Source organism: Podarcis raffonei, chromosome 14 (assembly GCF_027172205.1).
Source record: "Podarcis raffonei isolate rPodRaf1 chromosome 14, rPodRaf1.pri, whole genome shotgun sequence".
NCBI lineage: Eukaryota > Metazoa > Chordata > Lepidosauria > Squamata > Lacertidae > Podarcis > Podarcis raffonei.
Genome location: NC_070615.1, coordinates 10,635,384 through 10,840,538, shown reverse-complemented (window position 1 = coordinate 10,840,538; position 205,155 = coordinate 10,635,384). Strand labels below are relative to the sequence as shown.

General features: G+C 42.2%; 3 protein-coding genes across 6 annotated transcripts; all 3 read right to left on the bottom strand.

Moving 5' to 3' along the window:
• Window positions 1–2,561: 2,561 nt before the first annotated feature.
• On the bottom strand, window positions 2,562–123,858 carry MYO5A (myosin VA). 3 transcript variants are annotated; one of them, XM_053365977.1, is made up of 40 exons: window positions 123,481–123,858; window positions 95,280–95,390; window positions 94,283–94,454; window positions 85,635–85,779; window positions 72,540–72,696; window positions 68,808–68,951; window positions 67,242–67,323; window positions 66,414–66,521; window positions 63,543–63,649; window positions 61,630–61,895; window positions 61,298–61,379; window positions 59,514–59,654; window positions 58,251–58,376; window positions 57,490–57,573; window positions 53,274–53,432; window positions 52,553–52,650; window positions 52,004–52,090; window positions 51,803–51,911; window positions 49,891–50,102; window positions 47,575–47,731; window positions 42,501–42,740; window positions 40,738–40,986; window positions 38,377–38,470; window positions 37,089–37,237; window positions 36,219–36,332; window positions 30,985–31,128; window positions 29,521–29,574; window positions 29,015–29,242; window positions 25,547–25,647; window positions 24,450–24,530; window positions 21,694–21,892; window positions 18,217–18,310; window positions 13,845–13,991; window positions 13,301–13,455; window positions 13,008–13,097; window positions 12,206–12,356; window positions 10,768–11,050; window positions 8,661–8,835; window positions 7,799–7,879; window positions 2,562–7,092 (listed from the first exon to the last, which is right to left on the bottom strand). In XM_053365977.1, the coding sequence occupies exons 1-40, from the start codon at window positions 123,505–123,507 to the stop codon at window positions 6,940–6,942; spliced, it is 5,556 nt and encodes a 1,851-aa protein (XP_053221952.1). In that variant the 5' UTR covers window positions 123,508–123,858; the 3' UTR covers window positions 2,562–6,939. The 3 variants fall into 3 exon arrangements, with proteins under 3 accessions (XP_053221952.1, XP_053221950.1, XP_053221953.1); XM_053365975.1 differs by lacking the exon at window positions 123,481–123,858 and adding an exon at window positions 112,156–112,254; XM_053365978.1 differs by lacking the exons at window positions 24,450–24,530; window positions 123,481–123,858 and adding an exon at window positions 112,156–112,254.
• A 9,451-nt stretch (window positions 123,859–133,309) lies between these two features.
• ARPP19 (cAMP regulated phosphoprotein 19) lies at window positions 133,310–142,445 on the bottom strand. Its single transcript, XM_053366045.1, has 3 exons — window positions 142,115–142,445; window positions 139,390–139,512; window positions 133,310–136,480 (listed from the first exon to the last, which is right to left on the bottom strand). Exons 1-3 carry the CDS (start codon window positions 142,157–142,159, stop codon window positions 136,310–136,312), a joined length of 339 nt encoding a protein of 112 aa, XP_053222020.1. The 5' UTR covers window positions 142,160–142,445; the 3' UTR covers window positions 133,310–136,309.
• Window positions 142,446–146,145: 3,700 nt separating this feature from the next.
• On the bottom strand, window positions 146,146–198,667 carry ATOSA (atos homolog A). Of its 2 annotated transcripts, none has more exons than XM_053366044.1 (12): window positions 197,434–198,667; window positions 165,323–165,507; window positions 164,325–164,527; window positions 163,611–163,736; window positions 161,531–163,373; window positions 160,279–160,389; window positions 158,437–158,516; window positions 156,591–156,699; window positions 154,044–154,202; window positions 149,368–149,436; window positions 148,551–148,750; window positions 146,146–147,142 (listed from the first exon to the last, which is right to left on the bottom strand). In XM_053366044.1, the coding sequence occupies exons 1-12, from the start codon at window positions 197,447–197,449 to the stop codon at window positions 146,989–146,991; spliced, it is 3,255 nt and encodes a 1,084-aa protein (XP_053222019.1). In that variant the 5' UTR covers window positions 197,450–198,667; the 3' UTR covers window positions 146,146–146,988. The 2 variants fall into 2 exon arrangements, with proteins under 2 accessions (XP_053222019.1, XP_053222017.1); XM_053366042.1 differs by lacking the exon at window positions 197,434–198,667 and adding an exon at window positions 188,147–188,314.
• Between the last annotated feature and the right edge of the window lie 6,488 nt (window positions 198,668–205,155).

The window sequence follows — 205,155 nt, the reverse complement described above, 5'->3', positions numbered from 1 at the left end:
CTGGTTTGCTCATTTCTATATCAATTACTTTGATAAAATACATATTTTGTTATGTGCAAATGGCTTGAGATACCTATTAGGTCCATAAAGTACCATATAGCATATATTCAACACAGAAAAACAGCGGCAGTTTGTTGTTGACAAAGGGCAGCTGGACATATAAAGGGCCCCATTACCTTCAGTAGCTTAGGGCCTCATCAAACTTAAACCCAGCCATTATTATTATTATTATTATTAAGGGGAGCCACCAGGTTTCTAGGAAGGTTGCAGAGGCGGTGGCTGAAGGGGTTAAAAAGAGACAAAAATAGCAGGTAGCAGTGATGGGGTGACACCTGTTAGCCACAGTAAACACCCCCCTCTGACTCCTGTGTTAATAATAATAATAATAATAATTTATACCCCACCCATCTGGCTGGGTTTCCCCACCTCTGCAAGACACTTGTTAGGAACAATGTGTTGTTGTTGCTTGATGGCACAGGTCATTTTTAAGGCCATGCACATAGGAGCCAACTCCTAGGGAAAGAGGTCTCTTTGGCGGCAGTTTGGCCCCAATAAAATCTTTGAGGGAGCTGCTGCCCCAGCACCACGGCCCAAGTTGCTGGGCACTGCCATTCAAATGGTGTGCATGTCTTTGCGAGGGATTATGTGGGGATGGGGCTTAACTGCCCTCCCCCAATATTTTGTTCAAGTTGGCAGCCCTGGCCTTGCATCAGATCCTGCACTTAGGCTGGAATAATCAGATGCATAATTCTAGGATGGTCCCCATCCGATGGAGGGACGCCTGGCTGGACAGCAGTGCATGTAAAAAAAATGATCTAGGTATCTTAGTTGACCACAAGCTTAACAAGAGTCAACAGTGTGACAAAAAAAGCGCTAATACTGTACAGTCATACCTCGGGTTACAGCCACTTCAGGTTGCATTTTTTCGGGTTATGGACCGCCAAAACTTGGAAGTATCGGAACGGGTTACTTCCAGGTTTTGGCGGTCGCCCATGTGCAGAAGCGCTAAATCGCAACCCGCGCATGCGCAGACACAGGTTGCGAACTCTGCGGGTTGTGAGCATGCATCCCGCACAGATCACGTTCGCAACCCGAGTGTCCACTGTATTGTATTTTTATATGTGCTGGAAGCCACCCAGAGTGGCTGGGGCAATGCAGCCAGATGGGTGGGGTGGTATTATTATTATTATTATTATTAATCAACAGAAGTATAGTATACAGATCAAGGTAAGTAAATAGTACCACTCTATTCTGCCGTGGTCAGACCCTGCCCTCGAGTACTGTGTGCATTTCTGGGCACCACAGCTTAAGCAAGATATTGACAAGCAGAGGAGGTCGACCAAGATGATAAAAGGTTTGGAAGTATCTGAAGGGCTGTCACATGGATGATGGAGCAAGGGTATTTCAACTAAACATTAGGAAGAACTTTCTGATGGCGAGAGCTGTTTGACAGTGGATTGCAATATACAGTGGTACCTCGGGTTACAGATGCTTCAGGTTACATACGCTTCAGGTTGCAGACTCCGCTAACCCAGAAATAGTACCTCGGGTTAAGAACTTTGTTTCAGGATGAGAACAGAAATTGTGCAGCAGCAGCAGCACGGCGGCAGCAGGAGGCCCCATTAGCTAAAGTGGTGCTTCAGGTTAAGAATAGTTTCAGGTTAAGAACGGACCTCCGGAACGAATTAAGTACTTACCTGAGGTACCACTGTACCTTGGAAGGTGGTGGATTCCTTCATTGGAGGTTTCTAAACAGACGTTGGATGATCTAACTGCCAGGGATTATTTAAGTTGTCATTCTTGTATTGCAGCGGGTTCAACTAGATGACATTTGGGGTTCCCTACCAACTCTACAATTCTATGATTTAGTGAAGATTCTGGTTTTTTGGTTGCAGATATTTAAGCATTGTTTAAAGTTAACCTGCAGCCCTCCATTTGGATCTTTGAAGTTTTGGAATGTGCGTTTATTGAAGCTGCTACCATGGTGCAGCAATAAATGTTGTTAATTGTTTAGGGAAATTGTACCCATTCTTTGTTTCCCTGCTAGATTGCCTATAAGGGATGCGGGTGGCGCTGTGGGTTAAACCACGGAGCCTAGGACTTGCCGATCAGAAGGTTGGTGGTTCGAATCCCCAGGACGGAGTGAGCTCCCGTTGCTCGGTCCCTGCTCCTGCCGACCTAGCAGTTCGAAAGCACGTCAAAGTGCAAGTAGATAAATAGGTACCACTTCGGCGGGAAGGTAAACGAGGTTTCCGTGTGCTGCTCTGGTTCGCCAGAAGCGGCTTAGTCATGCTGGCCACATGACCCGGAAGCTGTACGCCGGCTCTCTCGGCCAATAAAGCGAGATGAGCACCGCAACCCCGGAGTCGGTCACGACTGGACCTAATGGTCAGGGGTCCCTTTACCTTTACCTAGATTGCCTATAAACAGAGCTGCAGTCCTCCTCAAGTTACCGTACTTGTAAGTCCCATTGAACTCAGCATGACTGACATCTGTAGGTTGAAAATTCAACTGCACTTGATAACTCCAGGAATAATGTATTTACACGAGAGACACCAAAGAAGACTTAACAGTTGTATTTTTATTTGGACATTTCAGTGATAGCTAAGGTACAGCATTTATGAAGCATACGTTTACTAAATACGTCAGACACTATGACAGTTCAGAGCTTATTTCATTCTGATACCGTTTTGGTTTCCATCTAAGCACAGTAGCAATATCTAGTGAAAACCTATTGTCTGTCAAAACCTTTGTTTCAAAAAGAATTACAATTTTAAAAATAGTAATTTCCAAAGGATTTTTATGTGATATTTTGAAATGTGTCTGGTTTTGAAATCTTAAATGAAAAGAGACCTTCAGCTTCTAAATGCTGGTGGTTTCGAGATATGGAACCAAAAGGCAAAATGCCAGTATCCCAAGCAAATTTGGATAAAAGCTTTACTGGAATAAAAGGGACTTCTGTCCATGTACTGACCCGGAACCAGAGATGATCTGTTATTTTAAAAAAAATCTGCTGTATGCAAAAGCAAAAAAGCATCGCCAGAAACTGTCCCATAGATTCAGAGTGTCTTCTTTTTGGAGGAGAAGCTGGGTATCCGCAGTGAACTGCTATTGTGACTGCTTCCATGTGCACATGAAAACAGATCCAATCCACCAATCATAGGATTCTTTATTTAATGAGCACATGGGATTCCATGGAAAAAGGGAAAAGTACAAGCAGAGCAGCTATCCCATGCATGCAACAGGAGCAGGATCTTTAGACTGAGGCAAGTATTTCTATAGCATATTATTCTTTATTTATGAAGGTTAGGGGAGTGATTCTCTGCACACCACATGCAAATATGTTCCACTGATTTGGGGCTCTAAAATTACCCACAAGATTGCATACTTGATCAGTTAACATTTAACAAAACCGAATCTTTAAATATTTTTTAAGTTCATCTCTAATTGAAGCTTGCAAAGTGTTTTGCTAAAATCTGGGCACAAGGTTATGTTGCAGAATCAGTGGACTCATCACTGGAAGAAGAAAATATCTGAAACCTAATGAGGTAATATTTGTGCAATACTTCAGGTCTGTACATTTCAAAAGGGTTCTCGTAAGTTCACCCCGCCCCCCAGCATTGGAGAGACTATTCCTTATCAAATTGACAAAATTAGAAATAAAGACATTTCCACATTAAAAAGCAATAACCATGCTATAAAGGGAGGGGAAATAAGCATAACCGGAATTGTGTTAGGCGTAAGGACTCTAAACCAGAAGAACTAAACTGAACATTTTATATTTGTGTATCAGTACTAAAAATGTTAACCTAAGAAAAGTGCATGTAAAATACTGCTATGTAAAGTATTAGATGAATTAGAAAATACCAATTAAACTTAGAAATATCTTCCTTTAAAACATGTGAAGCAGCATACTATTTTGATGTGACCAAAAATAGTATTAGACTACTGAATATAAGGATAATGCCTATAAACATCTATCACTCTTGTAAATTAACAAGGTACAGTAAGGCTTTTTTTACAGGTAAACAAAAGGGAGGATTCATACATTTAAGCATAGTTGCTGAAGTAGTTAAGCTGAGATAATTTTATCTTACTAGAAGAATTTTAAAGGGCAGAATTTCAGTTAATTCACAGGAGGAAGATGGTGGAAATTCTGTTTTTGTTGAGGTTCTGATTTTTAAAAGTGCTGCTGTCGCTTTACATCAGTGTCATTACAATTATCACATGATATACTAAGAATCCAGTGAAAATGTGAGAAGATAGTGTACTCTATCATAATTTAAAAAAAACACTGTGATCATCTCAGACTCTAGGGTACCCCTCTAGGGTAGCAAATTGTGTGTCTTCCCATTTTTGCTCAGGGCTCCTTGGTGATAAGGCACCCTTCCTGGCCGCAGACACAGAGGATATCTGTTTTTGACAGCATTTTATGGTCGTTTTAGAAGAAGCACGGCTTGTTAGGAATCATTTTTGTAAACTTTATGCCAGATGTAAAGTAAACATATTCAAGTAAATAACTGTTCGTTTGCCATAAAGAAAATACATATTAGACAATGCTTGAGCTGAAGTAGCTGAATGTTTCTTAAAACAACCATCATACTCTGCCAACAACAAAAATCCAAAAAGAGAGATAACCCAAATCAGTTTTTAAGAACAGTACTGAAGAATAAACAGCAGCTCACTTTATTTACTTTATCAGTGACCAGATGGCAGGTGCACATCGCTGGTCTTCTCAAGTGAGAGCAATGTCGCTCTAAGGATGTACAGAGAAATTTAAACAATATGCCTTTACAGCATAAAGATATGCTTTAAAATAAATATACATTACAATTGCTATAATACAATATTGCACATGGCAATCTCAAAATATGTCATTTCTTCCTATGTATATCTGATCAGCACTGACCGTATTAAAAAAAAAATCGACATCAGAAAACACTGAGCAAGAATAAACAGACATTTTGAACTGTCAGTTCCACATTGATGCAAGTGTTCAGAACATGACAGATTCCTGCAAAAATGTTATCAAGCAGTATCCTTCTTCTTAATGTGTCCAGTGAAATATTCCCATAGATACAGAAGCAAAGTATTACTGTTACTCGTATTATTTTTCAAAGTGCACCCAAATCAGAGTTTGTTTTACATTTTGAAAAATGAATGTGAGGGACCTAAGGTATTCAGGAGATTTGGAGTAAAGTAATTCCTCTCTCACCTAAGCATTTGAGAGTCATCTTAAATATCTAAAATATCTTAAACAACAACTCCAAAATGGATAATATTAAAGCATACATACTGTCATTAAGCTGGCAACTAAAAAAAAAAAAACCCAAGGTGTGAAGCTAACATACACCAGAATGATAAATAAATACTAAAAATATAATATGTTTGGGTTTTGTTCATTGAACTCAGGGTCTTCAATACTTTTACGTAAACATTTGAAATACAATTACTATGCCTCTTCCAGTTTGTTGTTTGTGCTTAGTTACAATTTCCTATTACCAACGATATTCCTTACTTCTTACATAAATCTTGTTAAAAGACTGGACTATTAAAGTTGTTGGGGTTTTTTTAATCCTTATTTCTCTTGCCTAAAGATTATTACTGTACATTTATAAGAACACAGCACACAGCAGCACTTGGATATGTTTTGAAACAGTACTAACTAATGAACAGCTATGTTGTACCATACTGTAAGCCAGAAGACTTTTTTGATACTTCGCATCATTTATGTCACACTGACATAAATAAGGAATAATTTTGACAGATTATCTCCTGGAGTGCAATCTACTACAAATGTCTACTGTGCATGCCCCATTGAAGAGACCACAACTTCTGTTCACTACAAGGGGTTTGCACAGACCCAATGCCTGGTATATTCTGTTTTCTACTGCCCTTTCCAGTCTCTAACATGTTTTAACATATAGCAGATAATCCCTAAATGCTTATATACTTCACTAAAAATCACACCTTTAAAATGGACTCTTCTGTCCTCTCTGGTCCCTGTCTACGAGCAAATCTATGACTTCATTACATTTAAGTAAGTTAATAAGGAGTTAAAATGGCCTCTCAGCTATATCTTCTCTATCAGCTTTCACAGCTAGGGAGTGGACCAGGGAGAAGTTCTCTCTCAGGTCCGCTCCCCAGCCACGCCCCCAGCTTGCTAAAAACTGAGCACCTCTAGCGAGTGTCTGGCTGCTGGTACTCTCCCACCACGCCAAAGGCTGAGGAAGGGAGACCAACCCTGCCATGGTTGCACCGGAGCCACAACCATAGCTCCCAGAGAGTCCTGATGGGAATGGACCTTCTCTAACTCAATGAGAATCAGAAAAGAGACAGATTGAGGGTACACACTGACACCATCACATTGGAAGTGGCTATATGCATCTTTTTACACCAGGTGTGTGTGTGTGTGTAGCAGGGAGCTGCAATTGGTGGCCGCTTCAAACTTAAGTGGTGCACATTCTGTTCCTCAGCCTTGCTAAATTGGGGAAAACTGCTCTTCAGGTGGTCCCAAGTACAATAAAAGTTTTGCCTTGCCCACCAGCGACAGAACTCTTGATCTCAGAGGAAAGGGAATAGAAAAGCTTTGTTCCTCAGAATGTCTCTAGTGCCAAACTCAAATATAAAATACAGTTTGTGACTAACGGGGGGGGGGGGGGAGGGAATGATCCGTACTGAAAAATTTCTAATTCTGAAAACTTTTTCTAGACCTCAGCATGAGAGTAGTGAATTTATACAAATGTTTATGTCTCCGTTAGCCTTCAGCTTGAGACAGTTACGCAGCATTCCAGCTTTCTGCAATGCTTTTCAGGGCATCTACAATATTTCCCCCAGCTTTCTTCCATTCCCCACCCCAGCCATGGCTTTTCAGTGTCTTCGCTGTTTTAAGATTACAGGTAAGCACACTCATGATCAAAAGCGAACTGTACACTTGCTTCAGACACGACAGATGAATCCTAGGCCCAAACTTGCTGGGATCTGGATGGTTTCTAATGCAAGAGATGATGGGTTAAACGGGAAAGTAACAGGGAAAATATGCTTAGCATCCATTAGCAGCTGAGGAGAGTCTTTCTTGTCTCGCATACGGAGCTGCAAAAATAAGAATGCATCACGTTAGTATTTAAATTTATTTCCTGTATTGTTGTTGATGATGATTTGATACCCGCCCCCTTCACCCTAAAATCCCAGGGTGGGACACAACAGTTTAAAATTCAACGTTAAAAACGGTTTAAAGCAAAATGCAATCACTAGATTAGGGTGGGTTCTAAACACATCTATCTAGAGTAACAAAGGCCAAGGTAAAGACGCGTGTGCTCAGCATATCACAAAAAAATGTATGGTGAAGGTGCTTGACACAGTTCTATGGGGAGGAAGTTCCAAAACCTAGGGGCAGCCACAGGAAATTCTGGGGGTGGTGGGACTACCAAGAGGGACCCCTCCACTGATTTTAGCAGCCAGGAAACAGTGTTTCAGATATTTTGGGTCTAAGTTGTTTAGGGCTTTATGTGCTAACATGAGTACATAACATAATGCATATGTTCTTTTACAAAAATGCTTCAGAATTCCCCCCTATGAACCACTTTCCCCAAATTTCTATCACCACCTCATTGCCAGCTGGAGGCTGGAAGAAAGATGATCCCTTGTTTGGGATGCTTATGCCTCATTGGCAGAAACTACCTGGGTGCTCCTTTTCCTCCTCTTTGGCCTGGTTTGTACCACCACTGCACTACCTGTGATATTTTCTTTTCTTTCGTTAACACAAGCAAAAAGGAGAAAAGTAAAAAAAAAGGTTTACCTGTATCGTCCGGATAAAGGACACAGACACTCTTTCTTCAAACTCATTAACTGGAGTATACAAGTTCAAAACTTTCACAATCTGTAAGAAAAACAGATTTTTGGTTTGTTCCCCTTCCCCTCTTGGTAACTTACAGGTGCTTGCTTTTCATTTAACCCTTGCAATGTTTTAAATCAGCAATCTTCAACTTTTCCAGACCGGGGCCTGCTTTTAACCCAAACAGGCATTTGGCCCCCTGTTTCTTAATTATTTAACCATATATTTGTATGGTGGGAGGGCTGGTGTTGCAGCCACCTCAAATCAGGCTGCAAAGGAGTAGTGGGTCCTGGCCTATCATCCGAAGACCAGCATTTTAAATTATACCTCTCCAAACCTCTCAGATACACACCAATTAAATTGCTTTGCTGGCTTAAGTCTTACACCTTTATAATTCTTCAAGAAAATCACCTTGGGTTGCAGTAAGTAGCAATGCTGGAATGCATGTATTTGAGAATATATTAGAATACCACACCCAAGCACTACAACAAAAACAGAACCGAAATTCTATACTTGAACTATAATAAAACCCTGGAACTTTGCCTCTAGCATAATGCCTTATTCTCCTGTAAACAAAACCAAAATACAAGGCGAAACTTATTTTATTTTTTGTAATGACTGCTCGTACAGAAAACTGCATTTGGCATGTAGGTTTTGCAGTGCTTGCTCCCGTTTCAGAATTCCGTTTTCATATTTCACAACTTCTGAAGTTAGCATTTTATCAATGACAGTATTTCAACAATAATTGCCAATATGGTGAATGGACACACAGTCCAAGCACCACAATGACATAACTCAGATTATAATGTAAGAAAGGCTGGCTTACCTGTGCAGTAGTTAAGGCATTGCACATGGAACAAATGGCCTCGGCATCCTCATCCGTTTTCTTTTTCACCTGCAACAACTGCGCTGCTTGGATGAGAGGCTCCAGAGTTTCTTTAGCCCCACTATTCATCAGATTTTTGTCACGAAGCCATTCTTCAAGCTGACTTACATTGTACCTGTTAGGTTTAACACATGCACACATTAAAAACCACAGTGTTTAAGGTTTTCAGTCAGCCTGAACAAATGGTGGGTGGAAACTTTTTATAAATGCATTAATGCTTTATTATTTCCCTTCACACAATATTCTGTAAATTATTTAACAAATGTCTTTTTCTGACTGCAGCTCCTGCTGCTCCTCCCTAACACAGTTCAAGAAATTATGCACAATGCCTTTAGAAAGCAAAATACTTACTAAGTAGGAATGTAAATCCAAAAGCTCCAGCACTTTACCTAGTTCTTTACTTGCTTTTTAAAAATATATAGGACAGAATTGTGTTTTTACCATTCATCAACAAGAAATTCATCAATAAAAACTAAGCCCCCCCTTAAGGAGTCCCAGTGCCCAAAATTGACAAATAAATATCTGTCCTATGAAAATTAAATTTAGCAGCTGTGCCATACCAAACACGGACAGGGCTGCACATCAAGCTCATAAAAGAGTGATGCATATAGCTTCTTAACCCACAAAACACGACTGAGCTAGTCCCTGAATCCTTGCTTGCAGAAAAGTAATTTCCCCATTATGCCCCCCAAGAATTCCATTTACTCAGGACAGAACTTCACATTATAAGGCACTTCCACTTTCCTTTGTAATGTGGGGTTCTCTTCGATAGCAGACTGTATACATGCAGACAATCCTCCCTTCATTGTGCACTGCGGCCCCCTCCACCACCACTCCTAAAAACTTTCTTGCTTATCATCCAGCCATTTTCAAAACCAAAAATAAGCCTAGTAGGGAAATGGTTAAGAAACTCTTTTTCTGCCAATTGATCTGACCTACATTACCCCTAAAGGGATGCGGGTGGCGCTGTGGGTTAAACCACAGAGCCTAGGACTTGCCGATCAGAAGGTCGGCGGTTTGAATCCCCGCGACGGGGTGAGCTCCAATTGCTCGGTCCCAGCTCCTGCCAACCTAGCAGTTCGAAAGCACATCAAAGTGCAAGTAGATAAATAGGTACCGCTCCGGCGGGAAGGTAAACGGCGTTTCCGCGCGCCGGTCTGGTTCGCCAGAAGCGGCTTAGTCATGCTGGCCACATGACCCGGAATCTGTACGCCGGCTCCCTTGGCCAATAAAGCAAGATGAGCGCCGCAACCCCAGAGTCGGCCACGACGACCTAATGGTCAGGGGTCCCTTTACCTTTACCTTAAAGGTACCCCTGCCCGTCAGGGCCAGTCGTGACCGACTCTAGGGTTGCGCGCTCATCTCGCTCAAGAGGCCGGGAGCCGGCACTGTCCGAAGACACTTCCGGGTCACGTGGCCAGCATGACGAAGCTGCATCTGGCGAGCCAGCACCAGCGCCGCACACAGAAATGCCGTTTACCTTCCCACTAGAAAGCGGTCCCTATTTATCTACTTGCACTTAGGGGTGCTTTCGAACTGCTAGATGGGCAGGAGCTGGGACCGAACGACGGGAGCTCACCCTGCCGCGGGGATTCGAAACGCCGACCTTTCGATCAGCAAGTCCTAGGCTCTGTGGTTTAACCCACAACGCCATCCGCGTCCCTCAACCTTTACCTTACATTACCCCTAATGTACGCATACGTTTAGAAAACATGCTCACTGCTTGCCTCCTCCCAGTATGCCATCATTTGTGACCCAGACCATAAGGTCAGTTCTGGCAATCCTTAACCCTCAAGAAGAGAGGGGTTGAGAGGAAGGAACACATGAAACAAGTGTATAACTCAAGTAATATGACACTGTGCACAGTGGGTGTAAAACCACCAGTTTGGCAAGTATATGAACTTGTCAAGAATAATTCTCTTTAACGCAGTGAATTCCCAAGTCTAAAAATAACCTTAAAATCAACCACCTGGTTCAGGAAGAATTCACTATTATGCCCAGCAAGTATAGCCAAAAGAGCTGAAAACATTTCAGAAGATATCCTCACCTTATCTGCATCCCTTTGCTCCAGGAGCACATATCTTTCCGCAGGAGGAGGTTATTGAGGGTCACTGCTCCAATGATGTAGAACATCTGCTTGACTACCTGTTTGATCAGCTCTGGATCCATTCCATGCTGACACATGATTGAGTGGAAGGTGTTCAGCTGTCGGATGATAGAGTCCAGCGTGTACGTCCCTTCGTCAGCAATGCTGGAGGTTCTCTTTCGGAGACCAGTTGGTTTGACCCCCGACACCCCTTGGATAGTTTCATGCTCCAACATTCCTGAAACTGGTTGACAAGATGATGATGATATTTATATATATATCCTTTCTCCCAGAATTGAGACTCAACGTGGCTCACAACAGTAAAACAAATACAAATAAAACACCTATCGCTAAAAAACGTGTAAAAGGTTGTGGTTAAAAGTAATTGAACAATCTATAGAATTAAAACAATGTGGCCCATGAGAACATTCCCCCAAATCACGCCCACTCACCCATCAGTGATAGGTGGGAAGACAGGGTTAAAACACAAGCAGGGAACAGGCCTGTGCAGCCAAGACAGCAGGAATTAACTCCCAATCATCAGAGTGGTGGTTAAATCCTGTTCAGTTCAAGCGGCCCAGCATTTCTGTTGAATCCCCCAGTTTTTGGAGGCTCAAACAAGAGCAGGGTAGTTTGGGGTAACTGTGTGAAAGCCTTTGCAAAAGTGCTTTCAAGCAGTGCTTTGCCACATTTTAAAGTTCCCAACAAGCAAGACTTCGAAGTACAGCATCACCTGACACCATCGTGATGCCAGGTGATTGACAGGAAGTGGCTTGGACCATGACAATGGAATGGTGTACCAACCAATCAGGTGAAAAGGCCATGTCATTTGTATGTCCTGCCATGTGCGTTGGGCCAATGATGTGCTCCAGCAGCTGTTATGAACTGTCATGGCAGCCATGAAATCCTGTGCTGGACCCATCAAGGCAACAGCAGCATGCATATTAAAATATCCCCAAACCAATGTCCACATTTTTCCCAACATCATCACTGAGATTGCCCCCAAGAAGCCCACAGGCAAGATTTGAGAGCAATAGTATTCTCTCACTGTTGTTCTCCAGCAACTGGTATTCAAAGGCATATGGCCTCTGATCCTGAGGTAGTATATAGTATAGCCATTGGGACTCACAACCTTATCTTCTATAAATTTGTCCAATCCCCCAACTGTCGAATTCCCCATTCTGATTTTCACTTGTCCAGGTAAATCAGACTTCTTTTAGTAAGCTTTGACTGCTGTTTATAATGAAAAAAGTATATATAATGTCATCTCTCTTGGAAATAAAAGCTCTTCTTTTAACAGTTGAAATCAGAGTCATAGGCGTAAACGGCAGAGATGTCTAGTTAATTAGAAAAGGAAACCACAGGTTTCTATTTTTTCTCTCTCTTCATTTTGCCTTACCAATCATTGGCTGCAGAATATTCTCCAACACTCTGACAAGCTGCTGGTAGATCTGAATGGCCAAGTCACTCAGCACTTGTCTGTATTCGGCAAGGTCAAAGTTAGTGAGGCAATGTTCATTCTGACGAGGTGTGTTGTGCTTCATAAAACCCTGGATTTGCAGAAGAGAATGGTGCACATTTGTTGCAGTTTGTATTTATGCGTTTCCATTACGTTATCCAAAACACTCTGGATGGACAGCATGTTTCAAAAACAGTCAACGAGTTCACTTCCCTCTTGCCTACCAACCTTGCCATCAAATGCCTTCCAAAGGAGCAGAGGCTCAGTACTTTTTTCAGAGCAGGGGGCAATGATGTAATTTGCTGGAGTGGTATTTGCCAGTGCTGTAAGCCTGGGGGTGTTGGGTGTAGGACATTGTTATGTAAGCTGGAATGAGACTGATCCAAGATTACCCAGTGAACCTCATGGTGATCAGGGATGTGAACCCAAGTCTCCCCAGCCCAAGTCCAATATGCTAAGCCTTTACCAGTTCAGGCATTTTTTGACTTTCCTTGGGGGTGTGACTATGGACTCTTTGGGGTGTGGCTCTGGGGACTGTCGTGATTAGCTTCTGCACATCAAAATTTACCACTACACCACTGCCAAGAATAGATACAACTCTTGCTCTTGTCAATACTCTCTGTCCGTGGCTTACAAATAGAAGCCATGCTTTCATCTTGAACAGGCAGATCTAATGCCTTCAACCCATTTTGTACATGCAAAGTCAAAAGTAAAAGTGAAAAACATAAATGGCAAGACTTGCCTCTTCACCACTGTACTGCTTCAAGCAGTGCAAAAATCGGCATGTGTTCGACAGCCAGAAGGAAACTGTTTCAAAGTCATCACCTCTTTTCTGAAAACAAATGAAGAAATAAATACGGCGTGCATGAAAAGACAATTAGAAGAAAACATGGTCACAGTTAATGGCTTTAATTGCTGTGTTTATAAAGTATGGAAACAAAACTGCCATTTTTTTCCCTTGTCCCCATATCATTTGCTGTGCAACACTAAGTGTTAATTCTCCACCCTGACATTGTCATTAAATAATAAACGTACCTTCAAGATTTTTTTGATGCCATTAATAGTCGAAGTTAGCAAGGACCTCACTTTTTGGTCATCATTAAGATAGTCAGCATGGCGGACACACATGAACAAAATGTATGCTGGCAATCCTGGGATCAGGTTGACTGCCACACCTCGTGGCTTCAGATCTGAATAAGAAAACAAAAGTATGCACACGTAAATTCAGCAACAGCTTCGCTGTGTTTTATATGGCCTGGTAAAACTGCAGCTCTCCAATTTACCAGAATTGTTCTGGGACCAGTTAGTACTAATACTTTTTATTTGATTTCAAAGTTATGTTTCCTCTTCCAGTTTTCTGTGAAAAATTATCTGTGCCCAGAACAGAACAGAATAATGTGAAGTTACAAAAGGAAACAAAGAGATATGTAATGCAACTGATATGAAGAGCTGAACTTTCTCGGTGAATGGGGATTGTTTCCTTTTCTCCAACATTAGATAAACTGGACCAGTTTCAAGAAACACTCCACATTCATAGGCAAAAAGACTGGTTCATTTTATAAACAGAAAGGCTTCTTACCTAAAATCAGGTTCTTGACAAGCTTTGGCTCATCTTCCTTTTTATACTCTAACATCCCCTGGAAGTCCTTTTCTTTCCTTGGAATATTGACAGGATGGATTGGCTCATCAATTATTTGTCCAGGTGAAATGTTATCCATCTGGCCCACTACATCAAGAAATGGATATTTATTTATTTATAAAAATTGCTATTTGTCACAGAACCTTCCAGTTTTAGACAATAAGATTAATACTGAATTCTGGAGTATTATCTGTCCATTCATTTCACAGCATGTTGGCTGTCTAGCTCATCTACAGGGTGTATTCCCAAAGGAGTAAGTGAGTATTTTTCAAATTAAGTTATTAGACTTATGATTCTTTCTATAGTTATGGGACATTAGATCTTTCAGGCTGCATTGCACATCAAAAATGACAGGATTCACAGCTGTAGTCAAGCAAATAAATTCCCCCCTCTAAGGGTTCTTTCCCTATGAGAATAGGAGCTTTTTCACAATGTGTGAAGACATGCAACCCAGGATCAAAAAATGTTTGTGCTGAAGATCTTTGGATTCCCTCTACTTTTCCAAAGTTCTATTTAGGCGCACTGTAACCAGTCTGGAAGGTTTGTCTGTATAAAATAAGAAGTGAACCATCTACTGCAATCAGTGAAAACTAGCGAAACATATACAAATTGCAATTTGTATAGACTCCCTACTAGAAAAGAAGGTAATGCACAGGACTTTGCTCTATGTTCAGGGGTCACTTTGGACATTCAGGTAAGTTCACCTACTGCTGGTATCACAACCTTCCTCCTCTTGGCAAACTATTGTTGGTTATCCTATAAGCACTTTCATGTCTTCTTTCTCTTCCCTTTCTGGTCTCTGCTTCCTTTAAAGCACATAAAGGCAAGGAAGCGCCACAGCTCCCTTCTAACAAGCTACAGGTACCCCCACCCCTCACAAAAGAAAAATACTAAATACAGACTGAAAGCAACAACTCTTGGACAATCTCCTCTTCTTGTGTCATGCGCATACAACCAGGAAGGGGACAACCAGAGTGTTTACATTCTACATAAAATGTGTGTTTATGCCTTAAAAAGTTGGAACAGTAAAAAGGGTGAGATCTTACTAGGGATAAAGGAGCAAAAGGAGGTTTTTATATACTCTAAAGCTACAATACTATGCACACTTACTTGGGAGTAAAAACTACTAAAATCAATGGGACACTTCTGAGTAAGCATGAATAGGATTGGGCTGTACGTCTGTTAGACTCCGTTTAAGGAAATACTGAAAAGCGGAAGTTACTTTTCCAAAATGTATGCTAAAAAGAATGCCCTCAGCAAACTGCCCCCAAGCAAAATCTGGCATGTTGAACAACTAGAAACTTTCCTCCATCTTTCATTCTTGTGCCAATCCATAGCATAATAACAAAGCCATTAGAAAACTGCCAAAGGCGGTCCACATCACCCCAGTACATCACAGTGCTGTGCGGTTCTAAATTTTTTCAACATCTTGCCTTCATACCTGGATCCAGTTCAACATGCAGTGCTAAGCCGACCATGGCTTAGCAATACTAAGCAAACATGTGGGTTCATAAACAAACCTTGATTGGGAATGAGACAAACTACGAGCCCAGGTTCAGGTATTAACACTTAAGGCAAACCATGGATTAGCCCTGGGTGGCACAGCACTAGCAGAACCAAGGAAGGAGCACAGCAGCTGTGATCTTCACTCCAGGAAGCTGTACATTTCCTCGTTCACACTAAGCCATGGCTTGGCTTATTGTTACATGAGAACGGGGCTGTACACTGTGCAATTCAGGAAGTGAACGTCTAAAACACACTGATCAGTGCCTATTCTTCAGATAGATAGCTTATGGTCATAGACCAATACACCAATACACACAGGATAGTTAAAACAGTAAGAACAAAACATAATAAGAAAACAAGATTAAGAGTGGAGCCAACAGAAAATGTACTTTACCATCTGCTTCCTAATATGCATTGAGGCAGAAAAAGATTAGCTACCTTTTCAGGACCATAAGAAGTCATCACTTAAACAAGATATCAGAATCTGAGTGAGTCTCCCATGCTTCAAGACTATATTTAATATGGCAAAGGGAAGGAAACAATTAGAATTTAGCCACTCCCTACTAATGCTTAACCAAGTGAAAGGTCTCAAAGTAATCTGTAGACGAGCAGCTTTTTTTCTTCTTAAGGTGTTCTTCCTGCAGACAATGCTTAGTAAACACAGAAGTCTGTGATTTCTCGATGTTACCTCCTTGAAAGGCAAAGTACAATTGAGAGAGGGAGGAGGGAAGGGCTATGAAGCAAGCAGGGAGCTGTTTTACATTGCACGGTAAATATTCTACCTGGCAGACAATGACTTATTGGTCAAAGTCTTCCGCCAAAATGACTAAGCTGGGAAGTCATGATTTCCTCTTGCACAGGCATTTATAAGGCAATGATTACCAAGGCTAAAGGTACGGCCATGCCCATTAGCATTTTAATTCCATGATGCATTGATAGCATTATTGATGCATTTATTTCATCTATAAAAGTGTATGAGTAAACTGAAAACTGCACACAAACCTACAAGGGAAAGTAGCAAATGAGCAAGAATTCAGTATGTTCCTTGAAGAGAAGGCCTTGTTCACTTCGAATCAGTTTGATATCAATCTACTGTGCTACTGTTTCAATGTACCCTCACTTCTAAATACAGTAAGTTACAAGATGCTTATCCCACAAGTTTTTGCTTTTGCTTTTCTCTCTCTCACTCACACACATGTATTTTCAAATTGCCTTCCAAATGACTCCTCCATTGAGAAATACTTTTACCTTCTGCTTGACACTGTCTTTTTTACCATTGTGGATGATGATGTTCAAATGGGAAACTAATAACTGAACCATATATCCAAAGGTTTAGTTATTTAAAATGGCATCCTGGGGAAGCTTCTAACCATAGCTAATATTCCTTTGCTAGACTTCTTAGCTGGTGAACAGCTGTGCTGGTGGAGGAACTTAGAGTTGTTGTAGTGAAGGTAGAAAGGGCCCCTTGGACAGATTGCTGTTCTACTAATTTCCACATGTAAAAGCTTCTAAGGACAGTGTTCCTCTTCTGCAGAAGGGCTTCTGCCAGTGCCAGTACCACAGGAGCAAGAGGCAAGAGCAGAGCAATACTAATCCCACTGAGGGAGCAGCAGAACAGAGCAGTGGGTCCATGGCCACATCTGAAGATGTTCCAGCTGGTATCAGCCAGGACAGAAGGTGTTCCTCCCAACTTGTGATGTCAACTCTAGGGCTAGCACAGCTGAGAGACCCAAGATCAAAGCCAATGGGGGATTCCCAGGATCTGGATTAAGTGGGTCCAAAGCCAATGGCACGAACAACTCCCTGTTTTGGCTCCTTCCACTTCCTACCATCAGTGGGAGAACCACTGGAAGGTGGTGCAGAGGAGACCATGCACCAGCCTAACAACCCTTCCCCACCATTAAGATCTGAGTGGTGCTAGGATTGTACTCTAACCTCCCAGTTCTCCTGGTGCAAGTGCTAGCTCTCCTGATTGCAGTTCTAAAGGTGAAATCCATGCATCAACTCAGGGATTCTAACTCCATTGCCCCTGTGGCCTCTTAATTTGCTACCCTTGGAAATTCCCTCCTGTTACATAGTAGGAAGGCGCCATCTCTGTTGTCTTTTTGGCACCTCCCTCTTTCAACAAACCTTCTAAGTGGATATATTTATCCTGGTCTGCATCCATATCGCGGCTGCTTTTAACTGTGGGGTTGTTTTTAAAACCTTCTATTTTCATATGTTTAATTGTTATCTCACTTGTTTTAAGGTTGTAGCTGTTTCATTTCTTATATAATTGTGTATTTTATTGCTGTAACCCACTCTGGGACTTTGTACTAAAAGGTGAGAAAGAATCCAAACAAACAAACAAACAAACATACAGTCTTTTCTGAGATGGCCATCATAGGAAGGGAGGGGGTGGAATCAATAAGCAAAAAAATTTACTATAGATTCTGAGGCACCACATTCTCATATTTCAAAAGAAATGAGAGCCTTCTTATTAGCCAGCTGTTCTTGTTTGAAGCACTTGCTCTTGGCAAAAGTCAAACACTGCCCTTTATTAAACAGAGAACGAAATGAATTTCAACTCACAACCCATTTGCACTCAGATCCCAAGATAATCCATACCCTTTCCTTAGCATATTCACATTAATTACTATTTCGGGATACTATCATGTGCATATACACCCAAGTTCAACATTTTTCTAGTTATTGTATCTACTTGTCAACAGCTGAAGACTTATTGCCTCTTTCATATAGTAAAACAGGTCAACATTTGCGCCGCCAGACAAGAGAGAAAAAGTTTGACAACACACAGATACCGTACCTTCGAGTTCATCAATCTTTTTCGCATAGACTTTAAGCTGCTTTTTCAGTTTGCGAACAATCTTGTCCTGTTTTTCAAGCTGCTCCATTAAATCCTAAGTAATAAAAGTTGAGAGGGAAGGATTAGGTACTTAAAAGTGCTGTCTATAACAATAGACAGAGCAGAACCAGTACTGTTAGTGCTACAAGAGGAGCTGAGCACAGCTGAAAGGCGATGCTGCCATCTGGCTGAAGTTTGCAAGCCTGCACGCTGCCTAGAACATAAGCAAGACAATTATATAAAGTATGTTGAAACATGTGCAGCATGACAGACACAGAATTCTTCTGCAGGCACATTTTACGGGTATCAACATACAGTGGGACCTCGGTTTAAGAACAGCCTTGTTTACGAACTATTCAGTATACAAACTCCGCAAAACTGGAAGTAGTGTTCCAGTTAACGAACTTTACCTTGGTCTATGAACGGAAGCTGAACGGTGGAAGGGCACCGGCAGCAGGAGGCCTCATTAGGGAAAGTGTGCCTCCATTAAAGAATGGCTTTGGTTTAAGAATGGACTTTCGGAACGGATTAAATTCGTAAACCGAGGTACCACTGTATCTACATCCAACTTTCTAGGTTCTTTGTGGGAAGCCACGACAAGTGGTATTAATGTGATTTGAACATATGCCATGCATGTGACCTGGGACTCCCATCTCCCAGCCACTATGGCCAAAGGTCAGGGATGATGTAAGTTGGCCTCCACAGAAGGCCATAGGTTTTCCAACTCTGTTCTATTGGCATGTCTCTTTCAGGCTTATGGAGATTCCACAAAGGGGCGGGGAGGACAACCCCCCAACAACATTTGAACCAATTTTTGCAAAGTTGGGAGACTGAAGTATATTGTTCTTCAAACTACATTTTAACACCACCCTCTACTAATAATTTAGAATTACAAATATTATTGCCTAGCCTCCCCAACAATTCCCCCAATGTTTTTGGTACCACTAGATATTCGTTTTAATATTGAGGGATGCCATCTAAATCAGGCATAGGCAAACTCGGCCCCCCAGATGTTTTGAGACTACAATTCCCATCATCCCTGACCACTGGTCCTGTTAGCTAGGGATGATGGGAATTGTAGTCCCAAAAACATCTGGAGGGCTGAGTTTGCCTACGCCTGATCTAAATGCTTATCTAAGAGCAAATCTGGAATTTCTTTTTCAGAAAGCAAAGTACACAGCTAAGAGAGTCTGCTTCAGTCATGCTGCTGTGTTCATATTAGTAACAAAGACGCTGACACAAATGACACAACAGAAAGCTCTTGGGAGAGGAACGAAATTGATGAAGTTTTCTGAAAAGGATTTCCTTCAACAGTGGACAAGGCAGCCAGCTCTTCAGTTAGTGCTCCAGAGTAGCAAACAAAGAAAGAGAGTTGGCACAATGTACACAGTACATACAATCATCCGTTTGTAAAGTGAAATCCGGTACGACTGATACTTCATGGGATCATCTGCATATAACTCCTCACAATACTGAAAAAACAGGTATAAAGTATAGGTTCTTCCCATTCTTTAAAGGCGCTAGCATGTCAACAAACTTCAGAAGAAAAGGCAAGTTCAGCTACATTGATTTTGAGACAGACTTAGGCTATTAAAACAGCGTCAATCTCCCTACAGACCAGGATGCAAAAGTCACAGCCTTTAAGATGCACACAACAGTGGGGAGGGAAGTTTTATGGTCCATTTATTACTATAAAAACCCCTGAAAAATATGGCTTTAAAAATATATACCTCACAAGCAGGCGGAAAATAAAAATGCCTCAACAACATTCAGTGATTACTACCCTCAGAATTTAAACCCAGCTGGGTCATGGTGGTCAATTCTTGTGTTATACCATAGAAAAAGATGAAAGGGAAAATGGGGACTCTTCTGAAAAAAGTGAAGGCTGGAAGGACTAATCCCCCTTCTAGGTGGTTTACACATTTGGGGCAACATCAGAAACTGCGCTGGAGCTACAAGCTGTTTAGTTTCCACTTTTCAACTATCTGATTGCCTTGGATTGTCCTCAGACTGTCTTAGTCGTTCCTTTTAAAATCAATAAAATCAATAAAAGTGTGGTTTTTTTAAAAGTTTCTTTCAGCAGGTACATTGAAGAATGTAGCTCTTGCAGCATGGCATTGGCATGTACAACTGCAATTAAGTTGTCTAAGAAGTTAGGCTATATGATAAACAATGCTACAGACAATGGCAGAGTTCGAAGAATGAAAATGAATACTGGTTATTATGGGGTTAATCTTCATGAAGCACCAGCAGGAAAACTTGATGTTGTGGAAATGCAAGAATGCCAGTACTTTAAAGCTATATATGGGAAGTTTGCTGAGGAAGAGAATTGTCTCCAGAGGAGAACACAACACACCTACCATAGCTTGGCATTGGGTCTGTATGGAGGAGGGACAAGCACCAGGCCAGCTGGAGTTCTTGATTGGATAGACTAATCTCCTGCTAAAATACTGGCCAAAGTTTGGCTTTCCAATCCCTGAAAACACACCTCCTCCCCAAGTTCCTAAAATAAATGAAGTAGCAGCAACGGAAGGTGCAAGCCTACAAGACGGAACTTGAAAAAGGCTTGATGTTTTTCGTGGCTGAATCACTAAAATTATTTGGCTATTCTGCAGAAGTACTGCAATAGCTTCAGGACTAACCAGTAGCATCTGGATGACAGGGAACCTATTCAGAGGTCATGAATACAGTGATCAAAGGGACCTTCCTTTTATAACTTTGTAAGCGCTGTGGGTTAAACCAGAGCCTAGGACTTGCCGATCAGAAGGTCGGCGGTTCGAATCCCCGCAACGGGGTGAGCTCCCGTTGCTCGGTCCCTGCTCCTGCCAACCTAGCAGTTCGAAAGCACGTCAAAGTGCAAGTAGATAAATAGGTACCACACCGGCGGAAAGGTAAATGGCATTTCCGTGTGCTACTCTGGTTCGCCAGAAGCAGCTTAGTCATGCTGGCCACATGTACGCCGGCTCCCTCAACCAATAAAGCGAGATGAGCGCCGCAACCCCAGAGTCGGCCACGACTGGACCTAATGGTCAGGGGTCCCTTTACCTTTAAGGATGTGTTGCACTCAGGAAAATTGGGAATCTGGAATGTTGCCCCCCTCCAACCCGCTCAATAGTCTAAAAATGCCCCTAGGCAGGGCTGGGGAACCTGTGGACCTCTATTAGACATGCTGTCTGAGACTGATGAGAACTGGAATCCCTCATCTTCTCCCTGCCTTAAGACTTCCAAAACCAGAGAGAATCTCATCAAGTTTTATTCACCATCCTTGGACGAACATAAGTAAGTTGCCAAAGCAAGAAAAGCCACTTCCTCCCTTCTTCTGAAGAATCAAGACAGTGAATCTTGCTTTGGAGGCAGTCGCTGTCTTCAAAACCTATTGCACACATGCTTGCAATGACAGCACTTCTCAACACACACAGAGTTTAAGATTTGACTTACTAGGTTTTCATTAGTCAAGCGGGTGATCTCATGTTGTAGGCTAGCTTCTATACGGGCTTCTGGGGGCAGCTGCAAGTTCTGCGCTAACAACTGCTGCTGGCGATTGTTCTCCTCCTTCAAACTCTGAATCTCTCCACGGAGGGCTTCCAGTTCATTGTCATGGCTCCTCTTCTGAGACTGTAGTTGAGATTCCAGTAGCCTACAAAGCCACAGAAAAACAAAGGGCATTTGGGGGAGGCAGAGAGAAAAGGGGGAGATGAGGAGGAAGAAGGAAAACACTTTTTTAGAATCTGTGTTGAAGATGGTCACCAAAGGTCTAAATACTGTCATCAAAGCTCAAGTGTACATATAGCTGCTCATTTATATGGAGAAAGAAAGAAAACCAGAGGGTACTCTTTAAAGCCATTTAAGTGATTTGGACCAAAATCACATTTGCCCGACAATGAGATGTATAGCAAAATTAACATTGACTTGGGTTTATAATGCCATGGCTTCACATTTGTTTAAAGGATTTCTATTATACATAATTACAAAGCCTGTACCATTTCAGGCAAGAGATTTTTGGGCACCATTTGCAAGGGCAATAATATTTAGTTTAACATTATATTTTACCACCTCTGGGAGAGGGATGGAGAGGCATTTGGATTTTCTGCCTCGGGCACATAGTATCTCGGGCTGTCTCTGGTTCCTATGACTCAAGGTTTTGTTAATCATTCCATAAACGCCCTTGCAACCTCAAAAGGACATGCCAATCATGATGTATTTAAGTGAAGGCACATAACAAGGCCATAAAGGAGGAAGTCTTATTTATGCTGCTCAGAAAGAAGCTGAAGTATCCCACCCAAAAAACTAAAAGAATGTAGTAAAGGTATTGCTAGAGGGATACGGATGGAAGCAATGAAGTATCATGCTGTCTGTGCTGCTGATTCACTGTGTGGGCTTGGGAATGCGAACAAATAATTCATTTGCTGCTTGTGAATTATAGGAGGGAAGGAACAGAGGAAATGAATGTGGGGCGCTGGAGTACTGAGATTAATGCTACAATTGCATCTTCTACAAATGAGCACATACCTCAAGCTGAGCGGCTCCATCAGACACACTTTCAGGGTTTAAATAGACCTAAGCAGACCAGCTAACAGCTACATTGACCAAGCACATAAAAGGTAAATATGAATAATTTACCTTTCATTTCTCTGCCCCTTGCTCTAGAACCTTTCGCTTCTAGAACACGGACAAAAGAAAGAAAAGCTACAGAGCCACCTCTTCCCTCGCTTACTCTGCAGCATGGTAACTACTCGCACGTTAGCGTCTAGCAGACTTACAAACACAGTAGTTAATGTTTAGTGTTTTGTTAGCACAAGAAAAGAAAAGACACTGGTTAAAATAGCATTTGTAATAAAACAAAAAAATCTATGTTGGTTAACTTGTTTGGTAAAAGTGTACAATGAACTACTCTTGTCATTTGAATGCTAAAGTAACTAAATTCAGAGCAAACTGAGAAGTGGGTGCTCAAGGAAGGTTTTTTAAAAAGCAAGATGCCTTTCAAATGAGTGGGTGCACCTGACAGTCATGCACACTTGATGCCATTACAGCTTTTAAAAATGGCTGTTTTCTTTATTTGGTATCTGCTAGGTAAAGGTAAAGGTACCCCTGCCCGTACGGGCCAGTCTTGACAGACTCTGGGGTTGTGCGCCCATCTCACTTAAGAGGCCAGGGCCCAGTGCTGTCCGGAGACACTTCCGGGTCACGTGGCCAGCGTGACAAAGCTGCATCTGGCGAGCCAGCGCAGCACACGGAATGCCGTTTACCTTCCCGCCAGTAAGCGGTCCCTATTTATCTACTTGCACCTGGGGGTGCTTTCGAACTGCTAGGTTGGCAGGCGCTGGGACCGAGCAACGGGAGCGCACCCCGCCGCGGGGATTCGAACCGCCGACCTTTCAATCGGCAAGCCCTAGGCGCTGAGGCTTTTACCCACAGCGCCACCCGCGTCCCTTGGTATCTGCTAGTGTCTCCCTTATTCACCATGAATAGAACAGGCAAATAACATACAAAGAATGCCTTTAATTTTTATGTGTTTCGCTCTGCCTATTTCAGACCATGATAACTATTTTGTGCTGAACTATTAAGTCTTTTGTTGGCAGGGTGGTTTGACAGTGTATGTAATAATATGGCTTGTAGACATTTTTAACAGGCTCCAGGATTTGGGGGGCTCTCTGAGAGCTGGGTTCTCGTCCTTTAGCCACCATGTTTCCACATAAGAAAACAAAAATCAGCAGGAAGCAGATGGATGGCCAACAATGGCTCCTCCTCCTCCTCCTCTTTCCCTTGCCCTCACAGGGAGAGGGTGGACGAGCTGAGCTCCCTGGCTAAGAAGGAGAATCAGCTACCATCACTACAAGCCCTCTCTTCCTATATGCAGAAGTCCTAAGTCTTATTATTTATAGCTCAGACACATCTGCATCTTTATTTTTATGATTCAGAACTTCCACCGCAGCAAATCTGGGGTATAACTGGCCAATAGTGGACCTCTACCAGATTGTGGGGCCCAGCTAACGCCCCACCATGCCACTTGCCAATGCGGAGACTGATTTGAAGTGCCAGCCTTGGGGAGTTCCATTCTTCCCTTGTTTTAATAAACTCATTTGGATTCAGTCTTGTTAAATGACTATAAGAAACAGCATTGCAAAAGCAGGTCCACAGCATGTTAGTAACACGAGAGAGAACGCAAGAAGATCCATCCTGAGAAGTCTTGTAACCTGTTGGCTTGTTTTAGCCCTTCATATACCAGCCACAGCTCTCCGTCCTCATTCAGCATATGATAGTCCTGAAGAGATGATCTTCCAAGCAAATTGTTTTGTTTTGTTTTTAAATGCAAAAACACAAAAAGGGATACATGATGGTGATGGTGTAGCATGCTAATTAAAAGGACAACGCAAGCTGAGTAAGTGTTATTATTAAACAGAGGAAACCTTCATCTCAAAAACTGCAATTCTAAACTTTTCAGCAGTGCAACCTGATGCATGTTTGCTTGGAAGCAAGCCCCACTAAGTTCCGTGGGGCTTTTGCCTACATTAAATGTGCATAAGATCGTAGTCTAACAGTGCAATTCTATACATGTGTTCACAGAAGTCAGTCCCAGTGGGTTCATTTTTTAAATGTTTTATTATTCTTTCTTTAATCATTTCATCTTCAAGCTCCTAATAAATTCCAAATAATGAAATCACATAAAAGTAAACGTATGACAAAAATATGCCTAAATATAAATATATAGATAACAAATATTTTCCAGCTATTCCAAGCTCTTTTCTTATATATTTCACAACTGGCCTGCAATTATTTAATCTTTCTTTATACTCCCCGTATGTTCATAACTTTACTGTCAGCTTCAAAGTCAACTGCTTCCATAGATTCCTACTAAACTCTTTCTTGTTAGGCTTATTAGTAACCTTTTGAACTTTCACAATCACAATTCTGGCTAACATTAGCATATATGGAACTTGTGGTTGAATGCTCCTCTGATTATCCACATAATTCAAGAGGCGCACACAATAGCACCCCAGTGAGTTCTGCAGACCTTGCACCCGTGTATAGAACTGCAGCCTAAGTTAATGGAAGTATATGTGACAACTTGCCTGAGAAAATTAAGTTAGCAGGATATATTCAGATAAGATAGCATTGTTCCAAATTCCTTAAACCAGAAAAAACAACTTCTACTCTGCTAATGCAAATTAGAACCACTGCACAAGTAGCACCGAGCAATTAATTATTATTATTATTGATATTCTGTTTTGTTTACAGCCAATGGAAGAAGCAAACTGTACAAAATAGATGCACAATGTAAATGCACACATACCTGTTTGTCTCCTTCAGACCAATATACGCCTGGGCTATCTCTCCTTTGTCCTTCATCTTCTGTACATCCTCTAAAAGGATTGTGGAGTCTGTCATGGTGTTCTGGAAAGAATTAACAGAAAGCAGTTGCACAAAATAGATTACCTGAAGAGTCTTTAAAAAAAAAGAATTATTTAAGATTTTCTTGGTTTACAAAAGTACATGCCTTGTCTCTTTTTTCAGGTTGTACAGTCTTTCTTACAGATCAGTTACATTAGTTGCAAGACGGTATAAGTACAGTATAAGGTTGGGGACTTATGGACTGCAAGAAGATCAAACCTATCCATTCTTAAGGAAATCAGCCCTGAGTGCTCACTGGAAGGACAGATCCTGAAGCTGAGGCTCCAATACTTTGGCCACCTCATGAGAAGAGAAGACTCCCTGGAAAAGACCCTGATGTTGGGAAAGATGGAGGGCACAAGGAGAAGGGGATGACAGAGGACGAGATGGTTGGGCAGTGTTCTCGAAGCTACCAGCATGAGTGTGACCAAACTGCGGGAGGCAGTGGAAGACAGGAGTGCCTGGCGTGCTCTGGTTCAGGGGGTCACAAAGAGTCGGACACAACTAAACGACTAAACAACAACACAAGGTTGGGGAAGAAGGGGTGGTGTGGTGAGGCTTCTATTCTTTTGTATAGTGCGGATGTGGGGTTTTGTGTCAGCGTCAACTGAGTAGGTTCTCTCTCTTTCCTTGGTAGTCTTTCTATTTAAAGAGTTTTTTGTGGGAAGACTGTGTGTGGCCTGTACACATACTGGTGTTCTTCATGTCATGCATAGTTAAAACTGGTGGAATTTGCTGCCACAGGATGTAGCGATGGCTGCTAAATTGGACATATTCAGAAGGCAATTAGGCAAGGTCATGTGGCTATCAATGGCTGCTAAATATGATAGCTGTGTACCACTTCCAGTACTGGAGGTGTCATGCCTCTGAATCACAGTTGCAAAGAGAATGCCATTGGCGCTTCTGTCCTGCTTTTAGGCTTCCTAGAGACATCAGGTTGACCACTGTGGGAACAGAATGCTGAATAATATGGGCCTTTTGCCTGATGCAGCAAGACTCTTCTTATGCTCTAACGGTTTAGTGATTATTATTTATTTTTCTCACACCATAGAAATTCCTTGGGCAGTTTATATAGTGCGTATTGGAGTAGTACTGGCAGGTGCCAACTTCAAATTCTCATGCAGTTTTGAAGGTCATCAAATGATCCTGGGACACTCATTCTGTTTCTCCCGGCCTAACCTACCTCAAAAGTTTATTGCAGGTGTAAAATGGGTATAGGGCAGACAGGCTACCTTGAGCTCCTGGAAGGAGGTGTACGAATAAAAAAATTTAAGGACTCAATAAAAGCAACACTGCTGTTGCCCAGCCAAAATGCAAGAAACCAGGCTGATTGTGAGACCCATGAAGAAGCCTGCACCTTCTTATGGAGATCCATTTCTCAGAGATCCTTGGTCATATAAGAAGTCAAAAAATTCACTTTTATAATATGAAGAATGCACATTAAAACAATATGTGTCATTTACACACAGGTCAACTCTGCGATTGCTTAAGCACATCAACCAGTTACATGCTGTGTTCAGTGAATATTCTAGCATTTAAAATAAACTGACCATTTCTTGGATGGTTGTTGCTTTTTTAATGTATTGTAATTTTGGATTTTAATGTCAATCAATCAATCTTTATTACGGTCCAAAGACCCAACAAATCGTTACAAACCAATGCACAATTCAGACAGCCTACCTCCAGGTTAAAGCAGCATTTTGTTCAGACTTAAAGATAGGGATCATTGGTTCTTGCAACCACCAATAAAAGCTTCGCCACTGCTAATGTTCTAGCATTTGTCCGGTCTTCCAATAGGAACCTGACATAGTGAGCCTCTGATTTTCCCGGGAAAGGTACCAGCGGTACCTTTGTTCTGATGTTTTCTGGTACCCTGCCCTGAATCATTATTTTTTAAATGAAGCATGGTACATAAATGTTTTTAACAAACAAACAAGAAGAAAATCAGGTTACCTTGTCATCCTGGTAAACCATTTGCAAGCAGGGAAAGGAACAAACAAACAAACCTAGTTACTTAGATTTGTTCTCATTAAAATCACCAGTTTCCCTTTTTATTTTCAAGTCTCTTGTATGAACTCGTGCGTATACCACCAGAAGACTTGCCAGTTGGTTCCAGTATCACTTTGAAACACTGCTCTGTTCATAGAGAGTTCCACTGGCAGGTCCAAATTGCAATGAATAGATTTGCAAATTGGATCTCCCTCCTCCTGGGGAGGATGTCTCTGTCTCTGTCTGTCTGTCTGTCTGTCTGTCTGTCTCTCTCTCTCTCTCTCTCTCACACACACACACACACACAGAGAGAGAGAGAGAGAGAGAGAGAGAGAATGAATCAGTAGTGTGTGAGAGGGTAACTACACATACATCCACACCTGCATGAACCTGATTTAAACAACTCTTCCTCCTCAAAAAAGAGATTATGCAAATCAAACCTACAGACATACAATCATTCACGCACAGCACCATCACAACACATTACAGTGGTACCTCGGGTTACAGACGCTGCAGGTTACGTGTTTTTGGGTTGCGCACTGCGCCGAACCCAAAAGTACTGGAATGGGTTACTTCCGGGTTTCAGAGCTCACACATGTGCAGAACTGCTAAATCGCACTTTGTGCATGTGCAGAAGCGCCGAATCGCAACCCGCGTGTGTGCAGACGCGACGCTGCGGGTTGTGAACGTGCCTCCCGCACGGATCACGTTCGCAACCTGAGGTTCCACTTTACATCATACATGGGAGGTACACATCTTCTCTTCAACTATGTGCTGTATATCCAATTCCTGCTGTGCAAGTGGTATCTGCTAGATGGTATTAATGGAGGCTCCCAGACACTTCTCTAGGATATGTTCAACTTTCCAAAGAAATCAAGCTTCTTGCCTATACTGCTAGCTAGTTATGCTGCCATTATTGGTGACAATCATATTTTAACTGCATCTATCGTTACAAAACCAGGGAAAGGGAGCTGAGGCCTTCCATGTGTTGCTGCATTGCAGCCCACATCATCCCTGACCATTGGTCATGCTGGCTAAGTTGCAGTAGGGAGTTGCAGTAGAACGACATCTGGTGGGCGCTACAGCTTCCCCACCCCCATTATTCCATGTTATTTACATCATGTTATTTCAACAGCACTGAGGGTATTCCAACAGTGCAGGAGACTATTGTGTGATTTCCTTTCAAAGCTGGTGCACCTCACATGCAGCCAGTGGTGTTGCAGGAGATGGTGGGGTCAGATTTCCCCCTCTCCATGGCAGCATCCAGATGCACACTCAAGTCAATAATGGATTCTGCTGGGGAGAGAAAAAGCTGCATTGCTTAAGCAAACTGCTCTCTCATCAAAATTCATGTTGTCCAATTTTTCTTTCCACTACTTACCTTAGGCTGAATTGCCTCCTTCTGACTCATGAGCTGAGACCTCAGAATGAGGACTTCCTCCTTACGTACTTCCAGCTCCTCGCTGACAGAGGTCATCTGATCCAAGAGGACCCTATACGCTGGAGAACCGGGGGCTGTGACGTTAGGAGCACTCTTTTCCATCAGGGCCTTCCTCAACTCATTCAACTCATTCTTGAGTTTCTTATTCTCGGATTCAAGCTCTTGGCGCTGAAGCAAAGGGGGAGGAACACAAACACAGTTGCTCTCTCATTCACCAGCAATGCAAATTAGAAAGGTTTGGAGTTGGGTTTGGGGGGAAAGTCTTCACTGATCATGAGCTAGCCGCTCTTACGGTGTTCTGGTAATGATTACTGTACTATATGGCGTATGTGAAACTTTGTGAACACACAAAATCCTCTGTAAATACTATTGTAATATGCTCTTTTAATTATGGCTATTTTAGGGTAATGTATAGGATTGGGTCACTTTAAAAAATCCAGAATTACCTTAAGTGATTCGTACTCTAACTCCGCACCTCTCATCTGAGGCCTTTCTTCCTCCTGGGGAAACAAAAGACAGAGATAAAGTTTTATCCTTTAGCCAGAACTAGCTACATCTGCAAAACAGAAAATTAGCAGGAAGAACAGAATGATTAATTTTACAAACTTTTTGGGGAGTGTGTGTGATACAATGTTATTGGTGTATCTGATATTTATATTGCTTTTATAGTTCATAAATATTCACACTGAGGCAATTAAAACCACACATAATAGGAATCAGGATCTGGTCTGTAGTGGAAGTCCTCCAGCTTTGAAAAAACTCTCTCTAACAGTGCAATCCTATGCATTATATGGTCAGAACCAAGTCCTGCTAAGTTCAATAGCGCTCTACAATGGCACTGTAAAGACAAGCCACAGTCCAATTTGCATATCCCCAAACACTACACTGTGGCTGCCACTTCATGTAGTCAAGCAAGTCCAGAAACCAACCTCAACCAGAAGACAGATGCTAAGAGTACAAGGAATGGCCTAAAGTAACCTCCCATGCTTAAAAATGCCCCCCAAATGGACAGTTTAGCTGATTAATGTAATGTAAAATTAAAGTAAGAGGAAGATTCAGGAACAAATCAATTTTTAAGGTTCACAGGAGTTACTCATGGAAGCAAAATGTCCTTAAAAATAAGGATAGCCTCTGAGCCTCCAACACCAATTAATCAATCAACACAATGCAGAATTAAGGAGCACACAACTGCTGCCTTTTGACACAATAAAGAAGAAGAAGAAGAAGAGTTTGGATTTGATATCCCACTTTATCACTACTCTAAGGAGTCTCAAAGCGGCTAACAATCTGCTTTTCCCTCCCCCCCCCCCACAACAAACTCTCTGTGAGGTGAGTGGGGCTGAGAGACTTCAGAGAAGTATGACTGGCCCAGGGTCACCCAGCAACTGCATGTGGAGGAGCGGAGACGCGAACCCGGTTCACCAGATTACGAGTGTACCGCTCTTAACCACTACACCACACTGGCTCTCAAAGACACCACATGGGAAAGCCAGTGAAGTACTCAGGCGTTACAGCCTGCATCTTGCCTCAGGTATGTCCCTCTTGCATTCTGACAAGCATAGCTCTTCAGCCTTTTTACCAGGACACCATTGCTGGAATAAGACCCCAAATTTCACCAGTATTTAGGGATAGCTTTGGCCACCTCATGAGAAGAGAAGACTCCCTGGAAAAGACCCTGATGTTGGGAAAGATGGAGGGCACAAGAAGAAGGGGACAACGGAGGACGAGATGGTTGGACAGTGTTCTCGAAGCTACCAGCATGAGTTTGACCAAACTGCAGGAGGCAGTGGAAGACAGGAGTGCCTGGCGTGCTCTGGTCCATGGGTTCACGAAGAGTCGGACATGACTAAACGACTAAACAACAACAACAACAAATATTATAAACAAAGCCAAACCATTTTGGTCTTTACCTTGACCTTGGTTCGGAGAGCTTGTTCCTCTTTCTTGTCCAGCTCATCCTGCAAGGATTGCTTTTCCTGCTCCAGCTCTGTAACCCGTTTTTGTAATTTAAGGAATAGAGACATGTCCAGAGGTGCTTTCTTCTCGCTTGGCTCCTGATTCAAGGGAAATCGTGGGCAAGTCAGAATGTTTCCAACTTACAAAAAGGGAGTTGTTTTTTTTGTGGGGGGGGGAACAGTCTGCACATTAGCTATCATCCTGAGGAGAAAGCTGGAAAGCTGATGGTTCCTTCATAACAAAAGCATAAGGTGTGGGGCATGGTTCTTTCACCTGGCATGAAGAGTTTCTCCAACAGCATCAGCTGTTGCCATGGACAAGGAATTGGTAGGGAAATGGTCCATGCAAAATGGAAGAACTACACCACATGAAGGCAACGCCATGGGGATGCTTTTCCAAGCTGGTTCCAACTGAGCATGTTAACATGCAGACTGTCTCTTAGAAGCAGGGGTGGGAGGGAAGCAATGACTAGAGGTATATAAAGGTTACTTGATTAGGAGAGCTATTTACTGGCATCCACAATTTTCCCAATGTTATTTTTGAAATCACAACTTTAAAAAGTCATTTTGATAAATAAATCTAATATAAAAAAGCATCTATCCTAAAGCCTTAAAGGCAGAAAACTAGTAACTAACTAGAAGGTTTAAGGTCTATGACCAATCATACCTTTCCTTCTTAATTGTTTGAAAGGGGAGGGGAGGAGGGAAAAAAGAGTAGGTTTGCAGTTAGTTTCAAAGAAAATAATAAGCACAGTAAGTTTCTGTAACCAAAGAGCAGTGAGATAAACACCATTGCTTAAAAACTTGGATCTACTATTAGATAACCTAGCACGGTGAATATGTGAAAGCAACTGAAATTATTTCTGTATACCCAGAAATGCATGACTTGGTTGGATATTCAAAGACTGCATGTGCTCATCTCTGCATTTGTGTGTAGCCTATCAAAAACACAAAGGAGTGGTCATATAACCAATTGCTTTCATACCCTAGTGATATCAGTTAAGTAGAAAACACAGCAGCCCATCACATACTACTCAACACATGGCAGACCACCTAGGATATGAAATATACTTTATGTTGAAGGAGAAACTATGGCACAGAGGACTGGTCTCCACACAAATTTAAACTGTCCTCAATGTCTTTTTTTCAGTATGATACAGTATGTCTTGTCAAGTTTGAAGAAAATGGAGAAAAGCTTAAGGTTCACTTTCCCTACAGGAACTGTGCAACTCCCTCCCTTTGGCCACCCCCGTGCAAATTTAAAAAGTGGGGTTTAAATATGCCCTATTCCTCCTCCTAGTGCCCTGTTCCTCAGCTAGCCTTTTTCCAGCTAGCATCCAAAGAACAATGGTTGGGGAGCACAGAAGGGTTCACTCCTACCTTGGGAAGCTACAAAGTTCAGGGGGAAAGAAAATAAACAAGAAAAACAGAACAGATCAGCATCCCTCTTGGTCTTTAGGCATCAGCTATAGCTTAAGGTAAAGGTACCCCTGACCATTAGGTCCAGTCGCGGACGACTCTGGGGTTGCGGCGCTCATCCTGCTTTATTGGCCAAGGGAGCCAGCATACAGCTTCTGGGTTATGTGGCCAGCATGACTAAGCTGCTTCTGGCAAACCAGAGCAGCACACGCCGTTTACCTTCCCGCCGGAGCGGTACCTATTTATCTACTTGCACTTTGATGTGCTTACAAACTGCTATGTTGGCAGGAGCAGGGACCAAGCAACGGGAGCTCACCCCGTCGCGGGGATTCGAACCGCCGACCTTCTGATCAGCAAGCCCTAGGCTCTGTGGTTTAACTCACAGCGCCACCCGCGTCCCTCCAGCTATAGCTTATTATCTAGCAAAATACTTCCACATGGCTGTCAATGGTAGAGCACATGCTGTGCATGGCAAAAGTGCCAGGTTCAATTCTTGACATTTTTGCGCAAAGAGATCAAGTAGCAGGTATTTGGAAAAGCCTGTTCCTGGGAGGCTAGAGCATCACTGTCACTGTCACTTTTCCTCAGCCTGCAGTCCTCCAATTACTTTGGACTACAACTCTCATCAAGGGATGCTGTGGGCTAAACCACAGAGCCTAGGACTTGCTGATCAGAAGGTTGGCAGTTCGAATCCCTGCGACGGGGTGAGCTCCCGTTGCTCGGTCCCAGCTCCTGCCAACCTAGCAGTTCGAAAGCACATCAAAGTGCAAGTAGATAAATAGGTATTGCTCTGGCGGGAAGGTAAATGGTGTTTCCGTGCGCTGCTCTGGTTCGCCAGAAGCGGCTTAGTCATGCTGACGACATGACCCAGAAGCTGTATGCTGGCTCCCTTGGCCAATAAAGCAGGACGAGCGCCGCAACCCCAGAGTCATCCGTGACTGGACCTAATGGTCAGGGGTCTCTTTACCTTACAACTCTCATCAGCCACAGTTTGCATGGCTAATGGCCAAGGATTACATGAGCTGTAGTCCCAAACATCAGGAGAGCACCAAGTTGAGGAAGTCAACAATACCAGGCATCTTTCTATGTACTCACTAGAGCCCTAGCTATATAGTTCAACAGGATGAGATGGGGATGGCTGAGAAGTTATTTGTTGTTACTCTGGGAGCTGGGCATGTTTAGCCTGGAGAAAAGGAGGTTAAGGGGTGATATGATAGCCATGTTCAAATATATAAAAGGATGTCACATAGAGGAGGAAGAAAGGTTGTTTTCTGCTGCTCCAGAGAAGCGGACACGGAGCAATGGATCCAAACTGCAGGAAAGAAGATTCCACCTAAACATTAGGAAGAACTTCCTGACAGTAAGAGCTGTTCGACAGTGGAATTTGCTGCCAAGGAGTGTGGTGGAGTCTCCTTCTTTGGAGGTCTTTAAGCAGAGGCTTGACAACCATATGTCAGGAGTGCTCTGATGGTGTTTCCTGCTTGGCAGGGGGTTGGACTCGATGGCCCTTGTGGTCTCTTCCAACTCTATGATTCTATGATTCTATGAAGCTGTGCACAGAGCACTCATAAGAGAGGACTGAAAAACTCAGCTGCCCTCTTTCCTCGTGGGTGTTCTCAGAGTCACCACCGCTAACCCAAACAGAAGAAGAGCATGGAAGTAGGGAGGGCTGCTTGCATTTCAAAGACACAACAGGTTCTTCGCAGCACCTTTGTATCAGTTTCCCCCAGGTGTATGAGAATAGGTTGAAACAATAGCACCAATCACAAAGCTGCCTATTGGATGGAAGGGAGTTCTGTTGAGTTGTGAGAGTGCTTGTTGTCTGGACCATACCTAGTACCTAAGCTGACAAAGTAGGCAAGACGCGTCCTGGACCAATTAATGGCCTTAAAAACTTTGCCCACTTTCAAGTGATTGTGTTCTCAAGCGCCATGATTAGAGGGAAAGGAAAGAAAATCTTCCTGTGTGTCTTGTCAGGTGGTTATCTAGCCAGGTAGTGCTTCTTTAGGAAAAGAGGGCACAATAGGGGCTTATGCCAAGCAGAAAGCGAAATCTTATCCCAAGAAATGGCTGGAGGAGCATCTCCTTCAAGAACCAACACAGCAAGTTTGTGCTTCTACGAAGCAAGTATTTGGTTCCCTTTTCTCGTTTTAAAACCCATATGCAGCAAATAATAAATAAGACAAAACAGCTTATGAATTCCACCACCATAAAACATATAATGCATCCATAAGCATCCAATATTTTTCATTTAGTGCTATATAACCATTATCAAGCAGCTGCAACAACATTTGAATTATTCATAACTGATACTCATTTCCTAAGGCAGTAACATAGCTGAGTAATCATTCTGGAAATATCCCAAACCTTCCAGTACTTAAAATGCAGAGCAAGCTGCCATTAAAAATGTGCCCTTCAAAAACAGTTCTGTCTCTCCCTCCCTATCACCAAGATGACAATTCATCTAAATTGGAAAACTACCTTACAAGTTACAATATTTGATCCCAGTAAATTTCAAAGGCTCCCCCATATTGTGATGTCAAGACACCTATCTGAACATAATGCCCGAACAACATGCTAGTTCAATGCTTTGCAAAGCTTTAAACCCCTAATTGGTTCAAGTTGCAATGCTCTGTTGCCTGCTTTGTTGGCTTATTCATTTCTTGAATTCTCAGACTGGTAAATTTGGGGTACCAGGTGGAGTCCAGACCCACCAGAATTTTCAGAAATCCTATGTCCATAAAACACAAGTTTCCTGATACCAGTATAAAAGAATCCTGACGTAGCAGTTCCTTACAGAAGTAATTTTCATAAAATGTTCCTAGGAACACTGGAGTTCCGCAAATATTTGAAGTTATTAAGTATTATATTGTTGAACTTGCATGTGGTTGAAAGCTGCTGACTACCTGCAGCTGCAAGTTTTCCTTCCTACCCCATCTTCTAATTCTGACTAGCAAAAGGCTACTCATGCCAAGCAGATATGGGTAACTGTATATTAGGGGTTAGTGGGACGCGGGTGGCGCTGTGGGTAAAAGCCTCAGCGCCTAGGGCTTGCCGATCAAAAGGTCGGCGGTTCGAATCCCCGCGGCGGGGTGCGCTCCCGCTGCTTGGTCCCAGCGCCTGCCAACCTAGCAGTTCGAAAGCACCCCCGGGTGCAAGTAGATAAATAGGGACCGCTTACTGGCGGGAAGGTAAACGGCGTTTCCGTGTGCTGTGCTGGCTTGCCAGATGCAGCTTTGTCACGCTGGCCACGTGATCCGGAAGTGTCTCCAGACAGCGCTGGCTCCCAGCCTCTTAAGTGAGATGGGCGCACAACCCTAGAGTCTGTCAAGACTGGCCCGTACGGGCAGGGGTACCTTTACCTTTATATTAGGGGTTGCCAATATGGCACCCTTCAGTTGCTGTTGGACCACAACTTCCATCACCCCTGACTACTGGTCATGCTTGCTAGGGCTGATGGGAGTTGTAGTTCCACAGCATCTACAGGACTATCCCTGCTATATATATGCATGTTACAATTAGATTGCAAGGATGTTATTGTTAAACCCTGGCTATCAGTTGTATGTCAAACATAGCACATGTGCACACAGTTTATCATTGAACAAGATATGCAATTTCAAAGAAATTCACAGAAATAGCATACCCCTCCTATGAGAACAGCATAGTGAAAAACTGATATTGCAGTAGTGATTTACAATTTGAAGGGGGGGGGAATCCATGGTGATCTCAAAGCTATGTGACTCTGATTCTTTTGTATTCTTTGATCTTACCTCTGTTCTCATTGGAAATTCTTCTGCCTCAGTGATCTCAGAGCTATAGGTGTATTCTGATTCATTGCTACTATGCGTGGAATCTGTTCTCTTGTGTCCAGGCTTGGAGATGCTCTGGGGGGGGGGGGAGAAAAGTGGGCAGGAAAATAAGATAGCTGTAGTGTTTGTCTTTTGCACTTCCAAACCCCAGGGATCTCTTGCATGAGTGCTTTTAGAAGTCAGAGACTGATTTGCCTCAGTCATGTGAAGACAAATGAAAGAGAGGGACTAAGAAAGTAGCAGGGTGGTATAATAATAATAATAATAATAATAATAATAATAATAATAATAATGTGTTATTTATACCCCGCCCATCTGGCTGTGTTTCACCAGCCACTCTGGGCGGCATCTAACTGAATATTAAAAACAGCTTCCCTAAACAGGGAACAGTTGTCTTTTAATAGTAAAATAGTTGCTTATTGGCTTGACATCTGCTGGGAGGGCGTTCCACAAGGCAAGCACCACTACCGAGAAGGCCCTCTGCCTGGTTCCCTGTAACCTCACTTCTCACAGGAAGGGAATCGCCAGAAGGCCCTCAGCTCTGGACCTCAGTGTCCAGGCTGGACGGTGGGGGTGGAGACGCTCCTTCAGGCATATACGACCAAGGCCATTTAGGGCTTTAAGGGTCGTTTAGGGCTGGTAAAGGATTAAGCAATGCCCCTGCATCTCCTACCTTTCTACTCCAAATTGCGTCCGTCCGTCCCCCCTCCCCTACTTTTCAGTTGTGCAGACGCAATTTGTGTTTCCAGACCCATGTCTGCTAGGGAAGATCTTGTTCAGCCTAGAAACTTTTTCAAATGAAATCTTTTCCAGGTCCTTTAAGCCACTCACCACCATAACCTTCATCTCATCCTTGAGGTCATCATATCGCTCCTCTAACCGGCTGAACTCCTGAAGCAGATTCTGATATCTCTGCCTTTCATTGTTCAAATCCAGGTCTAGCTGCTTTGTCTCCTCGGTGAACCTTTTCTCCATGTCCTCTGTAAAGCAAAGTATGAAATGCAAATTTACATATACAGTCGTACTTTGGATCTCAAACACCTTGACTCCCAAAGAAATCGGCTCCCGAACGATCGAAACCCAGAAGTGAGTGTTCTGGTTTTCGAACGATTTTAGGAAGCCGAACATCTGCTGCGGCTTCCGATTGGCTGCAGGAGTGTCCTGCAGCCAATCGGAAGCTGTGACTTGGTTTTCAAACAGATCTGAGATTCGAACGGACTCCCGTAACGCATTCTGTTCGAGAACCAAGATACGACTGTATTACATTTGTACAGCAAGAAACAATGCATTTTAGTATCTAGAGACTATGATTGCTTCCAGAAGGCCTGTTATTGAGAATTCATCCTGATTTGTTTGCAGGGAAATTAAACAATGTTAGCCATTTAAAGAGCATTCATTCCAATTTGTTTGCAAGGAGGTTACATGATACTGGATCAAACCAGTATTCAGTATTCAGAAATCCTACTGAACACTGGGGTTTTCTCCCAGGTAAGTGGGTGTAGGATTGCAGCCTCAGTAAGGAATTATGGCCAGCTCCAAGATTTGAAACAGTATGGCTACAAAGCTCCTGTCCTTGAACCACATTAGCAGCTAATGCATCCATCTGTGGATTGGTCAATTCCTCGGTAAGATTTAAGCAACTTCTTTAGCATTCAATATCTGAGGCTCAGAGACCGTTTAACTGCTCTCTTAAAAAAAAGAAATTCTAATCTCAATATTCAATGCTATGCAAATGTGGCAGAAAGGCTGGTTCAGGACTCACTTATGCACATTTTATCCTCCATGTGATATTGCCTCTAGCCCTGAACCAGTGCAATATCCTACTCTCAAATAATGGATGGGGGAAAGAGAGAGACAGCCTTTCTGCATGGTGATAATTTGATGCTTACATAGCCCATTTCACTCTTTGCTTTCTCCCGGGAGTGATGATACTGAGTTCCTTGGGGTCAGTGATTCAAAGTGGAGGCCCATCATGTTACAGAGTTTTGCTTAATTGATAAAAAAGCAGAGGAGAGAAAAGGGAGAGAAGAAGGGAGTGTGTGTGTGTGTGTGTGTGTGTGCGCGCGCGCGCGCGCATGCAAAAACCATAAACCAAACCAAACTTCTGAACCAAGGTTACCTGTTATCTCTTTGGCCTGGTCCTGGATCCGACGGTTCAGCTCATCCTTTTCTGTTTTAAGCAGTGTGTTTTGCTCTTTTAATTCCAGTACCAACTAAAAAAGAAAAAAAATAGTATTGGGAAAGGTTCGCAGCTGAAACAGAAAAAAATCCATCTTAACAAGTACACTGTTTGAGTAACAAATTAAACGATTTTTCCTGGGCAATTCTAGACAAAGCTAATCAGTCAATCTGCATGGATGATACATCTACTGCTATCACAGCCTTGTCTATATACAGCATTTTCATCAAATCTGATTTGAAATCATGCTCTGCATAACACTGAAACAGTGTTGGCTGTGCCCATTGGAACTGATGGGGTGGAAGGCTGAGAGGCCAAACATAGGTGGAGCCTGAGCCAATGACAGGCAAAATCAAATAATTCCAAGTTTTGTTCCTATCCTCACTGAGTTCTACAAGGGCAAAACTGAGACTAAGGAGGAAGCTGATAAGCAGTGGATTGGGAGTAAAGAAGAAGGCTGGCAGGTGGGGCCTGACTGAAGGCAGACTGAAGTTGGTGGAGCAGGGTGCCATTCGCCCTAATCAACCAACCTCCACTCCCGAGAAAAATCAATAACCATGCAAAACTGAACTGAGCATATTCTCTCTCTGCTTACCAGAGTCTCTGCTTCCCTTCTCTTCCTAAGTATAGGCTGAAATGCTTTTTCAGCCTGGACCTCTCTTCGTGTGCTCTGTAAAGGAGCATTTACACTGAAAGGATAAATTAATATCTTATTTATAAGTGGGGGAAATGCTAGCCAGCTTTTTTATGCCTCCATGTCGATCGAGGAAGGTAAAGTCAATTAAAATTACAATCTCACAATAAAGTTACAGCATCAGTTAAATTACAACAGGGTCAGGCATAATACATTTGTCTAGCTGGCAAGGGAAATGGAAAGGTCTAGTTGGTAAAAAACAGCCAAAGAGGAGACCACCTGAATCTTGGAAGGGGAGGGGGAAATCCACAACCAGGGCACCACCACAGAGAAGGCAATCTCACTAGCCTCTGCCAACCATGCTTCCAGCTGAAGTGAGACACAGAAAAGGGCCTCTCCATCAGATCTTAGGCAGCAGGGAGGCAGGCCGGTATAAGAGGTGTCTGTCCTTTAGGTATGCTGGACCTAAGCCATTCAAGTAATCACCAACTATTTGAATTGTGTCCAGAAACAAACTGACAAGCAGCACAGGCAATGCAGAACATGTGCAAAACAGTCCCATGCCAAGGGCCTATTAACATTCCATGCCAACTGAAGGTTCCACAGACGCTTCCTATGCATCCCCAGTTACAGCATATTGCAATAATCCAATCTAGGTGCAACTAAGGTGATCTCCTCAGTAAAGGGCACATCTGGCCCACAAAACACACATTTCTTACCTTTTCTAAGAGGGTGTCTATCACCAATGATTTCTATAAGATGAATCTTAAACATAACTGGCAGTTATCTAAACACTCAAAGCCCCCTTGCAGCATAGAGATGGAGTTTGGTTCCATTTTGCTCTTTTTTCCAGAAACAAAACGGCCAGCTCATCACCGCAGATTAAGAGTTTTGTTTCTCATCTGCTTTCTCTTTTGAAGAAGAGTTTGGATTTGATATCCCCCTTTATCACTACCCGAAGGAGTCTCACAGCGGCTAACATTCTCCTTTCCCTTCCTCCCCCACAACAAACACTCTGTGAGGTGAGTGGGGCTGAGAGACTTCAGAGAAGTGTGACTGGCCCAAGGTCACCCAGCAGATGCATGTGGAGGAGCGGGGACGCGAACCCTGTTCCCCAGATTACGAGTTTATCGCTCTTAACCACTACACCACACTGGCTCTTTGGGTTTTAGGCTGAGTTTCCCCTCACCTTCTCCAATGCAATAGGGCCACCCAGTCTCCAGCTTATAATGCAGCAGCTTTCTGATCCATCTCTGGCTCTCCACCATGATGTGTCCAGAAGGAGACTTCTCAGATCCTGCCTTCAGCTCCCATCCTGGGCTTTCATCCGATTCTGACTCTCCCTTCACGTCTGCTCTCTCTATGTCTGAGTCTCTGCTCCTGTCCTCTCTGTCCCTGACTTCTGTGTCCTCTGCACCTCCTCTCTCTTTCTCTCTGGTTGCTCCTGCACCTTACGAGGCAATGAGGAGGACATGGGGACACTAGGCATCTAGCCACTTCCAGTCTGACTCCATTTACATCTCAGGGAGTCCAAGTCCAACTTATCGTGCAGCATCAATAAAGGATGCAGCCCTAGGTATCTCACATATGTTTGGGCTTATGATTATGCACAAATGCGCCTTCAGGATGTTCCTAAAGTTCTGTGCTGCAAAGCAAGACATACTCACCTGGTCTGTTTCTTGTTTGTATATTTCTGCTTGTTCCTCAATCGTCTTCTTCTCAGTCTGTGTTTGGTGCAGTTCCTTTCTGAGCTTGCTAATCTCCTCTTGAAGGCTAAGGACACGGTTGGTGGCATTCTTGGCCTCTTCTTCGCTCATTTTAAGTCGTTCTACATCATTCTTTAGCTTCTCTGTCTCAGACGTGTATGCTGCTTCCAGAGTACTTAGTTTCTCAATTAGGGATTTGGAGTCTTTGGACTGCATAAAGCAAAAAATGATAATCAATGTTTGCAATGCATTTCAGTTTAATATTAAGCTTTCATGCTAGGAAAAGATGTGTTATTTATCATTTCTCAGCTATCCACAGAATGTGCACAACTTCACACAATGAAAATGTCTGTTGTAAGTAAAAGGTAAAGGGACCCCTGACCATTAGGTCCAGTCGTGACCGACTCTGGAGTTGCACACTCATCTCGCTCTATAGGCTGAGGGAGCCAGCGTTTGTCCACATGCTGGTCATGTGGCCAGCATGACTAAGCCGCTTCTGGCGAACCAGAGCAGCACACGGAAACGCTGTTTACCTTCCCGCTGGAGCGGTCCCTATTTATCTACTGGCACTTTGACGTGCTTTCGAACTGCTGGGTTGGCAGGAGCAGGGACCGAGCAACGGGAGAAGAAGAGTTTTGGATTTGATATCCCACCTTTCACTCCCTTTAAGGAGTCTCAAAGCGGCTAACATTCTCCTTTCCCTTCCTCCCCCACAACAAACACTCTGTGAGGTGAGTGGGGCTGAGAGACTTCAAAGAAGTGTGACTTTCCCAAGGTCACCCAGCAGCTGCATGTGGAGGAGAGGAGACGGGAACCCGGTTCCCCAGATTACGAGACTACCGCTCTTAACCACTACACCACACTGGGAGCTCACCCCGTCGTGGGGATTCTAACCACCGACCTTTTGATCGGCAAATCCTAGGCTCTGTGGTTTAACCCATAGTGCCACCCACATCCCTTCCTGTTTTAAGTAGGACAGACAAATCAGTTATTGTCTGTTTCCCTCAGTTTTTCATTTTTCACACTTAAATTCTAATTTTCACATCAGTTTACAAATTATTATTTTTTCAAAAGCCCTTGTGCAATTTCATCAGCATTTTACAACAAGGTTCTAATGTACAAATTATTATATGCAATTGTGCCAGATATATTCATTTTTGCAAGCAATTTCCCCTAATGTAATGCAATTTTGTGCAAACTTTTCCTAGAATATGTTTTTTTGTACATATTAACTGGTTGGAGAACTGCATTGCAAAATAATGCGAATTTTGAAGGATGACCACATTTCAATCTGCATGATGTTTCAGGTAGTGCAAATTTTATAGTGGGTATGTTTTTGCACCTTACATGTTGTTTTTATAGCGCAAGCTAGTTAGATATCACTTGCGAAATCTGCATCTGATTGCACTCTTACTTGCTAAAGCTGGGATGAACAACCTGTGGCCCTTCAGGTGATGTTGAACTGAAACTCCCATCAGCCCCAGTCAGCATGGCCAATGGCCAATAATGATGGGAGGTGGAGTCCAACGACATCTGGAGGGCTCCAAGTTGCCCATTCTTCTGCTAGAATGAAGGAGTTCAACTCAGTTGTCAGTTTATGGGGATACTCTGCCTTTCTACAAGAGCATCCAAAAGCAGCTTATATAGTACTCCAAATAGCCCTTATTTCAAAACGCAGATGACGTAAGCTTCTAGCCATCCAACCCACAGACATGTCACTTTACCTGCTCATCAATTCTACGTTGCAGCTGCATGATCTTGTTCTCCATGCCAACGTTGAGTTTCTTGTAGTGTTCCACAGAGCGTGCCTCTATCTTCAGCTTCTTCAGCTCTCTCTTAGCCATCATGCGCCGGAAGCAGCACTGGAGATAGACAATTGCCTCCAAAGATCTGTGGTACCGCAGGCGAGCCAGCCAACCACGCACATGTTTCTGTATAATGGTGGCCTTGTGCCCACGAAGCATCTGCATATTAAAAACACACACACAATGAGGGGCCTTGTACTGTCATCAGGGATAATTAACTGATACCATGAACTGTGGCTAGTAAACTTAAACTTAAAAATAAAGATAATTAAAGCCAAGAAATAAAATAAGTAATATACTACTGCTTGTTTGGTACATGGAAAGCTGACTATGTTCCAGCAGTCTACAGTGCAGATTCCTTAAGTGATGTTACAAATATGTGCCCACACACACACACACACACACACAATGTATGCCACACCATGGGTCATCAAAAGGATCTGGATTTTTCAAACTCTGGATAATATTAACTGCTCCATAGACTAGGGTTAAGTAAATCGTGTGAAACTGTTCCACAATATTCCCTTCTCCCAGTGCACTCTCACACAAATTTCATTTGGAGGTGGAGCATTTCAATACTCTTCCTTTGGGCAATGCCAGGCACTTCCCACAGCAGAGCCCCATTAATCGCTTTTGGCGATTATTTCAGTTTAAGAGTTCTTGAACCACAATCTAATGTTCTTTTGTTGATGCACAATGAACAGTTTGCAAATTCTTGATTAACTCCTTACGTTGTTTCGAACCACACTAGTAAATTACACCATGTGTCATAGAGGGGGAAACCTATACATGTCATAAAGAACTCAGACTAAACTGGTTTATACCAAAACATTGATAGGTTCAACTGGCGAATTTGTCAATTTGGATTTCTGTATTTCTTCGATAAAACAGTCTTCCCCAATTTGGAGCTCTCCAGATGTTTTGGACTACAATTCACACAACAGAAGTTGAAATCCAAAACATCTGGAGGGTATCAAGTTGAGGAAGGATGCCAAAAAACAGTGAAATAATTATCCATAATGATATGAAATTTACAAAGATGTAGAAAGACAGATGTTCTTAAAAACAGTATATTGATTAAAAATACAGAAAATGGTTAAACTCTCGAGTCATTTTAATATCATTTCATGTAACTAACAAATACTATGACACATGACACACTATCAGTGACATTTCAGCTACATCCACTGCTTTTAAATTGTCCTAGAAATACCTTGATTCAGGAGATATAGCAGATCCACATCTGGTAGTACAAGTGAACCAAGTACATCCAAAGATGGTCAAAATATTATAAATTTTACTAAGGACACCAGGTGGTTTACAATATAGTACATGTAAACCTGGAGCCAATGGAGCTTCCTGTGAAACTCACAGACATCACAACAGCATCTCTTCCAGGAACCTCCCGAAAATATGTGAAGCAGATGATTCAACTCCTTCAGACACCTTATTACAGTCATGTGACCACTAAACATACCAGTTTTATAATGGCTACTGACACCTGTTGCAATTGCTTCCCCAGACAAAGTAGTTTTGTTAATGGAACTATCTTTAACTACAGGAACACAACTGACGTGTCACAGGACACCATGTGCCAACACATCTGGATCAGGTCCGATATATTAACAGAACCACATATACAAAGTTACAGTTGCACACTGTTCCAGAAGGCTGAAGCCATTTGAAGAACAGAAAACAACTGAAATTGCTTCTCCGTAACAATTCTCATACTTGGGGTGTCCTTCTAATCCTTAGGTGGTGTCCATTTCAAAAGATTAAGAAAAAAGAGGAAGGCTTTGGCTCAGAAATCAATCAATCAATCAATCAATCAATCAATCAATCAATCAGGGTGTAACAGATTTTTAAATAATATGAATGAAGTAAAGGTAAAGGGACCCCTGACCATTAGGTTCAGTCGTGACCGACTCTGGGGTTGCGGCGCTCATCTCGCTTTATTGGCCGAGGTAGCCGGCGTACAGCTTTCAGGTCATGCGGCCAGCATGACTAAGCCGCTTCTGGTGAACCAGAGCAGCGCACGGAAACGCCATTTACCTTCCCACCAGAGCGGTACCTATTTATCTACTTGCACTTTGACGTGCTTTCGAACTGCTAGGTTGGCAGGAGCTGGGACGGAGCAACGGGAGCTCACCCCGTCGTGGGGATTCGAACTGCCAACCTTCTGATCAGCAAGTCCTAGGCTCTGTGGTTTAACCCACAGCACCACCCGCGTCCCCAAAATGAGGCATAGAGAACAGGATATTGGGCTCTGATTAGAGCAGGGGTGGCAAACCTATGGCCTATGTGCCAAACCTGCCCTGCCCGGTCTCCCACTAGCTCGCAATACTGCGTTCATGAAACCACACCTACCAGCCCCAAATGCAACGTCACATGTGGGATCAGGTGTGGGGCACATAGAGATGCACCTAAAGCAGGAAGAGTTCAAGCATGCTTTGTGCAGTATCCCCACCCCTGCCGGCCAAGATTGACAGGTGGGTGGATAAAGAAGTCAAATGGTGTCAAAAGCTGGCCCATCAAGGAGGAGGAGACAAAGGGCCGGATTCTGCTAATGCAGCATGCTAGCAGAAGCCAGCGCAAGGGCTCCTGCAATTCAACAGGATTTTCTCCCCTCTCCTCCCCCAGAAAGATCTGAATTCAAAGGCCTGCTCAGCCTAAAAACTCATCAAATGCCCTTAGCCCAGACCTCTCAATTGACTATGAAAAAACCCCAACGGACCTTGCCTTGAACTCCTTAAAGGAAGAGGCAGATATAAACAATAAAACAATGGAAACCCACCACAACCATCAAGTTGGGACACCAAACACTCATTGCTTGTTTGGCTAGTATTTCTCAAATGATGTTTAAAGGTATCATTTAGGATAATTAGGAATGTAATAGATTCTTCAGAGGATGAAGAAACTATAATTGCTACAAGGCTCATTCCAATTACAACACTCACCTCCTAACTGAAAATATTCTTTTTGTCACACAGCAGAATCAGGCCTTACAAAAGGCACTTCTCCTCATCATCTGAAGACTGCCTGCCTGCCAGTCTTCAGCCACATTCTTAGAAAGTCTGCACTATTTTGCCCCCCTAGAATATATCTCAAGTCATCTTTCATCACCTTTAGTGCAGCTGATTAGGGATTCACTTTATTTAGAACATTTGTACTCCAAAAAGGCTCCCAGAGTGGCTTACATACAACCAATGAAAACAACCTGCCCACAGGTTTACAAAATACACGACACAAATGGAAATGTGGACATGGAGGGGAAAGGAAAAAAGCAACGTTATGCACCAATTCTTGAAGTTTAAGCAATAGTTCTTATAATGATCAGATGGAATTCACGTCCCAGTTTTGTTGCTGGAAAGTAACCAGGTAAATAGCTACTAAGTTCCCTGAAATAGGCATTTACTCACAATAATTTCTATGCTGCTACTTGTGCATTTGGAGAGTAAATGCAAAAACACCACAGATGAGAAATGTTACAAAGACCTTTGGTACAGGCAGAGCCTAAGACTCATCTCTTCCTTATCACTTTGATGACCCATTTGAACACTACTGATGTCTCTTGGGACTAACTGCAACTTCAGATCATACCACACTGAACTGTAATAGCTATCGTCATGCACTGATGTTTCTGTTGCAGTACAATTACTGTGCAATTTTCATTGATTACCTCCAACAGTTAGTTCTGACTAGCTCTGTGGTAACTACAATAACCACAAAGGAAATGCAACAGGCTAACAAAAACAGATGTTCCAAAACAAAACCAGTAATGAACCACCACATTAAAACTTATAAATGACACATAATGGATGAAGCATCCTTAATTCCATAGCCAGAAAGCAGCTGAGCTGGTGATGTGGTTTAATTTTTGCGCTAGAAGGAATGTATTTTTTAAACTTATTAAAATACAATGCTTCTCAAAATAATTACTGCTGTTTTGAAAAGTAGCATAAGATCCCTTTAGTGCTTTATTAGCTTCTGTGTTTTTAATTTTCTTGTGTAATTTTTCCCATATGAATTGCAATTCTTTTACTGGAAGTCACTTTGAAACTTCTTTTATATAAAGAAAGCATGTTCAAGGAAGTTTCGAAAAGTGTCCAGTTATTGAAATCAAGATCCCATATTTGTTTAATGATAGCTAAAGTATGAAGAACCAGCATACTGTAAATCAAAACTTTAACTTAAAGCAAATTACTTTACATTTGACAAGTTTAAAGGTATGACTACAGTTACTGGTATATAATATTATTCCTACTTTCAAGTGTCATGTGAGATCAGAGCTACAAATGGAATTACTGTATGCTCTGGTTTTTCCACTCATTGCAAAAGTCCAGCTTGTGCACCAAGAATAGGTCTTTCCATGCCAAGGAATCAAGAAGTTCTAGCAGATAAGGGAGCTCCAGCCATTTATCACAACTACCTGTAAGCAATCACACAAGCAGGTATCTTTGCCCCAAACCCTTCCCATAATTTTAGCATGTGGATACAGACATACAGGGTTGACATGCGGGCAACAACTGTTTTGTGTGGGGGTTACGTTCCTGCTCCCAATGCACATTAGTGGAACGCACATAAGCCCACTCCGTCCCTGCTCCTTTTTCTGGCCACTTCTAGGTTGCGGCGATGCACACACGCACGGTCACACACATATTGAACACATGCAAAACAGTTGTTGCCTGTACAATACCAAATCCACAGTTTTCCACCTAAGTATTTCACAGTTGAAGCACATTATCAGGACGAGTGGCTTCCTGTATTTTTAGAAATTACACCTTGGCAGTGAAATTGGTGCGTGTCTTGAGAAATGAACCTCTAAAAATAACATTGTGAAATTTCATGTTCTATAGCATCCTAGAAGAAACACGGCCACATACTGTATTCCAGGAAGATGAAGAAGAAGAAGAAGAAGAAGAAGAAGAAGAAGAAGAAGAAGAAGAAGAAGAAGAAGAAGAAGAACCAGGAGTCAAGTAACAGACTCTCTTACCTGCTGATATTTCTTCCTAGCAATATAACCTCGCAAATATGACTGGAGAACCATAGTGCCGGCTAGCGTGCGACGGTATCGCTTGCGGACAACATACATGCGCTGGAATTTCTGAATAATGATGGCAGCTTTGGTTCGTCTAAGGAAAGTGGCAAGGCTGACCAAGAAAAAATGAGGGGATAGAAGACAGTATTTACAAACTCCAAAGTAGTCTCTTAACATTAACACTTTATTACAAAGGTCCCAATGACGGCAAAATTTTGGATAACCCAATAGCATCAGATACTTCTCCCCAGGCTTACATTACAGTGCTAAACCACCAAGTTCAATGAACTTTATTCACTAATTACTGAGTTTAGGACTGCAGCCAATGCACCAAATTATTGTCATTGGAACATCTAACCTGTAAAAGCAAGGCTCAGAGAGCACCAGTCACATACAGTGGTGCCTCGCAAGATGAAAATAATCCGTTCCGCGAGTCTCGTCTAGCGGTTTTTTCGTCTTGCGAAGCAACCCTATTAGCGGCTTAGCGGATTAGCGCTATTAGCGGTTTAGCGGCTATTAAAGGCTTAGCGGCTTAGAAAAAGGGGGGGAGCGAAAAAAATCGCAAGACTCGCAAGACGTTTCCGTCTTGCGAAGCAAGCCCATAGGGAAAATCGTCTTGCGAAGCGCATCGAAAAATGGAAAACCCTTTCGTCTAGCGGGTTTTCCGTCTTGCGAGGCATTCGTCTTGCGGGGCACCACTGTATTAACTGCTGGCCTATGTCCTTTTTGAAAATTTGCAGTGATATGCATTTCCCATGTTACATTACCCCAACACTCGTATGCCCAAACTTGCAAAAACAATGGTGCATTTAAAAGATTTAAGATGAGCATACATGTTCCTTAGCAAAAGGTTTAAATAATTTTTCTTTAAATAACTGGATTGTTCGCATCGCATTCACATCAGGCATCCAGTCACTCTGAATTACTGGGAATAACTTTGCAGGGAAAAGTCAACATCGGCATAATTTTACATATTTCTAACCTGCCTTCAGTTCAACTACTCTACAAAGGCAGATGCTGTTGACCAACAAAAGCAGTTGTGGAATCTTAAGAACTTCAGCACCAACATTTACTAAAACAACAGCAGGAGCTATGTTCCAACAACAGGATCCTTGCTGGATCAGACCAATAGTCTAGCCAAACTAATGCCTTTGGGAAACCCAAAAGCAGAGTTTCAAGGCAGCAGCCCCTCCCATTGATGCTCCCCAGCAACTGGTATTCAGTGGCATACTGCCTCTATACTGGAGGCTGCACATAGGCAAGTGAGACCTGCATAATGCATATAGCTATCATCATTCATGAGCTTGGTTCTTCAAGTGTAGATTGTCCTTAGCCAAAACAGCACATCAGAAGGCTTGAGGGAACCCCAAGGTTTGTAATCTGTTGGGGGCAGGAGTTGGAGCAAGCCCAATAAAGACTGAGCATACTCAGCGCGCGTGAAATGTTGACTGACAAAGGAGGGAAATGGAATAACTGGAATCCTCAACAGTAGCACTTAACATTTTCTTTCAGGCCCCACTTGACATGCTGGTGGTCATGGATACGCATCCTCCACAATCTGTTCTTTACAATCTACATCATCATGCTCAGTTAACCTGTGACCCACCAAGCCAAATGTAGCTCACTAGACACTATTCTAGTACAGTTGGATACATAATATACCCCCCTTGCAATCACAGGCAGAAAGCATAACAGGAAGTTTATCAAGTTGGGTCCTATAACATAATGATCAGTACAGTGGTACCTCAACGCCTTGGTACTCAAACAACTTGGAACGCAAACACTGCAAACCTGGAAGTGTTCCAGTTTACTAACTTTTTTTGGAAGCCGAACGTGCTGTTTTGAGTGCCATGCTTCCGTTTTGAGTGTTATGCTGAGGTCTGTCTGTTGTTGCTATTTATTTTGTGGTTTTGTTTTTGCGGCTCTTTTTGTTTTGTTTTTGTGACTGTTTGGAACCCAGTTCAGCTACTGGTTGATTGATTGTGTGACTGCAGTACATTGTTTATTGCTTTCATTCTATGGATCAATGGTCTCGTTAGATAGTAAAATTCATGTTGAATCATGTTAAAGGGGTTGTTTTTAAAAGTGTGAAATGGATTAATCCATTTTGCATTACTTTCTATGGGAAAGCGCGCCTTAGTTTTGGAATGCTTTGGTTTTGGAACGGACTTCTGGAACAGATTAAGTTTGAGAACCAAGTACAGGAAAAACGGAAGGTTCAGTTGAGTTTTTGTTTAAAGCAACCCAGGCTTTTCTCAGGGGTCAGCTTACCATCTTGCCTGGTACCCTCGGACATATCTCTGAATGGTGATGGCTGCCTTCCTCATGCGCAGGTACTTCTTTCGCAACAACCATCCTCTGATGGTCTTTTGGATGCGGATGCATGCAGCTCTCAGTTTATCGGCTCTTATTTTTTCCAAGTAAGCTACCTGACCAGCCCGGAAAAATATTTTTGTCTTCCCAAACTGGTACTTATCCTTATCCTGTTTTCAGAAGAAATGTACAATCAGCGCCAGACCGAAAGTGACAAAGGATTAATAATAACAACAAGACTCAATGACAGCAGAATTGGTAAAGAGGGAACAGGCATTCTCTAAATCAGGGGTGGCTAATCTTTTGAGACAAAGGGACACGTTGACCCCTGGGAGTGACGGGAGCGGGTGGCGCTGTGGTCTAAACTACAGAGCCTCTTGGGCTTGCCAATCAGGTCAGTAGTTCGAATCCACACTATGGGGTGAGCTCCTGTTGCTCTGTCCCAGCTCCTGCCAACCTAGCAAATCAAAACCACACCAATGCAAGTAGATAAATAGGTATCCCTGCGGTGGGAAGGTAAATGGTGTTTCCATGCACTCTGGTTTCCGTCACAGTGTCCCGTTGTGCCAGAAGCAGTTTAGTCCTGCTGGCCACATGACCTGGAAAGTTGTCTGTGGACAAACGCCAGCTCCCTCGGCCTGAGTGCCAATGATGAGTGCCGCAACTCCATAGCCGCCTTTGACTGGACTTAACCGTCCATGGGTCCTTTACCTTTTTCCCTTACATATCAAAGTGGGAGTGGCTAAAGTTTAAAGTGGGTGTGGCGAGAACTACAATCCTCAAGGTTGCCTCCCAAAAGACTTTCCCATCAGCTAGCCTACACTGATTTACATTGTTTTAATTGTTAATTATGAAATTCAGTAAATTGTTTTCTTTCTTTTCTTTTCTTTTTTAAAAAAGGCAAATGGGAAGAGGACTTGGAGGGCCGCAAAAACCTTTTGGAATCATGAGATCCAGGCAGGAGACCCATGGGAATGCTTAAAAAAAACCATTATTATTATTATTATTATTATTATTATTATTATTATTATTATTATTAAAATGACAATGGGGGAGCCTTGGGAGCCAGAAAAATCCTTTTTGGGGGGGCAGCCTCCCCTGCTATACACCGTGAAAGGACATGCTGAAAATCAGGTTAAATGAAAGGAGCAAAAGCATATAAAATCCTGTTGTTTTTAGCTTGTAGCCAGCCATGTAAAAGTAAAGTAATTAAAACATTGTGAGATTTGAAGGGGGAATAATACATGGACTGTGGCTTTATTCTGAGCCACAAAGGTTACTTTAATATGTCAGGAAAATCCTGGATTGTGTTATTTACAGTGCTTGAAGGTATTCACCAAAAGAACAATGTTCTCAACTGCCATCCCAGGGTCATCTGACAGCTCCCTTGCCCTATGGGAAGGTGAGAGCAAAGGCAGAACAGCCAGGAGGGCTGTCCATAATCTCGCTCCTGGTAGCTGCTCCTTCCCTGAACCGCCACCAGAGGGCTACTCAAGAATAATCTCATGTACAAATTTGAGAAGAGGGAAGAATGAAAATTTCTGAAATAATAGGTATACTGGTACCATTAAGCCTGAAAAGTGGACTATAAGAATCTTAAAGAAAGAAAGCTGCCATGAGTGTTGATGTAAATGGAAAACCAATATGGATACTGTGTAGGGGAAAGCTCAAACAAGGAGTGGAAGCCATCTTTGCTCAACCAAAGGGAAAAAGTCATCTTTGCAAAGCCATATGGGGCTTATTTTGTTGCCCTACGCCACTCAGCCACTAGCATGATTATTCTGTTAAATGAAACAGATCCAACCAACACCCTAATAATTTTGCAAGCTCAGCAAGCTTTACAGACAACAAGCACAATAAAGTCTACTACCAGAATAAGTTTCTCCAGGACATTTTTACATGTCTGCTTCCTGTCACTGAGGACATCTTTCTGCTTCATCAGCACACGATAGCGACTGAAAAATTCTTGATAGGTCCACCTGGTTTCAAGAAGCAGCAGAGTTAGGCAAACAAAAAGTTACCTGTGTATATATTGTATTCAAGCAAAACATCACAACACCAGCAGCCTCACCTGGAAGGGAAGCCAGCTGCACTGATTCGAATTGTTTCCAGCACACCACAAGCTCTGAGCTGCTGCACAGTCCGCTTTTCATCAAACCTAGAGATGAAAACATTGCTAATTTGAGGCAGAAACTTCGATAACAGTCTACAGGTGTTTCCTACAACTGTACAGTTACCTTAATGCTTGTGTGTTCTCTTTAATGTGTTGTAATGTTTACTTGCCAAAAAGTACTCCCACAAGTCACATATGAAAAATCAAAATATGAAAGAGGATTCCTAGTTCTATCTTGGCCAATCTGCAAGTAGCTTCCAGATTTTCTTCTTCAATGTGTCCAAAAAGCACTCATGGAATATGTACCCTTCCCATGTTTCATCATAACATGGGAAACAGCTTTAATGTTTGAGAAGATAACATTTACCTGAATCTAATGAAATGAGCAAGCACATGAAGACTTCCTATTTCATCCAAAACAAGTAGCAAAGAAAATATATAGGTTTTCTCTCTGTAATTTTGAGCAGCAAGTACTGCATTTTAGATGCTATGCGCAAAACAACTTACATAAATGGGAACTTGAAATCATTTGGCTTAATGCACCGAACATAGTGAGGAGTTGTGGCATTAAGGGTCTCCATCAGAAGATGCAGAGAATTTCTGAACTACAGGAAAGAAATGAAAAGGGAGAAATTGAAAAGAAAAAAAAAGACACAGAAACATTCTGATTTTTGAGCAAATTCTGCAAGTTGAACCTTCTCAGCCCAACAATATCTAAGAATATCAGGCAAAGACAAGTCATGCCACTAATTTCTTTTTTGTATTTATTGTTTAAAGAAGTTTATATACTTTACAAGGAATAAGACAATTATTGATAAAAACAGAAATGTAGTAATTAAAAACAATTAAAATAAGCAGTAAACTAAAACGAGATTTAAAAACATCAATATTTACTATTTTATTTAACAAAATGTATGAATAATGTAATACTATCCATTTACACACACAAAAAAAGATGATCTGCATCTTTCATATTGATTGGATAGATTTGCTCAGAGTTTACTTCAATATTCCAGGAAGTCATACACCCTGGTTCTTAATGTTTTTTGTTTTTAATGAGAATTTAGTGTGTGCTTGTATTGGCTAATAACCCACAAAGCTCTCTCTTTTATTTTTAGAAGGTCAATAGCATTCCTCCACAAACGTTTACAGTGACTCTTCCCTCTTCCTGCCCTGTTATCAGATGGAGTATCCCTGAATGAATAGCATAGCAACAAAATTCACCCACCTGATGGCCCACTGTTTTCTTATGTTCCTTGCTTGTTTGGGCTGTTTTAGACTTTGATGGTTTTACAGCCGCACGAGACAACGGCGTACGGCCTGAAGGTGTTGCTGTTGTGGGGCTGATGGGCTTCTCATCCCGAAAGAGCTCAGGCAGCATCTTAAACTGGTTCAGAAACAGGGGAGAAAAAGCACACCTCTAGATTAGAAAGAGAAGGGCTTTCCCAAGGGAAATGCAATAAAAAGGGAGAACCAAAAGCAAATAGGAAGGGGTGGCTTATCATGGCACTTCCGAAGCGTTGCCACTTTCCAGCTGCCAATTTGAAAACTGATGTAAGGAATGAAAAGTTTAAGTAAGCATGCTAATGGAAACAGTTTATTTATTTGATTCCATTTGTTAATTGCTTCCTCTAAAACTTCTCAAATCTCAAAATGAATGCTTCTGATTTATTGCTATCCAGTTGCATTTACTTGATTTCAACTGCCTGGTAATGATGCAACATATCGAAATTCTCAACTATGATTTAGAGGTCAGGAATATTATGTTTGCACCAGGATACAGAGTCACTGGGAGGGCATGAAATAGCAAGTGAGGCACCACACAGCCCACAAAAAAAAAACAGAGGCATCACCACTGATGCAATATGCTGAAATCGCTATAGCCAGGATTGGTGCTACAGTGATGCTTAACTGCACAGTCCTAAAGCTGTCAAATTTGATATTCCAATTTCCCCCACTTCTGGGCAGTAGGGCATATATCCCTTTCATTGCAGTCTATGGGAAATAATGGAGCCATCACTGTAGCATGGGATAGCATTCTATAACTGAAGGGGATTGAGGAGGAACCGAATAGCAAAAGACTGCAGAACAGGCCAACGAAAACATGTCAGTTTAGAGGAAACAAACCAATGCTCACACCCCAGGTCAAGCAATATTGCAGCCGAGTTGCTAGCAGTCAAAATATTAGAACATATCTTTCCATTTAAAGCCAGATGACAATAAGAAAGGAAAGCAAGCAAGCATTGGAGCTCAGTTTTCTTTTTTTAAAAAAAAAAACACCTACTGTTAGTTAATATAACTGCATTCAGGGAAGCTTGCTTGCCCTGTGCTTGCCAATAGGACTATTTTCACTTGCACAACTGTCAGTTTCACATCGCTATAGTGCCATAGCTGTCAACTTACAGATTTGAAAATAAGGGACCAGCAGCCTCGAAAATAAGGGATCAGCAGCCAAAATAAGGGATTTTCCAGGCACAGGTATGTTCGGCTTCTGAGCCCCTCCGAGCCAAAGGCAGAAAGCCCAGCCAGCAGCCAAATGAAGCCTCAAGTGGTGGTTCCCACAGCGCAGCAACCCAGCAAAGGGGATGCAGCAAGGAAAACCACCGTCACCTCTCCGCTGGGAAGCGCTGAGAAAGGCGAGTCCCCAGGCAACGCAGCCGATTTGATTGGCACAAGGTATGCAAGCTCCACCCCCCAGTCGTTCTTAGACTCCTTATTGGGTGAGCAACGCAGCCAAGCAACACAGTTGGAGCCTCCCTCCTCCCTGGCCGGCAGGGAGGGAGGGAGAGGAGCTGCTTCCTTTGAAACCCGGGAAATTTAAGGGACATCATCAATTAGGGACAGCAGCGGGACACGGCGCTGGGATAAGGGAGTTTCCCGCCAAATATGGGATGGTTGACAGCTATGTATAGTCCAGATGTAGGCAGAGGCGTAGCTAGCTGCTCTGGCACCCGGAGTGGCGCACATGCTGTTCCCCTAGGGGCGGGGCCATGGGGCGGGGCAAGCGTCCCAGGGGGCGAGATGCCCATGGAAGCGGAGTGAGCCATCCATGGGGCGTGGAGCGAGCCATCCATGGTGGGCTGCTTCCCGGGCGGGGGTGGGGGGGAGAGAAGCCACACCACTTTGCCAGCAGCCTTCCTCCCTTCCCTCTTCCTTTTGACAGCTCGGGGGAGGCTCCCCACCCCCACCCCAGGACGCAGCCCAGGAGTGGGGGGCAATGGTGCGCTGCACGCCCGTGACTCCCAAACCTCCCCTGAGCTGTCAAAACGAAGGAAGGAAGGCCGCTGTGCTGGTCCCGTGGGCTAACCGAGAGGCGAGGTCCAAGTCCAGTCCAAGGTCAAAGGTGCAATAGGGAGGCAGTCCATAGAAGTTGAAGCTGGGTGCCAGGCAGGGAGTCGGGTGAGGTCAGGAGCTCCAGCAGGAAAGCAGGACAGGGTTCAGGCAGGAACTGTCAACCAACAATGTTGCTCCCGCAACTTGGGACTGGGGCTGACTGGCTTTTATCTGCCCCGAGGCATAGGGCGGCCCCGATCCTCAAGTGACTTACCTCTCCTGGCCTGGAGGCGAGCACTCCTCCTGCGGGAACTTAGTTCCCTCCGCCTCTCTGCCCTGAGCCTCTGCAGCACAGGAGAGGCTGGGGGGTTACCGGACCCAGAGGCAACCTCAGCTTCCTCTGGCGGGGCTGAGAGTGGAGCACCTGCAGGCAATGGGTCCTCCATCACCTCAGGCGCCAGAACGGACTCAGCTGATGCCTGCACCTGAGGATCCAGCACAGGTGAGGACCCTTCAGGCTCAAGCCCCAGCCCCGGCTCAGCTGGTTCTGGAGGCGGGGAATCCTGTGCAGGCTGGGATTCCTCAGGTTCAGCATCTGACTCCAAATCCCAGGCCATCACAGCCGCCAGCAAGGCAGCACAGCTCTGCCCCTTCCCCCAACAGCTCAGTGTAGTCTTGGGAGTCGTGGGCGGGTGGCGCGCTGAATGTCACCTCCCTCAGTGATGACACCCGGGGCGAGCCGCCCCCACCGCCCCCCTTCCTCCACCCCGGGTGTAGAAAATCTTTGGCCCTCCAGACGTGGTTGAACTGCTGTTCCCATCAATACCAGAAAGTGAAGTGAACAACCGGAGCTGATGGGAGATGTGGCTCAGCAACCTCTGGAGGGCCAAATTTTTCCCACACCTGCTGTTGTGCTTGTGGAAACCAAGGCAGCAAAAGTGTAGACAGTTCAAGTGCAGCCCAACTGAAGTCAAAGGGCCTTGCACACACTTAACATGCAGGATGGCAGCCCAAGACTGCATCCAGACTAGCACTTTTGTAGCATTTAACTGCATTTCCTTTAATCTCTTGCTCTTGGGTGGAGATGCATTTGGCTTCTGCTATAAGAAATAAGCAGTTCTAGGTGAATGGGTTCAAGTTCACCAGAACTTCTGCTTAAAGAAAAATATTCTGATAATGGCAGATGGAGTAGGACAATGGCAAAGAAGGAGGCAGAATGTTTTGATTGTCCAGATCCGTCCAAGGAAAGGTAAATATTTTCATATGGGGGAAATCCAGAAATGCAGTACTAAATAGGAATAAAGAGGATGGCACCCAGCCTGTATCACCTTGTTTAAAATAAATAAATGCAGAACTACATATATACTGCTAGTCTAGACACACCTTAGGTGTTCAAATTTTTTAGCAATGCATTAGGTTTTAGGATTACCTTCTGGGGAAGATGTATGGTGAAAAACAAGCAGAGAGATTATAAATAAAAAACGAATACATACAGCCAAACATGAATAATCGCCTACTCATTGTGACATTTCTGTAAACACAATCTTAAAAAAGGTTTAAATATTAGGGAGCAGCTTAAATGGTTGCTCCCTAATATGTGTGCATAGGATTACAGCCTGCATTACCAAAGTCAAATTGCTTTTGTATACATATTTTAAAATGCAAATGTTAAACATACTTGATACAACTAACTTTAGAAACAGCATACCTTCGTCAATTATCACCATCATCAATCATCTATGAAGTGCCTAACATTTTCTAAGTGTCGTACACAGATTGAAAAATAAGACAGTCCCTGCCCACATGCTTACGAGTTAAAAGCACAATGGAAAAAGGGAAGGGACACAAATGGAAAAAGGGAAGGGAAGAGAAGAGAAAACAAGCAAATGCAGCAGTTCTTAAAGTTACATTGTTTTAACAACTAGAAAATACGTTGTTCAATCTGGAGGGCAATTAGACTTGATTACACAAAGTTCATGTAATAAATTTAAAAACAGGCTTTTGGGTTGAGGATATAAAGACACGAGGCACAAATCAGCAGACAAACTCTAGTTTTGGGGGAGAGGGGATTCAATGTTACTCCGAGTCAAATCAATGGATAAAATGAGTATCTAATTTAAGTGGTCTAAAATCATCTTTAGTACTGGGGAGGGGGGAATCTCAATACTAACCTTACTTGATTTTAGAACTTTGATCTGCTCTTCATAGACAGTATCTTTGTTTTTTTCCAAAAACCCTTCACACTGGTACTCCACCTGGAAGTACAAAAATCTCATTTTACAAGACAAAAAAATGAAAATTCAGAAGGATTAATATATCTAAGCAAAAATACATCCTGCAACCTCAAAATCTAGAAAAAAATACGTATTAAAAATCACTGTTCTTGCTACTGTGATATTTTACACCTTTAATGAACTTAAAGGCACAGAATGGTGATTCTGAGATTTGACTATATCACTTTCCTATGTCTTAACATACGCAAAGGCAAACCTCACCAATATATTTCCAATGCACTTTGTGAACAGACCATGCTATGTGAAAACAGGCTACAGCTGAATACATCTATCCAGAAACAATTTTGCATGTAATTAACCTGGCAGCCACACTGTGAACAAATTAAAGATCACCATCTGAAGTGTCTTAATTTGTTACTCAGTCACTAAAAGATTGGCTGGCTCAATCTCAAATTTAAAATCCTTCAATGAACTGCTACTAAAAAAAGCCCACAGGACATTTTTAAATACAGCTAGAAATAGTTCACAGGCAGCATCCTGTTAAGCCCATGTAAGAACCACCGGTTTTTCAGTTATCTCAGTGTCTGGGGCTGTGGATCATACGGAATTTTTTCCACTGATTACTCCAGAATGGATAAGTGCAAGAACATCACAAGCAAATAGGTTTACCCAATCAGGCAGAACACAGAAACCCTTACCTTATCTGCAAAGTGTTGGATGATAAATGCTTTGTTTGACATACGGGGTTTTTCAAAGAGAACAGACTTGTTCAAGTGAGTATTGTATAATTTCTGGGCCCAACTATTATCTGAACCTTTAGGCATCTAGCGAACGGAGAGATAAAACGAACGGATTTATTATGAAAAAGTGAAACAAGGAAAGCTAGTCTACAACTGAAATGGAAAATGTTGTTTTGGCATTTAAAATTCACCTGAATTTGAGCCACTCAAAGAAACGGGATGCAGTTAATGGCTCACAATATTGTTGGCCACAAATGTATGGGCCATCAGTTTCTAAGAATACCCCTTTAAGTACCTCATTTGTATACCACTTTACATATTCATAGGAGTTACCTGCTCCCAGACTTGTTTTGTGGATAGGCTCCAATAAAAATAACAAAATAGAAAATAATTAAGCCCCTCAAGAAGTGGCTGAGGCTGGACTAATTCACACACTACATTTCTTATCCAAATGAGCAAGGGGACAAAACTAATCAAATTTAGATGCTCAACATGATGTGAAAACTGGACACTGTCCCTGCTCCACAGGGGCTATGCTTGTGCGCCTGAAAGAGCTTTCATCCAATTTTCAACATTTACTCAGAAATAAGCCCCACTGAGCTTCATGGGGCTTCCTCCTAAGAGAGGGCATTTATAGTCTTGTAATCTAAGACTCCTTTACACATTGACATGCTTTGAGTCTAGATTAAAATAATGGTTTCAAACAAATAATGGCTTAACAGGAACACATAGGAACATTGACGTGGCAGAGATCCTCTCTCTTCCTCCACCTCAAAACAGCATTCACAGGGTAATATCTAATGTTAGTCCTACTCAGAGCAGATCCACTGAAATAAAATGAACACAACTTAATGGATGCAGCTAACTCAGATTAATTCCTTTCAGTGGGTCTGCAATGAGTAGGACTTAAGTTGCATATAACCCATGCTTTGCACGCTACACTAAACCAAGGTGTGTGGTACACTGGCTTGACATCATGGTTGGGAGAGAAACAAAGCAAAAGTGATGTTTCTGGCATGATGCTAAGCCAAGATTTATGGTTTGTTGCTCCCAGTTGAAGGAAAGGAAGAGCGAAACAGGAGTACTCAAACTGCATGAATGTTTTGTTTAAAGTCTATCACACGTTTTGGCAGAGTGTTATGCACTAACACAGTCAACAGAGGAAGCTGGAAACCAACAGAACTTGATGCAACATAAAGGTGGGATCTGTTGAACTCCTACCTTACACTCTTCATCTAGCAAATCCAAAATACCCAGTTTGGCCTCTATGAGGTTAATGCAGGGCTGATTATCATAGAAATCAATCAAGGTCCACGGAATTTGTTCCCTCATATATTCTTCTTGCTCCAGTTTAAAGACATGCTATAAGAGGAAGGGGAAGCAGTAAATAGAGAAAGTTCATTGTTTTCTTCCCAATACATTTAACTAAATTGCTCACAAATTAAAATTGAACCCACCATTTACTAAGCACAGATCAAAGTGGACAAATGAATCTGTATAACATGTTCAAAATTAATATGTCTTTTAGTATGGAGAAAGCAGCAAGAAAATTATAAAATAAGGTAGACAGAATAAGAAGCTTAGAAATAGACAATGCCCCAAGCTTTTATCCTTCTCAGCAATCACCATCCCTCACCACATAATTTGTAAAGCACCTAAAGTTTCCCAAATACTAAGTATAAAATCTAAATAAAACTAAATAACAAACGATAGTGAGGGAACTGTCCTGGCTCTCACTGGATGAAGGGATTGGTTGAAGGGACTGGATGAAGGGATTGGATTATGTTTTCTGCCAAAAACGTTAATGCTCAAATCAGTACATGACACAAGCAAGGCAAGGGTTGAAGGCACAGCAGCTTGCCAGACATGAGGAACGGCTAAGGGAGCTGGGCATGTTTAGCCCGGAGAAGAGGAGGTTAAGGGGTGATATGATAGCCATGTTCAAATATATAAAAGGATGTCACATAGAGGAGGGAGAAAGGTTGTTTTCTGCTGCTCCAGAGAAGCGGACACGGAGCAATGGATCCAAACTACAAGAAAGAAGATTCCACCTAAACATTAGGAAGAACTTCCTGACAGTAAGAGCTGTTCGACAGTGGAATTTGCTGCCAAGGAGTGTGGTGGAGTCTCCTTCTTTGGAGGTCTTTCAGCAGAGGCTTGACAACCATATGTCAGGAGTGCTCTGATGGTGTTTCCTGCTTGGCAGGGGGTTGGACTCGATAGCCCTTGTGGTCTCTTCCAACTCTATGATCCTATGATTCTATGACATGGCTGTGCAAGGTAAGATCCCGCAAATGACGCTCCCCACCCCTGGATTCCTGTTATAAAGGAGTGGTGTGGGCATGACTTCAGCATAGCAAGTTGGATGTTGTTCAACTTGGTTGTGTATTCACTGGTGTTTTATCGTTTATGACTACTTTTGTTACATTGCAATTATTATTATTTTTCATCTTGAAAGGTGCTTTGAGCATGGTTTGAACTATGTAAAGGCGGCATAAAATAAAATGATGGATGGATGTGTAAGCAATGGGCAGGAACAGTTTGCTGTCTTACAGATTGGAGCCCCACCAGCGTATTTGATGAAGTGCAAGGACTGGTCTGCCTCCTTCTCACCCTGACCCATTGGTGGGGGAAATGCTGTATTACCCCCCAGTGAACCTACTAATCAGGAGACTCCTGTCTACTGCTTAACAGGCTGCTGACATCCAACTTGAAAGTAATCTGGTTAACCTTATTGGTGTGTCTGTCCAGCTATCCCAAGGAATATTTTGATTAAAATTACTATCTCACTCAAGAAGGACCAAGGTAGGAGAAACAAAACAAAAAGAAGTAGAACTCTAATTAGGGAAAGATAAAATGAAGACTCCATCAGCTGTCACTAGGACCTATCCCAGGAAACTGATGAGCACATGCTCTTAAGAGAAGTTCAGTGCCACACAGAGGATCTGGCTATCAAAAAGGACCATTAGTGGGTCAAAGCACAGAAAAACTTGCTTCTCACTTACCATATTGAACTGTTGCTGCAGTTTCTCATTGGCATAGTTTATACAGAACTGTTCAAAGCTGTTTATCTCAAAGGTTTCAAACCTGGGGGAAAAGCAAAGACAACCACCAGCATAAATTAAAGGAGTAAATGTTTGCAAGATAAAAATCATGTCAACATAGTACAAGAGTGGGTTGACGTACACAAACTGCCATACTTCTAAAATACTGATGTTAGCAGCTTGGGAAATAATACCTATACCCAACTTACATTGTTATATTTTATATTTTTCTTTGGGTTGTTTGTTTTTTTACTTTTCATTTTGTTACATCAAGCTACTCAGAGGAAACTCACCCGTAGATGTCCAATACGCCAATAAAAGAATGTTGTTTCATGGTGGAATGAAGAGCTTCGTTCACATGATCGACAATCCAGTTAAACAGACTAGCATATACATGTTTTGCAAGAGCATCCCTGGCATTTATGGCCTGCAGTTTGGAAATTGGTTTGATGTAGGTCTCTGTGGCAGTAGCAAGCTTCCTGTGGCAGAGCCAGTGAGCCATCTGTTCATATTCTACTCCCATGAGATCACAGAAGATGGTGAGGGGTTCGTGCTTGGCCTACAAGGACAATAATCTCCTTAGATTTGAAAGTATTATTGACCACTGACAATGCATTCATTAATGCTCCCCAAGCAAGAAGAAAACCTTCTACCATTTTCTAGATTTGCAGTGAGAAGGCATTAAGAAATATCTCGTATTAACTTCAATCCCTGCTTTTAGAGAATGCATAGAAAGGTTGGCTTAAGAGGTTGACAGCATTGGCTTCAGTTTTTGATGGGTCCTTGGACAAGACATCTTCCCTGGGGCCCCCCTCCCTCGTAGGGTGTGTCATTTCAGGTGGTGAAACTTATTTTTTGAACATTGCTTCGTTGAGGGGTCTTAAAAATGTGTTTTTGGGTGTGAGGAATTCAAATCTGCGATTATTTTTATTATTGGACAACATTTAGCTTGGCAAGTCTATGTCTGATGAAGAAGCACACAAACTGCTTTCACAAAACCAAATAATTTTAATTTTTCCTTCTGAAAAATGTCAGGGAATGCTAAATAAACAAACAATAGTAATAATAATACAGTTGTACCTTGGATCCCGAACGCCTTAGTACTTGGATGTTTTGGCTCTCGAATGCTGCAAACCTGGAAGTAAGTGTTCCAGTTTGCGAACGTTCTTTGGAACCCGAACATCCAATGGGGCCTCCGCGGCTTCCGATTGGCCCAATCAGAATCAGTGCTTTGGTTTCCGAATCTTTTGGAAGTCGAACGGACTTCTGGAACGGATTCCATTCGAATTCCAAGGTACGACTGTATATACAGTCATACCTCGGGTTGAATATGCTTCATGTTGAGCGCGTTTGAGTTGTGCACCTCGACAACCCGGAAGTAATGGAGCGCGTTACTTCCGGGTTTCGCCACTCGCGCATGCGCAGACGCTCAAAATGACATCACACGCATGTGCAGAAGCAGCGAAAAGCGGCCTGCACATGCACAGACGTACCATCGCTAGTTACGTTTCCTTCTGGATGCGAACAGGGCTCCAGAACGGATCCCGTTCGCATCCCGAGGTACCACTGTAATATAAGTACATTTCACCTAATATTTTGAATTCCCAAGTCATGTTACAACTTTTGAGCACCTCTCATTTTTTTGAATCTGAAAGTTGAAAAATTCAACGCACCCTACTTCCTCAGCAAAGATGACCTTCTCACAGTATAAAGTCCAGGGGGCTCATGTCAGGTGCCCAATCATGTGGTGCACTTGAAGCCAGCCCTACAAATTGATATCATTACAATTGTCCTGGGACCTGCCCACCCTCCTTAACCCTAATCCCACATGTCTATGGACTACCAGAGAGCAAAACAATGTTACTTTTGTACTTGGCTGAGGCCAGCCTTGCACAAAGAAAAGTAAATTTCTGCACAACTTCCTAATGTATGGCAAAATGTTTTCCTTCACAGGCACTGCTGGTAGACAAACAACGATTTCATGCAATGCTCTTGCAAACAAGACATATTGACATAGCTCCTTAAAATATGTGAACTGTGACATTTTATCATGAGCCAGTGTGAAGGAAGATGTAGAAGAAGGTAAAGGCAGTGGGGAAACAGAAATTGGTTGCATTTTTCCAGGTTCAGCACGCTGATCCAAAAACAGGCCAAGAAGATTAGAAATATTACAATGTTTACTGCTTTGAACTTATTTGGAACTTACTGGTATTGTACAGCTGTCAGCATCTCGAGATGTGAATGCCACATTGCCCAGGTGAAGAATAGCAGCAAGGATCTGAAATATTCCCATCTGACAGGAATCAACAATACCTATCATATTGGGTGGGAGTGGGGGAGAGAAAAGAAATCAGTATTCCTTTTGCCGAGATTAAAATGCAAATGTCCAATGAAGCCATGTCCAATTAAGCATCTGAACAAGGATGACAAGGACAACAAAAAAGCACTAGCCATAGTGTGGAGAAAATGACATTCAAACCCAATCCTCAGTGAATATCTGCTGGCATCTCATCAGTAAAAAAAGCCTCCTTAAGGAGATTTGTATAGTGAGATATTATCTCCTTTTGCATCAGCTACTATCTTGAAATGCACATTTAGTGCCAAGATGGGAAACCTGTGGTCCTTCAGATCTCACTGGACCACAGCTCTCATCTGCCTGGGCCACTGACCATGCCATCTGGGCTGGTGGGGTCAAACAACAGATGCTGGGCCACAGGTGACCCAACACTGTTGCAAGCTGTTGTGCAAACTGAAGGTGTTGCAATAACATCTCAGTTGTTAATTACTCAGAGAATTGCCTTAATTTCTTGCTATACCCATATTATATATCAGAACACCCAGACAGGGTTCAATATATATGAGAATATTACTTTTCTATGTTTACCTTAATTTTTTTAAGGAAATTTTACCACATAAAAAAACCAGCTGCATAAATCTACTACAGTGGAACCTAGGTTTTCAAACACCTCAGAAATTGAATGTTTTGGTTTCCAAATTATTTTTGAAAGTCGAATGTGCCACACGGCTTCCGCATTGCGTTTTCTGTTAAGTACAGTCATACCTCGGGATAAATACGCTTCAGGATGTGTATTTTCAGGTTGCGCTCCACGGCGACCCAGAAGTAACAGAGCACGTTACTTCCGGGTTTCGCCGTTCGCGCATGTGCAGACTGTCAAAATGACGTCACGCGCATGCACAGAAGCGACAAAATGCGACCGGCGCACACGCGCAGTCGCTTCTTACGTTCTGTTCAGGATGCGAACGGGGCTCCGGAACGGATCCCATTCGCATCCCGAGGTACCACTGTAAATGCTTCCGAAAATGCATGCTTTGGTTTTCAAACATTTTGGAAGTCAAATGGTCTTCTGGAATGGATTACGTTAGAAAACTGAGGTTCCACTGTACATGTGTATTCCCCAGTTAACATGTAGAACCCAGAACACTGTCTTACATTTATTAAATGCCTAAATTAAAGACCAGGCCCTGTATGATAAAAAAGAAAATGCAACTAAAAGAAGGGTCCCCTGAAGATCTTAAGAGCAAGCCAGCATGACAACAGAGAGAAGAAACATCAAAACTCAACACAAAAAGTACAAAACTTTTTTACTCATAACCAGAAATACAATAAGTAAGTCTGAATGCTAATTAAAATACGAGAGGTTTGGAATGGAAGATATGTCTATCAGGTACTAAATTACATACATAAAATTGGCCAAATTGCTCACAACACTGTGTCTGTCACCTGTCTCTCATTGGCCGGCTTGCTGTGATGTCATTTATGTCACAAATATTTTCACTGTTCATGGTAAACCTGTCAGGAATGTGGACACACAGAATGAAAGAATAGGAAGGGCTGTATGCGCTTCTTAGGAAGGAAGCGGACGAGGTTGCTTTGGGAAATACAGTGGAACCTCGGGTTACATACGCTTCAGGTTACATACGCTTCAGGTTACAGACTCCACCAACCCAGAAATAGTGCTTCAGGTTAAGAACTTTGCTTCAGGATGAGAACAGAAATCGTGCTCTGGTGGCGCGGCAGCAGCAGGAGGCCCCATTAGCTAAAGTGGCGCTTTAGGTTAAGAACAGTTTCAGGTTAAGAATGGACCTCCGGAATGAATTAAGTACTTAACCCAAGGTACCACTGTATGGGATTACAGCCCAAGAAACAGAGGACAGGTAGGCCAAGAAATAGGGAGAGGCTGAATTTTACAAATGGATTTGAACTAACGAAATCATTGGCTACAGGTCTCTAGTCTAAACACACATACTAGAATGAATTCAAGAAAGGATCATTAGAACAAGGATGGGGAACCTGTTGCTCGACTCCCATCATCCTTGACCATTGTCCATGCTGGATGGGGTTTATTGGCGTTGTAGTCCAACAACTTCTGTAGGGCCCAAGGTTCTCCATCCCTAGGTTAGCCCAATGCCTGAAAAAGATTTGTCTCCATTTCTTCTGTTTATTATTAAATACTGTTTTGCACTCCACTTCTATTCCCACTTATCTGAGTGAAAGCCCCAGTGAATTCTGTGGTGCATAAACATACAGGATTGTGCTGGTTATGCTGGAAGCTGCCCTGAACCTTTGTATGAAGAGCTGGGATAATAAGCTTCCCAATAAATATGTTGTAAACCACTCTGTGATCGTTGGATGAAGGGTGGTGTACAAATTAGATAGATGATAGATAGATAGATAGATGATAGATAGATAGATAGATAGATAGATAGATGATAGATAGATAGATAGATAGACAGATAGATAGACAGATAGTTAGACAGACAGTTAGACAGATAGGCAGACGGATAGAGCCTGCCACAAGCTGGTTCAGAAATTCATGCTTCATAAAGGGGTATTTTATTTACCCAATAAAAAGGCAGAAATGCTCAAACTTACTTAAAATACATCCCCTGTGGCTTCTCAATGCACATCCACTGAAGCATCCAACTGCTTGCATGCCACTGGCATGGTGAAACACAGCAGTTTGTAAGTGTTAATGCTGTGGGTAATAATGTACTACTAGGCACAATAGCCCCCGTTTCAAAGTCCTGAAGAAATTCATGTGCTTCCAGGACTTACCCAACAAAGTGCAAGCCCGCCTGGTGTTCATCATCTCCTTAGCATCATCAATTCCATCAATGACTGGACTGCCTCCTTGCTTTGTATAGTGGAAATAGCTTGCATTTCCTAATATAAAAAAGCGAGCAAAAGTATCTTTACATACAAAGAAGAAATGCATTCCACAAAGATGTTTTAACTTTTAAAAGACTAAAAAAAAAAAAACCCCAGCAAAATGAATAATGCTATGTTCAAGTAAAACCGATAAGTCAAACTTTTGTTTACCTATTACAGGGATTTATACCCCCCTTTTGTAGGCTGAAGGCAAGATACAAGAGATGTCTGCTATTGCAAGAATGTCCATTTGCTAGGATTTTGGTCTTATTTTAAATGTGCTTGTTGTTTTGTGCTTTTAACTATTTTTAATTATTTTATATGTAAATCACCTTGAGATTTACCTTAAGTGGTTTAGAAGGCAATTAATAAATCAATGGTAATAACAATGGTAGCAACATCAGCAACAACTCAAGTTTTAAAAGGAAATTTAAAGCAATGTTTCAAATGAAGATTTTCTGTTACAGAATAGGGGTTTATTTGTTTTTACCTCCCTGTGTTTTAATTTAGCCATAATAAGCAATATAATACTAACTACAACACATGTAGCATGTAACACACCCAGAAGGAAATTGCATTCACCTTTATAGATTTGCAATTTAGTGTGCTCTATTTTCAAAAAGCATATTTATAGAAACTTAAGCAGTTATTTAAAACCCATTACTCAAAACACAGTAATGTTACTTTGGAACGTGTCATGTGAATAATTAAATGGAGCAGATGTGCAAATCATACCTAACCGCAAAGTTTTAAATTCAGGTAACGTTGCAGAAGCACAGAGCTGGTAGAAGATATGATAATTTCTCTCTTCTTCTGCCTATAATAAAATGAAATAAAAGATATCTATAAACACATAAATACCTTTATAGACACACACACACGGATGATTCCATTTTGTACTTTAATGAAGAACTGAATGGACACTGGAGTAATAGGGATAATGTTAAACGCTCCAGGGACAAACATATATTAATTCAGCAAAATACTTCCCTTATTTCATTTGCTCTGCAAGCCTTCTAAAGGAAAAAGGTCACCAGCTGTCAATTAACGTAATGAAGGGAAACTTATAGCCCTCCAGATATTGTTGGACTACAACTCCATCATCCCTGATTACTGGCAATGGTGGCTGGGGCCGATGGGATCTGGAATCCAACAACGTCTGGAGGGTCACAGGTTCCTTTTCCCTGGATTAACAGGTAGAAACTGCAGGATTTATCACCCTCTCATTGTATCCCATATGAAGGAACTGGAGATGATGGAGAAGGGGAGGGAGGGGATCTCACCCTCAGTATTTCTGTACGGAACCCTCCTCCTCCTTCTCCTAGTCCACGGATGGAGGACCTGTGGCCCTCCATATTTTGTTGTACTTCAACCTTCATCAGCCCCAGCAAGATGGGAATCGGGAGTCCACCAACATCTAGCGTCACAGGTTATCCATCTCTTTCTTAGTCTTTCAGGACGTACACACTGCCTGAACACTCCCTCTACCCCTTGTAGTATAGCTGAAGTGGAGGGAAAATGTTCTTGTTTCTGCTCATTTCCCCTAGCTGCATGAACTGAAACACAGTTCCTGGTCTGGCAAAATAGTTCAGCTTTCAAGGAATAAAATCCTTGTTATCTCTCTCTCTTTCTCAATAACATCACATTGCTAAAACAAAACAAAAAAATTTCCTTCCAGTAGCACCTTAAAGACCAACTAAGTTAGTTCTTGGTATGAGCTTTCGTGTGCATGCACACTTCTTCAGATACACTGAAACAGAAGTTGCCAGATCCTTCTATATAGTGAGAAGGTGGGGAGGGGTATTACTCAGAAGGGTGGTGGGAATGGGTGATTGGCAGATAGCTGTGATGATCCTGTTGACGACTCTAACGACTGCAATAGGTCTTACAGGAAAAAGCAAGGGGTGAGAAGGTGAAAAATGGCTTTGTCATGTATAATGAGATAAGAATCCAATGTCTTTGTTCAGACCAGGTCTCTCCATGGTTTTAAGTTTGGTAATGAGTTGCAATTCAGCAGCTTCTCTTTCCAGTCTATTTCTGAAATTCCTTTGTAGTAAAACAGCTACTTTGAGATACAAGAATCACATTGCTAAGGAACTCATTGTTTCTCCTAAGTATGCTAGATGGATGTGCAGTGATTCTGCATTAAGTAGCTGGACATGACACATTATTGTTCAGTATTTCCAAAGCAACCATTCCTTGCCCTCCATGAATGCTAGGTTATGTAAGCATGCCATCATGTATCGACTCACAATGGAACTCCTACACAGACAAGCAAAAACAAGTTTGCATTCATTTTACCTGAAATACCACTCGTGATTTTTCTAAGAGGTAAGTTCTCATGTTGGCACCAATGATTCGAAACCTTTTATCGAAACCTATTTCGATGTACTTTCCGAAGCGGCTACTGTTGTCATTCCGTGTGGTTTTGGCATTCCCAATAGACTGTGAGAGGGAAAACAAAGAGGGATGAACAATTTGAGGCTGCAACCTTATACACACTTACCTGGGGGTAAGTCCCACTGAACTCAATGAGGCTTACTTTTGAGTGGACATGCAAAGGATTGCACAGTTTTCCTTATTTTGCACAGTTTTTTAAATTTAAGATTTTGTAGGTTTTTTGGGGGGGGAGTTGTTTGTTTATATGAATACAACAAACACAGCAATAACAACAAAAAACCAAACAATAATAAAACCAGAGTGAAGGGGGAAAGGAAAGGAAAAGGGGGAGTGGAGGCAGTCAATATTCAGCTTTCCCGGTTAAGAACCTACCTGCAGCATTAGAGGAGGTGGCTGAATTACATTACAAGAAATTACCTGAACCACAAATGAAGCCTATTGACTATTAAATATGGATTTTCACTCTGGCTGTGATGTTTAATATAATCATCGGCTACATGACTTAATTAGCTAAAACTTATTTTAATTTAATGGACTAAAAATGTGTGCCGGATTCATCAAGCAGTTAAAAAAACCAAACCAAGTACTTATGAAAACTGTAGGTTCCATCCTTTTTTCTCAGAAACATACTTCCAAGATAAGTCTGCTTTGACACATGCATGCATTATTTAAAAAGAAATGCTTCTTACTCTAGAACTATTGTTTTTACCAATATATACATTTAATCAGTACATCATTCCATTAACTGAGTAAACTCATACGATTAAGAAAATTTAATCTAATTATTCCACCCTGTGGAACACCCTTCCATCAGATGTCAAGGAGATGAGTAACTATATAACCTTTAGAAGACATTTGAAGGCAGCCCTGTAAAGGAAAGCCTCTTAATGTGTAATGTTTTAATATATGTTGGGAGCCGTCCAGAGTGGCTGGGGCAGCCTAACTGGATAGGCAGGATATAATTAATAATAATAATAATAACAATAGTTGTTCAGTCTGCAGCCCTAATTTCGTGAATAATGTCTCCTCTCCTCAAAAATACATTAATAAATGCACACATGTCATTTATAGACACAAGCAGACCTCTTTATGTGGGAAGATAAAGTAGCAGTAAATATGAAAGCAATTCATTAAAAAACATATAGACAGCAGTATGCAAGAAGTCCCTTTTCTTAAGATGAGTTTCCTACATGTATTTCTCTTGCAACTATCTGCATGTTAGTGGCACTCTATGGCACAAATCCACAAACTAATACTACTTTCTAAGCCACTTGCCTTATTCCTGCACCTGTCACATCGGAGTTGCAGGGGGCAGCATATCACAAGAAGCATAATATGACACAAATTGGTTAAATATAAGACTTTTGAAGTAGTGGGGACATCTTTGTAAGGACCATAGCTTGGTGGGAATGCATTTGCTTTGTACACAGAAGCTCCTAAGTTCAGCCTTCCGCCTCCTATCTCTGGATAGGACTGGGAGAGACCTCCGTCTGAAATCCTGGAGAGCTTTTGCAAATCAGTCTAGACCAGAGCTTTCCAAACATTTCATGTTGGTGACACACCTTTTAGACATGCATCATTTTGCAACACAGTAAGTCAGTTTTACTAGCAAACCAGAGGTTAAACTAACCCCTTTCCAACCCCAGGAGGAGTCCGGGAAGCATTCACACGACACCTACATGCTGCAGCCGACACACTAACATGTCGTGACACACAGTTTAGAAAGCTCTGATCTAGACAGTACTGAGACAAATAAACCAGTGATCTGATGCAGTATAAGTTTCCTATGTTCCTAATGCACTGGATTACTCATTCCGTGCCTTTGTACCTGTAACCCTCCAGATGTCGTAGTATTACAAGTCCCATCAGCCCCATCAATGGCCAGAGATGGTGAGAGTTGAAGGCCAAGAACAACAGGAGGGCCCCAAGTTCCCCAATCTCTGGCCTAGTAAAAAGGGATGCGATTCTCAGGCTCAAAGCTCTGGGTGTGCCTTTTGCAACATAATCAACATTTCACAGGGTTGAAGTGAGAGTAAAGGAGATGAGAACTGGAATTGTACACTGCAAATCCTACAGAAATTACCTTCAAAATAGTTCTCAGTGGTTTCTTGCATGTTGGAGACAAAATTTAGCAACAGCTCTACAGGTCTACAAACAGCATTTTGCAAGTTTCCTAGAACTATCCCCATAAAAATGCTGTATCAGGCTACAAGAATGAAAATATATGCCCATTTGTTAGTGCATTTGGTAACGATAAGTGTTCAGTAATATTGTTTGGAAATGTCACACAACACAGCAAACCAGGCAAAATTACCTTATCTCTGAATACTTAAAAAAACTGTGCCAAAGCTGCATTAGGGCAGACAGTGTCATCTCCGCTTTTGTTTGTTTCAAGAAATGCTTAAAACAAGGAAAAGGTATATTTTTAAAAATTACCAAGGGAGAAAGGGAGCTTCATTCAACGTCAACAATTCCCATGAAATTTGTTTATAATTATGACATTCCTCTAAATTAAATTCCATACCAGACCATATGGAATGAATTCCAGCTTAACTAGCATGATCACGATGCTTGTTGTCAATTACTGAATGCTTTTATTATTTATTGTTTTTCTATCTATACCATCTCTATAACATGCTTTAGGACATGATTTTAATGTTATATGTCACTTTTGGTATTTTTAAAATAGAAAAGCAATTAAGAACTACAAATAAAAGTTTAATACAGTACAGTGGAACAGTCTATTAAATAGGGTTCTTTTTCAGAGGCTTGTGTAACTCCAAAATATAATTACAGTGGTACCTCGGGTTAAGTACTTAATTCGTTCCGGAGGGCCATTCTTAACCTGAAACTGTTCTTAGCCTGAAGCACCACTTTAGCTAATGGGGCCTCCTGCTGCCGCCACACCGCCGGAGCATGATTTCTGTTCTCATCCTGAAGCAAAGTTCTTAACCCAAGGTACTATTTCTGGGTTAGCGGAGTCTGTAACCTGAAGCGTATGTAACCCAAGGTACCACTGTATATTGCTGAAAGGCGTTGTTTAGGTACCTCCGTAAAATGCCTTTGTCCAGCTCCAGGGCTATTCAGAGGATATTCACCCTGCAAGATTTGTATGCATTATGAGATTAGGACTAAGGGTCATACACTAAGAAGTAAGGTTTGAGTGCCAGGAACAGGGAGATCCCAACTTAAAATAAAACAAATAAAATAGGGAGTGGGAGTTGGGGCGATGCGTAAGCTTCAAACCCACTCCTTATTTCACAGCACATGCAAATTCTAGTAAATAATAACCATATGAGCAGACATTCATTCTCTGAAGTTCGGATTAGAAAGAATTAGTCACTCACTGTGTTACCTGCTCCTCTCCACTTTTTAGAAGGATGGAAAGCACTCTAGAAATTGGGACCATATTGCCTGAAATATTTTTATCATTTCCTTTTCTTCCAGCTAAAGGCCAACAGCTCGACCAGCCATATTTCAGGGCTAGGGTGGGGTTATTATCTTCCATTTGTAATAAAACTACTTTTACAACCAACATTTCCCTGCAAACCCCTGGCTTCACTTTAGCAAAGGCAAATCAACTAGCAAAAGAACCCTCCATGAGACTTAAAGTAACCATGTTCCTGGTCTTACCTCCATTATAGGATTGGAAGCCAATACTCTCTCTTCGACATTAGCTTCACTTGCAGACCCGCTTACAGTGGCAAAATATCTCATAGCATATTTAGCAGAGACTGTTTTTCCAGCTCCAGATTCTCCACTTACAATAATTGACTGGTTCCGTTCATCTCTGAAATGGAAACAAATCAGTTTCAGTTGTATTAATGTTCATCCATCTTGACTCGGACGTGCATATTGTGTTTGGGAAAACGTGCAAAGAAGACACAATCTAAGAAAGTAGAAGCCTAAAAATCATACAAATGTTACTTTAAAGGAGAAAGCTTGTTTACATACATACATACATACATACATACAAACATATGTACAGGTGTGTTTCATATGGAACATAGAATAGCAATATTTTGCATTCAAAAGTTCCTTATACAAAGCATCAAAACATTTCACCAAAGAAAGCAAATCAGTAACTCAGTTATATGAATCCACAAGAAATGCAGGCGTAGAGGTTTTTTCCTATTTAAGACATGAGACTATGCAAGAAAGAATACTTTTCTATTCTAATCTTTGAACAAAATATGTATTTCAACATTAAAACAAAAAGCTGCTTCCAATTGCCCTCAATATCCTAGATATCAGGGGTTCTCAAACTCCCCAGGGTCCACTTGAAGAGTGCTGAAAATTACTGAGGACCACTGGTCATAAAATGACGGTGCAAGGGCAGTCAAAGAATGGCAACAGATGGAGGCAGAGTTTGGCATAATCAGTTGGCAAACACTGACATCCACCTTTGGAAATTGCTTCTTTATCCTCTCCCTCAGCTCATCATCCCCCTTTTGACGCCATCTTTCTCTTTCTCTTTACATTCCCTCATACTTGGCTGCACACTCTGACCATTTCCTTTCTTTCCTTCTCTCTTTTCCCTCTCCTCCTCTTCAACTTAGCATGCAACATCCTTGCTTCCACTTCCATGTAGACAGAAGACTCCATGGCATTTGAGGCTGGCATAACCAAAGTCAGTAGGTCATGAGATTCTTGATCTCAGGGTTGTGGGTTCGAACCCCACATTGGGCAAAAAATTCCTGCATTGCAAGGGGTTGGAGTAGATGACTCTTGTGCAGTGTTCAAAACTCCCACTGTTCTAGGTGCATTTTGTGACCAGTAATTTCATTAGCGCGAGCAGTTTCTGAGCTCTGGGCGCAGTACTGCGCATACGTTTTCAAATTAAAACTGCAAAGTGGAAGGAGAGGAGGACCTTTTTCTGCCTCCCCACTTCCAGCTACTCTCTGAAGACTGGAGAAGAGACCCTTTTAAGAATATTAGGGGGGTGGGTAGGTGAAGGACTAGACCATGTGAAAAATGAACATAATATTTTAGCTGCAGGTCATTCATTTTCAGCTCTGTATACTTGTTATAAAAAGCGTGCTTAGACATTCTGTTGTTGCACCCATAACCTAGGTTTAAGGTGCTATTTAGCTCCTAGCTTTCATATCTCAGTTTTTAACACTGCCCTTGTGGTCCCTTTCAACTCTTCAATTCTATCATTCCATGGGTGAGGGATGGATTGAAATGCTGAAGCCCATCTGAAAGGGAACCAAGGGCTATTAACCCACAGTCTGAGAAATGCTGCACCAGATGGGTTTTTTCCTTCTCATTCTGATTACTATTAAGCAACTAAAATCGTAGAATTGGAAGAGACCCCAAGGGCCATCTAGTTCAACCCCCTGCAGTACAGGAATCTTAACACACGGCGAGTCCCCCATCCAATTTCAAACCATACCAGATGTAAAACTGTGCTAGCAGTTTAACTGCTGCACCACTAGGAGGGGCCAGTGGGAGATTCTCCCACATGTAGAAATAATCCACGCAACTGTTCTTTCCAGTGTGACAATTAGAAATATGCACTGGCAGGCCAGGATCAATGGGAGAAAGCTAACAGCACCTTGACCTGATGACACCCGTCCCCAGCTGCAGAGACTGCCACCACAAAAATTCTTTCTCCCCTCCACCATGGAGAGAAGGAAGTGAAGGGATGAGCTTTAGGAAGTCCCTGATCTGACTCAAGAAGCTTCGTTGTTGTTTAGTCGTTTAGTCGTGTCCGACTCTTTGTGACCCCATGGACCAGAGCACACCAGGCACTCCTGTCTTCCACTGTCTCCCGCAGTTTGGTCAAACTCATGTTAGTAGCTTCAAGAACACTGTCCAACCACCTCGTCCTCTGTTGTCCCCTTCTCCTTGTGCCCTTAATCTTTCCCAACATCAGGGTCTTTTCTAGGGAGTCTTCTCTTCTCATGAGGTGGCCAAAGTATTGGAGCCTCAGCTTCACGATCTGACCTTCCAGTGAGCACTCCGGGCTGATTTCCTTAAGAATGGATAGGTTTGATCTTCTTGCAGTCCATGGGACTCTCAAGTGTCTCCTCCAGCACCATTGAGCATCAATTCTTCGGCGATCAGCCTTCTTTATGGTCCAGCTCTCACTTCCATACATCACTACTGGGAAAACCATAGCTTTTACTATACGGACCTTTGTTGGCAAGGTGATGTCTCTGCTTTTTAAGATGCTGTCTAGGTTTGTCATTGCTTTTCTCCCAAGAAGCAGGCGTCTTTTAATTTCGTGACTGCTGTCACCATCTGCAGTGATCATGGAGCCCAAGAAAGTAAAATCTCTCACTGCCTCCATTTCTTCCCCTTCTGTTTGCCAGGAGGTGATGGGACCAGTGGCCATGATCTTCGTTTTTTTGATGTTGAGCTTCAGACCATATTTTGCACTCTCCTCTTTCACCCTCATTAAAAGGTTCTTTAATTCCTCCTCACTTTCTGCCATCAAGGTTGTGTCATCTGCATATCTGAGGTTGTTGATATTTCTTCTGGCAAGCATGTGAAAACATCACAAGAATCACCTACATTCTCTTTGAATTTGGGCTGCACGCAGGACCAATGTTCAACCCTAGTGACAATGAGGTGGGCAGCAACATGTATTCTTTTGTCATATTTCAGAAGATATATGAGGCTATGATGAAGCAATGTGATGGAGCAAAGGGAGCAGAAGTACAGCTAGCTATTTTCTTGCCAGTCCATTCACTGCAGGAGGAGGGGTCCAATCCAGCAGAAGTCAGTGGAAGCCAATGAAATAAGTGTAACTGAAAGACAGTTGCGTGTTTATGCTCCACTGACTTCCTTGGGAATTGGAGCAATTTTAAATGTAAGAAGTAGCTAGAAGAAGAAGTACCAATCAGCAATAAAGAGAGTATCAGCTCAACCTTCCACATCCACTTTGATATCCCCCTTGAACACAGAGACATCAGAATTAAAACTGGCATGCATATTTAAGGCAGACTGGTGTGCAATTGAAGGACAAACCTTGACCCTAAGCATGACCCTACGCCTGTTTTCAAGGGGGCCAGAAAAGCTGCCACACACCGTGGTGCAATGTGTCTGGTCCCACTTTTACTGTATGCGGATGAGGAGGCCTTATTATCTCTGACGAGGATAGGTCAGAAACATCTTTTACTCTCCCTAGTTTCCTATTGTGAAGCCAATAAACTTTCAACAAATTATGAGAAGACAAAAATTCTGGTCTTCTCTAATCCCCGGAAATTAGAGAAATGGAAAATAAGAGGGCAAGAAATCCAGCAAGTAAAGATGCAAAGAAATCTCGGAATTTTATTCCAGAGCAACTCAGGTTGGTCAAACCACTGCACATGTGCTGTAAAATAGGCAAAGTGTACCTCCTCAGCAGTAACTCACTTTTATTTTCAGAAAGGTAACCAATTTATACCAGCTGCTATTCAGATTTTCACGCTAAAGTGTCGTCCCAGCTACTTTTTGGGATCCCAATATGGATGCACGCATATAATAGTGACTGAGATAAGATACACTCAAGTTTCTTGAGACGTATCCTGGGGCTCCCAAGTTCAATCAAGTATGAGACGATGTGTACAGAACTAGGTATACACAAGATGGAATATTGGGTGTGGGCTAGCACTATAAAAACTGGTTGTGTTGCCTTTATCGTTGCCAACCTTCCGAGTCTGCTCTCTGACTTGCTTAAGGACTCTTATAAATCCAGATGGTTCCAATTCTTACATAGCAAAATCAGATCTATTGGTATTGACTTGGAACCCTTGTATAATTCAACTGAGCAATATATTTATTGCAATATTCAAAGCAAATTAAGGGACACTGGAAAACAAAACATCGAGTCAGCTGTAAATAAATTTTGCTCCCCCAAGTTCTATGGTTTAAATACAACAGATAACAGGGTCACTAATATCTCAAAATTAATAATTCCAGTCCAACGCAGGACCTTTATGTTAGCCCGACTGAACGTTTTCCCCTTTGTCAAGGGCAGATATTTAAACATCCCCAGAAATGACAGACATTGCGAATGTTCTTTGAATGTGCTGGACACTGTAGAACCTATCATTTTCTACTGTCTATTGTACAACCAGCTACACAGACGTGTGCTATCCCATTTTTTGGGTCGTCTGACATCATGGCACAATGAAAATATCAGATTTTATCTGTCTGACATTAATCCCGAAGTAACTGTAAGGATGGCTGAGTTTTTGTCAATAGTATCTCTTAAAGTGGTGAATGGCACTATTGAGCGGGAAGAAATCCCAACGAAAATCCTCATCATTATATATTTTACATGGCTGTTTATTTGTATATATTTTAATTTTTTATATACGGATGTTTTATGATGGCCTATACTTGCAATGCCTAATAAAGGTTTGGCAAAGTAAGATGCAACACATCCCTTGAAGAGCAAGACATCAGAAAGGAAATTGGCATGCCCATTCAGGACTTTCTGCATGCCAAAGACAAATCTAGCTGGACCCTAGTACCTGTTTCTATGGAGCCTGGGAAAGCTGAATGACACAACAATGTGATGTTGACTTGGTGACGGAGAGAGCTCAGCGAAATATGGCACGTATTTTTACAAGTTAGTTTTCCATGAGGTGTGAACGGCTCCTTCTCTCCTGCAAGTCTTCCACAAGCAGGGGGAAGAGAAAATGCACAATATATGTTGGAATGCAGGCTTAAGAGATTGGGGTTTCAGAATGAAGGTTTGTAAAGACATCCACTTCATGTTCAAGCCTGAGATCAGCTCTCGCAGAAGGTCTGAAACCAGCTCCAACTTTTCCCATATTAATGCATTGCATGCAATCTCAAGTTAAACATGCCAGGGCAGATTTGTTGAAAAATAATAATAATGCAGAAGTAGGGGCAACTAATTATAATAGGCTCTGGGGAAACACACAATTGCTCCATGTTTAAAAGGGGAAGAGTGAAAAGGGAAGGAGAACATACACAAGACAAGGATTATACCCAATACAAAACCTTATTAGAATACACAATGCTTACAATCAGTTTTTAATAGGCTGGGGCACAGGGAAGTCTAGTATTCCAAGATGGCTCTTCCCTTAGGTTAAATGCAATACAACTTTCCTAAAAAGTCATTTTGATAAGGATTTATATATTACTAATGGAAACATTTGATAGGCACTCTGTAGTCCCTTCAAAGCACATTAGCACTCTTTACTAACATCAGTATAGGCCCCCACCCCACCTCTACACACACACACACACTTTCTCTCACTAGGGCTATGCAGAATACACTATTAAATTCCCTGTATGCAGCCTATTATAACACCCTCTGGCAAGTACCTGGCACAGACAGCCTCTATATAAGCAGAATCAGCTGGTGCTGTCTATTCTGCAGTGAATCTCTATGCTAGACAGGAGTTCATTGTGCATTTTCGTAGATTGAACTTGAACTTGCCCCCCAGTCCAGGCTTAGAAGGCTTCATGCCACCAGACTCAGTGTCATTTTTATTCAGAAAGCTAGTTTTCGTGATATGAGACACGATTCTACAATCTAGGGCAATTTAATTATATTTATATTTAGGATATAATGTCACACAGATTCTAATAATCACTTATCAGAGCAAAGACTATACAGTGGTACCTTAGTTTACTAACTTAATCCATTCCAGAAATCCGTTCTTAAACCAAAGCATTCTTAAACCAAGGTGTGCTTTCCCATAGCAGTGGGGAACTCAATTTACAAATGGAACACACTCAACAGGAAGCAAAACATGTTCTTATTTCAAGGCAAAGTTCACAAACCAAAACACCTACTTGCGGGTTTGCAGAGTTTTTAATCCTAGTTGTTCATAAACTAAGCTGTTCTTAAACCAAGGTACCACTGTAATTGTAAGTGATTATTTTTGGAATTGAATCATGAGTAAAAACTGCACAGAAGTCACCTCTCAGTATCTAAGGTTATAGAATACCTGTAGTCTTAGTCATAGATAGTTTGCCAAGCTTGGTGGCATGAATTCTGAGCCCAGCAGCAATCTAGACAGAGTCAAAGGTTGCATAGGCACCAAATAAGGAGCTGGACCAGTTTCTGCTAGAGATCAGGAGACTTCACTGGTGTCTTCTCCTGAGCTTTAGGGACCCAATGGCTTACACAGTACCTGCCCTTAGGTACAGCAGCACAGGAGTGATCCTATGGTGCAGAGAAGGAGAGCCTTCAGATCAGAGGGCTGCCCTTTTAAGAAGCTAAGTTCTCCAAAAGGGGGTGGAGCCTTGGTGGGCAGAGATCCAGTTTGCTTTCAACCTCTGTCCAGCAAAGGTAGCCAGGAGTTACAGAACCACGGATAGCTATGAATGAGCTACTGATAGAAAGGGTGTTCAGCATAATAGGAAGCATGCAGCGATAGTCCAGCATCAAAACCTGTGGGAACTGGAGGCAAGACTAGACAAGACATCAATCATGCAACTAGCAACTGGATGGACGGCAATCTTATTTTATTGCAGGCAAGGAAATGGATACATGTTAAAGGCATAAAAAACTGGTAGATATGCAAAATCTAGCGACAGGTTTTTCCAAAGGCAACTGCACTGCTCTTTCAAGAAGTCTGTACTGCTGTTCAAGCCCTTTCAAGTCACAATTGTCTTGAGACATCCAGTATTTCCAAATCCTTCCTTGTCGCTTTTAAAATCAGGAAGAAGAGAAAGGCTATGAACTGAAGACAAATGATGTGGTAACACTGATGAAACCAAGCAGTTTGGAGGCTGGTCAGTGCCTGAGTGTGAAACCCTAGTGTGGTGCAATGGTGATAGTGTCAGACTAGGCTCAGGGACACCTAGGTTCAAATCTCCACTCAATTACAAAGCTCAGGAGAGCCTACTGGATCACACCAATGGCCCACCTAGTTCAGCTTCCTGTTCTCACAGTGGGCTCAAGAAAAAGAGTGCTACCCCCGTTTGCCATTTCCAGCAACTAATTCAAAAGCATTACTGCCTTTGACCATGGAGGCAGAGCATAAGCACGCCTAGGACCCACTAGGACCCATTGATAGCCTTAAAGGTAAAGGGACCCCTGACCATTAGGTCCAGTCGTGGCCAACTCTGGGGTTGCGGCGCTCATCTCGCTTTACTGGCTGAGGGAGCCGGCGTACAGCTTCCGGGTCATGTGGCCAGCATGACTAAGCCGCTTCTGACGAACCAGAGCAGCGCACGGAAATGCCGTTTACCTTCCCGCTGGAGCGGTATCTATTTATCTACTTGCACTTTGACGTGCTTTCGAACTGCTAGGTTGGCAGGAGGAAGACCAAGCAACGGGAGCTCACCCCGTCACGGGGATTTGAACCGGCGACCTTCTGATCGGCAAGTCCTAGGCTCTGTGGTTTAACCCACAGCGCCACCCGCATCCCTATTGATAGCCTTATCCTCCATGAATTGTCTAATCCTCTTTTAAATATTAATATTAATCTGTAGCACACCCTGGGACCTTAGGGTGAAAGGCAGGTAATAAACTGCAATATAATAATAATAATAATAACAGCAACAGCAACAACAATAATAATAATATGGAGGAGGAGGTCATCACTGCCTTGTTGGTGGGCATCACTGTCTCCTGTGGGATCGAGTTCCATAGTTTATGCTTTGTTTAACTATGATGACCCTTGGGCCAGTCACCATCTCTTAGCCTAAGCTACCTCAGAAAGTTACCGCAAGAATGAAACAGGGGAGAGTTTAAGCGTGTCTTCATTTTTAGCTCCTTGGAAAGAAGTGGGTTAAAAAATGTAATGAACAAGCAAATTATATGCCTACTATCTTGAAGGAAGACAGGATGTACTATTTTCTAATCTGTTATTTGCACTTATCATTCCACTCCTGTCATCTTGCTTTTCTTCTGGTGTTTTTAATGAACATTCTGCAAACAAAAAAAGTCTGAACTTGCAATTTATTATCTTGCTTTGTCTTCCAGTCTACTGCCTCTAGAACATAATTCTTATAAAGTACTTTTGGGATCTTGTCAATTACCTTCTTCATAAAATTGACCATTAAGATCCTTAATTGTTCCTAAGCCACATCTTTGCACATCGTTATACAGCAAGAAGAAAGCTTTGCCTTTTGCACTGGCCTGTGCAATAAATTGTGGTCCAAATAGGATAATTAAGTTGTACTCTTCCTTTCAGAGATGTGGGGAGGATGCATTAGCTATCAGGTGTCATAAGATTGATAGATGCAAAAGCACTCAGTAAGCATTATGATTAGCCAGGTTAATTTTGAGATATTGGGTTATTACTGCTTCTAACATGGAGGCAGAGCGTTGCCATCACGGCTAGGAACCACTGATAGACATGTCTTCAATGAATTTGTCTAATCCTCTTTTAAATATTAATATTAATGTTGTGTTTTAAAGGTTACAACCACCATTTCAATTAATTCAAAAAGTATTTGCAAGGCAAACTGGCCAGAGCTGATCAGCAGTTTCCTAGAACACACACCACCAATAAAGTTCACTTACACAAAACTGCCATGTACAGCTTGTCTAGGAAAGGAGATGCAAAATTGATTTCTCTACAGAACAATGAATTATGTATGTCACCTATGCTCCACATCATTGGTAGCAATAAAGAAAGTATTTTGTAGGATCTTACGCTAATGGTATTATGTATAATGGTATTATACATGAGCTTGAATTAAGTATGTCCATAGTAGAACTCCTAGAAGCAGCTATGAATAAGTTTCTGAATTTCCATGCATTTGGTATAATGTGATATTATTGTTTTTAATGGCCAGAAGTAGTATGAATGACAGGCTTGCACCACAAGTCATACTGTATTTTAAATAACCTAAAGAATTGTGATACAGTGGTACCTCGGGTTACAGACGCTTCAGGTTACAGACTCTGCTAACCCAGAAATAGTACCTCGGGATAAGAACTTTGCTTCAGGATGAGAACAGAAATCGCACAGCGGCGGCACTGCAGCAGCGGGAGGCCCCATTAGCTACAGTGGTGCTTCAGGTTAAGAACAGTTTCAGGTTAAGAATGGACCTCCGGAACGAATTAAGTACGTAACCAAAGGTACCACTGTAATAGCACAAAAAGTAATTTGGTTAATCTTTTTAGAAAGTGCTTAATAGTATTAACAAAAAAATAAATTTAAAGCACCTCCAATGTAGAAGTGATGTATAAAAACGAATGCCCTAACTAAGGTACAATCTGGTACTTGCATGTATTTTTTCCTTTTTATCTATTGGATGGTGTATATAAAAGAATTTTAAAAGAATTTTCTGTGCAGTTTTTGTAAAAGCCATTGATATTTATTTTGTAATAATAAGCTAAAAAGATAATAAAGCTCACAGTTAAACACCACTGATTAAGACACGACAGCTCACACAACTCACCGTATAGAAAGCATGGAACTCTACAAACTTGGGACTAACTTTCCTCTGCGTATTTTAACATTACCTAGTGGGAACCAGAAAAAAGCTGACTCTGATGAGGCTGATCAGAGTGCCTTGTTTCAGTGTGGTTTTAATCACAGAATTTGAAGATATCTAGTCTCTTCCCCTGTCAATACCATTAGGAAATTTCTCCTAGCATTTATCCAAAATCTGCTTCCCTTAAAGTCTGCTCCATCTTCTGTGTGACCACTGTTCAGATAGAGTCAACGATCATGCCTGCCCTTAATCTTATCTTCTGCACAACTGCACAACTGTGCAATACTTTATAGTGGAGAATGCAAAAAATATTGTAGCTGGGCTGGTGCTGGTGATATATGGCCTCAATTAGAGAACTTATTCACCCAGTCTAAGTTTTTTTTAAAAGCCTTTCCTTTGGTGACATTTCCATTTAAAGAATGAATGATGTTTTAAAGGACAAAAAAATTCTGAACCCGTCCCGCTCCAAAAAAACAAAACACCCAGCAGCAGCTAGCACCCCTCATCCAAAAGGGGTAGTTCACCCATCTGACACACCCAGCTTCATCCACTCAACATTTCCCCGGGTGATTTTTTTTCTTCAAGATGCAACAATTTAGAAAGCAGTTCTCTTACACAACCCACTGAAATGAAGGGGGAGCCATGCAAGACCACATTTGTCCCCAGCGTTTCAATGGAGACTGCACAGGAGAAATTCCCACTGGATTGGGGCTTTAGAATAATTTAAGGGTGCATCAAACTTGGACCACTAACCCTAAACACAGCACATGCTACTTAGCCCAAGTGGGGTTTACTTCATTAGTAACGGGTTTATAAAAACATGTCCTAATTTTAAGCCCACTCCTCCGGAAAAACTGCTGACCGCAAAGACCGATAACATCTGGAGCAACGAGCCAGAGCTGCTTCTGAATCAAACCTGTCAAGGATTTAGTGGCGCCCCTTCCAACACGAAGGACTGAAGCTCCTTAGGGCTATTAATCAATCATGGCTTAAATGCACCAGATGCTTGATAAAAGCTCTAAGCCAGCCTCCCACAGCCTGGTGCCCTCCACATGTTGCGGACTGCAACTGACTTCAGCCCCAGCAAGCATGGACAATGGTCAGAGATGATGAGCGTTGCTGTAGTACACTGGACAGTGCCACACTGGGGAAAGGCTGTGCTAAGAGAGATTTTATGGAACCGTATGCATTTTCATTTGGCAGTGTATCATTTCTCCCTCTCCCACATTCTACTCACAGACACAGCTGAAAGGTGCAGAATGAACAACCGATAATGTACAAACACTTTCTACAAAGCTAAGCACACATGCAAATGGAAATAATCAGTATCTGCAAAATCATGACAGATTGCATTCCGGACAAAAAAAAATGAGCCAGCAAGATGAAAGTTACTCCCTGAGGATTATTTTGTTGAGGTCACTGTTGCAACAGTCTGCTAATTCTCAGTGAACAGCTTCCAGCGGGGGCACCTCATATGAACTTCAGGCTCCAATGCTAACCACATTTGACCCCAGTCTGTGTGGAAAGCAACTCACTATGAGGGGTCTGCATAGCGTCTCTGCTACAAAATCAGACAGAAAGCAAACTCGGAAGTCCTAGCCCAGTGCAAATTGTATAGATGGTTGTGAATTCATTTAATTTTCTCTTTATTCTGAAGCTTAGGCACAATTCCCAGCTAAAAGTGGCTTTCCATGTCCAGCTGCTATAACTATTTGCCCTCAGTAGAAGGAATGTGTGAAAATTGTCAAATTCAACAATAGTTATCAAATTCTAGGATATCGACTGAAAAATAATAGATGACAAAGATTGCACATTACAGGATAGGCCTTTGATATGGCAGGGTTAATTGCTGCTCCAACACGGATTAATTCAAGAAAAACCCTATTTCATATTTTCCTTCCTAATGGCAGAATAGCTATTCAAACCTAAGCCTCCCTGCTCCTACTCCAACACTCAGCCATGCTGGCTCCTGGTGTTGCACCATAAAAAGGTCAAAGATAAAGGTAAAGAAGAAGAAGAAGAGTTTCGATTTGATATCCCGCTTTATCACTACCCAAAGGAGTCTCAAAGCGGCTAACATTCTCCTTTCCCTTCCTCCCCCACAACAAACACTCTGTGAGGTGAGTGAGGCTGAGAGACTTCAGAGAAGTGTGACTAGCCCAAGGTCACCCAGCAGATGCATGTGGAGGAGCAGGGACGCGAACCCAGTTCACCAGATTACGAGTCTACCGCTCTTAACCACTGCACCACACTGGCTCTGGACCCCTGGACAGTGCCTGTAAGATAACTTTTCAGATTAGTCCTACTTCTCCGTGTGGTTTCCTACCCTTCCGCAAGTCAAACCATGACTAAGCATGAACAGGTGAATGTAAAGATACTCAAAGGAAAAATCTTGACTTCTCCCCTGGTCCTGGCTGCACTCCCCAAGGCTGAACCATGGTATGGCTCAACAATACATTCAAACCCATGGTTATGGTTTGTCTCCTCCAGACAAACGATGAGCAGTAAGTCAAGAACAAGCCTTGGCTATAATTTATGGTTTGTCTGGAGTGAGACAAGCCATGAGCCTCAGTTTGGATATAACACTAAGCCAAATTATGGTTTCGCTTTGAATAGCAGGGTCAGGGGAGGAGCAAAGCAGCCATGATTTTTCCTCAGAGAACCTGCATGGTTTCACGCTCATGCTTAGCCATGGTTTGGCAGAGTGTTGTGTGAGATCTGGACCTCTGATTCTTGACATTGTCTGCAATAGCAGCATGCCAGGTGTCCTGTAAAGCACATAGAAATGACCTTCCTCTGATGTCCTGCTCATCTAATGATCAAGATACTCTGTAGTTTCTACTCAACTCCCATGGCTGATATCTAGTCAGCCCTACATTTTTATTATGACCCTGGTGATCTACCTAAAATTTAAATATACATTATGTGAAGCAGCAATTGCTTTTGTTAGTCCCAAGCCCATCAATAACATTAAATGATCCAAAGTTCTAGTGCTTCAAGAGTAAATGAGTAACATTAAATGATCCAAAGTTCTAGTGCTTCAAGAGTAAATGAGTTACTCTTGAAGTTCTAGTGCTTCAAGAGTAAATGAGTTACTCTGTTAATTCTCTGTACACTATTCAACTACTGCATATTTTTGAAAGTTGTTTATTTGCTATACATTTATTAAGGTATCTAACCAAATTTTGGGCAACCTGTCAGACATTTCAAGTGGAACTATTAACAGAGTTAACCTGTGATATTTATTACAACATACAGGTAAGGAAAATCCTTTCAGAACCTTTCCACACAAAAAACACATATCACAGATGGAGAACATTATGCTATTGTGACAGGAACAAATAAAGCCTCTTTCATACAAACCTGGCCATTTGTTTATATGCTTCCTCAGCCACAGCAAAGATGTGGGGATCCATATCCCCCATGTTCTGGCCACTGTACGCATTGATGATATCTTCGCCATAGATAGGCAGTTGTTCATAAGGATTTATGGCTACTAAAACTATACCTGCAAAATAAAATTGGGGGGGAAATTATGAGATATGTTGGCAAATATTAAATAGAAAAGAAAGTGTGTGGGGGGGGTTTCTATTTTAGAGAAAGAGTTGTTCTGCATGAAATTGTCCAAAACTTGTTTTTCCCCCTTTTGTATTTGTTTCATGAAAACAGATGTCATGAGGAATATAAAGCTAAACAGGTATATAGGTGACCATTTATCACTCTGAAAACCATATAAAGGGTGACTAATTTCCATGCAGAGTGTCAGCTGAAAGCATTTTCCTGGCTTCTGAGTCTTCATGACTTACTGTAGGTCACAGCCCAGTTTAAAAAGATTTCAAGTAGGTGATTGGCAGGGAAAGAGCTGTATTACCTCCTTCTGTTTCCTGCCTACTCCAGCACCTTTGACTTATCCACAGACTGGGAGAGATGAAGATTCTCAGCAGGAAGGGAATCTGATTTCCAGTTCAACAGTATCTCAAGCAGCAGGGCTGGGAAAGACGTTTGCCTGAGACCTTGGCAAGCCAGGGCCAATCGCTACAGTAGGCAATAGTGGACTAGAGGGGCCAACAGTATGGCACAGGGTAAGACAGGCTCATGTAATTACACTGGTACCTCGGGTTAAGTACTTAATTCGTTCTGGAGGTCTGTACTTAACCTGAAACTGTTCTTAACCTGAAGCACCACTTTAGCTAATGGGGCCTCCTGCTGCTGCCACGCCGCTGTAGTACGATTTCTGTTCTCATCCTGAAGCAAAGTTCTTAACCTGAAGCACTATTTCTGGGTTAGCGGAGTCTGTAACCTGAAGCGTATGTAACCTGAAGAGTATGTAACCCGAGGTACCACTGTATAGTCCAAATGACGGAGATATACCACGATCTGTGCAAGAGGTGCTGTAAGACATTTTGGACATCAGAGTGTTTATCTCAGATAGATTATTATTAGATAACCAACCTGTTTGTCAGCCTTCAAAGGGGCTATCGGAACTATATGCAGGCAGCCTTTCCAAGAGCCCTAGGCGCATTCTACACTCATAGGTCAAAAGTAGCCGTGTTTAGCCATGCTCTGCCTGCCTGATTCTAAGAACTCTTCTACAGACAGGCACACAAGGCAGCAGACCACCTTGCTTCCGCAGCTGTTTTTCTCTCCACTTACCAGCTAATTTCCCCTGGGAGTTGGAAGGCTACGCAGAGAGATACAGAGACAGAAACAAAGAGGGAGATAAGTGGCGGGTGACGCCTGCTTCCCCCTAGGCTTACAATCCCCATTAACTTTCTCTGTCTGCCTCCCTTCAAAACTCTCACCAGCCAGAGTTTGGCTACATGTGACTAAATGTAATGAGTGTAGCAAACCACAGGCTCTAAGCTATGGGTAGACAAACTAAGGCCCGGGGGCCAGATCCGGCCCAATTGCCTTCTAAATCCGGCCCACAAACAGTCCGGAAATCAGCGTGTTTTTACATTAGTAGAATGTGCCCTTTTATTTAAACTGCATCTCTGGGTTATTTGTGGGGCATAGGAATTCATTCATTATTTTTTTCAAAATATAGTCTGGCCCCCCACAAGGTCTTAGGGACAGTGGACCGGCTCCCTGCTGAAAAGGTTTGCTGACCCCTGCTCTGCTTTAGAGATCCAGCTACCTTTTTCAAATGCTGCTTATTCACTTAACTGACTGCAATGCCTTATAACCTTTCCGCTGTTTTCTTTCTTCCTACATTGTTTCTTCAAATAGCTGCCTCCACATGATCTTTCAGGTGGTCCAAGGAACAACTTGAGAATGAGGTGGATCTATTGTACCCTTTCAGCCACCAAAATTAGGTGTGGGGAGAAGCTTTCCAACAGCAGATAGTTAGTAGAGAGACCAACTAAGGCTCTTCCCTATAACCAGCCCCATACCCCACTTTGCAGATGCGACTTAAAGTCACCCATAGTTGGAAACTCATTGTATGCAGTTATTACCAAGAAAATTGGCAAATTTATTTTGGCATTATTTTCTACAGGAGTAACTATGAACACCACCTACAGATAATTGGTTCCCTGCCATTACGCTCACACCATATCTAGATGAGCATTTCAAGACATATTGTCCTTCCAGGCTTGTGAGGCCTGCCATTTGTTCATCATTGCATCTGCAGGGAAACAGTGCAGTGGGTACAAGCAAATTTTTATATATACTTATATGCCACTTACATGCCATTAAAGGCTAAATTATAATCAATTATATATAATGCTAAATACCGTATTTTTTGCCCTATAGGACACACCAGCACATAGGACGCACCTAGATTTGGGGGGGGGAATAAAGGGGGGAATTATTTTTTTTCCCCCAGGCGCGGGGCTGGGGAAGCCCGAGCTCAGCCCCCAGAGCGAAGCTTGCCGAGCTGGGGGGATAGCTTCCTGAAGCCTGGAGAGTGCACCGACCCCTCTCGCTCTCCAAGCTTCAGCGAAAGCCTGCATTCGCCCCATAGGACGCACACACATTTCCCCTTCATTTTTGGAGGGGGGGAAGTGCGTTCTATAGGGCGAAAAATACGGTAATATATAATAAAATTTAGTGTTTAATGACAGTCAGTCATATTAGCTTCTAAAGTAACAAATGCTCTGTGCCATGCATCTGTGGAGCTTTGCAGAGTTTCACAGGATACGCCTCCTTGTTATAGACTGCAATTACATACCGTTCAACAGTCCTGATTCTGCCAGAACAGCCACAGAATAATAATCAATCATAATAATGTTATTATTTATACCCCGCCCATCTGGCTGGGTTTCCCCAGCCACTCTGGGGAAACACAAAATAAAAACAGTTAGAACTGGATATGGAACAACTGATTGGTTCAAAATTGGGAAAGGAGTACGACAAGGCTGTATATTGTCTCCCTGTTTATTTAACTTATATGCAGAATTCATCGTGCGAAAGGCTGGGCTGAATGAATCGCAAACCGGAATTAAGATTGCCAGAAGAAATATCAACAACCCCAGATATGCAGATGACACAACCTTGATGGCAGAAAGTGAGGAGGAATTAAAGAACCTTTTAATGAGGGTGAAAGAGGAGAGTGCAAAATATGGTTTGAAGCTCAACATCAAAAAAACTAAGATCACGGCCACTGGTCCCATCGCCTCCTGGCAAATAGAAGGAGAAGAAATGCAGTGAGAGATTTTACTTTCTTGGGCTCCCTGATCACTGCAGATGGTGACAGCAGTCATGAAATTAAAAGACGCCTGCTTCTTGGGAGAAAAGCAATGACAAACCTAGAAAGCATCTTAAAAAGCAGAGACATCACCTTGCTGACAAAGGTCCGCATAGTGAAAGCTATGGTTTTCCCAGTAGTGATGTATGGAAGCGAGAGCTGGACCATAAAGGCTGATCGCCAAAGAATTGATGCTTTTGAATTATGGTGTTGGAGGAGACTCTTGAGAGTCCCACGGACTACAAGAAGATCAAACCTATCCATTCTTAAGGAAATCAGCCCTGAGTGCTCACTGGAAGGTCAGATCCTGAAGCTGAGGCTCCAATACTCTGGCCACCTCATGAGAAGAGAAGATTCCCTGGAAAAGAACCTGATGTTGGGAAAGATGGAGGGCACAAGGAGAAGGGGACGACAGAGGACGAGATGGTTGGACAGTGTTCTTGAAGCTACGAACAGGAGTTTGACCAAGCTGTGGGAGGCAGTGGAAGACAGGAGTGCCTGGCGTGCTCTGGTCCATGGGGTCACGAAGAGTCGGACACGACTAAACAACCAACAGTGCTTCTGAAGGAATTCCCACCTCAGGGGGTTATGGTGGGGGGAACAGTCTCATGAGGAATCCGCACTTGGAATGAACAGCCCAGGCATTGTAAGAGGGACTTAGAGCTCTGACTCATCCAGGTGCTGGGAAGGGATTTGAGATAGGCTCCCCTTACAATAGGGACGCGGGTGGCGCTGTGGGTTAAACCACAGAGCCTAGGACATGCCGATCAGAAGGTCGGCGGTTCAAATCCCCATGATGGGGTGAGCTCCTGTTGCTCGGTCCCAACTCCTGCCAACCTAGCAGTTTGAAAGCATGTCAAAGTGCAAGTAGATAAATAGGTACCGCTCCGGTGGTACGGTAAATGGCGTTTCCGTGCGCTGCTCTGGTTCGCCAAAAGCGGCTTAGTCATGCTGGCCACATGACCTGGAAGCTGTACGCCAGCTCCCTCAGCCAGTAAAGCAAGATGAGCGCCGCAACCCCAGAGTAGGTCACGACTGGACCTAATGATGAGGGGTCCCTTTACCTTTACCCCTTGCAATACTGGGGTAAATTGAAGGACTGGAGAGGAAGGAGTGGACACATCTCTGTGCCCCAAAATATGTTTAATGTGCTCCCTCTTTCCAACGTCTTTCTCCAGCCTTGGTAGGCAGTGGCTCCCACTCAAGCCACCTGACTCATGTAGCAACGCAGTACCATCCTGATTTCTTCCCCCCCAGGAATGTTGGAGGGTATGCAATCATCTATAAATAAATGTTTGATTTGAAAGGAGAATGCCAGGAGCCAATTCAGGTGTGCTAACATGCAAGTAGGCACAGTTCACCTGGGAAGAAAATAGTGTTTGTTTTTCCGCTCCATGTGAAGCATCCCCAGTGAACAGGTGCCTTCCACCTTTCTCAAAAAACAACATCATTAGGATTGCAGCTCTGAGGCAGAGATGCAAAAGGTTAGAGGGAATAAGTATCTCCAGGGCCTCTAGAAATGCTCTAGTGAAAATGAACACATATACCGAAGTAGCTTTATGTACAACTCAATAAACAGTTTTCAATTCTATCAGTTGTTAGAATGTTCTTGCTAACTAATTATAAATATAATGGGCTAGATTCACTTAAAACTGAAAACCCATTTAAAAAACTTTCACTTTTTAATTTCAGAAGATAGAGAGCTAAAACATTCTCCCTGCAAAGGATAGCTTAAAGAATAGAAGTGTAAATGTATTTCAGGCCTTGAAGAAAAATGAACTGTTTTAATAAACTCTTGGTTTTTCCAATAATCCCCAGGGATGGGGAGTCTGTGGCCCACAGATGTTGTACTCCAATCCGCATCAGCCCCAACCAGCATGCGCAATCCCATCAAGGTTGAGTAGAGCTATAGTCCAACAACATATGAGGAACCAAAGGTTCCCATTCTTTTGGATTACCCCTTCAGAGTGTGACATGCTGATATTGCGGATTGCTCTATTACTTGGTAGTAAGCCACATTCAACTCAATGGGACTAACTTCCCAGTATGCACACATGTAACTTTAATATTTTTGCCTAATGAAATATATCTGGAATAAAATCCCTAAGAACACATAAAAGTCTATGTTTATTTTGTTCTACTATGGCAGATCAGGAGTTTAACATTTCGCCCTGCTAGTCAAGATATGCTCAGTGCTGTGTCAACATAGATAAGATCATGTCTTCTCTACCAGTATTAAAAACCAACTGGTCACTGCAGTTTTATATGACCAACTAGGATATGCATGTGAATTCCAAAAATGAGAGCTTTCAGTAGTTTAAAAACATTCAAATTCTACTGATTGCAAAAGAAATACTCCAAGCATTTTAAAAAACTGATGCCAAAAATATATTTTTGTAATTCGGAGTGTGTCACTTGTGACAGTTTTTACAGAACAACATGAAAGAGATTTCAAACAAAATCAAAACAAAAATACGATTGTATTATAAAAGTAAATGCCAAAGGGTGATAGAATAATTTTTGTTTAAATTAAGTATTTTAATGCAACAGCCCCTGCTACATTTGGCTTTATGGAGGGGCTTCTAGCCAAGATATATCACTTGCTATATTGATTTACAGGTGCTACTACAGTCAAAGGCAGAACATAGGAAAGTCAGGCTATATGGAGCAAAACTAACACAACTATGTGCTAATCATCACCAAGGAAGAATTGCATCCTACACTTATAGAATGCAAATAAAATAGATTTCAAGAGAATTTAGTTCCAAGTATGGCCACTTCAAACATTATTCACACAGCTTGACTGCTGCTCAAAATCCACATGGTTGTGGTGTAATTTGTTTCCCATGTAAATTGGCTAGACTGTACTAAGAATCTGCATCAGTGTCACAGCTTTGTAAGCTGCTGTGCAGCCAAACATTTGTACAGCCACATTAAATCCTGAGCATGCAGAGATGATGTTTTCCCATTACCATGTTCTGCCAACATTGGAAGCATCCCCTAAGCTTACATACCACAGTGGTTTTCAAAATTAAATACATTACTTTTTAAAAAACAGAATCTTCTATGGGATTCCAAAACACCTTATTTTTGTCATTTTGCAGTTGACATATAATCTGATTCTACATGTTTACCGTATTTTTCGCTCGATAACACGCACCTGACCATAACACGCACATAGTTTTTAGAGGAGGAAAACAAGAAAAAAAAATTCTGAATGAAACAGTGGATGTATCATTTTTGTGCTTCATGCTGCGGCCACAGACATGTGATTTGACGGTGAGTTTGGGGTAGCCCAATGCAAAGATCCTGAGGATCCATGTGGATCCATGCTTTGTAACCACGTTTTTGTACCATTGCAGCCCCAGGCAACAGTGGGTGCGTGATTTTTTTGGTGCAGGCTGTAGCCATGGACATGCTATGTGATCTGATGGTGAATTTGGGGTGACCCAATGCAAAGATCCTGAGGATCCATGTGGATCCATGCTTTGTAACCACGTTTTTGCACCATTGCAGCCCTGTTTTTGCATCAGATCATTGCTTTGTGATCTGATGGTGAATTTGGGGTGACCCAATGCAAAGATCCTGAGGATCCATGTGGATCCATGCTTTGTAACCACGTTTTTGTACCATTGCAGCCCCAGGCAACAGTGGGTGCGTGATTTTTTTGGTGCAGGCTGTAGCCATGGACATGCTATGTGATCTGATGGTGAATTTGGGGTGACCCAATGCAAAGATCCTGAGGATCCATGTGGATCCATGCTTTGTAACCACGTTTTTGCACCATTGCAGCCCTGTTTTTGCATCAGATCATTGCTATGTGATTTGATGGTGAATTTGGGGTGACCCAATGCAAAGATCCTGAGGATCCATGTGGATCCGTGATTGGAACCACGTTTTAAGTAGGGAGGGAAGGAAAAACATAGAAAGGATAAGGAGCGCCGAAAGGGGTGTGCAGAGAGGCAGCTGGCTAAGAATGCAGGAGAGGGGTTTTACCGGAGGGAGGAAAGGAAGGCAAAATCCCCCCCCCCCCACAAGCCAGCCAGCTCTCTCTCTCTCTCCCCAACCTGCACGTTGCCTGCGAGTCCCAGACGCACGGAGAGACGCTCTGCTTTCCACTCTGCTTGCCTGGAGGGGAGGGGTTTTCTCTGCTCTTTGTTCCGTTTGAGCAAACACAGTAAGGAAACAGAAGCAGGTGGGCAGTAAGACCCTGAGGCAGAGCTTCCTCCTTTCAAGGCTTCCCTTCTCCGGACGATTTGATATTTGCCTGATTTTTGCCTTCACTCGCGCTTGTCAGCTCCAGGGACCACACATTCGCTCAATAACACGCACAGACATTTCCCCTTACTTTTTAGGAGAAAAAATCTGCGTGTAATAGAGGGAAAAATACGGTACATCTAAATAGCAGAGTCTCTTCTGCAAAAAAAGGAATTGTTACCTATAGCCAATGAAAATAAACATTTGTTAAGGTTTTTTAGCCTATATTTCATAAAGGCAGTTTCCAGTTAAGGAACCCATACCAGGATTACTGCATATATGATTAACATTTTCAGTGACAAATCGGTAATAATTTCTGAAGTTTGACTTATTATTTATTCTATATCTGTTTTTAAACTGTTCTGCTTGTTTTTACTTTGTGCTGCTGTTTTAGTCTTGTACTGTTACAGTATTCTACTATTTTATGAGTTTCAGGATGTTATGGTTTAATTTTATTACACAGGATTCTGAAGTTTGACTTATTATTTATTCTATATCTGTTTTTAAACTGTTCTGCTTGTTTTTACTTTGTGCTGCTGTTTTAGTCTTGTACTGTTACAGTATTCTACTATTTTATGAGTTTCAGGATGTTATGGTTTAATTTTATTACACAGGATTCTGAAGTTTGACTTATTATTTATTCTATATCTGTTTTTAAACTGTTCTGCTTGTTTTTACTTTGTGCTGCTGTTTTAGTCTTGTACTGTTACAGTATTCTACTATTTTATGAGTTTCAGGATGTTATGGTTTAATTTTATTACACAGGATTCTGAAGTTTCACTTATTATTTATTCTATATCTGTTTTTAAAGTGTTCTGCTTGTTTTTACTTTGTGCTGCTGTTTTAGTCTTGTACTGTTATAGTATTCTACTATTTTATGAGTTTCAGGATGTCATGGTTTAATTTTATTACATAGGATTTTATTTATAAATAGAAAGGGTTTATACAAATTTCTGAAAAAGAAATCAAAAACAAACCAACAGGCCCTAAATGCAACATATAACTTAATATACCCACAGCTATCTGATGTGCCCAGCCACATAAGAAAGTCTGGTTTTGTGCTTACCACAATATGTATATATGAGCTTGGAATCTATAAACCGAACTTTCAGGTTATGAAGAACAGCAGGTTCATGGAGATAGCTGAGGGCTGTCAGATCATTTTCACCCACAAGTATGTCAGGGTTTCGCAGGGGTGGTAGCTCCTTGGACTTAGCATCAAGGCTATATTGAAGTTCCTGGAAATTAAATAAGAGCATATATTAGTAAAGCTAAAGGGACCCCTGACCATTAGGTTCCAGTCGTGACCGACTCTGGGGTTGCGGCGCTCATCTCGCTTTATTGGCAGAGGGAGCCGGCGTACAGCTTCCGGGTCATGTGGCCAGCATGACTAAGCCACTTCTGCCGAACCAGAGCAGCGCACGGAAATGCCATTTACCTTCCCGCTGGAGTGGTACCTATTTATCTACTTGCACTTTGACGTGCTTTCGAACTGCTAGGTTGGCAGGAGCAGGGACTGAGCAATGGGAGCTCACCCCGTTGTGGGAATTCGAACCGCCGACCTTCTGATCGGCAAGTCCTAGGCTCTGTGGTTTAACCCACAGCGCCACCCGCGTCCCTTAAGAGCATATATTACATGCATCCAAAATAATCAAACACATCACTATACATTTTTTTAGAAGAAACATATATGGATATAGTTGAGTATACATACATAACTGCCAATTTTATTTACAATACACTGTAAGCCACCTTGAGCACTTGGGTTAATAGGCAAAATATAAATACAGGCGGCAACAATTTCAGGCATGTCTAATTGACATGCAATCACTGCCATGCAGGTCCTTTTGAATCCAGAAGAGGGCAGAGCAGAGGAAGAATGGGGATGGGGCAGAGCTTACGGGGCAGCACACTCTGCCGACGTACACGGGGGCCAGGAATGGAACCCCCGTGCAAAATGGTTGCCACCTGTACTACAAATAAACAAGACCATGAACATGTAACCTTTTGCAGCAAATGATAGCAAATTTATTTTAAAAAAACATGAAAAGAGTTAACATTACCTTGCCATCCTCAACACGAAGATGAAGGACTTTGTCTCCTGATTTATAATCTTTTACAAGTTCTGCTGATTTCCAGACTACTTCTGGATCAGGTATCCAAATCCTTGCATACTGCAAAACAAAATTAAGAAAGGATCAGCTGTATTTTCTCAGCAATTTGTATTGAAATTATAACAATAATCACACACATTACCTTTTAAAAATTATCAGCCATGTTATGGGGGGAAATATTTACAGCAAACATGATTGTCTTCAGCTGAATTCAATGAGAAAACTGTATTGTAATAATCCAATGAATTGAATTTTTATCCCCAGTTAATCCTATGGACTTATTTGAAATCAGGGATGCAATCCTAAACATGGGATCTAGGAAGTGTCTCATCAAACTCAAGGGAAATTATACAATGCCTACAGGTATGTATTGAACGCTTCAAGGCAAAGACAGGAATTATTACCATCACCACTTGAGAAGAATTTATGAAATTGTTTATTAATGCTAACTTAATAACTACTACTTCCATGCACTGACTTAACTTTATTAACAGATGTAGCCTATACAGATTGTTAGGAAATTAAAAAGTGCTTGGGAATTTTTGTTATAATTTCACTCCAATGACTCCTAGGTTTTACTGCGGTGGAAAATGCCTCCAAGTACTGACGCTATGGACTCCACCAAAAGGACATCAAGGCAAGCACTGAAGATCATCCATCGTGTTTTTTATTTGAAGATTCTAATCTAGAAGTGCAATAGCCACTTTCTTTTGAAGAAAGATGATATAGTGGTCTAACTGGAAACTCCTTGTGGAAAGAGAAGACATACTCCTAAAGATTTATTTCCCCCGCCCACATATATAACTTTTCTCACACAACACATTCAGTCCAAGACATCCTGGTCTTGAAATCAGAATCCAAACTGTGCCCATCCCTCCACAAAATGCATCATTGTTGTCATATGCATCCACACAAACAACCGTTATAAATTCACACGTTGCACTAAAGTCACTCATTTAAAAGTTGCACCCTCTCTTCCTAACCTCAAACATCACCAAAAATCATTACAAACTGTGCTCTGAGGTCCTGGTTACAGACAAACTCAGCTTTGCACTAAATGATTTGGCTGTAACAAACAGCTGTGCCACTAAATCAGGAGGGGGTGAGAGCAGGTGAAGCAGGAGGGGAAGACTAAGCATACGAGTAGTCATGGAGCAGCAAACCATAGCTTGCCACTGCATTAGAATGAGTCCAACATTTCTTTAAAAATTTGTGGAAAATATAGATGGCAGACTAGAGGACTAATTTGACTATTCAGATATTTTGATAACACTCGTATTTCACAAACTCTCAAGTGGCAAGGCTGCTGGACTCCATCTGTCCCTGTCTACCAGGGACAGTACCAATTTTTTGTTACCTGTCTCTGAGAAATGATGGCCCCTATTTTTGCCTTCCTGAAATTGTTTTAATGTGAATTGCTAGAATTGCCATTCTTTAGGAATCAGCTCACTCTATCACCACGAGGGAATCTAGAGCTTACATTACTGAGTGGGGATAGAGCATACTGTTTGTAGTTAACACACATATACAAATCCATGTGCTGTGACATCAGTGCAGTAAGCAGAACAGTTTTTCATTTCACTTACTGCAAATATTTTGACCTGTGGTAGTGTAAAAGGTAAAGGTAAAGGTACCCCTGCCCGTACGGGCCAGTCTTGCCAGACTCTAGGGTTGTGCGCCCATCTCACTCTATAGGCCGGGGGGCCAGCGCTGTCCGCAGACACTTCCGGGTCACGTGGCCAGCGTGACAAGCTGCATCTGGCGAGCCAGCGCAGCACACGGAACGCCGTTTACCTTCCCACTAGTAAGCGGTCCCTATTTATCTACTTGCACCCGGGGGTGCTTTCAAACTGCTAGGTTGGCAGGCGCTGGGACCGAGCAACGGGAGTGCACCCCGCCGCGGGGATTCGAACCGCCGACCTTTCGATCAGCAAGTCCTAGGTGCTGAGGCTTTAACCCACAGCGCAACCCGCGTGTACTATCAAACAATTATGATTTTCCAATGTATCTTTAACCAAAAGAAACAAATGCCATCTTGGCTTTAAAATCAGTGGATGACGGGCTATTGAAGACTAAATGCAATGCTGTATAGGAGTTGATGTGGATTCAGGAATGTACCTTTCACACGTATAGCTCTGATTTTCTTCTGTGAAATATTGGAGGCTCTGCCATTCTAATGTATTCTACTTTCTGGAACCTCCAGTCACTTTTTTATAGATTCAACTAGTAAAAAAAGCAGCAAAAGTAATAGGATATAAACCCACTCCTGTAGGGCCAGCCCATCCATGAGGCAAGATGAGGCGACCGCCTCAGGCAGCAGGATCCACCAGGGCAGCAGATCCCAATGTTGATCTTTCTTCCTCTTTCCCTTGTTCCTGATGTAGATCTTCCCTCACCCCTTCTTCCCTGGCGGGGACGGGGGCAACCCCAGGTACCAAAATGTCTTGAGCCAGCCCTGCACTCCTGACAAAGCATACTTGGTTGTGCAATGGCCAGTTTCCTGAAGTAATGTGGCAGCTCCTGCTACACCCCTAGGGTGCTCTGCCAAGCAGGCTGGTCTTGCCCATGAATGGACCTGCACTGAGCAACCACTGTGTGCCTTTGCACTTGAGTCTGGAAGTAGAGGAGAGGCTGGCACATACCTGGGTGTGAGGGAGGAAGTACCCCTCAGTTTAAGAAACGTGATTAGACAATACAGAAATGCAGCAGGCAATTCAGTTGGAAGAGCTCTTGCAAAACTACACTAAAAAGGCAATTCAGTTGGAATAGCTCTTGCGAAACTACACTAAAAAGGAAGTGGCATTCTGGGCCTTCATGCAGGCAGCTATGCCTGAAACTATGCAGCCAACACTTTATGAATCTTAGAAACCATCTGGAAGCAGCCATTCCATCAGGCTGAAGCACTCCATTGGCTCTACCAAGAAACAAGCAACTTTTGGCTTCCCCTCATCTTTAACTTTTTCCATCCCAGCTGGTTGTTATAAGAACTCTGCAATTAAGAACGAGTGTCTGAGTTTTCCTTCTTCCTCTTCCTTCCCAATCCCTTTTCCTTTTTTTACTGTGTCTTTCCTGATCTTTGAAAACCACTGTGGGAGCCTTTTCTGGCTGAAACCAGAGCTGTCGAAAATCATTGGCGAAAGGGTGGTTTCAGTTCCCTAACCGAAGAGGATAAGTGATCCTTGGTGTGAATACGAGTATTGCAAAAGGGTTCTGATATGTCTATGAAGCACTGGGAGGGAAAGTTTCTGTTCTTCAAACACAGCACAGCAGATGTGGAAGTCTTATGAAATGCCTGTAGATGCACTTGGTAATCCTGGAAGGGGGTCAAATAAATGCTAACCACACTAAAGAGAAAAAAGAACAACTGGACCTATAACCTAGAGACAGTTCCTCCACAATTATGAAGCTTTATGACTCTTGGAACCACTTCTAAAGTGGGTACACATGATTTAATGGACAAGCTTATGGCAGACAAAACCAGGAACTACTTGTCATCGAAAACAGAGAAAGCATTTGTTTTCTTTTTCTGTATTCATAAAAAACCCATTGTGTTCCATAGCAGAACTTAGAGCATCTAACTGAAAGCCATGCACTGAACCACACCACAACAATACAATAGAATATGGGCTTTTAAATGTATTTGTGGGAGGGGGGTTAATGGTTTGTTTTGTATGCATTCCATGTTTTCATTTTGTATTTTTTGTGGCGAACCATCCTATGATCTTCAGATGAAGCTGAATGTGCACAAGTTAAACGTACATAAGTTGAGGGTCTACTGTATTCTCATGCAAGTACAATAGGGAGCTTCAGTGAACTCCAGATTCATTGTTTCACAGCCTGCCCAGCCTGCCAAGCACAAGACTCTGTAGCTGCCCTCCACAATGGAGACAGCTGGAGACAAGAAGAAAAATGAAGTGGAAGAAGAAAAATGTGCCTCAGAAGCACCAATAGTTGTGAAGTTTATTCTCAAACCACAGCTCCCCCATCCCAATCTTAAACCCAAATACAGACTTAGGTCACCATGCCTACCAGCACCTGCTAATCCAGAGATTGGGAATTTGTGACCCTCCAGATGTTAGATTCCAACTCCCATTAGCCCCAGCTAGTATGGCCAATAGCCAGCGATGGTGGGAGGTATGGTTGAACTACATATGGAGAGCCGCAAGTTCCACATTTCTGTGCAAAAGAAAATAATATTGGTGCCTTTCCTGTGGAAGCTGCTTGAAGCTGAGCGCACATTTTTGCCGCTTTGGCATTCTGATTAGTGGATCTACATTGGGAACTGCTGCCCCTGTGGATCCTGCCGCCTGAGGTGGCTGACTCAGCTGGTTCATGGATGGGCCGGCCCTGGGGAAACTGGGGAAAGGGAACCTCTGCAGTACACACTCCACAGAAATGCTTGTTTAATATGCTCTCTACTCAGATGTCAAGCAGATAAAGAACTACACAACTTTTAGAAGACATCTGAAAGCAGTCCTGTATTAGGAAGTTTTAAATGTTTGACCTTTTTACTGTGTCTTTATATGTACTGTAAGCTGCACAGTCTGATATTTTCAGACCAGTGAAATCAGCGAGGGGCTGTTCATTTAGACAGCCAGAGTCTGCACCGACTGAACTGTATAACTGCAGTATAACAACCATAACTTGAAGAACTTTCTTTCCCAGTCCTTTTTCCTTATGTGTCATGTATTTTTAAGAATGGAAGCGTGAGGTCACAGACCGTCTTTGTACTGATTTTTGTAAGCTGTTTTGAGAGCCTTTTCAGCTGAAGGGCAGGGTATGAATGCATTTTAAAAATAAAAAGCAGGTGCTGGGTATCATTTCTCATTCATATATAAGGCCGTGCCACAATATCATAAGGAGCACCTTCAAATCTCTACTTGGGAAACCAAAACACTATCTCCCTGCAACAACAGAGTAGAAGGGGAAACCAGATTGCAGATCACCATAGAAACCAGACTGCCAGAGCCAGCTGAGCCTTCCACGTGAGATAGTTAAAAGGATATTAAGATCCTGCTACCACAACCAGAAAATGGTAGTTTTAAACATGAATGCTTGATCATCTGTAGTTTTACCAACAGTACAGATAACACTTCAATCCTTGCTTAAGACAGCAGAAAAGAGAATTGTTTTAATAATAAAGCTGCATGAGGTGGCCAAGCTGTACATTATGTTGCTCTCATTTATTCTGAATTACAGCCAGCTCTATTCTAAAGCATCAGAACACCGACTCATATCAAACATGCAATCTGTAGTATTTATTATATAAGCTTAGCAGGGTAGCAATGCCCTGCTACAGATTTGTGACGCTGTCCTAGCAGTTCCACATCAGGGTATATGCTACTGAAACCCAGACCTAAGAGAGAACTCTTGGAAACATTCTATGGCAGCTGGAAAGTAGCACAGATGTTCTGCAAGGCTTAAAGCTGGTCTAGAATAGAGAAGAAAGCAGCAGCTGCTACCAAAAAAACCCCCAACCCTACCATCCATGAATATAATACACTGGTCTCAGATCGAGGGTGATGGATTGTTGGGGTTCTTTTTAGCAAAGTATAAATAACACACAGTGTTAGCACAAGGATTCACTTGAGACTGTTTCAGTGGCTGAATACTGGGCAGGCGTGAGATATCTTTGCAAAGAAATCCCAAAGCCGGAACGTTTTCCACAAATTAAACACAAATTATTTTTTTCCCCCAAGATACTGCTAAATAGCATCCATTATATTATTGCAACACCTCAAGGATTGCCTCTCCCTATATGAACCAACCTGTACCCTGCAATCATCATTTGAGGCCCTTCTTCATGCGCCCGCTCAACAGGACGTCCAGAGGTTGGCAACACAAGAACAGGCATTTTCAGTGGTGGCGCCTTGCTTATAGAATGTTCTCCCCAGGGAGGTTTGTCTGGCACCATCATTACCTATCTCTAGGCACCAGACAAAAACATTCATTTTTCACCATGCCTTTGGCTTCTAATTATCTATGGCCTTTTGTATGTTTGTGCTTATTTAATGTTTGTTTAAGTCACTTTGACTTGAAGTAGCTAATAATAATAACAACAACAACAACAATAATAATTTTATAATAATTCTGCTGCTTCTCCTTGCGACACTCATAGACACACTTGACAAGATTTATGCAGAACAATTAACAAGTACATTTTCCCAACTCTTTCTTTTGCACACAACATAATAAAAAAAAAAATAGTGGAGAGGCAGAATGAGGCATAGATGGAATTCTATCTCACAGAAAGAGCAGACACCATGAACTAGGGCAAGATTCCTCTTGTACTTTATAATACCATCTGAGATCACATGAACAAATCATCAGACCATATTAACTACCAAAACATTCACATCACAAGATGTACTGGAGGCATTCACCTCTTGACAACATCAGTGATGACTAGAAATAAGCTGGCTTTTCATCAGGAATTCTCAAAACAAACACCTAGGATGTGTATTTCTTTATTTTCTATTTGTTGGGTGTTTTATTTAAATTGGATGTATAGATATGGAAGGTACTGTTAAATTGTTAATAAGTTCATTCCTCTTGTTACTTGTTATTGTGAATGCTTGAAACCAAGTTTCAATTTTTTAAAAAGTTCTGAAAACCAACAAAAGGGGGAAAAATGTACACCTAGGAAACAATGCCCTGGGAACGTCTCAGCTCCAATCAATATGCACAGGAATTATACAAGTACCTTTCACAGTAGCATTTTGTCATTTTAAACTCAAGCAAGGAGTAACCGAAAAACAGACTCCTCAATAATGCTTACTCAGTTTCTTTCAGTGATGTAGGAATATTTGAGCATATGAAATGAAGACAGCAGCCTACATAACAGTATAGACATCCAAATAACACAGGCAAATCTATTCTTCAGAAAGTAACTGAACCTCAGCTACAAGACAAAGATCTAGACTACCACACACACACACACACACACACACACACACACACACACACAAAGTGCCAGTGCCAGATTATACACTAATCTTTTTACCAAGGAAGTAACGGCAGAATGGATTATTATTCTCAATGCATAGAATCTAAAAAGATGCCCTTTCTCCAATGTCTTCATCAGGATTGGATCTACTGTTAGGTAGTAGAGTGAGCAATTGCCTCAGGTGGCAGGTGCTGGAGTATAGCAGTAACAGTTCTCTCTCTCTCTCTCTCTCTCTCTCTCTCTCTCACACACACACACACACACACACACACACACCTTGATACTATCCCATCAGCAGCACTGAAGTAAGATTCAGCTGCCAATATAGTAGGCTTCTGTATATTGGGTCCAAGGATCACACACACATGGAGGCGATGGATGGATGGATGGATGGATGGATGCTGAGATGACCTCCCAGGGTGAGAGACTGGGAAAAGAAAGGAAAGCTCCCAGGTGAGAGATGGGAGGGTGTTAAGAGACAAGTGTTAAGAGCTTTCTCTGCTTTTGTTTTTATTTAGGTTTTTTAATCTTATTGTATTATGAAAAAGCTTTAATAAAATCTTACGGGGAAAATGAGGAATGAAGAGGGGCCTGTCTTGTCCTTTGCCTCAGTTGGCAAAACATCATGAGATGATCCTGGTCTTCCTCCATCAAAGGAAGACTTTTTCCATCAATGAAGAAAAAGCCACAGCTTGATTCTCCAAAGCTTTGTTTTGTTTTCCAGGTATTTTGCCTCATGCTTTTGTAGCTTGGCAAGAGTCTGAGGTGGAGTAGTCAAAGAAACCATGGTTAAGCATAGCTGTTGAGTTTGGACATTAACACCTAACTATAGTTAAAATAAGGGATAATTCTTAAGCCAACAGCAAACCATTGTTTGTTGCCAGAAAACAAGCAATGATTGGTCTGCAGGGTTGAGTTTAGACATTTAAACAAACCATGGTTTAGCACAGGGCACAAACTAGGCCAAATATGTACATGTTCTTTAAGGGAGATGATTTTAGAGTCAATCTGTAAGTCCTGAAATAGCATATGGCGCAATCTTCCTCTGACAAGCATCATTTCGGAGCACAGGTGAGTGCATTCTCGAATATTATCACAAGACATGAATGCCCTGCATTTTACTCAAGTCTTCCTGATTTGGTGGTGGTTGCTACATTCATATGTACAGGAAGTTGGGGCTCTAAAAAGCAATGGTGAAATTCAAACACTGAGCTGCCAAAATTTACCACGTGCTTTTCAATTCCTCTCACAGGTCACAGTTCTGAGGCACTTTCCATAATATGTAAAATATTTCAGCTATTTAGCATGATTAGCACATCCCTTTTCTTAGCAGCTGGCTTGTTTTTTATTTTTAGCTTTTTTAAATTCTCTGGGTGAGGAAGTGAAACTGTTATATGCTCCAAGACTTAGCAATGCAGCATGTCAAAGTACTATTTGTAAGACTGACATAAAACTCACACATCTTTACTACTCTCAGAAGCTACAGTGTTCTTTCTGGAACTAAAATAAAGGGGGGGTTCTCCCTAGGTTTTTAAATAATTTGCCTATTTTTGATCTTTCAAGAGCTGGGAAAGTTTTGGTGCCTCCTGAGAGTTTTGCTATACCCTCCTGTTGCTGGTTCTATGGTTCCCCCCTGCCCGGCCCATAGCTTTTAAGTTTTTGGGTGGCATATAAATGTTGTATGTAAATGAATGGATGGGTGAGTGAGTGAGTGAGTGAATGAATGAATGAATGAATAATGCCACTCCCACAGCTACAGCTTTCACCCATTCCCAACTGCCCATTATTTACCAGTTCATCCCACTCTTCCTCCAAGGCCACTGAGTTGGCATACATAGTTCTTGGCACTCACACACAAACACCCGCCAACAACCACCCTAGAAGGTTAGTTATAGGTTAAGAAAGGATGACTCAAAGCCCCCCGGGGGAGTTTCATGGCTAAACTGGGGGTTGTATCCACGTCTTCCCAGTCCTCCCTTAGCACTCTAACCACTAGTTTGCCAAGCTTTCTCTCAACTAGCTATTGCTCCATCCAGTGCAAGCTCAGAGCCCAGGATGCTTTTTGCATGCTGAAAGGGCAGAGACTGCCGAACACCCAGAATGCCACAGCACATTTCTTTCTAGTCATCGGAGACAGAGCGCCAGCACAGCTTTTCATACAGTTTCTGGATTATGTGGGTTGTATCAAATGTAGACCCACTGAAATTAAATGAACACAACTAACTTAGGGCCATTAATTTTCAGTGGGTCTACGCTGTGCAGGACTCAGCTGTATATGGCCCAATGTTGCTTTCCACAACAGAAACAATGACAGAAAAAGAAACACCAGAGAGCAGCAGCTGCCACCTGCGACAATATAATGACGCTTCTTCCCAGCCAGGAAGAGAATTTCTTTTAATGCAATCAAAGAAGTGTAGTGTAGTGAAGCACTGCCCCTAACAGAAACACAAAGAAGAGCTTTTCTGACCACAACAAAAATAGCACCAGGCATTTTGGGAAGGCTTACTTGCCCTTTGCCTTGACAAGTTTGTGTCAACACTGGTGGATTGGCTAGTGCACCTTAACAAAATGATGGCACCAGAGCCTCCAGCTGTATTATTCAGAAACCAATAGTTTCCTTACATTTGCAAGAAGAAGACAACAGAAAGGAAGATTACAGTGCCTGTACAAGTTCTGGAGTGTGAGAAAGGGAGGGAGGGAGGCAAAAAGAGAGAATGCTAACATTGCTTTGTAACACTTTCCTGTAGCACAGCAGAGAGAAGATTCTAACTAGCCTGTTCTTGAATTTACTGTATCACTTCAGACTGCAGGTGGAGAATAATATTTTTGATGCTCCTCCATACTTAAGAAAGCAATCTCCGTAACACTCCCTTACTAGTTTTCCTGTCCATGACTAAACTACACACATTTCATCTATTTCACCAGTGCCACCTTCTGAAAGAAAACTGATGAACAGTGAGAGTTTGGCAGATTCTGCTATCGACAGAGACCTCAAGGTGAATGTCTGAAGACTAAAAATTTGCTCTCTTTGCTAGATCATAGCACAGCATGCAGCTTAGGCAAATGAATCAAAATACACAGCATTATCATTATCGATTATATCAATTATATTTCCCCTTACCTCTCACAAGTCCGGTCTGCTAACAAAAAGGTATACAGTGGTGCCCCGCAAGACGAATGCCTCGCAAGACGGAAAACCCACTAGACGAAAGGGTTTTCCGTTTTTGAGTTGCTTCGCAAGACGATTTTCCCTATGGGCTTGCTTCGCAAGACGAAAACGTCTTGCAAGTCTTGCGATTTTTTCCCCGCTTCCCCCCCCTTTTTCAAAGCCGCTAAGCCGCTAATAGCCTTTTAGCAGCTTAGCCGCTAATACTTTAATAGCCGCTAAGCCGCTAAACCGCTAATAGCGCTAATCCGCTTAGCCGCTAATTGGGTTGCTTCGCAAGACGAAAAAACCGCTAGACGAAGAGAATCGCGGAATGGATTCTTTTCGTCTTGCGAGGCACCACTGTATAACTAAAAGCAAAGTAAAAGTGCAGTCCAAAAGTACAGCGGACAGCATTAAATTTAATTAAAGAAATGCAAGTACAAATACAGATGATGTCACTGTTATTATGCTCCAACGACTGGTTGGAGCAACTTGAATTGCTCTCTGAACTCATATAATTTGCAGAACAGTCTGAGAAGGCCCTGTTTCATAAAGTGACCTGTCTAGATCACATTCACTGAAGGCAGCACAAGTCAGGCTTCCCCTGTATGCTACTACCAGGACCCAGAATTGGGCTTGATGTTCAGTGGCAGCCAATATAGTGCTTTCAGAATCTGTGCAACGTGCGTCCATATCAATGCCTTACACAACAACCAAGCAGAAGCATTCTGTGCCAACTCATCTTCAAGGGAAGCCCCACATAGAGCAGTGTTAGAAACTTATATAAGCCACATGCCAGATGACAGCTTAAACCTAGGTTACTGCTGCTGCAACAGAATTATCTATTTGCCAGAGGGTTGGACCAGATCACCCTCAGGGTACCTTCCAACATTACAATTCAATGTTCTTGACTACACTGCTTGACTGTAGCTTGTTCTTACAACAATTCACTTGTCCCAGTATGCAAGAAAGAGAAACACACACAGCGGAAGTGGAAATGGTATTAACTAAGGCAGAGGTTTTTAAACTGTGGGTACCAACCTGGCACCCAGAAATCTCCATACAGTTGCAATTGGACCTATGTCAGTAGGGCCTGGGGAACTTCGAACACTGCCATAGAATGTATTACATTAGTTAAATTGGGAGCTCGTGGAAGCATGGACAACTGCAGCCAACTGGAGCCATAATCGGTGAACCAGGGGAGCAGAGGCACTCCTAGCCACAGTGGCCCGTGAGCACTCTGAGAACTGTTCTTTTCTGGGAAGTGCTACCCCATCAGAATGGGCTGTTTGCCTAATTTGCAAGCCCAAGAACAAGTCTCAGGCTTATAAAGATTCACCTTTAGTTTATTGTCCCTCATCCAGCTCATCACTGCCTCCAGGCGCTGTTTCAGCACTTGCACTTTCTTGATTCAGATGGTATGAAGAAATAGAGCTGGGTGTGTCCACATACTGGTGGCATTGTGCTCCAATTCTCTGGCTGACACCTCCCATTGGTTTTGTGTAATGTTAAAAATATTAAGAAGTTTCACAGTGCGGAGAGACAATTTCCCTCCCTTTCATATAAGACATGGCAATGTAGTCAAGATATGGAAACGTACAGTGAAACTGATGGGTAGCAAATTTGGAAAAGACAAATAAAAGGACTTTCTCATACTATATATAACAACTGACTTACAGAATTTGACAGCCACAAGTTTGTGATGGTGCCACAGATGACTTTAAATGGAGATTATATCCATGAATTATAACTCTATCAACTGCTATTCCTTATGACAGCAATAGGGAAATACCATACGCAGAGAAAGTCTACTTTTGAATTCCAGGAGCTGGGGAAGAAACAACAGAGAAGGGATGTTGCCTTCATCCCTGCTGGTGAGGTTCCCAGAAGCATTCAGCAAGCCACTGTTGGAAGCAGAATTGGCAAGATGGACATTTGGTCTGATTCTGTAGGGCTTTTCTTATGCTTAAAAGTCTTCAAGTTAACCGAACCAACCAAGTTTAGTTACTCACATTTACTACTGATTTTTAAAGTACCAAACAGTTAAAAAATGCCAAGAATCCCCATATAAATAGGCTCATGAGGATCACATTCCACTTGAAATTCAACTGACCTATGCTGAAAAAGGCAGTGACCCAATAAGATGTTTAAAGGTATTCCACATATGAGCAAAGGCTAGACTATCATGAATGCAGTTGTTTGTTATTACTAGTTTCCTAATTACAAAAAAGGAAGCTTCTTTTATATTGGTGTTTGTAGCTTAATGAAACATCAATGTAATGCTATGATAGCTTAACCTTTTTACAGGAAAAACAGAAAGAAGACCCTGAAAAAGTCACCCTGCTGCTGGACTGCAATACTATATACTGTACACACTTTTCTAGGAGCACTGAAGTGGGCTTACTTTGGAGCACTAGTAATAGGCACATTGTGATGTAATAGGCACAATAGGAAAACACAAACAGTTAAAGGAGACTCATGGTAAGAAATTGGAGCAATGATTTATGGTTGCAACTTGAAACTAGTTTCCCAAGAATGCATTGGCCGAAAAGTCAACAGAGAGAAGTCAGTATTTACAGAGCTGCCATTAAAACAGAACTCCCCACTGCAAAAGGCCATCAAGCATACATTACATACCATATACATTTATGCGCTCGTAGCCCAGCTGAGGTTTTGTTTTTGTTTTTAAACACAGTTTGTGTTGCTTCCTTCCTATGCATTTATCTCAGTTTAACGTAAATCCCTTCCACCTTCCGTGGTCACTGCATTAGCAGCAGTTGAATACAGTACAGTATTGCCTTGGATCAAAGCAGCGCACATGTGTTTGCTTATTATCAAGATTTATATCCTGCCTTTCTATAAAGTATCCAAGGGGCCAAATCGAAACTCTTCAATTTACAGCATAAAATGTATGCACAAAAGGAAGACATGCCTTAATGGAAGGGCTCTACTACAACTATTACAAAGAGCAAATTATACTCTTGACCAATCCCCTGAGCCCGTTTATTTATTACCTGGCATCTATCTCTCGTTTCCCCTGGCTTACTTTCTACTGAAGGAAGTGCAAGGATAGAAATCAGCAATGATTATTCAATGTACTGTACCTAATACATTCAAAGCAGCGACGTCCAACTCCCAAGAGACTGCGATCTACTCACAGCATTTAAAAAATGGCAGTGATCTATCCATTGTCGTTGGATAGACCAAAGTTCTTGAGCTTTTTTAGGAAGCCACAGTTCCCCCCATAACTGAGGTGCCAAAGATCTACCAGAAACACCCCGTGATCTACCACTAGATCATGATCTAACTGTTGGACACGCCTGATTTAGAGGATTGGGGAAGCCACACCTTGCTGAAACACCTTTTTACAGACTTAACACTGCCTTGTAACAGATGAATGCCACACTAACCCTCTTGGCTGCAACAAAGAATGAGAAGCACTACAAATAGTTTTGTAGTGTGCAAAGATGATTTTATTGTCTCATTAAAAGAAAAGTCAGAAGAATCTGACATCTATTTCAGGATACTTTATTTGCACACACAATCTTCACTACATTACACCATACTGCCACACAACAGTTCTGTTAAGAGACCAGAAACTTTTGGCTCTCAAAGTTGTTCAATTCCAGCTTGTTTTTACATGAATCTTGTAACTAAGACTTAGTGTCCAAGTCTGCTTTTACCGTCCCCCCTCCCTTTTCATTTTGTGTTTCGCAGCTTATCAGCAATATTTGTAAGGTACTTTGAAGGTACTTTTTCAACTGAAAAGGGAGATAAAAAATGTTTTACCCATCTTGCTCCCAAATGTCTTCTTTCAGTAAATAGTAATATATTTAATACGGAAGTAATGTTTTTGAGGAAATCATGTAACAAAAGAAGGAACAATATCTTCATTCAAGAACGGCAAAGCAGCAGATTCTGACTATTATCTGTTCCCGTGTTCACTGAAGTTATTACTGGGCCCAAAGAAAAAGAGACTAAAGGGGGGGAAAGTGAACCACACCTCTAGTTAAGAACAATCCAGCAATATCATTTCATAATATCTAATTCTTTGGGAATGTAAGTCTCCAGAAGCAGTCTTTGATACATGGGACAAAATGCAAATACTTGAATCTCATGATGCATTAACTGTTCCAGTCTCTGGTACTCCAAAGAGATCAAAGCCGAATACACTGAACATCTCTCTTCCTGACCAGATGTTTAATTAGCCTTCTCTATACAACTGCTAGATAAACAGTTTCTCTGTTCCGTTCAATTCTTAAGATCTCTCCTCTTTTTCCTGACAACGTGCTATGTAAACCACATACACCCTCGAGGTGTCTGGATATAGAAGATTTGACTATACACAATGGTAGCTCTCAATTTCAAGAATTCCAATACATCATATAATGCAATTATGAAAATATACCAGTATTTGTAGCATTTATTTACATTATATGCTTAGGTTATTTGTGCCTTCTCAAAAAGAACAGAGCCCATCAAAACATCTGGAAACAGAGTTAATGGTAAAATTAATTATCACAGATATTAAGGTCAAAAGACATTAAACAGAACTGAAACCACTCATTTGAGACTAATCTCTCATATTGCTTTTCCCAACATGGGAAATAAGATATACGTCAGAAAAAAACCACAGCTTGATCATAACCTGGAAATGGACAAGTATTACACTTTTGATTCTTATATCTGGCATCTACCAGAAAGTTTGACCTGGTTGAAGCGTGTCCAGCCATACTCAAATTACAGAATAAATCCTTATCCCCGGCTTTTCCTGAGCTAGACAGCTCTTGGAGCAATCCCATTAGGGTTACTTTAAAGGTAGATGCCATTCATCCTGTTTTAGAATATAATCAACATAATCTCACAGATCATCTATGGCACATTACACTTAAGAATGTACCACTGGACAAGTTACTGTCATTCTATGTTGTTCTTGTATTTAAATGAAAAACAATGAAAAATTATTGGGGGGGGGAGTTTTTCTGGAGGCCTAAAAGCAGAGCAAAATATTTAAATAAACTAAATCAAATAAGTGTATCATGTTTCAAAATGCCCAGTTGTATCAAGCAGAACTCGAAAGTAGATAGTCGTTTTTGTTTTTGAAACATTCATTTTGCTGCTTGAAGTCCCAGAGAACCTCTCTTTTAAATAGCTCATTAGCAGACTTGGGAAAAACTTTTAAGGAAACAGGAGTCCTTGCCCAGAAGCTATAAGTGTGTTTTCTGTTAGAACACCTTCGTTTTAAAACCATTACTTTCTCTCCGTGTTCTTAGTCAGGCACACCCTGAGAAGAAACCCCTGAGGAATATAACTTGTTTGCTTTGTTGTCTAACCAGGAAGTTCTGCCTGATACGATACCACATTCTGGAGAACCTTCTTTTTCAGTTCAGTTCAGCTGTTAGTAAGCAGATTCACAGGAGATTCAATAACCTAATCAGATTGTAGCCTCCAAAATATTGCAAGGCTGAAGGGGAAAATATAGCAGATAATGGGGGCGAGTGAGAAAGATCAACTCAAAAGCCAGAGAGACTTATAGTCCAATCCTACAAATACTTACTCAGAAGAAAAGTTTAGGTCATGGGTAGGCAAACTAAGGCCAAGGGGCCGGATCCAGCCCAACCGCCTTCTAAATCCGGCCTGCAGATGGTCCGGGAATCAGCGTGTTTTTACATGAGTAGAACTTGTCCTTTTATTTAAGATGTATCTCTGGGTTATTTGTGGGGCATAGGAATTCGTTCATTATTTTTTTCAAAATATAGTCTGGCCCCCCACAAGGTCTGAGGGACAGTGGACCAGCCCCCTGCTGAAAAAGTTTGCTGACCCCTGGCTTAGGTGTTCTATTGGGTTTACACCCAAGTACTCTGGACCACACTTTCAGAATAACAACTTTCTTGTGCCACACCAATTTTTTTGTTGGTAAGAAATACATGGGGAAACAAAAAGAAACAACTCCTAGCAGTGCTCGATTTACAGCATGAACACAACTATAATATGATCATGGGACATGCAGAAAGTATAAAACAACACAGCCGCATGAATCATTCCCAAAATATAATGTTGTTCTTGAATCTTGCCACCACACTTTCCATCCTCTTCTGCCCCACCCTTTGAGAACCACTGCCTAAGTATATGTGGACAGGACTGCAGCTTAAATCTCTCTTCAGGTATGCTTAAATAGAAAAATACCTAACAAATTGTTTTTACTTGCTTTTCAGTTTTCTCAAAGCTTAGCTGATCAACATATACTTAGATAAGTTTCCCTTCCTACAAAGTATTATGTTACAGAACTATCCAAAAGCAAATAATTAGAACGCAAATCAGCATTCCAAAGCTGAAAAGCTTATTTTATCACTTGTTTTAGTATTAGTACACTGACAACGTACGGGAGGGAAACCTCCCTCAAAAGCCATGACAATTCCAAACATAGTATAGCGACAAGAAGAAAGTACACATACCAAAGACAGTTTCACTCTATAAAAGTTATCCTAACATAGTCTGATTAACCTCGTTTACACAACTAAACCATACGCCCTATGGCTTGCCCACAATATGTGTAAAATGTATATTTATATGCAATCTTGCATCCAATTACAATTGAAGCCAGTAAGTTTCTTGTGTAACTGGACATAGGATTGCGGCCATGTTAGATAAAGTAGCAAGAAGTTAGCAAGCATAGATAATGGTGCGAGATTCACAGCTGAGGTCTGTGTGAGAAGAGAAGATAAACTTACTTTAACATACATATAGTCCAAATCATCAACACTTTTCCAGTATCTCTGGTGGTGCAAACTCCTGGTAATCTGAGCAGCAAGCATTTTCGCCTTCACAAGCAATATGTCCTCCACGCAGAAAAACGTATTTCTGAGAGTGGGCAAACTGATCAGCCACACAGTTCAGACTGACTCTAGCAGGCGTCTCCCAGCTCGTCTGCAAGACTGATATTATCCACTTTCAAAGCAACAGAAAAACCAACCATAACGCCCCTGTAAAGGGCAACGTTTGACAGCCATGTCAGATCACTGAATTCCTTCATTGTCAGGGCAATTTGACTTCCTTTGCAGCACAAAGAGCGAGAGTGTTTTCTTTCCGTGCCACTTGGAAGAATGATAAAACCCAACTGTCTTGTGATAGTCATCAAATGGTGATATTCAAAAACATTCCTCCAAACATTACTTTTACAACAATTAAAAAAAAGTTCCTCTATCCATATACATTAAGCAGAGAGCTTTAAGTGCTCTTACATCCTATCAAATCATGGGCTCCCAATTACTTCCTCCATTAAAATTATAATTTAACAGACAGGGAAGTTCACAGGGGTGTTCATATTGCATAATCTGCACCATGAAGTAAAATCTGATGCTTAAAAAAAAGTTAAGGCTTCGTGATTGCCCTCCCCCCTGTTTCTCTTACTCTTTATTTCCAGCCCCTGTCAACCTCTCCCACACTCAGGCCTGTCTCTCTAACCTCCTGCTTACATCCATTATATGCAAAAAACAACAACCCCAAATTCTGCAAAAGGACTACTAAGTCACTATTGCTATCAACAAGACTATCATTCCGGAAATCTATATTCACGCCTATAAAATGGTCAAAATGGTTAAAAGATTACTAGCTGTGCCAGGGCATAGATGAGGATGCTTCACAGAATGCACATCCCATAGAATGCACATCCCACTGTAAAATAACACAGCGCAAAAGGGCAGCACCGAAACTGCAATGTGCATTCTCATGCACATTTGCATATCAGATTCATATCCAAAATTGCTGATACGGTAAACGATACACATGTATCCTCAGGTAGATAGGGGCATTAGCATGGAACAGCTCCCATACCCTGACAAAAGCAGCTTATGCATAGTGTTGTTGTTGTTTAGTCGTTTAGTTGTGTCCGACTCTTCGTGACCCCATGGACCAGAGCACGCCAGGCACTTCTGTCTTCCACTGCCTCCCGCAGTTTAGTCAAATTCATGCTGGTAGCTTCGCAAACACTGTCCAACCATCTCGTCCTCTGTCGTCCCCTTCTCCTTGTGCCCTCCATCTTTCCCAACATCAGGGTCTTTATGCATAGTAACAAAGGTAAATATAGGAGCACCCCCAAGCTACATACCCGTTCCTTCAGAGGGAGTACAACCTCATCCAGAACTTCCCAAACTTCCAAACCTCAGAAGTGCTTGCCCAGAGTTTCCATCTTACCAGGATTCATCGGGGGGGATCGGGAGGGAGTTTTTTGGCTCTCATCCAGCCCACCACTGCATCCAGACACCAGTTCAAATAACCACAGCTTCTCCTGATTCAGATTTAACAGAGAAGCAAATCTGGGCAATATCTGCATACTGATAATGCAGTGCCCCCAGTCTCCTCATGGGTGCTCCCAGTTGCTTTAGCTAGATATCAAACAACATTGGGGTCAAAATAGTACCCTGCGAAACCCCACAGCAAAACTGCCAGGGGCAGATACATAATTCCACAAAGCTATTATCTGAACACAGCACCGTAAATAGGGAATGGAACTGCAATAAATATAGTGCCACCAATTCCCAATTCTTGGAGGTTGCCCAGAAGGAAGCCATGGTCCATGGTACTGAAAACCACTGAAAGATCAAGCGAGAGCAACAAGGTAATACTCCACCCAACCCTCTCCTGAAGCAAAGCATCTATCAGGGTGATCAAGTTTGATTCTGTGCCCAAACCAGGTCTGAACCAAGACTAAAAAGAGCTTCCTCCAACATCATCAAACATTAAAAACTTCCCTATACAGACGTACCTTGGAAGTCGAACGGAATCCGTTCCGGAAGTCCGTTCGACTTCCAAAACGGTTGACTTCCAAGGCACGGCTTCCGATTGGATGCAGGAGAATCCTGCAGCCAATCAGAAGCCGCACCAGACAATCGACTTCCGAAATTCATTCGAAAACCGGAACAATCACTTCCTGTTTTTGATCATTCAGGAGCCGAAACGTTCCAGTTCACAGGCGTTCGACTTCCGAGGTTCCACTGTACAGGGCTGCCTTCATTTGTCTTCTAAATATTGTATACTTATACTGATTGTTACTGATCTCCTTGACATCTGATGGAGTCATGGTTTAGCATTACAAAGATGAACCACAGTGAACTTTGGGCTCACCTCCTTCTCCTTGCAGTACAGCTGTGAGAAGATAAGGAAAGTTCTCTTTTAGATTAACCTCACTTTAGCATGCGGTCTTGTGGTTAGTCTTAACTTTGGTTAGTGAAAACAAGCCAGCTTCATGAACTATTGTTTGAAGTTGGTTTCTTTCCACTATCCATGGAGAATACTATGACCAGGTTAGGACAATAAGTTGAAAGTGGAAGCAAAAGATTCTGAACATCTCGCAGCTGCACTGGAAGGGAGGGAGAAGTGTGAAAGCTCTACCTAGTAATACAAATTCATGCTTTAGCGTTGAATACTAATGAAATAATTCCCTCTTACATGGGAGGGAAGGAGGTAACCTCGTTTAAGATGATACCTGCTTACAAACACTTGCATCCATAATCTAAGAACAAAAGTACCATGCTTTTTCTTTAGAACAGTTTTTCTCATATGTCAAATTACTAAAATCCACATGTATACTGAACAAAGATTTCTTTAGTCATGTGACAGCTCCAGAGTTACATATTCATTTAATGGCAATACAGTGGTACCTTGGGTTACAAACTTAATTCATTCCAGAGGTCCGTTCTAAACCCGAAACCGTTCTTAACCTGAGGCACGCTTTCGCTAATGGGGCCTCCCGCTGCTGCCACGCTGCCGGTGTGCAATTTCCGTTCTCATCCTGGGGCAAAGTTCTCTACCCGAGGTACTATTTCCGGGTTAGCGGTGTTTGTAATCCGAAGTGTTTGTAAACTGAAGCATTTGTAACCCGAGGTACCACTGTACTGTTCCCCTGCTTAAAGCTCAAGACCTTTAGACAACATATTTCCCAGACACCTGCCTTTCGTGGATCTTGTTTCTCCAGTTCTAACATACCTAGAGAAACACAGGCAAGACTCCACAATATTTATGAAAGGTGCTAAGAAAAGCCACCTCAAGATACAGAAACAAGATTGATCTGTTTTAAGTGCTTGTATTCTATAACCTACCTAAATTAGGAGGTTGCGTGACAAAATTAGGAGGTTGCATGCTATAATATTCCCACTTACTTCACATTTATAGCACACTTTTTACCATTTTAATAAATAGTCCCATGATAAATGATTTAGGAGAACACAGGTAGTCAAGGGTGTACCTGGCTTGGATCTGCTTTTTATCATATAACAGCTAAGTACAAGTTACTGCTGAAGGGACACGGGTGGCGCTGTGGGTTAAACCACAGAGACTAGGACTTGCCAATCAGAAGGTTGGCGGTTCAAATCCCCGTGATGGCGTGAGCTCCCGATGCTCGGTCCCTGCTCCTGCCAACCTAGCAGTTCGAAAGCACGTCAAAGTGCAAGTAAATAAATAGGTACCACTCCAGTGGGAAGGTAAATGGCGTTTCCGTGCGCTGCTCTGGTTCGCCAGAAGCAGCTTAGTCATGCTGGCCACATGACCCAGAAGCTGTACGCCGGCTCCCTTGGCCAATAAAGCGAGATGAGCACCGCAACCCCAGAGTCGGTCACAACTGGACCTAATGGTCAGGGGTCCCTTTACCTTTATAAGTTACTGCTACTAAGCCTTTTAGATGTGCATCGGTACACATTGTGGAGGGAATGCTGCATACGGAAGAAACTCAAAAATCTGCATTGTAAAGGTACAGTATGTGCAATCCACACTTCGCATCACAGCAGTAGAACTCTGGAATTTTCCATTTCCAATCCTCTTTAAGCTATTCTGCTGAACCATCTCACAAAGTGCTGATTCATGTACTGTGTCACATCACAAAGAAGCAGAATACTGGGAGTGGTTAGTGGTTCTCAGATTTGAGCCTATTCAGCATTTATCTACTAACGATCTGCCACACCCCAGAGTAAATTGGCTTTGCTTTAAGTGGCAAAGGAATTTAAGAGCAAAGCATAAGTACCACTGTTAGGAAATTGTTAAGGAAGCCTTTCAGGATGAAGCCAGACACATGCTATAAGACTTAACATGATTTTCTAATGTGGGTATCGAAGTCCAAAAGCATGTCACATATGAACATCCACATGCTTTCCATCCTAAATTGTGGATAGACGTGGCCAAAAATTGCCTGACTGATAACTGTGTCAAGGGTATGGAACACACAGGCTAAGTTGGTTAGAGCACGGTGCTGATAACGCCAAGGTTGCAGGTTTGATCCCTGTATGGGACAGCTGTGTATTCCTGCATTGCAGCGGGTTGAACTAGATGATCCTCAAAGTCCCTTCCAACTCTACAATTCTATGATTCTATATTGTACCGTATTTTTCGCACCATAGGGCGCACCGGACCATAGAGCGCACCCAGTTTTTTGGGGGGGAAATAAAGGGGAAAAATTATTTTCCCCCCCCAGGCGCGGGGCTGGGGCGGGGGAAGCTCGAGCTTCCCCCGACCCCAGCCCCCAAACAGGCAGCTCTCTGCAAGCCGTGGGAGCGCTCCCACTGCTTGCGGAGAGGTCCGCGAAGCCTGGGCGCGCTGATCTCAGCGCGCGCAGGCTTCGGCATGCTGGCAACTCTCCGCAAGCAGCGGGAGCGCTCCCGCTGTTTGCGGAGAGGTCCGCGAAGCCTGGGCGCGCTGATCTCAGCGCGCGCAGGCTTCGGCATGCTGGCAACTCTCCGCAAGCAGCGGGAGCGCTCCCGCTGTTTGCGGAGAGGTCCGCGAAGCCTGGGCGCGCTGATCTCAGCGCGCGCAGGCTTCGGCATGCTGGCAACTCTCCGCAAGCAGCGGGAGCGCTCCCGCTGTTTGCGGAGAGGTCCGCGAAGCCTGGGCGCGCTGATCTCAGCGCGCGCAGGCTTCGGCATGCTGGCAACTCTCCGCAAGCAGCGGGAGCGCTCCCGCTGTTTGCGGAGAGGTCCGCGAAGCCTGGGCGCGCTGATCTCAGCGCGCGCAGGCTTCGGCATGCTGGCAACTCTCCGCAAGCAGCGGGAGCGCTCCCGCTGTTTGCGGAGAGGTCCGCGAAGCCTGGACGCGCTGAGTTCAGCGCGCCCAGGCTTCGGCATGCAGGCAAGTCTCCGCAAGCAGCGGGAGCCCAGCGCTGGGCTCCCGCTGCTTGCAGAGAGGTGTGCGAAGCCTGGAGAGCGTGAGGGGTCGGTGCGCACCGACCCCTCTCACTCTCCAGGCTTCAGCGAAAGCCTGCATTCACACCATAGGACGCACACACATTTCCCCTTAATTTTTGGAGGGGAAAAAGTGCGTCCTATGGTGCGAAAAATACGGTATTTCACGGAACACCTAACCATACTGGACAGAGCCTTGATTGAATTTACAACCTTCTTTACTCGTTGTTACTTTGCTTGCATTTGAAACACCATAACCCCAAGATGTACACAAGAAATAACTGCTGTCACTCTGCTGTATTTAAATTGGCTCTGCTGAATGTCTGCTCTTATTAGTGTCATTTAAGCAAGCTGCTTTAAATGTGCATGGGCCAATACAAAAGTGAGGATGTTTGTTCTGAAGGGTGTTTGGGAGGTTTCGTTGCATTTTTCTTGCTCTGTGAAAAACAACCCAACTAATTAACTCCGGCTGAAAAAATAATTGTTCATGGAGCAAAAATTACAAGTTTAATTTTTAACTGTACAAGTCTACATGCATTTCAAAATACATACCCTATGACCGATTTGTGGAGCAAGAACACACTTCCAGGAACAGAACTCCATCTCCCAGAGTAGGCAGCCCTGCCCAGGTTGATTTCATTTCCTCAGAAGAAACTCAGTGTTCAGATGAAGCACTCTAAACCACTATTTAGCAGTTGATCTGCTCAAATTTTTCACAGCTTCAGACTTGTTAGTCTACAAAGCTGATTGGAAACTCTTTAGCTTAGTTCACATTTTCCGTTAGCTTAGGTACTGTTTACACAGTGTCTGGGTTTAATTGGGAAGACTCAAACCTGTTTCTGTCTTGCTGTGCTATTGCAATTTTATGGCAAGTTTTTCCAAGAAAACTGTTTCTCTCTAGGCTACCAGTTCCTGCTGTCATATAACTGAGCTTGAAAACTGTGATGATGAAGTATTTCTAGCCACCAGGAAGGAAAAGATAGACAAAAGAATTGGGTAGCAGTGACTAGATCTTTTTGCAGGGGCTGGGAATCAAATTTCCAAAAAGCACTATGTATAGTAATTTTGAAGAAGTGTTTCATTTTTCAGTAACTGAATTAACATAGATGGTGGACTAGTGCTACTTTACTTCAGTAAATTGAAAGTAGCTTTATTTATTTCCAATGCTAGCATAACATAGATTTCTATACCATCCTTTACTGAAAATTATCAGTGTGGTTGCATACACACACATTTATATTATTATATTATATTATTTCCATAAAATATTTAATTATATAAAAAGCAAAATTAAATATACTATTAAAGGACTGAACTCATCAGCCACTAAAAGCCTGCTTTAAAAAGTGTCATTTATTAGCTGGTGTCTGAAAAAAATACAAAGTTGGGATGAGATGCAACTCAGTGGGGCGGTAACTCCACTATTTTCCAATTATATATTTGTAGGAAATGCTGGACAGCTCAACACATAAAATCCTAGAACTGAATACATTTTAAGCATTGAAAGCATATATAAAATAAAATGCAGAAACACAGTGAAGCATCTTCCCTTTATTACTATTATTTTATTTTATGATATTTTATTTATTATTTAATATTATTGGAAGGACGATACAGCACAGAAGTGGGCAGCATCTTATTAAAAGAAAAACAGAAATCGTCTTTTAAAAGTAGGGAGAAGTTAGAAAAGCACAACTTGAGATGTGCTTACCCGAGAAAATGTAAGCAAATGTTCCTGCCATTTGTTTTAGAAAATGATGAGTTTTAAACAGCTTGCTCCTGGCTGTACTTGCTTCTATCACCACTGAAGTCAATGCATGATGTCATTAATGTGAACACTTATCTCAGTGAGAAGCCCATTATATTTATTTGGTATTTTAACTGGTGTCTCCTGCTGGCTACAAATAAGGCCTAGGTACTTTTCTGCAGAAAAAAACACAAATGTGACATGTAGACACACTCAGATATTGATTCATCTGCATTTAGATCATTTTGCTTTTTCTTCTGGGTAATTCCTAGGAAATAGAATATGCTCTAAGAGTGGAGGAACTTCTTTGACATGTGAATATTTTTCTATACACCATAATCACTTCACACAAACATTAGTGTGCTTGGTCTGTAGAAAGTGCCAACTCCAGCTAGCGCATAGATCCTGGTGTGATTCATGTCTGACAACACTTTACGCATAAATGCCCACTATAGTAAAAAAAAGATCCGGATGCTATAATGCCTTGTTTTCTTTTGTACCAATTACCAAATTGTGTAAATTACAATCTCCACATTAGCATTTCTCGTATGATTTAAACACAAATGAAGCCTTACATGCTCATAGTATCAAAAAAGAAAACACTAGCAGGCAGTTCATATTTTTATGACTCCTTCCATCCAGGAAAATCAGGTGCTCAGACAAATCCAACACACTAAGTCCTTTAATGTTGCTTTTAATTACAAAAAGTCTCAACTGCACTTACATGAAAGTAACGGTCCTGGAGAAGACTCTTGAGAGTCCCATGGACTGCAAGAAGATCAAACCTATCCATTCTTAAGGAAATCAGCCCTGAGTGCTCACTGGAAGCTGAGGCTCCAATACTTTGGCCACCTCATGAGAAGAGAAGACTCCCTGGAAAAGACCCTGATGTTGGGAAAGATGGAGGGCACAAAGAGAAGGGGACGACAGAGGACGAGATGGTTGGACAGTGTTCTCGAAGCTACCAGCATTAGTTTGACCAAACTGCGGGAGGCAGTGGAAGACAGGAGTGCCTGGCGTGCTCTGGTCCATGGGGTCACGAAGAGTCGGACACGACTAAACAACTAAACAACAACAACAACCCCACTGAACTCAATTGGACTTACTTCTGAATCGACATGTATAGGATTGCATAGTTAGTCTCTTCTCCACTCCCCCAAAAAGAATGGGCTTCATAAGATCACTATAGACCTTCAGCATGAAGTTTACCTCCCAGTCCCTACTTACACTGGACTATTATTCTTCTACTTCAAATGATTCCACATGCACCAGAGATAAGCTTTTCCAGAGAAGCCAAACACTAATTACCGTATTTTTCGTCCCATAGGACGCTCCGTCCCATAGGACGCACCTACTTTTTTGGGGGGGGGAAATAAAGGAAAAATTTTTTTCCTTTATTCCCCCCCCCAAACCAGGTCGGGGAACAGTGGGATGGTGGCGCTGCACCTCCCGGCTGTCCCCCGAGCTTGTGGGGCTGGCCGATGTCTGCCCGGCGCGAGGGGCGCTCTGCTTCAGGGCGCCCCACGCGCCGGGGGGCAGGCTGCGGACACCTGCGCGAAGCACGGGGAGTCCTCCGAAGGGCGCCCCATGCTCCGCGCTGCAGGCTGCTGCCCGCAAGCCTTGCGCGCCCGGGGGGAGTTCCCCCCGGTGCGCAAGGCTTGCCGACACCTGAGCGAAGCACGGGGCATCCTCTGAAGGGCGCCCCGTGCTCCGCGCTGCAGGCTGCCGCCCGCAAGCCGTGCGCACCCGGGGGAACTCCCCCCGGGCATGCAAGGCTTGCGGCTAGCTTCCTGGAGCCTGGAGAGCGAGAGATGTCGGCGCACCGACGCCTCTTGCTCTCCAGGCTTCAGCGAAAGCCTGCATTTGCCCCATAGGACGCACACACATTTCCCCTTCATTTTTGGAGGGGAAAAGGTGCGTCTTATAGGGCGGAAAATACGGTAAAATTGTGTCCAAAATGAGTTATAAAATAATAGCTAGTTCAATAACACACACAGTTAAAAGTACAGACTCTACCCCAAAGCTAAAAAGTAAACACAATATTAATATATACACTTACAAAAAGTTTGTGTTCTTCTACTGCAAGCTTTATGAACCCAAACTGAATTCCACCAAGCAGAATTAAAAGAAGAACCTAGACTGAAAAACATTCAGATGATGTTCCATAGATTGAATAAGAGGTTATTTGTTTTGAATGGCAAGACCCAAATTCTATGCTACCTATATTGTTCACAGAAAAATTGAAATGGATTGCATTGTATGGCTGGCCTGATGACTACCTAGCTAGCTAGGTTGTCTTTTGTTATTAGAGCAGAAGATGAAGTTGACTATACAAAGAGAACCAGTGAAGTTTTGCCAGGAGACACAGCTTAGAATCAAGCTTATAAATGCAATAAATGAGATTAAAATAGATATTAATTTAAATGCATTAGAGATGAGAATTTGACATTCTCAATCTCTGGGCTTCACAGAACCCCATCAGGCCTAGAAACAAAAAATATCGGTAGCAAAGCTAGGGATTAATTTGAGAAGCATATTCAAGAAGCATGGCCACAACACCCTGAGCTAGAGAACTCTGTGACAATACCACATCTATACATATTGAAAAGCTGATATTTCACATATCATGATATCTAATGTGATCACTGGAGACATATGATGCATCTACCAAGCCCTTTTTCTCTTATTCTGTATAGCATATTTCCCTCATCAATTTGTATGGAACAAGAGAAATAGCTGGGGAACTGTTATCTCCCTCCTCACATGCATTTTTAAATAAATAAAAAGAACCTCCAAACGACATCACGAGGCACATGACTGAGGTTTGGCTACACATGTAGTCAATGTGTGTGTTCCATGTCTATAGCTATGGCCATAATTAAAGTTTAGCTTGGGAACCAAGCGTGATGCTGCATGCTGCAATTAGAGTGTTCTTCGTATGAGTTATCCCAACACATCACACAGCCCAATTCATTAGCACTGAAGCTTCCCCAAGGGAGCTGCCGAGTCAGGCTGCTAAGAGACAAGGAGCTTGCATCGCCTGCCCTTCCCTCCCTTGGCATAACCTAGCTTTCATCCACCACCAGCTGTGCATCCCTGGAAAACAAGGGAACCTAAAAACCACCACTGCCAAGGACTGCACTCTGCATTATTTCCTTCCAAACTGCAAGTGTTTTCATTACTGTGCAAAAACAAACACCAGCTGATTATAAGGAAATCAAGCATGACTCATGCTTATCTAACAGAAGATGTAAAAATGCAATGGTTTGAGAGCGAGCACGTAGCTGGGATTATTAGGAGCAGAATTCCTCATCAGGCAAGCAGTAATACAACCGACAAGGCAAACTCTCCTCCAGCACCCAAAGCTCCAGCCGCAATAAATGATGCTAGGCTTGCAGGTGCCACAAGATGACAGCATGTGACGAAAATGTTAAAGAGGGGGGTGGAGAGAAATAGCTGAGGAAGAGGACATAAAACAAGGTAACATGTGAGCGAGCTGCTCCAAATGAGGAACAGCCCCTTTGTTTTCTTCACTTTCAGGTCAGCAGGAAGGAGAGAGGAAGGAGACTCAGGCAAGGAAGATGCTCCTCAGCCACAGAAGCCCTGACAGGAAGGTGACAAGCAGCCCATCCCAGCCACCCCCTGAATGCGACAGGGGGGTATAATAGCATCGTGGAGTCGGAAGGGGTCCTGGGGGTCATCTAGTCCAACCCCCTGCAATGCAGGAATCCAAACCATGACAGGTGGAGCACCCAACCTCTCTGCTTGTGAGGGAGGCCGGCTCCTCGTTCCCTAACCCGACCCCCGAAAATAAAATTGAAAAAAGGTGGGGACGGCAGAAAAAGAGATGAAGGCGAGAAATGGCTCATAGGGACCAAATCCATCACTGCTGTGTGTGACTCATAGACACCACCATCGCTCGTCGAGGGCCTGGCCCCATTCTCTACACACACACACCCCCCACACATACACACACACACGGCCGTCCCCTTGGCAACGAGGCCCACACCCCTCCCGCGGCGTTGTCAAGCACCCTGCAACGGCCTCGGCCTCCCCTCGCCATTCATTCCCGCCTTGGCAAGGCTGAGGGGGAAAGCGTAGGCCTCGCTGGCGCCCGTCCGTTCCCCCCCCCCCCCGCCGCTCACCTTTGTGTACAGCTCGGTCGCTGCCATGGCTGCAGCGGCGCTGCAGGGGCTGCTCCGGGCGGGCGGCCGGCCGCGATGGCAGCGGCTCTTCGCCTCCGGGCTGGAGCGAGGAGAGAAGCGGCGAGGAAGCGAGGGAGGCCGGCCAGGCAGCCAGCCAGCCAGCCCGGGGCGGGGCGCAGGGCGGGGCGCGCGCCGAGAGAGGCGAGGCGTCTTGCCGCGGCGCCCCGCTCACGGCTGCCGTTTCTCCTCAGGAGGCGGCTGGGCTGGCCTCGCCATGTTGCTACCTGGGAAGGGCGAGGAGGATGGGGGTGATGCAGGCGCGCAGCCGGCTCCCTCCTCCTCCTCCTCCTCCTCCCGCTCCGGCTGCAGGGGCTCTTCGTGCATTGTGGGTACCAGCCGGCGCCGGAGAAAGGCAAGGCGGCCGCCGGGCGGCTCTCTCGTGGGCGCGCGCTGCCTCCCACCGGCCGCGCGGGCGAAGTGTCGGCGGGCTGAGACGAGGAAGGAGCCACCTCAGACCCTGGCCCAGTCCGGCCTCCCGCAGAAACCCAGAAGGAGCTGCGGGTGGGGTGTTGTTTTTGTGCTTATTTAGAAAAGGTTTCGCAGATTTGCATCGCCAGCCTTGGTTTGCATCCTTTCTCGGGTGCATCCTTTCCAAGAGCAGGGCTGGATTTAGGTTTGATAAGGCCCTCAGCTACTAAAGGTAATGGGGCCCTTTATATGTCCAGCTGTCATTTGTCAACAACAAATTGTCGCTGCTTTTTGTGTTGAATATATGCTATATGGTCGTTTATGGCCCTAATAAGGTATCTAAAGCCAGTTCCGCATGCAGAATGTAGGCAGCCTATATATAAAGGTAGAGGGACCCCTGACCATTAGGTCCAGTCGTGACCGACTCTGGGGTTGCGGCGCTCATCTCGCTTTATTGGCCAAGGGAGCCGGCGTACAGCTTCCGGGTCATGTGGCCAGCATGACTAAGCCGCTTCTGGCGAACCAGAGCAGCGCACGGAAACGCCGTTTACCTTCCCGCCACAGCGGTACCTATTTATCTACTTGCACTTTGACGTGCTTTTGAACTGCTAGGTTGGCAGGAGTAGGGACCGAGCAACGGGAGCTCACCCCATTGTGGGGATTTGAACCGCCGACCTTCTGATCGGCAAGTCCTAGGCTCTGTGGTTTAACCCACAGCGCCACCCACACCTTATATATAGAAATGAGCAAACCTTTGATATTTTAGAGAGCCGGTGGGCCCCATTACTTACATCATAGGAGCCTACACAACACAAAACACTGCTGCTGCATGTAGGTTTTATTTTATTTGTTTTTTATCTTCTATTTTGGAAATGTACATCCAGGTTATTTTCCTTTAATTTTTGGGGGGCCGCCAAGAGAGTGAGACCCTAAGCTATAGCTTGTTTAGCTCATAACGTAAATCCGGCACTGTCCATGAGGCTCAGCTGGGCCTTACTGTGCCCAGATAAGTTCAGCAAGCAATGGATGGGGCCATGTGGCGTCCTTGAACAGACCAAAAAGTACAGTCGAGTCATTGACTGCACTGTTTGCATTCTGTTGCCATTTGATCCCCTGGATGCTGGGAGCCAGCAAGAGTGGCCAGGGCAACCCTGTCAGATGAGTGGGGTTCAAATTTATTATTAATTTTTATAAATATATTTTTTTCTGTACACCCATGCCTGTGTGTACTTGATGGATATATTTGTGTTTTTATCTTGTATTTTTATGCTGTGAACCCCCTTGATCTACGGTTGAAGGGCATAATAAAGATTTAATAAATAAATATGCATATGCACACACACCTGCCAAGTGAAGGTAATGCTTCATGCAACTGATGAAGGGAACTCCAGGAAAAAGGTGGGCTACAATAAATTGGTTAGGCCTCAAGGTGTCACAAGACTCCTTGCTTATCTTTCTGCAACAGAAACCCAGCTAGTCTTTTGAGAGTTATTCCCAAGTCTGTGTGCATAGGGCTATAGATGCACAAACCACAGAGCCTAGGGCTTGCCGATCAGAAGATCGGCGGTTCGAATCCCCGCGACGGGGTGAGCACCCATTGTTTGGTCCCTGCTCCTGCCAACCTAGCAGTTCGAAAGCACGTCAAAGTGCAAGTAGATAAATAGGTACTGCCGTGGTGGGAATGTAAACAGCGTTTCCGTGTGCTGCTCTGGTTCGCCAGAAGTGGCTTAGTCATACTGGCCACATGACCCAGGAAAACTGTCTGCAGACAAACGTCGGCTCCCTCGGCCAATAAAGCGAGATGAGCACCGCAACCCGAGTTGTCTGCAACTGGACTTAACGGTCAGGGGTCTCTTTACCTTTACGCTTTACTGAAGACAGTGGCATTTATGAGTATACCTGGTTACATAGTATTACTCTGTTACAGTGAAATCCTAAGGATATTTACTCAGGAATAAGTTCCAATAAAATTCATTTCCCAGGTACATTTAGGATTGCATTTTGAGTGGGGGGTGCTTTCAGAAACCTGTTAGAGTCAGCTTTAAGCAGTTACATGAAATGTTAACTTCAACTAGATCTGGGCAAGTTTCTGCAAGATTTCAGCTTCATGGAGATAATATTTCATCTCAGGAAGTTGGCTCTAGTCCACTAAAGTGTATGCCATACTTAGTAGATTTGTTACAGGACATTCTTAAGCATTTTACTCAAAAGTAAGTGCCATTGAGTATATAGAGATTTACTCCATACTAATAAGCTAACACTTGCCTTCTAATAACTATGCTGTCCAAACCCCAAACCCACCAGGTTGGAGAGGATTAGGCTATGGAGCAACCACCCTTCCCTTGGCAATGGGGAGCCTCCACTGGCAGAAATACCCTCACCCTAGCAGTGGAAAACATGCACAATGTAGAAATCCATTCACTTCCTGGCAGACAGAAGTCTTGCCTGCTTGGAGTGATGTCCAAAACAAGGAGACATGAAGGGGATGCAGCATGCACAGGAGTGAAGGATACATATTAAAATCCTGCTCAGACTGCTGCCATGTCATTACAGCCAGGCAGATCCATGCTATCCAAAGGAGGGGCATATATGTACATACCCCAAAGGAAATAATGGGCTGGGCCTGATTCAGGCCCCTGCCCCATCTGGCGGCCATGTGTATGCCAGCATGAGAACCCTTTCTGGATGTGGAGAGGGCCCCACAACCCAAAATGCACAGCACTGATAGGACATAAACCCCATATCACCAGTCACAAATACTAGCTGCCCCTTGCAGTGATTCTGCTCTTTTCTGGAAGGCTGGTCTCACCTAAGTGACATCAAACAGATGGTGGCTATCAGTGACAGGACTTTTTTTAGTCCAGATAGCAAGATTGTGGAATACCTTCCAAGCAGAAACCCACTAGGCACCTCCTCTTCTAGCTTTCAGCTTTATGCTTAAAGAGCCTTTATATTTCAATGCTGTGCTTGCCGTTTTTAAAAAAGTGTTAGATTTTTTGTTTGCAGAATTGTTCTTTATCTGCTTATTAATCCTTTTAAAATTCAGTTTTTCCATACCATTTCCTTATTTTATTGTTTTGTTAACTCTTGGAAAGTCACTTTGTGTGTGTTTAACAGAGAAGCAAGGTAATAATAAGAAGCATTTATCCCCAAGTAACTGCACATAACCGTTGCTGCTTCCTCTTAAGAACCCTCTCTGATGACAATCTCCAAATAACTATCAGATCCTGTGTTTCATCAGTACGTTCCATTGCTGTCAATGTGGACTAACTATGGAAGTATATTTTGAATTGATCACTGCGTAAGATTACACACTACAGTTGCAATGCATTTCAGGCATGCAGACTAATCCTTTGAATGCTTACACAAGAGCAAGACCCCATGAGTTCAGAAGGCTTTCTTCTAGGTAAGTAGTAGCGGGTCAGTAGTAGCTTTACATCCCTTTCATTTCAGCTTAACTTACTCCCAAGTAAACCTGCCTAGGGTCAGGTTGCAAAATGTCCCACTCAAGTCAGACATACTTCTTAGTAAACAGGCTTGATATATAGCCATGTGTTTAAGAGCTCAGGGATAGCACAAAATGTTAATGGTATAGTGAATATATAGTGGTTGCCTCAAAATGGAGAGGCATTCAAATTCAGCTGTTGTGGGAAATTAAAGGAGCATCCAGCTGCTGTAATTAAGAGGGGGTTTATGTCCAGGAATACAGCATGCTAGCAGTGAGAGTGGCTGTAAAGCATATACCTACTTAGGGAATCGTCAGTTCATGTAATTTAGAGAAATGGGGACTTGAGGAGCATCCAGTTGCTGTAAAAGACTAGACTTAAGACTCTTATGCTAGATATGTTTAAAATCCAGTCCTAATCACTTATTTGTAAGTAAATTGGGCAGAAAGTGGCACTTGGAGGACCCTCTGCATCCTATTGGTTTCAGAGGGACTTGTTTCAAATATTACCAGGGTTGTAGCCATGCAGCTTATTCCGAAGGAGAAGGATGTTCACTTCATAGGCCTTTGGACCGTATTGATGGAACTGTCTTTGAAATGTATGTTATCATGATTTGTTGCTTTAGGTAGTAATACAACACTCAGGGTGGCACTGTGGTCTTAGGTAGACTCCAAATGCTAAAAGGGGGAGCAGATTATATAGGCTAATCATCCAGTTCTTCTAAGTGGAGTTCAACTGCATTTGTAGGAAGCAGGCAGAAGATCTGGAGAGATACAGGTAGAGCACAAAGGCAGCATGGTCTCAGGTTTCCATAGTGAGGAAGTTATAGGATTAAGGCACATCCAGCTATTTTCAGAAGCAGAGAAAATAGTGGTAGCGGGTATCAAGCCACTACAAGGAAAATTGACATGTTCTTAGGACTGTTTATTTAGCAGTTGGGCATCATTTGTTTCATTTCTTCCATAGAATTAAAAGTACAATATATTCAGTTCCTAGATGGTCTCTTTTCTAGCCTCAGAGCTTCTTAGCTTCAGCAAATTTGGAAGACAGCTGTTTATAGTTTGTTTTGTAATAACTAGCTGGTTAGAGAGAATGTGTGTGCACATAGACAACACTCTCACCACCACCTTTTCTATAAAAGCTTATATATCTATAGAAGTCTGTTCCTTTTAGACAAAATATGAATTTATATATATGGTATGCATATGCCTCCCCCTCCACAACCCTGGGAAAGAATTCTGCATACACCCATGTTTATATTTTAACTGTGAGAGTAGGAGTTTCTGCATCGAGTTCCAAAATAACTTGAGCAGTCATGGGTAGTATGCATATCAAGGCCTCAGCCAGCAAAAATGTATTGGAGCTGACCTGACCTTGCTCACAAGTTCTCTGACTTGCATACGAAGTAGAGAATCAGAAGAAGCTGCATGAAGATCTCTGCATCTTCCTCTTAGCTCTGCTCCTCACTAGAAATTTGACACAATAAGCCAAATCCTGTTTTTTATTATATGATGCACACAAAGTTCAGGGAGCAGGTCCTATATACCAAGAACAGCCAGCATTTTATTTCTGCATAGTACAAAAATTGCAGCATCCACATCAAGTGTGGTCACTGTATGGTGGATGCTTTTAGCTGCCTCAGCTCTGGGCTTCCTCCTCATTATAGGGATTTATTTTTATGCATGTGGCTTTGTGGATACAGTATAGAACACCCCCACTTGTAGTATGAAATGGTATAACCCAGGAAGAGGTTTAATACGTTTGTTCCAGCAACTCTAGTCTACTTTCACAGAGATCTAAGCATTTTGTATCGTCACATACATGTTCTGTGATGCAGCAGTACTGATATCCAGTGACATCAAGATGGCTGGAAAATATACCAAGCAGCAACAGGGCTGTCTGAGTGGGAACTTCCTGGCAGGGGGAAACTGCTCCGGAAGTAGTTACCACTGTGCAAGAGATGCATCCGATAGAGAAGAGCTCCACCTAACAGCATCAAGGCAACTTATTGTACCTGCAGTTTGTTCCTTGCATTCAATGGAACTGGGGGTTCAGGAACTGTGAGACACACTCTCACCTTACCTTCAAGGCAGAGTGCAAAAGTATATGGATGCATTTTCTTGGCTGCCTTCTCTTAATAACAGAAGGACAAGTGTTTAAATATTAACTTGCATAGATTTAAGGATTTGCTTTCATGCTGGAACCAATCCCAACCATGTCTGACCTACCCAAGGAGGATGATGAAGGATGTGTGCCATTTACAAAGAGGGATTTAAAATCATGCCTTTTTTACTTTACACCATGAAATGTGTTGCCCCCTTTTTTAAAAAAATGTATTTATTATTCAACCTCTTTAATAAAATGGCTTCCATATAGAACGTGCTTGGAAATAATCTGCCTTATTATGTAAAACCAGGCTAGAATGTGGTTAATCTTTTCAAAACCTCTCTCCAATCCCCAAACACATTTTCTAGATTTACCTGGAACAATTCTTATCAATTTAGATGTTTTACATGTGTAATATGTCGCAAAGGAACCTGGTCTCTTGCCCCATCATTTCTCTAAGACAGTTTCCAGTTCTGTGGAAATGCACAAAGGTACCATATTCCGAAAGCCTACTTGGGAGAGCTGATAACCTGACTGGCTGTCATTGGCCAGAAAGAGCCAAAGGACATCCAATGGCAGGGGATAGACTGAGCCTTTAAAGGCAGAGGTTCCCAGAGCCCTCTGACCTCAGAACATGGGAAGATACCTCCAAAAATTTTCATAATTTGGCATAATATTTGTACTGTTTGATTACTGAATAATATGTATAATTTGGAATATTTAATATGGTTTGATTGGATTGTTAAAGTGGAAAATTTAATAAATAGTATTTAAAAAAATAGTATTTAAAAATAGTATTTAAATAGTATTTTAAAAAAGGGACGCGGGTGGCGCTGTGGGTAAAAGCCTCAGCGCCTAGGGCTTGCCGATCGAAAGGTCGGCGGTTCGAATCCCCGCGGCGGGGTGCGCTCCCGTTGTTCGGTCCCAGCGCCTGCCAACCTAGCAGTTCGAAAGCACTCCCGGGTGCAAGTAGATAAATAGGGACCGCTTACTAGCGGGAAGGTAAACGGCATTTCCGTGTGCGGCTCTGGCTCGCCAGAGCAGCGATGTCACGCTGGCCACGTGACCCGGAAGTGTCTCCGGACAGCGCTGGCCCCCGGCCTATAGAGTGAGATGGGCGCACAACCCTAGAATCTGTCAAGACTGGCCCGTACGGGCAGGGGTACCTTTACCTTTACCTTATTTTTTAAAAAAACAAAAAACTAAAGGCGGAGGTTCCCTTGCAGCTTTGTTCACTTTCTCACCAGTAGGCATCCAGGCTGGGTCTTCCAGGATTGATATTCCTCCACTTCAGCCAACTGATAAACGGACTAGAAATACCATACTACAGTGTACAGGCCAGGACTAATCTTGTTTTAGAGCCACAGTGCTCTGGTTTGTCTGCTTTATCTGCTTTCACACTACCTTTGATTTCTAATGAAGTTTCAAAATTGGACAAGTGGCGTCAGTGTGTGATTGCCACCCTCAGGATTCTGCAAATCCCATGTGCCTAGATTGCTTTTGGTTCCACTATTGGAAGTCTAAGACCAGAGTGGGAAAAGTCAGGAATTTGTCCTATTCTCAGTGATAAGCAGAAGGCTGGAGAGCTGGTTTTATGCTCGGTGAAAATTGCAAGTGATTGGCTGGAGGCACGAGGTAACGTTGGTCTGGGATCCCAAGATTAAACGATTAAGTGCCTATCCTCAGTTTTCCCCCTTTACTTTTGGGGGGTTGGTGGCAACTTCTACCAGGAAGATTTAGCTGGCAGCACTGCAGGGCTGTAGTGCAGCAGTAGGGCAAGGAACAAGGGTAACAGCTGCCTTCAACTCAACTATAAGATTCTGAAAGACTATGTAAGCTTTTGCAGACTACTGACAAAAATAAGTCGTAGCCAGGATGACCAAAAATAACACGCCTAGCATGAGTTGTGGTGGAAAGCAAGGTTAAGGGTACTTTCACACAGATTCTTTTGCATCAAGGTGTTTGAGATATTAAAACTAGTCACTGATAAGAGTGTTTGTGGTTTAAGTTTTTACTTCTTGGGATTTTCTCCAGAAATGGCAAATCCATTGGGGGGGGGGATATATAGACTGGCATTTTGATACCAACATCATGTAGATGCTGCAAGGAGCATAAATTCCACAATAAGCACCAATCTGGAAGTACTCTATGATGATATAAATGCTATAAACCCCTCTCAACTTACCTTTTGTATTGGGAGTGCCTCAGGCCTTTTAGAGTTAACAATAAAGCCTCCAAGTCTGATCAGCTCAATCTTCCCATTATAGAAACTTGTTCATATAGCTATATTTAAACAGTGTAGATACAGTGTACATCTATTTATAGAATCAAGCCCAGAACTGTAATACACCATTTCCTATATCGTGTATAAAAAAAACCAAGAGACTGCTTGCATCAAGTGGCGTTTCACCAGGTGCAATACATATTATATTTTAGTCAACGTGTAATAAATGCTTAGGGTATGAAATCAATCTAGTCCTGAGCTGAGTTTGTAAGTTTATCCAGGTACTTTGAGATATTGATACAAGACGGCTGCCATCACATGGCTATGCTCTGCCCTACGCAAAGCAGCCTTATTCTGTTGTGTCTAGCTATTTTGGTCTTGCTCCCCCAACAAAATATATTGCATCGTGAGAGATCAATCACTCAGTTGGCAGCATGAGTGTGTGCAAGACTGTGGGCACTAAGCATCTCATACAGGTGTCTCAGCCTCTGCAATAGCCTCTGCTGGGGAAGGTGTCATTGACCCAGTTCAGAACACAATAAGCCTGCTGGATCAGACCAAAGGCACATCAAGGCCAGCATTCTGTTCTCAGTGGCCAACCAGATGCCTGCGAGCAGGACCCCAAGTACAGCAGCACTCTCCTTGTCATTCCCAGCAACTGGTATTCAGAGACATACTGATTCCCAACAGTGGAGGTAGAATAGAGCCATTGTGGCATAAGGTAAGGGCTGGCTGCCATATTTCTTCATAATGGTATATCTACTATTCAGGGCTATAACCTGTATTTGGTTGACCAATACAATTTATTAAAGAAATAGGCAATCATTGGGCAGCCCAGCTGGACATTACTCAAACTGCCTTACAAACCTAAGTTCCATTGTAAACAACTGATAGACCGGAAGGCGCAGGAGATGAAATGCGTTCAGCGTGGCAGAGAAAATGTGCAGTTGTTTTCATGCTTTGAATGCAAGTTCCAGGTTCAAAGGCCATTGTGCCCAGTAAAAATATAACAGTCGCTACCAGTCAAAGTAGACAAGACAGGACAGATAGAACGCAGGTTGGATTATGTTCTTCGATTGTGAGCTGAAGCTGCAGTTTGCAGATGTTTGCATTCTAAGGCAGTCTTGGTGATCAATAAACTTCCAGCCAAGTTGTATGCCAGAGGTTGTTGGGCACCTTGGTTTTTGTACTAGAAAACACCAGATTGACTAGGCATTAAAGGGCTTCTCCAGCTCCTGCTTTAGACCCTATAATAAGAATCCCATCTGAAGGTTATTACTGTTTGGTTAAAGTTCAGGTTAATTACCACAAACAACACTTACATCTCATAAGCATAGAAACAAGCCTATTATGGAATTAAAGTCAAACAATAAGCTTTAATACTGTTATTAGAAAAATAGGTACTGATGTATATAAAGGTAGTTACAATAAAGTATGTTATATTTTTGTAGTTGTACATACACTACAAAAACAGGCCTAGTCATAGAAGTGCAAAGCAAGTTCTACTGGGACTTTTTAAGCTAAAAGATTAAATGAGTTGTGGAAGTAAACACAGTAAGAGACCAGACAAACTTCTACAGAGCGATGAAAACTAATTAGATGAATTTATTATGCATACTATACAAGGTGGATGTTGGTAAGGAGCAACTAAAATTTTCACCACTTCAGCATCAAAAATGCATTAAGGAATATATCAAACCAAACAGTTCTTTGTGGCCTCTGCACACACACTCTCCTATGACAATGAATAATGAATGGATGGGATGGGAGTGAGGGGAAGAACACTTCTGAATCACTTAATTACTCCACTAGTTAACTACTGGGAAGAGTTTGGGGGTTACAACATACTGTCTTCATTATAGACGTACTCGAGCACTACTAATCACTGCATAAAGCTGATCGATTGCTAGACTATAGTGCAGATAGATCTCTGAAAAAGGTCATTTTATCAAATAGTAAAACTCATATTATACAGTATGTACACAAGTTTTACAGCTTTATCTTGTTGGAGTAAGCTTAGAGTTGAAAGTTAGTAATCCACTTGGTCTTCTATAAAATGATTGTTGATCTAGCTCCTTGTCTCCTTCACAGCATAGATGATCAAACTATCTTCAGTTGAGGTTTATCCAGAGACACGTCCAACATCAGACTGAACTGGTTGGTACTGTAGTATATATTCTTATGGATCACCAGCTTATGTTCTCTTTACAGTCTTTAACATTTTAATTCATTGGTGGACACGGAAAATTTGCACAGTCACAACAATAATATAAAATAGCAAACTGTAACTGGGGGAATGGAATGTTTAGATTTACATGGCTATTTATACCTCCCTATATGTCAAACCAGCTCATCTAACTATGATCTGTGGTGTAGTAGAAACTAGGAAATATTCCAAGTCATTTGCTGTTCAGAACTACTACTTTTAGGCCAGTCACTTTTCAGAAAGCCTAGCTTTTACTTCTACAAAAATAAATTGTGAATGTACATTAGCAACCTTCAATAAAAAGCCACTTAATGTTACCTTGTTCCTCTTGCATTAAACAGAGGGCTGTTCTCCTCAACTTCACTTCACTAATAACAAGGTATTAACTTCGCTATTAAGTCTGTTTCAGTGAATATATTCATGTTACAGGGAGATTAAATCAAAATGAGATACAACCAATTACTGAATTACTTCCCATAGACAAAAACTGATATGCTAGAGACTTTGTAAGTATTTTCCTCATTTAAGACAGAACAGATAATGAAAAAAACAGCCCTAATCTCCAGTATATCTAAACCTATCACCCAAATATTTTAATATACCCAATTTTGATAGAGAAACAAGTTTAATATTTTTTTAAAAAAATTAAGAGCAAGATGAAGACAATGGGAGTTAGTAGTAATCAGTACCTTTGAAACCAGGTTTCTTGATTAGTATTATAGGTCAGAACTAACATGATTATATTATTAGCTGTATTGTCTCAAATTTGCTTTTTAAAGGATAGGGGCTTTGCAAAACAAAAAAACAAAAAAGGTAAGCTCTTTTGACAACTTTCCCCCTCCCCACAAAAAAGAATCCTCTTGGAAGAAGCCAGCAGAGTCTTGTTTCTTTTACAGTGAAGGTGTCAGGCAAAAAGAATATGAAATCCCTTTAGCACAGACAAAAATACCACCATAGATGTTAACTAGTTTTAACTGTCATTTCTATCCAATATGCAAGACAAATAGGTCAATTCACTGAACCACTCCTGCTGTAGTATTGATAACATACTCTGACAAATAAAGACTTAGAATGTTTATCATGAATCACTACAATATATGTAAAAAAAAATAATTCACTAGCACTTCCCAATCCAAATGTATGGATTACTTAACAACTACTGAATTAGATGTTCTTTTATGTGTCAGAGACCTCTAATAGCATCAAAATATACCCATATTTTCACATTCCAAAATATCCTGCATAGATTTTAAAAGATGCAGATGTTGTAGTAGCTTTGGAATACCCTAGTTATCTACAAGTTGCTTAATGTGATATACTTGCCTTTAAACTAATTTAGCCCCCTTGAAGTACTTTGCCTTAAGGTATACTAGCTAAAGTGTTTTGTATCTATAGTATATATTTAGACTAATCACTGTAGGTTACTGTTGACACAGAGAAAGGATATACTAGCAAAGCCTTTCTATTATAGTTCTTTAAGTGATTTCCAGATTTTAAACGCAGAAGTCTGTTATTTTCAGTAACATAGTTTGACTCAAATGAGGATTATGACTTTCAAAGGTACAGAATTATTTGTGCTTCCAGTTGGCACATTTTTTTAAAATGTAAAGTTAACAGATATTTGCAAAAGTTGTGCAAAACCATCTTATTTACAGAAATGGCACAAAAGTGAATTCAGTCTATGCACATGCACACTTCATTCACTTCAAAAATGTGTTCTACACTACAGGACCAAAAGGAATACCAGCTTCAACAGGCAGTTGTCGATAAGCACGAGTTTTACAAGAATTACACCAAAATGAGCAAATATTGCCCAAGTAAAAAATCTATTGTTAAAGCTGAAGTAGGTTTAAGGCCATTCAAGTTCAAGAGCAGATACACAAATTAAGTCAGAGCCCCATCTTTTTTTTCTTTTTTTTTAAATACATGCTTTACCTTCTAGCAACTTGCGGTCTAAAACCTCTAGTTTACAAAACCAAACACAAGAAACACAACAGGTGGTTGTATTCAATAGAAACATACTATGCTGTAACTAAGGTGAACTAAAGAAAGCAGAAACATAAAAAAATTGTCAAACCTGCTATGTCACTTGCTGGAACCAGCCCTACACTAGCGAATAGGTAATATGTACATTTTTCAAGTAGATTACTTTACATTGCTCTAACAAAACGTGTCCTTTTTTAAAATCAGTGCATTGTTCTCAATTCTTCCATGGACTACACAACTTAATTCTTAACAGGACTCTCTTACAATAGCAGCACAAGCTACCACTACCTGCAAAGCGGTCAGTCAATGACTTAGTGGAAACAAAAAATGTGAGAAGTAACTATTAAGGAAATATTAAGGGAATGAGAAGATTCATGCAGTTCTGCCATCTAGTCAGCCAGCCAGCTTGCTAGCAACAAGAGAGGGTTTCCGCTGTGGAAGGTCCTGTGGAGTGGGAATGTGGTCACCTGTAACTTCGGTCTTATCAGGAGCTGCAGTAGGGAGTTGCTTATTCTTCATCTTTGCTTTAGCCATATTGTAATCCCCAGAATCAAAGTACTTTTGCTGTAAGGCAAGAAAGAATTGGTGAATTGAGTACAACAGAAACACATACTAAATATACTGCTTTCCCCAAGAATCGCCTAACTGTGTGACATTCTGGGCTTACTGTAAGGCCATCTAGTGCAGCATCCTGTTCTCGCAGTGGTCAATAAGATGCCTGTGAGAAACCCTCAAGCAGGTTTTATATAAGATGAGACAGAAAAACGAAACTTATACCTGATCAAATAGTTATGACCCATCAAATGTAGCCTGTTAGTCTAAAACCAGATATGTAAAGGCTAGGGAAGTTTAAGAATCTTGCTTAAAGCATGTTATTTATCTTAATGAACAAAACAGGCGTCCTTATATTGCAGCCATGTGAGTAATTAGCACCTATGAGCAAAGTCTGAATAAAACTATTTCAGCCTTGCAGAATTATAAATAGAAATAATATTCAAAGAAGATTATGGGTTACTTTTATTGCTAGCATTTTCTTGCCATCAACAAGTGGAATTATTGCCTATTAGTAAAGGTGTAAAGCATTACAAAACAGGCTTCTCTTAATTGGAACGTCCACACTTTTAAGACAGGTTATACTACCGTAGATTCCGGCGTATTAGGTGACTGGGCGTATTAGATGGCCCCCCAAATTGGCAGCTGCAATTTGGGGGGTTCGTCTTATAAGCCCAGTTGCCTAATACGCTGGGCAGCTCCGAGCCGGGAGAAAGCTGCCCGGCGCAGAGCCCGCCGCCCCTGCTGCTGCTTCAGCAAGTATGTTTCTAGACTACAGGTCCCTGACGATTGGCCATGCTTACTGAGGCTAATGATAGCTGGAGTCCAGAGGGTCGCAGGCTCCCCATTTCTGAACCAGAAAGATGAAGTTTTGAATTCCTGCTCAGACACTACGCTCACTGGAATGTTACATTGCATTTCTTGGTTCTACCATGGTTCTGCCATGATTTATTATCTTCTGCTCATTTTAAATTAGATATAATCCAATATATTTTAGAAAACATATTTGGTTTATTTTCTGTTAATTTTTTTTCACACTTTGCTCTGTTTAATATTTGCTTTCAACCCAATGTGATTAAATATGTTCTTATTTATATAAACTGGGGGAAAGGAAGTTGGCAATGTTTAATTGCTTACTCAAATGTTTCTATCTATTCCCAGTCTTCATAAAGTTCTATATGGCATATTTTCTTAATTGCAATGTGTCCAGGTACAAAAAATATAAAGTTGAAGAATTAGCGCACAGAAAAATATGTTCACACCTCAGATTAATACCCCCAGTGAAATCCCCATTTGTCATTACCAGACAGTGGCTTAAACACTAGCTGGCACCAGTGATGGTTATAAAGTTAAAAAACTATTCTGGTGTATACTATATTGTATAGGTAAAAGCCACTTCCATAACACTCTGGATATAGCAGCTATACTCCCCTTCAAAACTTGGTTACTTGATAAAACCAGGACTCTGCAGTCAACTCTCAATACAATCACGAAATGTTGGAAATAACTTTCAGAACTACTGAGTTACTAGTCGAGGCCTTGGCGGTTATTTCAGTTTCACATGAAAAGATGCATAAAGAGGTCCCTCTCATCTGAAAGGTTATCCTGTAGCAAGTTAAATACAATCTAACCTTAAGGGGTTGTTAGGGCTGTGTAGTAAATTTCTTGGTGATGGAAAACAAGAGTACTTGTCAGACCTTTTGAAAAATGCTGTATAATGTTCTAATTTCAGAAAGCCTTTAAAAAAATTCACAGTATTGCTAAGGCATTGTCCACCACAATATTAATGTCACTTTTAGTGCTGCTGCCCATTTGTGGTTTATAAATATTTGCTTTACACACTTGCTTTATGCCTGTTAATTTTTTTTGCAGAGAGACAGGACAAAAAGTTCATATATAATTTAAATAAATGATCACTAATATCGAGTACGTGAACACTTGAGCATGTATGCTTTCACTGTTCCAGTTTAACAATCCCCACCTTCACAACCAAGTAGGCCACAAAATACTTTGTGTTCCCTAAAGCCTTATTAAGTCTTTAAAACTAAAGGAGAATCTGTACCAATGGACCAATTTTAGTTTTCAAGTTAATGTAACTCAGTGTTTGAAACTAAGCAGGCACCAGTCACATTTCATGATTGGCATCTGGCCTTTTGTGAGCAAGTGGAGATGTCTGGTAGCCACATTTGACGCCTAACATTTCCATCTGGCTGGCTGGTACTGCTGCGATGCTTGCTGGGCGGCTTGCACTAAAATACATGACTCTTTTGCTGATGCTCTGCCCTGCAAATCAGCTGGCTTGCAACACCAAAACACGCTCCAATGTAAAGAGGCTGTTTGCTGGATGCCTGATCTGCCGCTGCAGGTGTGTGAGGGTTAATGCTGCCTTGCACACCTCACATGTAGAGGGAGAACACAAGGCACTGCCAGGTGCAGCCCAAGGGTAAGTGTCAATGGTGGGGACTGAGGCGAACCAAGGCAGAGATGCCTTGGTCCCAATAATGGTACTGCCCAACTGTGGATGCTGGTTTTTATTTTCTTCTGGATCAACAGTTACATTTGCTTTTTATTAAACTGTGTGTTCTTGAAGAAACAAGTAATTCACGCAACGTATTTTCACAGCTCTTTTAAGCAAAGTGTGAAGAATGCCTACTTTTATAAACACACAGAGATTGGAGGGAAAATGTCAATTTAGAAAGCACCATGCACCATTTGTGGGCTCTGATATGAAGTGAAGCATGCTTTCACTGAATCACAACTGAAATCGATAGGCCTTTACTGCCCAGAAAGTATGATTGAGGTGTTGGTTTCAAAGCAAACTTCTCATCCATATGAGCAAAACTGGCATCATTGCAAGCAGACAGATTAAAAGGCTTTACTTGCTTAAACAGACTAACTACACATGGTTCAAGCTTACTCACTCCTTTCTGGAGCCGCTTTCTCAAGAAATCTGAGCCCCCAGGCTTTTGTCCCAGATGAGGATATCTGGCCTTCAACTTTGCTTCTTCAGCTTTCTCAGGACTAATCACCTTGTCTTCCATTTCCTGAAAACACAAGGAATTAGTATTTCTACTACATTACTTATGCCTTCTTCTGAATCATCTTGCAATTTCACAAAATGCCCATCTTTACATATTCAACTTTTATTGGCTAATCCCCCCACCAGCAACATATGATGTGATTAGCCCTATCAATTTTCACATCCAACATATACCACACTTAATAACTGTTTTCACTAACTGAGTAATACCAGGGTTACTGCCCATTTTACAAAAATATGTACACTGCTACCTTTTAAGTTGGGTAAAAATGCATGAACACCTAGAGATTAGACCTGTATATTTTGTGATCCACCCAGCTGAATAACCCTTCAAAAGATGTATACCCCATTTCTCAGCCAAGAATGGTTCTCAAAGCAGCTTACAGACAATTACAACCACACACAAAGGTTCAGTATTTCAATAATACTTTGCCTCTTCCCTCACTCCAGAGAAAGAGTAAAAGGCACTGCAAGTGGACTCAGAACCCGGCTAATAGCCCTTCCACTGACATGCATGTAGCTCTTCTGCAGCCTACGAGAGGTACAATAACCTTGGTCTGCAAACATAGGGGTTGTCAAACAAGCTATAATACAGCTTTGTAGGTCACAAGTTATTTGCACCCAGCCTACATTTATTGTCTGCTATTTGAGGAATCAACATGAGCCACAACCTGGGATCATGTGGCCGGTAACAGAAAAGCATCAGAATATCCATGTGCTGCCCCCTCAGATAACAAACAGATGCTGGACAGTAGTTTTCAATTAAGTTCCAAAGCTTCACTCTGACAATGACCTCCTGTAATATAAATGGTGCTAATATGAACACATGGAATAATAAGGACACAATCCAAACCATGTAGGTATGCTTAGAATCCACTGATTTATTGCGTTAAAGCAGGCTTCCTTAAACTTGGCCCTCCAGATGTTTTGAGACTAAAAATTCCCATAATTCCTGGCCATTGGAGGGTTTGAGGAAGCCTGGGTTAAAGTATCTTCAAGTTGCAGGTGTGAAAATATTGTTTTTATTAAAAGTCAGTAAACAAAATGCAAAAACAGTTAATTGTTTTAGACTTTTAATACATAACTCTTAAAAAGAACCCAGACCAACAAACAACTTTATATCCCATGGTAAGACTTCTTCACTGCAGGCCAGTTCAGAACAAAAAAAAAATTACAGGGAGTTACGTCGTCTCCCCCCTCCAATGCACTTTCAGCCCAATCCTACACATATTTCCTCAGAAAATCACACCAAGTTTAATTCTGTCTACTCCCAGGTATGCCTGAGTAGAAATGGCATATTGACCCTAATTTTTGTTCTTTATAGGCTAAAGCAGTGTTTCCCAAACCTGGCAATCCAATTGTTTTTTTGGACTACAACTCCCACCATCCCTAGCTAGCAGGACCAGTGGTCAGGGATGACGGGAATTGTAGTCCAAAAACAGCTGGAGACCCAAGTTTGGGAACACTGGACTAAAGCATAAAACCGGTCCATTACAGCTTCTTTACTGCACTAAAGCAGCATCAAAGCCTCCCTCTTTCATATATACCAGTGATGGCCAAACTTGGCCCTTCAGCTGTTGTTGGACTACAACTCCCATCATCCCTAGCTAACAGGACCAATGGTGAGGGATGATAGGAATTGTGGTCCCAAAACAAGTTTGGCCATCACTGGTATATACGAAAGAGAATGCTGACAATTAACCAAAAACTAAGATTTACACCCATGGCGTGTTTTCCAAGCTGGGCATGAAGCGAGGCGGGCTAAGGGGGCTCACGAGGCGCGTACGCGGCCTCCACGCTGCACGTTGCGGGGGAGCGAGCCAGCGTGATGAGGGGCCGATGTCGTCACATTCACGCCGCGCTTTCCCCGGCTTGCTGCAACCCAGACAATACGGGTCCAAGGAGGCGCTTGCGCCCTCGGCGGCGGGCACGCCCACCCCGGGCTCCCTCCCTGCAAGTTCGAGACAGCGAATGGGGCAAGGCGACCCGGAGGCCTCATCAGCCCGCCCTATCTCGCCGGCGTTGGGGAAGCACACCGTCCCCGCGGACCAAGGGAAACAATAAATAATAGGAATAATAGGAATAATAACAAAACGTGAGGCGAAAGTGGCGCCGCCACCCCGCGCGCTGCGGAACAAAACGCCTCGGCGGCGCCCCTCAGCTTTCGCCCGCCCAGCGCAAAGTTTTGTGGCTCCTGCTGCGGCCGTTTCTCCACGAAGGAGGGAAACTCGCCTGCCAGGAGCGGGAAGGGAGGCTCTTGAGGCGACGGCAGGGATACCCACACTCGCATCCACCACGGAAACTAGCAGCACACATACATATACATAGAGAGGCCTTTCCCTAGACTTTGCGCCATATAACGCGCGCGCGCGCCAAGCGGCTGAGGTGAACCAAAGCTTCTCTCAGGAACCGTCCCCCTAAGCCCCCGATAAAAGAATTTGGGCCCAGAGAGGAAGGCAAGCCGGTGTGTGAGGGGAGACTCCCCTGACTAAACTTTCCCCCTCAGCCAAGTCGCGGCCTAAGCTGCCTTCGCCGGCTCCGGACATGGCGCCTGAGATGCTCTCCTTCCCTCTCGCACCGCCTCAGGCCCGGCAGCAACGCCTCACCTTCTGCTCCTCCGCCGAAGCGGGCTCCGGGCTCTCCGCAGACATGGCTTCCACACAACCGCGGCAGCAACCCACCGGAGGAGAAAGGCCTGGAGCCGGCGATCAGCTGCTGCTGCTGCTGCTGCTCCTGCTGGTGGTACCACAACCGCACACAAGATGGCCGCCCGCGGACGACGGCGAGCCGGCAGGCTCAAATTTCTGCTCGCGTTCCGAGTTGCCCCGCTACCCTGCCGCCCCGCTGCAGAGCAAGTGGATGAGGCCGGAGAAGGGCAGGCGCGGGATATGCGGCTCTCTCGCAGGAGGATCACGGCTTGCAGCTTGCGTGCGTCACATTGCGCTCCCCTATGGGATCCCGCTCGTCCGCTGTGGCATTCTGGGAGATGTAGTTTATTGGTGCTTGGGGCTGAGCTTGATGTTCTCGGCAGCTCTCCTCTAATGTAGACGCGGGTGTTGAGAAGAAGGGTGCCGTCCTAACCCCAATTACACGGGAGTAAACCCCGTTCTTGGGAGAAAAGCAATGACAAACCTACACAGCATCTTAAAAAGCAGAAACATCACCTTGCCAACAAAGGTCCGTATAGTTAAAGCTATGGTTTTCCCAGAAGTGAGGTATGGAAGTGAGAGCTGGACCATAAAGAAGGCTGATCGGCAAAGAATGGATGCTTTTGAATTATGGTGCTGCAGGAGACTCTTGAGAGTCCCATGGACTGCAAGAAGATCAAACCTATCCATTCTTAAGGAAATCAGCCCTGAGTGCTCACTGGAAGGACAGATCCTGAAGCTGAGGCTCCAATACTCTGGCCACCTCATGAGAACACTCCCTGGAAAAGACCCTAATGTTAGGAAAGATGGAGGGCACAAGGAGAAGGGGACAACAGAGGACGAGATGGTTGGACAGTGTTCTCGAAGCTACCAGCATGAGTCTGACCAAACTGCGGGAGGCAGTGGAAAACAGGAGTGCCTGGCGTCCACGGGGTCACGAAGAGTTGGACAGTGGAATTTGCTGCCAAGGAGTGTGGTGGAGTCTCCTTCTTTGGAGGTCTTTAAGCAAAGGCTTGACAACCATATGTCAGGAGTGCTCTGATGGTGTTTCCTGCTTGGCAGGGGGTTGGACTCGATGGCCCTTGTGGTCTCTTCCAACTCTATGATTCTATGATTCTACGACTAAACAACTAAACAACAACAACAAAACTCTGTTCAGTTCAGCATAATCCTAACTTGTAGAGTTGGAAGTGACCGCGTGAGTCATCTAGTCCAATCCACTGGGATGTAGGGATTTATTTATTTTTGCCCAACATGGGACTCAAAGCCATGAGATTAAGAGTCTCATGCGCTACCAACTGAGCCTGCCCAGCTTGAATCCATCCCTTGGCCGGCAAAGGATGAAAAACAGCAGCAGCCTCAAGGAGTTTGCTTCCCCGCTCCCTGCCTAAAAGAACGCTTACAATCACTTTGTGGGTGGGGAGTTGGCCTTGCAACACCACTGAACCCTTTGAGAAGAAGTTGCGCCATTTCAAGTGGGGCTCTGAGGGCCGAACCTCCGCCATAGTAAAAATAAATCATGCTAGTGCAGGCTGCTGGAATTGCAGCACTTTATTCCTCCCCTGCTATTGCTATTCCTCTACTGGGAAGGCAGAAAAAACATTGCATGGCTTGTTACTCAGTAAACATACATTCACTTCCACTTGTGGTTTGTTCTAAGAGAAACAAATCATAAGCCCAGGTTCCATGTAATGACAAGCCAGAATATGGCTTGTTTCTTCCCTTGGCAGTAGGGGAGGAATGAAGTGCCTGCAATTGCACATCTGCTTGTCCATATTAAACCATAGTTTAACTGGTTCAATATGGTGTGTGAACCAGGCCAGTCTCATAAGTAGTCTAGGAGGAGGAAACCAAAAACCCTTCAAAATTAGCGTAACATGAGCATCTAAGGGAGCCCCTTGGTGGTTGTGTTTACAGGGCTGTGGGGAAATTTAATAACTTGTCCAAAGGAGTAACACCCTTTGGTATCAAAGCAGTGCTTCAGTTCTAAATTGAGATGTGTTGATTTCAGGACTGCTGAAGTCACACCCCTGACCTAGAACCTCAAATTGCCCTAATTTCAGATATGGGTGTGGTAGCTGCAGTTAACAAAGATGAAAGACACTCTTAGGCCAGTTGGTACTATTACAGCTTTCATGTGGAGGCAAATTTAAAGTAATGTGCTTAGTGAGCAGTTGCCACATGGTGAGCTGTTTGTATGCAGTAGCTTATGATGCCAGCTTGGTTATTTCTTTATATGTATTGCAAAACCCCAAAAGGAAGAACCAGTTTATGGTCATAGGCGGCTGCACGCAGATTGCTATGAGTGAAATGCAACAATGTCTGTCTGCCAATGGAACAGACACTATTAGCAGAATAGATTCTGCAGCCTTCCCCACTCCTCTATCTGCTCCAGAGGGCTGGGAGACTCTTAGGAGTCAGATTTGGGGGCACAGAGGACAAGAAAGGGAAGTTCTGTTACATGAGCAGAAACCAACTTTCACAAGTACGGAGCTACAGTTGGTAAAAGTGTAACAACCTTGAGTTTACCTTTGTGTAATTGTTTGTTGAGACCAATGGGGCACTTTCCAATAAATGTAAATGACATTAATACAACACACACAAAAAGCCTTTGCTACTAACTGATGGTTAAATCATTGGCATTAAAATGCCTATCAGCAAGCTATTTTTCAAACAGTTTATTGAACTCAGAAAGGTTTCAAAGCCGTCTTGAATCTGTAGAAGGTATTTGGGTTGAATGATTTACTTGAAGAATTCAGTTTTTTTCTGCATATGACATTTCTGGTTTTTGTTCCTGCCACAGTTCTAGCACCACAGGACTCAAGTTCTTTGGAGGTACTGGCTTATAATCTGTTGCAGTTTCCTTAACCAGCTCCACACTCTGGAATACTGTACGTATTTTCTGGAGAATCCTCACAATCCAACCACAAAATTCATGGTGATTTCTCACTCCCTTTTCAAAAACATCTCCCCCTCCAAATACTCAGAATCCTAATTTTGTGGAACTGTTGCACACAAGCAATATCCCACAATGCCCTTTATTGTGTTGGAATGTCTGGACATTTATTTGCCAGTATTAGAAACTGCTTTGCTGGAGTTTCTTGTGGGGGAAGATGGAAGGAGATTCTAGAGTCTTGGAGATTGTGAGTGAATTGTTTAAATTATTTCAAGGTACAATAAAAGGGATGACTTTCTGGAGCAGCTTTGGGGAACCTATGAACTACAGGCCAAGTTAGGCCCAGCAGGGATTCATATTTGACCTGCAATGTTGTTTTCCCAAAACCGCACCCAACAAAGAGGAACCTCAAAATGCTTGCTGTAAGTGCTGGTCAATGAATTGGTGCTTGCAGCAAACCTTACCTGCCAGGGAACAACCAGGAGCATCAAAGTGTGCTCCTGGTTGGTTTCCAGGAAACAATTGTTTGACCAGCACTTACAGCAAGCTTCAGAGATACTGACTGCACTATGGAGTTCCCACAGTGGCATTTATTGTAAGCCCTGCAGGGAAAGGATTCCTTTGTCCTCTTTTTCCTCCATGGTTTGATTCTCACAGTGGCCAAACAGATGTCTACTTGCTGGTTTCCCACAGACATCTAACTGGACTAGATGCGCCACTGGCCTGATCCAACAGGCTATTCTTACATTCTTCTGATTTATGCTGGCAAAGGAAAAGGCTTCACCTGAAGTCAGGTGATGTCAGGTGACTGAAGGGTGGGCTATCCCACCCATCAAAGTTGTCCATGGGTGCTGGGAAAGGTCTGGATACAGCCCACCGGCCAGGGCTTTTTTTCCCAGCCAGAACTCACAGGAAGTCAGTTCCAGCACCTCTTAGGTGGGTTCCAGCACCTCTTTTTCTGGAAAAATAGCACTGCCGCTGGCTACCTCCAATCCCCACCTCTGTTCTAGACTCAGCTAGTGGCCTATAGTGGACAAAAACAAAACCCTATTAAGAGCACAAAGACCATCTCAAAATAAAACCAATACAAATGTTGCTGTTTTCACATATATTTAAGATATAAATACTACTTTGTTTTCACAGTACATCTTTTTTTTAAAAAAACACAGTCTGAGAAAGTCAGGTATGGGACAGCAGTGTTATGTAAAATTTTGATACTGATTAGAACAATGTGAAAGGCTTTGATGAGGGGTCTTTTAGGAGGGAAATGGGTGCTATTATAGGTTGGGTCTATGATTTGAATGAGTAGTCCCACAGTTCTGAAGTATGGTTTCATGTGTTATCATGGGGTGGGGGTGGGGAATTAGCAATATGGGGGGGGGGAGGAATACACAACCCATCCTGCCCTACATGCTTGCATAGTATGATAATGCAATGGAAGTTCAAAATCCCATCCTTATTTTAAGCAGCTTACGTATCACTTAAAAACACATCACACAAAGTAAAGACTTCTGTATATATTTCAGATTTCAATAATAATGTCAAAAATACGTAGTATGATTTTACATAGGATTTGTGCTACATTAGAACAGTAAAGACAAACATCACTTAAGTAAAAGAAACATTAAATATTAAATAACCAAAAAATAAAATAAGGTGTAAACACTAAACTAATTTGGGAATCTGCTATTGCAACACGTCCAATGAAGTGGTTTATAACCAGTATAAAAAGATTAGGACTAAGTATGTTCCAGTCTACTTGGAATACACAAAGCTCATTCCAGAAGCATTTTTAAAAACTGGTCCAAGAGCCTAGAAGAGCTTTGACTCTCATTTGACCACCACCTCACTTCACTTTTAAACAGTTTAGTTTATGCCAGTTGTTCATCTTATTAAATCTGGTAACTGAGCAAATACTTTTCATTGTTGCATCTTGCTAACACCGGGGAGAAAACTGAGGGTTTGTTGGAGATTCAGTGTAAGATTTGAGTTCGTATGCAGCGCCACTGTCAACTTCCATGGATTTTCGAGAGAACAGGAGTCTTACATCTCTGTAGAGGTAGATCTTTCCAGATTTAGAACTCTGGAACCTAGGAGAACAGATGTCAGTATTAGTCACTGCTGAATGTAAAGCACGTGTAAGAAATGTAACAGAAGAACGAAGCTTGGAGAAGAAATTTCTTCAATAGTCTAAACTGTTACTTTTTATCTAGTTCAAAAGGAAGTAGGTGTTTTTCCATTTATCCTTATATAACCACTGCTTGAGGCTTGTACTCTAAGGATCAGACTGAGACATTTTATTTGAAGTAGGAAGAACAGATGAAACAGTGACTGCAATTTTCAATTATGTTTATGGCACATTATTGAATCAGAACACATTAGTGCATATATTTAGGGTGATGAGCCTATTTGTTTGATATTTTTATAGCCTGTATCTCATTCTTTCAAAGCCAATGAGAAAACAAGATAAATCTTTACTGCAAAACTGAGCATATCTCTCAGATTAACATCCTCTTGGAACATGCCAAGAAAAAGTGTTAAAGGATCTAAGCTAAGTCTGGGCATGAGCTTGTTTAAAAATCTTACAGAAGCTGGCTAGTCTCTAGACAGACAGCTATGGTTTGCGTATCAGCAGAATGTTATCCACCTCACAAGAGAAAATTATAGGTTATGTTTTCAGTCACATAGGCACAAAGTACAAAAGCAACCTGCCAAAACTTACAGGAGTTTTGATGAACACACAAACATGGACATGAAAAAATGAAAAAGCAAACTGACCCTTAGGTTTTAAAGGACTGCTTTTGTTTTTTAAAAGTCTGAATGGCAAGTTTCAGCCCTAGGCAAATGTTTCTGCTGACAACCTCTTGCTAAGGGGCTTTCACAATGGAAGCGCTGACACAACTTTAATTGGGGCCTTCTAAACAGATGCTGCCACAAAGCAGTTTAGAGTTGTATGACTTCATTTGTTTGGGAGAGAATGTGTATGGTTTCAGCAACTAAAACTTGAGTCACTTGTTTCAAATCTATTGTTGGAGCAAAGAATGAAAAACCAATACATGTGGCCCATTTGACTTTTTATCTGCATAAGCAAAAGGACAGTTAACAGGGTTCCTGTGCCTTTTTCCAAAAGATTTTTCAGCACTAATTTAAAAAAAACAAGCTGTTGTTTTGATTCAAAGAATTATCTGCACTAAGTAACACATAAGAACATTGGGATATATCCAACATAGCACTAAGTCAAAATCACTTAGTAGGGTATTTCTTCCGCTGGTGACATGCTTTGCACCAGCAGGATGTGGTTGCAAAGAGGATGCCTAAGCAGGCTGCTGTTAACTTTGCCCAATCTGTTGCATAGCAAGTTTCCACTAGCACAGCTGCAGTGCTGGACTGCTCTACTGCGTAATATTCAACCCCCAACCCCCCCGGTCCACTAGTGCAACAGCCCTTGCATTAACAAGAAGATAATGTTGGATCCAGCCCTTTGCTCAGCAGCCTTACCTCAGATGAATGAGGTAGCGTAGTAGTCGTTCTTCAGTATGTCGAATATTTTCTTTATTAATGCTTCTCTTTGTTTCTCGTCTCACAGGGACAGAAAAGGTTCTTTGCCGTAGGAATGTTTGATGATTGGCTGGCATCTCTCGTAAGTCATATATCACCACAAACATCTTCACCACAGTCTTGTTGGGATTAAATAAGGTCTGAAAAGGACAAACAGGTGTTTCAGAATGGCACTATTCTGTCGAACCAACAAACATTTGAAAATTCATGTGTCTTCAGTAACTGCACTTTCATACACAGCTATTGCTTCTGGAAAGAGGAGACTAAGAACTAATAAGCTTCTCAATCACCTTCCATATAATCCAAAAGTGACTGAGACAACCTCTGCAGTTGCTAGGTAACTGCTGGCTATCTTCTCAAATATGATCTTTCCAAATACTTTCTGCTCTTCTAGCCTGTGGCCTTTGGACAAAGAAAGGAGCTATCTAACAGCTCATATCCAAGAGGTCCAAGTGATTAGCAGTACAGTGGTACCTCGAGTTACACACACCTCAGGTTATAAACGCTTCAGGTTACAAACTCCGCTAACCTGGAAGAGTTACCTCGAGTTGAGAACTTTGCCCCAGGATGAGAACGGAAATTGTGTGCCAGCGACGCAGCAGCAGCAAGAGGCCCCATTAGCGAAAGCATGCCTCTAGTTAAAAACAGTTTCAGGTTAAGAACGGACCTCCGGAACGCATTAAGTTCATAACTAGAGGTATCACTGTATGTTGGAAAGAGAATTGTTAATGTAACTCTTATGTCACAAAGTACATACCACTTGTATCGTTCCTGAAGGAGGTACCCGATAACCCCTTTTACCAAGTGACTCTAAAGCAATTACACCCTGTAAGGATCAAACAAGAAATGGAAAATTACAAATAGGCATCTTAATGTAAGCATCAGTATATCAAAGTGTTTAACTTTCAAAATTATCTGCAGTAGAAACTTCAAAAAGTTTTTTCACATAGGTAACTCACCAGTTAAGTTAAAGGTAAAGATAAAGGTACCCCTGACAGTTAACTCCAGTTGCGAACGACTCTGGGGTTGTGGCATTCATGTTGCTTTACATGCCGAGGGAGCTGGCGTTTGTCGGCTTCCGCAGTTTTTCTGGGTCATGTGACCAGCATGACTCAGCTGCTTCTGGCAAAGCCAGAGTAGCACACGGAAACACTGTTTCTATTCCCACTGGAGTGGCACCTATTTATCTATTTGCACTTTGACATGCTTTTGAACTGCTAGGTTGGCAGGAGCTGGGACCGAACAATGGGAGCTCACCCTGTCGCAGGGCCTCGAACCGCCGACCTTCCGATTGACAAGTCCAAGCAGCGCAGTGGTTTAGACCACAGCGCCACCCGCATCCCAAAGTTAAGTTAGGAGTGCACAAAAATGTGGCTTGTAGAGGACAGTTTAGTCTCACTCACTCACTCACTCACTCACTCTGGTACGTAGTTTCCCCTTTAAGCATCTTTTCAGGACGGACAATTTATTATTTCAACATCTGCATTTAAATTGATCATCAAAGGTGAACAGTATTCGCATACTCCTAACTCGAGGAGTAAAGAACAGTGTCAATTCCACAGGATAATAATCACAGTGCATTTATTTGCAGGCAGGAAGACAGGACAACCACAATAGCTTCCTTTCCTAACTAAGGTGACTGGGCTATAATTGGGCCCACACAGTCTTTTCAATTCAGTCCAAAGCAGTTCATGTAATGTATATTGGATGTTTTGCCTGCCACAGGAGTCTGAACCAAGAGTACTTTTGGGTACTGTTTATGTGTTTTCTTTTTGTGAACATACGTACCTATTTAGTTAGGCTGACACACAGGAGACAAGTGAATATAACTTATCAAAACAAGATGTTCATTGGTAGCTTATATAAAGGGCTGCTTCGCATATGATGCTTTCCCCACAAAAAGGAAAATGTGCAAAACTCCAAAGGAGTTATGTAAAGTTGTAAAGAAAAACAGAAGCCACCAAATGGTGGAGGTTGGTATTGCAGTCTTACTGTAAGGCACCCAAAATAGAAAGGAGCCTCATTTGAAAGTTGGGTGAAGCTGCAACATATCCTTAATGATATGTTAACCAACAAATGGGTGCTTGGGACACCTGTGCCTCCTCCCCAGCCACCTTCAACAAGTAAGAAAAGTAAGCGTCTGTTGTTACACTCGGAGCACAAGGGGCACTCAAAGTACAGGGTAAAAGATCTGGTCAGGAAAGGAGACCAAGACCAGGAGTCACTTTCTTCCTTGTGAAGATTTAAAAGCTAATTCAAGGTGCATCTTGATTTCCCAATGTCTAAATGAGCTGCCCTCCCTAGACCAACTAGCAATGGCCTTACTTATATCATAGGGAAGATCTAAAGTGTTATTTATAAATGTTTATATTCCTCCAGCTAGCTTAAATATTGACACCGATAGCAAGTGGCAAAGATTAGAAACCTTCGTTAAGTTGCTGATTTCGGATTATCCAGGGGAAAAGCTCCTGCTGGTGGGTGATGTAAATGCAAGGCTAGGGCCAGATGACTCCAGTTTAACAACCAAATACAGGTGCAAAGTCGGGTTTCCCGAGACATCTAGCCCAGAAGCCCACCAGACCCCAAGGCTATCTAAGGACCATTATTCAAGCTATGCCAGCGCCTGCCTTTTCAAATTTTCGAGGCAGCTAAGTTTACACATTCTAAATGGCTGCACAAGAGGTGAGATCCCTGGGGAATATACATTCCTGTTAGGATCAAAAACTAGCACAATAGACTACATATTGGGCGATAGCGAATTACTGTATTTTTCGCCCTATAGGACGCACTTTTTCCCCTCCAAAAATGAAGGGGAAATGTGTGTGCGTCCTATGGGGCGAATGCAGGCTTTCGCTGAAGCCTGGAGAGCGAGAGGGGTTGGTGTGCACCGACCCCTCTCGCTCTCCAGGCTTCAGGAGAGCCGCAGCGCCAGCCCCACAAGGTCGGGGGACAGCGGGGAGGCGGAACGCCGCCATCCCGCTGTCTCCCGATGTGGTTTGGAGGCTGACGGTGGGGAGACACGTGCTTCTCCCCGCCGCCAGCCCCGCAAGCTCCGGGGACAGTGGGGAGGCGCAGCGCGTCTTCCCGCAAGTTCCGGGGACAGTGGGGAGGCGCAGCGCGTCTTCCCGCTGTCCCCGGACCTGTTCTGCAGGCGGGCGGCAGGGAGAAGAGCGCTTCTCCCCGCTGCCTGCCCCGCAAGCTCCGGGGACAGCTGGGAGGCGCAGCGCGTCTTCCCGCTGTCCCCGGACCTGTTCTGCAGGCGGGCGGCAGGGAGAAGAGCGCTTCTCCCCGCTGCCTGCCCCGCAAGCTCCGGGGACAGCTGGGAGGCACAGCTTGTCTTCCCGCTGTCCCCGGACCTGATCTGCAAGCGGGCGGTGGGGAGAAGAGCGCTTCTCCCCGCTGCCTGCCCCGCAAGCTCCGGGGACAGCTGGGAGGCACAGTGCGTCTCCCCGCTGCCGGCCCCACAAGCGCCTGGGGGGGAAATAAATTTCCCCCCCTTTATTTCCCCCCAAAAAAACTTGGTGCGTCCTATGGGCCGGTGCGTCCTATGGGGCGAAAAATACGGTATTAGCAAAAGCTAATTTGGTGCTATAGTTCTGCTGAAGGAGAGATTTGCTAACCTTTATAATAAATATTTTACAACTCCTTTTGGCTGAAATTATGAACAAGCGAGTTCATCCTACCTGGATGAGATCAGTACTAGGATGTGACGTTTGTATGCCAAACCAGCAACTGGGTTCTCTGATTGATTGGCTGACGCTGCAAGGCCAAAATGAACTACAGGAGGCTCTTTGCAGCCACAATCTGATTGGAATATAAATTTACTGCCACCAACGATTGGCTGCAGTCATTAACTACTGACACCTTGCCACTGTGTTCATGTTAACTGTGCTAAAGTTTTTGCACCTTTGTGGAACAAACACACAGCCTCTAACAATTGTTAGAGGCCTTACAACTTAACAGGCTTGGTTCTATGCCGCCAACGGTTCAGGACCTGCTCTTGGACAGGAATGATCAAATTACTTTAATAGTGGCTACATTTTTGAGTGCTGTCTATGTGTAAAGACTGGGCCATTATAGAGACATTTTGTGGTTCTTGATTGGTCGGTGATGTAGTAGTGTTAGACTATATTATTTATGCAAATTGTTATGCCGAATTTGTATTTTCCACAATCTGTATACGGTGTTTGTTTTATAATGTGTGGTTTGCTATGCCTAATAAAGGATTGATTGATTGACAAACACACAGCATGGCACTAGATTCAAGTAGGTAGCTGTGTTGGTCTGATGCAGTTGAAATAAAATAATAATCATAATCATAATAAAATTGTCCAGTAGCACCTTATAGACCAACTAAGTTTGTTCTGGTATAAGCTTTCGTGTACATACACATGTATCTGAAGAAGTGTGCATGCACACAAAAGCTTATACCAGAACAAACTTAGTTGGTCTATAAGGTGCTACTGGCCTTTTTTTTATTATTTCGACAGCATGCCACCTCACTGACTTCATTCTTGAATTAATCATGGGAAAGGCCACTAGCACATCTAGACCCATGGAGGAAGTAGACAGTTTTGCATTTTGTCTACGTTGCCAGTCTCTTGTTAATGCAGATGTTGTTTGTTAACTTGAATAAATACTGTTTAGCCATACCAAGCTGAATTCCCAGGTTTTCCTGGGTGGAGGCATGAGTCAGAAATGAGTACAAAAGGATACTAACACCTAGAGGCTGAACTCATCCCTGTGCACTGATTAAAGAATTATAATCATTTCCTATCTTTTAAAAATTATTTATAATTTTTATTTTACAAGCAAAAAGCTCTTAAAAATCAAATTATTACATTTATCATATTTAGACTCTCCTTTCCCTGTTTCTACAGTTTCTTATGTTTACAATATTTTTACTGCATTTCCAAATCAAATATTAAAAACTTTGTCATCCCGATTTCTCATTCTTCCAGTAAACTTCGCCGTTTCTGCATAATCCAATAGTTTCTGTTGCCATAATCATTCCTTATCAGCCGAAATGAGTTACAACAGGTTCTTATTTTCTGTATAAATGCTGAGATACATAGGGAGTGTCAACAGCTGTAATCATGTATTTGCATTTAAACTGCTGCGATTCCACACAAGAATGAATGGAAGTGGTTACTAGGCAAGAACTAGGTTGCAGTCTCGTGTTTATTGCAGGAAAACCCAGCTTAGCTGAACGCGTAGTCTGCCATTAAAAGTTCAAAAAGTAAAAGTGTGCAGAGAGGACAGCAGGGACTACAGACCTTTGGCAACGAACTGCTACCAAAGCTGTGGTTCTGTGCATGCAACAGAAGTATGCTTTGGATCCAAGGCAACCCAACCATCTTTACAAATGTTTCAGGCTTTAGTTCAGACATGTAAATGTATTTCCATAGCTAACTGTAATGTTCAAATGTTTACCATATATGGAGAGGGTGCATTGTCATCAGAAACGCTGTAGAATGAAACTTCAACCGGAAGAGTCATGTGCGTTGGACAAAAGACCCCACTTGCTCCCACTTCAGCTGTGAAGCCATCTACAATGCCCAGGGGATCCAAACGATAGTTCAGTACAGACTCCTGGAAGAATGGAAAAAACTCTGTTGAAAAAAGCTACCTATGAAGTGTACAAACGGATGACAAGGAAGATGCCCGCTATCAGGTCAGATTACTTGCCCATCTAGAACAGTATGGTCTACACCAACAGGCATCAGCTCTGCTGGACTTTTTCACATCACCTGCCATTGGACTCTTTAACTAGGGATGAAGGTTTTCAACCTGGGGTCTTCTGCATGCAAACCAAACACTTCACCACTGAGCTGTACAGTGGTACCTCGGGTTACAGATGCTTCAGGTTACAGACTCCTCTAACCCAGAAATAGTACCTCGGGTTAAGAACTTTGCTTCAGGATGAGGACAGAAATTGTGCTCCGGCGGTGTGGTGGCAGCGGGAGGCCCCATTAGCTAAAGTGGTACCTCAGGTTAAGAACAGTTTCAGGTTAAGAACGGACCTCCAGAACGAATTAAGTTCTTAACCCGAGGTACCACTGTAGTCCCAACGTGGCAAATGTCATCACAAACATAGTTAACCCCAAGCTGCCATGCGAAGCACACTGACTGGAGTAGAGATTTGAAATGCCTGGTTTAAATTGACTTAAGTCAGTGGGTTTTTTAATTTACACATATTGGGCCGGATTCATCTAAGCAGCCCTTTCAGTATAAGCCCTGCCCAAGGACTTCCGCCTGTGTAATGGGGTTTCCCCCCTGCACCACCATTGGCTCTGGGCAGTTGGCAGACAATACAGTATTGATTCTGTAAAACCCAGAAGAATTGTTCAAATTGGCTTAAAGATACTAAATTTAAGAGGGTTTGGCAGAATTTTGGCTATAAAAAATGAGTATTATGCCCCGGGGTCTTGTTTTTATTTTTAACCATAATGTTATAGCTGAACCTAATCAAAAAAATGGCAAGAACTTCTGCTTAAATTTATTTGGGCAGATAAAAGATCTTGAGTTACATCACAAACTCTCTACCAACAGAAAATATGAAGAGAAATGGCCTTTCCCAAAATAAAATACTATAATAATGCTTCTATGCTTAAGTCACCAGAAAATCTGGTTTATTTATATATGCTTTAGCCTAATACAAAAAAGGGGTTCAAAAATTATTAATGCAAATCCTCTCACACAAGATACAGTATATACACCATGGGGTGGGGATCAAAAGTAAACATAGTCCAGGTCTGTAATCTCAAACCACAGTTTACTACAACAAGGAATGCAAAAAAACCCCAAAAACCTTTTAGGAGACATGTCAGAGTGGGAGGCAAACAGACAAAGCAAATTAGGATCAATGATGAAATAAACTTTAGGCAAATTATACCATCAAGTAATCTATGAAATGGGGCAGCAGCAGGCACCCCTGAATTCAATTCTGTAGATGCAGCACATAATACTATCTTGGGATCTTCGGATGAACAATGGTATACAAATGTAAATAACAACCATCACCGAATAAGAAGATTTTGTACTATTGAGGAAGACAAGATTTGAAATTTTAATTTCAGAAAGTGACCAGTCAAAAGGAACCTTAAGACAAATATATAAAATAATTACAGAACTAGAACCAGCTCAGGTATCAATCAAAGTGGAATGCTGATATGCCTAGCAATATATACCTGCCTCAAAATGGACCTGGGTCTGGAAAAATGTTTTGCAATTTACACTTTGTATACATTTAAAAGAAAATTCCTATAAAATAATGACTCCAGCTAGGCTAAATAAAATATAGTCATCTGTTTGAGATGCAGAGCCCCTGCCCTGCCCCTCTTCTGGCGCGGTTTTTGGCATGCATGTCAGCAGGAGCACCCGTGCTTATTGCATGCAACTTTTGAGATGTCTGAACAAATATTTCTGTACTTATCTATTCATATTATATTTATTAATATTTTTTAAAAATCTGCAAAAAAACCGAAAACAACTACCCCATTTATCTTTAATTAAAAAGTCTGTACACAGCCATTTGCACCTGGCACCAGAAAATGAAAATAACAGGCACTAAGTGAGTTGAGAATCACACTGGGCATATCATAGTAGTGCAGGGGTCAGCAAACTTTTTCAGCAGACCTGTCCCTCAGACCTTGTGGGGGGCCGGACTATATTTTTGGGGGGGAAATGAACGAATTCCTATGCCCCACAAATAACCCAGAGGTGCATTTTAAATAAAAGCACACATTCTACTCATGTAAAAACACCAGTCGGGCCCCACAAATAACCCAGAGATGCATTTTAAATAAAAGCACACATTCTACTCATGTAAAAACATGCTGATTCCTGGACCGCTCGCAGGCCAGATTTAGAAGGCGATTAGGCCGGTTCCGGCCCTCGGGCCTTAGTTTGCCTACCCATGTAGTAGCGTATCAATACATCAATTGCAAGAAGTAGAGTATTTTAGGAGCATGTACATACCTCAAAGTTTCCAAGGAGGCTAAGACTTGTTACAGGTGGTGCACTGGAACTCAGAAATGGTTTCTCGTGAACATCTGGATCACTCTCTCTCCTTATACACCCTCGTGGGCTATTTAAAAAGGTTTTTAAAAAAATAAACCAAGAGTCACTACTTATATCCTCCACAGTTACCTTATTTTTCCATGTATAAGACGATCTTTTTTCTGAATTTTTTTTTGTGATAAATTGAGGGCCGTCTTATACACGGGCTAATATGCTAAGTAAGCGAGGGCTGGTGCTGCGACGGTAGCAGGGAAATGTCGGAGAGGAGGCTGCTTACCCGGTTTTCCTGGCTTAGGAAGAGTATTTGGTGAGTGCCAGTATGCGGTGTATTACGGCACCAGTTCCATCAGCCAGATCGTCAAAGGAAAATATACAAAAGATGCTCAGCAACTGTTGAGGGCTCCCAAAATAGGGGTCGTCTTATACATGGGGTCGTGTGATACACGGGAAAATACGGTATATGCACACAGACATTTTGCATTAAAGCTGCCAAGTTTGAACTACGTATGCCAGGAGTGACCAACATGTGGCTCTCCAGATATTGCTGGACTACAACTCCCATCATCCCTTGCCACTGGCTATGCTAGCTGGGGGCTGGTGGAAACTGTACTTCAACAATACCTAGAGGACTACAGATCAGCCCCCTCCACTGTCTTATGCTTTGAAGTTAAACTAATGTACATTTCAGAATGTGTAAACACCAATTAAAGCTACTCTTTAAAATGTCAGTTTGACACACACTTTTCATAGATTCTGCTTCCACAGATTTGAAAAATTGCTAGTTTGACATTGCACAAGGTAACAGTCTAGCATATATCATCTAGGCATCTTTCTGTGCAATCATTGGGAAGTTCCCAAATGTTTGGATTCATCAGCATTCCACAGAAGGCCTGTGTGCATTCAGCAACACAAGTAAGGCACAAACTTGTCTTAGCCTGCCAGTTAAAACAATGACAAGGTACCCAGGTCGTATTGTTGAATCTGGGAAATGCACCATTTTTGCCAAGAAATTAAATAGGTGTAACTAAGTGACTATACACTAAGTGATCGTGATTAAGTTGTATATATATTGTTGAAACCGGGACGCGGGTGGCACTGTGGGTAAAACCTCAGCGCCTAGGACTTGCCGATCGCATGGTCGGCGGTTCGAATCCCCGCGGCGGGGTGCGCTCCCGTCGTTCGGTCCCAGTGCCTGCCAACCTAGCAGTTCGAAAGCACCCCCGGGTGCAAGTAGATAAATAGGGACCGCTTACTAGCGGGAAGGTAAACGGCGTTCCGTGTGCTGCGCTGGCTCGCCAGATGCAGCTTGTCACGCTGGCCACGTGACCTGGAAATGTCTGTGGACAGCGCTGGCTCCCGGCCTATAGAGTGAGATGAGCGCACAACCCTAGAGTCTGTCAAGACTGGCCCATACGGGCAGGGGTACCTTTACCTTTATATTGTTGAAATAAATACATCTGTACCTTTTAGAAGTTTTTTCTAAAAAGAATTTCATGTCTTGCTCAGTTAATCAGGGTTACCTTTTTATTCAGTTGGTTTTTAAACCAGCTAGATTTTAAATCAACTAGAAAGTTGCAGCGCTAGTTACTGTATGCATAAAATTATTATTATTAATAATAATAATAATAATAATAATAATAAATTTTATTAGCTGAGTGAGGAGATCTTGAAGATGCACATCTGTGCTTTCTTCATAATACTCTCTCATGCACACCCACAGTTACAGATTACATTGTAAAAACATACAAATATTATAAACCTTTTTGTAAAAGGTTTTTGGAGGATAAACATTTGGAGGACAAACCTTTTGGAGGACAAACATTTCAATTGTAATAATGATGTATCTAAATCAAAGCATCCCGATCGTGTTTTTCTTTCAGGAACCTCAAAGGAAGGAGATTGGGGAGAAAAACAGACTTAGGTTTTGACCACAAGACCTTAACAGAGCTTGAAATCTTGGTAGCAAACATTTTAAAATGTTTTAGGGGCATAATGGAAGCAAATGGATATAATGAAAGCAGAGTGTATCCAGCCTCCCACCACTGGCCAGCTGGTACATTTGTCCCAGGCATTAGAACTGAAAAGGAACTCTGTAACAGGGGTTCCCAAATTGTGCCCATGTGGACCACCAGTGGTCTGTGAACTTCATTCAGGTTAATGGTTGTAAAACATTCTGCGTCATGTTTGTGAAAATGCAATTAAAAACAATACTGCCTATAGCACAGTGTTTTACAATTGCTGCAGCAGACGGAAAAATAATTTAAATGGTCCTCCAACACCTTTAGTAATATTCAAGTGGTCCACAGGGGTATGGGTGACGAATCATTACTATATAATCAGTAGTTTGAATAATATTTATTGGTTTGCTTTTTGAGTTAAATCATTTGATATGGCAGATAGCCATCTGTGATGCAGATAGGCTCTCTCAATTTAAATTGATTGCCAACAACGCACATAAGCAGTACGTGCAAATTTGAACACAAATATATTTCCACACCAGAGTGCAATCTAAATCTAACATTATGTAGTTAAATCTAAAATTATATAGAGAGTTAACCTAACAACAGCCCTAAATGTGCAACAGAAAGCTCCAATTTTCTTGACTTTAATCTATTGTAACTGTTTTTTAATATTTTGCTTTTGAATTGTTGTAATCCACCCTGGGACCTCATGGTATAGGTATTATTAATAATGCTGAACCAAGAAGTATTATCTCTGTGAAGCTTATCTTTTTGGATGAGATCCTGTTTAAGCAAAAAAGTAGCATGCAAAAAAAGAATAAAAGGAAACATCTCCTACATCCAGTGTCTGGGGTTGCACACACACCCAACGTTGTGTGCATTTTGTTCAACAAGTTACCATGATACTGTCACTGACAGTAATTTGTACGGGAGGAAAACGACCCATTCAAGTTGTCTCCTTTCCCAGCAGGCAATCAATGCTATCTAAGCTGATTGCATTGACAATTCATTTTGTAGGAAGATACTTTTTTTTGGTAGTGTTATCGATGGATCAGAACTAGGGTCTATGAGTTTCTTCTCAGTCGCTCCTCCCAGACTTTGGAACCCTCTCCCTAGGGAAGTTAAGACAGGCTTCCTTCTTGATGTCCTTTCACCAGAAAGTGAAGACCTTCTTGCGCCAACAGGCTTTTGGGAACTGACCGTTTTAAATGATAGGGTGGGTGCCATGCTATCTTTGTTGTGATTGTCTATATTTTTAATAGGTTATATACAATATATAGATATATAATTTTTTTAACAATTTCCCCCCTGTGTGTTTAGCTGTTCTGCTTTTATCTGTAAACTTTCTCCCTGTCAGGGAGAAAGGTGGGTTATGAAACAGCAGCAGTCCATGTGACCTAAAATTATGCAGTCTAAATTCTGATCCTTTTTTGGTCATTTCATCATGCTTTCATTTGCACTCTGAAGCTATAAAAGAGACGACTATAATTGTTATCTCCCACCCACCAACTGAGGCTAGTTTTTTTCTAATTTATTGCTTTGTTTCTATGTATAAATATTTTAATAGGTAAATGCCTTAACAAGGAGTAAAAATAATTTGCAGGCAAAGTATCTAAAACACAGCACCTCCTGTGTTTTTAAAATATTATTATGAAACATAACAAAACTATGTAACGGCAACTTACAGGACTTGAAAGTAGAGGCAATCCAGTTCGAGGATGGAAAGCCTTCGTAGAAGTCCCAACCAAATGGTGAAAATTGTTCCTATGCAACACATGTTTGAGTGGTGCTGTGCGCTGTCCGCAGAGGAAAAACAATCAGTTATAAATAGGAAACCTATCGAGTTCAGTTCTCTTGCACATTTTAAATTATATTTGCACAGGTGATTTCTCAGGGACAATGTCTCATCCTAAGTATACTGAGCTTCCAAAATTCGTAAGGAAGTGACAAGTGGAACTTACTCCATGCTGGTTCTCCATATGTCAGGGCTACAGACATATGGCAAATGTCATATATCGGGAGCAATGACAAATCAATGGAGGTAGCATCTATAGTACAACACCAGTAGAAATCCCATTAAGGCAGGCATCCCCAACCTTTGGCCCTCCAGATGTTTTGGACTACAATTCCTATCATCCCTGACCACTGGTCCTGTTAGCTAGGGATCATGGGAGTTGTAGGCCAAAACATCTGGAGGGCTGCAGGTTGGGGATGCCTGCATTAAGGGATTCTCCAACAGCAAGTTCCTTGCTTTGGGCTAAAGAAGAGCCTATATCCATGTTTCTGATTTAGAACTAAAGAACCAGACTGAAAGCCTAAGAAAGCTCCTTTGCGGATGTGCCTTCAGCAGCTCATTTTAAGATTACAGCTCAGTTCAAACAGCTAAATTGTCAAATTACAGTTCACAGAGCAGCTCACTTACATTCCAATCAAAGTAGATACTGCATGCTGACTTGTTTTTTACTTGCACTACTGCACACACAGGCATTGTTTATTTGTAGAATCAAGCATGCATTATGGAGCATTGATGCTAGGGTAGCCATATCAAAATTAAGGGATACAATGGAATCAAGGTGCTTTCCCTTGGGAATTAAAACAGCTTCTGTTTTATAGCAACATAATGTTTTGGAAAAATAGATAATCTTCTAGATAGAATAAGCCACAGCGGGCAATCAGAGCTTTGGTACATAAGTGCATTATTAGCAAAGATTATAAAGAATCTACAGACATTCAACATCACATGCAAGGGTACAGCATGAATGTGCTTTTGACTGAAGTACTGTCAACTATAAGGATTTCAGTTGACCCACAAAAACATTGAAAGTGGCAACTTCAGCACTTTATAGTGGGGCCAAGTATGATAGAAATTAAATGTATGAGTAGTAGGATATGTTTAAAAAAGCAAAAACAAAAACATGCACGTTAGCTAACACCCACCAGCATCTCTGCATTCTTCTTTTGTTCAAACAAAGCCACTGAACCTTCTTCAACCAGCTTCTTCTGAGAACGTTTTTGAACTTCATAGTCTGTTGGGTCTTCATTCTCATCGTGTTCATTTTTCACTTTGTCTTGTTTATTCTTGCATTTGAAACTTTCATGATCTCTATGTAAATAATTTTCAATACTAGTCAGTTGGGAGCTTTGTTCACAAATATTTGGTTGTTTAGAGTCTTTGTTTAAGCACTTAAGTTCATTTCTGTGCAAACTATCCGGTGCCTGTGTTACAGTCACTTTTATATTTTCAGGTATTTTGGACTGATCCCACGGTGGATTTGAACAGTCTGGGATGTTGTTTTCGCTAGTGATTGTTTTGTCCTTATGTTTATCTGTGCAAACTACTTCATCAGTGCTACTGAAATCAGAAAATTGCTTGGCAATACCTTTCTTTACTACTTGAGATTTATGGGAACAACCAGAAATCACAGATTCTAATTTATCTGCCAGTTCAGATTTATAATCTTCTTTGCTACATGATTGGTTTGTATAGGTTAATGGACTTTTATTTCTATTGACAGGAGACGGCTGAAATGTGTTTTGGACTACTTCATTAGGCTCTGCTAGCAGGAGTTTTCTTCTTGCTTGGGATTTTGGAGATAACTTCATTTCAACATCATATCTAAATGAATTCAAAGGGGTTGCTGGTGTTTTACCTCTTGTTTTTTGGTTGTCTTCCAAGAAAGTCAATTTTGAACTAGAGAAGGAATCCGAAAATATTCCCTTTCCTTTCTTCAGTGGGCCGTCCTCTTCACAGGAAGTGTGAAAAGTCTTTGGATTAACTGAACTAATTTCGTGGACATTAAACACTGGATGACTAACATGAGACACGGGTGGATCACAGTGAATCAGGTGTTGGGCAATCCTTGCTATGACCTCCTGCCGCTCTTGAAGTAAGGAGCTTATCAGAGGGTTAGTTTCCTCTACAGTTTGGCGAGAGCACTGGTTCATTGGAATATAGGCATCAGACAATGGTGTTTCTGGTATTATTCGAGGTTTTCCAACATTGCTATTTTCTGATAAAGGAAGTTCTGAGTTAGCAGTAGAAGAAGAGAACAATTCTCTTCCTTTCTTCTGCAAGCCCTCCTCTTCATACGCACAACGTGCAACTTTTGAGTTAACCAAACCTGCATCATTTGTGTTGAATGGCCGCCCTATGGTGGGTGACGTTGCTGGATCACAGTGAATCAGATGCTGGGCAATTCTTGCTATAACTTCATGCCGCTCTTGGAGTAAGCAGCCTATCAAAGGAATAGATTCTCCTAATGTCTGGCGGGAAGAGTAGCCATTATGTACGTGGGAGTCAGCTAAACAAATTGATTTTAACACTCTCTCGGACGGTTCCTGCGGTAATCTCTTGCTGTCAACAGAAGCCATGTAGCACTGAACTTTAGACTCCGATGCCCCATAGTCAGACACAGGCCCAGTTGGTGGATAAAGTTTCATATTTTTAACAGCTGTACTAAACTCAGGGCCTTTTCTCACACCAAGCAAACCTTCAGTCCTCATTATTCTGCCACAAGCACGCTGTGAGGTGGGCACAGTGCATTGCTCTGCCTTGATGGAATCACAGTGCTGATGTACATTATGATCTTCTATCCCCTTTTCATAAAATCCAAGGTTGGTGTGAATACTGCAGGTCAGGACTGGATAGTTAGATTGTCTAGGCAAAGACTGGACACTGACTTTCAAGGCCACGTTGTGAGAAACGTTGGGAACAGGGAAAAAATGCTCAGTTGGGGTCTGGGAAAATGTCCACTGAAGATCCACATGTGCCGCACTTACTCTGAAAAATTAGAAAACATATGGGATTTTAAATGCCAACCAATTCTTTATACACAATCCAAGATAGTTGTGGGGAGAGGGTTTCTCAGCTCTCAGCAGACATATATTTTCTTTAAATAAAGAACCTCAATTTTATCCCAAACTAGGTCATACAAAGAAACACAACTGGAAAAATCATTGCTTCTCTCTAATCACCAGATGTCTGCTAAGTGAGAGGTAATGTCTCATTAAGGCCTACCTGTAGAGTATATTACGAGGGACTGCTCCATGTGATACACTCAGCCAAGCACTTAACTGAGAAAAGAACACAAAAGAGCGGACAGCCAACAGGAGGGTCTTCTCTTCAATGAATCGATCACCACTTCTAAAAATACATAAAATATAAACAAACATCTGTTGATTAAAAAACATTATATGGAAAAGAAAGCAAAGCGTTAGTTTGGCTTTGATTAGATTATGCAAAAAGAGAGTGAAAATACCCTCCCATTCACACTTTTGCTTCAATAATTCCCTTCATAAAGGGATTCTTTTGCATCTTGCAAGAACTGCACAAGGAATCAGAATTATTAAAAGCCAATAGTAATGAGTAGCAAAATCAAGCCTGCTTTCCAACTTCTACTGTACCTACTGGTACAAAATATATAATTAAAAACTAAGGTAAGAAATTAAGCACACAGTCTCATCGAGAATAGAGAGCCTTGTGGATTCACTGAAATCTATTCTAATTACTCACAATCCATTAGCACACAAAGCTGGAATGCACTATTTGCAATGAGTATGTAAAATTACAGAAAAGTAAAAATCAACTTCAATTTAATATTTTCAAAAGAAACAATCTGACAAAATGTAACTAATGCCCAAACCAAATAAATGAAAACATATACACTAGCCTGTTGTAGACTTAAGATTCTATTATATTATGTATTTTCCCAACCCTCATATATAAACTTACTGTCGTGGAACTGGCTCCAAAATCCACCTTTCTAGTAACAATGCATCTTGCTTGACTGCAGGATCATTTAAGTCATTTCCTTCTGTAGTAGACCCTTCATCACTATAACAACAGTCTGGAAGTAGCATAACTTCTATCATGATCGGAATATTGTTCTTCCACAACAACGTAACCTCGGACCTAGTGCGCCTAGCTTGACGACACTTGAAAAAAATATGAGAAAGCAGTATATTAGATTTAAATCTGCTTCTTATGTACAAGACACACTTCTGTAAGATACAAAGTTTATAATGTGTTTTTGAAAAGGCGACACAGCTTGGCAAAGCTCTTCTTGAGCTATTTCCAATTCATCCAGTTTCCACTTCATCCTTGATTAAAGCATGTAACATGGCCAGAATCAAATGCTACAGCTTTCTAAATTCAATGACTTGCTTAAGTTTTTAAAAAGGGATTAAACTAGCTCAGATCCAATAAATAATAAGCGTTGAACTCAAAAGCATCAGGAATACAGTCATATTTGCTCAACAACATGGCCATTGTATATCTCCACTGTATATTTGATTTTTGGTACTCTTTCAGTTTCTGATATTCTACGGCCTCTTAACTATTTGAACGTTAGGACATTAGGACAGTTTATTCCCTAATCAAAAGATGCAAATTAGAATGTTCTATTCTAAATTTCTCTCCTGCATGTTGGGGGAGCTACTATACATTGATTCTGCATAGCATGCATCATCTACAAGTCCCACCAGTGGTTTAAACAGATAAATCTTATCAGAACACCAACCAATATTTGACTATTGTGCTTTAAGAAAACTAGGGATTCTAGCTTTTATTGAATGACAAATACTGATAAGATTTAAGCAAAGTGTCATTGTACTATATAGGTGGTCTTTTTAAGGCGTTAAATACAACACACACAGTAATATATACCATTTGCAATTTAATTTATTAGAAGAACAACTTTAAACTGTAGAAGAGTCTATTGATCATTATACCTGGGCCAATTTGTCACTGCATTCATGTTTAGTTGTTATGGGCTGACTTGATTGCGCTGGAGGGCAGTGGAAGCCTTCGGTCCTACCCTTCACAGAATATTCTGGTGTTCTACCTTCAGTAATCAGCAAGGCTAAGTTGACGAGGAATTCCTCTGCTTCATATTCGAAGTATTCGTCCAGAGTGTCTAAGAGAAACCAAAACATCCACTTATATAAGAATACCAATACCAATATCAAAATCTATTTCTTTGTTACATACACACACACTTTACTTTGACAAAATTCAATCATATTTTTAATTCTTTTTAAAATTATAATATACAAACTGCATCATAACACTCTTTTTGCACATCACAAAATCAGAAATTGTATTCTAAATGTACTTCTAAATTTTGCCACTAGTTCCAACAAAGGCCAAGCCGCTTTCTGTATCCCAGTGCTGACTGGCTACACAGAAGCAGCCTTCCCACTGGACTGACAGGGAAGTATATAGGGCCAATGTCAAAAATGAGATTTGTACAGCTGTATGAAATAGTTCCCACAATATCATAATTTCTGCCATCCAAGTTTTCAGTCTTCTCATGCTTGCTTGCATAGTGAAAATGGCATCACCTATGCACAACAGTGGCTATCAGAATATTCTGAGTAATGCTAAGGTGTGCAGATGGGAACTAAGGGGAGGGAAAACTAAGGTGGAGAGCAGTAAAATTCACAAATCAGCCCGAACTCATTGACATTAAACTGAGAGATTGAAAGCGGGGGGGGGGGGGGGGAATGACAACCAGGTGACAAGTAGGAATGGGCAGAAAAGGAGGAAGGGACACAAAGATATAGAAATGTAGATTTTAAAAAATTTCATCACCTGGATAGGTCATTTCCTGGTATATACTAAGAAGTTATTATAAAATCTTCTTGGGGACAGAAAAGAGAGCTGCCCATAGACACCAAAGAGAAACCGCAAATACCCTTTAAAAAGATCCCAAAATGATGTGGGAGGTGAAGGCAACACGGCATTTGGGATATGGATAAAAGAGTTCTGAAAAGAGGAATTTTAACAAGGAGGGGGTATGACTAGAATAATATTATGTCAAAGTATATAAGGTGGTGTAAAGGTTCAAGATATGGGAAATTAGAGACATAATAACTGGAAATATATAATTTTAAACAAGTTTGGAAAAAGGGTTAGAATTTGCTGAATTGGACGGAATAAAGAGGAATACAAAAAAGGGGGATGTGAGGAGGTCAGGAAAGAGGGATATGGATTTTTGAAATTTAAAAAGTGGAATTTTTCTTCTTTCTTTTCTTTTTTTTGTTGTTAAGTGTGTATTTTTTGTTTGTTGTTGATGTTTTTGTTTTGTTATATGTGATATATGTTTTGTAAAACTTTAATAAATATTTTATTTAAAAATAATAATAAAAAGATCCCAAAATGGAGAAAAAACCCAAAATAGGTCAACAAGACCAAACCCAATCAGTTGGTACAAAATGCTGACTAATGAATAAAATTAAAAGGAACATAGCAGGGTGTGGAATAGCATTTTTGGGACTCTGAACAGGAGCACTCAGCACAGAAAATAGTCTGCTGCTCAGCCCCCACTCGTTTACAATGATTTTTATTATGAATGTTTCAAAATCTTCTGTTCCTAAAAATGTTTCAAAGAAGTATATACTTCAAAAGGTTTCTCTGGAGAACTTTTTACTGAAACCTGGTATTTCTGATCCCTCAAAAAAATTACTATATTTTGCTAGATGAAATTGAAGTGGCAAAAAACCCAACCCCTTCTAGCCAGGAACAGCAAAATTTATTTTAGTAACACATGGCAAGTTTGAAAAACAAGCACAATTTTCTAACTTCTCCTGAAAGCTGCCTTTGCTTCTTACATCTGAGAGGCATGGAATGTGTGACTACTATTCTCTTGGATTTTATGTCATCTTACCATTTCATGAGGGAAAGTTTTGCTTTAGAAACCAAACTCACTTTTCTTGATGAATTTTAATTTAATTTATTTACGGCTATTAGCCCATAAAATATGTACAAACATAAAAACACAGAGACATAAAAACCGATATATCCGACAACAGAAGGTGAACACCACGATGCAAGGGTGGGTCATTGAGCAGAGCCAAATGACAGCTTGGGGCCAGGAGAGCTCCAAGGGACGGATCACAGAAAAAGGAAAACTGAAGACGAAATCCGACATGCACTCTCATCATAACAGTCCGATTAGTTTTGATGTTGTTGTTGTTTTCTGGTGGTTTTTGAGTGTGAGATAACCGCATTCAGGAATCTCGCCACCTGCAGAGTTACAGAAGGATCTGTATCCTGCAAAAGCAGTGCGGCGTGTGACTCAACAGGCCTGCCAACCAAGCGCAGTAAAGCAGGACCCAGGAATTTAGTCCTGGCTATGCTATGTAGGGGACAGTTGAACATTATATGTGAAAGAGATTCAACAGTTTCCCCGTCACACACGCATAGCGGAGACACCAAACCCTTGGAAAATCTGTGGCTCAGCTGGTTCGATGGAAGGACATTGAACCTTGCCCGAATAAATGCAAGTCGGTGTGGTACTGATGAAAGAGATGACATGTATGATGGAAGACCAAGTGGTGGGGTTATTCCGTGATACCTGGGGGAGCAGACACCCCCACCCCTGGCGAGGTTGTGTTGATTTTCAATGTCCGCTAATCTTTGCTCAATAAGGCTTTTGGCTGAGCGTAAGTTCATCTTTAAGGAGTCCGCTGGGGAAATTCCGATGCTCAGAAGTTTGGCATGGATTTTTCCTACCCACGGGTTGACAAAGACGTCCCGCCAGAGGCACTGAAAAAGGTAATGGTCGGGAAGCCTATGCCAGCTGGACAGCCAAAAGCCAAAGACTCGCTTCCAGATGACAGTCTCCAATGATGCAATCCTTAACTCCAGACGTATGGCTGCGTTGCTCACACACATGGGGAGTTTCAGAAGGCGACGGAGAAACTGATTCTGCAATGTCCCCAGCGATGTTAAATTGGACTCTGGGGCCCAGAGCGGGGCAGCATAACAGAGGGTGGAGACCACTTTTGCGTGGTATACCTTCAATGCAGAAGGGATGTGAGAGGCTCCGTCGGCCGCAAAAAATTGGAGTAGAGTATAAAGTATTGTTTTCCCTTTGTTTAGTAAATACTGTATCTGTGGCTTCCAGCTTAGATTGTAATGAAAAAAGACTCCCAGGTATTTAAATTTGAAAACCTGTTCTAATTGGACTCCATCTAACTTCCAGCTGTAAGTTTTCCGAGACCTGGAAAAGACCAGGACTTTAGATTTCCCATGATTAATTGTCAGATGGTTAAGTTTGCAATAAGCCGCAAAAATCTTTAGAGCTCTGCATAAACCAACTCTAGAGTAGGAAAGGATCGCTGCATCATCGGCATCATCGGCATATAGGAGCAGAGGGCAGCGAAAATCAGCTAGGCGGGGGGCATGAATGTTGGCTTGAGACTCATTCAGAAAGAGCTTCATATCGCTAATAAACAAGTTGAAGAGGAGTGGGGCCAAAATGCAGCCTTGGCGCACACCTCTATTTATTGGGACCCCGTTGGATAGGTTTCCCGCTGGTGTGAGTCTCACTCTAGCCGACGACCCATGGTGTAATTGGGTTATAAGCCATAACAGCCTTCTATCTATGCCCCATCTCTCTAATTTCTTCCATAGGCAGTTTCTTGGGATACTGTCGAAGGCAGCCTTTAGGTCTATAAAAGCGACACATAGGCGTCCCCGACTCGGGGCAGAATATTTTCTGGCAAGATGATACATGATTACCATATGGTCAGAGGTCGAATAATTGTTCCTAAAGCCCGCTTGCTCATAGCCAATCAAATTTGAGTCGTTTGCCCAATGGGACAGCTTAGACAGCAAAAATTTTGCATAGATTTTCCCGATGATAGACAAAAGGCTGATGTTCCGATAGTTCTCCGGGTCAGCAGGGGGACCCTTTTTATGGACTGGCACGATCACGGCCTCCTTCCATGACCTAGGGATAAGCCCCGTAGAATTAATTGCATCAAAGACTTTGGCCAGAATTTCAGCCCACCACCTCGGTTGCGCAACAATAGCCTCAGCAGGGACTAGATCCGGCCCGGGGGCTTTGCCCGTTTTCAGATCTAATATCAAGTCCATTATCAGGTCTGGGTCGGTGGAGGGCCACAAAGGTAGATGGTCGGCTCGGAATTCCGTGGGTGAGTTGGATTCCTCTGCCAAGGAGAAATATTTACTCAAGAATTGTTCCCATGTGGGCGCAGGGATAATCATCAGTGGGTACTTCCTTCCTCTTTTGTTTATCAGAGCCCAAAATTCCTGTGGTCTGCGGGATCTCGAGGCCGCAATCAAGGCTCGCCAACACTTTTGATGCCACTCGCGTTTGGCCAGCTTTAAAGTCTGTTTGTATGCTCTTTTGGCTTGTAAATAGGAGGATGGTAGAGCCTGGGCAACCCTTGATGAAACCCTTCAATGTTAACCTTTTCCTTGTTCAGTTCTGCTTTTTGAGCAGGGTGGATAAAAATCAATGGTTTTTTTTTTAAAAAATGGATTTATTTTTTTTAAAAAAATGGATTTTTTAAAAAAATTGGATTTTTAAAATAAAATGCTTTTGGAGGAAAAATCTTTATAAAGATAGTTTTCTGTTTAAGTTACATTATAGTCCAAAGGCTATTCATCAGGAAATAAGGATTTCTTTTAAGTTTTTGATGTATGCTAACTTTTGGGAGTTTTTATAAGTTTAACCACATCAGTTAACAAACATGGATACATATGCTATAATATTATTGCTTTAGTTAAATAAATTGTTTAAATTGTTATTAAGGAAATAATTATTTTTCTCCTTCCAATAAAGTACAGCAGAAAAGTTGTCCAAATATAAACAGTTAACTTATTAAACCTCACAATAATTTCATAATTATCTGTCTATGTATTTCTAATAGTATAAATCAGTAATGTTTGATATAACTATAAAAACTACTCTGGAAATTTATTATTCCAAAAATGAAACCTTCATCTGTTTGTAAATATTAAGATTATACCAGCAAGAATGAATCTTTCTGTAAAAAAATGGTTGAAATCAAGTCTTACTGACCAGTGATTTAAATCAAGTCTTACTAGCTAGCGATTTAAATCATGATTTAAATTGATTTGATTTAAATCAAATTCACCCTGTTTTTGAGTAAAGTTTTATAAATTTAAAGAACTATCTCTGCACAGTAAAGTGCAGCAAGTTACACTGTTTAAAACCTAGGCCCAAAAAATACTACTAGGTTTTACAGAAGTGTTAATTCCGCAGGCTGGAGATGCAAAAATTACTCTTTCAAATATTTGTATTTGTATCAGTTTGTTTACAATCTGTCATTTTTCTTCATCAAAAGATTCCAGGGCGTTATACAAAAATGTCAGTGTAAGCATGTATAATTGAAACACAACTGAAAAAACCTGCAAACACCCCATTGCGTCCCACCTCTTTTTGTGATATTTTTGTGATGTTTTCAGGTCACTTCCAGGTTCGGTGCAATGCGCGGTCACACACATATTGAACATGCAGAAATGGGGGGGGGGTTGCACGTATGTGCATTATTGTACATATTGTTTTATTGAATAATTACTTTGCAAAATTCGGATAAATTCAAATCTCAAAATACACCAGTGTTTTGATTTATGTGTTGGTTTGAGAAGTGAAAATTAGGTAGTTTCTCATTAAAATGTAAATAAAATCTAATTTCTTCACCATCCCTACTTCCATGTTAAGTCAAGGGGGAGCCAGAAAGCATTGGACTAAATAATTAATATTCACTGGGCAAGAATCAGTACAGCAGCTTAAAGAAAATACTTTTGGATAAGTTTTGAAGGGCTTCCACTCCTATATTACAGAAGAATTTTTTAAAAGCAGCTTTGAATAATGGACACCTCTTGTGCCAAGCAAGATTTACAAGGAGCACACAGAATATGCATTGTTACAGCACAAGTCCAGTCTAAACTAGTATAAAGAATTAAAATTCACCAACTCTCAGTAGATAAAGCAGCAGCTGGCAGTGCTCTTCATAAATTACACTTACTTGATTCCAGCAGATGCATAATGTAACAAATTCCCTTGTTTTATGCTTCTATCACAGAACTCCCCATTGTGAAAAACTGCAGGCCTCATTTGCATTCTGCTTCAGTGGTACTGTGTCCAAGCATTTTTAAAGATTACAACGTTTAAAATGTAAGTTTATGTTTCACAATGGTTTAGTTACAGCAAAGAACAAACCCATCTACCACCCACTTTAGCTGAATTACCAAAGGTCAAGCAGAATAAATAGCAAAAAAAAAAAACCCCAACAACCCTATTTCCATTTAACTTATATAAGGAAATGTTTTTTAAAGACTTGCAACTTTAGAAAACATTGAGCAACAAGGAGGAAACCCAAAACAGTAGTTCAGGTTTTAGAAACTCAGGCATTTGAATAGTTACTCAACAACCGAGGTAAGTTTACTGAAACCTATAGCTGAAGGCTGAAACTTTGTTCAAGAGATGTTCTAGAATTTAGTTTCAGGGAAGAGGAATGTAAGAAAGGAGACCAGAGCAGCAAAAGACTTCAAATTTGCTTGTGCCTTTGTAGAGTTCTGTTTCCTTGGAATAGTCAATGAACACTGAGGTTTCTTTAGGATATATGGTTTTATTTACACATATATACAACCTGAGCATACAGTGGAAGTGCTGACAACATTAACATTTCAACAGATATTGCCTCCCTATTAGGTTTCCAAGAACCCAGGAGCTACAGCTTTGGGTCCCACGCAGACCAAGACAAGCCTCTAGCTATTGTTCTTCATTCTAGGAAGATGTGACACCCAGCTAGGTTAGGTGGGCTAGCTCTTTAAGATGCTACGGACAGGTACTTAGCTGAGCTGCTAAGGCCATTATCTTAACAAAGGAACTAGTTTGACTGCTTCAGCAGGTTTCCTCTTACAGGTTCTTAACTCACAAATACAGGATCAAAGATTTGGAAGGGATCCATGGGTATCATCAAGGCTGACCCTATAACTAGTGAAGTTTTTAAACAGACAGAATCTCTGAATGGTAAGCAAGGAATTCGTTGACTATATGGAAACTCACAACTAGAACCTAGGAAGTGGCCTTCCAATTTTTGTTCTACCATTTATGTAGAACAAGTTTGGACTGAAGGAATTTAGAAAGGAGCTGGTGCCTCCCCTAGCAACTGTGAGACAAAATGAGACAAAAATGAGACGAAAATATACGTTTTGCCCATTTTTACAACACCATGTTATTCATTAATGTCAAAAGCAAGCAGCTTCCATAACATCAAGGTACAGAAAATAAAATATGCTGGTACAATTGGACAAATCCATTTCCCTTTGAGTGACTTTGTGGGGGAAAGAGAGAGGGATGAACCAAGTCCACCTGCCCCCCAAAAACCCTTTGAATTGTGTCTTCATGATTATTTGTGTTCAGGGTAATATTGGGGTGGCTGGAAGACAATGCCATTTTCAATACTGACTGTGCCTACAAAAGTTTTGGGGTGGTCATACTGCTTTGTTTTCAACTGGTGAAATCCTCCAATTGTCCATACCACTGTTGTTTTTTTCCAGGTGTGTGTGCGTCCCCTGCTTCTGTTACACTACAATGCAAGAGTGGCCCTCCAGATAGCAATAATGCAGGAATATTGAGGAAGTATTGCAGAAATAATCAAGTGGAATGATGTATGAACAGCATAGTATAAAACTACCACTAATGCACTATTATTGCATCAATGACATGTTGCAGAATACACCCGTCAAAAAAATACCAGTCCGTAGGGGCCCTCATGCAACATAAAAAAAATAAAGCTGGTGTTCAAAATAGGATACCCAAAACAAGGAATTGCTATATACCTCAACAACACATAACATTCTCAGCTAACACCCCTTTGGTTCCAATTACAACAAATATTAAGTCAAGCTTTGTCCAAGATGCCATGCACACTCTAAGATACTAAAATTGACATTTCTATTTAGCAAGATCTAAATCACAAACAGGTCTCAGCAATTCAACAGGACTTGTAAAATAACTATTGATTATTCCAAGAACCTGTGATTTTCTAAGTTTCAATCAAACATGCCAATTATAGTCATTAAAAAAAAAGTATTTTTTTCCACCTGCCGGTACAAACAGCAGCAGGACATTCTAATACAAAAAGGTAGCATAAGCATTGTCACAATTATGATCAAGGCAGTGGGATCTTAAAGAGATTTATAGTACAAAGGCAACTACCATAGTCCAGCTAACTAAACAAATTCACATACTTTGCAATATTTATATGTTGGGATTTTGTCAGGCGATTATTCTGGTTCAAAATAATTCAGAATATAAAATAGTTTGCAAATGAGTAAAGCTAGAACTTGCCCAATGCTTCTGTCTTTTGCTAGCAGTTATACAATGGAGTTATTAGAGATTCATGCAGATACCCACCCAATCAGGCACTTGCCAAAAGAGTGTTTTTAAAAACTTTCCATTAAAACAAAGCTCTATGAAAAATATCACAACATTTAAAACAAAGGGCAACAATTTGACAATATACTCCCTCGACAGTACTTGGGAATTGAGGTGGATTTCATAAAGAAGTTCCATGGGCAAAAGAGGATATTGGATAACATTGCAAGAGATTCAACCTTGGAAGGCACTGGTTGTGAGCTCAGCTTTGGTAAAATACCTATGTTTTGTAATCAGGTCATCAGACATGTTGAGTCCCCGACAGAGTGATCAGCTACAACTAATGAAACTTGAGAAGGTCTATTTTAAATTCTGTAACTTTAGACTATCAGTAAACATACACAAGTTCAAAGTCAGCACAGCTTAAGCTCATATCCCAGGATAGAGTGTTTTCAGTACAGTATGTTTTACTGGAACTGTATTACAGATCCAGTTTTTAAGCAGGTGGTAAAATATTCCCACAGAAATTTTATCTATTTGATTCTAAGAACAACTTTTACTTTCTTGATTAGGTGAAAGTTATAGTCTTTCCGCGGTCTATATTTAGCTATATATGGCTAAAATGTTAACCCATATATGGTAGAAACTTTAGGCATATCTATTTGACTGTCCCAGGAGTCAATGGAGCTGCCGTCAGGTAAACATACTGAGAACAGAATACTAATGTGCATAAACATCAAACTAACAGACAAGGGAGTCCTTTACATAAGTATCATTTAACCAGTGGTCAACGACTCATACATTTGGTGAATGTATACTCAGTGCTTTTTTTCTTAAAAAAAATTTTAAGGGTACTCTTATTTTCCTACTCATACTGAAATACTGCCCCACAATGAGGCCAAACTTAGATTCACAAAATGTTTAGGGGTATGCGTACCCCTGCGTCCTCCCAGGAAAAAGCACTGTTTATACTTATTTATAGCATTTGTTTATTGCAACAATTTTACTCCAAAGAGGACACAGTGTGATTTGCAACCCAAAACCCTAAAATCCAGATTGTAAACACACAGACACACAAGAGTACATAAAAGAAGATAATTGCATGAAATATAGCATTATCTGGAGCCACAGAATGTGCAGGCTGATCTCCCATGGTATATTCGCACAGCTCTGACCTAGTTTCACCCGTTATCCCGGGGAGTTATCCCAGTTATCCCTCTCCTGGGGGGAGGTTATTGTTGCATGTGTATTTTGTAACAGCCTGTACTGTGTATTCTTAGAACATATTTTTTGAGGGCCAGGATTCACAGCTCAAAATATACAACTCCAGCATTAGTCCCACCCCCCACTCCCTTGCCATCAAAACAGTTTAACAGCTGCATGGCTTTTCTAATCAAGTGCTGCATTCTTCCAGCCCTGAATAGGGAAAAGGAAAGGAGACCCAGGCACAATGCTGCTATCAGATCTAATAAGGAAGCATTAACATGGGGGGGGGAGGTTCTCTTCCTAATAACTACTCAAGAAGTTTCATATAAAAATTGGATGGAATTAATATTAAGGCAGACAATGGCCTAAGTCTTTTTCTTTTAGGTCTTTTGCTGCCAGTGAGTGTTTTCCTATGACTATCAGGTTGGGCCTAAATGCAAGGCTGTTCTACATCATCACATTCTTACACACAAGACTCTGAACATAGGAACAGATTTCATGACTACAGATTCAGCTGACGATGGGAGCCTCTTGTTTTGTGTGTGCTGCTGCTTCGCTCCCCTCCATACTATGCTTGTTTCTCAAGGCTTAATACTGAGGGGGAAAGACAACATACTGGGGTAAAATGGATTCCAGTGCCTTGTTCCCTAGAAGCCTCTAGCTCAGGATTGGGAAACCTTTGGCCATCTAGATGTTGCTGAACTACAAAGCTGATCATCCCATGCCATTATTCACGCATGGTGGATGATGGGAGCTGCAGTACAGCAGCTCCTGATCTGCATTAGCTTCTTGGGACAAGGGCTTAAAAGAAAAGCAGGCCCAACATCAGTACCACCAAAGAAGCCACAAAGGATGAGGGCATCAAACCCCTGTCTCATCAGCCTGATTCCTGGGTGAGAGGCAGAAACAACCAAAAGGGGAGGCATGGACTTAACCCAGCTTATCGGTAGAAGGTGGAATGATGGGGAGTGGTGACCTAGGAAGCCATTCATGGACACATACTCAAGAATACATAATGGATGATTACGGAACGGGTGCCAGTGTTGGAGGCATTTCTTTTGGGAGGCTCCTTATTCAGGGTTCTGGGTATTCAGGATGTGCCCAGGTAGAGGTAGTAGAAGGGTCAGATTCCCTTTCTTCAGGGGGTAAGGTAGAGTAATCAGTCAGACGTAATTGCATACAAGGCCATGGGAGCACTTCCACAAAACTAGCCGATGCTCTTCCATCCAGAGGACATGTCACTGTGATAGAGGGCTCAATCCCAGAAGCCCCAGTACAACCCGAGCCTCCCCTGCTCCATCAGACAAAAAGCCTGCTAGAGTGGGCTGAAACCTTTTAACTGAAAAGGCACATGGATGTCTCTGAAGAGTTTGCAACTGGGCCAACCGACTCAAATCTGCTGCTCTCATACGGGGCTCAAACTTAAGTTTGTTGCTAAAGCAACATTTGGGTTCTGCTTTCTTACAGCCTTGTTGCAGTTGAGGTCTGTGGTTGTAGGACAGGGAGGCCTACAGGTACAGCAACTGGACATAGGTATGGGTAGGTCTAGATGACTACAAAGTGTCTCTTCTACCAGCCCTATCTGTATCTCACAGGTATCTGGGTTGCGGCATCTATGGCAAGGTGATATTGCTTTCAAATGCCAGGCCAATTCATAGCAAGATCTTGCTCATCTGTGACATTCTTATATAGATGAGGAAGCTGATGTGGATGGGTGGGCTGGGTGGAGCTGATCTGATTCAGCTTTGCCCACCCAAGTACTCGGTGCAACATCAACCTTGGCTACAGGGGAGGGTAGAGGAAGTTGTTATGGTCCATAAAATTTCCATATTGCTCACCATAAAACCTCTCCACCCTGTGCCACACCTATCTTAACCTCTGCACATCAAATGCTGGTCTTAACCAACATAGCTTAACATAAATTGCAGGTTTCGGATGATGGACTGAGGGAACCAGATCCTACAGATATCAGAATATTCAAATACAATGAGAGAAGTCAAGCAACGTTACAATTGACTGCACTGCTAGTTGGCAGATACTGGAAGTTTATATTGATCTCTCCCATTTGATGAGATCAGCCCCACTGCCAGCCCTGTATTTCCAACTAAATGTCTGCTTCACATGGTGATAGGGATGAAAAGAAAACTTCTGTGGTAATCTATCCCAAAACCTCTCTTGCAGCCAAAATGGATAGTGGGGTACCATCCTCCTGGATGCGTTTAGAGTTGAGAGTATCCCATCCCAAAGGGGGGGAACACAGGGACACACACATTAGGGCTGCTACTGGCAAAAGATTAGTTGGTACCCATTTCTGACACCTTTGAGTGTCCACTAACACACTGGCCCTGTGGTAAGCTCCAGTTCAAGGAATGCAAAAGCCCTTCTTCAATTGGTTAGATGCACAACCCCCACCCCCCCCGGAGGATAATCATGGAGGGGAAAGAGCCCCAAAGAAATGTATGAAATAAAGCACTGAGAGGCTTCAAATATCACTGTGAAATGTATATAAAGGACTGCCTCTCTGAACAGAAATAAGACTAGGCAAAACATTTATTTTGACTATGTTGACCTTGTCCCAAAGACAGTTGTGTCCACCTGTCAAGGTCTAACCTTTCTTACACAACTATTCTTTTTTTACCTTTCAATTTCCCAGTATGTTAAGGCTGTAGGATGTAAATAAAATTGCCAGGAATCATAGAGGCTTCAGGGTAGGATTTTGTTTTAAGGTCTTGAGTTCTGATTTAGACCAGTTAATGCTATAACTCAAGAGCAATCCACATTATCCATGTTGTTTGGGCAGGTATCATGCTTTCCGAAAGCAGCATGTCATCTACATATAAGAAAAGCTTGTGCTCCTCTCATCCAATGTACATCCCCTTGATGCAATGGTTGATACAGATTGAACAAGCCAGTGACTCTAAGCAGAGATTTAAAAATAAGACGTGGAAGAAGGCAGCTTTGCCCAGTCTACATCTCTAATGCAAAGGAAGAGAACACGCTTCCTGTCTGTGTCCAGGGCAGCTGTTTACCAGCTCCATCTGGTACGCAGGCTGAGACCCTACCTGACCGTGAACTGCCTCGCCAGAGTGGTGCATGCTCTGGTTATCTCCCACTTGGATTACTGCAATGCTCTCTACGTGGGGCTACCTTTGAAGGTGACCTGGAAACTATAACTAATCCAGAACGCGGCAGCTAGACTGGTGACTGGGAGCGGCCGCGGAGACCACATAACACCCGTCTTGAAAGACCTACATTGGCTCCCAGTACGTTTCCGAGCACAATTCAAAGTGTTGGTGCTGACCTTTAAAGCCCTAAACGGCCTTGGTCCAGTATATCTGAAGGAGCGTCTCCACCCCCATCGTTCTACCCGGACACTGAGGTCCAGCACCGAGGGCCTTCTGGCGGTTCCCTCACTGCGAGAAGCCAAGTTACAGGGAACCAGGCAGAGGGCCTTCTCGGTAGTGGTGCCTTGCCTGTGGAACACCCTCCCACCAGATGTCAAAGAGAACAACAACTACCAGGCTTTTAGAAGACATCTGAAGGCAGCCCTGTTTAGGGAAGCTTTTAATGTTTGATTTTTTTTAATATTCTTTTGGGAGCTGCCCAGAGTGGCTGGGGAAGCCCAGCCAGATGGGCGGGGTATAAATAATAAATTATTATTATTATTATTATTATTATTATTATTATTATTATTATTATTATTATTATTATTTTAATCATCACTCGCAATGTGGGTACCAAACAGTAAAGTTCCACCTAAATTAACATTTTCCAACATAACCCAAAGGCCTTCTATGCACTAGTGTCTGCAAAGGGCCAGTGTACTCTAATGAATGCTTTCTCTGCATCTGGCAAGATGAGGGGCTGAAGGGGAATCCATACATTTATTCAGAGTCACAAATATCATATTATCAACACCCAGGTTGAGTTTTAGAACTCTCACCTGATTTGGGTGGTTTAGGGTTGCTATCGCCTCCTATAACTTATCCTCCAGATCGCTGTAAAAATTTTATCAGCATTAATCAGAGACATTGGCAGACAACTTAAACATAAGGTACAATATTTGCCTGGTTTAAGAAAGTGATGTGTGCCTTATATAGGGAGATGGGTAAGGCTTCTGTTCTACAGCTCCATAGTAGGCTGAAAGTAATATTGGTGCTACTGCTATATGCCTTTTGTACTATTCAACTGGAAACTTCTCCGGACTTGGCTCTTTACCATTTTTCATTTGCTTAATGAAGGGACCTGCAAGAAATATCAACTGGTCTGCATTCAACTGTGGCAGCCCCAGCCACACAAGAAAGTCAGTTTGCTGACACTATAATTCAAAATAAATTAAATTGAGCATTAATTTCCTTTGGTGAAAAATGTGCCTTATTATACTTATCTTTGATTAGAAGAATGTGGCTTTTGGGGGGCAGGTGGTATGCCAATAGCTGGCTGAGATGGCATGTTCTTGCAAGAGATTAGAAATATATTCAATGAGTAAGGTTTTCACCCTCTCACCCACACTTGGCAAGTCCTTTCTTTCTGTTTATAGGGGATAGTGTGGCCACACAAAGACTTTGCTGGCGTTCCATTCTACTGCATAGGATATTGTGGTGCCTTTCTACAACCCCTCCTTGGAATTTAAGTGCTAGTGGCAGTTCTGCTGCAAAAGCTTCTTGAAGGAAACCAGATTACCTGTGTTTTGACACATTTTAGTCTGGGTTTTGGTTTAAGTACGTGTTATAAGGAAGTTTCCTATATTGTTGCTGCTTGCCTTTTGATATCTCCCCTCATGCCATTGAAAACCTAGCTGCTTATCTGGAGTTCCTCAATCGGATCAGTTACAGCAGACAAGTTCAATGGAATACAGCTTCCCCACCACTACTGATACTCACTTCCTACCCTGGGCCTGGTGTGAACGGAATGGGCACCCTAGAATATGCCTCTTGGCATACATTCAGCAGTTCTCTGTGCAAAGCCTACTCTAAGATTAAGATACAGGAAGTTTGCATATCATTTTCATGAATATATGGAAGCCCAAACCACAGCTGGTCGCTTTTAATTGACTCTTTAATCTGGAATTAACTTCTAATGTAAAAACTGCGACAGCTGCATTAGAAAAGATTTTAAATGTACTTGAAAGCACACGACTATGTTTAGAAGCCTTTCTATTTGCCACCTTGAATCTGAGCGCCTCTATTTTCAGAGTTAACTAAAAAAAGGCATACTTCAAAAAACCAAAACAGAACCTAACCAAAGAATGTTTTCATTAAAAAATTGATTAAGATTAGATTCTGGAGAGCCTAATCCTGTGGAGCATTGGAGTCTATGTTTGAATAATGGACAATTACAGCACAACCCACATTTTCTGTCTAATCATGACTTGTGGAATATATTAATTCCACTGTCCTGAGGTTGATCTGGAAAAGGCACTGAATCATAATTTTCAGAAATCAGAACAGGCACATCCATGTTTATCAAACTAGGATACTGATATGTTTTCCAGTTCCCCAGAAATTACAGGTTATTAGGCAAAGATTCCAGAATCATAATGTGTTAAATTTGCACCCAATAATGCAAAGCTGTTGTACAAGGAATAATAGTGAAATTATATTAGTTGAGTTGAAAGGGAGAAAGCCAATAATTGACAACGTTCTTGCTCCTGCTCCCTTTCCCATCCACTATTTTGCATTTTTATTTACTATTATTTATTTCGCGCAATAATTGCTTCGTATAAAACAGCCCAAAGTGATTTAACAAGAAAAACATTTCATCTAATACAGTTACCAACTGGAAAAAAGCCTCTAAATTCCTGTTGAAAAATGGTTTTCAATGAGTGCTAAAAAGACAGGACCGGTCCACCCATGAAAAGGGTGAAGCAGCTGCCTCAGGCAGCGGAAGTCCTAGAGGTGGCAGCCCTCTCGCCCCAGTGGGGTACTTCCCATTTATCCTCAAATGGTAAAATGGGATGTGTGGCCCTTGTGAAAGGGTAACAGTGACAGCACCTGCCCAATAGGCAATGGCAAGAAGTTGTAAAGCAGAGTGGTTCAACACACAATCCCAAAGCCTTTTTTGGTAGCCCTTGGCAACATTTGACTCACACCCCTAACACCTGTGCTGCCTGGCTTTGGGAAGATTGAGTGATCTGACAGGGTCCTTGAGTCTTCCTGCCTCCTTCCTAAAGTCTAGTTGGCACTTTCTCAGCTCAGGGAAGGAGGACGGAGAGTTCTAGGACCCTGCCAGAGCCTCAGGCCTCCTTCTCAAAGCCCTCGCTTAGCCGGTTTTGGGAAGGCAGTATGAGGACTGAGAAGGGAATCAAGTTTTGGCCTCGCTTCCCCCCTCCCCCATGCGACAAGGCAGTGTGTGGCCCACAGGTTCCCAGTCAAAGCACTCTTGTGGCCCACTTGGTATGACAAGTTGGACCACCCTGTTCTAAAGGACAGGTGTTACCACACTAAAAGCCCACTTCCTACATCATACAGAACACTTCTCCTGATGAGGGGATATTTGCAGAAGGCCCTCTCTGGCAGAGCACAGTGACTGGGCACAGAAGGGGTGAGACAAAGCTTTTAGATATCCTGGTCCCAAGCTGTAGAGGACTTTGTACACAAATACCAGAACCTTGAACTGTTGGCTAATTGGCAGCCATCTGAGGCAGCATCCTTGCATCTCAAAGCTGCTATTTAGTGGTAGCTGAGCCTTCTACAGTGGTACCTCAGTTTGCGAACTTAATCAATTTCGGAAGTCCGTTCTTAAACCGAGGTGCGCTTTCCCTAATGAGGCCTCCTGCCGCCGGTACCCTTCCACCATTCGGCTTCCGTTTGTAGACCAAGGTAAAGTTTGCTAACCAGAACATTACTTCCGGTTTTGCGGAGTTCATATACACAACAGTTCATAAACAGGGCTGTTCTTAAACCGAGGTATCACTGTACTTGAGATCGTATGGCTAGCATCATTCACTAGACGTACTGTCATGAATCTCAATTTAAACAAATAAACTTTTGATTATAGCTCCCAGGTTCTTGCTAAATGACAATTCACTGTTTTAGGTAACTTTCTAGCTAACGTGCACAATTTTCAAGCTTCCACAACTTATTGAATTAAAATTGGAGTTGCTTAGGGCACATACATGGGGTGGGGAGTTGTTTGCCCAACTCAAATTGCTGCACAATGATTGGTATACAACTATTTTCAGTCTGGTCTTTTTCAAGTACAACTCCAATGACAAGAACACTGGAATGTGCATTACAAGCAACTTTTGATTGATTTTAATTTTAATACGTTCTCCAGGGACCATGACGATATCTAGCTGCAGGAGGATTTACAGAGTGCCTTGTCAAGGTAATATGATGGCTTGGATTGGTGGCACAATTTTATGGTGCCTTCTGTATCATTCCTGGAAGATGGATCTCAGAATGTTGTACCAATGGCCTTTTAGGTTCTAGAGGGATCGTCTTGTTCCATTTGTTATTCTCTCAGCCTTTCATTTAATTATTTAGGTCATCTGGAGTACAGTGTTGTCAGCATGCTCATCACTCCTCCACCCACACTCTTTCTACCTAGTTCCAGGGAAACTGTGGCAGTTCTGAATCCATCTGAGGTCAACTGAGGACTTGATGTGGCCTAACAAATTAACCTTAATCCAAATAAGATGGATTCTTATCCTCCTACAGATGGTAGGAGGAGGGGCAGATCTGGATAGAGGTACTAAAACAGTTCTAGAGGGGGCGGAACTCCTCCTGAAGGATCAAGGATGCTGAAGGATCAAGAACACCAGGTCTTGACCTTAGTCCCAGACAGACAGGTAGTGTCTGTGTCCAGAAGCACCTTTGCTCAGTTTAAGCTGATGCATCAAGGAGCCTTTTCAAGGGTGTGGGAACCATGATCCTGCCACATTCCCTGATCATATCTAGATTACTAGAATGTGATCTACATTATGCTGCCCTTGAAAAAGAAATGTCCAGAAGCATCAAAATGCAATAGTGATGTTATTGACAAGAGCCTAGCCTTTTGACTGTATCACATCAGTTGCATTATCTCCCTCCTCAAATAAGAGATTTCTCAAATATACATCTGTGTTTAGTCTTTTATAGCAACTACCGAGGTAATAATGATCCGTAGGATTCTAAATCTTTTCATACCTTGTGGAAAACTGTAGCGACTCCCACAGTTAACAAACCATAAACTCTTTGAGACAGCATGAAACCTTACTGTTTTTATTTACAGTTTTCTGGGCACAACCACTACAACTCAACTCATTCTGCCCAAGCTGCAAAGATACAACTGAAACCTTGCCGCTTAAGAACATACTATCCTTACCTGGGGCAGTGTTTTAAGAATTGCTTTTAGCATACCTGCAAACCAAACACAAAAGTGAAAGAAGAGTATACAGCAATACATGTAGACATATTGTGATATAGAACTTTGGGGTATTTTGCCCAAAGAAGTCAGTCACACTTATTGGTGATTCCATTGCCAAGTCTGTTAATGTTGCCCATGCTTCAGATAGAAAGTCCACTTTAAAATATTATTCTGAGTGCCACCTGTACTTTATCACCTCAAGTTTAATCATTGCTTTAGCAACAGCAAAAGTTAAAACACTGCAAAACTGCTCCAGTGAGATAGGGAAATGTCACAAGCCCCAGCCAATCAGCACTGAGCACAGCCTGCTGCTGAAAACTAGGAGAAACAGTTTCCCCTGAACTTGTTCTGGCAAAGAATTAGGTACACGTCACATGTAGCAAATACACTGTCAAGAGTTCAGCAACTCCTCTTTTGTGTACATCTGCACACAGCATTTGCTTGAAAATGCGTAACTGGAAGAATACAAAACCCACACTTCACCATAGTGGTTTTCTTTACAAAGAGGTTATTATGAATAAATATCTGGCCTCTATTCACTTTTAACACTCATTAGTGTGCTATTCAAGAGACTTGTGCTCGCTACACATTTTTGCCACATTTTCTTCCTACAAAACTCTTGGCATTACAATGATCAGAGAAAAAGAGCCTCATGGGATTTTAAGATTTCATCTTGCAAATCCTTTTGTAGAAGAGTCAGAGAGTCAAAGTTAAATCAAGCAATTGCAACCAAGTTTTCAGGGAATTGCTTTTAGAATTAGTTGCCTTTGGATTTAACAGTACTGTAGGAAGTGTATTAAGCATTACAGGTGACTATTTCTGGAACAGGTATGATCTGCCTCAACCTATATCTAAGGACATGAAAAATGTTCTCATCAATATGAAATAATAGTTCCTAATAAAACTAAATATATACATTGTATAGGAAAGATGCTTGTCATATATAGAAAAGATAATACTATCACCAAATGGACTAGACCGGAAATGGGAAGAACCTGTGGTTTTCCAGGTGCTGTCAGCGCCTGGAGGGGTGACTGCCTGGGAACAAGTACACTGTCTCGGGCTCCATGGCAGAAGGCAGGTTATAGATGTAATAAAGTAAAAACACAATTCGCAAGTGATGTAGAGTCTAGAAAGCAGCATAGTTAGCAGAAAAAGAATGTAACTAAAGCAAATGCAGAAACCCTTGGTCTTCTCTCAAGGTAATAAAGCAGATCACATCTCTACAAACCTACCATCAAAACCAGAGTTTTCCCAGGAATCTTTAGTTTATCCTATTGGTCACTAAGGGCATGTAAATTATTTAAAAACTACAGATGATGTTAAAGACATTCCTAATCATCATGATAATTTACCACTAGAACTATCATATTGCAGCTTATGTAAAAAGAAAAAGATGCATTGGAAAATGGTACCATTTCCTTCCGCGGAGATTTTCCAGAAAAGTTTGGGCAAAGATCCACCATGGATGGTTTAGATACAGATGTTCTGCCTCAGAGCAAAGAATGATGTTCATCAGAGACAGAAAGCATGTGTTCTTTCAAATGTTGCTGGTCTCCTAACTCATCCCTGACCACTGGCCATGCTGAGAGGGGTTGATGGGACTTAGAAAGCCCCAAGTTCCTTGTACCTGGTCTACATATACCTTCCAACTCTGTGAGAATTATATAAAACCTAAATAGTATAATCTATGTGTAAAATGTGAAAAGATACAGATATTACTTTTAGTCTGAATTCATATGTTTTATTGTATTTATATCCTGCATGATTCAATCAATTTCTGGAACTAGCAAGCCCATTTCTTTCAGTTACAATGCATAAGCTTGCATAAAGGCAAGTATAAATTGATTTGCAATGACATTTAGGAGAACTCCCCTGTGAAAGTTTGTGATCACTAAACAAGGGTTTGTTGCCATTCAGTCTGGCTATTTTAAGGGATACTGTATCATAGAATTTATAAAAAGGGACGTGGGTGGCGCTGTGGGTTAAACCACAGAGCCTAGGGCTTGCCTATCAGAAGGTCGGTGGTTCGAATCCCCACGACAGGGTGAGCTCCCGTTGCTCGGTCCCTGCTTCTGCCAACCTAGCAGTTCAAAAGTGCATCAAAGTGCAAGTAGATAAATAGGTACCGCTCCGGCGGGAAGGTAAACAGTGTTTCTGTGCACTACTCTGGTTCGCCAGAAGCAGCTTAGTCATGCTGGCCACATGACCCGGAAGCTGTGCACCAGCTCCCTTGGCCAATAAAGCGAGATGAGCGCCGCAACCCCAGAGTCGGTCACGACTGGGCCTAATGGTCAGGGGTCTCTTTACCTTCTATCATAGAATTTACCTTTAAATTGCCTTCCTCAAAAATGTAGTTATTCTATTTCTAAATAATTTCCCATGAAACATGTACAATGTACTTACATATTTTATTATATTTATATCCTGCATTTTTGCCATTATGGAATGCAAGGAAATATGCAAGGATTTCCCATCTCAGCACTGGCCAGACCTAGATCTAACTCGCTTCTACAAAGGGGTCCATCATGTGCCCTTAGACCACAAGTGTGCATATACTGAGCAACGATCCATAAGGTGGCCATAAAACTGCTATTGTGTTTCTTTCTAATATCTTTAATTGGCTGGCCTGATTCATGGAGAATTTCTTGTAGCTTTTTCTTCTTCATACGAGTCATTCTGAGACTTTATAAATAATTTGAGAAGTGGTAAAAGCTCCCAGAAGTTCCACAACAGAAAGAGACACACACACATACATTATTTTTATTTGTTTGTTTATAGAAAGTAAGTTGTTATAGATACAGATAACTTCAAACAAGACAGCATAACATCGAAGAGGAATCCCCTATAAAAAGTGCTAAATCAGGGCTGGCCCAACCATTAGAGAACTGCCTCAGGTGGCATACTGGGGGAAAAGAACAAGGAGCTGGAATAGCAAGTGTCAAAGGACAGAGATGTATGTGCAATGTAGCCTACCCTGTAACCCCATCCCATTGGCAGTTTGACCTAAGATTCAACAATCAGTCCCGTTAACTTTTGACATGAAAAGGAGTCCGCCATCATGTCTCTGACCTCAAGGCAAAATCTCTTGGACCAACATTGGGTGCTTATGGGAACATTATGGCCTGGCCCAGTTATTTGAATACACTCCAATATGCATATAGAACTCCTGTGTGAGTGGACTTTGCTTTCTTCTAAGGAAGTCAAATGGCAACTCTGTTCATGCAAAGGAATGGGCATGCAGAGTTGCCCCACTCAGTAAATGGAACAGGAAAACTGCTTCAGGGCAGAACTCTTTGTTGTGCACATTGAAGCTTCCAAAATGAACTTCAAGCCTGAGCACATGTCCGCAGTGACCAGGGCTACACCCTCTCAAATTTACCATAGTCTTCTATGGAGAGAGAAACTATAATCAGGTGTATGATGCACATGTGGAACCTCCCAACACCTACCGCCCCCCAAAAAAACCCTGAGAAATCCATGCTCCTATGCCCCCTTTCTATTGCAGGATGATAACTCGGTTTTGGAACTTATCTATAAATATGCTGGATAGCTTGAAAGAATAGCTACTCTGAAAGAACCTTCAGTCCCCTTTGCTATCCCCAGCTGCAACATTCTTTCGTAGCAAAGCATAAGATTTTCCTAGACATCAAAAAAAAAGGGGGGGGGAAGAGCCCAGTGAGAACATTCTTCTTCCTTCAGAGGGCATGTTAGATACCACCATGATCACGTAAATCAAATGGTTTTCCCTTTCTAGGCTATCAAGAGATGCTCCAAATACAACTAACATCTGTGTTACCAGGTCACAATTAGACTCTTGTGTTTCTCAAAAACCTCATCTGACTCACAATACCATTGGTGAAAAATGGTGTGGGGGCTTTCAGTGTTTTGTTAACTGGCTTTGCAGAGCAGTAGCTTAAAAAAGGTACCACCTTGTTTAATTCCAAATTATTACTGGGTTTTTTTTCTTAGTATCCTTAAAATTTGCTTCTCAAAACGGCCAAATGGCTGGGTGTTATTTTTATAACCTCCCTTTGGACCAATACAAGCAAATGGCAAGAGATGGATAATGCTGTATTTACTAGCACTAGATATACTAGTAGAATAATGTAATCATTTCCTTGTGTTCTGAAAGAACTTTGACCTATATGAACAAAAAGCACACACAAAAGAAATACATTGTCAGCCAAGTCTTCCATTTTCACTGTGAACAATAAAGCAAGCATTATGCCTGGCTATTAGTGGGTCTTCTATGGCAAGTAATATACATCTCTGATATCCAGTATAAAATGCCATATAACAGGGAGGATATGCCCAAAATTCTGATACTTTTAAAGTTATTCTGAAAACCTTTGGTTAGTTTGAAAAGGTGTATTACTGGAATACTACAGGAAGAGAAAACATGAAGCCATGCAAAATATAAACTTAGTATATGGTAGTATAATTTTCATGGCATTAAAACTGAATGAGCTTCGTGATCAATAATGGAGCTGTTCAATAATCAAACACACACAGACTAAATTTCACTACCTACTACTGGAAGTGGGTTTTTTTTGTGAAGTGGTAAGTTCCTCTCTCACATATCATTTCTCCTTTTTCCTTTCCACCTTTGTTCGGAATCAACAATTAAATGATTTTCATTATTGTTTATCACCACAAGTGAGTTCTAAAACTGTCACAAGGAAATTATCCATGTGTAAGATTTCCATGCAGACAAAAGACAAACTGCAGCTTATAACACCAAGTATACAGAATAGGGAAGAGAAAAGAAGAAAAACAGTCAGGGTTCATAAACAACTTAAGAACATTTAAGAATTACTCCTTTCTTTTTACACACCTTCTCTGTGCAGCCCTTTGTTTCCACTGTAAACCATACTGGAATCGGGCGGAAAAAGTAGTTGCCTTCTGGCAGCAAAATGGGCTACACTGTCAGTATCTCGGGAATCCAGATGTCTGCAGTGGCTAACACAAAAATGTTCAGCTTTGGCTACATATTCAGCCTCTCTGTGCAAGACATTTTTTCCACAAAGAAGGCAGAGTAAGAGTGCACATAGCAACAGAACTCGCAGCTGATTGGACGGAAGGCGTGCTTCAACCCTTCACTGCTCACAAGGTCTACTACAGTTTCCTGTCTGTTTGGCAGTAGTATCATGTTTTCTTTTCTCCTCTTATGAACCCAGCTGTGTTTGGGCAATTTGAGAGCAAAGAAAAGCAGAACAACAAGAAGCAGGACACACTAAATGTGGCACTGAGTGTTGCTATTATTACAGTTCAAATATAAAAAGATAAATGGCATTTTTAGCTCAACATACCCAAAATGTGTACATATGACAAACACAAGACCATTTGTTTTGAATAGTAGTTTTGCTCACAGTGTGTTGATAGTTAAAAAGGGGGGGGACAACACATACACTGTTGAGGGATGTCAATTGATACTGCTATTTCTATTTCTACTCTATTGGAAATTATTTCTACATGTATGTAAAGTTAATAAAGTTTGTTAAAGGTTCTTCACATTCTAAACAGCCAGGATTTTTTCCAAAGACTGTGGAACAGAAACATGCCCTCTCAGTGTACAGAAATTTAAGATTTTAAAATCACACAACTTCATTTACCATGAAGTCTGTAAAATTTAGAAAGTTGCAGTGTTTTCACACAACAGTTGCAGCTTTTAAAGCAGGCATCCCCAACCAGCAGCCTTCCAGATGTTTTGGCATACAACTCCCATCATCCCTAGCTAACAGGACCAGTGGTCAGGGATGATGGGAACTGTAGTCCAAAACATCTGGAGGGCGGAAGGTTAGGGGTGCCTGTTTTAAAGTCACAGTGCCAGATAGCCAGGGTGAAGAACAAGCCTCTAAAATCTGGTTGTGGTTGAGAAATCATATCATCTATCTTTGCTAGAGTACCTGGAAGGCCTAGGGCTGGAGTAAGGAACCTGTGGCCCTCCAGATGTTATTGGATTTCTAACTCCTATCATCTCTGATCATTGGTCAATTTGACTGGAGCTGGGGTTCAAAATTAGCAGATTCTCCATTTGCGAGCACCTCAAAAAGTCTGCGTGCCATTTTTTGCACCTGACACTCAAGGATTACTGAAATGTATGTGCTTTGAAGTCTCAAAGTATATGTTGATAGACAATATGTTAAGAAGTTTAACAATAAAGAGTAGAGTATTTGAGAAACTCAAGTATGTTACCAATTATTTTACTGTGAACACCAAATTAAACATGTATTAACAATTTCTGCAAAAAATGTGATATTAACAATGTGTCACTTATGTGAATTGCATATTAATTCATGCTTATCAAAATAATGAAAGATACAATGACAATGTGATCGACATTCAATCGAGGGACGCGGGTGGCGCTGTGGGTAAAAGCCTCAGCGCCTAGGGCTTGCCGATCGAAAGGTCGGCGGTTCGAATCCCCGCGGCGGGGTGCGCTCCCGCTGCTCGGTCCCAGTGCCTGCCAACCTAGCAGTTCGAAAGCACTCCCGGGTGCAAGTAGATAAATAGGGACCGCTTACCAGCGGGAAGGTAAACGGCGTTCCGTGTGCTGCGCTGGCTCGCCAGATGCAGCTTGTCACGCTGGCCACGTGACCCGGAAGTGTCTGTGGACAGCGCTGGCCCCTGGCCTCTTGAGTGAGATGGGCGCACAACCCCAGAGTCTGTCAAGACTGGCCCGTACGGGCAGGGGTACCTTTACCTTTACCTTTATCAAAATAATAAATAAAAAGTGTTGCCAACTCTCACATACCCCGTGATGACAAGACATTCTGTTTTGGTGCCCACAACCCAGGTCCCAGAAGCCATTTGGCTTCTAGCTTTTCTACCCCAGTTTCTAACACTGGCTGGAGCAGATGACAGCTTTCCATGTGGTACAAGGAAAGAAGGGCCTTTGTGAATCTTTTATGTCCAAGGCATCAGAAGATAACAACGGGGGTGGGAGAATAACGCTGAATCACCTTCAAAAACCTCTATCTTGTTAGGATTCAGTTTCAATTTATTGGGCCCCATCCAGCCAACGACTGCACCTAGATACTGATTCAGCACCTGCACATCCTCACCTAACTCAGTTTGGAGAGAGAGAGAGAGAGAGAGAGACCTGGGTGTTATCAGCATACTGGTGGCAGTTCACTTCGAACAGCTTCACATGGATGTTAACACAGCAGTGGGGACAGAAACAACTTTGCAGAACCCCACAACCCACGTGCCATAAAGTTGAAGAAGTGTCACTCAGTACTACTCTCCGATAACAACCCCTCATGTTGAACTGCTGCAACACAGTGCCTCCAACTCCCATCCCAATGCATCGCCCCAGGAGGATATCATAGTCAATGCTATCGAACATGGCTGAGAGATCAAGGATAATCAATAGGGTCACACTCTCTTGTCTCTCTTCCAGTCAAGGTCACTCATCAGAATGACCAAGGCTGTTTCTGTCCCAACTCTGACCAGAACCCAAACTGTAACAGATCTAAAAAAAAAAATTTGCTTCTTCCAAGATTATCTGGAGTTGTGCTGCCACAGCATCTCAAATACTTCCTCAAGTAGCAACCAAGCAATAGTTGTTGCAACAGTGTGGTTGGTACACCAGAAAGATCCTCACCTTCGTCTCTTTGACCCAAAACCAGGTATAGACCCCCTCAAACCCAGGCCCATGAAAGGCTTCATGATTACCATACTCAGGTTGACGAAGCTAGGTCAGATCAATGATCCAAGTCACTTAGAAAGTTTATGAACAACACCAGTCCTAGAACAGAAACCTGCAGCACCCCACATTACTTTCTGACAAGGTAGTGAGGAACATTTGGTGGTCACTTTTTAAGTTTGGTCAGTCAACTAGTAACATTGTCTAGCCCACACTTTACTAGCTTCTCCAGAAGAATATCATGGAGCACTTTGTCAAAATCTTTACTGAAATCAAGATACGTTACATCTACAACATGCCCCTAATCCACCAATGTTACAACTCTAGAAAATAAATAAATAAATAAATAAATAATAGTCTGGCATAAATTGTTGAGTAAACCATGCTGGTTCTGAATAATCAAAGCATCCCTTTCCAAGTGTTCGCAGAACAATTGTTTAATTATCTGTTCTAGGACCTTTCTTTGTATCGGTATCCAGCTGACTCGTCGGTAAAGTAAAGGTAAAGGGACCCCTGACCATTAGGTCCAGTCGTTACCGACTCTGGGGTTGCGGCGCTCATCTCGCTTTATTGGCCGAGGGAGCCGGCGTATAGCTTCCAGGTCATGTGGCCAGCATGACTAAGCCACTTCTGGCGAACCAGAGCAGCGCACAGAAACGCCATTTACCTTCCCGCCGGAGCGGTACCTATTTATCTACTTGCACTTTGATGTGCTTTCAAACTGCTAGGTTGGCAGGAGCAGGGACCGAGCAACGGGAGCTCACCCCATCATGGGGATTCGAACCGCCGACCTTCTGATCGGCAAGTCCTAGGCTCTGTGGTTTAACCCACAGCACCACCCGCGTCCCGACTGGTCGGTAGGTCACTATAAAATAACGGCGAATGATCTCTCATTCTAAAAAAAGCCAGATATATGTTTTAGCAATAATTTTTAAAAATAGATTAAAGAAATAAAATTATAAGATGGTACCTTAACAGACTGCAGTAGACTTTTGATGATGAGCTGCAAATCACCCCTGTATCATACCTGCTGATGTGAATATCACATTGCAGGATATACACATAGAAAAACTGCAATACAGTCAAACCTCATGTTGCATCCGCTTCAGGTTAAGTCTTTTCAAGTTGCGTCCTGTGGCAACCCAGAAATACCAGAATGGTTTCACCAGGTTTCGCCGCTCGCACATGTGCAGAAGCTCTCAATCGTGCTTCGTGCATGCACAGAAGCACTAAATTGCACCACATGCGCAGACGTGGTGCTTCTGGATGCAAACGCTTCAAGTTGCAGACATGCCTCCGGGATGGATTACGTCCCCAACTCAAGGTTCCACTGTACTGTACTCCCAATAGCATGGCAAGTATATTGCAATTCCACTTATAGCTTACAGCACTAGAAGCCACGTATCTGGAAGCATCCTGCTTGAAAAAGGACAAACTAAAACTGGTTAAACAGCCTCTTCCTTTAACATGTGAATCAATCTGTGTCAGAGCTAGGGACTAGGGACTACAGATCCCAACATCAACCATGTTTACTGGGGCCATGGGGGGTTAGGAGTCAAACAAAAGCTGGAGAGCCACATGCTCCCCAGATCTGGTCTACACAGTGGTCTGAAGAATATTTCAATTCCTAGGCATAAATTTGAAAGCATCTGGGTAACAGAAAATGAGTCACACACATTACACTGTCATGTGAATTATGAGTTTCTTGCCCATTATTGTTTGAAGTATCCGATTCATTACTATTCTAAACTAATTATTTCACCTTATTATTAATTTGTTTTTATAGTTAGCCTTCTTGTTTAATTTTTAATTTGTTCGTTGCTTCCCAAAATCAAGGAAGTCTCAAAGTAAAAACACTAGGGGAAGTCATGGGGGTTTTTTTCCATACTATTCACTCTGAAAGTGACAGATCAATATCAAGTCCCATTGCTCCCAGAGGCACTTGTTGTATTTTCATTCAAAGTCCAGTGTGGCACCATAAAAAACTGATTTTCAGAACTGAAATATTAGAGTGGTTTCTGACTAAATCATGCTCAGAGCCGACCCACTGAAAGACAGTGGACAACTTAAGTCCATTGGTTTTTCAATGGGTCTACTCTTGAGTATGGCTTATACCACTCATGCCTTTTTCTACCAACCAAGTTGGTTCCATCCAAGACCCACAACCATGAATCCAGAATTGTGACAGGACAACTGCCATAGATCCAGCCAGGCCTCATATAAAGCCATAAAAATTAATCAACTACAAGGATGCACTGCTGAGTAGAAAGAGATAGGTCACAAACTTAACAGCTTAAAAAATTAACTGAATAAATTACAGTTGCTATTTCCATTTTTACTTTCAGTACAAGATGAAAGCACATAATTACTACTTTATTATAGTTTGTACTTCACTGTTTAAGATGTTGTCTCCAGTAAATGCTCAATTATATTTTAATCCACATCCTCCATTTTCCACCCAAGATTCTTCTTCATCATCAAGTTTTCACTTAATCTTTGATTACTAATAAAAGGTCAGTAGTACTAACAACTATGCAATTTTGTTTGGCAGCAACAGAGCAGGTGAAAATTAATTAGGAACTGAAACACCAGAAAGTCCTTCATCTACACAAAAAAATCAGAGCAACTTGCAATTCTTTTGTGTCTGTACACTATATACTACAATGGCACATCTGTTTTTCCCATAATTAAGGCTAGATTCCCCACATCATTATCCAAACCACCAGACAATAAGATTGCCATCTGAGCCATCTTTTTCTAGGATTTCCTAATCCTCACATTTCTTATAAAGTAATCCAACAAACATCACAGATCTCTCCCTTATATTTACTTTTCAGGAGTACAATCCAATAGCAAGAAAAACTGCCAGAACAGCTTCCCTGCTAGAACAGGATGCAGCATCACTACCACTTCATTGCCTCATCCCTGCATTTACCTGCGGCTTCTATAACTAGAAGCACAATTTAGGCAATCTTCAGAACAGCTGCCGCCACCCTACTAAACAGGAAGTAACATCACCTGGAGCACATATGCCTCGTTTATTATTCATCATCCTAAACTGAATTTTGCACCTCTTATCTGCAAAGATGAACACAATCCTATGCATGTTTACTTGGGAGGTAGTCCTGCAATCTTCAAAACAAGCTTACTCCCTGCTAAATCTAAATAGAACTATCAAATATGCCTGTTGGCTATTTACAAAACTCTCAATCGACAATTACAGAGTTTCGGGTTGTATGTGATAAAAGTTGGAGATGATACATCAGTGGGCTGGAGTTGGAAAGTTTCGGTTGTCATAAGCAGTTTTACTTACAAATTAATGGGACGTATTTCCAAGGAAGAAGCTTTAAGGCTTCCCTGACACATGACAAGAAAAAGCAAGTCTCCACAGTAGGTAAACCATCTATTTCCAGCAACATCTGAAGATGGGTGATAACACTGCTCAGGACTTGTTATAGATATGCATATCCTCTTCTCCCCTTCAAATTACTATATATAGTAAGTAAATTGGAACTAGGTTTTTTTGTGGAAAATATTGTTTTTAAGGTGTTTCTTCACAGTTTTTCAGGTGGACCTCACCTCGCAGCTTAACAAAAATTACAACAATAAGCATCAATTTTTTAAAAATATATTCTACTTCTTCTCACTCCTCTCAGGGCAAAAGAGTCATTCAGACACCCCTCTGGTGGCAGTTGGAGGAGGGAGGGGGCCCTATGGGAGATGAATGGTGACAAATCCCCAGGTTTCTTTCTTCTCCCCCTCAGGGCAAAATGAATTAGGCTACAGTCTTATACCCTCATATCTGGAAGTAAGTCTCCGTGAACTCAATGAGATTTCTGAGTAGAAATGTATATATATGACTGTGATGCTGTCAGCGGTACTTTAAAAAGTGGTTAAACTTTGAATGATTTAAAAGCAAAACAGAAATGGTGGCAGTTCCCCAAGCCTGGAGACTAAGATCTACTAAACTCAGTGATGCTTATAGGATGCAATGGAACACTATTTACTGCATACCTTAAGCTTATATAGTACAAGCTGTTGGGGGGCAGAGCGCTCTCTCTGACCCCTCCCCCTATCTTATAGATATAAGATACCTCATACATTTTGAATATGTTAACCGATGCCCTTTATTTCAGAGCCAAGTTTCTAAACCTCCATCAACCCATCTTTTCTGCTACCAAATCAATGAAAATGCTTCTCAGTGTCACTGACAGAGAATTAGTAATAAGTGCCCCCTTTCATCTGAATACAGGAAGTTATCAGATTCACAAGCACATTATTTAAAATCAAGAGTTTCATTCTATTTTTACTTCTAAATGCATGTTTTTCTACCCAAAATCCTAGATCAAACAATCACTTTGAACTTAAGTTCAGCTATTATTATTACTACTACTACTAATGAAAAAGACAAAACTGCTACTGATTAACCAAGAATATCATCTGGAGAAACAGAAACAAAACATTTCTCCTTTATAGCCAAGTGGAGCACAAATTTCCTCCTATCTGTCCAATATTAAACAGACTGTACTGCAGCTTAGTTAAATGCTCTGCTCATCCTGTGTCCTTCACTATTAATTTGCAACTAATGGAAGCAGGTGATTTCATGCTTCCCTGTGGTGCAGCTGCTGTTGAGTGGGGGGGGGGAAATCACATGTAAACATTTGCATGATTATGCCTTCACAACTGCATTGGTAGGATGAATATGGCATTTAGGCCATAGTTTAACCCTTTGTAGATGGTTCACAAAGAGTAACAATTTGTGGACAGTTAAAACTATGTGCATTGGAATTATAGTTCTTATTTGCTTTCGGAACTGCAACTGGCACTTAAAGTTCCAACTTCACCTAGCTGCTGCGAAAAGTAAGGCAATTTAAAGCACATTTTGCTACTGTTACGCGGCCTGATGTGTCTCAGAGACATTATAATTTCAATATATCCAATGTTTTCTGCAAGAAGTCTTCATTCACCTTTATTTCAACTGCATTACACTGACTACTCTACAGCTATCTCACCATAAATAGCCACTGTCTCATATCAGATCTATTGTGCCAAAGCTTTCATAGTGTGAAAGGAGTTACAAATACTGAACTTCTGCTTTATCTCAGTATATTTAGTAATTCCTGCTTTCCCTTTGAGTATTTAGGCTGCAAACCTAAGAGCACTTATTGGGAAGTAAGTACCATTGAATAGTCAGCTTTACTTCAGAGTAAACATGTTTAGAATCATATTGCACACGACACAACTGAAGTCAAATAAGGATTCTGCAAGTAGTTGTCAATACACAATGCTCCTTTGTTTGACCGTATCCCACCAGTTTCTTTTCTTTCAAGATCAAGCAGTTTTAAAACAGCCATGACACATGTACTTTTGTACATTCACTTATTTAATATATTAATCAGAAAATAACATACTTTTTGTAACAAAAAAAGGATACTCAATAAGCAAGCATCTCAAAAAACAAAGCACTTCCTAGGTAAGTGCCTATAGGATCACAGCCTCAACCACTTTAATATATAATCTTACATGCCTGAAATGATTCATATAGCAACTGACTATGTGTATTTCAAGTTATGGAAGTACAATACAGTATAGCAAAGGTATTACTCCCGAGTGCTCATTGCTCCAATGTGAGATAATATGAAATTTAACCTGCAATCCTGCACATGCTTGAGACATCAGTAGTACTTACTTCTGAGTATACATGCATAGGATTGCACTGTTCACTAAAAATAATGTTCAGGCTAGTTACAACAGTGAAATACATTATTGCAAGCAATAACTAATGATGAATACACAGTTAACAGTAGAAGTCAGGACTTGCTTAACTCTAGTGGCGTGAACCATTTTTACAATAGCTACACAGGTTCTGAATCAGTAGAACGATGCTATCTGACCCACTGAATTTAACTACTAGCCACAAACACAATTAAAGGAACTAGAGCAGATTCTACTAGAAGTGGTCAGGAGAATATAAATAGAATGAAAGTTTTAGCTGCTTTGCATGAGTTTCGATGCTGTCCTAACCTGTGTTTATATCATCCATTTATACAGAGATTGAGTTGCTAACAAAATTCCTGATAGTAATCTCTGACAGATTTTTTTTTTCATGTTGCAATTGTATGATAATAGCCTAAGCCTAAGCACAACACTGTTCTGACATTTAAAATGATCCTCCCAGGGCAAAGGGTATTTTTCACAATGAGTTTCTGTCTTCCAGTTCTTGATTGATGAAGTAAACCCAGCTCTTTATTGACAAAGTCAATCCAATAAATTTTCACAACCTCCTTAAAAAACAAACACTACAGACACTAACAATTATCAATTTCAGGCATTAATCCTTCCATAACCCTCACTCTCCCCCCCCAAATGGACCCAGTACCCACCTCATCACAATATTATCACCACCCATTAAAAAAAAACATTTATCCAGGATAAAAATGTTAAACATAGGATTTTTTTATTGAATCATTTACCTCGGTCAGGCTTCATTTTCAGTCCAAATCTTTCTTCTTCTTCTTCAAGGAAAAGGGGGGTGGAAGGGCTTATCCGGGCTATTTTCTCTCCCTCTTCTTTGTAGTCTCACTAATGCTGTCTGCAGCTAATTTCTCTCTCTCTCTTTGCTATTGTTACAGGAATAATACAATAAAATTCCCCCCTCCCTATCCTTAACAGCTCACAAAAATCTGTAGCAGCTAGGCCTCCTCCTGGCATTTATTGTGGTGGCAGCAGAAGTCTGCTGGGAGGGGGGGAAGCTAGACCCGGCCAATGCCTGCCTTCTTCCCTCCCTCCTTCTCTCTCTCTGGATCTTGCCAGTGTGTCCTTCTTTAACAGGGCGTCTGAACAGGTCTATTTATAACCTGCCTGGGCCAAAGCTCAGACAACAAAAAGTTAAAACTTCCCCCCGACGCGGATGCAACACACTCGCCCGAATCAAAAGGCTCTGAATCACAGAGCCCCAGGGCAGGGTCAAGCCAGGCTGGAGTCCATTGCGTTTTACCTGTTCTACGGAGCCAGGCAGGAAGGAGGAGGAGGGAGAGAGAGGAGGAGAGGGCAGAGCTCCCGACCTCCTTCCCCCAAATTCCCTGCTCGCGCGCCGAGACTAAATAAAAACAGTCTGACAACAGCCGCCGACGCTCATTGTCATAAAAGGAGGGAGGGCTTTAAAAAAAAGAGGAGGAGACGACGGGGAAGCCGCGCAGCGCAATGGTCCACTTTGTTCCTTAAGTCCTCTGAAACGCGCAACAACAAAAAGCCTCGCGCTGTTCGTGGTAAATTAAACAGCACCTGGATTGAGCTCCGCGCAAGGGGAAAAAAACAACCACCACCTTCCTCCTCCCTTTTTCCTTGGCTCGGCTCGACCCTCACCTTACACAACCCGGCCGAGAGGGGACTAGAGGGGGAGGGAGGAGAGAAGAGGAGGGATGGAAGGCGACTTCTTCCTCACCGCCCCATCGCTCAAGTCCCGTGTCAACGGCAACCGCCAGCCCCTTTCGGCGCTCCGGGCCCTCCTAGGCACCCGCCTCTCGCGGCGCGAACACCCGCGGAGATCCCGAGGCGCCCGAATGTGCCTGACGCGCGCCGTGGCCAATAAAAGGCTCCCGGCTGCTGCTGCTGTCCTCCTCCTCCTCCCACCCGGCCCCTCACCTGCCCCGCATGAGCCTGGCTCGCAGCCCCGCTCTCGCGCGCACCTCAGCGGGTCAAGGCAGGCTGTCGCAGCAGCAGCAGCCGCCGCCGCATCGCTCCCGCGCTCGCTCTCTCCTCCCCACAACCCGCGGCGACTCCGGAGAGGGAGGCGAGCGGACACCCGCTGCCGCTGCTGGGCCTCCTCAAGCCCTCACGTAAACAACGCGGCGGCGGCGACGCCACCCGGACCTGCCCGCCTCAGTTCAGTCTCGACGCGCAGGCTCTCCCTCCCCGCCAGCCGGGCTGTTGTTGCTCTTGCGGCGGCTGTCGAGGGTTTTCCATGACTCCGCCGTGCCCTCCTCCGCTGACTAACTCTCCTCCTCCTCCTCCTCCCGACACTTCTCTGCCTCCCAGCCAAGCGGGCCGCCGCCGCCGCCGCCACACGCTCCCCAGTCACGGGCTGAGGCGGCGTCGTGCGAAGCGGGCAAGGGAGGAAGAGTTGGGCAGACAAACCCGCTGGCGGGGAAGCTTAACGCGCGAGGCAGAGGCGGGGTGCGGGGAGAGTCGCGAGGGTCTCTGCCCCGCCTCCCATGCCCCGCGCGGCTCTAGGACTCTCCGGGAAGCCTGCCTTAGCCACCCCTCTCCTCGCCTTCCCAGGCGGCCATCCCTCCCTCCGTCCGCCCGCTCCCCTCCTTCCTCGCCGTCGCTATCTGGTTTATTTTGCCTTGTCAAAAAAAAAAAGCCACACAAAAAAAAAAACACGGCCGACGTCACGTGGCCCGCCCGTGGCCAATCCATTTGCAAGCTGCTCTTGCCTTCCACTTGTTTCTAAGCCTGGCGAGGAACTGCGTTGTTATGGCAACCGAAGCCCAAGTAAAAGTTGGGCCTGTTGAGTAGTGAGAGACCAAAACAGGCCCTGTATGTTTTTATTATTTATACAAACGCGCGCACGCACTGCCGTTTTTCCCAGGATCATAGGGGGGGCGGATGCCGATGACGGCCTTTCCTTTCCTACTTTTGTGGGTTTTCGCCTGAAGCTGAACAGAAGTTGGGAAAGTTCTAATGCAAACAGTGTTTGCCGGTGCAAAGTTCCTCAGTCTGAGCTCTTAACTTGGGACAGAAGTCGTTGTTCTTTAACTTCCTTACTCCTACGTGCAAAAATCATCCAGACTTCCCATGCCCTCTTTAGTGTCAGGCTTCATCGGGAAATAAAGACCTCATTTTACACGCAATCATCTCTTCTCATTCTAGTTCTAAAACCCAAACCTTGGGGGTGCAATTGCCCTCTTTTGCTGTACTGCTTATACAGAAGTAAACCTGTGCAAATTCTAGAACGTTGTCACTTGCATAATAGTGAACAATGTCCTCAAATTTCAGCTGCTTAGCGTTCAGTTTTCTTTCTGTTTATAAAAAGGGTACTGAAAAGGCATGGGGCAAATAAAAGCCAGAAAGTCCATTGATTGTTTTCCATAGAGGTGTCATTGAGTTCCAGCCCGAAAATAACAAAAACTGATGCAAATGTAGGTGATCAGTTTTCTTTTTTGAAAAGCGAAAAAGGGCCTGGGCCAAAACATACACCCAAAGAAATCATTGTCACTGTGGTGATTTTCCCACCAGTTAGTATTAACATATTGGGGTTTTTTTAATCTTCTGTGGTATTTTTCAAACAAAAACCGATAGCAGTCTGAATTGCCTTTCTGCTTTGGGACATTTTACATCTCCAAGATGCACTGGAATTTAACCTGGAGTAGAAAAATGTCTCAATTTTAAAAATAACGTTTTGTAGGGTAGGTTGGGGTTAATTGCATTTGAGATCCTCTGAATAATAGTTTTGTGTAGCTCTGGAACACTTAACAGAGAAAAATGAAATGGCATAGACAGCCTGATTCTATGCATCTGAAGAAGGTATCTGAAGAAGTGTGCATGCACACAAAAGCTCATACAAAGAACGAACAGTTGGTCTCTAAGGTACTACTGGACTTTTTAATATATTTCTGATTCTATGCATGTTTACGCAGAGGTAAGTCTCACTGACAATTCAATCTTATGCAGCATTTAGCACACATAAACTTATTAAAATAAATTCAAGTTCACCCAACTCTGCATAGGATCTAAAGGAATTAACTGTGCATACATAAATCAAAAACACCTTTCTACATGGCAACGTGATTTCCCCATTGATGCTATCAAATCAACAGGACTGCTCAACATCACACAGCAAAAGATTAAAAATCTTGTGTAGCACTATTAACTAGATGAAATGTAAATAATATATACGTACATAAACTGCAATCCTAACCACAGTTACCTGGGAGTAAGATTCATTCTTTTCAATAGGTCTTACTTATGAGTAGACATTGTTAGGATTGCCCTGATAAATATCTGATTCAAAAATCCAAATTAGGATATTAGGCATCACATGTATTTTTTGTGGAGGTGGTTGGGTGGGATGAAACATACTTGGAGTGTAGGAGCTGCAGTTGTACACTTGGAAACAATTGTATTTCAAAGGGAGATAAGGAGAAGGGTTGGGCTTTATCTCCTGTGGGACCTTTCTTCAAAATGTGGTAAACAATGTACCTGACTATCTAAGCCCCCCTTCCCCCATTAACTCCAATCCAATCTAAAACTACCCCACTGCATCACTGCCCTCAGGGAATGCACAAATTGCTCTCTCCCTCCCCAAAACCGCCAGCTGCCCTTTAGGTGTGCAAGGGAGAATCTGCCCCCTTCCCTCAGCTATAGAGCTTACTTTCTCCAAAGTTTGATAGGTATCTCACTGCAAAAAAAGGGGCTTTCCAAGTATAAGGAGACAGACTACTAACCACTAGCTCCCATTAATGAGACATCCACTGTGGATCATCCTGGGCTATTCACACACCTAACAAAGAGGGATTGAACCAGCCCTATTCATCAGTGTATTGTGTTTCACTTCGCCTATTTGCTCCTCATATGCTGTAGCAATTTTGAAATACTGTTACAGGGTTGAAGGGTTACTTTGGATTATGGCTATGAGGCCCCTCCAACCCTGTGGTTTGTTATCTTTAAGATGGGAGTTTGCAGTAGAAAGGACCTCTGATTTAATCAAACCAGGCTCTTTGTTAAGGTAATGATGCTCTTCCAGGAGGGCGTAGGCCTCCATCCCTCACCTGACTGTGTGCCAGTCATCTTAGGGGTAGTAGAACAATAGGCCACAAACTACCCATAATCTGGGCTGGACCTGGGAAAACACAGAAGTTTGACTTGCTCGCCTTACTAAATACAAAGCTATGACTTGGGGGATCCCACTAGAAACCTAGCAGGGAAGTGGCATCTCTTAGAGTGTTGATCTTTTGAGTCCTACCATCTTATGCTCAAGTTGTATACATGTTCAAGTAAAACCTTATGTCCTAAAGAAACAGCAGTCTCCAGTGAACTTCAGTCCAAGGAAACCAAACCCTGGGTTAGCCCCGGAGTTTCTCGCCGCCCAGAGATTGAGCTGCATGTTACAACACCTTTCTAAACATTATATCACTAAGCAGAAAGAGTTCACAGTACAACCCTTCAGCATCAAAGCACATTGCCAAACACACAAAACCACTATATTTCTCCAGCCTTTCATGCAGTGTTCAGTTACAGTGACTGGAGCAGGGTTTTTATATACCTCCTAAATAATTAGAGGTGTGTGACATCTTATATGAGCATAACCTTTCTTCATCCCAAAACTCTTTACAGGATGTAGGATGATGGTAAAAGCAGTAATCAGCAAGTGCAAAAAAAAGGAATCTCACTGAGCAACAAGGATTACAGATGTATGAATGTGACTATACTCTCTATGAGTCAGCCACCCTCAGAGGGCTTAATATAAAGAGTGACATCCTTTAGGATAGGGCTGATTAATATTTTTCAGGCTGAGGAATACATTCCCTTTTGGTTAACCTTCTGGGGACCACATGCCAAAGGCGGGCAAGGCCAGAAGGCAGAAGTGGGCAGGGCAATGAAGAGAAATTTTATATTTGTATAGTAGGCTAGTTTCTACACATGCTCACACAGCTCTCTATCCACGCAAACAAGAGCCATCATTAGAATGCAAGGACACATTCCGGCCAGGCAAAAACATTTGGGGTACAAAACAGGGACAATGAAGTCCACCTGCATACAGGACCTTGTTGTATCAGTCATGCAAGACAGCAGTGGGCATCACTTGCAAACGCAGCTCAATAAAGGCATTAAGGAAGCTGGGGGGAATTTGGTCAGATAACTAGCTTTTAAATGCTTTGCTCTCAGGAGTGAATATCAATGGGGGAATGGGTGCTTCTGATTAGTTGCAGGTCCCTTCTGGATTCCATTCAGAAGAGTCAATCCCTTAGTTGACACTTATTCAAGGTCAAAGCAGAGTTCACTTCTGGAAAATAATAATAGCTGCTTTCCAGAGTTGGCTATCTTCCAATTCCATATAATACAGAGCAGGAAAATGCTCAATAGGCATAGTGGCAATTTTTAAAATATACGGTACTTTAACTGAGTGCAGTCTGCTCTTGCCTTCTGTAAGAAGAGCTGCTGAGATTCTTGGTGGTAGAGAGTATAGCTTCCGGGTGGAAATATTCAGCTCGGTAGAGCATGGGTCTGAGCCCCACATTGGGCAAAAAGATTCCTGCATTGCAGCGGGTTGGACTAAATGTCTCCCGTCATGCCCTCCAGCTCTACAATTCTATGATTCTATGGCCCTTCCAATGAGGCTTTCATTAAAGAGTATAGCCAGGTATCTAAATGAGTTTGTTCTAAAGCCAGTCACCATCTATACCTAGGACTATGTCTGCCCAAAATCACAATCTTGGTATTAAATTTATAGATAGGTTTTCCTGTTTACAGTAAGTAGGGGCACCGGCTTGCCCCCCCCCACTGTGGGTGCCCAACGTCAGTGCACAATGGGCCACACCATAATGATGTTGCAATGTGATTTGATGCCATCACGTCACGTCCTCATGACAGTGCGGTGCACATGCTCCAGTGCCACAGCAGCGACTGGACTGGGGACCCTTGCCGAGTTTCCTTCAGTTGATATGAGCGTCTAAAAAACATTCCTTATCAGCTAAATGCTACGTCAAGTCAAAACAGCTGCTCTCCCAGTGCCTGTCTTCCAATTAAAATATATGGCTTTCAAGCCCACATAAAAGTAAAGCAGATATGCTCCTTGCCAGCATGTTGCAATTAATATTAACAGCTGACCCAACTGACTTTAAACTTATTCAAAATAAAAACAAATTTAAACAGACTGTGGAGATCAAGAACAAGCAGCCTTACTCGCACCTTCAGCAGGAGGATATACCGGTAGATTAGATAAGCAGCATGGAGAAAGGGTTCGACCAATTACATGGCAGCTCTGATAAATTTCATATTCCCATGCACCTGCTTTAAAAGGTGCTTGTTTTTTAAGTCAGGAAATGTGAACACAGATCTCCTTTGTGTAATTTGGTCCTGTTTCTCTGGCTCATGTCAAGTGGCCAGAATGTGCTCTGTGTTCTCCCCCCAGACAGACACACACACACACACACACAAAAAAAAACTACTGAAATCATTCAAAGGTTCGTGATGTTTTGTCCACTTTGATTCATAAGTTACATTGGCCATATCAAGACTGACATTAAATCCTCATCATCTTTGTAAAAAGAATGCCTGAATCTTTGCTTTTCAGAACTCATTTTCTTCTGGCCACTTATATGTAATTTGTTGAGTGCTCTATTTCAGATTCACTGCACTTGGGCACATTCAAGGAAATGACGTACAATGTTGTAGGTCTAGATTCTTGTGATTCCGAAGGATAATTGCTCCTTCTTAAGTGATGTGGCACTTGGAGTCAGAGTTAGTATATGTCTGCTGGCAGGGATAGACAAACTTTGAAAAGGTACTTTGAGATGATTTGCCCAAATTTCACCCCCCAGCCTCCTCACAGTAGTCTGACTTCCTGGTCAGTGAATCCATTGCAGTTGCTGTTTCATTCCTCTTCTGCTTCTCCTCTGTTCCCACTTCTAGAACATTCATTCATTCATTCATTCTTTAATTACATTTATAGCTCACTTTTCCTCCTGTAAGGTAGGTCAGGCTGAGAGACAGTGTCTGTGACCCAAGGTCACCCAGTGAGCTCCACAGTTGAGTGGGGATCTGAACCCAGGTCTCCCAGGTCCTAGTTCCAACACTCTAAACATTACACCACACTGGCTGTGCAGAAGTAAAAGGTAAAAAAAGGGGGGGGGTAAAGGACCCCTGAGCAGTTCAGTCCAGTCAAAGGCGACTATGGGGTTGTGGCGCTCATCTTGCTTTCAGGCCGAGGGAGCCGGCGTTTGAAAGCTGTGCACAAGTAATGTGCAGTATACAAAGCACACACAGAAATAATGTGATCAGACCACAGGTGTTCTTGAAAAAGTACCTACATCTGGTGGTTGGACAAGAAGTAACCATGTGCTTTAAGATTTTGATTGTACCTGAAGAAAAAGAACTTTGATCTATTCCATCCAGGTACAAGGTACAGCATCACACTGCAACGGCCCCAACTCAGCGGGCACAAACCTTGCAATCAAAATAAACACTGGCCT

Coding starts and splice junctions, on each gene's coding strand:
- MYO5A (XM_053365975.1), bottom strand. CDS start 112,239: ATGCTTGCTGCTCAGATTACCAGGAGTTTGCACCACCAGAGATACTGG. Junction 42,741..47,574: donor CTAGGAAGAAATATCAGCAG/GTAAGAGAGTCT, acceptor TTTAATATGCAG/ATGCTTCGTGGGCACAAGGC. Junction 8,836..10,767: donor AGCAAAGGGATGCAGATAAG/GTGAGGATATCT, acceptor TAAACCTAACAG/GTACAATGTAAGTCAGCTTG.
- ARPP19 (XM_053366045.1), bottom strand. CDS start 142,159: ATGTCTGCGGAGAGCCCGGAGCCCGCTTCGGCGGAGGAGCAGAAG. Junction 139,513..142,114: donor CTTCGGCGGAGGAGCAGAAG/GTGAGGCGTTGC, acceptor TTGTGTTTTCAG/GAAATGGAAGACAAGGTGAT. Junction 136,481..139,389: donor GAAAGCGGCTCCAGAAAGGA/GTGAGTAAGCTT, acceptor CTTGCCTTACAG/CAAAAGTACTTTGATTCTGG.
- ATOSA (XM_053366042.1), bottom strand. CDS start 188,183: ATGGTTTACAGTGGAAACAAAGGGCTGCACAGAGAAG. Junction 165,508..188,146: donor CAAAGGGCTGCACAGAGAAG/GTGTGTAAAAAG, acceptor GGTTTCTCTTAG/ACACTCTGGACGAATACTTC. Junction 158,517..160,278: donor TGCCTCTACTTTCAAGTCCT/GTAAGTTGCCGT, acceptor CCTTCCTTTGAG/GTTCCTGAAAGAAAAACACG.